The sequence below is a fragment of the Moschus berezovskii genome, chromosome 24 (genome assembly GCF_049115385.1).
Source record: "Moschus berezovskii isolate FMDL1 chromosome 24, NW_MosBer_1.0, whole genome shotgun sequence".
NCBI classification, from domain to species: domain Eukaryota; kingdom Metazoa; phylum Chordata; class Mammalia; order Artiodactyla; family Moschidae; genus Moschus; species Moschus berezovskii.
Window position 1 is genome coordinate 59,900,234 of NC_142483.1, and position 288,358 is coordinate 60,188,591.

The 288,358-nt window shown below is 41.0% G+C and overlaps 2 protein-coding genes across 25 annotated transcripts in view; both read left to right on the forward strand.

Moving 5' to 3' along the window:
- The first annotated feature begins 4,686 nt into the window (after positions 1-4,686).
- SLC4A7 (solute carrier family 4 member 7) lies at positions 4,687-129,844 on the forward strand. Of its 16 annotated transcripts, none has more exons than XM_055414782.2 (27): positions 43,195-43,213; positions 43,994-44,037; positions 49,091-49,172; positions 58,303-58,449; positions 65,310-65,448; positions 65,994-66,154; positions 69,323-69,511; positions 72,464-72,832; positions 76,948-77,063; positions 78,917-79,074; positions 80,973-81,060; positions 82,427-82,573; positions 87,652-87,758; positions 89,928-90,102; positions 93,726-93,859; positions 95,005-95,250; positions 97,022-97,127; positions 99,997-100,158; positions 100,813-100,926; positions 103,672-103,833; positions 103,980-104,231; positions 108,205-108,273; positions 109,603-109,776; positions 116,250-116,381; positions 120,487-120,584; positions 123,670-123,777; positions 125,635-129,844. In XM_055414782.2, exons 2-27 carry the CDS (start codon positions 44,005-44,007, stop codon positions 125,714-125,716), a joined length of 3,750 nt encoding a protein of 1,249 aa, XP_055270757.1. In that variant the 5' UTR covers positions 43,195-43,213; positions 43,994-44,004; the 3' UTR covers positions 125,717-129,844. The 16 variants fall into 16 exon arrangements, with proteins under 16 accessions (XP_088687715.1, XP_055270756.1, XP_055270766.1 ...); XM_055414776.2 differs by lacking the exon at positions 43,195-43,213 and adding an exon at positions 43,648-43,888; XM_055414777.2 differs by lacking the exon at positions 43,195-43,213 and adding an exon at positions 43,658-43,888 and having other exon boundaries at positions 69,323-69,472.
- Positions 129,845-144,309: 14,465 nt separating this feature from the next.
- Positions 144,310-288,358, forward strand: part of NEK10 (NIMA related kinase 10) — a 317,096-nt gene continuing 173,047 nt past the window's right edge. For 3 of the 9 annotated variants that reach the window (XR_008684291.2, XM_055414793.2, XM_055414797.2), the window contains exons 1-23: positions 144,310-144,473; positions 167,265-167,388; positions 167,656-167,716; positions 196,877-197,004; positions 198,609-198,707; positions 215,766-215,850; positions 223,462-223,503; positions 224,915-224,993; positions 225,746-225,813; positions 227,482-227,561; positions 228,884-228,970; positions 236,235-236,459; positions 239,368-239,507; positions 240,661-240,722; positions 242,692-242,769; positions 244,568-244,632; positions 254,336-254,438; positions 254,529-254,657; positions 255,151-255,288; positions 259,252-259,297; positions 261,441-261,562; positions 261,693-261,795; positions 281,663-281,738. Coding sequence is in view for 8 of the 9 variants with exons in the window: in XM_055414793.2 (XP_055270768.2) it covers positions 167,315-167,388; positions 167,656-167,716; positions 196,877-197,004; positions 198,609-198,707; positions 215,766-215,850; positions 223,462-223,503; positions 224,915-224,993; positions 225,746-225,813; positions 227,482-227,561; positions 228,884-228,970; positions 236,235-236,459; positions 239,368-239,507; positions 240,661-240,722; positions 242,692-242,769; positions 244,568-244,632; positions 254,336-254,438; positions 254,529-254,657; positions 255,151-255,288; positions 259,252-259,297; positions 261,441-261,562; positions 261,693-261,795; positions 281,663-281,738 (2,090 nt within the window). In the remaining variant the exon portion in view is untranslated. Of the gene's footprint in view, positions 144,474-158,708; positions 158,787-167,264; positions 167,389-167,655; positions 167,717-191,759; positions 191,931-196,876; positions 197,005-198,608; positions 198,708-215,765; positions 215,851-222,125; positions 222,474-223,461; positions 223,504-224,914; positions 224,994-225,745; positions 225,814-227,481; positions 227,562-228,883; positions 228,971-236,234; positions 236,460-239,367; positions 239,508-240,660; positions 240,723-242,691; positions 242,770-244,567; positions 244,633-254,335; positions 254,439-254,528; positions 254,658-255,150; positions 255,289-259,251; positions 259,298-261,440; positions 261,563-261,692; positions 261,796-281,662; positions 281,739-288,358 lie in introns of those variants that run through there. The other 6 variants (XM_055414796.2, XM_055414799.2, XM_055414794.2 and 3 more) reach the window with 5 other exon arrangements.

Below are 288,358 nucleotides of genomic sequence, written 5' to 3' on the forward strand. Positions count from 1 at the left end.
CCATGAAATCAAAGATAAAAAGAAGAAAAGCTATGAAAAACCTAGACAGCATATTAAGAAGCAGAGACATCACTTTGCCAACAAAGGGCCATATAGTCAAAGCTATGGTTTTTCCAGTGGTCATGTGTGGATGTGAGAGCTAGACCATAAAGAAGGCTGATCATCAAAGAATTGATGCTTTTGAACTGTGGTGCTGGAGAAGACTCTTGAGAGTCCCTTGGACTGCCGGGAGACCAAACCAGTCAATCCTAAAGGAAATCAACCCTGAATATTCATTGGAAGAACTGATGCTAAAGCTGAAGCTCCAATCCTTTGGCCACCTGATGTGAAGAGTTGAATCATTGGAAAAGACCCTGATGTTGGGAAAGATTGAAGGCAAAAGCAGAAGAGGGTGGCAGAGGATGAGATGGTTAGGTAGCATCACTGACTCAATAGACATGAATATGAGCAAGTGGAGGACAGAGGAACCTGGTGTGCTGTAGTCCATGGGGTCGAAAGGAGTTGGACACGACTTAGTGACTCAACAACAACAACGTTAAAATTAATCAATAATTTAAAAATTAATTGATAGTCAATCTAAGCCAGAAATGGACAATTGTATTTGAGCCAACCTGGAGGGTTATAGCACAGGAGATATAGTCTTTCAGAAAAACTCTGAAGACTGGTTTGACCATTAGAGGTCAAAGTACAGCTATACATCATTTTTAAGACAAAAAGTATACCTTAAAGTAATATATTGATTTATATATAGTAATATATATTACTATTTATTATAATATATAGTAATAAATAGTTTACATAGTGCAACAAGGTGAGTAGTGGGTCATTGTGGTCCCTTACAGGATTGAGAAAGGAATATTATCTCCTAAGGAATTAACCTTGCTGGTGCCAGGAGGAAATTGCTTTTTTTTTTTTTTTTGGGCTAGTAGACATTCCTGTGTCTTCTGCTGCTGCTGCTGCTAAGTCACTTCAGTCGTGTCCGACTCTGTGCGACCCCATAGACGGCAGCCTACCAGGCTCCCCTGTCCCTGGGATTCTCCAGGCAAGAACACTAGAGTGGGTTGCCATTTCCTTCTCCAATGTGTGAGAGTGAAAAGTGAAAGTGAAGTTGCTCAGTAATGTCTGACTCATAGCGATCCCATGGACTGCAGCCTACCAGGCTCCTCCATCCATGGGATTTTCTAGGCAAGAGTACTGGAGTGGGTTGCCATTGCCTTCTCCGCCTGTGTCTTCTAAGCGGGTCTAATTAACATGTAATGAAAATGCACAATACACACTAAAGCAGAGAGGGTGGTGACTCAGATGGTAGAAAACAATGTATGTTAAACTTTTCTTTTCTTGCCTATAAAATAATTTTGTTACATCAGTGTGTGTGTGTGTGTATGTATACAGACAATAAACATAACGAAGCATAAATATATAAAAAGTTATAAAAATAACTGCTGTATAGAAAAATAAAGCAGAGAAGGGTGATAGAAGGTGTTCTGTACACACTAATCATAGTTTTTTGGTAGGGAAGCTTCATTTCAAGAATTGGTGTTTTTCAGTTGCTAAGTCATGTCCAACTCTTTGCGACCCCATGGACAGAAGCATGTCAGGCTTCGCTGTCATTCACTGTCTCTGGGAGCTTGCTTAAACTCACATCTATTGAGTCAGTGATGCCAACCATCTCATCTTGTCATCCCCTTCTTCTCCCGCTTTCAATCTTTCCAAGCCTCAGGGTCTTTTCTAATGAGTTGGCTCTTCACATCAGGTGGACGAGCCCAGATTTAATTTCTTCAATATAAATCAGACTCACATTGTGATAGTATGGATAAAAGTGACTGATGCCTTAAACAACTTTAGGAGGCTCCTTTTTTTCTTTTTAAATTCCAGTTTCCCTCTTTCTTCATATTCTTTCCTTTTCATTCTTGTTTCATCTTTTCATTCTTTTTCTTTACCAGTGTTCAACTTTCTTTCATGAGGCATTCAGTTCAGTTCAGTTCAGTTGCTTAGTCATGCCTGACTCTTTGCGACCCCATGAACCACAGAATGCCATGCCTCCCTGTCCGTCACCAACTCCTGGAGTTCATCCACACCCATGTCCATTGAGTCGGTGATGACATCCAACCATCTCATCCTGTTGTCCCCTTCTCCTCCTGCCTTCAATCCTTCCCAGAATCAGGGTCTTCTCAAAGGAGTCAGCTCTTCACATTAGGCGGCCAAAGTATTGGAGTCCTTCCAATGAACACCGAGGACTGATCTCCTTTAGGATGGAGTGGTTGGATCTCGTTGCAGTCCAAGGGACTCTCAAGAGTCTTCTCTAAAACCACAGTTCAAAAGTATCAATTCTTCGGTGCTCAGCTTTCTTTGTAGTCCAACTCTCATCCATACATGACCACTGGAAAAGCCATAGTCTTGACTAGATGGACCTTTGTTGGCAAAGTAATGTCTCTGCTTTTTAATATGCTGTCTAGGTTGGTCATAAGTTTCCTTTCAAGGAGTAAATGTCTTTTAATTTCATGGCTGCAATCAGCATCCACAGTGATTTTTGGAGCCCCCCAAAATAAAGTCAGCCACTGTTTCCCCATCTATTTCCCATGAAGTAATGGGACCAGATGCCATGATCTTAGTTTTCTGAATGTTGAGCTTTAAGCCAACTTTTTCACTCTCCTCTTTCACTTTCATCAAGAGGCTTTTTAGTTCCTCTTCACTTTCTGCCATAAGGGTGGTGTCATCTGCATATCTGAGGTTATTGATATTTCTCCCGGCAATCTTGATTCCAGCTTGTTCTTCCTCCAGCCCAGCGTTTCTCATGATGTACTCTGTATATAAGTTAAATAAGTAGGGTGACAATATACAGACTTGACGTACTCCTTTCCCTATTTGGAACCAGTCTGTGGTTCATGTCCAGTTCTAATTGTTGCTTCCTGAACTGCATACAGGTTTCTCAAGAGGCAGGTCAGGTGGTCTGGTATTCCCATCTGTTTCAGAAATGCTGCAATAGAAAGAGAAGTTCCACTAACCAGGATTTAAAACTAGTTATCTTGCTGATCACCGAAGAATTGACGCTTTTGAACTGCGGTGTTGGAAAAGACTCTTGAGTCCTTTGGACAGCAAGGAGATCCAACCAGTCCATTCTAGAGGAAATCAGTCCTGAATGTTCATTGGAAGGACTGATGTTGAAGCTGAAACTCCAATCCTTTGGCCACGTGATGTGAAGAACTGACTCATTGGAAAAAACCCTGATGCTGGGAAAGATTGAAGGCAGGAGGAGAAGGGGAAGACAGAGGATGAGATGGTTGGATGGCATCACCGACTCAATGGACATGAGTTTGAGTAAGCTCTGGGAGTTGGTGATGGACAGGGAGGCCTGGCGTGCTGCGGTTCATGGGGTCACAAAGAGTCGGACTGGACTGAGCGACTGAATTGAACTGAACCGATCTTGCTAAGCCTTGGCCTCCTGTAAAACGGGCGATAACAGAACATATGTTGTGGTGTTGTGTGGATCAGACATGCAGCAAGTCTGCCTTAATTTACAGAGTCTAATTATTGACTTCTTTATTTTTTAAGTCTTTGTAGAATTTGTTACAATATTGCTTTTCTCGCTCTCTCTTTTTTAATGTTTTGGTTTTTCCGCACTGAGGCATGTGAGATCTTAGCTCCCGCATCAGGGCTCACACCCACAACCCTTGCATTGGAAGGCAAAATCTTAACCACTGGACCACCAGGGGAGTCCCATGTAGGCTTCTGTAAAGGGTAGCACATTTGGTCTATATTCAAAGTAAGATGCCCACTTAGAAGTAACACTCTGGGAAACCTGGGAAAAGGGGACTAAGACCCATACCAGGAAGGCATCATCGAGGATACTTAACTATTTCTGACAAAAAGCTGTACTAATACCCATTTTGAGATGGATCGTATAAGCGCTCCAGACCTGCTGTAATATACAATTTCCTTCCATAGCACTGATTTAGCTCTTTCTGTTCTCTTCTCTGAACACTTAAAGACAACCCAGTTGACAGCAATGCTTATGATTAGCATTGATACGTGCCAGGCACGTTTATGGAAGGACATTCCCCCAATCCTTAAATGACGTGCGTGGGAAGCACCTCACTATCTGCAGTCAGAGCTGGGCATGTGGAGTGGGAGCGCCCCAAAGGGCGGACTCGAGCGTGGGGCCGCCGCGGTGCCCGGCCGGGGGCCCCAGCACACGAGGACGCCTGGCCAGAGGTGTGCCGTCCTTCACCCTGCCGCCTCCGCGCCCCCGCCCCGTCCTAGCTGGGGTTTCTGGCCGGAGAACTGAGAGCAGGCCTGACCACCCGGCTCCTTTGGGGTTCCGGTGAGCGTCCTTGGAAAGGGGGCGACCTTCTTCCCTCCCGCCTCGAGGAACGTGATCAGGTGGTGGGCTCCGCGGTGACTCCCGCCGCACCTCGGATGAGGGACGATGAGCTACACGCTTAGCTTCGGTCACTAAAGGTCCGACAAAGCGGGGCAGGCCTCGCGCGGAGCCGGCACGGCGCGGAGACGAGCCCGAAGCCCCGAGGGCCTGAGACGGGCCGGGACGCGCGCCGCCCGCCTCCTCCCGCCCCCCCCGGCGCCCGGCCGCGGGGCCCGCAGGCGGCGGGCGGGCCTGTGCGGCGCGTCACGGCCGGGACCGCCCCCCGCAGCCGCGGCGCCGCCTCCCCGCCGGGCCTGCGGCCGGCGCAGTTCTCGCTGCACGTTACCCGCCGCGGCCTCGGGCCCCGCGAGACGCAGCCGCCTGCCGCCGCGCACGCGCCGCCGCCTCGCGCGCACGGCTCTCCCCACGCGCGCGCCTCGCGCACGAGCGCAAGTCCGTTTCCCTGGCGCGCCGGGCTATCCGCGGCGGGCGGCGCGCACGGGGCCAGAGCGGAGCGGCCGCGCAGCGGGCTGGACGGCGGACCATGGAGGCGGACGGGACCGGCGAGCAGATGAGACCGCTCCTCACCCGGGTAACTGGCGGGATGCTGGCGGCGGGCGGCTCGGCGGGGGCGCGGCGCGGCGGCCGCTGTCCCGGGTCCGGCCCCGCGGCCGGCGCGCTCGCCGCCCCTTTGTGTGGCTGCCTGGGGCGGGGGACGGGCGGGCGGCGCTGGCGAGGCCGCAGCGGGGCCGGCGGCGCGTCCCGGGGGCCCAGCAGCGCGGCGGGCACCGCCTCCGCGCCGCGGCGTTCGCCTCTCCTTCCCGGCCTTCTCTCCTCCCGGGGCTCGCTTCCGATGATCTCGGCGCCGGTCAGACCCTCGGAAACCCACCCTCTCCCCCGGAGGCGCGCGGCCCCACCTGGCGACGCCGCAGGCCGCGATGAGGAGCTGCTGAAGCTTCTCGTCTGCCCGCCGCCCGCAGCCGTGCGCTTTGTTTCGGGACTTCTCCGGTCGCGTGGACGAGCCGCCTGCGTTTGGCGGCCACGGTTCCTCTCGCCGCCGATCTGCCCGCTGCGCCGCCTCCTCTTCTGGCGAGAACCCGAGTGCCTTCTTGCCACCGGCCAAGCGTGGAGAGGAAGGTGTTCTGCGCTACTCCTTCCCAGCAAGAGCGCGTTTACGCTGGAGCTCGGAGTGGCCTCGGGTGAGGGGCAGTCGGGGGTGGGCTTGCAGAAGTTCTGCCTTCAAGTTTGGGATACCCGACGGGCCCAGACTAGAGAAACCGACTTCCTGCTTTCGTGGGGGATGCACAGGTCCCCACGGCTGTGACTCAAAGGGCAGACAAGTGTTAGAAATTTTCCTACTTCCAGCAAAGGAGGAAAGGTTGCAGTGAAAAATTTTCCAGTCTTTCACAACTAACAGGAAAATTGCTTTTCATGTATTCTTATTCAAGAATTTCACTTATTCCACCCCCTACACCTCCCCGTCCTTTTAGAGATTGTGAGGCCTTGAGAGTAGCCACTCGTCCTGTCAGAGTGTTCACCTATGACTTCTCAAAACACGGAGAAAACGTATCCAGACAGTGAAGTTATTTAGCAGTGGTTTTTGGAAGATCACTGGTACTGATGGTAATAGAATCCTGGAAACTCGTCCGTCCTAAGGTAGCTATTGTAATTCTTTGTGTGGCCTTTGAATAAGCTTGTTTTAGATGTATTGCTTAGCACCTTCTCTAATAGCATGTATCAGATGCACTTGGCTGTTCTTGAATTTATCATTTCCAGACTTTTAGTTCAGAGCGGTAAAGAGCCTCAGCGATTTCTTAAAGCTGGAGAGAAACTATGCTGTGTTCTCAGATATTATCTTCTTAGCTAGCAAAGGAAGCCTGTGATAATGCATTGCCTTACCAGATCCTTCATTGTGATAACACTGGGAACCCATTCTGTAGTATTCAACGGAGACAGAAACAGCTCTGCTCAAGTGAGGGAGACAGAGGACAGGGGGATTATCGAACGCTGTTATTAATGACTTGGCAGGGAGCACTTTGGAAGTGTATGCCTCCTAAGTCTTGGGAATAGAAGACTTGGCTGCAGTAGCCATATACACATTGATAATGTAAATCAAACATGATAACCTATCACAATCTAAAAATAGAATGAGAGGACAGGAAAATTGTTGGTTTAAGTTAGTAGAGAACACTGTTACTTGAAAACTGGGATGAGAGAAACTGTTTGCATTGACAGAGTTAATGCTTTCCTCATTGTTTTTCCCCTGGTAAATGAAAGTTGAAAAAGTGGAAGATTATATTTGTCAGTTTTAACTTCTCTAACCCCTAACCAACTGCTTAGCATAGTAAAAAAAAAAAAAAAGGTAGAATAAAATGATTATTCCTAAAATGCCATCTTAGGTATGTAATTATGTAAAAACTTTTGAATGAATTGATGGCAGTTTCTGTTACTCTGAAACTGGAGCCCATCTGTTTCATAACTTAGGCTCCAAGCTTTCTTCTCTTAAAATTCTATAATTTTCATTGAGTATGGTTTTGGGATACAGAGAAAAGTCATTTATCTTAATAGGAAAAAAGAATGCAGTTTTTGTTTTGCTTGTGTGCTCAGTCACGTCTGACTGTTTCTTCAACTTTTGTTTGCTTTATTACAAAAACTCATCATCCTGTTAAATCTTGTTACAACAAATAGCACTGTTAGAAGGTTCTCAGGTTTTAGCAGATGTTCTACTTGTAAACCGTACATGATTTAACAGAATTCTGTTACTTGTTAGCTAAGTTCATCCATTTTACGGCATTTCGATTAAGTATCTCCTAGGTACAGGCACTGGGGATGCAGTCAGACAAGGTGGGCAGAGCTCTAGTCTCAGTGAGTTTATTTTGGCAAGTGTAGAAGGCAATGGCAAGCCACTCCAGTACTCTTGCCTAGAAAATCCCATGGACAGAGGAGCCTGGTGGGCTACAGTCCATGGGGTCGCTACTAGTCGGACACGACTGAGCGAATTCACTTTCACTTTTCACTTTCACACATTGGAGAAGGCAATGGCAACCCACTCCAGTGTTCTTGCCTGGAGAATCCCAGGGACGGCAGAGCCTGGTGGGCTGCCGTCTATGGGGTCGCACAGAGTCGGACACGACTGAAGCGACTTAGCAGCAGCAGCAGCAGCAGTGAATACGATGATAGTATTTGCATTCGTGCTAATTCCATTGGTGAGTGCCAGTTAAAATACATTCATGAGCCTGTGAGAAATACTTGTAGGAAAGTAGTTGTTAGTAGAAATGAGAGATATTAATAACCCGGTATGAGCGACTGAACTGAACTGAACTGATGACTTCAGAGATGATTGGTAGTGAAGGTGATTGATAGGTCTGTAAGTGTGCAGTCTCTTTGGGGAGCTCTCTGGATAGCTCTAGGGATATCACACACCCCAGGCACATGATAAGGATTTTCAGTTCCCCTTTGGCCTTGTAGTTGGTGTCTCTGGGCCACCATCCATGGAGGTGTGATAAAGGGAGAAATAGCAAATCTGTCTTCAGTTCACCTGAAACCGTAGGACACTTGAGTTGGATTGAATTGCTTTATTTGTTAACTGAGCCTGGTAAGTATAGTGGTTTTCTTCTAAGAGAACTTAAGACATGAAAACTGTTTTGTTCCACTTGACTGCAGTTACTTGCGTAGGTTAAGTTTGAAAGCCAGAGCAGTGTGGTGTTGAAGGAACCTGGTGTGTTGTTTTAGTGGTATGTGGTGTGCGAAAACCTTGGTACTGATGCTTGTCAACATCCTGTAATGGGTTGTTTTTCTTCCGCTTTCCTTTCCTTTCTTTCTTACTGGATTTTGTACAGTTGTGATCTTCGATTAGATAGTATCTGCAGCTCACAAAATGGGTCTTTTATATCAGGGAGCATACAGGTGATTCATAGGGTTAAAATGATAGATTATTCAGTGCGGCTTGTGATTTCCATGATAGCTTCCTCTTACTGATTACTCCTTCTTCTGTAGTTACCACTTTTATGCATACACTGTTTTCAGTTTTACAATGAACATCAGTTTTTATATGTGTAAAGATCAGTCGGCTACCTCCCCCGCTTTTTTAAGCCCTCTTGTGAACATGAAAATTTTTGATTCCTGTACAAACTGGGTAGCTATACCAACATTATAACTTACACTGAAGTTTGCCTCTGTTTTTATTAGCAGTCAACTTCATGTATTTTGTTGAGTAATGCTCATTGAATTTTACAATTTAGGAAGACTTTCAGGACTATTTGTAACTGCACCTGACCCTTGAATAGCACAGAGGTTAGGGGTGCCGACCCTCCATGCAGTCAAAAATCCTCTTTATCTGCAGTTCCACGTCCACAGATTCAACTGCCTCTGGATTGTGCAGAACTGTGATATGGATTTCTTGGACAGAAATCCACATGGATTGTTCAAGGGTCAGCTGTATAATGATAATAAACCATCAAGGGATCTGTGGTTGGCGTAGTGTCCTGACAGTATTTGACAGTGCTGCTGCTGGCAGTCTGCTGAAGGCATAGGGCCAGCAGACTGGACTGGTGATGGATTCCTAAGTTCCTGACTCTTTGCTTCCATGGCTGAATGCTTTTCATTGACTATTTTTTTTAAAAAACTTAATTAAATTAGTTAAAGATTTTATTTTTTCAAATTTATTTATTTTAATTGGAGGCTAATTACTTTACAATATTGTATTGGTTTTGCCATACATTGACATGAATCTGCCATGGGTGTACATGTGTTCCCCATCCTGAACCCCCCTCCCACCTCCGTCCCCATCCCATCCCTCTGGGTCATCCCTGTGCATCCTTATCATGCATCAAACCTGGACTGGCGATTCGTTTCACATATGATAATATACATGTTTCAATGCCATTCTCCCAAATCATCCCACCCTCGCCCTCTCCCACAGAGTCCAAAAGACTGTTCTATACATCTGTGTCTCTTTTGCTGTCTCGTATACAGGGTTATCGTTACCATCTTTAAATTCCATGTATATGCATTAGTGTACTGTATTGGTGTTTTTCTTTCTGGCTTACATTACTCTGTATAATAGGCTCCAGTTTCATCCACCTCAGTGGAACTGATTCAAAAACCTCCAATAGCCAAAGCAATCTTGAGAAAGAAGAATGGAACTGGAGGAATCAACCTGCCTGACTTCAGGCTATACTACATAGTGACAGTCATCAAGACAGTTTGGTACTGGCACAAAGACAGAAACATAGATCAATGGAACAAAATAGAAAGCCCAGAGATAAATCCATGCACCTATGGACACCTTCTCTTTGACAAAGGAGGCAAGAATATACAATGGAAAAAAGACAATCTCTTTAACAAGTGGTGCTGGGAATACTGGTCAACCACTTGTAAAAGAATGAAACTAGAACATGTTCTAACACCATACACAAAAATAAACTCAAAGTGGATTAAAGATCTAAACGTAAGACCAGAAACTGTAAAACTCCTAGAGGAGCTGCTGCTGCTGCTAAGTCACTTCAGTCGTGTCCGACTCTGTGCGACCCCATAGACGGAAGCCCACCAGGCTCCCCCGGCCCCGGGATTCTCCAGGCAAGAAGGCAGAATACTCTCTGACATAAATCACAGCTGGATCCTCTATGACCCACCTCCCAGAATATTGGAAATAAAAGCAAAAATAAATGGGACCTAATTAAAATTAAAAGCTTCTGCACAACAAAGGAAATTATAAGCAAGGTGAAAAGACAGCCTTTAGAATGGGAGAAAATAATAGCAAATGAAGCAACTGAAAAAGAATTAATCTCAAAAATACACAAGCAACTCCTGCAGCTCAATTCCAGAAAAATAAACGACCCAATCAAAAAATGGGCCAAAGAATTAAACAAACATTTCTCCAAAGAAGACATACAGATGGCTAACAAACACATGAAAAACATGCTCAACATCACTCATTATCAGAGAAAGGCAAATCAAAACCACAATGAGGTTCCATTTCACGCCAGTCAGAATGGCTGCTATCCAAAAGTCTACAAGCAATAAATGCTGGAGGGGGTGTGGAGAAAAGGAATCCTCTTACACTGTTGGTGGGAATGCAAACTAGTACAGCCGCTATGGAGAACAGTGTGGAGATTCCTTAAAAAACTGGAAATAGAACTGCCATACGACCCAGCAATCCCACTGCTGGGCATACACACTGAGGAAACCAGACTTGAAAGAGACACGTGTACTCCAGAGTTCATCGCGACACTGTTTATAATAGCCAGGACATGGAAGCAACCTAGATGTCCATCTGCAGATGAATGGATGAGAAAGCTTTGGGACATATACACAATGGAGTATTACTCAGCCATTAAAAAGAATGCATTTGAATCATTGACTGTTTAAAACCGGAGTGGCCAAACATGTTTTCAGTGCTTGCTTTATTTAGGAAGATAATGAGATTATGATATAGATTTGCATTTTTATCTGGAGCTGATATGCTAGTACAGAAAAGTTATAGTTTGGCTATTTCAAGCATATTTTTAAGTGTTTTAAGTTTTCTTTAGCCATAGTTTGAATTTTAATAAGTTTATTTAGAGCAGTAAATGATACAGTGAAGGATGAAACACATTCTTTCATAACAAAGTAGAAGAAGATGCACTAATATTTTAAATGTCCGTCCTTTTTCTTTGTAGAGTGTTGTGCCGACTGGTGTCATTTGGATGTCATCCTTCTCACGTGTCAGGCAGTGCAGCATTCTCCTTCCTGGATTCTAGGACTGCATTGCTTCTTTTTGTCACATTGCTCGATTTGGAGAGCTGTTGACTTGTATCATCATCTCTCATTAGGAACTTGGGAGGTGGATATATCTTTGAAAATGGATTCACAATTTGCAAGATGCCTATACTCATGCAGAGCTTGAGAAGGGAAAAGATGACACTCAAAATCATTTTTTCTCATCATTTCCCATAACATATAGTTAACACTTGGTGCTTTTGTGTTTGGTACATGTTCTTTTATATACAGAATATTTTCAGCCTAATACTACTCTTTATTTTGTTAAAATACTGACAATACTTACACAGAATTCCTCTCACTTTAGAAATTAATGTATTCAGCAATAACCAAAAAAAAAAAAAAAAAGGAATAAAGCAAATGTATGCATAGTGGACTGTCTTCCCTTTGAGTTTCATGGTAGTAGTGGGGCTGTTTCTGTTCAAATAAATCATTTAGAAACAAATTTTTGATAAGAATTTAAATTAGAAGTTCCCATTTTACTATGCTTTTGCCACTGTGTTATTGATCTAGAAAACATATTTTGTTTTTCAAAATTTTAGCACTTTTTAATATTTGCCTTGAGTGGGTGGGGTTCTGGGGGGAGGAAGTGTCAGGCAAGGGAGGGCAGAGGGTATTACAGAGCTGCGTTTGTCTGAATTACAACCTTAGCATCAGGCTTGATGAGAGGAGCTTGGGCTGGGCTTCGGCCTCTGCTGGTTTCTCCTGTCGGTGCCCTTCTGCTTTGCCCTCAAACCGACTGTGGTGGCCCTGCGTGTATCACCTTTCAGTGTATTATTAATACCTCTTCTCTCCTAATCATTTTCTGCTGCTCGACTGTGGTCATGCCTGGGAATTCTTTGATCTGCATTTAAAAAGCACAGAATTTTCTTTGTTTCTCCTGGGCATTTACAAAGTCATGTTCAGATTTGCTGCAGAATTTTATTTCTAGTAGATACAACAGTCTAATGTAAAATGTATTGTGTTTTTTAAAATTGTGGAAAAGATTACATATTGTATAAGATGAATTAAAGGCCAAATTTCTTAATTCTGTTAATTTATTTTTCTACAATAAGAGACGTGTAAAAATCAGGCCACACTGCTTGTAATATCAGTAGTTCCCACAGTTATTTAATAGAATTTAGTTTTCGTGATATCATTAATTGTTAAATATGATCCCTTTGTGTATGCTTTATTCACTTGCACCGAGGAGCGCATCATAGTGAATTTTCTAATATGTTTTCATTAGCGTTGTGTGAAAAGTGCCCTGAATTCTGTCCTAGCATTGGGTATTAACGGTGCCACAGAAATACAGCGGTCTATTTAAAATTGCTTCTAAAATAGATGTGCCCATGGGGACTGTGGAAGTGCCTCTGGGGTCCTTGAATCCACAGAAACTGAAAATTAAGCTTGTGTGTGTTACTTTCTAGAAGAGGGTCAAATAGCTTATATTTAGATTTCAAAGGACTTTATAATTCGAAAAACAGCCAAAGCCTACTCTAAAAATTAGCTCAGCTTGGTTTTGTGCCTTTCTTGAAAGTTCATAGGTTTATGTGTTGCTTAACTAGATGACTGATTATTAAATTCACCCCAATATTTGCTAAAGTTTATTTTCCAGAATACCGTGTACCTGTAGAAGATTTTGCAAAAGAACCATTTTGTAGCCAAATCAAGTTTGGGTGATGTCACAGGCTGTACTTCTGGGAGATTCACAGTGATTAATTAAAGGCTCTGAAAAGTCCTGTAGTAAAGACATTCAGCTCTAATGGGGAGAGAATGCAGCCATGTAAGGTAGGAATTCCTGACGGTTCTTACAGAATGTGCTCAGGAGGTCACCGGGGCTTCCCTGCCCCAGTGTTAGGGCTCAGTGCTTCCCACCGCCCGGGCGCAGGTCCCGCCTCTGGTGGGGAAACCACACTGCACAGTGCGGGGTGGCGGGGGGCCCTCAGAGAGCAGGTCACTAATATGCTGTGTTGTTATAGGTCTAAGGAAGCAAACCCTGTGGTGTTTATAATTCGCTTTGTTACAGTAACAGGAGAGATTTTAAAAGTGTATTGCCTAGGGAGGTACTTTGGAAGCAACATGAAAGGGCACTAGTTGAATAAATTATGCTCCATCCACACAGTAGGTTACCACAGCTATGAAAAATGAATGAGGAGGAGCTTTTTGTACTGATGTGGAGGGATCTCGCAAATAAATTGATTTTAAAAAATCAGGGTGTGAGTCAGAAGATAATATTTCATGCCTTTTCTCTAAGGAGTGTAATAAAGAATGTATATTGTACTTATAGGCTTCCCTGGTGGCTCAGCTGGTAAAGAATCCGCCTGCAATGCCTGAGACCTGGGTTCGATCCCTGGGTTGGGAAGATCCCCTGGAGAAGGGAAAGGCTACTCACTCCAGTATTTTGGCCTGGAGAATTCCATGGACTGTATATATTCCAGGGAGTTGCAAAGAGTGACACGACTGAGCAACTTTCACTTCATTTGTACCTACTAGTATTTGTATAAATACACTGGAAAGATTATCAAAAAACTAGTAAAAATACCATTGAGGGTATGAAGGAACAGGATTTGAGACCAGAGTGGGAACAAAACGTCATTGTGTCCCTTTCAATGTAGTTTTGATTTTTGAACCATGCAAACATATTCAGGAAAATAGGATGATTTCTTATATTGTTTTATGTCATGGGTTGACATACCTATCTAGTTATGTCATGATAAAGAGTTGTATATCTGTCGATACAGTCTAATACATTATGAACTACTTAATTTTTCATGTTATAAAGGTACCACTTAGCAATAAGTGTCTGTCAGTAAAATGACACACGACATGCCTAATTATGATATTGAATGCTCGAGTCCCTTGGAGATTTTGAGTTTGTTTGTTACTGATGTCCTGATCCTTCTCTCCCTTTCAGCTTCTTTCTATCCAGGAATTTAACTTAGTGAGGAGTCAGTGGAAAGTGGGAAGTGGGGAGAGACTGAGTGTTGCTGTAAATGAATGTGCCTTATGTGCAAGCAAGTAGCTGTATGGTTTTGTGTGTGTGTGTATAATATATACACACACATATGTCTTTAAACTTAGACTTTTCCTTTGTGGTTTTTATACTTCCCTTCGATTGAAGATCATATATGTTAAAAAAATTATTTAGTTCTCTCCTTCTTGAATTGGAGCTTAGGAGGGTCTAAGCTAGCTAGAGGCTGTACCATGGAAGCCAGGTGACTTAGTCCCCTGTGACTCCAGAGGGAAGAGAAAAAATGGGAAGAGAAGTGGGTGAGAATAAAGAAGAAAACAATTCCCAGATGACGTCTGTTGAGCTTACTGTGGCCCAGTTGGAGGGGGACTGCTCACACCTAAGTGTGTTGTGAGCGCTGGGCGACCGGCCTCTGCTGGGCTGGACCACGTAGCGGTGCCCTGGGAGCACGCCTCTGTGCCTGCGATTCCTCCTCTTGTCCTGTGTGTTCTGTGTGAAATTTCTAGCCCTCCATTTAAAACCTTAGTTAAACATAGGACCCAAGGAATGATTTCCACTTAGCTGGCTTTCAGAAGCCAGTGATTTGGAAAGGAGAGGACCACCCCTGAAGGTATTCTTATATCTCCGTCTGGGTGTACACCTCGGTGATGCCCTGAGACTGCAGCGCCTCAGAGGAAGCAGGGAGCCCTGCTCAGGCTCTGCTCTCTCCCTCCAGTTGTGGCACTGGTCGGGGAGTGATGTCATTTTTCTCACATTGATGTAAATCACTCATCTAGGACTTCTGGTCTTGTTTTTGCTGTGGCTAAGTTGGTGAAGAACTGGTCATGGACGTTTTAGAGAAGGCCTACTTAGAGCCATGCATTTTTTTGGGCATCTTTAAATCACTTACTGTTCCTGTTAAGTGGGCCTTAGAAAGCACTGGTACGAACAAAGCTAGTGGAGGTGATGGAATTCCAGTTGAGCTATTTCAAATCCTAAAAGATGATGCTGTGAAAGTACTTCACTTAATATGCCAGCATATTTGGAAAACTCAGCAGTGGCCAAAGGACTGGAAAAGGTCAGTTTTCATGCCAATCCCAAAGAAAGGCAATGCTGAAGAATGCACAAACTACTACACAGTTGCACACATCTCACACACTAGTAAAGTAATGCTCAAAATTCTTGAAGTGAGGCTTCAACAGCATGTGAACCAAGAATTTCCAGATGTTCAAGCTGGATTTAGAAAAGGCAGAGGAACCAGAGATCAATTTGCCAGCATCCATTGGATCATCGAAAAAGCAAGAGAGTTCCAGAAAAACATCTATTTCTGCTTTATTGACTATGCCAAAGCCTTTGACTGTGTGGATCAGAACAAACTGTGGAAAGTTCTTCAAGAGATGGGAATACTAGGCCACCTTACCTGCCCCCTGAGAAATCTGTATACAGGTCAGAAAGCAGAAGTTAGAACTGGACATGAAACAACGGACTGATTCCAAGTCAGGAAAGCAGTATGTCAAGGCTGTATATTGTCATCCTGCTTATTTAACTCATATGCAGAGTACATCATGTGAAATGCCAGGCTGGACGAAGCACAAGCTGAAATCAAGATTGCCAGGAGAAATATCAATAACCTCAGATATGCACATGACACCACCCTTATGGCAGAAAGTGAAGAGGAACTAAAGAACCTTTTGATGAAAGTGAAAGAGGAGAGTGAAAAAATTGGCTTGAAGCTCAACATTCAGAAAACAAAGATCATGGCATCTGGTCCCATCACTTCATGGCAAATAGATGGGGAAACAGTGACAGACCATTTTCTTGGGCTCCAAAATCACTGCAGGTGGTGACTGCAGCAATGAAATTAAAACGCTTACTCCTTGGAAGAAAAGCTATGACCAACCTAGACAGTATATTAAAAAGCAGAGACATTACTTTGTTGACAAAGGTCCGTCTAGTCAAGGCTATGGTTTTTCCAGTAGTCATGTATGGGTCTGAGAGTTGGACCATAAAGAAAGCTGAGTGCCGAAGAATTGATGCTTTTGAACTGTGGTGTTAGAGAAGACTCTTGAGAGTCCCTTGGAAGGCAAGGAGATTCAAACCAGTCAATCCTAAAGGAGATCAGTCCTGAATATTCATTGGAAGGACTGATGCTGACATTGAAGCTCCAGTACTTTGGCCACCTGATGTGAAGAACTGACTCTTTGGAAAAGATCCTGATGCTGGAAAAGATTGAAGGCAGGAGGAGAAGGGGACGGCAGAGGATGAAATGGTTGTATGGCATCACTGTCTTGATGGACATGAGTTTGAGCAAGCTCCAGGAGTTGGTGATGGACAGGGAATCCTGGCATGCTGCAGTCCGTGGGGTCACAAAGAGTCAGACACAACTGAGCGACTGAACTGAACTGACTCCTGTTATACAAGTAAACTCATCAGCAGAGAGGGTTTCTGTAGAAGGCCATCAATGAATATTTGTTCAATGAATGAATGTTAGGATAATACCATGAACTCATAGATTTGAAGCTGAATATATTTGTAGTTAATTGTTTAATCAGTAAATTAATAAATTCTGTTTACTTATGGTGTTACCATTAAGAAAAAGACTCCTACTTTGCTTTTTGCAACTACCAGTAGAAGAGAATAGAATGTTCCTTTCCTTGGTTCTGTTGAGTGGGAATATTGAATAAATAGTTTGAATTGATCTCAGAGTAAGAGTGCCTACCATTTTTTCTAACCTGAGCTAGGATTTTTGGCAAGTACGCATTAAGCATCACTAACATGAAAGTTTTATGACTCTTAGGATATTTTTAGAAGTTTGAAATACATTTATATTGATTATTGGAAAACAGTGAGTCTCTTACTTGTATATTATTACTTTCAATATTTGGTTTATGAAAACAGTGACTTTCAAAGTGTATGTTTATAGCCAATAGCAAGAAAAGGGATCTCACCCCAGATACAATATTAGCTGCTTCATGTACTCATATGTGCCCAGTCGTGTCCAACTCTGCGACCCTGTGGACTGTAGCCCGCCAGGCTCCTCTGTCCATGGGATTCTCCAGGCAAGAATGCTGGAGTGGATTGCCATTCTCCAGAGGATCTTTCTGACCCAGGGATCGAACCCAGATCTCCTGCATTGCAGGCAGATTCTTTACCATCAGCACTACAGGGAAGATCCCAACTACTGTGTATATTGGTATAAAATTGGCTATTTCTGTGAATTCTTTAAATTACTACTTACATTAATATAATTTTTTCTTCATGTGCTTTTATTTTGGTAATTTTGAGGTTCGTGGACCCTCAGTGGACCTTCTGGGCTCTGTCTCCTAACTCTGCAGTCCATGGATCACTGTTTATACAGGTGCTATAACTAACCAGTGCGTTGACTCAGAGTCCTTTATATTCTGTATTTATTTTTGTTTTCCTTTAATTGTTCCCAGATGACCTCATAATATGTTCAGGAGGAACTTCCTTTTCCATTTCTGCACGTGCCATTAGCAGTATCCTCAGGATAAGGTTCTGTTATGAGCCTATTTATATTTGGCCAACTTTGAATAAGGGATTCATTCAGACTAAAGTTGGCCTTCATTTGGTCTTTCGTTTTATTTTATTGAGCTATTTTTATTCAGTAATAGGAAAGTCACTAAATAACCACAAGGCCAAAACCTCTTTTTCAGAACGAGGTAAAATTTGGAAGTGGCTTTAGTACCAGATGCTGCTTGGGATTCAAACACACGTGGATTACCTGTCCCTGACCTGCCACCAGATGGCCTTGGGGCAGCTGCCATCTTTGAATCTCATTTTTCTCATCTGTAAAATTGATATTATAATACTTAGAGGCGTTTTTCATGATTAAAGATAAGAATATACTATATAAAATGCTCAGTGTTACCTTGGAAACTTGTTATGAAGAATTATCCTCTGTTTTTTTTTAAATATCTCATGTAACAGAATTGTAAAACAGTTAGTGCACAGGTTGATTGAAGACACAGAAAATAGAATGTCTTAGCTCAGTTAGTGCACAGGTTGATTGAAGACACAGAAAATAGAATGTCTTAGCTCTCCTTAAACCCTGATGTTGAGAGATTCCGTTTAGCTCTTTGAGGAGGGATTATGTGTTAGGAAAAACTTGGCTTTCCTCCCACATTTCTCGTCTATGTTCACTTTGACCACCCTCGCAGCAGGTCTGACCTCAGATGCGTGCGGGTTGTTCCCACACCATGCAGTTCTGTGACAACAACTCAGTGTCCTGTAATCCCGCTCAGTTCTGTGCCCTGGAGATGATGTCAGATCCCATAATGGAATTCAAGGCTCTTCCCCTACCCCAGGGCCCCCTGGCCTTCTGTCACCTGTAAATCAGAAGTTCCTTCTTTGGAGCTGATTAATTTGCTAGAGTGGCTCACAGAATTCAGGAAATCTCTTTACTTACTGTTTGCCAATTTATTATGAAAGGATGTGATAAACCAATGGTCCCTGACATTTTTGCACCAGGGACTGGTTTCATGGAAGACAGTTTTTCCATGGACAGGGAAGGTAGGGGGTAGGGTGGGTGGGATGGCTTTGGGATGATTCAAGGACATTAGATTTATTATGCTGCCACTGATCTGATAGGAGGCGGAGCTCAGGCAAGTGATGGGGAGTGGCTATAAATACCGATGAGAGAGAAGGATGAAGAACCTTCCACTCCACCTCCTGCTGTGCAGCCGGCTTCTCACCCAGGAATTCCAAGGGACTTAGGAGACCTGTGTCAGAAACCAGGGTCAAAGACCAAATATTAGAACAAAAGATGTTCCTAGTGCTCTTATCAGTTAGGAAATTACAAGTGTTTTAGGAGTTCTTTGTCAGGAACCCGGGACAGAAACATATACATATACACACACACATTTTTTTTTCCCTCTTAACTCACAAGTTGCCTTAAGTCACAAATTTAAAGAATATAATTATATCTTGGCAAAATGTTGAGAAGTTTAAAGCTTAATGTAGTTGTTTTTCTTTAAATAATTTTAACCATTTGACAAGACATTTAAAAGGTGATATATGGCTGTCCTTTTAAAAATAGACTACTGGGACTTCCCTGGTGGTTCAGTGCTTAAGAATCCACCTGCCGGTGCAGGGGACGCAGGTTCAATCCCTGGTCTAGGAAGATTCCACATGCCGTGGGGCAGCTAAGCCCGTGCTCCACAACTTCTGAGGCACAAGTGCCCTGGAGCTCGTGCTGTACAAGAGAGGTCCCTGCAGTGAGAATCCTGTGCACCACAGCTGGAGAGTAGCCCCTGATCAACATGACTAGAGAAAGCCTTCCATCAGCAATGAAAACCCAGTGCAGCCAAGAAAAAAATAGACTACTGATCATTGACTAGCTTTAGGCTTGTGTGTATTTTTAATCTTATCTTTTTAAATTATTTTCTTTTGTCCTTGAATTTCTTATCTACTGTAGATTTGTTATAGATAACAAGTGAAATCTCGTAATTATTAAATGGGATAGGGAAGGTCTTTCTGTTATGTCATTCTGGCGCGGAGTTTACCACCTAAGATGGATGGTCTTCTGATTCTTGGCTTGTTATAGATTGCAGGGGTTGCTAGGGAGCTTAATTCTGCCTTGAAGAGATTTTACTGTATTTTCTTGTTACTTAGGATTTCAGAATTTAGTCTGCAGGGGATTACAGTGCAAAAGAAAATTGCATCTGCTTGACGGAGTAACTATAAGATGACTCCTAGTTTGTCTACTGAGGCATAATAATAAGAAATTATACTTTATTAAGAGTTCATAGTTTCTTCTTAAATTGAATTGTCATTTGTTTCTTTAAACTGAAATAACAGGAATGTATTTTAACTAATGTGAATGTTCTGAATTTTGTTATGCATATGCATACGCACATATATGGTCTTCCCTGGTGTCTCAGATGGTAAAGAATCTGTCTTCGATGTGGGAGACCTGGGCTGGGAATCAATCCGTGGGCTGGGAAGATCCCCTGGAGGAGGGCATGGCAGCCCCCCCAATATTCTTGCCTGGAGAATCCCCATGGACAGAGAAGCCTGGTGGCTACAGTCTATGGGGTTGCAAAAGTCAGACACGACTGAGTGACTTAAACGCAGCACAGCTTGCACATTTATACATACAAGTGAATGCACACATTCATTTTTTTATATGTTTGTGTATTTATTTAAATCATTGGATAATTAAACAATTTAGAGATACTTAGGAATTTTCAGACTTGCTATGTAGCGTTGAATTTTATTGAATTTAAACAGCCAGGTTTCCATTATGTTTTACAAATGTGTGAATTCTCACGGGAGTTTTAAAGTATAACACAGTTTGTTTTAAGGATGTCACTGTGGACTTTTAATTGTTCTTTGCTGAGATTGATGTTTCCTTACCTATATTTTCCAAGCTATTTCGGATCTTTTTTAGACAGTTTTGATAGAGATAAGATATAAATCCATACAAGTAACTTTATTGACTAGAAATCAAAGGTGTGATGAGGAGGATGGACAATAAGGTAAGGGAAGGATTTTTTGGTTAAATTGCATTATTTCAAATCACAGTTAAAAATTACCAGTTGTGTGTTTTATGTAACTGCATCTACTCAGTTTTTATATGGTAATTTACTTTGCTATTATTGCTGGTCAAATTGATTTAGCAATAAATGGGTTTAAAAGGCTAAGTGCTGAAATATTGAGTGGATTAGCCATGAGGAATTGTTTTATCTGTGCAGGGCCCGTGCTGCTGCAGTTATGGCTGTGAACCTCAAATAGTTAGGGGCCGTTTGAAGTGACAGTCAGGTGGTAGTGAATTTCAGCAGGTCACTGGGGGTAGCGTCATTACCCTATATCCAGACTAGGCCGAGAGAGGTATCTGATGGAGGAGTTCATCATGATCATTGAAAAGATTTTTGTAGAAAGCCAAAGGGAGAACATTTTCCATGCAGCCTCCAGAGAATTTTCTGTTACACTGTAATGGATGAACACTGGTGGACTAGCTTTGTTTGGGCCTGTGGGTGGGGGCCGGTTACTGCTTAAGGGCCTTGAACCCCTGTGGTATCACAGCTCTTAGCTTAGATTGTTGTCTGAAGTAAATAAACGACCTGTGATTGACAGAGTGCAGGGCTGGAGTCTTCAGTGAGAATGTTTTACTCACTTTGTGGGTCGTGAAGCACAGCTTTAACTTGCTTTAACTCCTCTGCTTCTTGTCATCCACTTTTCAAAGTAGCTATGGAGTTAAAACTCTGATGAGTCTGTGCTTGTCCAAAAGAACAGATCTTCCTCAACTTACGATGGGTCAGTGTTTCAGTGAACCCATCATAAGTTCAAAATATCCTAGGTCGGAAACACGTTTAATGCAGAGCTTGGCCCTGCCCACCCGAGGTGTGCCCAGGACCCTTCACAGTTAGTCTGCAGTTGGGCACAGTCATCTGTCTCAAACCTAATTTGAAAACTGTCTCATGTAATTTACTGATTACCGTGTTGAACGTGGAAAGTGGAATGGTTGTCTGGGTGCAGAATGGTTTTAAGTGTGTTGAGCAGGATCGTGTGGCTGATGGGGAGCTGTGGCCACCCAGCCTCAGCAGGCAGGCTTATCTCTTGCTTGGGAAAAGATTGAAACTCAAAAGTGCAAGTATGGTTTCTATCTATCAGATGTGTCTTGTTTCAGTTCAGTTCAGTTCAGTCGCTCAGTCGTGTCCGACTCTTAGCGACCCCATGAACCACAGCACGCCAGGCCTCCCTGTCCATCACCAACTCCCGGAGTTCACTCAAACTCATGTCCATCGAGTCGGTGATGCCATCCAGCCACCTCATTCTCTGTCGTCCCCTTCTCCTCCTACCCCCAATCGCTCCCAGCATCAGAGTCTTTTCCAGTGAGTCAACTTGTCGCATGAGGTGGCCAAAGTATTGGAGTTTCAGCTTTAGCATCAGTCCTTCCAATGAACACCCAGGATTGATCTCCTGTCTTGTTTAGTACCATGGTAAAATGGAACTGTTACATTGAACTGTTAAATTGAACCATTCTAAGTTGGGGAGCATCTGAAATTTGGTGCAGGTGGTCTGTGTAATTCATTGCCTCTGAATGGTCTCACTGTTTTCCAAACTGTAGGTTGTGACTTCTTAGTGGTTTGCAGAAACAACTAGTGGATTAGCACAGCATTAAAAAAGAAAAGAGGTGCAATAGTAAGGGCAAATGTTGTTTTGTGGAACTTTTGTTTCACGTATACAGTATATAGACATGTAAACAGATACATGTGTATACTGGCGATGTAAAATGTATTTCTTCCCAGGGGTTGTTATTAAACGTTTTTAAAAGAAAATCCATTTCTGGGACTTAGCTGGTGGTGTAGTGGGTGGGAATCCGCCTGCTGGTGCAGTGGACGCAGGCTCAGTCCCTGGTCTGGAGGATCCCACAGCCGTGGAGCACCGAGGCCCAGGTGCCACTGCTGAGCCCACGTGCAGCGCCTGCTGAGCCCAGGGGCCCGGAGTGCAGCTCCGTGACGAGAGAAGCCACCGCAGTGAGAAACCCGCGCAGCACGGGCACCGCAGCTAGAGGGGGCTGGTGCAGAGCAGTAAAGACCCAGTGCACCAAAAATCAGTAAATAAATTTTAAAAGATCCATTTCCTAAAATTAGCACTAGGTTGCATTCCTTTAGGAATAGCATTTACTCTTTTCTCATTTAAAATTTTAACATATGGAAGTAAGTATTTAGATTAAACATTGTTATTTGACTTCTTTAAGTTAATGCTACATCAGCAGTTTTTACATTGGCGCATTTAGCCTCATATTTCATTTGTAATAGCCTACTGGTTCTATATATAATAAATGAAGTGTAATGAGAAGTAAGAACTGCTGGCAGAGTTTCCTCTATTCATCCTCAGGCTGTCATCAACTAATCCTTTAGGCTCCTGAGCAAAAATAAATTTATACTGTTGTAATTAGGAAGACTTGGTTTAGTTGGTTTGATTCAGAAGTGCCTGAAATAGGGCAGTAGCTTCAATGAGAAGATCGCTTGGGAAGGACCGATGTGGAAGATGCTGTAGAGGGCTTGCCTGTGCTGCTGACTCAGGACCTGTTAGATCAGCAGGTTAACTGCCTGCGGTTTCATAAGAGGCGGCATGAGAAGCGTGGATGCTCGATGACATTGAATTAATAGTGGCTTGGAAGAAAACTGGATTTGTTTATTGTATTGGATAATCCTTAGAGAAGACTATAATGTAAAACTGAGTATATTTGCAGATTAAGTATCTGACAGTGAAAAGCATAGAATGTGTTCCTGTGTGGTTTAATTTTTTGTGTTTATTTGATGGAATAAAAATTCAATATTCAGTATCATTAATTCTAATATTGTTAATATTCAATGTTGAAGTAGAGTAAATATTGAGTATATCTTGGAGGTGGAATTTGAAGGTAGACAGATTCTTATATTTTTCAAAATTTTTACATAAAGTGTACATTATTTTTGTAATAAAATATTTTTAAATATCTGAAGTTACTCTCTTATAACTCTTTCCCACACAAATCAGTCGAATTATTATCTCTAAAAAAAGTTAAATTATTTTTGGGAGATTGCATAAGTACTCATCTTTTTCAGAGACTTCCAGTTGGGTTATCATTTTTGGCACCATAGCAATGACTTTTAATTGTTGATCACATTAATTGTTTTTAATGTGAAGGTGGTTGCAGTGAAAGCCATTTTCACATAATTGTAATTTAGGCTTTTGAAGAGTTTAAGTGTGTTTAGGCATGTCTGTCATCTTATCGGAAGTCCTCTAAAATTATGTAGGCCATTCTAGAAATGAGTCCCCTTAGAGGTTTCCAAGGCTGATCAATGTTTGAGTTTTTGGTGACTGTTAGAGAAGTTGTCAGTGAAGCTATAATAGGAATTTACGCCCGTTTCTAATTTACAGGGTCATTCATGTGATTTGGTAACCGGTATACTCATGTCATTCTTAGTCTTTGAACTTTGAGGCTTTTTAGTTGCTTATCATCCCCACCGCCCTTTCCCCCTCTTCCTGCTGTTGCACTTTCTTTCCTATCCAGTTAGAATCTGTGGCCCATGTATATTTCATTTAAACACCTCAGCTGTTATCTGCCTTTTTTCTTCAAAAACTTTTTTTGAAAGGTATTCATTTACATACTTGCCAGGACTTTTAAAAATAAAACCATGAAGATGATGGTTGTTCTTACCTTTTCTCTCTGTGCCCTTAACTGCGGTGTGTGCAGCCCCTGTCCCAGACTTGCCCACTGTGAACAGTGTCTCCATCTCTTACTCTGTAGATGGGTGCCTTCGCCGCTGCCCCGTGCTGCCTGAGAAGCTTAAGGCAGATTCTCCACAAAGATTGACTTTATGAAAGGTCGTTGACTTCACAAGATATGTGTTTGTAAAGTATAAAAATTGAAAAGTAGCGTTTGTGTAGAGATATCTAAAAGTGTTAGTCACTTTATAAATTGATTTTGTTTACTTTTCAGTTTTTATTATAAATTAGGGTGATGTTCATATTTCTGATATTGTGAATAGCTTATTTTTTATGATGTTTAAACTTCTTATTTATTGCTGATAGTTCAGCTGAATATGTGTGCGTGTGTTGTGAGCAGTGTTAGAACATTACCCTGTCACCACATGTGGTAGGGCAGTGGTATTCCTGTTGTACAAATGAGAGGAGGAGGAGGCCGCTCTGCACGTTCCTGCCGCTGATGAGTGGCGGAATTGGAGTTCAGACCAGGATGTCAGGCTCTCAAGCTGGTACAGTACGTGCCCTTAATATCTATCTTGCTGCTGCTGCTGCTAAGTCACTTCAGTCGTGTCTGACTCTGTGTGACCCCATAGACAGAAGCCCACTAGGCTCCCCCATCCCTGGGATTCTCAAGGCAAGAACACTGGAGTGGGTTGCCATTTCCTTCTCCAATGTGTGAAAGTGAAGTCGTTCAGTTGTGTCCGACCCTTAGCGACCCCACGGACTGCAGCCTACCAGGCTCCTCCATCCATGGGATTCTCTAGGCAATAGTACTGGAGTGGCTTGCCATTGCCTTCTCCGAATATCTATCTTAGTGCTGTGGAAAATGCTCACAGAACATAGGATGCCTTTTATTTTGTGTTCACCAATGTCATTTTGTTAACGGTAATATTTGTAGTGGATTTGTATAGTGGATATAGCCTCCATCTTTCTAATTAAAGCTGATGGTTTTCCTTGTTGATAACGTAGCCAGCTTTTCCTCTCTTCCTGCTGAGTCATGTGTGGTGGTGTACTTGGTCAGTGGTGTCCTACTCTTGCTATCCCCGAGGACTGTAGCCTGCCAGGTTCCTCTGTCCATGGATTTCCCAGGCAAGAATACTGGGGTGGGTTGCCATGCCCTTCTCCAGGGGATCTTCCTGACCTGGGGATCGAACCAGGGACTCCTGCATTGCAGGTGGATCCTTTATCGAATGAGCCAGCAGGGTCAGAGGACTGATGAAGAGAAGAGGGTATTCTCACCACCTTGGCGGGTCTGCTCTTCGGAGGCTTACGGTGTGGCCTCCCTGCTGTCTGCTGGTCTTCTCTCAGCTGCTGTAGGCGCCGGCCCCTGACTCAGTCTTCGGTGGGCTCCTCAGGCAAAGGCCTGGTGTGGTCTCAGGTTACTTGAGCGTGCAGGCGGGGTGAGCAATGTCAGTTTGTTCCTTTTCCTCATCTCACCTGTCAAGAAGACCCTTGCTTCCATTCTGTAATGCTCATGACCTAGGGCCTTAACTTCTGGAGTTTGTTTAAGTGAACTCTTAAATTTAGATACTGAAGTCTGACCACAAGCTCCTTTTTTTTTTAAAAAAAAAGCTTTCTTGTCTTACTCCATTAATCCCGTAGTTCTTATTCTTTGAACTTGGAGGCTCTTGAGTCACTTACTACCCACCCCCTGAGTTTTTTAAAGGTCCATTACCTCCACGCTCCCCATTTGCATGGCCTGTAGCCAGCCTCTGTCTTATTTGAGAGAGAATACTATCATGTCTGTTAGTAGTAACAATTTTCATAAACCCCTAATTCTCAATCAGTTTAACTGTGTTGCTGCTGCTGCTGCTGCTAAGATGCTTCAGTCGTGTCCGATTCTGTGTGACCCCAGGAACTGCAGCCCACCAGGCTCCTCCATCCATGGGATTTTCCAGGCAAAAGTACTGGAGTGGGTTGCCATTGCCTTCTCCAGTTAACTGTGTTAGGTTGCTCAAAGCACGTTGATAGCCTTCTCTGGTTCCTTGAAGACAGACATTGCGTCCTGTCTTGCTAATTGTCTCCTGTTCTCTGCATTGGGTACACTGAACATTCCCTACACTTCAGACTGTGTCCTCTCTACCCTCAATCCTAGGAAATCTTACTACTTTCTCTACGGAGTGCGTCGAAGGTGCCAGAAGGGAGCCCTATCCACTGCTGTCTCCACGTGGATAACTCAGCTGAGACTTCACATGGTTTCGAACTTAACAGCGTTCCTGCTCTCTGCGTTTCTTGTCTCAGTGGATGGTACCACTCTGGTTACACAGAGCTGAAAGTGTGAGCATTGTCTGGGACTTTTCAGGCCCTCTGCATACACCAAAGCCAGCGCCCTAACCACCTCTAAGCCTGTCTCTGTTCACAGTTCTCCTCGTCACCGCACTCCTGTTGTCTGGAGTAACGCAGAACCTTGTTAGCTGGCCTCCAGATGGCGCCACTCGGTGACACTTGTTAAAGAATGGTGAAGCAGACTTCTTCTTAATGGAGGCCGTCGTGGGGTGTCGGGGCTGCTGAAATTTGGCCAAAGGAGAGTCTCTGTTACCAGTTCCTTTTGGTGAGACAGAAGTAAAGAGGATCCTGTGGTAGGATGGTACTAGTAATATTTAGCTGAGGACTTGGTTTGTGCCAGGAACTTTCCTATGCACATTGCATTCATCTTCTTTAATTTCTATAACCTATTAGTTGAAAGTACTGTCATTAGCCACATGCTCCAAATGAGGGTATTGAGTGACAGTGAGGTTATAACTTGCCCATCTAGTGAGTAGAAGAACTAGGATTTGAATTTAGGCGATCTGGATCTAGAACCTCTACCCATTAATGTTTTATCTTCAGCTAAAATAAACTAGTTGACAAATTGTATTATATTTGTATAGGTATAGTTTTCAATAAACTTCATGCTAATACAATTTGTAGAGATAGTTTCCTGGTTTAGGTCATTAATTAGAAACTGTTTCTCAATTTAGTATGTAATATTTAGTTACAATTTAATATGTAAATTAATCTACTTAATGACATTTGATGCCGTGTTTATTAAGCATGGTTTTGCTTTCTGTGTCCTACCTTATTTCTTCCATCACTATATTTAGGTTACTGTCTATTTTCCAGATGAAACAACCGTTCCTACATCCACTTCCCAATCTTCCAAAAATTTGATGAAATCTCTCATTTGGTACCGTTTCTTCTATTGTCTTTATCCTTTTAAAAATCAGATTGCTACGCATGTTAGTTATATGGGAAGAAGAGATAATCCAAACCCCAATCTTTGATTTCTCGTGTTGTCTTGATGGCCTCCAAGCTGTTTTCCGTTACTCCTTTGCCTTCTCTGAGCATAGAAAGAATTACTACTGTAAGGAAGCTTCGTTTTTACTCATAAAATGTTTCTCTTACTAGAGAACAAATGTGGACAATATTGGGGGAATATGAAATAAAACGCCTGACCATGGGTTTGTTTGACGGAGTTACTAAAAATTATTAAAGTTGGATTATATTATATTGAGCATGAGTATGACTGGTGAATTAATTTTCATTCAGATTTGGGTAATTTGAAAGGTAAACATTATCTTGACTCTTTAAAAAGAACTAATATCAAGGAATACCCACCAGGTCTCTCCATGAAATTCTCCAGGCAAGAATACTGGAGTGGGTTGCCATTCCCTTCTCCAGCGTGCATCTTCCCAACCCAGGGATTGAACTTGGGTCTCTTGCACTGCATGCAGATGCTTTACCATCTGAGCCACCACGGAAGTCCCTGATACGAAGGAGTAAAGGGCAAGAGCCATTTGTTGTAATTGGTAAAGACCTGTCAGTTTACCTGCCTAACAAACATCTGGCGGTATTTCAATTTTAAAATCTTAAATTACTGCTGTTTTGTAAATGACGGCTTTTATCGTAGTAAGTAAAAACAAGCAGGAGGAATTGTGTGTGTTCCAGGCAGGGTTCTTTTGGTTGCCTGGTGTCAGAGATATATCTAAACTTGTGGTCTTCAACTACAAGTTTAAATAAGTCTTAGATACTTATTCTGAATTTGTAGAGTTTTTGCTGGGATCCAGGAAAAAGCTGAAGAAGAGCTTCAGAGGGAGGACAGAAAACAACTACCTCTAATCTTCATTTTTCATTCTCTGACATATGGCTTCTTTGTCAAGTACCACTTGAAACCACTTACTATTTCTGCTTCTACTTCAACCGCCACCCTTTTATTTTTCTGTCAAACTGACTCTCTAGTTCACATCCTTCCAAGCAGGGTAGGACTCTGAATTTTAATTTAGCAGATTAACCAGAAAACTGTGTTGTGGTGAAATACAAACAGGACAAGTTACAGTGATTTTTCCAGTGTATTTAGTCAGTATGGATGAGTCAGGGTGGAGGTGCTCTGCATTTAAAAAACCTGAAGATTCATTCTGTAAGGTTTCAAAATTATGTGTATAAAAACATGTCTATCCTCAGCAAAAGAGACACAGATGTATACAACAGTCTTTGGGACTCTGTGGGAGAGGTGAGGGTGGGATGATTTGGGAGAATGGCATTGAAACATGTATATTATCATATGTGAAACAAATCACCAGTTCAGGGTCGATGCATGTTACAGGATGCTCGGGGCTGGTGTGCAGGGATGACCCAGGGGGAGGATAAAGGGAGGAGGGAGGTGGGAGGGGGGTTCAGGAGGGGGAACTCATGTACACCCGGGGCGAATTCATGTCAATGTATGGCAAAACCAACCAATATAATATTGTAAAATAATTTGCCTCCAATAAAAAATAAATTAAAAAAAACATGTCTATCCTGCATTTAGCTTAAAATGTTATATTGAAATTAAAGTAGGAGTATATTTTAGAATAAAATTGTCCACATGACATCGTTGGTTTGTCTGTAAACTGAGAACAGGTAGCTTTCAGTAAAACTCTAAATTCAAGTTTGAGATGCATTTCTTCCCTTAGAGTTCATTGCTAAATGCAGTTTTTATAAACTTTGGATGAGCCTTTGGATTATGTCTGAGTTCATGGTGATTTATGAGGAAGAATCTGTAATTTTTTTTTTCTTCACAACATCTTGAAGTGCTGGAAAGAAGTGAAGTCGCTTAATCATGTCTGACTCTTTGCGACCCCATGGACTGTAGTCTACCAGGCTCCTCGGTCCATGGGATTTTCCAGGCAAGAGTACTCGAGTGGGTTGCCATGTCCTTGTCCAAGGGATCTTTCCGACCCAGGGATCGAACTCGGGTTTCCCGCATTGTAGGCAGACGCTTTACCATCTGAGCTACCAGGAAGTGAGTAGCAATTCCCAGTTATTTCTAAAGCAGCGGTTCTCAATGGGGGTGTGTGTTGGGTGTATTTTCACTTTTTAAGGGGCTTTTGGCAATTCCTGGGTATATTATGTTTGTCGCAGCTGTGGGGCGTAGGGGTTATGTGTGCTGCTGGCATGGAGAAGGTAGAGGTCAGATATGCTGCTGACTGTCCTGCAACTCACAAGACTGCCCACAGCAGAGAAGTGTCCAGCCCCAAGCCCTGCAGCCCTGTCCACAGAATCAAGGAGCAGAGAGCAAAAGGTCCCAAGGTTCGAAAGAGAAGACAGATTTTGGAGTGAGAGAAATTACCCTTCACTGGTTTTGAGTGCCTTAGACGCAGTGAGAGAGTTCACTTCTGCTGAAAGCATGAGTTTAAATATATCTGAATTTATTATTTTAAGCCATATTTTGACATTGGTAATTGTATGTTTAAACCAATTTTAGTTTTATTTAAATTCTTACCAGTCAGATTATTTTTTAAATTTCTTAGATTAATACTCCTAGCTAATGGTTGCCCAAGATTAGACCTACAAGAATGAATAATAATTAATATTTAGGAACATTCTAAGCTTGTATTTTTTCCATGTAAATATATATTGAATTGTGTATTTTTTGTTCCTAGCATTTAAATGTGGAGTATTATTAACAGAAATAGAGATATACTTTGTCAGGTACACTTGCCATTTTCTGTCATGATGTATTTGTTTCTGAAAAGTTTTTGATAAAACAAATTTTTATCCGATGTTAAGTTTTTTCTGTGAATTAGATTCTTCAACTATTTAATTATCGTGAAATTACAGGTATACTTCAAAATATGTTTAAAAATAAAATTCACAAATGCTGTGTGTATTTGCAGGAATGTTAAAAACATGACTAATTCTACTTCATGTACTCATCGACTATTCAGTGGTGGGTATAAATGCCCGCATGAAAAGTACAACTCTACTGAATCCTAATATAGAAACAGATTATTTATTCAGTGTTTTTTTTTTTTTTTTTGCCTTCTCAGTATTTACATTTTTGGGGGGAATGAAGTTAAATGTCCAAGTTTTTTAAAAAAAATAGCTGTGTGGGAAGTTTTTCAGACTCTGCTCTTTGCTTTTCGTCATGAACACGTGGTGAAATACTCCACGTGTCTAATGATGGCCACCAGGGGGCGAGCGTGCATCGCACTGATGGAGGCTTGGTGGGTGGCAAGAACCCTACTGGTGTGAGCTGTGTGAGCTCTCCCGTGATTGCTGCAGCGGTGGAGAGTGTGAACTGGCGGTGCTCCTCTTTGAAACACATTTTAAAATTAGACCGCTTTCCGTTTGTCTTAAAGGTACTTTTCTTCTTTTCTTGGCTATTTTTTTCAAATTTATCTATGGAAACCAAATTAAAATGGTATCTGCATATATTTATTATAATACTGATACTGATTTCATTGTGTTAAGGTTCTTGCTTTTTATGGTAGTTATTAGCGATTACTCAATTTCTAATACATTTAAAATAGTCAAAACTAATTCAGTGAATGTGTCTGTGATTGAATGCTGTTATCTTTTACTTAAAATTCCCTAAAGCATATGAGCAAATAAAATTACATGTAAAATTACATGTGGGGTAACTTAGGGGAAAGTATGTGGCCTGGTGGAAAGAGCCCAGGTTGTGAAGTCAGACAGCCCTGGGGTGGAAAATGATCAGCTTGCTTACCTTACAGAGTTTCTTACGATGAGAATTAAAAATAATGTTTGTGAGTGGCCTTCTGAAAAGTGCATGTCCCTGTAGGGGAGGCATCATAGTTTTAAATTCTAGCTTATCCACATACCAGCTGTAGGACCTTCAGAGAACTACTTTCTTTTAGAGTCTAAGTTTCTTTTATGTATTTAGGATAGTAACAGCTTATCCTGGAACTGTTTTATCTTTTGTAAAACGTAAAAATGTGATTGTAGTAAGCTTGTAACTCCATAACTTGCTTGTTTCTTAAAAATATTCCTGATGTCTCTTGAGTGGGACTGTGTGGTTCCATCTCATTCTTCATATCTTTGTCATGTTACAAGGTAAATTCCCGTTTATTTACTTTCAGGTCGTTTCCTGTTTTTTGGCAGTTCGAACAGTAAACATACTTGGCCTTATCTTTATTTTTTGGTATTTTCATTTCTGTGGAGTAGATAGCCAAACATGATACTGCCCCATAAAGGGAGTCCTCAGAATTGTAAGTTAATTCTTGTTGGCTTCTTCTTCAGAAAGTTCTGAGCAATTTACACTTTCCCACTAGAAGCAAGAGCATGTCTCTGTGTCTTGCTACCTCTGCCAGCTTTAGATGTTCATTAGACTGTTTTTCCCCACTAATCCAATGGTTGAACCACTAGTAAGAGTATTTGTTTTAATATGTGGTTATTTATTGGCCATTTGTATTTTCTCCAAAGGGAATTACTTGATTCACATTCTTTGTCCATTTTTATATCCCTTTATTTTCCTTAAGAAGTTTCTTGTATTAGAAATACTCAATGCCATGTCTGTTATACTCCGTGTATCTCCTCATTTTCTATCTTGTCTCTTTATTGTCTGCTTTAGACAAGTGTTGGATTTTTTTTAATAGAGTAAAAAATACCTATATCAGTTTTTTTCTCATTGTTTCTAGTTTTTTCAGCTAGAAAATATGTCCCCACTCCAGTAATATAAAACACTGTTCTTAATTTTAAATACCTATTCTTCAAATTATCTTTTCTGTTCTGTTCTGTTCCGTCGCTCAGTCGTGTCCAACTCTATGCGACCCCGTGGACTGTAGCCTACCAGGCTTCTCGGTCCATGGGATTCTCCAGGCAAGAATACTGAAGTGGGTTACCGTTTCCTTCTCCAGGGGATCTTCCTCCATTGTAATTTATTTTTACCTGCCGTTTGACATAGACATCTTCATCAAATTAGAGAATCAAACAGTCCTTCCTGCATTATATATTTAATCTGTTACTTCATTCTGTTTTGTCTGGCAAATATTTACTGTATGGAATTGTTTCTGTACTGTACTGTTTAGCTTACCATAGTTTCATGGTATACTGGAATATTTATTAGACAAAGTGCCCCCCCTTTGTTCCCCTTGATTTTATTGGAAATTCTAGTTTTTCAGAATCATTTAGTTCAGTTAAAAAGATAAACATAACTCTTTGGGATTCTGATTCGCTTTATAATTTCTATATTCATATAGAAAGCTTTATTATTATGTTTCTTGGTATATTTATTTAAAGCCTACCCACCGAGGAGAATACAGTGTCAGATTCTATGTCAATATCTTTCAGTAAAATTTTATAGTTTTTTAGATTAAATTTATTCCTATGTAGTTTATCATTTTGTCCTTATATAGGGTCTTTTTCTACCTCTGTCTCTAGTTAATTATTGGTAGTTTAGAGAAAAGCTGTTGGTGTTTATTTATCTTGTAACTGGCTGCTGTCAAATGAATCTTTTAATTTGTGCTAATTGGTGGAATCTATTGTATTTTAGGTACACAGTGATACAATCTGCAAATAAATATTTATTTTGGGTTTTAAAAATTCTATTTCTTTGTTGCATTAGCTACAGCATACAAATTAATGGATTATCCTAGAGGTAGTAGAGACTTAAGACTCACGTAAAGAGTGAACTCTTTAGTATTTTGAACTTTAATATGTTTGCTTTTGGTGTTGGTCAATAATTTCATCATTTTTAGTCAGGTTCTTCTTATTCCTCTTTTTAATTTTTTAAATGGTGAAATTATCATAATGTATTTACAGGAGATTTAGAAAACAACAAAATTATGTATTTCCATTATATATTACAATTATTTTTTTAAGTACATAAATGACCATTTTTGGTTAGAGTTTCAGTATCAAACTCTCAAAAATTAATAGAGTGAATAGACAGAAGAGTAGAAGGATGTAGTAGACCAGAAAAGCACTGTGAAGCAATTTACCACAATGAAGATTTATACAATTTTCACACAACAGCAGGCTACAGATTCTGTTTAAGTTCCCATAGACTATAAACCAGGAGACGCTGGACCACATCCAGGAATGTAAAACAAAGTGCAAAAGGCAAAAGTTTTATGGTCTAAAGGTATTGAAATCTAGAGAATCTGTTCTCTTATTGTGTTAAAAATCAATATCAAAAGATATTTGAAAATAACCCACATATTTTCAAGTGCCATGTGACGTTTACCAGAGATCTTTGACTTAGCCATTGAAAGCCTTTCAGTAAAAAGACTGAAAAGGCACACAGTGTGATTACACAGAAGAAAGCATTTAAATTAATCAGAAATTAGTATCAAAGATACTTTAAAACCCACTTGTAGGCAGAGTCTTCTTATTCTCATTATACCTAAGTTATGAAGAGGTGGACTTGACTTAAATGTTTGAAAGAGTGTTTGGAGTAATGGATCCTTTTCTGATGGTTCAGCCATTAATCTTGATTCTGAATGAGACAGTATTTAAGTAATCCTAATACTTCCAATTATTGTGATTATTGTTATTTTCAGTTAGGACTTCAATGTAATGAATTTTGAGGGGATACAATTCAGTCCATTATTAAAAGACAAGGAATGCAGAACAAACGGAAACAGAAATAAGAGTCTGAGCGAGAAAATGTGTTCATATCTCCCACTTGATAGTCTGTGTCTCCCTCCTGCGTGGCTAAAACCGAAAAGGTCTTGTGCCAGTGTCTGTCCTCTCTTCCTCCACTTCCTTCCATAGCATTCGTTTTTAAACCCACAGTTCCCTGAGATTCATCAGTTATTAATCTAAGATTCTTGTCACTCAGGGCCCGTTCATTTTGTTTTTTGTGTTTTATTTCTTAGGGACCATTCATTTTAAAGGCTCATATCTCTTTTTCATTCTAGCAAATTCTCATAGTTTAATTTTCTATTATAATTTCCTTTAATCCATTTTATCTTTACCCTTTTTGGAACTCATACTATTTGAAAGTTGAACCTTCTGAACTGATTGTTTATCTCTCATCTTTAATGTTTTCCAGCTCTTCTTTTTGTTATACCATTTGAGATATTTCATCTTCTAAGCCTTTTATACGTTCAAAGTCTTTAATTTTCCAGAGTTCTTTCTTTCTTGTATTGTTTCTTGGTACTAGTGTGGTTATTTATATTAGTTTTCTTTTAATTGAAGTAAAACATAAACATGTACAAATGGTAAATGTGACCAGTTATCAGGAAGTAAAGGAATGCATGCACCTCTCACATCAGGAAAGAAACAGGACATTGCTAGCCCTCCAAGCACTCTCTCCCCCTCCTGCTTTAAGACAGCTCTATCCTGACTGTAAGCACAAAGGACAGTTTTGCACGTTTGGCTTTTTTCTCTCAGACTCTGTTTGTGAGACTCATCCGTGTTCTTGCCTGTCGCGGTGCTCTGTTTTGTTTCACTGCCTCATGGAATCACGTTACATGAATATGCCACGGTCTGTGTGTATGCTTGTTTCTGGATATGTGGCTTGTTCCCAGTTCCATATTAACTATGCATAATGCTGCTATGAACATTCCTTTGCGTGTCTTTGGTGCATGTATGTGTACACTTTTGTTTTATGTGTTGGTGTGGATTTTCACAAAAGCAGAGTCTGAGACAAAGTGTGGTGGTGGCAGTTTAGTTGCTAAGTTGTGTCCAACCCCACGGACTGTAGCATGTCAGACTCTTCCTTCCATGGGATTTCTCAGGCAAGAATACTGGAGTGGGTTGCTGTTTCCTTCTCCAGGGGATCTTCCCGACCCGGGGATCAAACCGATGTCTCCTGCATTGCAGGCAGATTCTTTTTTTTTTTTTTATAATTTATTTTATTGGAGGCAAATTACCTTACATTAATATATTGGTTGGTTTTGCCATACATTGACATGAATCCGCCCCGGGTGTACATGTGTTCCCTTTCTTGAACCCCGCTCCCACCTCCCTCTTCCCCATATCCTCCCTCCATGTCATCCCCGTGCACCAGCCCCAAGCATCCTGTATCATGCGTCGAACCTGGACTGGTCACTTACGATAATATACATGCTACAATGCCGTTCTCCCCAATCATCCCACCTCCACCCTCTCCCACAGAGTCCCAAAGACTGTTCTATACACCTATGTCTGTTTTGCAGTCTCGTATACAGGGTTCAGGTTACCATCTTTCTAAATTCCATATATATGCGTTAGTATACTGTATTGATGTTTTTCTTTCTGGCTTACTTCACTCTGTATAATTGGCTCCAATTTCATCCACCTCATTAAAACTGATTCAAATGCATTCTTTTTGATGGCTGAGAAATACTCCATTGTGTATATGTACCAAAGCTTTCTTATCCATTCGTCTGCAGATGGACATCTAGGTTGCTTCCATGTCCTGGCTATTATAAACAGTGCTGCAATGAACATTGGAGTACATGTGTCTCTTTCAAGTCTGGTTTCCTCAGTGTGTATGCCCAGGAGTGCGATTGCTGGATCATATGGCAGTTCTATTTCCAGTTTCTTGAGGAATCTCCACACTGTTCTCCATAGTGGCTGTACTAGTTTGCATTCCCACCAACAGTATAAGAGGGTTCCTTTTCTCCGCACCCTCTCCAGCATTTATTGCATGTAGACTTTTGGATAGCAGCCATTCTGACTGGTGTGAAATGGTATCTCATTGTGGTTTTGATTTGCATTTCTCTGATTATGAGGGATGTTGAGCATTTTTTCAGGTGTTTGTTAGCCATCTTTATGTTTTCTTTGGAGAAATGTCTGTTTAGTTCTTTGGCCCATTTTTTGATTGGGTCACTTAGTTTTCTGGAATTGAGCTGCAGGAGCTGCTTGTATATTTTGGAGATTAATCCTTTATCAGTTGCTTCATTTGCTATTATTTTCTCCCATTCTGAAGGCTGTCTTTTCACCTTGCTTAGAGTTTCCTTTGCTGTGCAGAAGCTTTTGATTTTAATTAGGTCCCATTTGTTTATTTTTGCTTTTATTTCCAATATTCTGGGAGGTGGGTCTTGGAGGATCCTGCAGGCAGATTCTTTACTGCTGAGCCACCAGGGAAACCCTGCAGGTAATTTACTTGTAAACTGAGCGCATGAAGCAAGAGTGATGGACGGGGAATGAAAGAGGTGCAAGGGAGCTTCTGTGAGCATCAGTTAGAGATGGGCTATTACAGTGAGGGGCTGGTGTTCAGCCCTGCAGGCCCTCTGAGGAGCCTTGTGGACTGCCTGCCTGTCAGAGCTGCCTGCCCAGGGGATGGGGAGGGATGCAGAGCATTTACCACTTCCCAGGTCTCACTGGTTAGGGGTGGCCACCAGGGCATTACCTCCATTACTTTTGGGTAGTGCATGCATGCATGCCTTTGAATGCTTTTTAATACAGGCTTTAAAATTTTAGAATTAACTAGAGAACACATCATTGGAGAAGGAAATGGCAACGCACTCCAGTGTTCTTGCCTGGAGAATCCCAGGGATGGGGGAGCCTGGTGGGCTTCCATCTATGGGTCACACAGAGTCGGACACGACTGAAGTGACTTAGCAGCAGCAGCAGCAGCAGAGGGCACATCAAGTGTAAGTATTATCAGTCTTGATATAAAAAAAAAAAATTTAATCGAAACCAGGATGTGGAAGGGAGAATGTAAGTGAAAGAGCTCTATGTGGGTGAAAAAAAGCCTTAATTATTTTTTTTGTAGAATAAACAGATACTGTCTCAAATGGTACGTTAATTAAAATCATGATGGCAACTCCAGCTGCTCGGAGCAGTTACAAGGCAGAAACAGAAAATAGTTAATATCTGGTGAGTGTAAGTGGGTTTCGAGGAATGCTTGTTCGGGAATAAGTTAGTAAGACTTGAGTTTTCTACCATATACAGGTTAATTTAATAAATTATATTAAAATTTTAGTTTCCATATACTGATACAGAAGAATCTTTAGGATTTGTAAGTGGGAAAAAAAAAACAACAAGTTATACAACAGTGAGTTGTATGTAGCTCCAGTTTTGTTGAGTATTGCACATACACACACACGCGCTGCTAAGTTGCTTCAGTTGTGTCTGACTCTTTGTGAACCTATGAACTGTCACCTGCCAGCCTCCTCTGTCTGTGGAATTCTCCAGGCAAGAATATAGGAGTGTGTTGCCATTTCTTCTTCCAGGGATCTTCCTGACCCAAGGATTGAACCCATGTTTCCTGTGGCTCCTGCATTGCAGATGGATTCTTTACCACTGTGCCACTGGGGAAGTCTGCATATGTGTACACACACACAAACACACACACGCATGTATACTTATATTTGTGTGATAAAAATGGAGAAAAGGTTGAAAATGGGGCAGAGAAGCCAAGGGAATAAGTGAGACTGTTTTGATTCATGCAGATGTATTAAGTGAAATAAGCCAGACACAGAATGACAGAGCCTGTATGGTTTCACTTACACATGAAAATATAAGACTGTCAAAACCATAGAAGCAGAGTAGAATGGTGGCTGCCAGGCCCCAGGAGAAAGCGATGATCGGGGATGCAGAGTGTATATGTGCAGCGTAGTGCTTACAGCTATCAGCACCGCATTGTACACTTAACGTTTTTTAAGGGTATATCTTACAGGTTAAGTGTTCTTACCACATGCACACACAGCGGCACTTGCAAATAATGACAGTGCGGGGGTGAGAGGAGAGTTTGAGAGGTGACGGATATGGCTGTGGCCTTGATGGTGGTGATGGTTTCATGAGTGTGTGCAGTGCTGGGCTAAGTTACTTTAGTCGTGTCTGACTCTTTGCGATCCTATGGACTGTAGCCCAGCAGACTCCGCTGTTGAAGGGATTCTCCTGGCAAGAATCCTGGGGTGGGTTGCCATTCCCTCCTCCAGGGGCTCTTCCCTACCCAGGGATCCTGCATCTTTAAAGGTCTCCTGCATTGGCAGGCAGGCTCTTTGCCACTTGCGCCATGTGGGAAGCCCTTCATGAGTGTATGCTGCTGCTGCTGCTAAGTCACTTCAGTTGTGTCCGACTCTGTGTGACCCCATAGATGGAAGCCCACCAGGCTCCCCCGTCCCTGGGTTTCTCCAAGCAAGAACACTGGAGTGGGTTGCCATTTCCTTCTCCAATGTGTGAAAGTGAAAAGTGAAAGTGAAGTCGCTCAGTTGTGTCCGACCCTTAGCGACCCCACGGACTGCAGCCTACCAGGCTGCTCCATCCATGGGATTTTCTAGGCAAGAGTACTGGAGTGGCTTGCCATTGCCTTCTCCGTCATGAGTGTATACTTATTCCCAAACCCATTAACTTGTATTTATTTAATATGTTAAGCTTTTCATGTGTCAATCATACCTCAATAGATTGGTTTAAAAGGAATATAAGTATTCCTATAAGATAAAACTGAAAAATCTTTAATGGACTAGCCTGATTAAAATTTCTAAGTTTATATGTTGAATCTGTATCTTTATTTTGTCAAGAAAGTAGTAGACTAAAACTTACTTTACTTTTCTCTTTAACCTGTAAAACCTGATTTAAAACTTTTAATTTGAGTATTGGTTTAGTAGTGCCCAGGATAGCATCATAACAGGTAACATATTGCAGAAATGGATCTTCTGTATTTTGAGGAAGAATAGCATTTTGTTCTGCAATTCGGGAAGTTAAAAATATGCACCTAATTCCTCCTTTTCTCCTGAGGCCTCCTAAGCGGCTTATTTCTGCCCCGCCCCTTCTTCCGCCCATGGCCCTGAGCTGAGGGGTTGTCGGCCGGCGCAGTGAGACGCACGCCACACCGGAAGATGGAGCACTCGCAGCCTAGAGGGAGCAGTGTTCGTGGGTGGGAAGAGAGCTTGAGTCTGAAGGTCCGAGGGGTGCTGCTTTTAGCTGCTATCCTTAGGAGTACTTAATTTGGGGGTAAAATGATAGGTAAAGGCACAGTAGGATTTATTACCCCTGTTATTAATATATGACTACAGTAACTTGGTATAAACAGTAATGGTGAAGAGGCAAAACTCTCTTCAGGTGAAAACATATTTGGATCTTTCCTGAAAATTAGATGAAATTAAGAGTTAGATTTAACTGACTGTGTTGTTGAAAATTAATTCTCTAAAACACACATGAACACACATACACCCATTCTATGAGGCGTTAGCGTATGCTCTGTTTTCAACTAATGTAGAAAAGTTGAAGTTGAAAGCTGATTGCTGCATTCCTCTCTCTGGATTTTCATTTACAGCTGCATGTGTTTATTACCTGGCAGATCTCTTATGCTCTGACCGTGTATGAGTTGCCGTTATTAGCAGGAAGATTAGGTGACTTAGAGGACGGCGATTGGCTGCAGCATGAAAGCAACTTAGAGGGTTGATTTGTGCAAAGCACAGTGACCTAAATCAGGTATGTCCTCACTGCCCCTGGGCTCTGCGAGGGACTTGCTGTAGTACACTATCAGAAACGAAGTGTTTACATACCACTATGGAAAGATTTCGCCTGAAGAAGTTACTTGTACGTACCTACTTATGATCTTGTGTTTTACTTATAAACCAGTTAGAATCTTTCAAAGTGTAGTAGTGAAGCTAGAAGAGAAGTCAGGCTTATCCGCACTGGCTGAGAATGGTGATCATCCCTCTGTGTCTTTGGCTGTGCAAGTCATCTGCTGAAGAGTAAATCCTTGCGTGATGTTAGCAGTGTTGTAGCATTTTTATTAATTATTTTGTAAAATATATTTTTTTGATTAGTGGGTGTGCCTTGAATGAGGCCTTAAGCGGTTTTATATGGCTAAGGTATTAGGAAAGAAATTACTTTGTCTTAGTGGTTAGAAATGTTCTGAAGCTCAGCTGCAGTGTTTGATAACTCTGAAATTGCTCTCCATGGTTAATAATCATCCTTTATGGGGGTGTTCCCTTTTGGGCTCTAGCCATCTGTCTTACAGTGAAGAAATCACTGTGACGGGGATTGTGCAGTGCTGCTGTAAGAGTGGATTTTGTAACCCTCGGGTGTCAAAGGAGGAAATAGGCCAAGTCTGCAACCGTATTGTTAAATAACCTTTTAGCGTTCCCTTTCCTTAATTTTATGCCTTTGACATTTTGTTAAAATCTCATTTTTGATCATTTGACCAAGACAGTACAAACTGTGGATTTTGCCTAAGTAACTATGAGAGGTAATAGTAAGATCTGTTTGATACAATGCTTAGTTTTCTTTGATGTTGCTGGGCATTCCCACTTGTAAATTGACGTTTGATTTTATAATGGGTTCATGCTGGGCTTTTTTCTTTGTAAACTGATTGATTAAATTCCACACTATTAAGTGCCTTTCTATGTTTGACCGTTAATTGTGCTCACAAGGAGGCCCTCAGTGTATCCCATGTAAATTTTCAGCCCAGTGTCTTGTCCTTTGGAACACACACAGCAGTCAATGCATTTAACCAACGGCAGGCTCTGCTTGGTGCTGAGCAGACAGCGGTGAGTGGAACAGACTTGATTCCCTTCTGCTTGGAGCTGATTGTTCAGACTGGAAAAGTTAAGCAACTAGTTACATAAACATGTAATTGCATTTTTAAATTAATACTATAAAGGAGCACTGTGTGTTCTCAGCCTGTATAATAGTGACCTTGCGCTGTTGTCTCCTGGCTAAAGAACCACAAGTCCCTTAAGCTTTGTGTGTGTGTAAAATGAGAAGATTGAACTGGAAAAGAAAGGCCCATCCATACCCCTTGATGTCTTATCATGGGGAGCCCCCCTTAAGCAGTAAATTAATTGATAAGCTGGCAATTTGATTATATTACAGTTTTTGATTCATTGATATAGCCCCATTATCTGGAATGATGCTTGGGCACAGAGTGTCCACTCAGTAGGTATTTTTTGAATAAATGGATCGAAAATCCATAATAATAATAATAATAATATAATCAAATATTATTTGATTATCAATAATCCAAAAATCAATAATCCAGACTCCTAGTCTTTATTTAAGGAAATGAGACTTCTCTGTTATGTTTTCCATCAGATCCATGGGGTCAGAGTTAACCAGGGAAAAGGTAGGCAAATAGACCATATTTGTGAGGGGTTTCCTGGCTCTTTCCTGTTGGTTTTTCAGTGAAAAAAATCCAGTGAAATTCTAAAAATGCCTAGCTAGCAATAACCCCTGGCTGACCGAAACTGGGCAATCTTGACCTGTTACCCCTGCTGCTTTCCAACTTCTGCTGGTTCTTCGCATGTGTATTTTCCTTCCTCCTTGTTTTCTGTACATCTTAATTATTGATGGAGTTGACATAGTTTTTTTAAAAGCCCATTTCAGAATTAGATTTTTTAATTCACATTTCTGTTAATTTATATATACTCAGTGGGCTCCCCAGGTGGTGCTAATGGTAAAGAACCCATCTGCCAAAATGCAGGAGACATAAGAGATTTGGGTTCGATCCCTGGGTTGGGAAGATCCCCTGGAGGAGGGCATGGCAACCCACTCCAGTCCTCTTGCTTGGAGAATTCCATGGACGGGGGAACCTGGTGGGCTACAGTCCATAGGGTCGCAAAGAGTCAGACAGGACTGAAGCTTCTTAGCACGCATATATACCTGATAGCCTAAGTAAGCGGTTTCTGTGTGTTTTTGGGGTGTGTGCTAAATTACTGGAATGAGGATCTCCTCATAGCAACAGTGCCATAAGTATTTGTGGTTTATAATTTCAGGTAGACCCTGAGGAGGCGTTCCATCTGTCTGTGACTCTTGTGCTTTGTATTGAAGTTTCTGACAACAAAGTATCTACCAACAATCTCCTTTATTATTGGAGGCTGTCACTTGCCAACTTTCATGCCTCACACCTCTGAGTTCTCTTGCTCTTACATTCTTGACCTCTTCCCTTTTTTCCTTTGTAACTTTTCTTAAAGCTCAGATTGTTTTTAGTGTTAATCATGGTATGTGTTTAAAATAAAAATTTCTGAAGCTTTGTTCCAGTATCTGAATCTACTCACTTCCTCTTCTGTCTGTTGACAAAGCATTTTCTTCAGGGTTCATACTTTTTTCTCTGGGAATCATATGATTGGCTGAGTTTAAAATTTGCCGTTTTATATTGCTTTAACTTTCCATATACCTTCTACTCCTCTTCCACTTATTTTAGAGTAATGAATTAATCAAAAATGCCAAGTGGATTCTTGAGAAACGATGAATATCATTCTTTGGCTTTTTATTTTGTAAAATAGTAATCATTGATGGTTTCCCCCTTTAGATTAAGAAAGATTATTTGCTTACTCTTAAGGTTTTTGCCCATAAATTTAAAGTTTTTTAAATATTAAGTTCAACTCTTAGTGATGGATGAGTGAGTTGGGAATATTTGGAAGACACTTGAGTTTTGTAGGACAACATTACTATTTATATATACTTTGATAGATTGCCCTAGGAATTCTGGGAAAATATTCTGACATACAAATCAGCCTTTAGAGCACTGCTTGACAAATTCAGAGTTGCTTGAACTACAGGGAGCGTAGATAGTAACTTCACTGTTTTCTTATGAATTGAAATGTGTATTTCCTTTTCTGAAGGGTGAAAGCAATGTGAATGAAGTGAGAATGGTCCCTGTAAGGTCTCCTAAAGCGGTTGAGGGCAGGAAGCAGCCTCTGTTGCAGAACGATTGAAATGCGTGAGGCTGAGGTCTGTAAGTGACCAGGGACGTGGTGGGCAGACTGGAAAACGTGGATGGATGCTTGGGCTCCACCTAAACCCCTGGGTCAGCATCTCCAGCACGGGCGCAGGAAGCTGAATTTCAACAAGCCTTCTCGGTATGTGTGAATTAATAAGACAGCATAAATTCTGAAAATTTCCTAGCTAGTACAGTTCTAGATCCTCGTGAGAGTTAGTTGCCTTCTCTTGGCATTTCATCCTAGGTACTTAGGAACGTACTTTCTATGAATAATTCTCCTAGACGGCCATAATACTGTTTCAGGATACATGCTGAGTTGTCACATCAGTTTTAGTGAGGAAATGAATAGATCCTTGTTTCTGTAATTGTTAAGGTTTTCTAATTAATCTAGTTTTAAAGCTGTGGGGCCAGTGAGAAGGCGTTTTTGGTTTCCTTACTTTTATTCGGTGAAGTGGGGGCTCTTCTGCAGCTGTGCTCTTGTGCCTGGCACGTCCACATGGCTCCTCACCTCACAGCTCCTTCCGGGATGGGTGACACTTGCAGATGAGTGCAAGGGACGTGCGTGACCTGGCTTTCAGAAGATTGCGTATTTCAGTCTGCCTCTGTATTCACATGGCTGAAATAAATCAAAGCAATAAAAAAAACAAAAGCCCAGTGAGTTCGGAGGTCTGCTCTTACTGCCAGAGGCAGCCCGTTTCACTGCTTGCTTGCCTGTCCTTTCAGTGGCCATTGTGTGTATTCAGGTGGTCCTCTTCTGGGGACTTCCTGTACAGAAAGTGCGATAGTATGCTGTCCATGCAGATCTCTGCCTTGTGTGTGTTTCACTTTATAATAGGTCTTAAGTGTTTGTCAGTATATAGCGTCTTCATTTTTTAGTAGCTCAGTATTCCAATGAGTGCTCTGCCATTCCTCTTTTAAGGGACCCTGGAGATGGTTTCCAGTGTTTTCCAGTTACAAGCTGCAGTAAGTAACCTTGTACATATGTCATTTCATATACAGAGAATTTACACTTTCTGTGTGATCTTACGTGGATAATTCTTAAAGCTGTTTTCTTCTATGTTATAGAGCAGATACATTCTGAATTTTATAAATAAATTTTTATTTATAATTATTTTATAAATTTTTTATATATATTTTATAAATAAAAACTTGAAACCAAGGCAAAATAATTTTCTTAGGATTAGAGTCAGACAAGCTTGCATTGATACACTTATTAAGGGTGCCTTTTTTATTCTTCATTTGTTTGAGCTTTCCCAGTGCCTTGGATTTGTTTCATTCTGGGCAGGCTTTATAAGGACTGGCTTGTGTGGCTTACTCGTCTGAGGTTAAGAATGAAAACATTTTGATGTCGAGGTGGCTCTTGGCTTTTGCTATTTTTAGTTTTCCACTATGTTCTTGAAGTTAAAAAATGAAGAAGAGTTCTTTTTCTAGATGCAGATTTAAAATTAACTGACATGTTAAATTGAAACTTGAATTTATTCTTTTTAAAAATTACCAAAATTACATGTTTTTTCTAATGGAAAAGTAAACACTATAGGATTGTCTGTTTTTGCTTCTCCAGCCATCCATGTGACACAGTGTCAGTGGTTTGACATTTAACCTTTCAAATATTTAATATTTACATGCATTTTTTGTATATATTTTTAAAAGGAGCAAAACAAAATTGTACTTCATATGGTATAATAACTTAATCTGTGTTTAGAAATATGGCTTAAAGCATTATCCTAAGATGGTAGAATTTAAAATGCAGTATATTTGTTTCAGAAATGCATTTCTACCGTGAAATATCAGTGACTTCATTCTGAGGGATTTTTAACATACGGCCATGTGCACCCTGCATTTTTTAAGCAGTTTTATTGATGTGTTTATTTGGCTGCACCGGGTCTTGGTTGTGGCATGTGGGATCTTTGATCCTCACTGCAGCATGCGATATTTTCTTTGTGGCATGTGAGCTGTAGTTCCCCAACCAGGGGTAGAACCGGGGCGCCCTGCACTGGGTTAGCCACTGGACCACCAGGAAAGTCCCTGGACCCTGCATATTTTGTTGAATTACTTGTACTGTGTTGAGATAGGCAGTGTGTGTGCCTACTTAATATTTGCCTTTATAACAAACTGTCTTTCTGAGTTATGTTTCACAGCTGTTGGAAAGTAGATAATGTTTTTAAGGAAGGGAGAAATACAGATACCCGCTCCCTGCTTTTTTTTTTTTTTAACAGTGTTAAGTGTTGTAATTTTTCCAGTCCTCAAAAATTTTAACTTTAGTTTATTTTACAAGTTACCTGTGAAAGCATTCTCACTGAAAACCCAAACATTAACAATAAAATAATATTCTCACTTGACTTTCAGTTGCTTACTCAAGGCTTCACAGAGTCTAAGGAAAGCAAAGTGGGTGAGCCATGAGAAGATGAGTTTTCAGACATCGTCTGTGTTACATGCCCCTTTTTTCACATGTGGCAGTATTTTTCCATGATAGATGTTTAGAGGTCAAAGAATATGCATATTTTAAATAAATAAATACTGTAAGCTTGCCCAACCTCAGCTGTTTCTGTATTAGCTAATTATTAGTAGTACATCTAAACATGTAAATGCATCTTTGATAGAAATAAGAGGTTATTATTGTTAGGGATGAGAGAAAAAGTGTATTGTTTTGCTTCCTTGGCAGTTGTTCTTGTGACATGGAAGTTTGGAATGGGAGCAGTTAATCCCTTTTAGAATACACGGAGTGTTTGCTACCCCTTGGATCATACAACTCGTGCCTTTTGTTTTGGACTAGCGGGGGCTTCTTTTTTTGTACCCCCCTGCGTGCTCAGTGAGTAGATTGCGTGACCTCATTGGAGGGGACATAAGGGTTTCGTGAGTGTGACGTGCTCAGTGGGTGGGTGATGCATTAGTCCTTTACTCTTGTGTGCGTTTCCTGCTTTAGCCCCTGCTCGTTTCTAGAGGAGTGTGGCTACTGTCAGTTAGTTTGATCACACATACAGTCTTCTTTCTTAGTTCATTACGTGAAAATGTATTATGGTCTACACGGCCTGCCACCCAATTCTTTACATATAAATCCTTAGCAAGTCATTTAACTTACGAGTTTCATGTATTGAATTGAATCCCAGCCCTTCAGAGTCATATTACCTCTTGATATCCAGGTTTGTTTGATTCTGAAGTTTGGATATCTAGCCTCCCTCCAGAAATTAAGTTTGGATATTGAGATCTGTGTTTTCCTAATATACTGTGTCTGTTTCTGAGCAAATAGTGAGGGTTTGGATAGCAGCGAATTTATTTGAAAATTTAATCAAATTGATTCAGTTCCTGAGTTTTAAGATATGAGAATTAGGACACTGAGAGTTTAGAGAGCCAGGAAATAGTTGTATATGAATTTACTTTTTATGCACTGAAAAAAAAGCTATACCCCAAAGTAAGATATTTTAAGGTCAAGAGTTGGAAGAGACCTTGAAAGATCATTTTATCCAAGCAAACTCCAGTTTTTGTCTTTTCTGAAACACACTGATCCTTCAGGTGATGCTTGGAGACAGAAAGTGATGAGAAGCTGACTGTGTGATGTGTCCATCTGGTCTATTGTTCTAAGTGGAGAGGAGGTGCAGGGCAGTTGGAACAGCCACAAGGGCCATGGGGACGGTTGGGAGCTTGTCTTCCTGAGAAACTCGAAATATATAATCTGATGGGTAAAATAACTTTCTTCTGGGAAACTGATAGTAAGTGGAATAGTAACAGGGTTGTAATTAATATTATTTTATTCTTATTCAGTTCTCTTATATTCATTTGTCTCTCTTGCCTACAAAGTTATCATTTAAAGCTTAAGAACCTTCAGAGAGAACAGATTGCTTATTTTCTTCTTGAAAGCTTTTTTACCAACCCTCCTGCTTTGGGAGGCATGCGCTGTGCTGTGCTTAGTCACTCAGTCTGGTCAGACTCTGTGACCCCGTGGGCTGTAGCCTGCCAGGCTTTTCTTGTCCATGGGGCTGCTCCAGGCAAGAATACTGGGGTGGGTTGCCATGCCCTTCTCCAGGGGATCTCCCTGACCCTGAGATTGAACCCAGGTCTGCCACATTGCAGGCAGATTCTTTACCATCTGAGCCACAGGAAAGCCCAAGAATACTAGAGTGGGTAGCCTATCCTCTCTCCAGCTGATCTTCCCCTCTCAGGAACTGAACTGGGGTCTCCTGCGTTGCAGGCGGATTCTTTACCAGCCGAGTACCAGGAAGCCCGGGAGGAGTGTAATGCTCTAATTTTGTCTGAACAGAAACATCGTCCATTTCCTGGTGCCCATCTTCCTCCTGCTCTGAATGACCAGTTAGCTCATCTCCCTCTTCATCGCACCCGGCTCTTTTCTGCTCCTTTCTGGCCTTTTCTGGCCCTCCTTTTCTTGCATTCGTCTCTTGCTTTGAACCTCTGACAGAGGCGCAGTGGGATGGGGTCTCTCCAGTGTGGGTCTGTGCCGAATGAGGTTCCGTGTTCTGGATTCCTGTGTACTACACACGTGCATACTCGGTGAAGGGATCCAGGTCATGCTCAAAGTTCAGATAGGCCTTTATGACATCAGTCAGCTCTTCCTCCGAATCTTTCTCTGCCTTTGCAGAACCGTAAGTGTCGTCCTCTGTCGTGTGTCCCAGACCCAGGTTTGCTGAGCACAGGAGGGCCCTTGTCCCCTGTCCCCTGCTCCTTGTGCTCTGCTCTCTTGTCTCTGTTACCTAAGGTTGAGCAGATTTCCCTGAGGTGCTGGAGGTGACGGGTGGTGTCCCCCTTATCGGCCTTGCCCACAAGTGGGGGTGCACCGTGGCGCTCAGGAGCCCTGCCGGGAGGTCTGGGGGCCTGTGGAGTGGGGGTGCACTGTGCCCTCAGGAGCCCTGCCAGGAGGTCTGGGAGGCTGTGGAGTGGGGGTGCACTGTGCCCTCAGGAGCCCTGCCGGGAGGTCTGGGGGGCTGTGGAGTGGGGGTGCACTGTGCCCTCAGGAGCCCTGCCGGGAGGTCTGGGGGGGCTGTGGAGTGGGGGTGCACTGTGCCCTCAGGAGCCCTGCCGGGAGGTCTGGGGGGCTGTGGAGTGGGGGTGCACTGTGCCCTCAGGAGCCCTGCCGGGAGGTCTGGGGGGCTGTGGAGTGGGGGTGCACTGTGCCCTCAGGAGCCCTGCTGGGAGGTCTGGGGGGCTGCAGAGCTCACATAATACGTGTGGGGGGAAGGGGCTTCTGCCATCTGTCTCAGCCAGTGGCACAGAATCTTGTTCATACTGAGTTCATGATAACTAGTTTATGAGTATTCTATCATGTTCCTTTGAAAGTTAAGTTAGAAGTCGAGAAATGACGTTAAAGCTAAAATTTTCTTTTAAAAATAAGTCTGGGTAATGTATTACAGTAAATGCGGTTAGTCTTTTTGTTGAGCATAAGAGTGGAACAAAACTGTTCACAACTCAAAGGTGGACTGTCCTTAGAGGTTAAATTTTGAGGTGGCTTTTCCTTTGTAAACAAATAAAAAGTTCTTATAACTTTGATTCTTGGTAATTTACGATTGAAAGTGAAACATGTTAAGTCTATGGACTTATTTTTGACCCTTGTATATTTAGCCATAATCCAGTATCCAATATCTTCTATAGATGAGTTAAGTGGAATTCTTTCTGTTTAGAATACCTAAAAGCAAAAAATAAAAAGTGTTCCATACTGATATCTAAGGGTTCCCCTCAATCCCGATTCTCTATAATTTCTGATTAACTTCTAATTTCTGAGAGTCATTCCACTGAAGTGAATTTGTGTACCAGTTACTTAGTAATTTCCATGGAAGTCCAAAAAATCTTTGTCATTTCAGTTCTTTCCACAAGACTTCAAATGTTCTTCTGTGGATTAAAAAAAAAAAAGCCTATACACAAACTTTTAAAAGTATAGTTGGCCGTAATGTGGATTCAGCTCTGTGACGGACCGGCCCTCTGCTGCTTATTTCTGACTGTCTCCATAGCGCACCTACTGGTAGGCCCAGTGGACACTGCTTTCATATGAATGGGAATAATTTCTTTTTAGGGTCCTGATGAAGAAGCTGTTGTGGATCTTGGCAAAACCAGCTCAACTGTGAACACCAAGTTTGAAAAAGAAGAACTGGAGAGTAAGTTTGTTTAAAGCAACTTGTGTTTAGCAGAGTAAATTACTAAGGAATATTTGTTAGTGTCCTTTAAGTTTTGCTTATTATTTGTTGAACTGTGTTGTTATTGTAGAGCATTCATTTACAAGAGTGTTCAACACTTTTTTAAACATAGTTTAATTTTTCTAAACATAATTTAAACAATGTATTGCAAAAACCTGTGCAACCACTACCCGTATCTACAAATAGAACATTTCTTGAAACATAAATATCAGAATGGTTTTCAAATTTTACTAATGGTCACCATTACTTACCTTGGAAATTGAATGCTGCAATTATAAAATCAGTTAATTCTTTAATTTTTTTTTGCTAACAACCTGGGTAAGTTGAATTAAGAGCAAAATATAATGTGCCGGTATAAGCCACAGTTGTCACTGGTGTCATCTAAATGTTCATTTTATAGGTCTGACAATCAGCCTTTTAAAATACTTATAAAAACCTCAGCATAGAATTATGTAGCAAATCAGTTATTTGCCAGTCTGTTTTCCGTGAGCAGGAAGAAGTCCTGACAAATGGTTTTCTTTTTTCTTTCTTTCTTTTTTCCTGAAATAATTCAAAAAGTTACAGAAGATTTGCAAGGGTGGTACATGGCATCCCCTGTATGTACAGCTTTTTCTAGTGTTAACGTTTTATTTAGGCATGAGTTTATGAAAATGAAGAAATTTCCCTGTTTTTCATAACCTTGACACTTTGGAAGAGTAACACTTACTCGTAGCACATCCCAGAATGTGGGTTTGTGTATATTGTGATGTTATACTCTCATGGCGCAGATCATGGGTGTGTGGGCAGCATGCCACATGTGATGGCCACTCTCACCTGTGGATAGGTGATACCAATACCTTCCTGTTGGTGATGTTAACCCTGAACACTTGCTGTGGTGGTGATCATAGGTTTTTATGTAGATTATAAGTTTTAATAGATTTATTTTGGGGTCTTTTTGAGACCTACATTAAAAAAAATTTATAACGTTATCATTTCGTTCAGATGTCGAGCCCTACATTTTTAGGTTAAAGTCTTCAGCTGAATGGGGCCATTGCTTTACAAAAAGAGTTGGAAAGAGACCCAAATAAGTGTTCTGCACGTTTACTTCCTGAGATGGACAAAACGCGTCTTTCAAAATTGACTTTAAAAGTTTAGGCTTACAAGGGCTTCTGCAGAGAATTTAGTTTACCTAGCAGCTTGATTCTGTGAGTTGTAGGCACTGGAGAGGTTGAACCTCTCAGCAGGAATTTTGTTGGTTCAGATGCACCGTGACCCACGTGGCCGTCACTTTGCCGTCATCCCTCATGCAGGTGTGATCTAGAGCGTGAGAGAGCCCCTTGGCTGTGGTCCTGGCTTCCTCTGCTTCCCCAGGCCTTTCGCTCTTCATCCTTTGTGCATCTCTAACTTTCACTGTAAAGTGTGAGGGGGAGAGTGAGTTTCTCTCAGAGCTTCACTGAACAGGGCTTTGATGAAATGAAGTTGTGATGAAGAACACGAAAGGAAACAACGAACGCAGGAACAATAGTGAGGCTCCATCGCCCAGCTACTGCATTCTAGCATATCGTTACTTATTCTGTCTGGTCTTTCTAAGTTTTAAGCGCAGAGCTCATTCTTATCTTGGTGTGTAGGGCTTTGTGCCAAAAGCCATTAGAACTAAGTGGAGTAGCAACTTTGTAACTCACTCTGCACACTGATTCTGTAATTTCCACTTTTGGACGGTGTTCAGAAGAAAATAGTTTCACTAAAGTAAAACTGTAAGATCACTGTGTTTTATGCTTTTTTTTTTTTTTCATTTTTCCTAATTGCAGTATAATTCAATATAATGTAAAATTCACCATTTAAAAGTGTTTTTTCTTTTAGAATATTCACTATATTGTGAAACCATCAAACCGTTATATCTAGAATATTTTCATTATCCCCCAAAGAAACCCTCTATAATTTTTAAATTAATCTTCTATTGACGTTTAACTGACCCACAGCACTGTTAGTGCCTGGTGCACAGCGTAGTGATTCAGTGTGTCGCCAGATTCAGACTGAAATGGAGAAAGTGGGGAAAACCACCAGACCATTCAGGGATAACCTAAGTCAGATCCCTTACGATTATACAGTGGGAGTGAGAAATAGATTCAAGGGACAGAGTGCCTGAAGAACTATGGATGGTTTGTGACATTGTATGGGAGGCACTGATCAAGACCATCCCCAAGAAAAAGAAATGCAAAAAGGCAAAACAATTGTCTGAGGAGGCCTTACAAATAGCTGTGAAAAGATGAGAAGCTAAAGGCAAAAGAGAAAAGGAAAGATACACCCATTTGAATGCAGAGTTCCAAAGAATAGGAGGGAAAGAAAACAAAGCCTTCCTCAGTGATCAGTGCAAAGAAATAGAGGAAAACAATTGAATGAGAAAGACTAGAGATCTCTTCAAGAAAATTAGAGATACCAAGGGAACATTTCATGCAAAGATGGGCACAATTAAGGACAGAAATGGTATGGAGCTAACAGAAGGAGAAGATATTAAGAAGAGTTGGCAAGAGTACATAGAAGAACTATACAAGAAAGATCTTAATGACCCAGATAACCATGATGGAGTGATCACTCACCTAGAGCCAGACATCCTGGAATGCAAAGTCAAGTGGGCCTTAGGAAGCATCACCACGAAGAAAGCTACTGGAGGTGATAGAATTCCAGTTGAGCTATTTCAAATCCTGAAAGATGATGCTGTGAGAGTGCTGTATTCAATATGCCAGCAAATTTGGAAAACTCAGAAGTGGCCACAGGACTGGAAAAGGTCAGTTTTCATTCCAATCCCTAAGAAAGGCAATGCCAAAGAATGCTCAGACTATCACACAATTTCACTCATCTCACACACTAGCAAAGTAATGCTCAAAATTCTCCAAGCCAGGCTTCAACAGTACATGAACCATGAACCTCCAGATGTTCAAGCTGGGTTTAGAAAAGGTAGAACAACCAGAGATCAAATTGCCAACATCCGTTGGATCATTGAAAAAGCACGAGAGTTCCAGAGAAACATCTACTTCTGTCCTGTTGACTATGCCAAAGCCTTTGACCCTGTGGATCACAACAAACTGTGGAAAATTCTGAAAGAGATGGGAATACCAGACCACCCACCTGCCTCCTGAGAAATCTGTATGCAGGTCAAGAAGTAACAGATAGAACTGGACATGGAACAACAGAGTGGTTCCAGATTGGGAAAGGAGTACGTCAAGGATGTATATTGTCACCCTGCTTATTTAACTTCTATGCAGAGTACATCATGCTAAATGCCAGGCTGGATGAAGCACAGGCTGTAATCAAGATTGCCGGGAGAAATATCAATAACCTCAGATATGCAGATGACACCACCTTTATGGCAGAAGTGAAGAGGAACTAAAAAAGTCTCTTGATGAAAGTGAAAGAGGAGAGTGAAAAGGTTGGCTTGAAGCTCAACATTCAGAAAACAAAGATCATGGCATCTAGTGCCATCACTTCATGGCAAGTAGATTGGGAAATAATGGAAACATTGAGTGACTTTATTTTTTGGTCTCCAAAATCACTGCAGATGGTGACTGCAGCCATGAAATTAAAAGATGCTTACTCCTTGGAAGAAAAGCTATTACCACCTAGACTGCATAATAAAAAACAGAGACATTACCTTGCCAACAAAAGTCCATCTAATCAAAGCTATGGTTTTTCCAGTAGTCATGTATGAAGTGAAAGTTGGACTATAAAGAAAGCTGAGTGCCGAAGAATTGATGTTTTTGAACTGTGGTGTTGGAGAAGACTCTTGAGAGTCCCTTGGACTGCAAGGAGATCCTACCAGTCAAACCTAAAGGAAATCAGTCCTGAATATTCATTGGAAGGACTGATGTTGAAGCTGAAACTCTAATACTTTGGCCACCTGATGCAAAGAACTGACTCATTGGAAAAGACCCTGATTCTAGGAAAGATTGAAGGCAGGAGGAGAAGGGGATGACAGAGGATGAGATGGTTAGATGGCATCACCGACTTTACGGATATGAGTTTGAGTAAGCTCTTGGAGTTGGTGATGGACAGGGAAGCCTGGCATGCTGCAGTCCATGGGGTTACAAAGAGTCAGACACGACTGAGTGACTGAACTGATTGATTGCAAATTGATCACCATGATAAGTTTAGTTACCATCTGTCATCATGCAATCATTATACTTGTATGCTTTCATTTGGGATTTTTCTGATAAAATTTTTTATAATAATTGAATGTGTGTGTCAGGCAACTCAAATTCTTTTTACTCTGCATATTTGTAAACGACCGAGAAATCACCGTGAGTCTTGATTTTGGGATTACAAATAAATTTTAGTGGGTAGGCATATTTACAAATTCAGAGTCCATGAATAATGAGAGTTGATTACTTTGAAATCTCATCTAAAAATAAGGATCCTGAGTTTCTTGTGTTTTTTTTCTGACTGTTTTACAGAATTTATTAGAAGACGAATGCCCTGAGTAGTTTATATGTCAACATTAACTATTTTATGTTGTACATAGAGAAAGCAGCTCTCTGCCAGATAGGTTTTGCACAGCTGCAGATCAGTTAAACTTGTGGTCTCCATCCCCTTTCCCCTATCACAACTTTACACAGGAACCTCATTTAAACAATTTAAGAAATTCAGTTTCTCCTCAGTGTTGGATATAGTGCTGTCAGCTGCCACTTGGCCTGATTCAGTTTCATGTAGTGGGCAAAGAGTAGGGACTGCCTTTCATCACTTTTTTTAATTTAATTTTTTAATTGAAGTATATAGTTGATTTCCAGTGTTGTGCCAATCTCCGCTGTGCAGCAGAGTGACTCAGTTATACACATAGATGTATTCTTCTTTAACGTATATTCTATTCCATTATGGTTTGTGGCAGGATATTGTGGTCCTTGTGATATATAGGACCTTGTTGTTCGTAAGTGATTTTTTGGTCCGAAAACAAAAATAGCATAATGCAACATCAGAAGCAGCTTTTTCTATTCTAAAAGTATATTATAACCTTATTTTATTGCTTTTTAATCCAGTCTGACAATTTCCACCCTTTAATTAGAGTATTTGGAACTCCCAGATGTTCAAGCAGATTTTAGAAAAGGCAGAGGCACCAGAGATCAAATTGCCAACATCCGCTGGATCATGGAGAAAGCAAGAGAGTTTCAGAAAAACATCTATTTCTGCTTCATTGACTATGGCAAAGCCTTTGACTGTGTCGATCACAATAAACTGTGGAACATTCTGAAAGAGATGGGAATCCCAGACCACCTGACCTGCCTCTTGAGAAACCTGTATGCAGGTCAGGAAGCAACAGTTAGAACTGGACATGGAACAACAGACTGGTTCCAAATAGGAAAAGGTGTACGTCAAGGTTGTATATTGTCACCTTGCTTATTTAACTTCTATGCAGAGTACATCATGAGGAACGCTGGGCTGGAAGAAGCACAAGCTGGAATCAAGATTGCCGGGAGAAATATCAATAACCTCAGATATGCAGATGACACCACCCTTATGGCAGAAAGTGAAGAGGAACTCAAAAGCCTCTTGATGAAAGTGAAAGAGGAGAGTGAAAAGGTTGGCTTGAAGCTCAACATTCAGAAAACAAAGATCATGGCATCTGGTCCCATCACTTCATGGGAAATAGATGGGGAGACAGTGGAAGCAGTGTCAGACTTTATTTTGGGGGTCTCCAAAATCACTGCAGATGCTGATTGCAGCCATGAAATTAAAAGACGCTTACTCCTTTGAAGGAAAGTTATGACCAACCTGCTGCTGCTGCTAAGTCACTTCAGTCGTGTCCAACTCTGTGTGACCCCATAGACGGCAGCCCACCAGGCTCCCCCGTCCCTGGGATTCTCCAGGCAAGAACACTAGAGTGGGTTGCCATTTCCTTCTCCAATGTGTGAAAGTGAAAAGTGAAAGTGAAGTCGCTCAGTCGTGTCTGACTCGTAGCGACCCCATGGACTGCAGCCTACCAGGCTCCTCCATCCATGGGATTTTCTAGGCAAGAGTACTGGAGTGGCTTGCTATTGCCTTCTCCGATGACCAACCTAGATAGCATATTAAAAAGCAGAGACATTACTTTGCCAACAAAGGTCTGTCTAGTCAAGGCTATGGTTTTTCCAGTGGTCATATATGGATGTGAGAGTTGGACTGTGAAGAAAGCTGATCGCCGAAGAATCGATGCTTTTGAACTGTGGTGTTGGAGAAGACTCTTGAGAGTCCCTTATACTGCAAGGAGATCCAACCAGTCCATTCTAAAGGAGATCAATCCTGGATGTTCATTGGAGGGACTGATGCTAAAGCTGAAACTGCAATACTTTGGCCACCTTATGCGATGAGTTGACTCACTGGAAAAGACTCTGATGCTGGGAAAGGTTGGGGGCGGGAGGAGAAGAGGACGACGGAGGATGAGATGGCTGGATGGCATCACCGACTCTGTGGACATGAGTTTGAGTGAACTCCGGGAGTTGGTGATGGACAGGGAGGCCTGGCGTGCTGTAATTCATGGGGTCGTGGAGAGTCGGACACGACTGAGCGACTGAACTGAACTGAACTGAACACTTAATGTATCTCTCATTAATTTGTACCTTATGAATTTTAGATTTTCAAAACTTAGTAAATATTTACAGCTATCCATTTGTGAATAATCATTATTAAAGCATATATGTTAAGGGCCTCTACTAAGTAGGACTGACTGTAAATGTAGATGGAAAACATTGATGTCTACATAGTATGATTTCAGGTGGGCCAAGTTCTTCTTTCTCAAAATTTCTTTTCAAACTTGCCTATGAATGCTTACAGAGTATCTAGTGTACTTGTGTGTATATCTAGTGTACTTAGCTGTCGATGGCATTAGCCTTCGATGTAATATTCTGTGTAGTGCTCTGTAAAATAATAGAAGCAATGGGAGACTAGCACTGTTAATTGCATGAACTTATATGTCATGATTTTCCGTCAAAGTGGAATTTGGTGTTCTTTGGTTTATATCTCTTTTTCCCCTTTTGGACACCTGACACTGGCAGTACTTGGAGGCACTGCAGGTTTGGCTCCAGACCGCCGCAGCAGAGCGAGTCACAGGGATTTCTGGGCCTCCGGGCGCGTGTAAAGGTTATTCTCATGCCGTATCACGTCTGTTAAATGCGCGGTAACGTTGTGTCAAAAATCAAAGCATCTGCCTGAACGTAAAAATACTGTATTGGTAAAACATGCTGCCCATCATTTAAACTGTCAATGTGTCATAATCTTTTTGTTGGCAAAAGGTTTGGGCTTGATATCGGTGGCCGCTGGCTGATCAGGGTGGTGGTTGCTAAAGGTTGGGATAAATTTCTTAAAATAAGACAACAATAAAGTCTGCCGCCTTGATTATTCACAGATGATTTCCCTGTACTCTCTGATAGCATCTGACCCACAGTAGCATGTCTTTCAAAATGAGAGTCAGTCCTCTCAAACCTTTTCACTTTTATCAAATAAGTTGATGTAATCTTCTAATTCCTCTGTTGTCATTTCAACAAGCTTCACAGCAGCTTCACTGGAGTAGATTTCATCCAAAGAAACCACTTATTTTGCTCATCGGTAGGAAGCAGCTCCTCATCCACTCAGATTTTATCAGGAGATTCAGTGATTCAGTCCCATCTTTAGGCTCCACTTCAAATCTAGCTCTTTTGCTGTTTCCACCACATCTGCAGTAGCTTTTTCCACTGAAGGCTTGAGCCCTTCAAAGTCATCCAGGACGGTTGGAATCAACTTCTTTCAAAAACTCCTCTGTTAATGTTGATACTTTGACCTCTTCCCATGAATCTTGAATGTTCCTCATGGAAGCTAGAATGGGTGAATCCTTTCCAGAAGGTTTTCAATTGATTTTGCCCAGATCCTTTGGAGAAATCACTACCCATGGCAGCTGTAGCCTTACAAAATATATTCCTTAAATAATAAGACTCGAAAGTTGAATGACTGCTTGATTCATGAGCTGCAGAATGGATGTTGTGTTACCAGGCATGAAAACACCATTAACCTCTTTGTCCATCTCCACTAGAGCTCTTGGGTGTCCAGGTGTCTTGTGAATGAACAGTCATATTTTGAAAGTAAATTTTTTCTGAGCAGTAGGTCTCAACAGTGGGCTTAGAATGTTCAGTAAACTGTGTTGTCAACTGATGTGCTGTCACCCAGGCTTTGTAAAACCTATAATGGAAAAGAATCCAAAGCTCTACAGCTGAAACTAACGTACTATTGTAAATCAGCAAGAGTTAAATAAAGAAAAGAAAAAGCGTAATTCTTAAGGTCCCTAGGCTTTCAGATGGTAAAAGAGCATTGGTTTCAGCTTCATGTCACCAGCTGCATTAGAGAGTCAGCTAGTCCTCTGAAGCTTTGAAACCAAGTACTGACTCCTCTCTAGCTGTGAAAGTCCCAGATGGCATCTTCTTCAATAGAAAGCTGTTTCATCTACATTCTATCCAGACCACTAAAACTTTCTCCATATCAACAGTAAGGTCATTTCAGTTTCTTATCATTTGTGTGTTCGCTAGAGTAGCACTTTTAATTTTCTTTAAGAACTTTCTTTTGTATCCACTTCTTGGCTGTTTGGCACAAGAGGCCTGGCTTTAGGCCTTTCTTGGTTTTTGACATGCCTTCCTTACTAAGCTTAATTATTTCTAACTTCTGATTTAAAGTAAGAGACATGTGAGTCTTCCTTTCACTTGACTACTTGGAGGCTGTTGTAAGGCTATTAATTGGCCTGTTTTCAGCATCGCTGTGTCTCAGGTAACAGGGAGGCCCGAGGAGAAGGAGCGAGGTGAGGTAATGGCCAGTCTGTGGAGCCGTCAGAACACACACATTTATCAAGTAAGGTTGCCATCTCATATGGGCATGACTTGTGGTGCCCTCAAACAGAGATCACTGATCATAGATCACCATAATGAATATAATACTAATGGAGGAGTTTGAACCATTACCAGAGTTACTGCCAAAGCATGACACAGAGAGGGAGTGAGCAAATGCTGTTGGGGAGGTGTTGCCGATAGATTGGCTCAGTGCACGGGTGCCACAAACCTTCACTTTGTAGAAAGCACGGTGACTGTCAAATGAGGCTTGCTGGTAACGCTTCTGAATGTCTTACCAGGCCATCGAGCCGTGTACATCGGTGTTCACGTCCCGTTCAGTAGAGAGAGTCGCCGGCGTCACAGGCATCGCGGACACAGACATCACCACCGGAGGAGGAGAGACAAGGACTCGGACAGAGAGGACGGACGGGAGTCGCCTCCTTATGGTAAGAGACGGGGGCGCCCTCCACGCTCGCGCTGCACCGCTTTCCTGGCGCGCCCTGCACTCACACCGTAAGGCTCCTTCCTGCAAATTTTATTTTTAAATAAACATTTCCTTTTAAAAATCATAATAATTGAGACATTATATGCATTGAGGAATAGTAATTGAAGTAAGAATGTTTGTTTCTTTAAGAAAAATGCTTAGTTTATAGCTTAGATACTTGAGTTGGGTGAAAAAAGTAAGGGAATTTGGTTTATTGTATTCTGGCCTTGGAACTGTAAATGTTGAGTCTTGGCACTTGACATTCAGTTTAGAAGGGTTTCTATTTCCTTTTCTCTATTATATGTTTCATTATTTACATATGCAGTGAACAAATATCTGGAATCCTTAGGCTCCTGGAAGAGATTGAAATTTTTAAGAGTTTTCATTTTTAAGTACATTTTTTTTAACCAGAAGATTTTATCCCTTAGGCTGGATTACTTGGTTTTTCTGTGAAAAAAAAAAAAAACAACAAAAAAGAGTGCTTTGATTAGATAGAATGTGTTTAGAAAGACAGACTTTTTGTTTGAGAGCAGAGCAATAAAGAAGTGCCAGCAGACACAGTAAATGTTGGGAATCTTAGGAAAAAAGGCATATAGTAGAGGAAAGAAAATTAATAATATCTGATAATAATGATTGCTAGTTGTTTAAGCGGCCCTGAGAGCTGGAAAGGCGAGAACCGGAAAGAATCACTGTGCAGCTTGAGCAGGACCTTAGACATGTGCTCAGTTGGCATCCAGGGCATCATTGGTTTTGAGGACATCATGGCCCTTGTGGCTGTCTACACCATTGGTCCTGCATGTGTGCTCTCAGGAGCAGGTGAGCTACACCCCATGGTCACTTGTGTGCTGTGCTAAGAAAAGGTTTTGTTGAAGAGTGAAAGAATTACTGTGTGTTATACAGCTTATGTCTTGGCTGAAGGAAGGGAAATACTGATGGCCTAGTAAAATACTAACTGCCGTTTCTATGAAAGTGAAGTCGCTCAGTTGTGTCCGACTCTTTGTGACCCCCATGGACTGTAGCCCACCAGGCTCCTCCGTCCATGGGCTTCTCCAGGCAAGAATACTGGAATGGGTTGCCATTTCCTTCTCCAGGGGATCTTCCCGACCCAGGGATCAAACCCAGGTCTCCCGCATTGCAGGCAGACACTTTAACCTCTGAGCCACCAGGGAAGCAAATATTTCACTAAGCCCTTGACATATGCCCTTTGATTTAATCTTCTCAGCATTTAAAAAAACTAAAGATTGGTATTATTGTTTTCATTGTATAGATGGAGAAGCCTCAACTTAGAGAGGCTACATGATGGGAATCTCTTCGCCAGTCCTAAGAGATACTGACAGCCTGATAAACTCTATCAATATTAAGTGGTTGAATAGCCAAAAAAGATAACATCACTAGCAAAGGGAAAGTCGATGCTCATTTTAGAAAGGATCACTAGTGGACTCTGATGCTATTGGTAGTTGAGAAGTATCTTGCTGGGCTTCCCAGGTGGCTCAATGGTAGAGCATCTGCCTGCCAAGCAGGAGACATGGATTCAATCCCTGGGTCGGAACATCCCCCTGGAGAAGGAAATGGCAACCCACTCCAATATTCTCATCTGGAGGATCCAGTGGACAGAGGAGTGTGGCAGGCTCCATACAGTCCTTGGGGTGGCAGAGAGTTAGATGTGACTGAGCAACAAATACTTTGCTATTCCATGTGATGATCCACCCAGTTTAGAATATTTTACTTTGTGAGTAGATGAATATGCTTTTTATTTCATTCTGACTAAAAAGGTACACACTATTTTTTAATAGAAAAAATGTTTACTAAATTGTGTTTATATGTTCACCTGGCTAGGTGATTAAATAAATGTTCAAGCTGAGAGGTCTGACATTTGAAGTCTAAATATAGTGGTTTGAAAAATAGATTTGGTGGAGAAAATATTTGTGACTTTTTCATGGAGTTATTATGCCTAGAAAAGTTTTATGCCATAGAAGTGGGTTTATTTTGGTTTCAACTGCCAGTCTGTATCCTAGAAATTGCTATGAATGAAGTGGCTTCTTTCCTCCCCAGACTCTCTGAAAAGGGATTATGCTGGTTTGCTGCTTCTTCTGGACATGATGGAATAACAGGAATTGAATTTACATTCCAATTTTAAATAGCTAGAAAACTGCACAGAATGTTTGAGATAGTAATTTTCAGACATTGGACAACAGGCAGCATAGAAGGCTGAGCTCTGTGAGAGGGGAAGCTGTGAGATGCGCCCTGTTGTTCCTGAGCTCATGAAGAGAGGTGATTCCCAGGCTACAACATGAGGAGCTGGGACAGAGCCTCGCAGCTCTCAGGGCTGAGGAGATAGGCTGGGACTGGGGAGGCCTAAGGTGTTAGCATGTAAGATGTAGAGTGCCAGAGAATGGAGAGCTGCACATAGAGGGTTCCAAAGGTCTGAAGAAGGGCACTTTTCAGTCTTTGGCTGAGGACGCACGTGGGTGTGTGTGACAGAAAACTATCTGAGGCTCGCAGATCACTACCAGAAAGCAGTTACAGTAAAGAGTTCCTGGATTTCACACAAAGACCAGTTACAGGATGTGTTCACACCATTCTGAGGGTAGAGGTCTCAGAAGGGTATTGACTGAATAGCAGGTCTAAATCAATTTTACACTCAAGACTGCAGTGAATCTACTATAAAAAAAAAAAATTAAAAGCAGGTCTTGAAAGAATTCAATTGACCTCAAGTTTCTGCATGTCAGAACAAAGTCTAGTACTACTAAAAGAAATATAGGAAAACCTAGCATTTAACCGTGTGAAGTGCACAATATCTGACATTCACAACGTATTTGAAATATAGTGAAGTAGGAAAGTAGGCATAACCAAAAGAAACATAAATCAGTAGGAACAGATCCAGAAATGACAGACTTAATGGAATTCTAAAGCAAGCATGTTAAAGCAGTATAATAAATACTCTTTATATGATCAAAGGGAGAGAGAAAAATAGACTGATGAGAAGGGAGGCTGAAAATATATGAAAGTCCCACATGGAACTTCTACATGTGAAAAATATAGTATCTGAAATGAATAGTACACCAGATAAGATTAACAGATGATTTGACATTACAGAATAAGAAAGATTAGTGATTTTTGAAGAAATTGTGATAGAAAATAATGAAAATGAAACAGAAAAAAAGCTGAAAAACCAATGAACAGTGTCAGTAATTTGTTAGACAATAATCAGTTCAGGTAGTAGTTGGGTGCCAGAAAAATTTCCAAAAGTAATTAAAACTCTGAACTCACAGGTCCAAGGAGTTCAGCAAAGCCCAAGGAGAAGAAACATGAAGAAAACCACCCAAAGTCACAAATATCAAACTGCTGAAAGCAAGATGTGACAGTCCTACATAGCTTCAAAATCCATGAAGCAAAAGCTGATAAAACTGGAAAGAGAGAAATCAACAAATGTAGTTGGAAATAACAACTCTCCTTCCTCAGTGATGGATAGAGCAAGTGAACCAAAAATCAGTAAGGACGTTGAAAACCTAAGTAAAACTGTCAGGCTGATAGTCACATGCATAGAACTCAACCACAGCAAAATATACATTCTTTACAAGTGCATATTGAAGATTTACCGAGATCATATTCTAGGCCATAAAACAAGTCAGTGCATTTGAAAAGACTGAAAGTATATTCTCTGACCACAATAGAATTAAACTAGAAACATACTGAGGTAAAAACCCAGATATTTGGAAATTAAATGCAAAGCTTCTCAGTAACTCATGGGTTAAATGCAATCACAGTAGAAGTTAGAAAGTATCTTGAGTTCATGAAAATGAAACCACGTATAGGCAGTAACTGAGAGGACATTCTTCAGAGTGAGGACGTAGTTCTGACATGCACAGGTCTCACTTAGCGTGGCTGTCTGCAAAGGGAGGATGTCTGTATTTTGAAATTTGTCAGGTGTAGCTGAAGCAGTACTTAGAGAAAAATGTATAGCATTTTATCTTTATATTAGAAAAAAGGAAAGGCATAATCAGTGATTTAAGCTTGTAACTTAAGAAATTGAAGGAACAAATAGAGCAAATTAAACCAAAATAAGGAAAAGAAGTAATCGAAATGAAAGCAAAAATGAATTAAATAAAAATTAGACCAATATTAGCAAAAATCAATCAGACTGAAATCTGGTTCTTTGAAAAGATCAATAAAATTGATAAGTCTAAATAGCCAGACTGATCATGTGAGGGGGGAAAAAAGATACAAATGACCAGAATCGGAAATTTTCAGTATAGATTCTACAGATATTAAAGACTAAGGAGGGAGTATTATGAAAGATTCTATGCCATCAAAATTGGTACTTCAGATTAAATGAGGAAGTTTCTTAGGATTACATGCTATTAAGCAGAAATGGGTAACTTGAATTATCCTACATGTAGAAAAAGAAATTGAATTTGTAGACTCAGACATTCCCATGATGAAAATTTACTCCCCCATACATAGCAACATATAAAAGTAAGAAATAACACAAACTCTGCCAGATTATTGAAGATGACAAAACTAGGAATAGCAAACTAGGAATATTAGAAAACTTCCTCACTTCCCAGTTATCTTGTGAAGCCAGCATTACCCTGGTACCAAAACTTGATAAAGATGTTACAAGAGAATAAAACTGCACGCTAATTATTTCTCACAAATATCGATTCAAAAGTGCTTAAGAAAATAAACACATCTTTTTTCCACCAATATTTAAGAGAGGTAATCCATCATGACAGTAGTGTGCTGAGCAGTGGCCCCCACCTTTGTCTGTGTCCCTAATGCCCGGAATCTGTGAGTGTTAACCTTATTGAGCAAAGGTGAATTTACAGATGTGACTAAATTAAAGGACTTTGAGTAGTGGAGATCATCCTGGATTAATGGAGATGGGCCAGATTTAATCACAAAGAGTCAGAAAATCAGAGGAGACAGTGGTGGTATTGATACAGTGGGGAGGGTCCAGACCCCGGGCATGTTGGTAGCCTCCAGAAGCTGGCGCCTCCAGGGAGAACCATCACCATGGTTTTAGCCCTGCACAAAACCCGTTTTGGACTTATGGTCTCCACAACTATAAGAGAATAAATTTATGTGATTTAAGCCACTGACTTTGTGGCAATTGACTATAGCAGCAATAGGAAATCGATAAACAGGTGGAAATTCAGGGTCGTTTCACAATTTAAACATCTGTATCAATGTAAACTTATTAACAGTATAAAGCAGAAAAGCCTCATGTAATCATAGCAATAAGACAGAAAAATTCCACCCCCCATTCATGATAAAATTCGCCTAACATACTGGGAATATTAGGAAGCTTCCTCAGTGTGATAGGAGCATCTAAAATGCGGGTAGGAGACTCAAGGTTTCCCCCCCCCTGTGAATTGGGAAAGGGCAGGCTGTCCTCTCTCACCACTTCTGCTCAGCATGGAACTGGCACACCTCTCCAGCGGAATAAGGCAAGAAAGAAATGAAATACATCCATAAGATAAACGAAGCTGTAAAATTGTCTTTATTCACAATTACAGAATCACATATATAGCAAATCCTAAGCAATCTACAAAGCTACAGAAATTCGTAAGTTTACCAAGGTTGCAGCGTACAAAATCAGGGTACAGAATCAACTGTATTTCTGTATAAGAGCAATGAACAATCAGAAAATGAACTAAATACTGACACAGTAGCACCAGAGAAATTATTTGGGGATAACTTTCACAAAAGATATGTAAGACCTAAGTGTTGAAAGAGTCAGGTGTTCGGCAGTCCAGTCACACCGGGGTTTTGTCGTGTGCTGGTCCTGGATGTTCCTTCACTGTGACGACCCATGTCCTGTGCGTGCTGTCCGAGTTTGCATTGCGCCCTCCTCCTCTTCCCCTGTCCTTTATATTGTCCTCTTTCTGGCCTTTTTTCTATTTGACCAGCTTATTCTGTTTCCTGTATCTCTTAACCCTGTGTGTTTTTGTCTTGTCATTAAGGCATTTTGTATAACCTCCTTCTTACATCTGTCTTTTCCTTTAACAGTTAATACTTCTAATCTGCTTTGTAACCTGTTTTAATTTCTCTGTTGGGGTTTAAGTTCCTGGAGGTTTGTTTACTTTAGATGTGAAATTTGAATTTGACATCCTCTCTCATATTTGGAAGAATTTGATTTTGTTTTTAATTGATGCTTGTTGTTGTATGCATATGTGTTTATTCTGGGGCCCCTGTGGCTTTCGGCTGTTCTGGGGTGGAATGTATGTTAATTTCTCGGTTGGGAATCCTGTGCCACACAGATAAACTCAGAGCTCGTGAGTGGCAGTGACCTGTCCCACGTCTCTAACCTCAGAAACAGACTTGCTTTTCCATAAGAGAAAGAAAGGGACTTTTGCGTTTTCTCATCTTTTTTGGTTTTTTGAACTCAGAGTTTTTTTTTTAACTTTTGAACTTTAATTATTTTAAATGTTGTATGTTGTCTAACATTTCCATCTATTTTTGGTGAGGGAAAAGTCCTGTTTTATGCACAGTGTTTTTTTGGTTTTGGATGTTGCTTACATTGTTTTTACAGAAGTTTGTTGAAGATTAGTGTGAGTTATCTTTAACATATGGTTTTTCTTTTCCATCTGTAGAGACGATCTTTCTGTGAAATTCTTTTGTTCCAGATTGTTGGCCCTTATTTCCTTTCAGAATTGTATTATTTTAATAATAATCAGAAGAAATTTGTTTTAATGGAATATGTTTGTAACAAAACAGTAGAGGATTTCCTCACTTCTGGAAATTCTGTATTTAATTTACCTTTGTATTAATTGAGGAAGGTTTTTGAGTGTGTGTCTTTAAATTTTGATTTTTGTCAAGACACGCCATCCCAGAGAGTCCAGTTCATCCTCGGCACCGAGGACGATGATGAAGAGCACATCCCCCACGACCTCTTCACGGAGATGGACGAGCTCTGCTACAGAGACGGAGAGGAGTATGAGTGGAAGGAGACTGCCAGGTGGTGACGTGCTCGACGCGCTCAACTGCTGCTGCCTGGTTCTTTTAGTAACGAAAACATAAACCTGAAATTATGAGACACACAATGCTTTAAAACAATGAGTAGAGACTTTCCTTGTGTCTAGAAATTCAGTATTTAATTTTTCTCTTTATTCTCATAATTTGTTTCATTAAATAATTCTTAATACCAAAATAGAACATAAAAGGAATTATGTTAACTGTAGATTTTCATGTCTTTAATTAGAGAAAAAATCTGAGAAGACATTTTGCACATTTAAAGTTTAAAATAAGATTGGAAGTTGACACGATGGAATTCGAGTTTGTTTCTATAGACTTACTGTTGTGACATTGGAGCAGAAAGAGGAACTGCCAAAATCTAGTGACTCTCCACATTGCAGACCGTTAGCCTAACTTGTGGAAGCGTGTAGAAAAGTCTTATTTTGATGGTGGTGGTCTTTTTTTTCTTTATAAGATTATGCTTGCATTTATCACATTAAACAGAATTGTCACTATTTGTGACATATTTGTTTACATTATACGTTTCAGATGGCTGAAATTTGAAGAGGATGTTGAAGATGGTGGTGACCGGTGGAGTAAACCTTATGTGGCAACTCTTTCTTTACATAGTCTTTTTGAGCTGAGAAGTTGCATCTTAAATGGAACAGTCATGCTGGATATGAGAGCAAGCACTCTCGATGAAATAGCAGGTGACAGCAAAGTGACTTCTTTATGTTTAAGTTGCAGTGAAGTTGAGATAAATAGGAAAATAAAGTGGAATTCTAGACCATTGATTGGATGGTTACATGTTGAGCTTCCATTCTGTGCAGGGCAGTCTGAAGAGTTAGACGTAAATAACCCTTTTTATCCTTGGTAAGCGTGGAGTCTGAAAGATGAACTGAGGCAGATGTAGCTACAGTGTCGAGAAGACTGTGAGTCGTGCCATACGCAGGATCCGGGGGCTGTTCTTCGGCAGTGCAGAGGAAGGAGCTTTTCGTTTCCTTGTTTCTGGACCGTGGTATCTGGGGAGACCTAGAAGGTGCATTAGCTGTACAACGTATCCATAGAGTGTGAACACATGGCAGTGAGGGGGAAGGTGGTGTGAGAGGAAAGAAAGTATTCTGAGGAGGAAGAGAAGGAAGAGGAGGCTGGAAAGTACCAACAGGTATGATCTCAGGAAGGTCAGTTCTCTGTGAGTATACAGATTTCTTGAGATTTTCAGGTAAATAAATTAGAGGTGAGTTACGACTATCCTTGAATTACTGGGTTAAGAATTGGGTTTGATTTGATAGGCATTGTGGTTCTCCGTGATCTTTAAGTATGAGAATATTACCAGATGTGGAACAACTGACTGGTTCAGTACTGGGAATAGGATACAACAAGGCAGAGTACACCATGTGAAATGCTGGGCTGGATGAATCACAAGTTGAATTTAAGATTGCCAAGAGAAATATCAGTAACCTCAGATATGCAGACAGAGAAGGCAATGGCACCCTCTCCAGTACTCTCGCCTGGAGAATCCCATGGATGGAGGAGCCTGGTGGGCTGCAGTCCATGGGGTCGCGAAGAGTCGGACACGACTGAGCGACTTCACTTTCACTTTTCACTTTCATGCATTGGAGAAGGAAATGGCAACCCACTCCAGTGATCTTGACTGGAGAATCCCAGGGACGGCAGAGCCTGGTGGGCTGCCGTCTATGGGGTCGCACAGAGTCAGACATGACTGAGGCGATTTGGCAACAGCAGCAGCAGATATGCAGATGATACCACTCTAATGGCAGAAAGTGAAGAAGAACTAAAGAGCCTCTTGATGAGGATGAAAGAGGAGAGTGAAAAAAGCTGGCTTAAGGCTCAACATTCAGAAAACTAAAATCATGGCATCTGGTCCTACCACTTCATGGCAAGTAGAAGGGGAAAAAGTCGTAACACTGACAGATTTGATTTTCTTAGGCTCCAAAATCACTGCAAACAGTGACTGCAGCCATGACACTAAAAAGTGTTTACTTGGAAGGAAAGCTTTGCCGACAAAGGTCCGTCTAGTCAAAGCTATGGTTTTTCCATTAGTCATGTATGGTTGTGAGAGTTGGACCGTAATGAAAGCTGAGTGCCAAAAAATTGATAATTTTGAATTGTGGTGCTGGAGTAGACTCTTGAGAGTCCCTTGGACTGCACAGAGATCACACTAGTCAAGGCTAAAGGAAATCAATCCTGAATATTCACTGGAAGGACTGATGTAGAAGCTCCGATACTTGAAGCGAAAAGCCGACTCATTAGAAAAGATCCTGATGTAGAGAAAGATTGAAGGCAAAGGGAGAAAAGGGCAACAGAGGATAAGATGGTTGAATAGCATCACCAACTCAGTGGGCATGAATTTGAGCAAACTCTGGGAGATTGTGAGGGACAGGGGAGCGTGGTGGGCTGCAGCCGATGAGGTTGCAGAGTCGGACACGACTGAGTGACTGAACAACAGTGATCTCGATGTGAGTCAGCAGGATTGTTCTGGGGGGAGGAGGTAGGGTGTCTTTGGATTAGAAGAAGTTAGAAGCCAGGAGGTTGTTTATTCTCTTGGAATGTCTCAGCAAGAAACGCCAGCGACCTGAAGTGTGGCAGGTGGCACTAGTGGAAATGGGGAGAGAAAGAACAAAAAGATGGCTGTGATGAAGCTACTTGGTCATCAGCTGAAGGTGCTCAAAACCAAAGTCAAGTTCAGTAGTAATAAATTTTATAGTGTGACTACCATTATAGTCACCTTGATATAAAAAAGACAAAGCTATCATATTTGAGTTTCAAGAGAACCATAAATTTATTAGAATTTCTCAGGCTGGAAATACTTTGATGTTACCAGATTGCTAATTTGACCTTGTGCTGTAAATCTTTACGTTATCAAAGTCCTTAACTTTCTTCTCTTCTATAAATGACTAAGAAAGTGATTTTGGAATTAGAAATATTAACTTTAGATAAATGTAGTATGCCTTGCTTTGGCTTTCCAGTGATCACATAATGCAGTATATCTTAGTAAATGTATAGTCCAGTTTTCACATATATGGTAGCCTGTAGTTGTGGTTTTTTACTGTTAGAGTTTACCTGCTAATTTGATTCCTTATAGTTTTTCTCTGAGGAATCTTACAGATTTGAAAGTTTGACTCTTATTTCAAGTTAGTGGCGCTTTTAAAAAATATTTATATCTGTGTGTACTTTGTAAGTTAAAAATAGTCCAGACAGCACAGTAACAGATAAAATGTCATTGCTGCCAACCCCCGCCGTTTCCCACACCCCCCTCACAGCCTGATGCGTACATCTTCCACAAAGCTACTAGTTTATTTTATCTGTTTAGTTCCTCATTGGTTTTCTACCTCTGGATGAGTGAGAGCAGAAACTCAGTCTGCTTGGTTAATTGCTATATTCCTAACACATAATAGGTGCTCAGTAAATAGTTAATTATTGAATGAATGAGTACAGATATTCATCTACAGTTTTGGAGAACAATATGAGGTGAAGCCATAAAATACCTTCATTTCTTAGGAAACCAGTATTATTTAAATATCCAGTTTAACGTAATTTATTATATACGTATCAGTAAAGCACCTTCAGCTATATAGGAAGGCTCTTGGTGTGTAACAATAGCTTTTTAATAAATAATAGTTTTTATTAAAATCAGAGTCTCTATTAATATGTTCAGTTTTGTCAGATAGTGTTCATACTTATCATTATGCATCCATTATTAAATGGTACAAGAGAATAATGCTTTCTAGAGCTATGTAAGAGTCTTATTTTCCTGGTAAGATTTCATTTACCGTTTATTATGTGTTATATATATTAACCCAGGTGTTAATTTTATTTAGTAACGATGATGGTTATCTCTATTTTTCTTTGCCTAGATATGGTTCTGGACAATATGATCGCCTCTGGCCAGTTGGACGAGTCCATCAGAGAGAATGTCAGAGAAGCCCTTCTGAAGAGGCACCACCATCAGAATGAGAAGAGGTTCACCAGCCGGATCCCCCTAGTTCGATCTTTTGCAGACATAGGCAAGAAACATTCTGACCCTCACTTGCTTGAAAGGAACGGTGAGATAAGTTGTGGTGTCCAATTTTTCTAACACTTTACTAACAGCATTCCAGCTTGTTACAGTTAGCATTTGGGAAAAGAAACTCATTTTTTCTAGATAATTACATAGGTCTTTTATCTTTTTAATTCTTTTTTCAAAAAATAATAGTATTTGTGCATTTAAATATTTCATCTCTGAAATGTCTTTATAATGTGGCAGAATTATCTGTAGAAATTACTTACATGAGAAAATTAAGCATTTATTCTGTTAAAGTGGGACATTGTATTGGTAATATTTAAACACTACTGTAGGCTTCCCTCATAGCTCAGTTGGTAAAGAATCGGCAGTGCAGGAGACTCTGGTTCGATTCCTGGGTCAGGAAGATCCCCTGGAAGGGATAGGCTGCCCACTCCAGTATTCTTGGGCTTCCCTTGTGGCTCAGCAGGTAAAGAATCTGCCTGCAATGTGGGAGACCTGGGTTGGGAGGATCCCCTGGAGAAGGGAAAGGCTACCTGTACCAGTATCTTGGCCTAGAGAATTCCATGGACTGTAGAGTCAATGGGGTCACAAAGAATCAGACACGACTGAGCGAATTTCACTTTCACTTTCTTTCAGACACTACACTGTACGTAACCCTGATTACTCTCCTTGCTTTTTTGTTTCTGTTCAAGAATTCTTGTATGGTTGATATAAGAGCTGTAAATTGCTATCTATAAATTTAATCTTTTGAAAATTCTAAGTCTTGTGTTTAGACCTTTAATATTAGATTTTTCCTAAGATTTTTTTTTTTTTCTCCTGAGTAGACTATACTTGCTGGGCATAAACAGTATTTTGGAGCTGGTTTGCTTTTAATTTTCCCAGCTTTTTATTGACATAATCTGTAAAAGGTTTTTGTACTTGTTCCTGTTTTATGATGTCTTCAAGTCACGGAGAGTGGCGCAGACCCACACCCACTGCCTCACGGTTCAGCAGTGGGTCGTGGGGACCTGGGGAGGCTGTTCAGGTAGCTGCTCCCCTCTGTCCCTGTCTCACAGCTGGCATGCTGTCACTGCGGCTCTGTTGGGTCTCAAAGATGGCTCTGATGAGTGACTCTGGAAAACCCAGGTGCAGAGAACTGGGGTTGATCTGAAGGTCGCTGCTGCGTCGAGCTGCTGCTGTTACCCCGGCACATGAGAGTTACCGTGAAGAGGAGTTGGGGTGGGCCACAGACCTTTCCGCTCATCTTTCTGTCTCTGAGATAAGAGTGTGGCTCTCAGGTGCTACAAGCAACTCACAAGTGGAGGTTTAACACGTGTAAAGTCAGCAGTACTCAGTCTCCTTCTGTGGCTCAGTCTAAGATAGTTAAGTCCTTTTACTTCAGAGTATTTGATCATTAAAACTCTTTTTAGTCTATTTAAAACTGCCTTTCTATTTTCAAGGGACCTTAAGAATAAAAGAAATCCCTTATGGGCCTAAGTTGAGTTTGAAAGCAAGCCATCCATGACTCCGCTGTTTTTCATCTTTCCATGTATTGCCTATTTTCTAGTTTAGTAAAGTGAACTCGTTTGCCTAGAGAGACCACATTAAATCTTTCTCCTCCATGCATAGTGGTTCCTGATTATCCTCCAGCTGTCAGTTTTTTCCTTTTAATCATAAGACTTTGGCTATTTTCTTGTAGATGCCATTTTGGCATGGACATTCTTTTATTTTGGTGTATTACTGTAGTTGTAATTTTAACAATTTTTCTGCATCTAGCTTATTTTTATGGAATAGTAGTTAATGTGTGTGATATTTTGGGAGTCTCTTGAGCATGTAGTTTTTATTACTGATATCAGCAGTCCCCCACCTTTTTGGCACCAGGGAACTGGTTTCATGGAAGACAGTTTTTCCATGGACCAGGGTTGGGGAGGTGGTTGAGGATGCTTCTGAGATGATTCAGGCATGTTACATTTATTGTGAACCTTATTTCTATTATTACTATATCAGCTTCACACCTCAGATCATCAGGCATTAGATTCCAGAGGTTCAGGACCCCTGACTTAGATTGGTTGGGATTGTTATATTTCTCATGCTTTTCCTAAAAAAAAATATTGTTCCACTAAGCTACTCTTCGTTAGAATAACCTGGTGTTTGAACTATAAGTATACATGACCTTTTGAAATACTCTGGACTTCCTTATCATTATTGTTGATAAGAAATGCTTTATTCTTTGCTAGTTAAATTAAACATCATATGTATTTGTTTTAATTTATCTGCTGCATTAGATATGGAACCATATCTTAGGACATTTATTAATATCAGTTAGACAGTGAGCTCAAGAATATGTATCTTTTAAAATTGAAATGTTTCTATTTTGAAAAAGAATTCCTATGACTTGCCTTATGTTTTTAAATTTTACTTTGAGAGTTCTGTCAGTAGATGGTGCCCTGTTGGCTTAATGTTATAAAGATTTGATACTAACTTTAAGTTAGGAATCACTAGATACTGTTAATGTGGGCTCTTCTTGAGAGAGAATATGTAGCAGTTTGGTCCAATGTAGATAAAATACACTAAATATAAGCTATCAGTGCTGGTAAGTTTTGTTTTGGGTTCTATTTCTTAGATTATTTTTGTGTTATATTTTCATTTGCTGTTTATCATTTTTTAAAGCAACAGCTTTGCGTTGTTATTATTCTTTGTTTTTAAAGCCACACATTGGACATTCTCATTCCTAACAGAATATTGTCCCTCTGCATCTGTCATTAATGTTGTTTTTCATTTTTTGTTTTGAGTTTTGGATGCACCTTCAGAGAACTAATTATAGTTTAAGCCGTTTTTCAGTGACTTTCTAATATTTAAAAATCAGATTGTCATACTAACCCTGACAGCATGAATTTGAAATTTTGGACCCTTTTTTAAAGCTTGCGGTTTACAGTGTAAATTGATTTTTGTGTGTCTCGTTTGCCTTCTTCGATAAAACTTCATCACTTTTCATTTATTTGTTTTATCTCAGGGGAAGGCCTCTCAGCCTCCCGCCACTCTTTGCGAACAGGTCTGTCTGCCTCAAACCTTTCCTTGAGAGGAGAATCACCTTTATCTCTTCTTGTCAGTCATCTTCTTCCTTCTTCGAGAGCTGGGACCCCTGCGGGCTCGAGGTGCACAAGCCCTGCGCCCACCCCTCAGAGCAGCCCTCCTTCCAGCCCTAGCCTCAGCCGCCTCCACGCCAGACCTTCCCGGCAGAGGCAGCCGCAGGCCCCAGAGCTCCTGGTATCGCCTGCCAGTGCTGGTGTTCCCACAGTAGTAATCCATCCGCCCGAGGAAGACTTAGAAGCGCTGCAAGGCCAGGAGCAGAAGAATGAGGAGAATGTTGACGTAACTGCAGGCAACTATCCAAAGTCCTCATGTGTGGTGCTTTCTGCCTCTGGACCACTTGCACTTGGAATGCCTCTCAGCACATAGCTTTATCAGCATTATGTAGATGATGCTTACAATTTATTTTGACTTCTGCATGTTTGTTTTTTTCTTTATAGTGTATTATAGAGAAGGATAGAATTATTTTTAAAATTTTAGGTTTTACAAAGATTTCAAAGGAGCCTACATATCATTTAAGCCCTTTCAAAAGTTTTTACTGAGGTTTTACAGGTCAATGCATTTGAATGGCTCAGACAAATGTAGACATTTTTACAAGTCATCTTTTAATTTGCCATGATTTAAAAAAATGGTGGCTCTTCTTGTGCATTTCATTCCATCAAGTGAATAAACACACGCTTTACATGAAGTATAATGAGAAGCCTTTTATCTGCTGTTTGGTGCTTTTGTATAAGGAATGCAGTATGTTTTCACCTTCCTGACAAAGGTAGAATGAATGTTCCTTTTCTCATCTTGTCTCTGAGAAGATTGAGGGTCACTGTTGACTGCCTGGAGTCATCATTATTCCCAGACTAGTTTTATAATTTGGAGTAGACTTCAGTTGTCTTTTATTTAATGCTGTATCTATCTTTAATCCGAATTCACCTTGAAATTTTAGGAGTAGAGTTCCTATAGTTGCAGATAGGATTTATTTCTACATGAATTAGAAAAATTATGTCTTAATGGATAAAAAGTCTGTAACTCACTTAAGGGTTATTGTATTTCTATTTGATGAGTTTATCTTATCACTGTTTGTACAATGAAAAAAATTAAGACTTAGAGATGTTAAAGTTAGACCATAAATGACCAGACAAAGAAATTGAACCCAGAACTACCTACAACAGAATCTATAGCATAGAATTTCATTGTAAATTTTAATACTTTGTGGAAAATATGTATTATATGAGGTAACTAAACAAAAATGGAAGAAAGGTACCTAGAAATAATTGCTCAGAAATAATGAACATTTTTACTTCATTAAAAAGGACTAACAAAATTGACTATTTTTCTTGAACAAAAATAACTTTGAAGTTACTTCCCCTTGCATTTGTTTTTACCTATAATAATACTGACTATAGTAATACCATTTCTTGTTTACCAACTTCAATCTAATTAATGATAAGAGACTATAAACTTTGTATGGGAAGAAAGGGACATCCGGGTTCCCAGTGACTTATTAGGTCATGTTAAGAGGATAAAAAGAGCAATTAACTGAAAATTGAGGGACACAATTAAACTTTTCCTCCCTCTGTGTGTCATGGGATGTACTCGCCTTTTGGAAGAAAAGAAACTAGAGTGTAGGGAAGAGAGAGGATTTCTGAGGACGAGGGAGAGCTCATAATTGCTGTCTAAGATGACATTGTAGAAGGAATGCAGTCACAGTAACAGGGACAGCTCCTCATTAGTCCCCTCTGCCTAGAGCACCTGGAAACCCTGCTGTCTTTTCCCGAAGTCTGGTGAAGAAGGTGGCCTCAGCATCATTTCTGAGAGACCAATGCCAGAGATTTTTTGTGTCATGAGGTCACGATTTGTGAATTACCTGTAGGAAAGGAAAACAAAAAAGAAAGCAGTGGTTCCCACTAGTTATTTTTTAGAGAACACGTACATAAAAGACGTAACTCACTTTGGGTGTTTGTAACTGTCTCTGACTCAGTGTTTCTTACCCTTGGCACTACTGGCGTTTTGGGTGACACTTCTGTTTGGTGGGGTGTCTTGTGCATTGGCAGCTATGAGCAGCACCCTTGGCCTGCACCCACCAGCTGCCAGCACATTCATAAACGTCCATGGATGGGAACTACTGCTCCAAACACTGCCACTTTCAAATGTTTAATGACAGGAAATTCAATATCTTTGCTTAATTTCTCTCCAGGTAGATATGCTATTTTGAGGGGAAAAAATGGAAGGCAAAATAATAGAATTACCAGAGTATGACTTAAATCCCAGGACTGATTTTATACATACTCATATTTGCTTTCTCTTTTGCTTAAAGCAAGTAAATAAAGTCCCTCCAAATTATCTGTGCTCATTATAGTTTTAATTTGGGGGAATTTACTCATTTAATTCTGAGCACTAGGAATTTACTGTAGGAGCAAGGGCATTTCCTTTACCTTTTCAGGATATAGCTTTAACTTAGCTGACATTAGGAAAGACTGCATGGAGGAGGCGGTGGTGGGAAACTTTAAGTGTGCCTGGCCTGCCCGCCTTAACACATTCAAGGTGAGCAGGTAAGCCCCTGGCTTCCTCGCGGCCTCTCTTCTGACTCTGTCGGTATTGAGTTGCAGGTCGTTTCTTCTTCCCATTCCTATTGAGCCTTCTCCGCATCTCGTTCTTCTCCCCCAGATGTGGTGGCTAGGACTGTTCTGAGAAGCTGTGTCTATGTTTTATTTGGTTGCACGTCTGCAGGTTGGATGCAGTTTGTACTTAGCAGCGTTTGTGTGTTGATGGTCACTTGTAGTTGCTGCCAAGGCATTGATGATACTCTTCATTTTCTTGTGTGGGAGTTGGTGGAAACCACTGAAAAATACTGCTGAACTTTTTCTTCTTCCCACTTGATCATATATTTTGATAGAAGAATGGATTCTATTATGTAAGTTTAGGGACAGAGGTCAAAGAACAGGCTAAAATGGTGAAAAATGAGTTCAGTTTAGGGAATAGTTTTTATTTCAGGATTGTTTGCAGTTTCTAGGGAATGGTTATATGGCTAAGTGGACTGCATATACTTTCTTTACTGAAATTTTGGGTCACAGTGGCATCCTGGTGTAGGTGTTTAACAGAAAAGTGGGTGTCATGAAGGTCTTCTTTCACTGAATTTAAGCTGTAAACTCAGATGACTTAGTTTCAGGTTACTAGTGTATGTTGTATTCTATAAAAACAAAAATGCATAGACTATATCTGATATGCTTAAAATTTTTTAATTTAATTGCCACTGTTTAAAGTTTATAGGCTCTAAGCACAAACAATGTAGTGGTGAATTTCTGTGGGTCACCAGGTTGTTGTGAGTGGCAGAGTTAAAACTAGAAGTAAAGCCTGTTGCAATTGTCTGATGCATTTTCTCCTGTGATATTCAGTGTTTTGGGTAATATTAACCTATATTCTTTAACTAGAAAGTTTGAGTGTTTTACATTTAATGGTAGAAATCTGTGTTATGTACTCAAAATTTTTGTAACATTTGAACTTTTTGCAAAATACATAGTAGTAATGATTATGCTACTGGGTGTTTTTAGATTATTTTTGTGTGTGGCTTGTTGCTGCTGAGTTTTACTTGAACTGAGTATACCATGCATGAACATACATCTATCACTTGTAATCCAGACAAGCTAATTTAATAGAATATATATCATTTCTAATCCAAACAAATGAATTTTATAGGTTGACTGTCTGTGTCTTAGAGGTTGAGTGAGTTGATTAAGGTCATACACATAGCTACAAAGTAGCAAAGAGTACTTATTTTAACATAGATCTGTTACCTTATAAGATCTGTGTTCTTTGTATTTATATCATAAAAACATTGCTGTTGCATTTTAACATAGTCCTTAGGAATGATGACAGTAGACAGCATGTGAATTTTACCCAGGAGAGGTGAAAATCATGAGGAAACTCTTCTAATTATGAAGGATTATGGCAAAATGAGTGTATGTTTCATTGACGTAGCTCTTGCATTTTCATTTAGGGTTTATCAGAAGTTTTACACTGTTACTGATGTGAGTGTGCTCAGTGTCCTTAGGCATCTTTAGGCTCTGCAGTTCACACGTCTAAGGATACAGTGAGAGCGGATGTGCTAAGTGTTTATAGTGGTGCTCGGACCCAGGTCTTCTACCTTCTACTCACTTTGTTTCTTTTTGCAAAAGGCCACCATTTTTGTAAATGCCAATTATATTATTTTAAGTGTTAACATGTATAGCTTCATTATTGCTTAAACTGTTACTCCACACTTGCTGGTTTGGTACTAACACTGGGCACTTTTTTGTTGTTTTTTTACCTAGCACATTTGCTTTTAGTAAACGCATCACTTTCAGGATATGAGCAAATTCAGGCTGCAAAATGAATTTTCTTCTTACTACTTTGAAACTTGTTTGTTCTTAAATACAGGTATTTTGGCCTCTCCACAGTCTGCACCTGGAAACTTGGACAATAGTAAAAGTGGAGAAATTAAAGGTAATGGAAGTGGAGGAAGCAGAGAAAATAGTACTGTTGACTTCAGCAAGGTAATTTCTGTTATTAACTATACATTTTCCTAATCATGCTTACTGAGACAGTTGGTGGCAATGTGACTGTATTAACAGTGATTATAATAATAATTTTTAATAACTGGTGCTTGTAAACCTGATGTGATTTTAAGATCAGAAATTGTGAAAAAGGTAACAGTCTCATAGCACTTGAATAATGTTATATCTTACTAGTGTTAGAAATTCTGACAAAAGAATATGGGAATAATATGGTGTTTTCATCTATACCTACGCATAGATATCATGAACTGCAGGCATTTGTTGTGGAGCTGCCACTACTGGAAAGATAATTCTGGGGGTGATGTTACAGCAGTAACAATTCAGCCTTTTCTCGGCTGTAATGTGACCCCAGAATTACTGTCTAGTGGTGTCAGTGCTTTCTGGAATGTAACTTCAGTTACATCAGTGCTTCCCCATAGATAGGTAAAGACATGGATTGAAAAATAACGCACCTGTCTCAACTGTGATTTTTAGTTTTCGTAAGTGAGTGTTTAAATGAAATGTAAAAAAGAGCTTATTTCAAAGCAAAGAACTACAAGTTCCAATTGCAGTTGAATTTAAAGCATACTTTATGAGTACTGCCTCTGAATAATTGATTCTTGATATCCATTGCAATTTTTTTGATGGTGTTTGATTATTTGCTATAGGATACAATGTCAGACTTCTAATTAAATGCCATTATTTTGAGTAAGATTCCATTTTTAAGCCTTTATGATGCGAAGTCTATAGATCACGTTTTGTAGAAAAGGCACTTAAATGGTGATTTTTGTTATAGCTTTGCTGAGCTTCATGCTCTAAAGTTAAAAGCCTTGCATTTGGGACATCGTACTGTTGTTCTGTTGTAACTTGATCATATCTTTACTGGTGCTCCAGTTACTTCAGATGAGTGTCAAGTTTTCAGCAGCGGAGTCTGTGAACAGATTGCTGTGATTCATGTGGTAGATCTCCTCTAGTCGTGGCAGGCGCCCTTTGTTCTGTTCCCCTGTCACAGTTGTGCTTTCTTTCACTTGGTCCGTCCTTGTGCACACCTGCTTGCCCCCTGTCTGGCAGGACTCTGCCTCCTGGCACTGTAGTTGCGGCGCGCTGGGTGTGGGACTCAAGAGGCCCGCTGTAAGTGCTGGTTTTATATTCCTAGAAGCCCTGGTAGTGTTGCTCAGTGACTTGTGTGAAGCTGCATACAAACGAAGAAGTTGCCATACTCTGATATTATGTCCATAACCTTTTCTTTGTAATTATACACAGAAAACCTAATTTGATTATATAGCACTACCATATGTGTATACCAATTATGACTACTTTAGTTGTAAACGAAAATAAAAACGATTTTTCCCACTTACTGAAACTACTGGGGAATGCCCATAGTTCACTAAAATAAAAAGGTTTATAAATTGCATAAAATACAAAGGAACTCATTCATGTCTAAGCTTAAACAATAGATAATGACTAAGTGAATATTTTTAGAACTGTGTATAATTTCATGGACCATTGTTGGTTTGTAGACTATATTTTTGTCTTCAGAAGTTTTTTAATGAATAGTGCTCTATAGTCACTGAAACTTTTCTCTAGTTTGTTTGGTAATTCAGATCTCTGCAGTAGTGAAGATCACGACAGTAAACCAGTTGGGGGTACTGTTTGCTAGTTGTGTTTTGCTTGCCCTTTTGTATTTGTCAACTTCATTCTTTGTACTTGTGAGAATTTTGGCACTTACATACCCTTTAGATCACCAGTTTTGATTAGCCAATAGTAGTCTTAAAGCATCTTTTTTCTGTTTCTTTCTAGACTGATTAGTACCATGCACACTTTATTTTTAATTGTTATTTATTTGTCAACAGGTTGATATGAATTTCATGAGAAAAATTCCTTCAGGAGCTGAGGCATCCAATGTTCTGGTGGGAGAGGTGGATTTTTTAGAAAGACCTATAATTGCGTTTGTGAGACTGGCTCCCGCTGTTCTTCTCTCAGGGCTAACCGAGGTCCCCGTCCCTACAAGGTAAGGGAGGGCTAACCACAGTTAACGTTCTTCCAGAATGTCCAAAATCTAGAGGAACATGTTGCTTTATGTAATGAAAGCTCCTTGTTAATGGTGTCATTGCCCCAGTGCCTTGACTATTAGAGCATTAAAGATTTATCTTTCTTTCTGGAACTAAAAATAAAGCATCCTTTAAAAAATACATTGCATTTATGTTTTTTATAAGAAAGTTCTGTTCATAGTATATTCTGTGCAGGCAGTGAAGTCAGAGAGGATGGAATTGAATCCTTGCTCTGCAGATTTTCGTGAAACGGTCAAGCCGGGCTTCTGCTTTCTAAGCTTTACTTGTAAAATGAGGGTAACAGTACCTCTGCTGCTGCTGCTGCCAAGTTGCTTCAGTTGTGCCCGACTCTGTGCGACCCCATAGACGGCAGCCCACCAGGCTCCCCTGTCCCTGGGATTCTCCAGGCAAGAACACTGGAGTGGTTTGCCATTTCCTTCTCCAGTGCATGAAAGTGAAAAGTGAAAGTGAAGTCGTTCAGTCGTGTCTGACTCTTCGAGACCCCATGGACTGCAGCCTACCAGGCTCCTCCGTCCATGGGATTTTCCAGGCAAGAGTACTGGAGTGGGGCGCCACTCAGGGTTGATTAAATGTAATAATGCCCCTGAATTAGTCAGAATGCTTTGTTCTGACCTGATCCAATTTTCTGTTCAATATACATTAAGAATAATTAGCAAGTAGTGTTATTAATGCGTGATCGGTTATCTACTGATTATATTAACTTAATTACAAATGAGAATAATTAAGAATATAATTTTATACTAATAAATATGGAGACTTAATTTCAGCCTGATTGAAATGTACATGCTAGTTTTTAATAAGGTTTCCTGAGTTACATTAATGGTACAGTACTAAGATAAATGAGAAAAATAATTCATAGATTGACATTTAAATTCCTACAAAGCAGGAAGATGAATACTTCCAGTTTGGATAAGTGTGAATATTAATATTTTACTGTATGTTAATAAGAAAAAGTAGGAAGTTAAATAATTTTTATTTGTGTTTCCCTAGTACTCAGTTGGTAAAAAAAAAAAAGCTGCCTGCAATGCAGGAGACCCCAGTTTGATTCCTGGGTCAGAAAGATCCTCTGGAGATGGGATAGGCAATAAGAGGTTATTTCACGATAGTGAAGTCGCTCAGTCGTGTCCGACTCTTTGCAACCCTGTGGACTGTAGCCTACCAGGCTTCTCCATCCATGGGATTCTCCAGGCAACAATACTGGAGTGGATTACCATTTCCTTCTCCAGGGGATCTTCCCGACCCAGGGATCGAACCTGGGTCTCCTGCATTGGAGGCAGACGCTTTAACCTCTGAGCCACAAGGGAAGCTCCAAAGAGGCTGTTAAATAATAAGAGTTGTAAATAAAATGCTTTTATTTCCAAAAGGGTTAGTCCCTATTTTCCCCAATAGTGTCTTTATCCAGATTGTAGTTTGAGGGTCCATGAATTGCTTGTGAATACTCAACTATTTTCTTAATCCAAAGTAAGTACTTAAATGGGATTGGTATTCACTTTATTTACTTATTTACTTCTTTTCATCAGTACAGACCAGAAAAAGTTGTTTACTCAAAATTCAAAAGGATATAGAAGATGGGAATCACCGTCTTTAATGTAAAACACTGATTCCTTAAGTACTTTTTTACTCTAAGAAAGATGGAAAGAACTTAATTATGAATGCCGCTTTTAGTTTTGCGATTCATCTGAATAAAGTTGCCAACCTTTTTGCAGCCATTAGAATGTGAGGATGAAAAGGAGGTCTAAGTAATGTTTCTGTGTTTACATTTTAGTGATTTCTTTATGATTCCTAGACTGATGTCTGTTGTTCATGTTTAAATCTCTCTGTTTTAATGCTCCCTTAGGTTTTTGTTTCTGTTATTGGGGCCTGCAGGCAAGGCGCCGCAGTATCATGAAATTGGAAGATCAATAGCCACCCTCATGACAGATGAGGTAACGAACATGCCCCTTGACGTGGACACTGATTGTGAAACATACAATGCATATTAAATTACAGACTCTCTTAGCTTCTTTGGTGATTTTAAAGTGTGTTCTATGGGTCTTTCTCTTATAGTATTTTCCTCTGTGCTATCAGTAATATGCAGATTTGAATGAATCATCTCCTTGATTTAGATGTATCAGTGACATCCCTGTTGTATATTTGTTTAAGCTCTTCACTGTTTCCTTAATAGAGTCTGCCTAGTCTCATCTTTGTGCTTTTTGAAAGTTATATGCTGTGACTGACTCCTTTTCTCTACTATCTCCTCCGTCCACCTCAGCTTCCTTTCTGTACCTTGGATATATGATGCTCATTGCTGCCTCTGGACACTGAGCACCGTGCTTCCCTTTGCCTGAGCACTATCTCCACCCTTCACCCCACCCTCTACATGCTTTGTCCTTCATCTCAGTCAAGATTCCTCCTCTAAGACACCTTCCTCAGCCACCCTGTTCTCCCCCGTCAGTTTCCTCTCCTTTACCCTGCTTCATTTTTATAGGAGTCTTTGTTATCACCTGCAGCAGTGTATTCATGTAATTGCCCCTGAGTTCTTGAGTGCAGGGACTTTGACTTACCTGTGTTGTGCCTGCCAGAACTTCCCTGGTGGCTCAGTGGTAAAGAATCCGCCTGCCAATGCAGGAGACATGGGTTCGTTCAGTCCCTGTTCCGGGAAGATCCCACGTCCTGTGGGGCAACTAAGCTACGACTCCTGCCTGAGCATTGCTCTGGAGCCGGGAGCTGTACCTGCTGAGCCCATGTGCCCGAGCCATGGAAGCCTGCACACTCTTGAGCCTGTGCTCTGCAGCAAGAGAAGTCTCCGCAGTGAGAACCCGCACACCGCAAATGGGGAATAGCCCCTGCTTAGCACAACTAGAGAAAAACCTTGTAGCGGTGAAGACCCAGTCCAGCCAAAAATAAAAAAAGGAAAAAGAAAAGAATTGTACTTACCATACAGCAGGCACCCAGTCAATAGGAACGATCAAATTAATTAATTATTTTAAGTAAAATTGTTAGCATACTCATGATTATTCCTTTAGGATAAATGACATTAAAATGTTATTTCCCAAGTAAAATTTCCTCTTTCTAAAAATTGTTGTGTATTAACATGTCACTAGTTTCTTTTGTTGTTTGATTTTTACTGTTAATTTATCTGGTGATACTAATAGTGAATTATTTTTTAAAGTTGTTATCGAAGGTGGGGTCAAGAGTTTCGGTAATTATCTTTATGTATACTTAGTTATGATATTGAAAGTGGATTACTATGTATGGAATTTTCTTTCAACTTTAAAATTGTTTTACTCAATGTGTTTTATTTTTCTTTAGATTTTTCATGATGTAGCTTATAAAGCAAAAGACAGAAATGACCTCTTATCTGGAATTGATGAATTTTTAGATCAAGTGACCGTCCTACCTCCAGGAGAGTGGGACCCTTCCATACGCATAGAGCCGCCAAAGAGTGTTCCCTCTCAGGTGAAGATCTGCACAATGCTTCTTTGAGTTCTTTTTTTTTTTCATTAAACTTTCTCAAGTAGTTTATACATTTTCAAACTTCAAAACTGTGTGAAGAACTACACCCGGAGAAGTTCCCCACCATGTCCTCTGTGCCATCCCACCCCATCTCCAGCTCTTGCAGGTCATCATTTGCTATTAGTTTTTTGTTGTTCTTCCACTTTGTATTCAGTACAGGGAAATAGGAACGTGTAGTCTTGTCTTCTCCTCTTTCTTAGCAGACATGAGCACCCTCTCTGTGGTGCTTCTGCGCCTTGCCTTTTTCATGGAGCAGTGCTTTCTGGAGGCGTGATGCTGAGAAGCCGCAGACACACTCCTCCCCGTCCTCCTCACGGTCTGTCGTACTCCAGTGTGGGTGCGCTGTGGTCTGTCCTGTCCTGGGGCGGGTGGTCTTCAGTGTTTGCTATTACAGACCACATCATAGTGTTCGCCTGCCTTCTTAGCCTTGGGCAGAGGTGTCTGTCGGATAGATTCCCAGGAATAAGATTACTGCCTTACATGGGAATTTACTTACAGTTTTAGCAAATGTTGCCAGAATCTCCTCTTCTTGGGTTGAACTGTTTTGGACTCATTTTGGTGGTGAATGAGAATGCCTTTTTCCATACAGCCTCACCAGCATGGTGTGTTGTCAAACTTTTGGATATTTGTCAGTCTGATACGTTTCATTATCGTACTGTATCAGGTATTTTATGTGATTTTTAATTTGTATTTCTGTAATTAGTGGAGTATTCCTGAATATTTTTTGTTCATCACCCTCCACGAACTTTTTTTTAACATTCGAATTATTCATTGATCCTTTTGTGTTTATCATGATGTACTATGTAGAGAATGCTACAGTTTATCTTTTTTCTAAATTGTAGTCTGTTATTAAAAAACATTTTTCTGTTTGCTTGGTGATGTTGTCTTTATCATTTACTAAATTTCCGTATTCATTCAGGTCTGTTTCTGGGATTTCTTTTCCATTGATCAGTCTAGGCATGGACCACTTACACACTTTAATTTCTGAGAGTTTTTGGTATATTTTAATATCTGGTAGATCTGCATTCATTCTTGACCTCTCTCTTACTCTTGTTTTTCTGAATTTTCTTGGTCATCTTTGCATATTTATTTTCATACTAGCTTTAAAATCAACTTTCTGTTTACAGAAATAAAATATGATTTTTAAAAAATTGTGATGGAAATTAAATTTCTAAATGAACAGAGGGAAAGTTGGAATCTTTTCAAGACCATGGTATATCTTTCCCCAGTTGTTTTCTTGACTGTTTTCAAGTCAGTTTTTGTGTCCTTAAGGAATATGATAAACTTCTCCTTATCTGCACCTCACACTCCTCGTGGTGAGTGTATTCATAAGTATTTTATCTTTGTTTCTATTATAAATGTGGTCTTTGTTCCATTATATTGTCTGTGCTTTTATATATATGTATATATATGAAGGCTATTGGTTACTGTATATTTCTTTTGTATCCTGCTGCCTTCCTTAATTCTTTTATTGTGTATAGTCATGTGGTCTCCAGTAAAAGATAATGTTATTCAGTTTCTAACTCTTACACCTTTGACATGTTTTCTCTTGTCTAATGGTATTGACTAACATCTCTAATAGCTTTACATAGTAGTTGACTTTAAAGGGCATTTCTTAATTTTTTCATAATTGTAGTCAAAGTCATTAGTGTTTCTCTCATTAAGTTACTGTCATTGGAGCCAAAATACATATTTTAGCATATAAAGAAAATACCCTGATTTCTGTTTTATTGAATTTTTTAATATAAGGGTTGAATTTTGTAAAAGGGCTTTTTAGCATCTCTGGAGATGATCATATGAATTTTACTTACTGGTTATTATGGTAAATCATATTAATAGGTTCTTTAATTTGAAGACACCCTTGCATTGTTGGAATAACCCAGCTTAGGCTTTAAAGTGTCTGTAGTCTTTGTCTAACGTTTTATTTAAGTTGCTTCCATCTCCATTTATAAGTAGATTGGTCTATAGATTTTTGTGCAGTCTTTACATTTTGGTATCATCATTAAACTTGTTTCATAAAAACAGATTTGTAAGTTTTCTGTACTCTTTAAACTTTAAGTGGCTTAGAATACTTTGATTCTAGAAGTCTGGAATATTTTTTAGTAGAGTTTTCTGAGCTTGACTCTTGTATGGTAGCCTTCAACAGCTTGTTATTTCTTCTGTGGAAATTGGTTTGTGTAAGCGTTCTCTTTTTTCTGGGGTCAATTTTGGTAAGTAAGATTTTCCTAGAAAATTACCTATTTTCCTGATTTTAGGTTTCAATTTTGGGAAATTTTTTTTTTTTCGAGTATCAGTTCAGTTCACTTCAGTCGCTCAGACTTGTCTAACTCTTTGCGACCCCATGAATCACAGCACGCCAGGCCTCCCTGTCCATCACCAACTCCCGGAGTTCACTCAAACTCATGTCCATCGAGTCGGTGATGCCATCCAGCCATCTCATTCTCTGTCATCCCCTTCTCCTCCCGCCCCCAATTCCTCCCAGCATCAGACTCTTTTCCAGTGAGTCAACTCGTCACATGAGGTGGCCAAAGTATTGGAGTTTCAGTTTTAGCATCAGTCCTTCCAATGAACACCCAGGATTGATCTCCTTTAGAGTGGACTGGTTGGATCTCCTTGCAGTCCAAGGGACTCCCAAGAGTCTTCTCCAACACCACAGTTCAAAAGCATCAATTCTTCGGCGCTGAGCTTTCTTCACAGTCCAACTCTCACATCCATACATGACCACGGGAAAAACCATAGCCTTGACTAGATGGACCTTGGTTGGCAAAGTAATGTCTTTTTAATATGCTATCTAGGTTGGTCATAACTTTCCTTCCAAGGAGTAAGTGTCTTTTAATTTCATGGCTGCAATCAGCATCTGCAGTGATTTTGGAGCCCCCAAAAATAAAGTCTGACACTGTTTCCATTGTTTCCCCATCTATTTCCCATGAAGTGATGGGACCAGATCCCATGATCTTCGTTTTCTGAATGTTGAGCTTCAAGCCAACCGTTTCACTCTCCTCTTTCACTTTCATCAAGAGGCTTTTGAGTTCCTCTTCACTTTCTGCCATAAGGGTGGTGTCATCTGCATATCTGAGGTTATTGATATTTCTCCCGGCAATCTTGATTCCAGCTTGTGCTTCTTCCAGCCTAGCGTTCCTCATGATGTACTTTGCATATAAGTTACATAAGCAAGGTGACAATATACAGCCTTGATGTACTCCTTTTCCTGTTTGGAACCAGTCTGTTATTCCATGTACAGTTCTGACTGTTACTTCCTGATCTACATACAGGTTTCTCAAGAGGCAGGTCAGGTGGTCTGGTATTCCCATCTGCTTCAGAATTTTCCACAGTTTCTTGTGATCCACACAGTCAAAGGCTTTGGCATAGTCAATGAAGCAGAAATAGATGGTCTTCTGGAACTCTCTTGCTTTCTCCATGATCCAACGGATGTTGGCAATTTATTCTCTGGTGCCCCTGCCTTTTCTAAAACCTGCTTGAACATCTGGGAGTTCACGGTTCACATATTGCTGAAGCCTGGCTTGGAGAATTTTGAGCATGACTTTACTCGCGTGTGAGATGAGTGCAATTGTGCGGTAGTTTGAGCATTCTTTGGCATTGCCTTTCTTTGGGATTGGAATGAAGACTGACCTTTTCCAGTCCTGTGGCCACTGCTGCGTTTTCCAAATTTGCTGAGTACCCATTTTATCAAGATGTTTCATTTAGTTGCATAGGGTTGTGCTGGGTAGTCTTTCTCCCTCTCACTGTATATTTATATATTGTATATAAATTTGTGACTTTGCCTCCTTGTCATATGTTTGGTTGTATATTAGCTGATGATTTAATAATATTGTTCTAATAGAGCAACTTTTAATATTTATTTCCGTTCTCCTTTTTAAAAAAATATATTGTGTTTTGTAACTCAGCTTCTGCATTTAGCTGTTTTCTTTTATTCCTTTCACTTCCCTTCAGAAAAGACTTTTTTTCACATTTGGTGAATTAAATGCTTAATACATTTCTTTTTGTCCTTTCATTTTTCTTAATAGAAGAGCTGTTTTGTTTTCTTGAATGATGCTTTTGCTATGTCCCATCAATTGTGATGTATAGTATTTTCATTAGATTTGTTTTGTGGGAGTTCAGTAACTTTGTTTTCTCTTTCCCCTTTGAACTGTGATACAAGTTAGTTTCAATCTTGACATTTTCAAATGGTGATCTGGGATTATAGGTAAGTCACGCTGCTTTGTAAATACTGAACATGTGACCCAGGGAGTTCACTGCTGTGGTTGATCTGGGGTCCCCCAGGGATGAACATGCCCCCAGCCCACGTAGTTTCTTTCTCCCCATCCCTCTTCTTTCCTCTCTCTGTCTCCCTTCTCTCTGCCCCTCTATTGCTCCAGTCCCACTTCACCTCTCTCTCAACCTACTTATTTTTTGGTTCAGTAACCTCTGATCTTTGGAGGTAACAAAACTTGCTCCCTGAGGAGGAGAGTATCTTTTATCATGAGAATAGTACTCTTGCATTTGTAATAAAACATAACAGGGAATTGATTTTTATGAAAGTTTATTTGATGACTCATGCTACTTACATCTTAAGGGAAGTATTTAATAAGAAAAAATGGCATTTACTTTTTTTCTTAATGTAAAGTATAAAGTATATTTTTTCAGTAGTGAACATGAATAAGGATTTAAAATTCTAGTTGAAGAGATGTTTTATTGGATTTTTATGTCCCTGTTGCTGAGTAGTAATTTGAAATGATGTGTGTGAGCGTTCTACAGTATATTTGATGTTAGATTATAAAATGGAAAATGCCAGTATAAATTTGAAATATTAACAGAGACAAATTTTAGATTCTATTTCAAAGTGCAGTGTCTTTGTGGAAGTTGATACTAGGAAGCATTTTTTTTTCGATGAGTACTGGTTAGACATACAATCAGTGGGAGAGCTCATGTTCCCTTTAATGAAGATGCTCTTTTGGCTTCCTTAAAACAGAATTCTGAAAGATGCGTGTGTTGTTGTTTCTCTTTTTTTTTGCGAAATGCAGGAAAAGAGAAAGATTCCTGTATTCCCCAATGGATCTGCCCCCAGCTCGGGTGATGCCCCGAAGGAGGCAGTGCACCACACGGGGCCTGAGCTCCAGAGGACTGGACGGTGGGTACACATACTGCTTCCGTGCGGGCGGCTCTCGGGGGCTAGAGACTGATGTGATGGACAAGGCAGAGACATGCTTTTTCTTTGCAAGTGTTTGGAAACCAAGTTTGTCTAGTATTTTTCCATATTTTAAACAATGTGCATTATTTTCATAGGTATATAATGTTAAGGATAATTACTGTGCATTTAAAAATAGTTTACTAGAATATATTGAGTTCTGTATACTAGGATTTAATTTAAAACAAATAGATTATGCAGCATATGTTAAGAATACTGTAGTTCTGTAGCAGGTTAATTTAATTGGCTGTACAGAAGATTTCTTGAGGAAAGCATGGCGTCCTGTTGCCATTCCCATAGAAAGTCAGAACGATGGGAGCAGAGTGAAATTTCAGCCACTGTATTGTGTGTGTGCAGAGATGTAAAACTCTTCTGTGAGCAGCGTACCATGAGATAATGTAAAATCAGGCAGACGAGCATATAATCTATGGAAACCTAGTTCGAAAAATTGTTGCAGAAGTTAATTCTTAGAATAAAAAAATAGAAATATTGCCAGGCACAAAGATTGTCTTAGAATTTTTTGTAGAGATAGAATAATAGCATGATCTTGCCGTAGTACAGAAGAAAGCATGTGGATAGTGACACTGTTTGCCCATTGGTGCTCCCTATGAGCTGAAGATCTTGGATCTTACACAGTACTAGTCTCTGAATATACTAGAGTAAGCCTCTGCCCCCATGCGAAAGGTGCTCATCTGAGTTATTAGTATTGTTACTTCTTCAAACTGAGGTAGGGTTAGTCACTAAGAAGTACAGTCAGGCCCCTACTGATCATGTTACCAGAGAGTCTCATAAATTTTTGACTTAATGATATAGTTTCATTAACTAGATTGTCATGGGCACCATTTTTATTGCAAGGTGGCACCCTTTCCTTTACAGAGTTTTTAGTCCCATTGCTGTCATATTATTTATAGGATAACTTCTTCCAGCTGTCAGTGTATGTTTAGGTTTATTTCAGTATTAACTTTGGAAACAACTAGAATGGTAAAGTTTGAAACATCTAGAACGAGAGTCCCCAGCCTCGTCCATGGCCTGTGAGGGGCCAGGCCTCAGAGCAGGAGGGGCGGCGGGTTTACAGCTGCTCCCTGCCCCTCATGCCCTCCCAGTCTGTGGAAAAAGTGTCTTCCATGAAACTGGGCCCTGGTGCCAGTAGGGTCGAGGAATGGTGATCTAAAGCACTTGAAAGCATAATAAATTTTTGGTATATTTTTCTGCAGGAGGGATTTAAAGGATTATATATTTTATAAGTCACACAATCTGTTTGAATTACTGGTTTGTCGCCAGTATGTATTGAGTATCTGCTGCCTCCCAGGCAGTGTTCTAAACCCTGGAGAGAATAGCAGTGAATAAGACAAGGTCCTGCTCCTCACAGAGCTTGTTTTGTAGTGGAGTGCTTTCAGGTCAGGTGTATCCAAAAGTCTGATTAAAGAAACTTTGAAATGGGAAGGATTTGATGCACTAATAGATTTAAATTTACTAATTAAAACATCTTTGTTTTATTAATATACACACTTGTTTGATTACATATACAGTAAATTACACACACTGAAATAGTTTTTAGACTTTTTTCTAGACCAGAAATATTTATGTATTTGGAGTATTAATTGTAAAATTATTTAATTCACTACTGAGTGAACCTAAGCACAGGTACTTATTACTAAAGAACATTTTGGGACTTATGATTTATAATTGCATTCCTTGTATTTCTCACACTTGCCTTGAAGATTTATAATGTAGATAATGATTAATAGCGTTGCTTACACACATTTTCATAAATGGGCTGTTAGGTTTTATTTATTTTTATTGTACGTTTCCTTGCACATTTGTGTTTGATATTGCATTTACTTATATAAGTCTTTTGCCTGTAGTCTTTTCAGTATATAGTCCGTAAGATAGATGTTTGTGTCTCTTTTAATTTAGTGAGATCTACCTTTCCGCTGTCAGTGGATTAGATTAAATGAGTGTGTCTTCTAAAATTTGTACCATTATTTAAATAGGATATTAATTTTTGTTGACAAATGCTAGGCACCAGCAGTTTATGTAGCCCATAGTTTTAGTGTGAACAGCCAGAATCCTCTAGTGTACAGTTTGACGAGTTTCATCTCACCTATTTAGGCTTTTTGGTGGTTTGATACTTGACATCAAAAGGAAAGCACCTTTTTTCTTGAGTGACTTCAAGGATGCATTAAGTCTGCAGTGCCTGGCCTCGATTCTTTTCCTATACTGTGCCTGTATGTCTCCTGTAATCACTTTTGGAGGGCTGCTTGGAGAAGCTACAGAAGGCAGAATAGTGAGTACAAAGATTGGTAGTGGCCAGGCTCTTAGCTCCTCAGAGGCAAGTGTCTGTGTGCATTTGTCTCACTATTCCTACTTTTATTTGAAGAGTCTACCCACAGCATGATTAACCTGTCCCAAAGCAGACTTCCCCCAAAGGTAATTGCTGTGGAAAACGTGGGGAAGCCATTTGAACAGGAGAAGATGCACAGTTGAGGTAAAAAAAAAAAAAGAAAAGTTTTTCATGGCTTGCTGGATGAATGGTTTTATCAATTGAGTAAAAGGCTTGTATTGTCTTTGTGGGGGGAGTGGGTGGTGGGGTTCAGATGAACTGAACTCGTCCCGGTGGGTCGTGGGTGGGAGAATTTATCGGGGGTGGGGGGTGGGCGCTCTGTGTCCTTCAGGGCATCATAGGACTAGTTAGAGCCACGTGATTACCAGTAAGTCATCTGCCCTGGCAGGTCCACCAGGCAGACCATTGGGAAGAAGGGAGCATCATTGTGGACAATGATGGATTTTGAAGTGGTGTTTAATTTTGCTGTTACTAAACTTGTGTGAAAGTTGTCAAAGTATTAACTGGGAAGTATAACTGAAAACTACGTCTGTATATTGACATGACTAGAATGAAAGCTTTTATCTTCTGTTCTGGGTAATACCATACTGGGACTGTGATTACAGAGCCGTATCTGGTGCTGCGTGAAATTGAGAAAGTGTTTTTTGTTGCTGTTTATATACATTTTAATGGCATTTAAGTGAGACAGTTTTTGATTCCTAAGTGTATTTTGTTTAATGATATTTACTCTTTGGAGAAAGTTTATTTTTTATAGATCTTAAGCTTTTTAAAAACCAACCAAAGCTAAAGTGGTAATAATTGCTTAATTCAAGTATTTTATAAGCTGAACATGAGGTAAACCTGACAACCGAAATTTCCTTTCAACCCAGTTTATTTTCGGTTATTTAGGTTCATTTACATCATTCTTTTATATTGTTATATCAGAGATCTATACTTTTAGTAAACTGCTTAAAGCAGCCGTCACAAGTTGTATGTGTATCTCTGCTGGTCCCCAGGGAGGTGTGTCTTGTCTGTTACCGTCGTGGAAATTCTCCTTCTTCCTCTCAGACTGTCACTCCCTGCCTCCCCGTCTCGTCCTTCTCTTTAGCACCCCGTGTGTGTGATAGCGCTTTAGACCTTGGAGGAGGACGGACACGGTAAGACACGGGCGTGTGTCTTCTGTCCTCGGGGTCCTAACCGAGAAGAGGATGAGACAGTGTGTATGCAGTTCCGATGTCGTGGTGTGCTGGGCAGCACACGAGTGAGATGGAGGAGCTGTCAGAGCGATGCTTATAGAAGCAGAGTCAGAAGGACTGTGGAGGGACATGTGTTTATTTTCAGGTGCTTTATTGGAACTTCAGGTAAAAGTGGAGACGTTAGGAAGTGTAGATCCAGAGTTTCTAGAGTGGTAGGAAAGAAATACAGAGTGTAAGCTGAGATAGATGAGGTTAGCACTTTAAAGGCAGAGGAGAAGTGGGAAGTTGTCCCCACTTGTGGACTGGAGGAAGGAGGGGAGTGAGGGGGAAGTGGCCCAGCAGGTAAGACATGGGCACAGCCAGAGCTTTGAGCGAGAAGTCAGGACGGTGTAACTTTGCAGAAACCGAATCAGAGGAGGTCGAGAAGGAGGTGACGTGAGCAGGGGCTGTCCCGCGCCCTGCGGTGGAGGGGGTGAGGGGGTGACGGGGGAGGCCTCTGCTGAGTGACATGGAGACTGAATGTGGGTTGGGGGAGGCAGCAGAGTGGGGCTGTGATTTCTTTAGGGAAAGATGGCTTTCAGTTTGGCAGTGAACATGGAAATGGTTTAAAACTTGGGAAAAAGTAGATCTGGGTAGAGAAACTAGTAAATGTGGCAGTGAGGGGAACGGTAAGGAAGGTCTCCACTGGGCAGAGTCTGCCTTTTCCACACAGCACTGGGGTGCGGGTGGTGGGGAGGAGTTCATTCTGTGCCCGCTGGCCTCTCCACACCCCCCTACCCCTCACCCCCCCCATTAGCATTTCTTTATTTGCCATCTCCTTGTTTTTATTTCTCTGCTTTCTATTTCTGGCTGACATTTAGACATTTTTTCCCTTTGATCTGAGCTCTAAATTCATTCCTAAATATGCATACTGTAATTGAACTAGCGATTTTATAACAGCTTAGCAGTGTCTTCCAGGACAATCTTTTTTTGTCTGAGGGCAAGAAAACACATTTATCTCATACAACTCATAAATATATTGTTAACATGAACTCTTCCTCATTTTGCCAAAAGTGAAGTCTGTATGTGGGTTTGATCCTGTTTTTATACATATATGTTTTTATTTATATATGTTGAATGTCTCATTTGCGACATGACTGTTTCTGCTCTGAGTTTGATTTTGACACATTGTTAGTACTGATGTTGAGAGCTGCTACCATTTGTTGAGTGCATTCCATATGCCAGACAGTGTTCCTGCTGGTGTTTTCAGAAACACTGCTTCATTAAGCTCTCCTGGCTTTCATCCCCCACATTCAAAGGTGAGGAAAGTTGGGTTGGGTGAGTTTGAGACGTGACCGTGGTTGAGCAGCTCACAACTCGCAGGAGGTGGTCTGTTTCCTCAGATCTGATCCCCTGGAGCCCTGATCTCTGCCCGTTGCTTGCTGCCTCCAGGTCCAGGAGGGCTGTCTCTCACAAGCGCCTTCTCTTTGCTTTCCTGATGCTAGGCTTTCCCTTTCCTGGTCATGTATTCCGGTTGACCTTGATGTTTATGAATGGAAACTGTTTTCTTTCAGCCCCCACCTCCCTGTCTAGCGGCAGTCTATACACTTTCCCAACTGATCACCTAATCAGTTAGGGTGTGACATTGGTGGTGAAATAAAACTGGCCTACTAGCTTTTAAGATTTTTCTGAGTCTTTTATCATTTTAACCCAACTTTAACGGGTTTTCCTTTTCTATGGTTTCCAGGAGATTTTTCATTTATTTGTGTTAAGCATTTCATTTTTTATATTTATTGGTTAAGCCAGTCATATTAGAATAATTTCTTTAAAATGTTTGGGAAATTGTCTTTGGAAATCAATTTGAGAACAACAGGACCACGTGATAATGTCTTGTTCATCTATTTGAAGGAGTAGATTTTTTTTGGAACACACTGTATCAAACACTTCAAATACTTTTTATTTTCTTAAATGAACAATTTTAGACATGCCAAAATATTGAAAATAATATGTGCATCTTTGTCCTTACCACGGGCTTCAGAAGTAAAGCATGTTATGTGGAGGGGGTTGAAGCCTCTTGTGTCCATCTTCCATGTACCCCTCTCTCCCTGCGTCCCCTAGTGTTGAGCTTTAAATTAAGGTTGGTTGCAAAAGCTCACCTCCAGTATGCTAAAACAAAACAATTTTCTAGTGTATTTAAAATATGTTTGTAATTTTCCTTATTTAAATTTTAAGTTTGATGTTTAAAGTTGCATTTGCTGTATTTTAAGTTTGATGTTTAAAGTTGCATTTGCTGTATTTTTTTAAACCACTTGATTAATATTTTTATTTTTCAGGTGTCTTACATGTATTGCAGCAGGTTAGAGATGTGTTCACGATGTATTACTTTTATTCATTTCTTCTTTCCTTAAACAGAGTGCAATAGAGTCTCTTTTTGGAGCGTCATTAACTGGGATTGCCTACTCGTTGTTTGCTGGGCAACCTCTCACAATATTGGGGAGCACAGGTCCAGTTTTAGTGTTTGAAAAAATTTTATTTAAATTCTGCAGGTATGTAATAGCTATCCACTTTTCACATGTGTTTACGTAAGTGTATAGTTATATATTATTGTATTAACTTTAATTAAAAGTTCTTTGTGTATTTATTAATAGCTGGAAAAGAGGATCTAATCAGTATATATATATTTTTTCAATGTTTTGGGGCTACTGTGTGGCAAACCTTCCTCTGGTTTCTGCTGTCACCCCAGTCACCTTGAGTATAAAGTCTGTGGATTTGAGTTCTGATAAGCATGTCACTTGAGGGACAATAACAGTCCTTTGTGTTAGCAGATTTCAGTCTAGTAAGAAAGTGTTAAATCTGAATTAGGTATTGTACAGTATGCCGGTCTTATTAGGAAGCTTAGAAAGAGGTGCGTCTAGAAGGCTGGTGCTGGCTCTGCCGGGCAGCGGGCGGGGGTGGTTCACGCGCGGCGTCAGTGCAGGCCGCTGGGTCATGGCCTCAGAATTTGACCCAGCAGTACGGTCCCTTTTTTGAGAGCACTGCAGCTGGATGTTTTAGCCTGACACAGCTTGGTGCTGTTACATGTTTGATTCATCTAATTCCTGTTGTTCTGATTCTTTCTTCCCTGAACAAGCTGATTCTGATCTGGCATGATACACACATAAATAGAGAGTGTAGTGGCCTGACCTGTTTTAGACTCACTTATTTGAAACTGAGTTGGAAAATGAGTCACTGTGGGGTGACGCTGGTGGTGGCGGAGCCAGTGGTGGGGAAGGTGTGACGGTGGGGCAGGGCTGTGGCCACCGCGTTCACACTGGAGCCCTGGGTCTGCAGAGAGAGCAGCGCACATCCAGGTGTTCTGGAGGCCAGTGTCTGTCGCTTATGCCTCATAACTGATTTCTAAAGTGAGGTCTTTGTTTTTAAGTACATATTGCCTGGTAGGTTTTCTCTGTAAAACTTTTGTATAAGTAAAATATAACCGTTAAGTCTAATAACAAGCTAGTCTTCAGTTGAAGGAAAATAAAGAAAAACACATAGAGCTTTCTCTAGTCTTTGCTTTGTTATTCTGTAACATGCTCTCTTTTAGAAATGTCATGTGTTTGTACTGTTCTTACTGCTTATTGTGGAAATTTTAAGTGTTAGTACTGTTTGGCATGTATATGTTGATCGTGCCCACGTTCATTTTTCTTCCCAGAGATTACCGCCTCTCCTATCTGTCTCTGAGAACCAGTATTGGTCTGTGGACTTCCTTCTTGTGCATCGTTTTGGTTGCAGCAGATGCAAGCAGCCTGGTGTGTTACATCACGCGCTTCACCGAGGAGGCTTTTGCCGCTCTCATCTGCATCATATTCATCTACGAGGCTTTGGAGAAGCTCTTCCATTTAGGAGAAACATACGCATTTAATATGCACAACAATTTAGAGGAACTGACCAGCTACTCGTAAGTGTTTCTATTTCCCCTTATATTAAAATGTATTTTTGCAGATGTTTCAGAGCAAAAGAAAACAGATTTTTTTTTTTTTTGGCAACGTGGTGCTCACTGTGTTTCAAGCTATGACTGCCCGCTGGCAGTGCGGAGGTTGACTTGCTTGTTACAGGTGAGGTCGCACCAAAGCCCTCAGTGGGTGCACGTGTGACAGATTCGGTCACTGTCATTCCATGAAGCAATTTGTCCAGGTGCGTATATTTTTGGTTTCATGTTTAAATTGGATTGGCCAATTTCAGTTCAGTTGTTTGGCAACTGCCCACCATATATTTAAATATTGTTCACATTGTGCATTTTCATTAATTTTTGTGGGTGTTATTTTAAAATATAATTTTAATTTTAATTTAGTGGATTATTTTTTTGTGATAAAGCATGAAATGAAAATATTTTAAGACTCAAAAATAAAATAAGATTTGAGAAGTAATTATAATAGTTGCAAAGGGTTGGCAGACATTTAAACATCACGAAGGTTATTAAAATGACACATTCTGAGGTGGATGCCTGTTTTTGCTGTCCTGCACACAGTTGATGTGAGCTTGAGCCTGCATTTGGTGAACTTTCACGGAGGAACGTGGTGACCAAAACCCTCCCTTCTCCTGCCCCCCGCCCCGTGCCCCCGCGTCACACTGCCACTCCCCCACTGTCCTCCCCTCTCTCGGCTTTGATGGACAGGGCACGGAGGAGTCTGCAACTTACTGTAAGATATTGACCCGCTTGAAAATATTAGCGACACTTTGATATCAGGTCTATTTTGTGTCATCTTTGTTCTCAAACTAGTTTTTTTTGTAATGTGTTTTTGTCTTCTCTCTTTCCCTGTTTCTCTGATCTTTAAGAAGTGTGAGCATGATTTTCATAGCTCATGAGAGTGGTTAGAGCATTGTTTCTGTGTGTGCAAGTCCTTTGTTCAGCTGACATTTTGTGGCAGACACTGTGTTGAGTGTTGCTTAATATTCATGTCAGTGTGAGTCATTCATGTCATAGCCCTTTTTGTGTATGAAGAAACTGAGGCTTTTTAAGGTTAAAATTTGACTTGGCTCAAATAGCTAGCAAATGACAGAGCCTCGCTGAATCCGAAGTCCAGTCTCCCACCTTTTCTCAAGTAGCTCCTGGTCCAGTTGAGGACATTTTTGTTTGTTCTTTTCATTTTTTAAATCCATGTTCAGAGATTTGTTTTCTCATGTGTGTGTTTCTAGCTTTTTCAGGCAGGTCAGATAGTTCTGGTTACGAACTGAATTCTGATTAGTTTGACTCTCCTAGTGCTGTCCTGAAAAGTGATGTTTTACCCATTACTTTAAGGGTGACTCTGAAGATGAATAAAGGAATTGCTAGAATTCCCGGAATTAACAAGAGCAGACGTCCTACCGGTTCCCAGTGCCTGCTGTGTGTGTGGGCAGCGGGGCGGCAGCGGCTCCATGGGGTTAAGTGATGAGATTCAGTGGAGGCTGACTGTGTGAAATGTGGTGTCTTCCCAGATTTTTAAAGAAAATAGTTCTTCCCCAAGGGATGTGTCCAACTAGTTCCATTAAGTAAGCATTTTCTTTGTTTTATTTATGTAAGCCAAACTTCATTCCATTCCAGATTGTTTCTGAAATATTTTCACTTTTTTCCCCGTGCATTATAACATGGAATAAAGAAGTTAAAAACTACTCCACTGTGTGACTGATTTAATACAGTATAATCATAAAATTCAGAATCCTTAAAACTGTATCCAATTCTGATTTCTCAGATGTGCATGTGTTGAGCCTTCTAACCCTGGCAATGAAACGCTGAAGATATGGGAGGAACAGAATGTGACAGCCCACGACATTCCCTGGGGGAACCTCACTGTGTCTGTGAGTATAAATGAAGTGGAAGCTGGTGCAAACAATTAACCTCGTTCTTGAGCTTTTTCTGAGTAAAATGAAGTGAAAGTCGCTCAGTTGTGTCCGACTCTTTGCAACCCTATGTGCTATACAGGCCAGAATACTGGTAGCCTTTCCCTTCTCCAGGGGATCTTCCCAATCCAGGGATTGAACCCAGGTCTCCCGCATTGCAGGCGGATTCTTTTCACCAGCTGAGCCACCAGGGAAGCCCAAGAATACTGGAGTGGGTAGCCTATCCGTTCTCCAGTGGGTTTTCCCAGCCCAGGAATTGAACCGAGGTCTCTTGCATTGCAGGTGGATTCTTTACCAGTTGAACTACATGGGAAGCCCCTTTCTGAGTAAACCTATGTTTCCTTCTTGATTGATGGATATTGGTTTCAGAATATAGTGTTGTGTTGACCAAATAGGAATTACCACATTAAAAAAAATCATGTCCTGAAGTGTAAAAGCTGAAAAAAGCTGAAACTGAGATCAAGGGAAGAGAGATCAAGATGGACTATATTTGGCTTCCAGGATACTGAGAAAAAGAAGTGAGAGTGTAGTTGCTCAGTTGTATTGACTACTGTAGCCCTCCACGCCCCTCTGTCCATGGACTTCTCCAGGCAAGACACTGGAGTGGGTAGCCATTCCTTTCTCCAGGGGACCTTCCTGACCCAGGGATTGAACCTGGGTCTCCTCTGTTGCAGGCAGATTATTTAACATCTGAAGCACCAGGGAAGCCCTCCAAGCTATTAATTATTGGAAAGATGTGAATATGCTTTCGGGTTTCTAGTTCCTCTTGGACTTATAGGCTCCTTGGCCTATGGTTGCAGGTCCTGAAGTTAACACTTCAGCAGCTCGTACCCACTTGTCCTGCCTTCTGTTGTTCAGACTGTCTCTCTGGGACCCGCCTATTCAGGAGATCAGGGATGCTCAGACTGAACCTGTTTACCTTGTAGAGACTAGTCTGACTTGAGCACTGAGAGAAAGAAAAGCAAGAAAAGGGCAGAAATGTATAGTGAGCACCTCCTGGGTGCTGAGGACTGTTGCACATGTATTTTTGCATTTTGTTGGGAATATTCTCCTGGCTTTAGGGTAGCTGTTTTGGTCGCTTCCCAGGTTGGGGTTAGGAATGTAGGTGTCAGTGACGCTGGCAGCGTCAGTGAAAGCCCACCACTCCTGAGCCGCTCCGACACTTTCTATATCATGTGAGCAATTGCTGGTCACTACTTTCTCCCTCGGGGTGATCGTTAGCTCCTGAATATGTAGTTGGAGAGATTTCATCTGCAGTGTTACCCACTGATGATTTATATCTGCGCCATGCAGTGCAGTAGTCACTGGCCACATGTGTCTGTATTTAACTGCACATTAAATAAAATTAAGAGTTGAGTTTCTTGGCTGCACTAGGTGTGCTCCAAGTGTTCAGTCCTGTCATGTGACTGACTGCTGGCCAACTGCATGGGCAGTATGGATTTATGACATCTTATCAACACGGATGGTTCTGGGGACAGTGTAGACACAAAGCACTGTGTCAGTAAGTCATCAGCTTAGAATATGCTGTACTATTGTATATTGAAAAATAATTTTTGTTCTGAAAGAAGTAGAGTTAATAGAGGTGTTCAAATGAATGTGATTTGTTAAAAAAATAAAAACAAAAAAACTCACTTCATGTTGAATAGGATGTCCTAATATTTCAGATTACTTATATGGTCTGTTCACTGTGTTTTTTTGATACCCAATAGGGCCATGTTAAGTTTCTTTGTATAGCTGTAGCTTTTATTTCTATGATCCATGTTGTAAACTGTAGAATTACTAATATTAGTACATAGAAATTGAGAATAATGGATTCTCCATTGGCCATTTTTCTTTCAGTGAACCTGATGTGTTATGTTATGTTTTGAAAATGAATCTCATTAGAATATAAATAAGGAGAAAAGGACTTCAGTTGTTTTCGTTAATCTTTAGTTGTCTTTCAGTTATTCTTTTCCCTCAAAAGGAAAATCAAGTCAATATATTTCCATCCGTTCCGTTCCGTTCCGTCGCTCAGTCGTGTCCGACTCTTTGCGACCCCGTGGACTGTAGCCTACCAGGCTTCTCCGTCCATGGGATTCTCCAGGCAAGAATACTGGAGTGGGTTACCGTTTCCTTCTCCAGGGGATCTTCCCGACCCAGGGATCGAACCCGGGTCTCCCTCATTGGAGGCAGACGCTTTAACCTCTGAGCCACCAGGGAAGCCCATAATTGTGCCATATTATTGATTATATCATTGATTTTATTAATGGAAATATTTCGGAGGTTCACTTTACTGCTTTAATCTCACCTTTAGAAAAGTCAGAAAAAAGTCAAGAAAGCCAAACACAGTTTTTACTGTTGAGTTGAATTTAGTATTTTAGACATCTCTTATTCAGCATTGTAAAGGCAGAATAGTAATTTTCTGACTTTTGATTTTATTTTAAGCAACTTGTTCAAAAGTAATGGAAAGATAGTAAAACTGCTGACCAAGGATGCAAACAAAATATGTGGCAATTAATACTCAATATATAAACCTTTCACTAAAGGAAGTAAAGAGTTGAAAGAAGGGGAGTGTGTGACGTAGTAACTTGATAAAATACATTATTTCATTTCAGTGATTTCTAAGACGCACAGATTTGTCAAATCATTACCTCTCTGAACTCAAGATGTGTTTTAAAATTGATTGTGTCTTAACATTGAATTGATGGTGTGTTTTTCTGAGTGAAACAAAACGGCGTGTCTTTTGATAAGTAGCATCTTAGAGTCAAAGAAGTTCCTCGTTAATTTATTGGATATCTGAGAATCCCCTTCATCCCTTCCTTTTCTGTTTTTCACCCCCTTTTTTCAGGAATGTAAAATCTACCATGGTACATTTGTGGGGTCAGCTTGTGGTCTCCATGGACCTTATATTCCAGATGTGCTCTTTTGGTCTGTCATCTTATTTTTCACAACATTTTTTCTGTCTTCATTCCTCAAGCAATTTAAGACCAAGCGCTATTTTCCTACCAAGGTAATTGGGGTTTAATTTTGGAGTTCTTGTAATTCTCATGTTTTCATTTCCTTGATTTATTTCAGAACAATGAGATATTGTTTGAGGTTAGTAATTTTATGTCAGGTAGCTGTAAGGAAATTATTCCCAGTGAAAAGTGTAGGGAACGGGCGTGTGGATGTAGGTGGAAGAGGAAGCTCGGACGCGCAGAGAGCAGCACTGACATGAACACCACCTCGTGTGAAACAGACAGCTAGTGAGCAGCGGCATTGCACCATGTGGAGCTCAGCTCAGCGCCTGCGGTGACCTGCAGGGGCTGGGAGGGAGGGAGGCGGAATATGCGTGTACAAGTAGTTAAGTCACTTCATTGTACAACAGAAGCTAACATGACATGGTAAAGCCATAATAATCGAATAAAATTTTAAAGGTGTGTATTCCCTATCTGAGCTAACAATAGAAAGAAGTGGCATCACGGGACATGATAGGTTAGTATTTGAAATGCATTTCTTATCTTTTGTAAAAAATGTTAGTCATAAATGTGTTTCACTGATGCATCATCACTAATTAAAAAACTCATTCACACTTTCTAGTGGCATATTTAATCTGTAAAAGATATAAATTATTTAGAAAGGACAGTATTTCTGTGTCCATACTAACATAACCCCTTTAACATAGGTGCGATCGACAATCAGTGATTTTGCTGTATTTCTCACCATAGTAATAATGGTTGTAATTGACTACCTTGTAGGAGTTCCATCTCCTAAACTTCATGTTCCTGAAAAATTCGAGGTAAGGATTAAAACACTTGGCTATTTGTTACTGGGAAATACCAAACTACTTTAAGATACTACCTCCTAGGTAGTTATTTTTAAAATATGTGCATTCTCTGTGAAGAGCTGATGCTTTCAAAGGAAAGATATCTATATGTTGCACAGATATAAACAGTGACAAGATGAACAGAGATAAGTGAACATATTTAGGAAATAAGCAAGAAGGTATCAAATCTAGTCCATCACGGAGAGTGAGTGGAAATATTCACAGTGAGGAGATCAGAGTCATTCAAAATTTTTGACCCTGCTCTCATAGCTGGAGTTCATGATACACTCTCCAGGTGAAAGAAACATTCTTTATTCCTTTGTGAAGAAGTAACTCAAACTTGAATTTATAAGAGTAGCAAGTGGATCCTAATTAAAATTTCTCAAAGAGTGATTGATATATCTGACAGTAATTGGAAAGTGTCTTGTAACATTTTTCAGCAGAATCAAGAAAGAATTTTTTTTTCCACAAGAAAAATGATGCTTAGCCTGAGGAGCCATGAGCTCTTTGGTTTCAGTAGAACTACAGACCTTTTGTATTGTTGTTGCTGTTGTTCAGTCACTCAGTTATATCTGACCCTTTGCCGACCCCATGGCCCGCATAACGCAACATCTGATAATTATTTTCCCTTCTAAGTTGGGAATGGTAGGTTTTGAATAGTTTCTGGAAATTTTTAATAGTCAAGTATTTGTGTCATTGCCTGTATTTACATTTAACAAGTTATATGACTTCTTTGAGAAGCAGAAAATTTTTTTTTTTTTTAGGTAATTAATTTATTTTTTATTGGAGGCAAATTATTTTAAAATATTATATTGGTTGGTTTTGCCATACATTGATATGAATTTGCCCCGGGTTTACATAAGTTCCCCCTCCTGAACCACCCTCCCACCTCCCTCCTCCCTTTATCCTCCCTCTGGGTCATCCCCGCATGCCAGCCCCGAGCATCCTATAACATGCATTGATCCTGAACTAGTGATTCGTTTCACATATGACAACATACGTGTTTCAATGCCATGAGAAGCAGAAAATTTAAAGGGGATTAGAAATAAGGAATATAATGAAGATAAATTTAGTCTGTTTGCTCTTTCACTGGGGTTAAAAAATAGAATCATTTTTAAAACCTGTGTCCTTCAAAGTAGAGTACATCGTGGAAAATGATCCTCAAATTATATATACTCATAATTTATTGAAAAATAAGAAACATTAAGCTTTATAATATTTATGATACGAATTTCACTATAAAGATAATTGTTAGTAATGCACTGCATAAATGAATATAGAATCATTAGGGTAAATAAATGTCTTTTTGCTGCTAAGAGTGTATAAATTACAAAGTTTGGAGACCTTTGTTTAAAAGCCTAGATATTGAGCCACTAAAACTTTTAGGCCATTAGATATGACTATATCTAAGTCATTCTATGTTTACCAAGTCTTACAAATTGACAAAACTGTAAATTATATTAATGTAATTTCCTGTAATCCTGGTCCCATTTCCTTATTCCAGTTCCAAATATATCTTTGTTAGTCATTTATCTAGCTTTGAAGTATTTCAAACTGATTTCAAGGGTTATTAAATACACTTGGGGAATAAAAAAGTTAGGAATATATGCATTATATAGATAAAGCATTTTTATCCACGTGCAGTATTGAATGTGAAGCATTATCATGTGTATCAGTGTGGGGAAATCATAATATTTTAATTTGAAAGTGGTTAATTTCCCTTTTATACTGACAGATGTTTTCTTGTAGAAAAAAAGAGGCTTAATATAAAGGCTAAGTAATAGAAACATGCTTAAATTTCAGTATATCCAATACCTTCCAAGAATGCTAGATTCTTAGGAGCTTTAAAAATGTTTCATTATAAAGCAGAGTTTATGTTACAGCATTGAAGTATATTAGTGTCTGATAAAGTGTCGGGTTTTTGTCAGTCCTCGCTTTGGGAGAATAGTGGCCTGAGGCCCAGTGCAGACCGAGTGCTGCCATTGTCACGGTGACTAGTCTACAGGATCTTCAAGGCAGTTTATTAATAGTTTTAAGAGTTGGCCTAGTAGGTAGTCTGACTTCACTTTATATGGAGTGGATAGGCGTGTGTTGAAATGAAACTCTGCTTCACTTACCTGTTACTGCATAACAAATCTCCTAAAACACCATATCCTTAAACAACAGTTCTTTTTGTTCATAAATCTGTGGCCTTGGCCCTAGGTTGAGGTGGGGGTGGTCTGGTCTCCTGGTGTGGGGACTTTGGGTGCCTGTGTCTTTACTGCCTTGGTGGGGGCATGTCTGGGAGTTCAGCGCAGAGGCTGATTGAAGGGACTGGTAGCTGCCTCCCACCCCTGTCTCATCAGCCTGTGTCTCATCCTCAAGAAAGCTTATCCAGGCTTACTCAGAGCTTAACCCTGGGGCTCCAGGAGGCTAGAAAAGCAGCAGCAAGGTCCTTCCAGGTCAAGAAGCAGGATCACAGGGTCACCATGGCCTTGTTCCCAGGTCCAAGGGGAGGATGTAGATTGTACCTCCGGATGGAGAAAGTGGCTCAGTCACGTGCACACGGACCTGCCTCGGGGACAAGAAAATCCCCACGAGCGCCTCTGCAGATAATTCACGACAGATTCCAGTGTCCAGTTCTTTCCAACCCCTTGGCATTTCTTGAGGGTAGACACAGTCTGTGCTGTTAGAAGGAAACTTTTCTTTGTTCCTTTGAATTTTTCCATGTTTTAACAGCCTACTGATAAAAATAGGGGCTGGATCATAAGCCCACTGGGAGAGAACCCTTGGTGGACCTTATTAATAGCTGCCATTCCAGCTTTGCTTTGCACCATTCTCATCTTCATGGATCAGCAAATTACAGCGGTAATCATCAACAGAAAGGAGCACAAGTTGAAGGTAATTTTCAGAGTGTGTCCCAAGAGTTGTTTCTTTGAGTTGGAGGTGGTGAACATTAGTTTCTTCTCTCTTTATGAGTAGTGCAGAATTTGAACCTGAAAGAACAGTATATGCTGACAAATATTCGTGTTGGTTTCCCTTTTCAGAAAGGAGCTGGCTACCACCTTGACCTGCTCGTGGTTGGTGTCATGCTGGGAGTGTGCTCTGTCATGGGACTTCCATGGTTTGTGGCTGCAACAGTGTTGTCAATAAGTCATGTCAACAGCCTAAAAGTGGAATCTGAATGTTCTGCTCCTGGGGAGCAACCCAAGTTTTTGGGCATTCGTGAACAGCGGGTGACAGGGCTAATGATTTTTATTCTAATGGGCCTGTCTGTGTTCATGACTTCAGTACTAAAGGTAAAAATCTCTTTGTTACCATGTTTTAAAAATCTTTTTTTGTCATAAAATTTATACTTGGTGGTATGAAAATGAAACATTAAAATATCTAAAATAGTTTCATTTCCTAGAGTTTACTTGGAAAATAATATTTTGGAATGGTGGTTGCTATGGTAGGCATCAGGGTTAGATTGTATCCTTTTGAAAAATAACGTGAAAGGGTACTATTAAAGACTAGAGTTTTGGAAGAAGTTCATCTGTGGCTTAGTTAAGATCTAAAAGAAGAATACATCTAGAGAATTTTATAAGCATATTAGAGGAAGTAATATTGAAAGGTGGATGAAACAGTAATTTAACTGAAATGTAAAAAATAATGCTGCTGTTAATTGACTGCGTTCTCCCTGATGAACTAAATGAGATGTGAGTAGTAGCACTCGTATCTTTTAGTCACATCCAAGGTTTACGATGCGTCTTCTACTGAATCTGGTAAGTTAACAGAAAAAGCAGCCATAGCAAACCCAGCTAAGTATCTAACCTGGTATTTTCTGTTCATCATGGAAGAGCTCAACTTCATTGTTGTTTTTGTTTGTAAACTATTTGTAAATTACAGTACAAATATGGAGCATTGTATGCATGTGTGTGAGGTATTAACTAAAAAAACTGTTGTTAGTACTAGAATTCTCTGGCCTTCTTTTGTAGAGCCAGCTAATTGGCCAGATATTTGTTGAGTACTTTCTGTACTGTTAGTTACTGAGGAAACAGTAACAAATAGGACAGTGCCTACTTTGAAGAATTTGGCAGGCTGGTTGGTGAAACAGACAGATGGGCAGTTGCTTCGTGGTGGTGAGTGTCTTGTTAGAACAGCAGGAGACTGGAGGAGAAACGTGCGGTGCCCCCTACTGCAAGGTTGCCCTTTACATGTTATTTATTTTTTTTAAGTAGATTCAAACATTTTAAAGTATTAATTTGCATATAAGCAGAAAAATTCAAGTAGAATATCAAGAAAGCTCTAAAATAAAAAGCTTGTTTTCTCTCACTTTCCAAAAGCAACTCTCTAGACGTTAACTTTTTACTCCTTTGTTTTTTAAGATATTTTGTTACTCGATGCCATTATGGTTCTACATACTTTTATAATGTTATTTCTAACTTTATTATCTTTAGTGAAATAGTGAAAATAGTGATTCTCACTGCCTAAGACAGTGATTCTTAAAGGCTCGCGCAAGGACCTCTGTCTGGGGTTGCAGGAGCCCCACTTGCCCCGGTGTGCGCCTGTGTGAGGCGGGGCTGTCCTCATGGCCTTTGGCCAGAACCACGTAAGCAGCAGTACTCCGAGCTAGATGCAGGTGTGAGAGTGGGGTCCTGTTAGCCACCCACTGAAGAGATTTACAGGGGCATGGAGTAGTGCTGCTCTTCTCCTCACTTAATCTTACGTTCTTTGGAAATTGCAGCTTTCCAGTAAAAGTATATTCTTTATATTACCTTGTCAGGCATTTATTATTTTGAAATGAACTAAGAATAACTATTTAAAATTTTTCTTTTAATTTCTAGTGCGGTGAGTGTCTATTTCCGATACAACTACCTGCTTATCTATTTATGTATCTCTCTAGGTATAGAATCCACATAGGCAAAAATATTTGGGAGGAGGGTCCTCTGTACTTATTAGGAGCGGAAAGCTTAAAGCCTCTGACCTGAGGGTATCTCTTTGATGAGGATTTACCCCGCATCCCCTTCTCCCTTTCATGGCTACATTTTATTATTATAAAGGTTGCCCACATTGACACTCTCTTTGCTTTTTTTCTAAGTTAAATTATAGAAATGTAAACCCTCTGGGGACATGTAATCAGTGTTATGATGATATAAAAATACTCACTGAGGACTAAGCAGTGAGATCAACCTGTGTGGAGGCAGAAATACACCTCATTTCCCAAGTTCTTACTGTTTTAGAGTAATAGCCCGATAAGTTTTCTAAATATCTGTTAACTTCTCTTTTTAAAAAAGTACATATATATGTTCCACTTTTTCTTGTATTGCTAAATGAATTTTTTTATAATGCTAAAGGAACTCCTTGAGTAATTTTTTATGTATGATACCATAATTAGTGAACTTTCAGAGTTTTTGCATGTTTCAAATTACTCTCACATTTGTGTAATAGATGGGTATTCATTTCAAGGTTCAAATGTATCTTTCTTTGAGTCTTAAAGTTGTTGTTGCTTGAAGATCAGTGGTTCTGATAAGAGATCTGATATCTATTTGGTGTTTGTATCTTCAGAAGCATTTTTTACCATTCTCAGTTCAGTTCAGTCGCTCAGTCGTGTCTGACTCTTTGCGACCCCATGAACCGCAGCATGCCAGGCCTCCCTGTCCATCACCAACTCCCAGAGTTTATCCAAACTCATGTCCGTTGAGTCGGTGATGCCATCCAACCATCTCATCCTCTGTTGTCCCCTTCTCCTCCTGCCTTCAATCTTTCCGAACGTCAGGGTCTTTTCAAATGAGTCAGCTCTTCACATCAGGTGGCCAAAATATTGGAGTTTCAGCTTCAACATTAGTCCTTTCAATGAATACCCAGGGCTCATAGTGTTTTGCAATTTCACCATGGTACTTAGGTAGATAGATAGGTACTTTTTAGTTTACCCGACTTGTCTCTCTGTGCATCCTTTTACTCTGGAAACTTGTGCCTTGACTATGGGAATATTCTTCAGCTGTTTATTTCCTCTTCTGTTTTCTCTTAGATGTTTCTTCCTTTTCAAGTAGAAAGATGTTAGACCTCCTGGATACATTGTTACATTCCTCTTCTCTACTCTCACTGTTAAAATTTCCCCTGTTTTCCTTATAATTTTAATGATCTCTTTAGTCTTGTCAAAATCATTATTCTAAAATTCTTTTAAATTATTTTGATAATTATATCTTTAATTTTTTTCATTCTGATTATTCATTTTTTCCTAGCATTCTAAAGTTGCTTTATGGATTAAATATTTTCTTGGGATTCCCAGAGGGTACTGATGAAACTTTTGACATGTTTTCTTGTCTTCCGCTGTGCGCGTTAGGCACATACTAGGTTGTTTAGAAGGGAGTGAGCATGATTCTCCACTGGCTGGCGGTTAGGTCTCATTTCCTCAGAGGTCTCTCCCTGGGTGAGTGTTGATGTGGTGTTTGAGTCAGTGTTGCTAGCCCTCCTGTAGAAGACCTGGGCATGGGCTCCTAGGCAGTTTGGGATCCCACTTCCTGCTGAAGTAATGAGAACATTCTTTTGGGGAGTGGTGTTTATTTATTACACATATTCAGTAAATGGTGCTGCTTAACAGTCACTGTCGGGGTAGTGACAGTGATAATCATGGCTAATGCTTTTTGAGTGGTTTAATAATGTACCTTGTGCTTTTCTGAGTATTTTATGAATTTGAAGTTTTTTAACCTTCAAGACAATCTGATGCAGAAGCTGAAACAAAGAGGTTAAGTCTCAGTAAGAGGTTAAAAGGGCTTTTAAGCCAAACAGCCTGATTGTGGTGCCTGTACTCTTAACCATGGAACACAGTCCCTTCTTAGAAGAGAACGTTAGAAGACGATTCTTCAAGGTTACTGTGTAGTAGCGCTTTTCTTGTTTATAGAAGAGTTCAGTGTCATGACTGAAGTGTGTGTGATCACATTGTCACAGTGTCATCACTGACTGTGAAGCTCAGTCCTGTCCGACTCTGTGTGACCCCATGGACTGTAGTCCTGCAGGCTCCTCTGCCTATGGGATTCTCCAGGCAAGAAGACGGGAGTGGGTTGCCATTTCCTCCTCCAGGGGATCTTCCTGCCCCAGGGATTGAACATGCATCTCCTGTGTCTCCTGCAATGCAGGCAGATTCTTTACCCACTGAGCCATCAGGGAACCCCCTGTCATCACTGAAAGATCTTTTAAATCTATCTATAGGAACAATGATTGATTTTATGTATCTTTTATGTGAAATTGCTTTAGTTGCATGTGTTCTAATTGTGGTCATTTTACTTCCAGTTCATTCCAATGCCTGTTCTATATGGTGTTTTCCTTTATATGGGAGTTTCCTCATTAAAAGGAATCCAGGCAAGTCGTAAGCATTTAATGATTTTGTAGAAAAACATTTTACGTTTGCAAAGATTGTTTTTGTGATGGTAGTGATATATTCTCAGCTCCGATATTTTGGGGGCAGATTAACTATTGACTTCAAATCCACATTTTCTAAATAATTACTGTTGTACATTTTTTCCCCTGAAAAAGACATCATGACCTATGTCCTTACATATTTTAATTGAAGCTAATGAAAAGTAATTATCAGTGAAGGCTAAGATAGTAAGAGGGAGGATTCAAAAGATTGGAATGGGGGAAAAAGGGCTATCTCTGGCGTGTTGGAACAGCAGTTTCAGTTGCTGAAAAAGAAATGTAGGTATTAGTTTTCTATAACCATGGCAACACCTGCCGTTTGTGTGGGGCAGTGCAGTTCATACAGCCTAGTACTTGGCAATTTTCTGTTATCCTCAAGACAACCTTGGGAAGCAGGAAAGGGAGAAATGCTAATTTTGTGAATTGTGACACAGACTCACTGAGGATTCTTAGCTGAGCAGTGGCGTCTCGCCGCTCTGTTTTCTCGTTTGCAGCGTTTCTTGGGCAGCAGCAGCAGCAGCGTTTCTTGGGCAGGCTGGCAGCGCGCGTTAGGATTTGGGCGGATTCAGTCCTCATGCAGGACGTGCCGCTGCTCAGGCGGCGCTGGCACCGCTCCTGGCCGCAGATGGCGTGTGGTCCGGGCTCTGGGCACCCGGCGTCTCAGACGCAGCAGTCTTACTTTCCCACACAGTCCAGGGTCTGCCTTCCTGTGGTCGAGAGACGGTCTCATTAACTCACTTAATTGTTTTGCAACAATTTTGTGAGGTGTATAGGGCTGCTCTTATTCCCAGTTTATAAACGAGGAAATTAAAGCTCAAAGAGACCCAGGAAACGGCTCAAGGTTTCAGTTTCATTTGGTGAAAAATTGGTGATTGTTACCTCAGGTTATTTTCATAGAAATTGGTCATGTTAGATCTAGAAAGAACTTTAGGAGATTGTTACTCTCTTATCTTACATATTAGAAAAAGAAGTCAAAGAGATGAAATGAGTTGTGTGTTTTTTCATAGATAAATTTGTGGAGCTAGTTTAATTCCCCAATTTAAAACATGTTGACTTGAGTTTCTGATTCATGAATCACATTTGTTCAAATGGTTGCCTTGCTTTTTTTCTCCTGGATGAAGATGTTGTCAACTGAAACACTCTCCTGTGTTATCAGGACATCTTAGCACCAGGGAAGTTACCCTAAAGTAGATACAGTCTCTTTTCCTAAGTAGCAGAAATGCCATTTTTGTCAAAAACTTTCTCCTGTTTTGTTTTCCACTTGATACCCAGTTCTTTGACCGTATTAAGCTGTTTGGCATGCCGGCCAAGCACCAGCCCGACCTGATTTACCTGCGTTACGTGCCACTCTGGAAGGTGCACGTCTTCACCGTCGTCCAGCTAACCTGCCTGGTCCTCCTGTGGGTGATAAAAGCCTCCGCTGCTGCAGTTGTTTTCCCCATGATGGTGAGTTTTTTTCAGACTTTATTGCTATTAATAATAACGTCTTTGTGTGTTGATAGCAGTTGTCTTATTAATATTTACAGTTAACTTTGAGAAAAGGATTTTAAGAACCTCAGATGTTTTGAAATGTGAATTAGCCCTTTCTGGCTAAGAAACCCATCATTTTCAAAATTAAATTTTGCTTGTCATTTTCTAATTTTGTCTTTATTTTTAGTCCTAGGGTATAGAATACTGTTTTGTATTTTTAAACAACTTCAGAGTTTAGGATGTTTATGAAACAAATATTAGCCTGACCTAATATTTAGCCTGACCTAAAAGCTAGAGTTTTCCAAATTTGCTGGCATATTGAGTGCAGCACTTTCACAGCATCATCTTTCAGGATTTGAAATAGCTCACCTGGAGTTCCATCACCTCCACTAGCTTTGTTTGTAGTGATGCTTTCTAAGGCCCACTTGACTTCACATTCCAAGATGTCTGGCTCTAGGTCAGTGATCACGCCATCGTGATTATCTTGGTCGTGAAGATCTTTTTTGTACAGTTCTTCTGTATATTCTTGCCACCTCTTCTTAATATCTTCTGCCTCTGTTACGTCCATACCATTTCTGTCCTTTATCGAGCCCATCTTTGCATGAAATGTTCCCTTGGAACCAGTTCATTCTAAAGGAGATCAATCCTGGGTGTTCATTGGAGGGACTGATGCTAAAGCTGAAACTCCAATACTTTGGCCACCTCATATGAAGAGTTGACTCACTGGAAAAGACTCTGATGCTGGGAAAGATTGGGGGTGGGAGGAGAAGGGGACGACAGAGAATGAGATGGCTGGATGGCATTACTGACTCTGTGGACATGAGTTTGAGTGAACTCCGAGAGTTGGTGATGGACAGGGAGGCCTGGCGTGCTGTAAAAGAGTCGGACATGACTGAGCGACTGAACTGAACTGAACTGAAAAGCTAGAGACTGTTCATCCTTTTGCAAATATTATGTAAAAGTTTATTTATATACATGGCCACAAAGAAAATCTTTGAAAAGTATACAGGTAATATTCCCTGATTGCAAATAAATTACAAATGAATATTGAAAAGCCACTAAAAAATATTCAGTATTTAGACACTAAACTCTAAAATAAGCTCGGGGTGGAAAACTGAGTTAAAAAAAAAAAAAACCCCATTGAGGAGATATTGAATAATTTTTATCTATGAGACAGAGCTAAGGTTATACATGTAGGAAAATGTACACCTTTCATTGCCCTTGTTTTTCAAGAAGACTTAAATGCAACTAAGGTTTTATTTGTAAAGATCAATAATGGATAACTCCTTTATAATAAGTAAAATATACAAGATTAAGAAAGAGAAAAAGTACATAACCACAGCTGTGGTTTGAGGGGTTTTAAGACAATAGTACATGAGTCTGTACCAATATATGAGCATCTAGAGTAGAAGTCAATAAACTTTTTTATGTAAAGGGTCAGCTTTGAAGGCCTCTAGACTATTATATAGACACTTACATAACAGGAGAGAAATTTCCACAGTTTTTACTGATAAAATACAAAACGTCATTGTACAGCTTTTTTTAAATGAAAGACTGCCAATGAGAAGAAGGGAATTTTTCATTTGGAACAATATCTCACTTAATTGGAGCTAGTTAAAAGTTACTGTTCCTCTCAGCAGATTAGATCTAAATGCTCATCTGTAAAAGCTATTCTTAGCTCATAAGCCATACAAAACAGGCAGTGGAATGGATTTATCTCAGGGTCTTGTGGTTTGCCTACCCCTGACATAGCAGGAGAAGCCCACTGTTTACTAGTGGTAATGGTATGAACTGAAACTTCTGACTGTGATATAAGATAAGAGTAATATAATAATTGGTATAATGACACAATAGCATTATTTGTGCACGTATTAGCCCAAATGACAAAAAAGACTAAAATCTCTTGAAAGAATTAGTAAGAATTTTGTTAAGGTAGCTGGATACAAGAAAACTTGATAACCAGTAAACAGACTCTATCTTAGTAATAATGCTAAAAATTGAAATGAAAAGAATTTTACTCATAACAGTGACCAAAAACTATAAAATAGTTAATAAATTGAAAAGGAGATACTTATTTAAAGAGAAAAAACGTATAGTAATATTTGTATTAGTTTCTTAGAACTGGTAAAGTATCACAGACTCATTGGCTTAAAGCAGCAGAAATTTGTGTCACAGTTCTGGAGGCCAAAAGTCAGAAACCAAGGTATGGCCAGGGCCCTGCTGTCCTGATGCCTGCAGGGCACTCCTCTGCCTCTCCCTGGCCTCGGCGGACAGCCTTTGGTGCCCCTTGGCCTGCAGTTGGTCTGTCTCTGTGGTGGCTTGTGCTGTGTGGTCACTGTGTTGGCATATGATAATTTTAGCACAGCGCTGCTGCTGCTAAGTCACTTCAGTCGTGTCCGACTCTGTGTGACCCCACAGACGGAAGCCCGCCAGGCTCCCCCGTCCCTGGGATTCTCCAGGCAAGAACACTGGAGTGGGTTGCCATTTCCTTCTCCAATGTGTGAAAGTGAAGTCGCTCAGTTGTGTCCGACCCTTAGCGACCCCAGGGACTGCAGCCTACAGCGCTAGAGTGCTGCAAATGGAGAAGGAAATGGCAGCCCACTCCAGTGTTCTTGCCTGGAGAATCCCAGGGATGGGGGAGCCTGGTGGGCTGCCATCTCTGGGGTCGCACAGAGTCAGACACGACTGAAGCGACTTAGCAGCAGCAGCAGCAGCAGCAGAGTGCTGCACAAGGAGCCCTTTCTCTCCAGCGTGACCTCTTCTTAATTAATTACAGCTGCAGCAACCCTGTTTCTAAATAAAGTCTCATTATGAGGTACTAGGGGCTGGTACTTAAATGTTTTCCGGAGGGACACAAGTCTACCCTTAACAATATTTCAGGACATAAAATTAAGACTTAAACAGATAGAAGCATACACCATATTCTTTGTTTTGGGTACTTATTAGTATTAGTAAAATATCACTTCCAAGTATGAAGTTTACTAATTTTATTTGCGTGTATATTTGTGTGTTTGGGGCAGAAGGGTGGTATCAGTGAGAACTGGGTAATTTTAAAGTTCATAGAGAAAAATAGATGCCAGAGCCACAACATGGATGGTGGAAATACTCTGTGTCCTGTTGGGGCGTGGGTTACCAGAGTATATGTTTTCAGAAGCATCAAACTATATATATGATATTTTTAGATATGTAAATTATATATTAAAGAAAAATATAATTGTAATAAATATCAGAGAATAACAAAACAAAGATCATTATAATTCAGAATTCCTCATTGGGTCGGGGGTTGAAGGACTTGACTCTGTGCTAATGCCATAGTGTTTTGATAACTAAATATTTACAAGTTGCTGTCAAGTCAGCATGATTAACACAATATGAAATCTCATAAGAATTGACAAATAGATCTGAAAACAGGACTAATGACTTCAGAAATTTATCAGAATATATGAGAATTTACCACCTGAATAATATAAGTGGATTATTTCATTAAAGGCAGTAAATTCACTTAAATGAAAAAATAAATAAAAGATTAGACTACATACTAGGAGCTAAATAAAGTTGCTGAGTGAGTGAAAGTTGTTCAGTAGTGTCCAACTCTGCGACCCCATGGACTATACAGTCCATGGAATTCTCCAGGCCAGAATACTAGAGTGGGTAGCCTTTCCCTCCTCCAGGGGATCTTCCCAACTCAGGGATTAAACCCAGGTCCTCCACATTGCAGGTGGATTCTTTATCAGCTGAGCCACAAGGGAAGCCCAAATAAAGTGGCTATGTAATATCATATTCCGAAAGAAATAGTAAATCAATTCACGATTTAAATGTTAAAACAAGTTATAGTAAAAATTTAGAAAATTATTCATATAATTGAGTGGTTGAAGATAATTTTTCAAAGAAGGTAGGGAAATCTAACAGTGAAAGAAAGATGATATTTTTGACCACATGATATTTGTTTTGTATGTCCTTAGTAAAATCAGATTGTGAACTGGGAGAAAATATTTGTTACATATAAAACAGAGAGTTTCTATCCAAACTGCACAGAACTTGTTAGGAATTCATGAACAGAAGTCAGTTGAAAATCAACTGGAAAAAAAGGCAAAAGGTAAGAAACAGTAAGAACAGAAGATGGAAAACTCGGCAGAATGCTCTTTGACATAAATTACATCAATGTCTATTTAGATCCACTTCCTAGAGTGATGAAAATAAAAACAAACAAATGAGACCTAATCAAACTTAGAAACTTTTAACAGTGAAGGAAACCATAAACAGAGCAAAAAGACAACCCACAGAATGGGAGAAAAGATCAGCAAATGATGTGACTGTCAAGGGGTTAACCTCCAGAGGACACAAACAGTTCATGCAACTCAGTATCAAAGAAGCAAACAACCCAGATCTAAATAGTCATTTCTCCAAAGAAGACATGTCACAGATGGCCAAAAAGCACATGAGAAGATGCTTAACATCGCTAATTATTGCATTGGTGCTCAGTTGTGTCCGACTCTTTGTGACCCTGTGGACTGTAGCCTGAAGGGTCCTCTGTCCATTGAATTTTTCCAGCAAGAATACTGGCGTGGGTTGCCATTTCCTGTTCCAGGAGATCTTCCCGACCCAGGGATTGAATGTGGTGTCTTTTGCATTGGCAGATGGATTCCTTACCACTGTGCCACCTGGGAAGCTAATTATTAGAGAAATGCAAATCAGAACTACAGTAAGGTATCGCCTCACACTGGTTAGAATGGCCTTCATCAAGAAATCTACAAATGATAAATGCTGGAGAACTTCCCTGATGGTCTAGTGGTTAAAAAAAAAAAAAAAATTCACCTGCCAGTGCAGAGCACGTGGGTTCAATCCCTGGTCTGGGAAGATGCCACATGTTGCAGAGCAGCTGAAATTAATGTGCCACAATTTCTGAAGTCCTCGCACCCTAGAGCTCATGCTTTTCAACAAGAGAAGTCACTGCAGTGAGAAGCCCAAGCACCATAACTAGAGAAAACCCATGCACAGCAACAGAGACCCCGCACAGCCAAAAATAAATACATTTTTAAAAAGTGCTGGAGAGGGTGTAGTGAGATGGGCACCTCCCTACAGCGTTGATGGGAATGTAAACTGATGCACCCACTATGGAGAACACTATGGAGATCCCTTAAAAAAACAGAGCTACTATAGGATCCAGTAGCCCCACTCCTGGGCATATATCCATACAAAAGCTAGAATTCAAAAAGATACATGCCACCCCTGTGTTCATAACAGCACTATTCACAGTAGCCAAGACATGGAAACAACCTAAATGGCCATTGACAAAGAAGTGGAAAAGAAGATGTGGTGTGTATATACAATGGAATAGTATTCAGCCATAAAAGAACAAAATAGTGCCATTTGCAGCAACATGGGTGGACCTATACATTACCATACTAAGAGAAGAAAGGCAGAGAGAGTCAAATATCATAGGATAGCACTTATTTGTGGAATCTAAAAAAAAAAGAAAGAAACTTCCTTACAAACCAGAAACAGATTCACAAGCATAGAAGACAAATTTACTGTTGCCAAAGGGGAAAGGTGGTGGGGAGGGATAATTAGGAGTTTGGGATTAACATTTATACACTGCTATATATAAAATAAAATAGAGAAACAGCAAGGTCCTACTGTATAGTACAGGGAATAACTCAGTATTCTATATGGGAGAAGAATCTGAAAAAGAATAGATTCATGTATATGTATAATTGAATCACTTTGCTATACACCTGAAAATAATACAACATTTTTAATCAACTCTACTCAAATATAAAATAAAAATTGTTAAAAAGTTTAAAAAAAAAAGGAGAGAGAAAATAAAATTCCCAGTGAACATTTGAAAACATCTTCAACCTTTAGCCCACCAGGCTCCTCTGCCATGGGATTTTCCATGCAAGAATACCGGAGTGAGTTGTTATTTCCTTCTTTGGGGGATCTTCCCAACCTGGGTATCGAACCTGCATCTCCTGTGGCTTCTGTATTGGCAACAGGGTCTTTACCAGCGGAGCCACTGGGGAAGCTCTTAGCAGCAAAGAAAAGCGAATTAAAGAATATTGTGTCTTTTTCACAAACATAATTTGTAGAGTAAAATCTAATGCTGGAAAGTGGGTTCTTTAATGCCTTGTTGAAGAGATTTTAAATATTATGTCTACTTATATAATGTAAAGTCATCATAAAAAGTAATAATCTTGTTTGTGAAGATAATCATTATGCTTAATCTGCTTTATAATTTTATACAGAATTCAAGGGACTTATATAGGAAAAGGCTAAAAAGACCATTTTCTTTATAGATATCAGAAAATATTTTCTGCTCAAAGGAGCAGAAAGTTGAAGTTAAAGGAAGTGCTTTTTTATTTATGATTTGATAAACATTTCTTCTGAAGGTGATGTAATTTATATATTTTTTGATATTACTGAATATTCTTTCCCTTACTTTTTTAAAGGTTCTTGCATTAGTCTTTGTTCGCAAACTCATGGATCTGTGTTTCACAAAGAGAGAGCTTAGCTGGCTTGATGATCTCATGCCAGAAAGTAAGAAAAAGAAAGAAGACGACAAAAAGAAAAAAGAGAAAGAGGTAAAAAAAAAAAAAAGAATTTCAAATGTACACTATTCACTTACTGTTTAATATTTTGTACCGAGTAGTAAACATTATGATAGTCACTTCAGTGGGAACCAACTCCTTCAGTCCTCCTAAGAACCTTATTATTAAAAAGTGTTCAGTTCAGTCACTTGGTCGTGTCCGTCTCTTTGCTACCCCGTGGACTACAGCACTCCAGGCCTCCCAGTCCATCACCAACTCCTAGAGTTTACTCAAACTCATGTCCCTTGTGGAGAAGGCAATAGCAACCCTCTCCAGCACTCTTGCCTGGAAAATCCCTTTGGACAGAGGAGCCTGGTAGGCTTCTGTCTGTGGGGTCCCACAGAGTTGGACATGACTGAGTGACTTCACTTTCACTTTTCACTTTCATGCATTGGAGAAGGAAATAGCAACCCACTCCAGCGTTCTTGCCTGGAGAATCCCAGGGACGGGCAAGCCTGGTGGGTTGCCATCTATGGGGTCGCACAGTCAGATACGACTGAGCGACTTAGCAGCAGCAGCAGCAACGTGTCCATTGAGTCAGTAATGCCATCTAACCATCTCATCCTCTGTCGTCCCCTTCTCCTCCTGCCTTCAGTCTTTCCCAGCATCAGGGTCTTTTCAAATGAATCAGCTCTTTGCATCAGGTGGCCAGAGTATTGGAGTTTCAGCTTTAGCATCAGTCCTTCCAATGAACACCCAGGATTGATCTCCTTTAGAATGGGCTGGTTGGATCTTCTTGCAGTACAAGGGACTCTCAAGAATTTTCTCCAGCACCACAGTTCAAAAGCATCTATTCTTTGGTGCTCAGCTTTCTTTATAGTCCAACTCTCACATCCATACATGACTACTGGAAAAATTATAGCCTTGACTAGACGGACCTTTGTTGGCAAAGTAACGTCTCTGCTTTTTAACATGCTATCTAGGTTGGTCATAGCTTTTCTTCCAAGGAGCAAACGTCTTTTAATTTCATGGCTGTAGTCACCATCTGCAGTGATTTTGGAACCCCCAAAAATATAAAGTCTGTCACTGTTTCCATTGTTTTCCCATCTATTTGCCATGAAGTGATGGGACCAGATGCCATGATTTTCGTTTTCTGAATGTTGAGTTTTAAGCCAACTTTTTCACTGTCCTCTTTCACTTTCATCAAGAAGCTCTTTAGTTCTTCTTCGCTTTCTGCCGTAAGGGTGGTGTCATCTGCATATCTAAGGTTATTGATATTTCTCCCAGCAATTTGGATTCCAGCTTGTGCTTCCTCCAGCCCAGTGTTTCTCATGATGTACTCTGCATATGAGTTAAATAAGCAGAGTGACAGTATACAGCCTTGACATACTCCTTTCCCAATTTGGAACCAGTCTGTTGTTCCATGTCCAATTCTAACTGTTGCTTCCTGACCTGCATACAGATTTCTCAAGAGGTAGGTCAGGTGGTCTGGTATTCTCATCTCTTTGAGAATTTTCCACAGTTTATTGTGAGCCACACAGTCAAAGGTTTTGGCCTAGTCAATAAAGCAGAAATAGATGTTTTTCTGGACCTCCTTTGCTTTTTCAGTGATCCAGCAGATGTTGGCAATTTGATCTCTGATTCCTCTGCCTTTTCTAAATCCAGCTGGAACATCTGGAAGTTCACATTTCATGTATCATTGAAGCCTGACTTGGAGAATTTTGAGCATTACTTTAAAAAGTGTGCATACTTTTATTATTTCCAGTTTACAAATAAGGAAACAGAGAGAGAGAGATTAGTAAGTAGATTGTCCTAAACACGGGCTCTTACGCATTTTACCAACTTGCCCTCAGCCCTTATACAGAGATACTTTAGAAAAATTGCATATAATATGTATATAAATTAATAGTCGGAAGAATTTACCAGTATTAAAACATAGATAACACAGAATAATTCTACATCACAGTCTTCCATCTAATATAACCTTAAATGTACATGAGTGCATTTTAGCATTCATTTTAACAGCATGTTAATAATCTGGCATATATAAGGACAAAAGTGACATTAAGTAGATATCTTTTTATAGAAAATATAGTAAAATTTTAGTTTTTATATTCAATATTATGTACCCTTAGTTGATTTGTATACTGAGATTTACATGAATACTCTATACTGAATTTGAGTTTTTTAACAACCAGCTCAGTACTGCAACCAGTTATGAGGGCACATTCACACTTAGGTCACGTAGCAGAGATGCCTCTGTTGATTTCAGTGCTGCACTTCAATTTCCCGTCAGAATGTTGTTTGAAAATCAAAGATAAGATAATACATTTTTAAAAGTTGTGGTCCTATTTAAATAGATGTCAAAATTGCTGGGTTTTTTTTTTTTTTTGTCTAATTTTTTCGAGAAATCAGCACAATTTATAACATGTTGCATAGTATTTATGAAAAAGCATTTATTAAAGTTGCAGACAAATGCTTTTAGAAACTTGGCATTTTTTCATGGTTTGATTATTCAGTGCTGATTTTTGGCAAAATTACTGGTTTTATGTTTACTTTTAAATAAAAATTGTGATTTTTTTAATGAGGATAGTAATTATGAAACAGTTGAATTGAGTCTCCAAAATTTTTAAGAATTTTGTTTCCTTTAAGGCTATATATATATATATATATATATGTAAACATATGCTTTTGATGACTTTTCAAATAGGATATAATTTACTTATAAAATACTTAGATAAAATTGCTTGCTTATTACTTCCTATATCACTTAGAATAAGGTCATTTGCATATCACAGAACAAAAGTTGAGCTGCCTTAAACACAAGAGTTTTTTTGTCCTGTAAAAGGAATCTTGAAAGTTAAGTGACCTTGTGTGGTGGTTCCACAGTTGTCAGGAACTCTGTTAGTCTCTCCCAGCCCGGCGTAGACTTTCCATCCTCAGCATCCCGTGACCGGTCCGAGAGGCTGTTGAGCGTGAGCTGCATTAGCAGCAGAGTCAGACAGTGGGAGGCAGCAGTGATGGCTGCACCGTGCTGCCCAGAAATGGCATCCGGGAGGCTCCACTGGCACCACACTGAGCCGCAGGGAGTGCTGAGAAATTTAGGTTTTGTTGTTTTTTAATCTTACATTATTTCTGTTAAAACCAGGTGCACTGTCACCCCCAAGTTGTGGGATTTGTTTTAGTAAGACAGGCGATCTCTCCATGTCTCCTGTGCGGCCCCCTCTCCATCCTCATTATGATTGTGCCATGATTTGGGTTCATGTTTCTTAGCTTAGGTGTTCCCGACTTGAGGGGATGGTCAGAAAAGGGGCTGCTACTGGCAACGTATGGCCTGTTGCACATCCTCAATAGACAGGACTGGCTCCCGGAACAAGCAGTTGTTTGGCTCTAAGTGTCAGTATTGCTGAGACTGAGAAACCCCCATCTTATCCAAGTGAGGTTTTGCTTATATTGTACTGTAATGAGAGCCATGAGATTTCACAAAATTTTGTTGCTTGTCATACATGGCGTGTGCGTGCTCAGTCATGTCTGACTCTTTGTAACCCCATGGACTGTACCCGGCCAGGCTTCCCTGTCCATGGAATTTTCTAGGCAAGAATACTGGAGTGGGTTACCAATTCCTTCTCCAGGGGATCTTTCCAACCCAGGGATTGAACCCGCATCTCTTGTGTCTCCTGCATTGGCAGGTAGACTCTTTACCACTTGTGCCACCTAGGAAGTCACCCTCTTATTGTATACCTGTGTAATAGTTGATAATAAAATTTATGGAGACTTGCCTGGCAGTCCAATGGTTAGGACTCTGCGCTTCCAGTAGTCAAAGAACTAGGATCCCATGTGCCATGTGGAGTCGCCAAAAGTAATGCTAGTAGTAATATATTTTAAAAATAAAATTTATGTAGCTAAATTGATATTTAAATAGTACTAATGATTAACACCCAGAGATGGATGTTATAACCCTTAAAAATTAATCTTTACAAATGATTGTTTTCACCTTGTGTTACAAGTATGTGTTCATAATAATAAAGTGAAATTTTCAGTCATGGCAAGTTAAATAAATATTGTCAGTTTGGTTTTCTAATTCTTTAAGATGTTAATATATTAATTGGTCCTGGAAATATTCTGGGAAAAGTCACCTCTTCACGTCTGTTCTTTCAAGGAAGCTGAGCGAATGCTCCAAGCTGGTGAAGATACTGTGCACCTTCCATTTGAAGGGGGAAGCCTCCTGCAGATTCCAGTGAAGGCGCTAAAATACAGGTGAGATGCAGCTTTGCATTTTAAAATGTGCTTCATTTACACGTCAGGTGCATGAATGAGCCATGCGTCTCTAAAGTCATGTTGCCTATTTTTTAAGCGATGACAAACACTGCACCTGACGTTTGGGCTGAAGGAGGGCTTCTTGCAGGTGAAAGAGGAAGTTGCTCACTCCTTCCCCTCCCGCTGACAGCAGCAGGATGGAGCAGGCAGGCAGAGAACTTGGCCTCCATGTCCAGCAGAGATTGTCCTGTCGTTCTCACTCCTTCTGTTTCAGTGAAGTTTCAACCCAGTCTTAGAATACTCCCATGTTCTCGGTAGTACAACTGTATTTTTTTCCCTTGCCCTCATTATGACAGACGTTGGTGTGTGCTGGAAAATAGTGCTTGTAATCCATCTTTGGGTGACCTTCCCACAGGTGACTGTGTTTAGAGGCCCTGGAACTCGACTGCAGTTTTCAAAGGTATCATCTGCCCATTGCCAGTGAGGGCTCATACTAGGGAAAAACTAATGTTTATCATGTATAGTTTATCATACATGATTTTGGTGATTTATATTAAAATCTATGAACTAAATATAGAGGTTGGGAAATGTAAGCTTTTTTTTTTTTAGCTTTAAAAACTTCTAAAAACTTCTATGATTTATTTACACATCTGATTCATCTATATATTTATTCTGTTTACAAATAGCCATATATAGTATAAAAATTAGTTTTAGAAGGTATATAGGTTCCTTCCTTGACCAGTTAATGGAAAATGTTGTTAATATCTAATTATCTTGCTTCAACCTTTTTTCATTTTTAACTTTATAGTTTTTATAGAGATCACATTGGGACTCTATGTGTTTGACAATGAATTTGCAAGTAATTTTTCTCTAATACTTTTTACTGTTAATTTTTATCATGGGTATCCTCTGTCACCTTTCATGATTTCCCCTCAAATTTATATATATCTTAAATTAAATACCAAGTATAGACATTTTGATATATCCATGTATAGTGCTCTGCTTCTCTAGATTCTGTAAATGTTTGTTAAATGAATCAGTGTATTGACTTTGTGCTAAAAAGAGTGTGCAAGTGAAAGTGTTAGTTGCTTAGTCATGTTTGACTCTTTGCAACTTCATGGACTGTAGCCTACCAGGCTCCTCTGTCTATGAGATTCTCCAGGTAAGAATACTTGAGTGGGTTGCCATTCCCTTCTCCAGGGGATCTTCCTGACCTGGGGATAAAATTTAGCTCTTCTGCATTGGAGGCAGATTCTTCAGCGTCTGAGCCTCCAGGGAAGTCCAAAAAGGGTATAGGAGCTGCCATGGTAGTTACTGGTGACTCAGCAGTTTGCTGAGATGTTGGCCACTTAATTTCTGTAGGTCCTACATTAGCTTTTCCTTACCATGATTACACGTGGACCTTGACAAATATAAGTGGAGTCCATACTTATACTTTCTAATATTTAACAAAAAGAATGGGTGGGTATAAATACATATATTTACTTGTGTCTAGTGATAACATGAGCCATGATTAATGCCATTTTGCATAAAACTTGACCTTCCAGAATGCCAGGAATCGGCTGACCTGTTTGTCTGCCAGAACTTTAAGTCTACCTGCTTTGGATTTGTTTGTTTGTGTGTATGTTAGTCACTTAGTTATATCCGACTCTGCGACCTCATGGTCTGTAGCCCACTGGGCTACAGTGGAATTTTCCCGGCACAAATACTTTGAGGGGGTAGCCATTCCCTTCTCCAAGCTTTGGATTACATGCCATAAAAATAAAGTAAGATAACTTAGCAACATAGGAAAGCATTTGGAAACCATAAATAATTTATTGACTGTAGACACAATTTTTTCCATCTAGTTTTTATTTTGGAGGAAAACAAAATGTCTACTTTCTTCAGAAGGGGAGTCTCAGTTTCGACTAATGAGGAAGCAGAGAAGAAACATTTAGAAGCTAGAAAGTGTTTCAGGAATTTCTGTCTTCAATTATTGGAAGTTGGCAACTGAGCAAAGAAACATTTTCTTGGGGTAGACCATGGTGAATCTCGGTATCCAAATGTGTGTGCTTGTAAACACTTAGTAAAGCAGCCTTGGTAAAGCAGAATCCAGTGATTCTGTCACCATTTCTGCAGTCTTACATCATCAATGATGTGCAGACTTAACGTGTGAACAAAGGACTGCTCTATAGCTCTTTATAACCTGGCTGCCACCACAGTATTAATTTAACATCTATTTTGACATTTGTATTCATCGTTTGTTTGCATGAAATATTTTTCTTTGGGTGAAGAAAAAGGACTTGCAAGTGTATTTCTATTAACTTCATAGTACTTTCATGTTACTTGCGACTGACAACCTTAAGCCCTAAATTATTTATGGATGTCTTCATTACTGGACTTGGGACCTTGAAGTAATTTTTGCAGTATTTCGTAGAGACACAGTATAATTACCTTTGTTTCTTACAATGAAAGGAAGTATTTTGTTCTTTGGATTTTGATAAATTTTATGTATTAATAGTAACACTTTGAGGTTACCATATTACTGATGTAATAATTAGCTAAAAGTGGTACTGACAAATCTTTTTGGTATTTTATCTGTTAAAGTATTTTAATTTCTAATTTTAAAGCGTCCCGTTTCCCAGAATTCTTTTTAATAATTTATAAAAACTATGAAAAAAATGTTTTAAATTCTAGTTGTTACTTTTCTTTATGTACTTTGCATAGTTGTTTGCTGCAGCTGAAATAAAGTTTTCTAATTGACTTGATGCTGTATCACTTTTTATATTTAAAAGCACATTAAAATATTCTTTCCTGTTATTTTAATAGTATACTTATAGCTAAGATAATCACCTTTGGGCATCATTGCCAAGTTAATTAGTCTCATTCCTAGTTTTGATTATAAGGAAAGATGCAGTTCCCCATGAGACCTTTATAATAGAATTCCCAAGTACTGATATCTTGCTGGACCTTGGTTTAAGTGCATGGCGAAGAGTTTTCTCAGTGTTAAGTTGATGAAAGCAAATATTATGTAGATAATAAGAATGACAGTATTAATGCTTTTGCAAGTACTGAATACTAACCAGAAAGTGTATTTGTTCTTCAGTGTTGATCCCTCAGTTGTTAACATATCAGATGAAATGGCCAAAACTGCACAGTGGAAGGCACTGTCCATGAACACTGAGAATGCCAAAGTAACCAGACCTAACACGAGGTAGCTGTAACAATTTATGCATTTTCTAACTGTAGCGACTTCTAGTTTACTTATGGATTTAGAAAGCCATTCCATTTAACTCAATTTGCATAATTTGTATTCTCCTTACTTAACAAAACCAGCATCTTTTCCTCCCTCTTTTCCTTCTTCCTTTCATCTGTCCAAATTTTACTGTGTACTGGAGCAGATACGGGTACTGATTTTTTTTGTTATTTTTTTAAATTTATAGTTGCCTACTTCAAAAAAAAAGAATTGGCGTTATATTGTAATAAAAATAAATATATACATATGGAATAAATATATAAAAGATCAGAAACCATATAAAGAAAAAAAATTACTAGGGGTTGAATACTAAAGTAGAATGCTGCCTCAATTATGCTCTGATGGTGCCCCCAGAAATATACCTTGTTTTTTTGTTTCAGCCTACTATATCTTCTGATGAGGTAAACATTTTCCTAGGAGATACTTGTAAGAAATTTAATCCATGATTGTAAAGGCCTTTTAGTTTTATAATGAACCATGTATTATACAACTGTTTCATAACCCCTTAACGTTTCTTGTTATGTAATAACTCTTTCTTTCTTTCTCCCTCACTTTAAGACCTAAACTTCAGGAATTCTGACTTGATAATCATTAGTACTTTAAACCCCTCATGTCTCTGGAGAAATTAGGTATGATCCTATAGAATACTCAGTCATTCAGAGGGAACAGAAACTTATTTTGTTTTTACTTTGTTCCAGACACTGTATTAGACTGTATATGCTGCTTGGGTGTCAGATTAAAACTTCCAGGCAAGCAGTCACAGGTTTTTCTCCATCTTTCCCTGCCTCCATTAGAACTTTGCTTCTGCTTAATCTTTGTTACCAGATTTTTTTTTTGCTTTTCTCCCATCATTTCTTGAGTTTTAATTCTCTAAGCTAGACTATTTCCTTCACTTACATGTATGATCTCAAAAGTTTTAAAGTTAAACTTTTTGTCATTTTGGATTATTTCATGCAGCCCGAATTTCACTAGATACTCTTTTAACTTTTAGTAATTTTCAACTCCTGTCAGCACCCCTGGCCCACAATGTTAGTATAAAGACCTTAGACTAATATTATTTTGTCTTTTTAAGTACTTCTGCCTTTCATTCAGGTTGCCCCTCTATTCAAAATAGCTTAGGAGGAAAGAGAACGTTTTGTTACGTTGTTCAACAGAAAAATGTTTGAGGTGTCTTCCTTCAATTTTGTCTGGAGAAGGCAGCAAACCATAGCATGTTTCTATATTTTGAAAAATTTTCAAAGCCCAGCTACTCTTGTAATAATTAATCAGTTAAATCCATATACACAGAATCACTGTTTTTGATATTAACTTGAAAATGTAGAATCTTGTATTTGTGAACTTTGGGGAGATAAGGTTTGGAAATCTGTTGCATTTTGCAGGAAATTATTTGATGTTTATTTATATTGACAAAGATTAAATAATTTTTAAAATATTAAATATTTAAATAATTGTTTAAATTATTTAAATTTAATCAAATAATTTGTTAGTAAAAGTCAAATGTTACAACTGTTCACATACAAAGTAAAACTATTAAGTCAAGCATAGTCATCATACCCTGACCAATTTTAAGTTGTAAGAAAATGTGAATTTCAGTGGTAAAAATATCTATTAAAAAGCTAAGACTTTTTAATATTTGCCTTTGGGCATCAAAGTTTACTGATATGAAAAGAAAGCAGTAAGATAGTAATGACAGCTGGTATGTTTATAATATTAATAGCCGTCTCAAAGGTATTATGGATGTTTACTGTTGGCCATGTGTGAATGCAATATTTAACCATTTCAAAATTACTTATTCTCATTCTTTGTTTTAAATAGCCCTGAAAAACCTGTAAGTGTGAAAATAAATTTTGAAGATGAACCAAGAAAGAAATACCTGGATGCTGAAACTTCATTATAGATTTGAACCAAGAGGAATTATATATACAGATAGATTAGATACATATACATATATGTGTGTATGTATATATAATGTGTGTGTTTCGTGTCGCTATATATAACAATACTGTATGTCATGCCCCTTATGCGTGACTACTGGGTTTGTTTTTTTTTTTGAAGTAGTGTCTGAAGTTTGTAAGGAGCACCATGGAGACTGTTTATAATGAAATGGTCTCTTGGAAGTGAGGTACATGGTTCTTACTAATCAAATATTTATTTTTCTGTTGGAAGTTTTTTTTCTGTTCTGCAGTAGAAAAATGTGGGAAAATGCGTTCAGTCTACTTTTCTTTAAATCTGTTCTTTTTAAAAAATAATCTTTAAATCTATTTAAATCAGTGGCAATTCATACCAACCTTAAGTGATATGTGTTTTGTCCATATTTTTAAATTTTTTCCTTGAGTTGCTAGAAATGTACCCATATGACTTACCTCTTGCTAGTGCGCTGAGGGGCGAGCAGGGCGCTCTGCCCGTGCGGGGGCGCAGTGCGCTGCGTCCCTCCTCCTGTCGCGTGCATCACGTTTCACAGCTGATGGGAACCTTCTGGCTGCACAGGTACAACAGTGGAAACTTTCTAGATAAGACCTACAGTTTTGACCTTTATATTTTTGAAATGTATTTTAAACCTTAAAACCTCCACGTCTAGGTTTCCATTCTGATAAACAAGTAAAATTGCAAGTGATTTTATAATTTAACCCTCGTACCAGTCATTAGTTAATGAATTTTAAAAGCTATAAAATACTAGTTTAAATTAGTTAAACTTTGTTACCTTTATAGAAATTTTTTTCTGAATCCTAGTATCCTTTTAGAGCCCCATATGCCCACTCTGTTCTCTCCCTTTGCTGTCTTTTATGTAAAATCTGGTTTAGTTGTATCAGGTTCAAGTTCTTGATTATTTTTCTGTGAGTATGATTAAATAATCAGGAGTCAGAATTCTCTTAAGTGGGTTCATGATCAGTATTACTTTATTAAGACTTACCTTTCATTTTCTCTTTATGTTGTTCTTTCTGTTGTATAGGTAATGTTTAATAGATTGTTATCTGTGATTTCATTATATTTAATTTATTTTAATTGATATGATGCTTAAATGTTATATAAACATTTGAAAAGATGACACATATAGAGTAAATTTAATGTAGATAGTTGGTGCTCACTTGCGTTTATGGTTTATTATCTGAAAGCAGTTGATAGATTTTACATCTTTGATATAAAGCACTGCCATATTTGTATTTTAAAAGAAATTTAGACTTACTGTGTATATAGCTCAGATTGATGACATTCTTCCTAGTTTGTGTTTGTGTGTTTTATTTAGATTTTGATTTTCTGAGCTGTCTTTTTAACTTCTAGCACATCTTTTTAGTCATCTTTTATATACTTTTTAGCTCCATATGAAATAAATAAATATTGTTCTTGTTAAGCCTGTAGGACTGGATGAATGGGGTTGTGAAACTGATTTGGCAAAAGGATGATTTCTAAAAACCAAACGAGTTTTGAGAAGCCACTGAAATACTGAAAATAATAACATGAATGTTAGCATGAAAATTTCAATGAAGTTCCAGTGCTCTCTTTAATCAGTTCTAATCAAAGTACAAAAGTATGAAGAATTGATCTTATGGAAGATCATGAGCAATGCCCAAAGCTGATGTTTTAGCAATTCTAGCAATCCATTCCAAACTACTTGACATGAAGTTTCCACATCTAAGACCATGTTACCCAATTCTAGCTAAAATAACAGATTCACCTTCTGCCTCATGGGAGGCTGAAAATGTAACTAATTTTCTTTAGAAAGTGTAGTTGGCATCTTCTGGCACTGCCTGAAGAAGAGAGATGCTGTGGTACCATGGTGCTTGTTACTGTTAGGAGCTTCCAGTGAAGTGAGTCCTTTTTGTTCATAGCAGCATAATCCTTTCCAAAGACCCCAGTATTTGCTGCTATAATTTTGTAAACTGCCCTGATTAACCTGAACAAGACGATTTCCTCACATCATTTCCTTGGGTCTGGATGTCATAGGGTTAACAAAATGTGCTTATTTTACAGGAAGTAATTTTAAAATTTAAACTGAAAACTCCTTGGGATCATAGTGTTTAGGTGATTTTATTTAATTATGAAAACTGGTTATCCAATGCCAGAAAAACCATGACTTGCAGAATGCTTTGCACTCCATGTTTTTACTGTTTTAATTGTAAAATAGTTTCTGCTTTCTTTTGATTACTTGACTTACAAAATGATCTGATATGACTACTCCATTGAAAAGCAAAGCTAATTCATGTTTAAGTAATAGCTTCTTTTATGTGGCTATGATATTTTCCCACTGTTTCTGGAAAATAACCATCATGGATAGCATTCTTGAAAGACAGTGAAAACTATAATTTAATACTTATATTGATTTTTAAATGTTGCCTTAAATGCGTGTAGATGAGCAGTAGTGATTGCTATATACTGATTTACCTCAAGGCACAAAAGTATTAATAAACCTGTGCATATTCCACTTATAAAATAAAGTCATAGAAACAGCCCTGCACTTCCTCAGATGTCTTGGTCTCCATCCAGGACAGAGCTCAGAGCTGCTGAGTACCCGGGCTGTGGGGCCGCTCAGGACACTCTTTCTTCCACCGGTCTTATTTATTATAGACATCTGTTTACAGAGACTAATACCATCCTCGTGTTGACCGTCTGAAGTTTAGTTTCTTTTGAATGCTATTTCACGCTAAAATTGCAGCTTTGGGGAAGACAGTGAACTCTAGTTACTTCCTTGTGATAAAAGGATGATGCTCTATATTCTCTAATATTAGATACACAAAGTGAGGTGCATGATCTGTCTAATGGGTGTTGTGTGTGTGAGTGTGCCTGTGTGAATGATGAGGTCAATCATAAATCTCTCAAGTTGTTTAAAAAGCTGTGGCATATCATTGTTCATATTTGCCAAGTCTAGAAAATGTGTAGGACAATTTTTTTATGTGCTAATGCATGTATTTATAAAGCAGATTTCTTTACCACTCAAAATTACCAACTTTTGTTTTATCCATCTAAAAAAGCATTTCTGTTTCTTCCACATACCCAAAGTTTATGTATATATGTAATAGCTTTATAACCTTTTCCTTTTGCAAAAAGTAGGTTCAAAATTCTGTAAAAAGAAAAATGGTTTCTGAAACAGAGGTATGACACCAGAGCTTGCCGTTTTTAAAGGACTGTATCATATACAACAGTTATGTAAATGTGCTCAACAGTGTAACATGTGAATCCTGCTTTAAAGTGCTCAGATTTCGGATGTATAAGCCATTGATATAACATTGTAATTGAAAAATGTTTAAATTAAATAATTTAATGTTTTAAATTTATTTATATAGATCACATCATTGTTATCATATGCAGTAGAACTATGTGAACTGTTTTTTGGTTTAGTCCAACTACTATTTATTTTTTTAGAAAGTTAAAGACTTTAAGGACATTCAAAATTTTAAATAGTGTTCATAATTGAGAACTTGGCAATTTTAATGTAAAGTTGGTTCTCTTCTAACTTCAAAAAGTAATATAAGTGTCAATAGTTGGAAGTGGAATCATCTAAAGATCCTTTTTTAAATTTAATTTAATTAGCATATATTGCCTTCTGCAGTTGACTTAGAGTAATTGTTAACAGTTGTTTTTTTAATCATATTTTTGTGCATTGATTGATTTTTGTGTTCTGGTTTTCCTTTGTTACTTTCATATTAAAAGGTATTTTTTTGTTTTGTTTTGTGTGGGGGGGTTATCTTCCAGTGTTTACTCCGTTTAAATAAATAGAAATTGAATTTTATTGTTCATTTATACAGTATTTGATAGCTTGGTATAATAAGAACAGTACAGTTCTAATTTTTATGACTTTTATAATTATCAATACAATGATATTTTCTATTATAATAAAATCCAAAGTAAATTAAACATTTAAAATGTAGAACTGATATTTTTAATCTATATGAAGTACAAGTATCTACCAGTCTACAATGTGAATAATCCTGCTTTTCAAATCTGTTTCATAATACTAGAAGAAAACTATTTTTTGGAGATGTTATTGAAGTTGAAAGAGCAATAAAAGTCTACTGAATCAGTCGTTGAATACTGTCTTTACTTTGGTATTAGAAGAGCCCCCCCTACATGAGAGTGGATGGAGAAAAAGCAAGTGATTTCTATTTCCTGCCTCCTAATTTTCCTGTGCTTTAGTAAGCAGGAGACAGAAAAGAGGAAACAGTGAGAGAAAAAAATGAAACAAAATAGTGTGTGTTTCACAATGATTTTTTGATAATTAAAAAAGAATGAAATTAAAGCCCTTTAAGATAGGCTGGTCCATTATATTCCCTATTTTAAGATACATCTGTTTAGAGTGAGAATTTTACAATGTGAAATGTAATAAACACACATTACATTATATGATGTGTAATGAGCATGTTGATACTTAACACACACTCAGGCGTGCTTTTCTTTTTTGTTTTTAGTGATTAATTTTATTATGAATTTTTTTTTTTAGTAATAGCCAACGACAGGATTTGGTCTGTCTTCCATTAGGCACATATGGAACACTTATTCCTGTGTTTTCTGGACCTACTATAAGGTTTCTGATTTCCCACAGTGAATCTGATAACGTTTGGGAGTGAGATGGAAAAAAGTGCTTACAGTTTTGGAAGCTTCATTTGAAAGTTCTGTTTACATTTACTTGAGGGAAGAAGTATTTTTTTGTCAATTTATTATCCCCAGCTACAGAGCTTTGAGATTTTGTGGACATTGAGGGTGGGGAGAAGAAAGAAGACAGTTCCCCACTCAATTTTGTTTGCCTTGCTCCTTGAGGCAGATCTGATCTCTCCAGCGTCCATTCTGTGGCCTTCACATCACTCAGTCTGCTTTCCCTGAGCACACTGCTGTTGCTCGGGAACCTTCCTTCCTCCTCCTCTGCTGCTCTTCAAAGCTCAGTGTCGGCTGCGCCTTTTCTCCCCGTTGTGCTCTCCCGTGCGCTGTCTGCTCTGAGAGCATTTTCCTGCCTCCACGTAAGACTGTGTGTCTGTGTTTGAAATACCCTCTTACTGTTTTTGTTCTTTTCCTAGACCAGTGGTCTAGGGGTATTTTAGAAATTTGGGGAATTGGTTTTTTGTGTGTTCTTGTTGATTCTGAATATTTACTTCAATATCTATTTAAGGTACTTTTGTTTGTTCCTTATGTTAGTTATAACATTGTACTATTTTACTTTTGAACATGTGATTTACATGATCTGTGGATTCACATTAGGATAGTGAAAGGGGTGTTCAAAAACACCAGTAGGGGATTTGAAGTCTTACAGACTTGGACCCTACGCCAGCAGTCATGAGCTTGATACAGCCTTGAGTGTTTTGGGGGCCTTGTGTATTTCTCACCTCAGGAGCATAGGATGGACGGGCCCCTCCCAGGTGGATGTGCTGCTCCTCTCCTCCACAGCCCCTTGTGTCCCATGCCTCTTAATCATCTATGTGACTGTCCGTTATATTCAGGGGAGGCCAAAACATTAAGATTTTAAGAAAGTGGAGAAAGATGGGAAGTGCATTGAGTATTCTGATAAAAATTCAGAAGAGTACTTTTGTTTCCTGCTTAATATTTAAAATGTCTCTAGAGAGGACAGGAAGATGGCGGAGGAATAGGACAGGGCGACCACTTTCTCCCCCACAAATTCAGCAAAAGAACATTTGAACGCTGACTAAATCCCACAAAACAACTTCTGAATGCCAGCAGAGGACATCAGGCACCCAGAAAAGTAGCCCATTGTCTTTGAAAAGAGCACCACTGAACAGGTGAGCCTATAAAAGTGTCCACCACCGCCCCCTTGTGTCAGAACGGGAATTAGACACTGAAGAGACCAGCAAACAGAAGAGCTTAAACAGAAGGAACTGCCTTAGAAGGGACAGATGGAGAAGTCTTGAGCCTATTGCAAGAATAAGACTGAAAACCAGAGGCAGAGGCTTAAGTCCAAATCCTGAGAACACCAGAGATCTCCTGTTCCAGGGAACATTAATTGATAGGAGCTCATCAAGTGCCTCCATACATACACTGAAACCAGGAACCACCCAAGGGTCAACAAGTTTCAGAGAAAGACATACCACGCAAATTCGCCAGCTACACAGGAGAATAGCCCTGAACTTCAATACACAGGCTGCCCAAAGCCACTCCAAACCCACTGACATCTCAAACTCATTACTGGACACTTCATTGCACTCCAGAGAGAAGAAATCCAGCTCCACCCACCAGAGCACAGACACAAGCTTCCCTAACCAGGGAACCTTGACAAGCCACCCGTCCAACCCCACACAGTGAGGAAACTACATAATAAAGAGAACTCCACAATCTGCCAGGAGATGGAAAGGCCACCCCAAGCACAGCAATATAAGCAAGATGAAGAGGCAGAGAAATACTCAGCAAGTAAAGGAACAGGATAAATGCCCAGCAACACAAACAAAAGAGGAAGATATAGGGAATCTACCTGATAAAGAATTTTGATAGTGAAAACGATTCAAAATCTTGAAAGCAAAAGGGAGTTACAGATAAATAACCTGGAGAAAAGGATTGAGAAGATGCAAGAAAGGTTTAATAAGGATTTAGAGGAAATAAAAAAGAGTCAATATACAATGAATAATGCAATAGATGAGATCAGAAACACTCTGGAGGGAATAAACAGAATAACGGAGGCAGAAGACAGGATAAGCGAGCTAGAAGATAGAATTGTAGAAATAAATGAAACAGGAAAAAAGAAAAAAGAAATGACAATATTAGAGACCTCTGGGACAATGTTAAACGCCCCAACATTTGAATCATACGAGTCCCAGAAGAAGAAGACAAAAAGAAAGACCATGAGAGAATACTTGAGGAGATAATAGTTGAAAACTTCCCTAAAATGGGGAAGGAAATATTCACCCAAGTCCAAGAGACCCAGAGAGTCCCTAACAGGGTAAACCCAAGGTGAAATACTCCAAGACACATATTAATCAAATTAACAAAATCAAACACAAAGAACACATATTAAAAGCAGCAAGGGAAAAGCAGCAAGTAACACACAAGGGGATTCCCATAAGGATAACAGCTGATCTTTCAATAGAAACTCTGCAGGCCAGGAGGGAATGGCAAGACATACTTAAAGTGATGAAAGAAAATAACCTACAGCCCAGACTACTGTACCCAGCAAGGATCTCATTCAAATATGAAGGAGAGATCAAAAGCTTTACAGACAAGCAAAAGCTGAGAGAATTCAGCATCACCAGACCAGCTCTCCAACAAATGCTAAAGCATCTTCTCTAGACAGGAAACACAGAAAGGGTGTATAAACTCGAACCCAAAACAATAAAGAAAATGGCAACGGGATCATACTTATCAATAATTACCTTAAACGTAAATGGGTTGAATGCCCCAACCAAAAGACAAAGGCTGGCTGAATGGATACAAAAACAAGACCCCCATATATGTTGTCTACAAGAGACCCACCTCAAAACGGGGACACATACAGACTGAAAATGAAGGGCTGGAAAAAGATATTCCACGAAAATAGAGACCAAAAGAAAGCAGGAGTAGCAATACTCATATCAGATAAATTAGACTTTAAAACAAAGGCTGTGAAAAGAGACAAAGAAGGAAACTACATAATGATCAAAGGATCAATCCAAGAAGAAGATATAACAATTATAAATATTTATGCACTCAACATAGGAGCACTGCAATATATAAGACAATTACTAACAAGTATGAAAGGTGAAATTAACAACAACGCAATAATAGTGGGAGACTTTAATACCCCACTCACACCTATGGATAGATCAACTAAACAGAAAATTAACAAGGAAACACAAACGTTAAGTGACCCAATAGACCAGTTAGACCTAATAGATCTCTATAGGACATTTCACCCCCAAACAATGAATTTCACCTTCTCAAGCACACACGGAATGTTCTCCAGGATAGATCACATCCTGGACCATAAATCTAGCCTTGGTAAATTCAAAAAAATTGAAATCATTCCAAGCATCTTTTCTGACCACAATGCAGTAAGATTAGATCCCAATTACAGGAGAAAAACTATTAAAAATACCAACATATGGAAGCTGAACAGCACACTGCTGAATAACGAACAAATCATAGAAGAAATCAAAAGAGAAATCAAAATATGCATAGAAATGAGTGAAAATGAAAACACAACAACCCAAAACCTTTAGGACACTATAAAAGCAGTCATCACAATAAACTGTGGAACATTCTGAAAGAGATGGGAATACCAGACCACCTGACCTGCCTCTTGAGAAACCTGTATGCAGGTCAGGAAGCAACAGTCAGAACTGTACATGGAACAACAGACTGGTTCCAAACAGGAAAAGGAGTACGTCAAGGCTGTATATTGTCACCTTGCTTATTTAACTTATATGCAGAGTACATCATGAGGAACGCTGGGCTGGAAGAAGCACCAGCTGGAATCAAGATTGCCAGGAGAAATATCAATAACCTCAGATATGCAGATGACACTACCCTTATGGCAGAAAGTGAAGAGGAACTCAAAAGGCTCTTGATGAAAGTGAAAGAGGAGAGTGAAAAGTTTGGCTTGAAGCTCAACATTCAGAAAACAAAGATCATGGCATTTGGTCCCATCACTTCATGGGAAATAGATGGAAAAACAGTGGAAACAGTGTCAGACTTTATTTTTTTGGGCTCCAAAATCACTGCAGATGCTGATTGCAGCCATGAAATTAAAAGACGCTTGCTCCTTGGAAGGAAAGTTATGACCAACCTTGATAGTATATTAAAAAGCAGAGACATTACTTTGCCAACAAAGGTCCATCTAGTCAAGGCTATGGTTTTTCCCGTGGTCATGTATGGATGATAGAGTTGGACTGTGAAGAAGGCTGATCGCCGAAGAATCGATGCTTTTGAACTGTGGTGTTGGAGAAGACTCTTGAGAGTCCCTTGTACCGCAAGGAGATCCAACAAGTCCATTCTAAAGGAGATCAATCCTGGGTGTTCATTGGAAGGACTGATGCTAAAGCTGAAACTGCAATACTTTGGCCACCTCATGCGACGAGTTGACTCACTGGAAAAGACTCTGATGCTAGGAAAGGTTGGGGGCGGGAGGAGAAGGGGACGACCGAGAATAAGATGGCTGGATGGCATCACCGACTCTGTGGACATGAGTTTGAGTGAACTCCAGGAGTTGGTGATGGACAGGGAGGCCTGGCGTGCTGTGATTCATGGGGTCGCGGAGAGTCGGACACGACTGAGTGACTGAACTGAACTGAAGGGGAAGGTTCATAGCAATACAGGCACACCTCAAGAAACAAGAAAGAAGTCAACTAAATAACCTAACTCTACACCTAAAGAAACTAGAAAAGGAAGAAATGAAGAACCCCAGGGTTAGTAGAAGGAAAGAAATCTTAAAAACTAGGGCAGAGATAAATGTAAAAGAAACAAAAGAGACCATAGCAAGAATCAACAAAGCCAAAAGCTGGTTCTTTGAGAGGGTAAATAAAATTGACAAACCACCTGCCAGACTCATCAAGAAACAAAGGGAGAAGAACCAAATCAATAAAATTAGAAAGGAAAATGGAGAGATCACAGTCGACAACACAGAAATACAAAGGATCATTAGAGAATACTATCAGCAATTATATGGCAATAAAATGGACAACTTGGAAGAAGTGGACAAATTCTTAGAAAAGTACAACTTTCCAAAACTGAAATAGGAAGAAATAGAAAATCTTAATAGACTCATCACAAGCATGGAAATAGAAGCTGTAGTCAGAAATCTTCCAGCAAACAAAAGCCCAGGTCCAGACGGCTTCACAGCTGAACTCTACCAAAAATTTAGTGAAGAGCTAACACCTATTCTACTCAAACTCTTCCAGAAAATTGCTGAGGAAGGGAAACTTCCAAACTCATTCTATGAGGCCACCATCACACTAATCCCAAAACCTGGTAAAGATCCCATAAAAAAAAGAAAACTACAGGCCAATATCACTGATGAACATAGATGAAAAAATCCTTAACAAAATCCTAGCAATCAGAATCAGACAACACATTAAGATCATACATCATGACCAAGTGGGCTTTATTCCATGAATGCAAGGATTCTTCAATATCTGCAAATCAATCAATGTAATACACCACGTTAAGAAACTGAAAAATAAAAATCATATGATTATGTCAATAAATGCAGAGAAAGCCTTTGACAAAATTCAACATCCATTTATGATAAAAACCCTCCAGAAGGTGGGAACAGAAGGAACGTACCTCAACATTATAAAAGCTATATATGACAAACCCACAGCAAACATTATCCTCAATGGTGAAAAACTGAAAGCATTTCCCCTAAAGTCAGGAACAAGACAAGGGTGCCCACTCTCACCACTACTATTCCACATAGTTCTGGAAGTTTTGGCCACAGCAATCAGAGCAGAAAAAGACATAAAAGGAATCCAAATTGGGAAAGAAGAAGTAAAACTTTCACTGTTCGCTGATGACATGATCCTCTACAGAGAAAACCCTAAAGACTCTAAGAGAAAACTACTAGAGCTAATCAATGAATACAGTAAAGTTGCAGGATATAAAATCAACACATAGAAATCCCTTGCATTCCTATACACTAATAATGAGAAAATAGAGAAGGAAACTATTCTATTCACTGTTGCAATGAAAAGAATAAAATAGTTAGGAATATATATACCTAAGGAAACAAAAGACTTGTACATAGAAAACTATAAAACACTAGTGAAAGTAATCAAGGAGGACACTAATAGATGGAGAAATACACCGTGTTCGTGGATTGGAAGAATAAATATTGTGAAAATGAGTATACTACCCAAAGTAATTTATACATTCAATGCAATCCCTATCAAGCTACTAACGATATTTTTCAGAGAGCTAGAACAAATAATCTCACAATTTGTATGGAAATAGAAAAAACCTCGAATAGCCAAAGCAATCTTGAGGAAGAAGAATGGAACTGGGGAAATCAACCTGCTGGACTTCAGGCTCTACTACAAAGCCACAGTCATCAAGACAGTATGGTACTGGCATAAAGACAGAAATATAGATCAATGGAACAAAATAGAAAGCCCAGAGATAAATCCAGGCACCTATGGACACGTTATATTTGACAAAGAAGGCAAGAATATAAAATGGAGAAAAGACAGTCTCTTTAACAAGTGGTGCTGGGGAAACTGGTCAACCACTTGTAAAAGAATGAAACTACAACACTCCCTAACACCATACACCAAAATAAACTCAAAATGGATTAAAGATCTAAATGTAAGACCAGAAACTATAGAACTCCTAGAGGAGAACATAGGCAAAACACTCTGACAGGAATCACAGCAGGATCCTCCATGACCCACCTCCCAGAATATTGGAAATAAAAGCAAAAATAAACAAATGGGACCTAATTAAAAGCTTCTGCACAGCAAAGGAAACTATAAGCAAGGTGAAAAAACAGCCTTCAGTTGGGAGAAAATAATAGCAAATGAAACAACTGACAAAGAATTAATCTCCAAAATATACAAGCAGCTCCTTCAGCTCAACTCCAGAAAAATAAACGACCCAATCAAAAAATGGGCCAAAGAACCAAACAGACATTTCTCCAAAGAAGACATAAAGATGGCTAACATGAAAAAATGTTCATCATCCCTCATAATCAGAGAAATGCAAATCAAAACCACAATGAGATACCATTTCACACCAGTCAGAATGGCTGCTATCCAAAAGTCCACATGCAATAAATGCTGGAGAGGATGTGAAGAGAAAGGAACCCTCTTACACTGTTGGTGGGAATGCAAACTAGTACAGCCACTATGGAGAACAGTGTGGAGATTCCTCAAAAAACTGGAAATAGAACTGCCATATGATCCAGCAATCGCACTTCTGGGCTTACACACCGAGGAAACCAGAATTGAAAGAGACACATGTACTCCAACGTTCATCGCAGCACTGTTTATAATAGCCAGGACATGGAAGCAACCTAGATGTCCATCAGCAGATGAATGGATAAGAAAGCTTTGGTACATATACACAATGGAGTATTACTCAGCCATTAAAAAGAATGCATTTGAATCAGTTCTAATGAGGTGGATGAAACTGGAGCCTATTATACAGAGTGAAGTAAGACAGAAAGAAACGCACCAATACAGTATATTAACACATATATATGGAATTTAGAAAGATGGAAATATAACCCTGTATACGAGACAGCAAAAGAGACACAGTTGTATCGAACAATCTTTGGGACTTTGTGGGAGAGGGTGAGGGTGGGATGATTTGAGACAATGACATTGAAACATGTATGTTGTCATATGTGAAACGAATCAGCAGTTCAGGGTCAATGCATGTTACAGGATACTCGGGGCTGGTGTGCAGGGATGACCCAGAGGGAGGATAAAGGGAGGAGGGAGGTGAGAGGGGGGTTCAGGAGGGGGAATTCCTGTACACCTGGGGCGAATTCATGTCAATGTATGGCAAAACCAACCAATATAATATTGTAAAATAAAAAAAAGATAAATAAAAATAAAAAAAATAAAAAAACTGGAAATAGAACTGCCATATGATCCAGCAATCGCACTCCTGGGCATACACACTGAGGAAACCAGAACTGAAAGAGACACATGTACTCCAATGTTCATTGCAGGACTGTTTATAATAGCCAGGACATGGAAGCAACCTAGATGTCCAACTGCAGACGAATGGATAAGAAAGCTGTGGTACATATACACAATGGAGTATTATTCAGCCATTAAAAAGAATACATTTGAATCAGTTCTAATGAGGTGGATGAAACTGGAGCCTATTATACAGAGTGAAGTAAGCCAGAAAGAAAAACACCAATACAGTATACTAACGCATATATATGGAATTTAGAAAGATGGTAACCTTAACCCTGTATCAGTTCAGTTCAGTTCAGTTCAGTCGCACAGTCGTGTCCGACTCTCCGCGACCCCATGAATCACAGCACGCCAGGCCTCCCTGTCCATCACCAACTCACGGAGTTCACTCAAACTCATGTCCACAGAGTCGATGATGCCATCCAGCCATCTCATTCTCTGGCGTCCCCTTCTCCTCCCGCCACCAACCTTTCCTAGCATCAGAGACTTTTCCAGTGAGTCAACTCGTCGCATGAGGTGGCCAAAGTATTGCAGTTTCAGCTTTAGCATCAGTCCTTCAATGAATACCCAGGATTGATCTCCTTTAGAATGGACTGGTTGGATCTCCTTGCGGTACAAGGGACTCTCAAGAGTCTTCTCCAACACCACAGTTCAAAAGCATCAATTCTTCGGCGATATGAGACAGCAAAAGAGACACAGGTGTATAGAACAGTCTTTGGGACTCTGTGGGAGAGGGTGAGGGTGGGATGATTTGGGAGAATGGCATTGAAACATGTAAATTATCATATATGAAACGAATCACCAGACCAGGTTCAACACATGATACAGGATGCTCGGGGCTGGTGCACGGTGATGACCCAGAGGGAGGATAAGGGGAGTAGCGAGCTGGGAGCGGGGTTCAAGAAGGGGAACACATGTACACCCGGGGCGGATTCATGTCAATGCATGGGAAAACCAACCAATATAAAATTGTAAAGTAATTAGCCTTCAATAAAAAAAAATAATAAAATTTAAAAAATAATATATAGATCCTTTTTCAGATTCTTTTCCATTGTAGGTTGTTACATAATATTAAACATAGCTCTCTGTGCTCTGCAAAAAATAAAAAATAAAATGTCTGCTCAGCATCAGTCTGCCTTCTCTGTCACCCTTTTGTTTTGATTGGTAACATTATTTCTGCTGATGGTATATTCTGTTCAGTTTAATTAGTTCTGCTACATTCCCTTGAGTTTGCTTTTCATCTCACCTCTCTGTATTTTCCAAAATGGCACCTTACCATTTTAGTTAGTAAAAAATATCTTCAAGTACTCAGATAAAAATTTCATTACTCTAGACCCTTTCATTATTATTTAGAGCAGAAAAAAACATCAGGCTAAGCTTTCACTGTATTCATTTTACATCAAATTTTGGGAGATTTAATCTCCGCACTAATTGATGTGCCCTTGGGGGCTTGGGACTATATTAAGATGGGATTGAATTGTTCAGGGAGCAGCATGGTGGTTAAGGCTGGGCTCTAGATTGGAACTCTTAAGATCTCCCCTGCCTCCATCAATTACCAGCTCTGCTATGGGCCTCCTGGCTCTAAAGTAGGATGAGAAATAACCAGACACTGTCAAGAGTAAGCCAAACAATGAGGAAGGAGTTTGGAACCGTCCCTGGCACAAAATAAACGCTCAATAGTTTTCATTTTGTAGAGCTTCATAATGTGTGCACACTCATCTCACACGCTAGTAAAGTAATACTCAAAATTCTCCATGCCAGGCGTCAAGAGTACATGACAGTGAACTTCTGGTAGTACCAGCTGTATTTAGAAAAGGCAGAGGAACCAGAGATCAAATTGCCAACATCCTTTGGATTATCAAAAAAGCAAAAGACTTCCAGAAAAACATCTATTTCTGCTTTATTGACTATGCCAAAGCCTTTGACTGTGTGGATCACAAAATCTGTGGGAAATTCTTAAAGAGATGGGAGTACCAGAACACCTGACCTGACTCTTGAGAAATCTGTATGCAGGTCAGGAAGCAACAGTTAGAACTGGACATGGAACAACAGACTGGTTCCAAATAGGGAAAGGAGTACGTCAAGGCTATATATTGTTACCCTGCTTATTTAACTTTTATTCAGAGTACACCATTAGAAATGCTAGGCTGGATGAAGCACAAGCTCGAATCCAAATTGCCATGAGAAATATGAATAACCTCAGCTATGCAGATGACACCACCCTTATGGCAGAAAGTGAAGAAGAACTAAAGAACTTCTTGATGAAAGTGAAAGAGAGTGAAAAGTTTGGCCTAAAGCTCAACATTCAGAAAACTAAGATCATGGCATCCGGTCCTATGGCAAATAGTTGGGGAAACAGTGGAAAGAGTCGCAGACTTTTTTTCTTGGGCTCCAAAATCACTGCAGATGGTGACTGCAGCCATGAAATTAAAAGATGCTTATTCCTTGGAAGGAAAGTTATGACCAACCTAGATAGCATATTAAAGAGCAGAGACATTACTTTGCCTACAAAGGTCCGTTCCGTCAAGGCTATGGTTTTTCCAGTGGTCATGTATGGATGTGAGAGTTGGGCTATAAAGAAAGCTGATCGCCAAAGAATTGATGCTTTTGAACTGTGGTGTTGGAGAAGACTCTTGAGAGTCCCTTGGACAGCAAGGAGATCTAACCAGTCCATCCTAAAGGAAATCAGTCCTGAATATTCACTGGAAGGACTGACGTTGAAGCTGAATCTCCAATACTTTGGCTACCTGATGCAAAGAACTGACTCATTGGAAAAGACTCTGATGCTGGGAAAGATTGAAGGCAGGAAGAGACGAGGAGGACAGAGGATGAGATGGTTGGATGGCATCACTGACTCAATGGACATGAGTTTGAGTAAACTCCAGTAGTTGGTGATGGACAGGGAGGCCTGGCGTGTCGTCAATGGGGTCACAAAGAGTCGGACAGGACTGAGCTACTGGACTGACTGACTGACTATATTTCTCACAAACATGAATTCAAATATGTTTGTCTTCTTTTTCTAACCTTTTTCATGGGCAAATCCATTTAAGTTTCTCCTTCTGTATAAAATGAGACTTGATCCCACTCTGATTTTGTTTCAGTAGGCTGAATACAGCTACCTTATTACTAATTTTTCGTTACTCATGTTCCTTATCCATTTATGCATGGATGTGAACCTTAGGAAGGATTGTTATACAAATCCTATCATTTATAATAAATTGTACATGTTCTTTTTCCATAATGATTTACCCTATGAGTTTTTCTGATGTGAGTTTGTTTGTAAGAAGATAGTGATGGAAATTCTTTTCAGGGATAAGTAATTCAGAAACCAACGTCATAAATTACCTTATTTTACACAATATTGAAATCAGTAATGTGATTTATAAGTCCCCCTTAATAAGTGCAGATACAATGCTGGAGTCACTCTTCTATAAGCATTGAGTACAAATAATTTTGGGTTTATTTTTACCTGAAACCTCCTCTATGGTCATAAGATAAAGAATAAATAAATAATTAAGAAAATTGCAAAGAAAAATAGAACACAGAATTAAAGAGTTTGAACAGACAGTTATGAAGGAACTAGCTGAGTGGAGGAGAGAAGTTTGCCTAGGCAAACCTGTGGATAAGAATAGACTTACCTGGTGTCCCATGGGAAAACCTATGCTTCAGGAAGTCAGCATACCCATGACTGAAGCCGTTCATGTCCGACTCTTTTGTGACCCCGTGGACTGTGGACTGTAGCCTACCAGGCTCCTCCGTCCGTGGGATTCTCCAGGCAAGAGTACTGGAGTAGGCTGTCATTTCCTTCTCCAGGAATCTTCCCAACTCAGGAATCGAACCTGGGTCTCCCACATTGGAGGCAGATGCTTTAACCTCTGAGCCACCAGGGAAGCCTATATATATATGGCTGTGCAAAATATCAAGAAATGCTTCCCATATTCCTAGGAAAGCTGCATTTGGAAATATATAAATTATGTAAATCATGTTACATAAAGAAGTTCAATAGGAAGAAACTGCCAAGTAATGTGTAAGTATTAAATAGTTTATTATGTATGTGGAATCCAGAAAAAAATAGTCATATATAAGTAATATTTGCATGGTCTTTCAGAAATAAGTATAACGGTAAATATACTCACCAGTGTGAGTAAGGGGAAAGGTAGTGAAAACACTATCCCAACAACTGCAGTTGCCTCTCTTAATGTGTGAAAAGAGGTGAGAGATGAGGATCTTCTGGGGGCAAACATTCCAGGAGGTCTCATGGACTTAAAGCCTCCAGCTACTCAGGAAGGTTCCTCATACAATGCCCAGGCCAGCAGCAATAGAGGGTGCATTTGTTTCCAGGGGAATTTCCAACACCCATGTTTGTTTGACCAAGTGACGGGACTGGTGAATCAGAGCTCATGTTCATCCTGATGTTCTGTAAATTTGCTGTCCACCTTCTTCCTCAGCACAATAGACTGCTTCTCAAATTCTTTCCTGATTAGGTTTAGGAAATCATACCACCATTTTTTCTTTGCTTGTTTTCTTTTTTCTTTTTTTCTCTTTTTCCCTGATTTTGCATGTTTATATAGTTTTAGAAAGACACCATTGGTAGTATACAAGAATAGTTTTAATGTAAATCAAGATCTCTGAATCTCTCTTTCCATACATATGTCCTGCCTATAATACTGCATTGTGTGGGACACCATACTCTTAAATGCCTTTTTTCACGATGTCTACCTCTCAACACCTTTTTAAGGGGATGTCTATTTCTCTTCTGTGTATCTTTCATTTGTTTTCTGAAGCTTGGTTCCACTAGTAAAATTTTATTTACTGTTTTTTTTTATCTTGCAGTTTTCGTTCCTCACAAAAGTTAATTCTAATGCGTTTGCCTAGTTTTCCTGACCCTTTTCATGGGCAAGTCCATTCAAAGTTTTTCTGATATGGAGCTATATTCCACCCTGGTTTTAGTTCAGTAGTTTGAACACAGCTCCTTTATTACTATTTCTTCATTATTCATGTTCATCATCTATTTATGCATGGGTCCGTGGGGTCGCTAAGGGTCAGACATGACTGAGCGACTTCACTTTCACTTTTCACTTTCATACATTGGAGAAGGAAATGGCAACCCACTCCAGTGTTCTTGCCTGGAGAATCCCAGGGATGGGGGAGCCTGGTGGGCTTCCGTCTATGGGGTCACACAGAGTCGGACACGACTGAATTGACTTAGCAGTAGCATGCATCCTAAGGAAGGAAGTTCAGTCGCTCAGTCGTGTCCGACTCTGTGCGATCCCATGGACTGCAGCACGCCAGGCTTCCCTGTCACCAGCTCCCGGAGTTAACTCAAACTCACGTCCATCGAGTCCATGGGATGTTAAGAGGTTTTTGTTTTGTTTTTAAGCTATCATAAAATTAAAACATTTTTCAATAAAAAGATTCAGGCTCTCACGAAAGATGAAGAAACTTGCTCAACCCCACAAAACAAGCTGGTGACAGGTGTCCACGCGGCTCACACCAAGTCCGCATCTCCTGCTGCGGGCCGGAACCGTTCCAAGTGTCACACGGACGCTCCTCAGCAGGTTGCACTGATCCTCTTCACAGTAAATCTGCTTTGAAAGGTAGTTGATTTTTAATCTATACGAATTCTTGAAATCAAGCACCCCAAAGTGAAGGTGCTCTCTCCCACCCATTTTATCTCAAACGCCGAAGGTTGGTACCGAGTCCACAGGAGCCCCGAGGGCAGCTAGAGGTGGGCGGTGCCGCGCCCCTCAAGCCCCACCTCCCCGCCCGCTCGGCTGCGCGTGGCCCTGCGCGTTCTCCGTTGCTACGGCAACCTGGGGCCGGAGTCCCCGTCGCCACGGCCGCAGCACGGCCGCAAGTGACTGGCTGAGACGCCCGACGGGCGGAACAAGAGGCGTCGCCATTGGCTGAGGCCGCGACGGTTGGTGGCCGGAAGGAGGATTTGACCCGAGCACCAACGGTGCTTTTGGCAGCGGTACCCCTGAGACTGAGGGGACGGGGCGCGAGGTGGGGGCGAGGAGGACAGGCCCCCGAGCCAGAGCATCGTGACCGCAGCAGAAACGATGAGATGCGCATCGGCCTGAAGGAGGGGCCCTCCCTCGGGCGGTGAGTGAGTCGTAGACAAGCCTCCCTCCGCCGGCTCGCGGTTTCAGCAGGGTCTCCAGAGAGATGCCCGCGGGTGCTTGCGGAGCAGCCTGCGGCCTCGCAGTGAGGGCTCCTCGGCGGGAGGCAGGGCAGAGGGTGCGGGCTGTCGGGCTTGCGGGAGTCACTGTGAGCCTGTCTCTTAGCAGACGGGTGGTATTGGGCGGAAGGATGCTCGGTAAGTGTCATCGACGATGCGTGATGGTCCTTTCAGGTCCCTAAAGTACTTACTCTGTTTACAGGAAGCCTGAGTCTGTCTCTCCCAGTTTGCTCCTACACCTCTGGAGACTCCTTCATAAAACCCTTTATGGGCGTCGCTTCTCTGCCTTCCCCTTATATGGTTATGTCCTGACATTCCCTCTGCTTCTCTGCTCCACGTGGGTAAGCCTGTCCCGTTCCATGCCTTCAGGCAATACATGTTTGCTGATTCCTTGAAAACCTCCACCTTCAGCCTAGGCTGTTCCAATCGCGCGAGACCCCAAAACCCAACTGCAAGTTAGCTCCACACATGTGCAGGCTTAAACATCATCTTCCCGGTTCCCACGGAGTGTCTCGCCCTTGGATTCCTTATCTTGGGCACCAAGACACCAAAACCACATCTGGACAATTGACATTTACTGCCTCTGCTTCATTTCCACCAGTTATCAAGGCGGTGCCTTCTTAATAGCTGTCAAATCGATTCCCACCTCACTGTCTCCCTTCTTGCATTCTCATTTCCACCAGTATTTTGGTTAAATTGAACAAGGGTCCACCTTTCCCGACTGTCCCTATCTCATCCATTTTTCCATCTATTGTTAGATTGATGTTTCTTTAAAAACATATAAGGGCATTTCCCTTCCTGCCAAGACTGCCTATCATCCCATCCACGCTTCCTGGTTAGGCCTTCCCTCAGCGGTTCTGCCTTCCTTCCTAGAACAGCCGCCTTCTTTCCAGTGTGTGCTGATTCACCTGCTGCCCACACCGCCTGCAGTGGACTCCACTTCTGTACCTTCCCCAACCCTGTTCTCACTGCCCAGTCACTCTCTGTGAGTCACGTGTCTGATTCCTCCTCTAGACACACACTCTGAGGGCAGAGGCAAGGTCTGTCCTACTCACCATTTGTCATATCTGTCAGAGTACCCTGCGTGTAGCAGGGGCTCGATAAATACTGGTTAAATGAATGAGTCTCTAAAACGAGAAGTTACTGTTTTTCATAGCATCCAGTAAAGCTTTTACCTATGAAAGATGAATGCTGAATTTACAGGTTTTACTTTGATTTCAAGATCCTTGGTATTGAAAACTACTTCAATTCTCAATCCATATTTCATGCTATAATCATATTAATGGTAGCTGCTGTTATATGGCATAAGTTTAACATGGAAAACAGAGAGTACAGCGTAGTTTGCAAGAGATGGGCCTTGAATCAGATATATTCAAACCCAGGTATATGGCTTTGAATCCTGGCTCCAGCCATTTTGCTTTGTGGCCCCTTATCTGCAGCTTCTTTATCTGTGCAATGAGATAATAATAACACTCACCTCATAGGGTTATTTTAAAGACTAAATGACTTGATATAATATCAAGTGCACAGTGCCTTATCTTAATAATTTTTCACATGGGTAAAAAATAGAAGCACTCACTGCTATATAACAGAGGGAGCTCAACCTCCTACTCTGTGACAACCTAGAGGGGCGGGATGGGATGGGGAGTGTGAGTGAGGGAGGTTCAAGAAGGAGGGGACACATGTATACTTATGGCTGATTCACATTGTTGTATGGCAGAAATCAACACAACTGTAAAGCAATTATTCTCCAATTAAAATGTTAAAAAATTAGAAACATTTACAGGGATGTTTGTAGCTGCTTTAGTCACAATTACCAAATATCTGCAAACAACCAAGATGTCCTTCAGAGAGGGAATGGATAAATTTACTGTGGTGCATCCAGACAATGGAATACTATTCATATCTGAAAAGAAATTCAGGGACTTCCATGGTCTGGTGGTTAAGAGTGTGCTTACCAATGCAGGGGACGTGGGTTCAATCCTTGGTGGGAGACGATCCCACATGCCTCGGAGCAACTAAGCCCACACACCATAACTACTGAAGCCTGGGAGCCTAGAGCCCATGCTCAGGAACAAGAGAAGTCACCAAAACTGGAAGCCTGCACCCCACAACTAGAGAGTAGCCCCCACTTGCCACAACTAGAGAAAGCTCTCGCATAGCTACAAAGACCCAGTACAGGTAAAAATTAAAATAGGTAAATAAAATAAAGAAGAAATAACTATGAAGCCATGAAAAGACATGGAGGAACCTTAAATGCGTGTTACTAAGAAGAGTAAGAAGCCAATCTGAAAAGGCTATATACTGTATGATTCCAACTATATGACATTCTAGAAAAGGCAAAACTATGGGGACAGTGAAAAGATCATTGGTTATCAGGGGTTAGCAGTGGGTGGAGGAGGCATAAACAGAGCACAGAAGAGTTTTAGGGGAGATTTTTACATACTCTGTATGACATCATAATGGTGGATTCGTGCATTATGTCCAAACACATAGAATGTAAAACACCTGGAATGAACTCTAAAGTAACCTATGGACTCTGGATGATAATGATGTGTTAATGTAGGTTCATCCTTGGGAATAACTGTGCCATCTGCAAGTAGTATTGATCATGAGGGAGGCCATGCTAGTGTGTAGGGGGTACATGGGAAATCTCTATACCTCCCTCTCAAATTTGTGCTAAGCCTAAAACTGCCCTAAAGAATAAAGTCTTTTAAAAGTAGAACAAGAAACCCTGAAGTTTGGAATTGTGAAATTTCCATGGTCATTTCACAAAAGGTAAAAATCAGTTAGTTCAGTCAAGTGCAATTTCTAGGACATCATCCTATAACCCAGTCACACTATGGATGTGTGCATGCGTGCTAAATCATTTCAGTAGTGTCTGACACTTTGCTACCCAGTGAACTGTACCTGCCAGGCTCCTTCCTCTTCCGTGGGATTCTCCAAGCAAGTATAGTGGAGTGGATAGCCGTGCCCTCCTCCCGGGGGTCTTCCCGACCCAGGGATCGAATGTACATCTCTCATGTCTCCTGCATTGGCAGGCGGATTCTTTACCACTGTGCCACCTGAGAAGCACACACACTATACTGTGCTACTTGATCACAAACTTCCGTGTACAACAACAGCTCTGATACAGGTAAAGGACTCAAGTGAGAGCTTTGTGTGCATTTGATGAATCCAGGGTGCTCTGCCGGATAAGGATGGGGCAAAAGAAAGTGTAACCAGCAGAGTCTCCAGTAGGTGAAAGACGGGCCTGGAATGCCACCCTGCCTGTCTGAGCCAAACAGACTTTGAGGACAGTCAGAGTAGACTTCATGGAGCTCTTGAAGAGGTGGAGAGGAGATAAAAGTTTTCTAGGTGTCCAGCAGGGAGTGAAACCAAGACCCTATGCTCTCAGAGCCCAGTTTCCCAAGGGTGGTAGCCCAGAATCCATAGAACTCAGAGTCTCATGCCAGATGTCTGGGTTCAAGTTCTGGCTCCACCACTGCTGTACACAGGGCCTCTGCTTCATTGCTTAATCTTGACACCTCAGTTTCCCTGCATGTAAAATGGAGTTGTTGTGAGCCTTTCATGAATGAGTAGAGACAGATTTCTTAGAACTGTGGTGGGTATGTAGGAAGTTCCATGTACATGGAACTCAGCAGTCCCCAACATTTTTGGCACCAGGGACTAGTTTCATGAGAGACAATTTTTCCACAGACTGGGCAGCAGTGGGGGAGGAACAGGAGATGGTTTCAGGATTTATGATGTCACTGCTGATCTGAGCTCAGGTAGTAGGGGAGTGATGTGTAGCGGCTGTAATACAGGTGATGCTTGGCTAGCTCTCCTGTTGCTCACCTCCTGCTGTGCAACCTGGTTCCTAACAGGCACCAATAGGTACTGGCCCATGGCCTGGGGGTTGGGGGCCCTGTGTTAGCTGTTTCTATTATGCTTTGCTTGGGAGAGAGAAATAAGAGATGAAAATAAAGCAGGATGTGGGGGATAGAAAGTGTCACCATGGGAACAGGTTATATGGCTTGGATTTGGAAATGACTTACGTTTTTGAGACCTGGTCTTCCACAGGAAAGTGAACTCTACATATATTCATATATCCACCTGACATGTGTGATTAAAAAATAATCATGAAAATGAGCACTGAATAAAATAGATTGTTCCTCATTTGGTAAAATGATGCTCATCCATATCTAGAGGTCAGAGTTTCCTTCATCTCAGCTGAAATCTGCGACAGTCATCATAAAGGTCATGCTCTCACATCCATGCTGCTGCTGCTGCTAAGTCACTTCAGTCGTGTCTGACTCTGTGTGACCCCATAGACGGAAGCCCACCAGGCTCCTCTGTCCCTGGGATTCTCCAGGCAAGAACACTGGAGTGGGTTGCCATTTCCTTCTCCAATGTGTGAAAGTGAAAAGTGAAAGTGAAGTTGCTCAGTTGTGTCCGACCCTTAGCGACCCCACGGACTGCAGCCTACCAGGCTCCTCCGTCCATGGGATTTTCTAGGCAAGAGTACTGGAGTGACACTGTTAGCTTTCATCAAATGCAATTATGTCAAAAATGAAATTAATACAGCTCAAAGAAAAAAAATTATGAAACTGGTCTACTTCATTCTAAAACACAGAGAACATACAATTTAAGGAAGAAGAAAACATGGACCGGCATTCTAACACCTATATGAAAAGCCTGAAGTAAGATTTGTTTTGGGAGTTCCCTGGCAGTCCTAGAGATTAGGACACAGTGCTTTCACTGCCCTGGCCCCAGGTTCAATCCCTGCACAGGGAAAGATCTTACAATCTGTAGTACAACCGCCCCCCCCAAAAAAAAAGAAAAAAAGAAAAAGATTTACTGTGCAAAATGACATCATCAATTTCAAAGTTAGCTAACTTTAAAAATTATACCTATTTAACAGTTTTAAACTTGTCACAGCACTTTTGACATTTCATTTTTCACAAGAGCTTACATGTGATACTGTTAAGTAACTTCTCATGCAGCTGGTGAGTAGCAGACCTGGGATTAGAAAATGAGTCTCCTCATCCTCAGCCTTTTGAGTTTTCCATTACAGTTTCCTTTTAGTCCCCAAGCTGGAACACAATCAAGGGGCAGCTCAAACCAGATTCTCAGTGTAGGTCAGTCTTCATGCCCAACCTGCTTCTCCTGTTCGAACTGTGGCTTCACCATCCTTCATCACCCAAATTGGCCTACAGCGGTCAAGGGTGCCAGATGGATTCTCTCTCTGAGAGAAGCCAGCGAGTGGCTGGCTACCCACTATTTACAGAAAGAATTCCAAATTTTGTAATCCAATATCTAAGACCTTTCACCATTTGCTCCAAACCTGTATTTTAAATCTTTACTTCCCAATACTGTATTTCATATACTATGGTTCCACCCTAGGTCAACACTGCTGCTATTCTTACTTATTCCTTTCACTCCTCTGTATCTTTTTTGCATTATTCCTTTCATCTTTGAAGACCTACTTCAAAAAAGTACCTCCACAATGAAGCCCTGCTTGAATTCCATAAACCAATTTTTTTCTGAATGTGCTAACCTTTATTCTGAATCTCTCTTTGGACACTTTTCCAGCCTCTGTTATGATTATTAACGTACATGACTTATACCCCCTTCACTGTGGCTCCCTATGGACAATGGTATGCTTATCTCATTTACTCAGTCAACAAATAACTGATTTACAGTAAATGAATACATACCATGTTCAAAAACAGGGCTACACAGTGAATACAGCAGACCAAAACCCGGCCCTTATGGAGTGTACCTTCTGTTGGTAAATAAGAACATTAATTTGGAAGGTGGTGAATGATACAGTGAAAAGTAAAGCACGTGAAAGATATTGAATAATCTTAAAGATATTGCGTAACATAAAGTAATTGGGTTCAGGGGCTTCTCTTTTAACTAAGTTGGCTAGGGGACCTATTGGAGAATGTAACACTGAGTCGAGGCTTGAAAGAAACAGTAGAAGAACAAAGCACAGGGAGAAGCAAGTGCAAAGGCACTAAGGCATGAGCAAGCATGTCGTTTCTTAGGAAAACAAAGGCTACTATAACTTACACTAACTGAATCAGAGGGCTTCCCAGGTGGCTCAGTGGTAACGCATTGGCCTGTCCAGCAGGAGGTGTGCGTTCAGCCCCTGGCTCAGAAAGATCCCCCGGAGAAGGGGATGGCAACCCACTCTAGTATCCTCGCCTGGGAAATACCATGGACAGGGGAGCCTGGCGGGCTACCGTTCATGCAGTAGCAAGAGTCCAAAGACGTTTAGGGACTAAACAACAAAAACTGAAGGAGGGTAGGATACTACAGCAAGGTGTTTTCATACACTAGAAATATCCTTAAAAGAATGTAATTGTTTCTTATTATGTCGTCTCCCTAATAGTAATAACTACCACTTACTGAACACCTCTGAGGCACTGGTGTGATTGATACACATTATCAATCCTGGTGACTGATACACACTAATTCTGCTGCTGCTGCTGCTGCTAAGTCACTTCAGTCGTGTCCGACTCTGTGTGACCCCATAGACGGAAGCCCATCAGGCTCCCCCGTCCCTGGGATTCTCCAGGCAAGAACACTGGAGTGGGTTGCCATAATTCTAATCCACACAATAATGAGAAAAAGCTATCATTACCCTCCACCTTTTAGGTAAAGAAACCAAACCTCCCAGAGGTTAAATCTCAAGTAGAGGATCACATAAAAGGTGCACAGCCTGAAATGGAAGCTAACTGCCCACTGGACTCAACTTCCATACAGACTGTCCCCATCTAAGAGTTCTCATTATTTACTTTTGTTTGGTTTCCATTGCTTTAATTTTTTCCAGCCTCTCCTTGGGCTAATTATTTTTAAACATAGTAACTATAAATACTATGGAACCTAACTTTCCAATCCTATTTAGCAACAATAATTATAAATTAAAATTTTAACTTACATGTAAGTTTAATATGGTCTCTCTTATGAATAAAAGGCTGGAAGAGGTTAGAGATGACTTATTCATTCTCATTTCCTCGTAAATAAAACCCTTTATTCTCATTTAAAGTTTTAAGCCCTGGCAGAGTAGCTCCAGCCTGAAAAGAAGAAAATACAGAAGTAGCAAAAGGAATCAATAGTTACAGAACACTTTTTAAAATTTAGCTACTAGCCTCCATACTCATTCACTTACCAACTAACATAAAACCTACTCAACTGAGCATAACATACTGCTTCAACAGACAGTTTACTGGTATGAAACAAAGATCTCTGTTCTCTTATATTTATTGTTAGTACTTTAACAAAAAATGTACTAACTGGGTTCATGTTACTTAGGGAATTTCTAGAAGCAAAACTAAAACATAGCGTGTAGTAAATGAATTGAAAATCTAGAAAAGAGATTCAAGAGACAAACACAAAATCAAAGGTATAATGAATTTTGTTCAGTTGTATGGCGAGGGAGAGAAGGTTCGCTGACTTTATAAAAGTTAGGAAATTAAACAGGTCATGCTCAAAACGTTACAGCGACATCTAAGGCTTGTTCAACTGTCAATTGATATCTCCGTGGTAACTGAAACAATCTTTTAGAACTCGTATGAAAATGAAACTATCTTAATGAACTTAATGAACAGGCGCCCCGAAAATGCCAGGCCAGGTTTCCGTGGGATTTATTGGCAATCCAAATCATGGTGGAATTACTCGATTCAGGTTACGGGGGAAATTACTTCCACCTCAGGACACGTGTGGCTGAGTGTCTCCAGAGAAAAGAGGCGCCCCTGAGGAGTCCTTCCCGACCCAAGAGGGGCAGGCCTGCCCACAGTCAGACCCTTCGCGCTTGCCTGAAATGAAGAAAACTAGCGACCTCACCGAAGTTGGCAGGCCCGCCGCGCGGTCAGCTCAATTCAGAGCTTATTCAGTCTTGTATTAGGAGTAGTTATAGTTGACAAGAAATCTAACTTCATAACCCTCAAGAGAGTCAAAACAACAAAATGGCTGTCAAAGGGCACATATCTAGAAGAGAGACTAAAAAACCCTTCTACAAAAGTGGAAATAAAAACAAGAGGCAGACTGGATAATGCACAGCAGCCTTGACATTGATCCTGGGTCATCAGGGAAAAGTCACACAATATTTAGTGTATTTTGCATAAATGACAGGGAATTGTTAATTGATTTGAGAAAAGTGTGTTTGAAGTAATATTTATTATTAAGGTGATAAACGTTTACCTAGAAAATTCACTTAGGCAAATAGCAGGATAAAGGCGACCAAAAGGAAGAGTTAGTATAGCCTCAGTTAACAAGGAGGGCCCTGCCTGGCCTTAAATTCCTGCTCGTCCACCAGGGACTTACAGCTCTGTGACTCCAAGAAATTACTTAACCTCTGTGGGCCTCAGTTCTGTCATCTGTGAAATGGGGACAGTACAGGTAGGTGCCTTACAGCTTTGTTAGAATTATATTAATATTGGTTAATGTATGGAAGCAGAATGGTCCTGGCACAGGGCAAGCCCCCATAAACATTTGCTTTTATTGTTGTTACTGTTACCAGATATGAGATCTTGGCCCAGTTACTGAAACTCAGTCAGTTCCATCATCCGTGAGCTGGAGATACAACACAGCTTCATCCCAGGGTTGTGTAAGGTTGTGTAAGAATACAGCGAAGTACCTGTAAATCCAAACTAACATCAGAGATAACAAAATGAAGACTATTTGTGACATTAAAAACAGTAGGGAGTTTTTTTCATTTTATGTCAGTGTTTGTCATTTGTGAACCAAAGTCAGTGAATACAGGTAAATGACTTCAAATAAGCATGGCAAGCTCTTCAAGCTTATGTAGTAGTAATGTTACCAATAATAGTATTTAGAAAAACTGTCATAATAACAACTGAGCTAGCTACCGACAGCTTGTTTTGTTTTGTTTTGGGCCCTACCATGCAGCACGCGGGAATCTTAGTTCCCAAACCAGATATTGAACTTGGACCAACAGCAGTGCAAGTGCAGAGGCCTAATCTCTGGACCAACAGGGAAATCCCCTGGACAATTTTGAAAGAGTTTGTTTTTATTTAATCCTGACTACCATTACCACCCTTATGGCAGAAAGTGAAGAGGAACTAAAAAGCCTCTTGATGAAAGTGAAAGAGGAGAGTGAAAAAGTTGGCTTGAAGCTCAACATTCAGAAAAATAAGATCATGACATCTGGTCCCATCACTTCATGGGAAATAGATGGGGAAACAGTGGAAACAGTGTCAGACTTTATTTTTTTGGGCTCCAAAATCACTGCAGATGCTGATTGCAGCCAGGAAATTAAAAGACACTTACTCCTTGGAAGGAAAGTTATGACCGACCTAGATAGCATATTAAAAAGCAGAGACATTACTTTGCCAACCAAGGTCCGTCTAGTCAAGGCTATGGTTTTTCCCGTGGTCGTGTATGGATGTGAGAGTTGGACTGTGAAGAAAGCTGATTGCCGAAGAATTGATGCTTTTGAACTGTGGTGCTGGAGACGACTCTTGAGAGTCCCTTGGACTGCAAGGAGATCCAGCCAGTCCATTCTAGAGGAGATCAATCCTGGGTGTTCATTGGAAGGACTGATGCTAAAGCTGAAACTCCAATACTTTGGCCACCTCATGCGATGAGTTGACTCACTGGAAAAAACTCTGATGCTGGGAGGGATTGGCGGCAGGAGGAGAAGGGGACGACAGAGAATGAGATGGCTGGATGGCATCACCGACTCGATGGACATGAGCTTGAGTGAACTCCGGGAGTTGGTGACGGACAGGGAGGCCTGGCGTGCTGTGATTCATGAGGTCGCAAAGAGTCGGACACGACTGAGCGACTGAACTGAACTGAAATGAACCATCTTATAATGAGGATATTATTGTTTCTATTTTCTTGTAAAAGACGAAACTAATCATCAGAGAGGCCCAGGGACTTTCTGAGGTCACTCAGTGGGCAAGTAGACACCAGGTCTCCTCCACCACTGCTGCATCTCAGTCATGAACAGGAAGACTTCACGTCCCCAAGCCTGTTAGCACTCACCAGTGGAGATCACGGCTTTCACACGACGTGCGTATGTGTGTGCATGGGCTCCACTTGACATCAACGTCAATACTCATCTTTCCTGTACGAAGTGTTATCGTCCCATTCACGTATATTTAGGCAACCCATATTTAACATGGATATCTTACTTATTTTGTGGCTTCTGTATGTTTTTAAAGAGACTTTGGTCAAACCAACATTCTCTAACTAGATGCTGGTCAGCTGGGGCAGACGTATCCTTTGTGAGATTTTTCTCTTGATCTTCATTCTTCATCTATAGACAGTGATCCTCCAGTTATACCTGGAGCTTCCCGGTCCCTTTCACTTGGGACTTGCTTATGCACTCATTCATTCAGCAATCATTTGTTGAGCAGTTCCATTTTGTAATAAACCAGCAGTGCTGTGCTGGATCCTGCGGATGAGCAAACTCTCTGTCACTCGCATCCCTGACTAGTGTAAACTCTTTAGCCAGATATGCATCTTTATTCAATTATTGCTGCAATCTGCCCCTTTATTAAGAGCTTCAAGGCATGGAGATCAGAGAAAATTCTCTTGAGATGGGTGAGCCTTCCAGGCTTTTCAGCACTGATCTGGCCCTTTAGTCCAGGAAAAACAGGTCTGGGCCCAGGTCTGAGTGGAGATGTTGGGAGCTGAGGCTCCATCTCACAGGACACTCATGGACCTCCTTATGTTTTGTTTTTATGCTGAGAGAAATGGGAAGCCCATGAAGGCTCAATTGGTCAGTTTTGTACCAAAAAAAAAAAAGTGCTTTTGATGCTATGCAGTGAACAGCCTTGTTGTTGGGAAGAGAGAGAAACTGGAGGTTGGGAGTCCATTTAGGAAGGGGTTCCTGCAGGGGTTGGTGTTGCGGATGAGGGTATGAGTGATGAGGATGCAGAGACGTAGGCAGACAGGAACCATACTGAGTAGAAAGGTAGAGCTCTAATGAGTGAGGGCCTGAGGAAGAGGAAGTGTCATTTTCCCAAGCTTCATGCCCAAGCGCTGCTCTTGATTTGAGACTATTTGAGAGTCTTCTGTTTCAAGTGTTGGCTATCACCCAGGAGGTCAGCGTCAGCTCTCCAGCCCAACTCATCTGCTCCCTGTTTCCCCCAACCTCACCCTACCCTGCCACCCCATGGTCCCGGACCTGCTTTCCAGATCCATCACACACACCTATCCAGACCTCTTTCATCAGCCCCCACTGGGCTTTCTTTCCCTTAAACTCATTCAATTTATAACTTCCTTGAGAAACTAATTTTCTCTGCTTTTTGACATTTCTAGTGTTTCTATTTAATTCCATGCATTAGGCTGAGCTATAAGAAATTGTTCTTTTTTTTTTTTTAAGGCCCAAATATCAGCAGTTTCTTGTTGTTTAACCTCCACATTTCTGACTGCCTGCACATGCTGAGTTATGGACAGATGCTTTTGAAGCCTCCAGCAGTGTCTTGTGCATAGAGCACAATAAATTAAATATGCACTTAATAAAGAAATATGATTAGACGAAGCAATTTTATTTTGTGGCTCAGAAAGTAATTCAGTGCTGCCGTTTGTTAGGAACATCGATGTACTCATCTGGTATTCTCTTTATTCTTTGAGGGTCTGGTTGGTTGGGCTGAATGCACACTCACTTATTATCATGATTTATTTCCATGAAGGCTGACTTTGTGGGGGAAGGCTTTTTTTTTTTTTTTTACCATGTCTTATTCAGTACAGTAGCCTCAGTGTCTGCCACATAAGAAGAGATTAAAATTGTTTCCTGAAGGAATGAATGAATATCATTGTCACTTTTCTCTGTCACACAGTATCAGAGAATTGAATTTAATCTTACTATGTTTGGAGGTCAGTGAGTAAAGAGAAATTTGATGTGCTACTTTAGTTGTTTTTATCAACTAGTTAATATAAATTCTTTCTTCAAACCATCTGGACCTTTTTCCCTTTACAGTGTCACTACTTAGTGCATGGGTCCCAGGTTCAGTCTCTCTAACAGAGGCATCTCCTGCACGGCGTCACAAGTAGGCCTGTGTGAGCAGCCACACAGGCCTGAGCACAGGCACAAATGCCACGCAGGGGCAGTTGAGGGAACCCACAGGCACTCTATCCTATCTGTGGGCGTTGTCCTTTGTCACAAAAGGCTTACTAATAAAATGGGGATAAAGCTTGAAAATGGGAAAATGATCATGATGTCTGTTGTCATGTATTCCTGCTAACCTTTTTTAATTGGGATATAATTGCTTTACAATGTTGTGTTAGTGTCTGCTGTACAATGAAGTGAATCAGCTATATGTATACATATATGCCCTCCCTCCTGGACCTCCCATTCCCCCCATCACACCCCTCTAGGTCATCACAGAGCAGCCAGGTGAGCGCCCTGTGCTGTACAGTAGTTTCTCACCAGCCAGCTAATTTACTCATCGCAGTGCGTATGTGACACAGCACTCTCAGTCTACCTTGGGTTAGATTCACCAGAAGAAGATGAAAGCAGACACTTACAGGCGTGTCTAACCTATGATGGTGATTAGTCGCTCTGCTGCTGCTGCTGCTGCTAAGTCGCTTCAATCGTGTCTGACTCTGTGCGACCCCATAGACGGCAGCCCACCAGGCTCCCCCGTCCCTGGGATTCTCCAGGCAAGAACACTGGAGTGGGTTGCCATTTCCTTCTCCAATGCATGAAAGTGAAAAGTGAAAGTGAAGTCGCTCAGTCATGTCCGACTCTTAGCGACCCCATGGACTGCAGCCTACCAGGCTCCTCCATCCATGGGATTTTCCAGGCAAGAGGACCAGAGTAGGGTGCCACTGCCTTCTCCATTTAGTCGCTCAGTCATGTCCAATTCTTTTGCGACCCCATGGACTGTAGCCCACCAGGCTTCTCTGTGCATGGGATTCTCCAGACAAGAGTACTGGGGTGGGTTGCTGTGCCCTCCTCCAGGGGATCTTCCCGACCCAGGGATGGAACCTGCATCTCCTGAACTGGCAGGTTCTTTACCATCTGAGCCATCTGACCTCTAGCAGTTGCTCAGTAAACATTCGGAGGGATGAGCGGGAGGCAGTCAGGATGCTCTTCTTATTTTCGATTCTTTTATCCCCCAGGTGCTTGTTTAAACAGAAAGCAGAAGGTTGTTTAAAGAACAAACTGTACTAGGGAAGGTATCAAGTCTGCTGACCTGGGAGCAAGGCCCTGATGATACTTGCCCTTCACTGATGCCACTTCTGCCAATGGCATTTCTGTTACATCTGCACCTTTGGCACCATGTGATGGTTAAAACTCACCACCTACCTAGTTCTCATGAGTGAGCCTGGATGAATGGGTGCATATTTGTACGTATACCAAAGTCCAGGAGGGGAAGTTATGCAAGCATCGCTTGTTATATGTCAACCTTTGCTCTCATCTACGGGCCAATGTCAACAAATTCTCCTTCCCCGTCTCCCTGAGTTGCCTTTAATGTTTAGACCCTGAAGGTGAGCTGGACTCTGTTCTGCTTCTCTTCCTAAAAGTGTGTTGTGGCCTCAGACATTCTCCCTCCCTGAGCCTCTGTTTCTTCCTGTGTTCAATGAAAGGCACTGAATCCTGATGGGCACCAGAGGACCTATAGGTCTGTTGTTTGTCCTACACCGGTGTCTTGTTTTGCTTCATTTAAACATTGTATTTATTTTATTTACTTGGCTGCTCTCTGGGTCTTAGTTGCAGCATGCAAATCCTTAGTTACGGTATGAGGAAGCTAGTCCCTGACCAGGGATCGAATCTGGGCCCCCTGCATTGGGAACATGGAGTCTTAGCCACTGGACAAGCCCCTGTTCTGCTTCATTGTTAATGCACTTTTGAAACCCTTTAAGGAGGTTGTGCCTTCTCAGGCCTCGCTGAAGCTCTGCTGCTTGGCCATCTACTCTGTGGGTGTCATTCATTTAAAGGTGTTCCTGAGTCTCGAAGGTGACAGACCCCTGATACTAGATGTTCCAGGAGGGCCTTTCTTGTGATAATTGTCTGTTCTGCTAACCCCACCCATATTTCCCACCGAGGAACCATAACAATATGATGCAAGAAGCAAGCCCACAGTTTAGAGACTCCCTTTGTGAACTACAGTAGGTATGAACAAGTCCTATTTCTTACAGTTATTTCACTTTTTGATCACTGTTAAAATCTCTGTGTGTGTTTTATTTTCCAGTGGTTTGTCCGACATAACCGGAATGCTTTCTGTGCAGGATTTATAATTTTCTAAAGACCAAGCTCCTATATCTGTGAGGTTAAGTATAATTATTCTTTATAAAAAGAAATGCTTTGTCTATTCTCAGATCACTTTACTAAAATAAACTGCTCAAGTGGCCTATACATTGGTTTTGTTTTGACTGTGCCATGTGGCTTATGGTTGGGATCTTAGTTCCCCGACCAGGGACACAGTGGAAGCACAGAGTGCTAACCACTGGACCACCAGGGAAGTCTCCCAATGCACTTTTAATGTTTATTTTGAAATAACTTGAGAACTGCATAAAAACTGCAAAAATCGTACAGTGAGTTCCCATGTACCCTCCACTCAGCTTCCCCTAACGTTAGCAGCCTGTGGCACCATTATACAGTTGTCAAGATTGAGAAAGTATCATTTAACCAGTACATTTGAACACATTTTTCTTATTTCTGGTTGTTCTATGTGAATTATATCTTTTTTTGAGTCCTATCTTATTTTATGGAGAAGGGAATGGTAACCCACTCCAGTATTCCTGCCTGGAGAATCCCATGGACAGAGGAGCCTGGTGGACTTCAGTGCATGGGTTCACAGAGAGTTGGACACGAGCGAACGACTAACACACGTACACATCTTATTTTAACCGCTTTTTTTTTCTCAAAATTTTAAAGGGACTTTAAGAAAATATGTGTATAAGTAAAGGAACTGGAGCAATGATTTTTCACTTTGCATTTCCAGCTGTTTGTGGGACTGAAAGTTCTCTGTTTTTAATACCTCCCTGAGCACAGACAGACTGTATCTTGACATCTAACATGGAGGTTAGCTGTCATTCAGTCAAGGAAAGAAAGAAAGACTTCCCGTTGTTGGCACAAGTAGTTCTAACTTCCTTTTGTTATAGGGGTTCACTGTGGAGAAGGCGATGGCAACCCACTCCAGTACTCTTGCCTGGAAAATCCCATGGGTGGAGGAGCCTGGTGGGCTGCCATCTATGGGGTTGCACAGAGTTGGACACGACTGAGTGACTTAGCAGCAGCAGCAGCAGCATACTTCTCATAATAAACTCTTCGTTTATTATTAGTTATGCCAAACTCTTACTGCTGTTATGTTCCAAGTACTATTTTTTTGTTTGTTTGTTTTTTAAAACTCTTTCCTGATAGCTCAGTTGGTTAAAGATCTGCCTCCAATGCAGGAGACCCTGGTTTGATTCCTGGGTCGGGGAGATCTGCTGGAGAAGGGATAGGCTACCCACTCCAGTATTCTGGCCTAGAGAATTCCATAGACTGTATAGTCCATGGGGTTGCAAAGAGTCAGAAATGACTGAACGACTTTCACTTTCTTTTAAAAGGCAGTAAGGGCTTCCCAGGTAGCTCAGCTGGTAAGGAAACTGCCTACAATGCAGGAGATCCTGGTTCAGTTCTTGGGTTGGGAAGTTCCCCTGGAGAAGGGATAGGCTACCCACTCCAGTATTCTTGGGTTTCCTTGGTGGCTCGGATGGTAAAGAATCTGCCTGCAAGTGGGAGACCTGGGTTCGATCCCTGGGTTGGGAGGATCCCCTGGAAGAGGACATGGCAATCCACTCCAGTATTCTTACCTGGAGAATCCCCATGGACAGAGGAGTCTGGCAGGCTACAGTTCATGGGGTCACAAAAGAGGCGGACATGACCAAGTGACTAAACACAAGCATAAAAGGCAGTAAGTAAAATGGAATAGTTTACAAAGATGCAACCTGAGTGATTAGAAGGAAAAACTTCTATTTGTGGGATTTGAAGATATTTCCCAAAATGAATCTAATGAGGCCATGTAAGGATCTCTCGAGCAGTTAAAGCAACTGGGGAATAACACAGAATTTCTGGGCAGAGATCCTGAAAATCATGTCACAGATACTCACCATGTTGTTCAATTAGTGGGCTTATATTTGCACAATTTGCATGAATTACAATCAATTTTACTGTGGCATGCGTTTCTCTTTGTCATATGTGTTTGCCCTGCAATTACTAAGTGAGGTGTGTGTCTCTGACATCTTTCTTTTAGTAGTAACCCAAATTTCAGATCATAACAGGAGATAGGAATTGCTTTTGAGAGTTTCTTTTTAAAAATGGGTTTAAAATTAAAAAATGAGTCAGAACTGTGATTATGCCCATAATTGACTAGGGCTGAAAACACCAGACCATTTGACTATCCTATAAAGTATGGAATGCTTTGTTTCTCTGATCTGAGATAATAGTTGAGTTCCATGGCTGATAGGTACAGAGGAAAGATATGAATGTTTCTGTTCTTAAAGTAATATGCACTTGTACTAAGTCACTCAGTTGTGTCTGACCCTTTGCAACCCAATGGACTGTAGCCCGTCAGGTTCCTCTGTCCATGGGATTCTCCAGGCAAGAATACTGGAGTGCCATTTCCTTCTCCAGGGGATCTTGCTAATCCTGGGATAGAACCCACATCTCTTATGTCTCCTGCATTGGCAGGTGGATTCTTTACCACCAGTGCCACCTGGGAAGCCCAGTATACATTTGTGTTTTATATATAATCTTTCACTTCTATAACCCGTTCCCTCTTTTAAGAAAAAAATACTAAATTTCATCTTTTCCATTTAGAATAAAAGGAAAGTGCCCATATGAATACATGTATTTGTGTAGCAAGTATTATAATCTCTAGCCTCATGTATAAAATAAATGTCAGAAAATGAGTGGTTTTCTATTTTTATTTTTAGCACAGGAAACTTAAAAAAAAGAAACTGTACAGCGAACCCCGAGAAACAGGATTTGGGGTCTCAGTAAAGAGCCTGCACCCAGCCACTTTCACCCTCCCCTGGTTGTCCTGGAATTGACAGTGACTGAGTTAGTCCTTTCAGGTACCATATGGAGGGCAGTGGTTTTCAGAGTCACCTAGCATCACTGTGAAAACAGTATTGTTATTTGAAAGGAGAGACCTCAGTTATCTAGAACAGTGCTATTCAGGTGGTCTTCCAGACTAGTATGTCCATGAGAGAGAAGTGCAAATTTGGGAGCAAGCATTGAGGAATATTTATGGCAATTTGACATCGCCATGCTGTCCAAGCACATGATCGTGATGGACTTATTTTGCTGAATAAGATAACGTCGCTCAGTCAGAAGTGTTGGTCCATAATAGACTGGAAATTTTAAAAAAAACTTTATAGATAATTTGAGAAACACTCTCATGAATATTATATTATTTTGTTGTTGTTGTTTTTCAGTCCCTAAATTGTGTTCAACTCTTTGCAACCCCATGGACTGCAGCACGCCAGGCTTCCTTGTCTTTCACTATTTCCCAGAGTTTGCTCAAACTCATGTCCACTGAGTTGGTGATGATATCTAACCATCTTATCATCTGCGGCCCTCTTCTCCTTTTGCCTTCAATCTTTCCCAGCATCAGAGTCTTTTCCAATCAGTCAGCTCTTGCATCAGGTAGCCAAAGTATTGGAGCTTCAGCTTCAACATCAGTTCTTCCAATGAATGTTCAGGGTTGATTTCCTTTGGGATTGACTGGTTTGATCTCCTTGTTGTCCAAGGGACTCTCAAGAGTCTTCTCTAGCACCATGATCTGAGGAATCTAATTTTCTTCCTAAAGGTTGAATAAGTTAGATCAGGGGTACCAGTCCATGGCCTGTTACGAACTGGGCTGCACAGCAGGAGGTGAGCTGCGGACAAGCAAGTGGAAGCTTCATCTGTATTTACAACCACTCCCCATTGCTCACTGGAGAAAGAAATGGCAACCCACTCCTGTATTCTTGCCTGGAGAATCCCAGGGACAGAGGAGCCTGGTGGGCTGCCATCTGTGGGGTCGCACAGAGTCGGACACGACTGATGTGACTTAGCAGCAGCAACCCACTGCTCACGTTGCTGAGCTCTGTCTCCTGTCAGATCCACAGCTGCATTAGATTCTCATGGGAGCTTGAACCCTACTGTGAACTGTGCATGTGAGGGATCTGGGTTGTGTGCTCCTTATGATAATCTAATGCCGGATAATCTGATTTTGTATTATATTAAGTTGTTTAATTATTTAATTATATATCATAATCTAATAATAATGGAAATAAAGTTCATAATAAATGTAATATGCTTAAATCATCCTGAAACCATCCTCCCACCCCAGTCCATGGCAAAATTGTCTTCCAGAAAATTGGTCCCTGGTGCCAAAAAGGTTGGGGACTACTGAGTTAGGTCATTCCTGAGTGTGTTCAATAGTATCATAACATTACAATTACTTATCAATACATTTGGTTTAAAAGGAAGTTTTATGAAAGATTTTTGAACTAAAGGGATAATTACATTTAAAAAAGTAATTGTCTATTTTATTCATCCATTCATTAATTTTTTTGTTTAATAAACATTTACTGTTCGCCTGCCATGTGTCTGATGAACACGGGAGGCCCAATACTGAGTCATGGAGTTGTCAGGCAATCATCATGCTTTTTGCCCAGGTCTGCAATGTGGGGAGTATTTGTGCTGGGCTCTGAGGAGGAGCACCAGACTTGCAGCTTGGGAGTCACAGGGGGCTCTAGATCCAAAATTAATAATTGTTAAAAAGCAAATGCTTCCCAGGTGGCTTGGTGGTAAAGAACCCGCCTGCAATGCAGGAGATTCGGGTTCAGTCCCTGGGTTGAGAAGACCCCCTGGAGGAGGAAATGGCAATCCACTCCAGTATTCTTGTCTGGAAACCCTCATGGACAGAAGAGCCTGGCAGGCTACTGTCTGTGGGGTTGCAAAGAGTCGGACATGACTGAGCAAATGAGCATACCACGCACAAGAAGCAAATAATTCTTGAACTTTGGTAAAAATGCCTGAGCCACTTGTTACAGATTGTGGCACAAATACTTTTTGATTTCACACACTGTGCTTACCCTGTGACATTTGTCTGGTGTGTGGGGATGAAGCAGACACGGTCCCTGCCCACATGGGACACAGAAACCAGTGACTGACTAGGAGTTCTGTTGTCGATGAGCCCCATGAGGGGCTGAAACAGGGTGGAGTGGTGAGAGTGTGGGGCGAATGGGTTGCTGGGGAGTCCTCGGCAAGGAGGTGACATATGAGTTGAGGCTGAATGACTCTAAGAAGCCTGTGGGTAGAGGAGAAGGGAGACCTGGAAGGACTCAGAGAAGTCAGTCTGAGCAGGAGAGAAGTTAGTTTGGCAGTTGGCAGCCACTGCCCCCGCCTCTGCTCCATGTGCCTCTGCAGTCTGGCCCTTGAATCCCCATCAACCACACTTATCCGTGGGGGATGTGGATGTCCTCAGAACCCCCATCTCCAAGGATGGTTTGTGCCCAAGTATTGGCTTCAGAGTTTTGCTTCTAGCAGCCAGCTTTGGGTCTCTTTTTGGGAGAATTTTGTTTAAGCTACTGGAGTCTCTTTGCCCCAGTCAGCAGTGCCTGTGTCACAGAACCAAACTCAGGTCCACTAGCCCACGCACGGTAAAGCCAATCTACTGACACCTAGCTGCAGTGAGTGAAAAAACTGGCTTAAAACTCAACATTCAAAAAACTAAGATCATGGCATCCTGTGCCATCACTTTCTGGCAAATAGATGGGGAAACAATGGAAACAGTGAGAGACTTTATTTTCTTGGGCTCCAAAATCACTGAAGATGATGACTTCAGCCATAAAATTAAAAGATGCTTACTCCTTCAAAGAAAGGCTATGACAAACCTAGACAGTGTATTAGAAAGCAGAGACGTCACTTGGATAACACATGTCCATGTAGTCAAAGCTATGGTTTTTCCAGTAATGTATGGAAAATGCTACCTAATTAGCATTTGGTATGGTGTAATCATTTTTGTTAATTAAATATGGGATTAAATTAAATATTTTATAGTATTTCCAACTTCTTGAAGTTTTTTTTTTCCAGAATAGTTTCCATTTTAACAGCCACCAAGTGGAAAGGATTTTCTTTTTTGTCCTAAAGGCAATTGCCTGTTTCTTCTGATTCTGGTGAATTTGTTTACTGTTTAATTAAGAGAAACATTTCCAGAGAGTTATCTATTTTCACTCTTCCAGTTCACAGAGTAGAAGCTAATCTTAAACTGATAAAACTATTAGAGGATTATTTCCTGTTCACCCACCAGTCAATAAAATCACAGAGATTAAACCACAGAATAAGACAAGGCATTTAGCAGTAAGATTGTGGCAGATGTGGTTCTCTACCATCAGAAGCCCATGAGCTTTTCCACACATTTTCACATGCTAATCACTGTGACTTTTATATCCTGTTTCTAAAAGAGGCTGGAGCTATGGTTTGAGCAGAATTTGAAGCCAACAGGCCAGTGTATCTGTATGGAACTTTCCCTCTGTTCTTGAGGGAAAGGTGAAGTTCGATTATATTTATTTTGACTGGATTTCCCTTTATTTTAGAACTTTTGGGGCATTTTAATGTTTATATATGAAAAGCACGTGGATCTTTTGCTGTTGACAAATTATGTACAGATCACTTATTCCTCCTTTTCCCCTCCCTACCCCACCCTTTGTTGCTCCCTCTCTCCTTTCTTTCTTTTAAACAGATTCTAAACCAAATCTTTATCTGAATATCTCACAAAACATAGTTTAAAGTTCCTACATGGGTTTTGCTTTGTAGTAGAAGCCTATATATGAGATAGCCTCTTTTATATTTAGTAGTTTTCAGTCTGAGATTGAACATAGTACACATTCAATAAATATTTGTTGAAAGAATAAATCCGTGGTGTTAGGTTCTGGGCACAATCCTAAAATACTGTTATTGTACTTTGCTTGATGTGCATCTGTGATGAGAACCTTGGTCTTCAGCTCGATTCCAGCTGAACTATTTGTCACAAATATGCAACTATACTGGGAAAATAATTTTAAATCCTTAGATTTACTGTCTTTGTTCATTTTACAAAATTAAATTTTGCTCAATTCTGTTGCAGTAAAACACACATTGGCACATTCCTTTTGCCTCTAAGTACTTCTGAAACACTTGGATTTTGACCATCAATTCTATAATACATTAAGGCATGCAATTATAGGACAACAATGCATACTTTTTCATGCCTGAAAAACACTCTGAAGTCAAGCACTAGCATTGAAGCACAACTGGAAAATTTTACATTCAATCAATAACTAAACCAATAGTTTAATTCTGTATGTTCCATGTAATTGAAAGTATGGGTATCTTCAACTTTTTTTTCGTTTCTATTCTGGAAACGAAAGCAATCAGAAATTGATTAAAGAAGGGTTTTATTAACAAATAAATTATTCTCCATTGTTGAACTCATACTAACCTTTTGAGTAGTGGTAGAAAGTAGTATTAAAACTTATCCTAGGAAGGGTGACCATAATGATGACAAAGGTTAATTTAGAAGAGTGAGGTGCCTACTGTCTTGTATTCCCAGGCTGGATGCCCCACTGTCTGAATTGTTAAAAACAGAACTCAATTGAGTACATTTTAAAGATCTTATTGGCTTAATCAGCAATTAATGAACTGGGCAGCATTCTATCTAGCAGATAGAAAGGAGCTCTAAGGAACTGTACAAAATGAAAGACTCTTATAGGCAGAAGAAGATAGGAACGAAGAAGTTATACTAGTCAAAAAGCAGATTGGTTATTGCAGCGTTACTTTTCCCAAAGAGGATGGAGGATTTTATCAGGCTGCTTACCTAACTAGTGCTAATCAGGAGATTCCTGATTGGCTAGTTTAAGTTTCCATCTTGGGGAGAGCTGAAATTGTAATTTTAGTTTGGTTGACCCCAGGGTTAGCATGAATGACTCCATTTTGATTGTGAGCCCATTGTCTTGTTTTAAACAGGATGCTTAAGTGAGTTCAGGGACTGTGCAAGGCTGACCCAGTTCTGGCATAAGAGGTTATGGCTGGATTTGTCCCATGTGGGGATGCAGCCTGAAAGTTTTAGGCATTCTGGAAACCCAAGGATATTTTGTGTATTGCCCTTGGCACTGTAATGCATTTGCAAGTCCAATGCATTTGGTGGAGTGTTCTCTGGAATTTTTAGGGACATGACCAATGATGAGAGAGGAGCTCCCTAAACTAGCAGCATGCTGTTAAGGAAACTTACCGAGAAAGACAAGTAAGTTGGCATAAAAGTGTCACTGGGACTTCAGGTATTTGCTTATAAATATTTTGGAAACCCCAAATATGGACACTTTTCCTGACAAGCAGAAAAGTACTTGTTGGGGTAATGAGTCAGAATATTTGAAATCAAGAATGACTCAGAAAATATAGGCTTAGGTACTGCTGCTGCTGCTAAGTTGCTTCAGTCGTGTCCGAGTCTGTGCTACCCCATAGATGGCAGCCTACCAGGCTCCTCTGTCCCTGGGATTCTCCAGGCAAGAACACTGGAGTGGGTTGCCATTTCCTTCTCCAATGCATGACTATGCCCTAAATGTATCCAGAAGTCTTTGAATGATAAATAGTAAATGTTATTCATATTAGCATTTTTATTATTGTATTAGAAGTAAATGTTAGTTTGTGCATATTTAAATAAATGTTTTAAGTGGATTTACATTAACTGAGAATATTTTGGAGCACACAAGCCAACTAAAGTTTTTCCTTCCAGTTTACTTTGAAAGGAATGCGATGTTAATTCTGGGGCATTGATGGTTTACAATGCCTGATCAAGACAAAAAAGTGAAGGCCACTGAAAAGTCAACTGATAAAAAACAGCAAGGAGTCACCACCAGGTAACACCATACTGAGTTTCTGCTTATTATTAACTCAAACAGTGACCAGCAACCACAGTGTAGATCCTTGACAACTGCTACTCTGGGGTAGAGTCTTCACTGAAGTGTTTGCCCTTTTCCAGAGTTCTAAGGAGATGTTTAATGTGTATATGTCTCAGTCTATAGAAGCAGGCCTCCAAGTGGCAGGGGTCCATGTTACTAGTGGGTAACACAACTAGTTCACCTAGAGTCTTCTGTCGGTTGACACTGTGTTATTCTTTCTCCTAGGGACTATTCAGATCTTAAAAGACTTCTGTGCCTTTTGAACGTTCAATCAAGCAAGCAACAGGTAGTGTTTTCAAAGAATGAGTGTCCATTAATGACAGAGACATCATGTCTCCAAGGGGCCATTTAACCTCTATTTTCTTTGTTCTTTCACGCGCTTCATCTTTCTTCCAGTTGTTTCTCTCATACCTGGCTCAGGGTCAGGAAGCAGGACTATGCATCCTCAGCCTTTTCATTCCTCTGCTCTCATGCCTGCTGCTAACCTGCGAAACGCATCAATATAGAAAGGATATGTTCTTCTATTGAATGCTCAGTGGCTGACCCTGCAGAGCTTTAGGGGAGCTGATTTCTCCAAAACACTGTGCATCCCCTTTTCCTTCTCCCCTTCCCTGCTTTTCAGGCTGCCCAAGCACCCCTCTTGATGCTGGCTGCAAAGTATGTCTGACCAAAAACAGGGGAAATGAAGGAGTGAGTTTTGACTATTTTTACAGTAGCATTTTTATTTTTTTAATGGAAAGAATGGTACTGCCACTTGCATTTAGACGTTTTTTGGTTTAGCTTCTGTAAGACTTTGGAGAGGCATGAGATTAGAGGCTATCCGTGAAGGCTTGGGGAATAACACAGAAGTGCTAATAGCAATAAAAACAGCAGATACTTATTTAGCATGGTCAATTAGCAAATGATAGAGCTGGGATTTGAAACCTGGGAGCCAGATTCCAAAATATACTATGGTAAACTTGTTTAAGCAAATTTCTTTATGAGCTCGAGTGGTAATACAGCCCTCCTGGCTTTTGTTATATCTACTAAACTTACCAGAGAACTATAGCATTAAAAAATTTTTTATTGAAGTATAGTTGATTAGCAATATTATATTAAATTCAGTTATCTAGCATAATGATTTACTCTTTTAAGATTATATTCCATAAATCTTTTAGGATTTATATACAGATATTGGCTATATTTCCTGTGCTGTATAATATATCCTATTAGCTTATTTGTTTTATACATAGTAGCTTGTACCTCTTAATCCTCGACGCCTATATCAGCCCTCCCCATTTCCCTCTCCCCTCTGGTAACCACTAGTTTATACTCTCTATCTGTGAGTCTGTTTCTGTTTTGTTATGCAGTAAGTCCCCCTTCAATGAATGAGTTATGTTCCCACAGTGCATTCAGAAGTCCAATTCGTTCGTAAGTCCAGCGAAATTAGCCTAGGTACCCAACTAACACAATTGGCTATATAGTACAGCACTGCAATGGGTTTATAATACTTTTCACACAATTAATACATTAAAAAACCAAACACACACAAAAGGAAAACATTTTAAATCACCCAGTACAGTACCTTGAAAAGTACAGTTGTGCCAGCTACATCATTGCTGCTTTTACACTCGCTTCTAGACTTCCTGGGCTTGAAATAAAGATTCTGTATTCCTGTTCTGTATACAGTACAGTACGGACTTCTCTGGTAGCTCAGACGGTAAAAGTGTCTGCCTACAATGTGGGAGACCCGGGTTCGATCCCTGGGTCGGAAAGGTCCCCTGGAGAAGGAAATAGCAACCCACCTCCAGTATTCTTGCCTGGAAAATCCCATGGATAGAGGAGCCTGGTTGGCTACTGTCCTTGGGGTTGCAAAGAGTCGGACACGACTGAGCGACTTCACTTCACTTCACTTCATACAGTACTGTACAAAAGCACAACCACTTGTAGAGGATGCACACCTGTGATAATGTGTGCCAGACATGTGAAATAGCTTTACGTGATTGGACATGCAAACACACATTCACATTTTGAAAGTTTGCAGCTTGAAGGTTTGTATATAGAGGAGTTACTATATTCATTTGTTTATTTTTTTAGAGTCCACATTAAAGTGGTAACATAGAATTTGTCTTTCTCTGATTTATTTCACTAAGGATAATAATTTCTAGGACCATCCATGTTGTTGCAAATGACAATATTTATTCTTCTTTACAACTGAGTGAATTTCATTGTGTGTGTATACATTCATCTGTTGATGAACACTTAGGGTGCTTCCGTACTATGGCTATTGTAAATAATACTGCAATAAACATTAAGGTGTATGTAGCTTTTCAAAGTAATGTTTTCATTTTCCTTGAATATGTACCCAGGAGTGGAATTTCTATATCATATGGTAGTTCTGTCTTTAGCTTTTTGAAGAATCTCCATACTGTTTTCCATAGTGGTTGTACCAATTTGTATTCATGCCAATATGATTCCCTTTTTCCCACATCCTTGCAAACATTTGTTATTTTTTGTCTTTGTCATGAGAGCCATTCTGATGAATGTGAGATGATATCTCATTGTGGTTTTGATTTGCATTTCCCTGATGCAAGGTTGAGCGTCTTTTCATGTGCCTGTTGGCTATCTGTATGCCTTCCTTTGAAGTATGTCTATTTAGGTCTTCTGCCCAATTTTTTAATCAGGTTTTTTAATATTGATGTCATATGAACTGTTTATATGTTTTGGATATTAACCCTTTACTGGTCATCATCATTTGCAAATATTTTCTCTCATTCAGTAGGCTGTCTTTAAATTATGTTGATGATTTTCTTTGCTGTGGAAAAGCTTTTAATTATGTCCCATTTGTTTATTTGTTCATTTCCTTTAGGATACAGAGCCAAAACATATTGCTACAATTTATGTCAGAGTGTTTTCAGGAGTTTTATGGTTTCCAGTCTTACATTTAGATCATTGATCTATTTTGAGTTCATTATTGTATATAACATAAGAATATATTCTAATTTCATTCTTCTACATGTACCTGTTCAGTTTTCCCAGCACCAGTTACTGAAAGACTGTCTTTTCCCCACTGTATATTCTTGTTTCCTTTGTCATAAATTAATTGATCATTTAAGTGTATGGATTTCTTTCTGGGTTCTTGATCTATGTGTCTCTTTTGGTGCCAACAGCATACTATTTTTATTAATTTTATTTATTTTTTAATTGGTAGAAGATTGCTTTACAATTTTGTGTTTGTTTCTGCCTTAAAACAGTGCAAATAAGTCATAATTGTATGCATGTCCCTTTTTTCCTCCCATCCCACCCTGTAGGCCATCACAGAGCGCCAAGCTGGGCTCCCTGTATTTTTAGCAACTTGTCACTAGCAGTCTGTTTTACACATGCAGTGTATATATGTCAATGCTACTTTCTCAATTTGTCCCACACTCACCTTCCCCTGCTGTGTTCACGAGTCCATTCTCTACTAAGTTCATCAATACATTTTTCTAGATTCCATATATATGAGTTAATATGTGATGTTTGTTTTTCTCATTTTTACTTACTTCACTCAGTAGGCTCTAGTTTCATCCAAACCACTACAACTGACTCAAATGCATTCCTTTTTATGGCTGAGTAATATTCCATTGTATAAATGTACTACAACTTCTTTATCCATTCATTTGACAATAGACATCTATGTTGCTTATATGTCCTGGCTGTTGTAAATATTGCTTCAGTGAACATTGGGGTATATGTGTCTTTTAGAATTGTGGTTTTCTCAGGGTGTATGCCCAATAATGGGATTGCTGGGTCATGTGGTAGATTTATTTCTAGTTTTAAAAGGAATATCTATACTGTTTTCTATAGTGGCTGTATCAGTGCAGGAGGATTACCTTTTCTCCACATCCTCTCCAGCATTTATTCTTTGTAGATGTTTCAATGATGGACATTCTGACTCATGGGAGGTGATACCTCACTGTAGTAGTTTTGATTTACGTTTCTCTAATAATGATGCTTTTGAACTGTGGTGTTGGAGAAGACTCTTGAGAGTCCCTTGGACTGCAAGGAGATCCAACCAGTCCATTCTAAAGGAGATCAGTCCTGGGTGTTCATTGGAAGGACTGATGCTAAAGCTGAACTCCAATACTTTGGCCACCTCATGCAAAGAGTCGAGTCACTGGAAAAGACTCTGATGCTGGGAGGGATTGGGGGCAGGAGGAGAAGGGGACCCCAGAGAATGAGATGGCTGGATGGCATCACCGACTCGATGGACATGAGTCTGAGTGAACTCCAGGAGTTGGTGATGGACAGGGAGGCTTGGCATGCTGTGATTTATGGGGTCGCAGAGTCGGACACGACTGAGCGACTGAACTGAACTGAACCGAACAATGAGTGGTGTTGAGCAGCTTTTCATGTGTTCATTGGCCATCTGTATGTCTTCTTTGGAGAAATGTCTGTTTATCAAAAAATGCCCATTTTTTGATTGGGTTGTTTTTCTAATATTGAGCCATATGAGCTGCTTTTATATTTTGGAGATTAACCCTTTGTCAGTTGCTTTGTTTGCAATTATTTTCTCCCATTCTGAGGGTTGTCTTTTCATCTTCTTTATACTTTCTTTGCTATGTGAAAGTGTCTAAGTTTTATTAGGCCCCATTTGTTTATTTTCCTTTTTATTTTCATTAGTCTAGGAAGTGGGTCAGAATCTTGCTGTGATTTATAACAAAGAGTGTACTGCCTATGTTTTCCTCTAAGAGCTTTTATGTCTCTGGCCTCACATGTAAGTCTTTAATCCATTTTGAGTTTACTTTTATGTATGGTGTTAGGAAGTATTCTAACATGTAGCTCTCCAGTTTTCCCACCACCACTTATTGAAGAATCTATCTTTTCTCCATTGTATTTCTTTGCTTCCTTTGTCAAAGATAAGGTACTCACAAGTACATGGGCTTATCTTTGGGTTATCTATCTTGTTCCATTGGTTTATATGTCTGTTTTATGCCAATATCATACTGTCTTGATGACTGTAGCTTTGTAGTATAATTTGTAGTCAGGGAGGTTGATTTCTCCAACTCTGTTTTTCTTTCTCAAGATTGATTTGGCTATGCAGGGTCATTTGTGTTTCCATACAAATTGTGAAATTTTTTGTTCTAATTCTGTGAAAAATGACCTTAGTAATTTGATAGGGATTGCATTGAATCTGTAGATTGCTTTGGGAGGTATAGTCATTTTGGCAATATTCATTCTTCCAGTTCAAGAATATGGTATATATCTGTCTATCTATTTGTATCATCTTTGATTTCTTTCATCAGTGTCTTATAGTTTTCTGCATACAGGTTTTTTGTCTCTTTCAGTCAGTTCAGTTCAGTCTCTCAGTCGTGTCCGACTCTTTGCGACCCCATGAATCACAGCATGCCAGGCCTCCCTGTCCATCACCAACTCCCTGAGTTTACCCAAACTCATGTCCATCGAGTTGGTGATGCCATCCAGTCAACTCATCCTCTGTCGTCCCCTTCTCCTCCTGCCTCCAATCCCTCCCATAATCAGGGTCTTTTCCAATGAGTCAACTCTTTGCATGAGATGGCCAAAGTATTAGTTTTAGCTTCATAATCAGTCCTTCCAATGAACATCCAGGACTGATCTCCTTTAGGATGGACTGGTTGGATCTTCTTGCAGTCCAAGGGATTCTCAAGAGTCTTCTCCAACACCACAGTTCAAAAGGATCAATTATTTGGCACTCAGCTTTCTTCACAGTCCAACTCACATCCATACATGACCACTGGAAAAACCATAGCCTTGAACTAGATGGACCTTTGTTGGCAAAGTAATGTCTCTGCTTTTTACTATGCTATCTAGGGTGGTCGTAACTTTCCTTCCAAGGAGTAAGCATCTTTTAATTTCATGGCTGCAATCACCATCTGCAGTGATTTTCAGTTCAGTTCAGTTCAGTCGCTCAGTCGTGTCCAACTCTCCGCGACCCCATGAATCACAGCACGCCAGGCCTCCCTGTCCATCACCAACTCCCGGAGTTCACTCAAACTCATGTCCACAGAGTTGGTATTGCCATCCAGCCATCTCATTCTCTGTCGTCCCCTTCACCTCCCGCCCCAAACCTTTCCTAGCATCAGAGTCTTTTCCAGTGAGTCAACTCGTCGCATGAGGTGGCCAAAGTATTGCAGTTTCAGCTTTAGCATCAGTCCTTCCAATGAATACCCAGGATTGATCTCTTTTAGAATGGACTGGTTGGATCTCCTTGCAGTCCAAGGTACTCTCAAGAGTCTTCTCCAACACCACAGTTCAAAAGCATCAATTCTTCGGTGCTCAGCTTTCTTCACAGTCCAACTCTCACATCCATACATGACCACAAGAAAAACCATAGCCTTGACTAGACGGACCTTTGTTGGCAAAGTAATGTCTCTGCTTTTTAATATACTATCTAGGTTGGTCATAACTTTCCTTCAAAGGAGTAAGCGTCTTTTAATTTCCTGGCTGCAATCAGCATCTGCAGCGATTTTGGAGCCCCCCCCAAAAAAAAATTCTGACATTGTTTCCACTGTTTTTTCATCTATTTCCCATGAAGTGATGGAACCAGATGCCATGATCTTTGTTTTCTGAATGTTGAGCTTCAAGCCAACCTTTTCACTCTCCTCTTTCACTTTCATCAAGAGGCTTTTGAGTTCCTCTTCACTTTCTGCCATAAGGGTGGTGTCATCTGCATATCTGAGGTTATTGATATTTCTCCCAGCAATCTTGATTCCATCTTGTGCTTCTTCCAGCCCAGCGTTCCTCATGATGTACTCTGCATATAAGTTAAATAAGCAAGGTGACAATATACAGCCTTGACGTACTCCTTTTCCTATTTGGAGTCAGTCTGTTGTTCCATGTCCGGTTCTGACTGTTGCTTCCTGACCTGCATACGGGTTTCTTAAGAGGCAGGTCAGGTGGTCTGACTCTGTCTTTCAGAATGTTCCACAGTTGATTGTGATCCACACAGTCAAAGGCTTTGGCATAGTCAATGAAGAAGAAATAGATGTTTTTCTGGAACTCTCTTGCTTTCTCCATGATCCAGCAGATGTTGGAAATTTGATCTCTGGTGCCTCTGCCTTTCTAAAACCTGCTTGAACATCTGGGAGTTCACGGTTCACATATTGCTGAAGCCTGGCTTGGAGAATTTTGAGCATGACTTTACTAGCGTGTGAGATGAGTGCAATTGTGCGGTAGTTTGAGCATTCTTTGGCATTGCCTTTCTTTGGGATTGGAGTGAAGACTGACCTTTTCCAGTCCTGTGGCCACTGCTGAGTTCTCCAAATTTGCTGGCATATTGAGTGCAGCACTTTCACAGCATCATCTTTCAAGATTTGAAATAGCTCAACTGGAATTCATCACCTCCACTAGCTTTGTACATAGTGATGCTTTCTAAGGCCCACTTGACTTCACATTCCAAGATGTCTGGCTCTAGGTCAGTGATCACGTTTTCTTGACTATCTTGGTCGTGAAGATCTTTTTTGTCCAGTTCTTCTGTGTATTCTTGCCACCTCTTCTTAATATCAGAGTCAGCCACTGTTTCCACTGTTTCCCCATCTATTTCCCATGAAGTGATGGGACCAGATGCCATGATTTAATTTTCTGAAAGTTGAGCTTTAAGCCAACTTTTCTACTCTCCTCTTTCACTTTCATCAAGAGGCTTTTGAGTTCCTCTTCACTTTCTGCCATAAGGGTGGTGTCATCTGCATATCTGAGGTTATTGATATTTCTCCCAGCAATCTTGATTCCAGCTTGTGCTTCCTCCAGCCCAGCGTTTCTCATGATGTACTCTGCATAAAAGTTAAATAAGCAGGGTGACAATATACAACCTTGGTGTACTCCTTTTCCTATTTGGAACCAGTCTGTTGTTCCATGTCCAGTTCTAACTGTTGCTTCCTGACCTGCATACAGGTTTCTCAAGAGGCAGGTCAGGTGGTCTGGTATTCCCATCTCTTTCAGAATTTTGCACAGTTGATTGTGATCCACACAGTCAAAGGCTTTGGCATAGTCAACAAAGCAGAAATAGATGTTTTTCTCGAACCCTCTTGCTTTTTGAATGATCTAGTGGATGTTGGCAATTTGATCTCTGGTTCCTCTGCCTCTTCTAAAACCAGCTTGAAGATCTGGAAGTTCATGGTTCACGTATTGCTGAAGCCTGGCTTGGAGAATTTTGAGCATGACTTTACTAGCGTGTGAGATGAGTGCAATTGTGCGGTAGTTTGAGTATTCTTTGGCATTGCCTTTCTTTGGGATTGGAATGAAAACTGACCTTTTCCAGTCCTATGGCCACTCCCGAGTTTTCCAACTCGGAATTATTGCTGGCATATTGAGTGCAGCATTTTCACAGCATCATTATCCAGGATTTGAAATAGCTCAACTGGAATTTCATTAGCTTTGTTCGTAGTGATGCTTTCTAAGGCCCACTTGACTTCACATTCCAAGATGTCTGGCTCTAGGTGAGTGATCACACCATCGTGATTATCTTGGTTGTGAAGATCTTTTTTTTTCAGGTAGATTTCTTATTTCTTCTTCATCTGTTTTGTCTGGTGGGTTTTTACCATGCTCCTTCATCTGCTGCGTGTTTCTCTGTCTTTTCATTTTGTTTAATATATTGCATTTGGGGTCTCCTTTCCACAGGCTGTAAAGTTGTAATTATTCTTGTGGAGTCCACCCCCAGTGTGTGGACTTGGACTTTGTGAAGTTTTCTTGGTTGGAGGAGGAGGACTACTTCCTGTGTTCTGGTGGGTGAAGCTGGATCTTGTCTCTGTAAAGGCAGTGTTGGGCCCAGTGGTGTGTTACGGGGTGTTCTGAGCTTGGTATGACGTGGGGCAGCCTGTCTACTAATGGGTACAGTTGTGTTCCTGTTTTGCTAGATGTTTGATGTGGAGCATGCAGCACTGGATCTTGCTGACCTTTGGGTGGGGCCAAGTCTTAGTGTTGAGATGGAGGCCTTTGGGAGAGTTCTTGCCAGTTAGTATTCCATAGGGTTGGGAGTCCTGTGGTGATCCAACATCCTGGACTCGGGTCTCCCACCTTGGAGGTTCAGACCTGACCCCTTGCTGGAGCACCAAGACTCTACAAGTCACAGAGCACAGAAGGGAAAAAGAAAGAAATAGGGGAAAATCAAACCAAACTACTAACAGAAAAAAGGACAGATAAAACCCCAAGAGAAAACCCTACATTTGCAAGTGTGCCCATCTCTGAGGTCACAGACCACAGCCAACTCATCCCACTTGTGAAGGCTGGGTCCTGCAGGCTGGGAGCGTGTAGAGTTAGAGGGTCCCCAGGAGTTTGAGGGTCTCTTTGACAATGATCTCTTGCCTTTTTGGCAGATCCAGGCTTTCCCTTGGACTCCCTCACTTGCATTGCACTAGTACCCTCAGAGGGAGGTAGAGTCAACCCCAGTCCTTCATAGGAGTCAACCCCAGTCCTCTCCCTGGGGTCGGGCTCCCAAAGCCTGAGCCTCAGCACCTTGCCCTGACTCTCTGTGGTGGGTATCAAAATAACTTCTCTGCTGGGAGATGCCAGTTGGCATTGATCTTTGTGCCAAATTCTCTATGCTTTGTCTTCTATGTACTTGTTGCTTCCCTTGTCCCCTTGTCCCCGTCTGTGAGGAGGTTTCTGAGTGTGTGAAAACTTTTCCTCCTACACAGCTACCTCCCCATGGTACAGGACCCATCCTTTTTTTTTTGTATCTTTATTTTCATGCCTTTTTCCTACCACTTTATGTGAAGCTTAGCTTGCCTTTCTGGAAGTCTGAGTTCTTCTGCTAGTGTTCAGCAGGTGTTCTGTAGGAGCTGTTCCACAGGAAAATGTATTTATGATGTATTTGTGAGGAGGAAGATGATCCACATCTTACTCTTCCACCATCTTCATCCCCCATCCATACTACTTTGATTACTTGTATCTTTGTAGTATCATCTTAAGTCAGGGGCTATGATCCCTTCAGCTTTGTTCTTTTTCTTTTTTTCTCAACATTGCTTTGGCTATCCAGGGTCTTTTATAGTTCCATATAAATTTTAGGATTATATGTTCTCAGTTCAGTTCAGTTCAGTTGCTCAGTCGTGTCCGACTCTTTGCGACCCCATGAATCACAGCATGCCAGGCCTCCCTGTCCATCACCAACTCCCGGAGTTCAAGATCTGTGAAAAATATCATAGGTACTTTGACAAGTATTCCATTAAATCATGTCCGACTCTTTGTGACCCTCATGGACCATAAAGTTCATGGAATTCCCACAGGGGGTTTCCCTGATGGCTCATCTGGTAAAGAATATGCCTGCAATGTGGGAGACCTGGGTTCAGTTCCTGGGTTGGGAAGATTCTGTGGAGATGGGAACAGCTAGTCACTCCAGTATTCTGGCCTGGAGAATTCCATGGAATATATGGTCCATGAAATAGGCATCTGGTCCCATCACTTCATGGGAAATAGATGGAGAGACAGTGGAAACAGTGTCAGACTTTGTTTTTGGGGCTCCAAAATCACTGCGGATGCTGATTGCAGCCATGAAATTAAAAGACGCTTACTGCTTGGAAGGAAAGTTATGACCAACCTAGACACCATATTAAAGAGCAGAGACATTACTTTGCCAACAAAGGTCCATCTAGTCAAGGCTATGGTTTTTCCAGTGGTCATGTATGGATGTGAGAGTTGGACTGTGAAGAAAGCTGAGCACCAAAGAATTGATGCTTTTGAACTGTGGTGTTGGAGAAGACTCTTGAGAGTCCCTTGGACTGCAAGGAGATCCAACCAGTCCATTCTAAAGGAGATCAGTCCTGGATGTTCATTGGAAGGACTGATGTTGAAGCTGAAACTCCAATCCTCTGGCCACCTGATGCAAAGATTTGACTCACTGGAAAAGACTCTGATGCTGGGAGGGATTGGGGGCGGGAGGAGAAGGGGATGACAGAGATTGAGATGGCTGGATGGCATCACCGACTCTGTGGACATGAGTTTGAGTGAACTCAGAGAATTGGTGATGGACAGGGAGGCCTGGCATGCTGTGATTCATGGGGTCGCAAAGAGTCAGACACTACTGAGCGACTGAACGGAACTGAACTGAACTGAGCGACTTTCCCTTTCACTTTCCGCTAAATCATAGATTGCTTGGGTAATAAGTGGATTTTAACAGTATTAATTCTTACAATCCACAAACATAGCATATCTTTTCATTTATTTGCCTTTAATATCCTTCATCAGTATCTTGTATTTTCAGAGTAAAGTTTTTTTTTACCTCCTTAGTTAAATTTATTTCTAGGTATTTTATTCTTTTTGATGCAATTATAAATGGGATTGTTTTCTTGCTTTCTCTTTCTAATAGTTCATTATTAGTGTATATGAATGTATATTATCATATGTGAAACGAATCGCAAGTCTAAGTTAGATGCATGATACAGGATGCTGGTGCACTGGAATGACCCAGAGGGATGATATGGGGAGGGAGGTGGGAGGGGGATTCAAGGTGAAGAACACATGTACACCTGGGGGAGATTCATGTCAATGTATGGGAAAACCAATACAATATTGTAAAGTAATTAGCCTCCAATTAAAATAAATAAATTTTAAAAAATAAAAGGAAAGCAACAGTTTTGTATATTAATTTTATATTTTAAAACTTTACTGAATTCATTTATTAGTTCTAATAGTGTTTGGTTGGAAACCATAAGGTCTTTTATATATATATATATATAGTATGTTATCTGCAAATGCTGAAAATTTTATTCTTCCCTTCCAACTGGGATGCCTTTTTCTTTTTCTTGTCTGATTACTGTGGCTAGAACTTCTAATACTATGTTAAATGCAGGTGAAGAGAGTGGGCACCCTTGTCTTTTTCATGATGTTAGAGGAAAAATATTCAGGTTTCATCATTGAATATGACGTTAGATGTGAGTTTGTTATATATGTTCTTTATTATGTTGAGATATGTACCCTATACCAACTTTGATGAGAGTTTTTAATCATGAATATATGTTAAATTTTTTCAAATGCTTTTTTCTGAGTCTACTGAGTCTACTGAGGTGATCATACAATTTTTATACTTCCTTTTGTTAATGAGATGTGCCACATAAGTTGATTTGTGTATTTCCTTGTGACCTTGGAATGAATCCAAGTTGATCATGGTGTATGACCCTTTTATGTATTATTGAACTTAGTTGCTAATATTTCATTGAAAATTTTTGCATCTGTATTTATCAGAGATATTGGCCTGTAGTTTTTTTTTTTTCTTTGTGGTGTCGATTTTTGGTATCAGAATAATGATGGCCTTGTAGAATGAATTTGGGAGTGTCCCCTCCTCTTCAATCTTTGTCAATAGATTGAAAAGGATAGGCATTAGATCTTCTTTATAAGTTTGATGTTAATAGAATTCTCCTGTGAGCCTGCTTGGTCCTAGACTTTCGTTGGCTGGGAGTTTTTTAAACTGTTAATTAAATTTCACTACCAGTGATTTGTATATTTAGATTGTCTGTTTCCTGATTTGGTCTTAAAAGATCATATATTTCTAGAAATATATCCATTTCTTCTAGGTTTTCCAATTTTTGGCACATAGCTGTCTGAAATATTCTCTTGGGATTTTTCTGTCTCTTTAATATAGGTTGTTGTTACTCTTGTTTTATATATTATTTTGTTTATTAGAATCCTCTCTCTTTTCTCTTGGTGACTCTAGCTGCAGGCTTATCAATTTTATCTTTCCAAAAAATTGCACTTAGATTCATTGATGTTTTCTTTCTTTCTTTCTTTTTTTGGTTGCTATTTATCTCCTCTCTGATCTTTATTATTTCCTTGGGTTTTGTTCTTCCTTTTCTAATTCCTATGGATGACTAATTAGGTTGTTTATCTGAGTTTTTCTTGTTTCTTGAGGTAAGCCTATATCACTATAAACTTTCCTCTTTGATCTGCTTTTGCTGCATCCTATATAGATTTTGGAAATTTGTGGTTTTTTTTTTTTTTCATTTGTCTCAAAGTATTTTATGATTTTTTTCTGTTTTTTTCTTTTTTTTTCAGTGAACCATTAGTTTTTTACTAGCATATTTTTTTGGTCTCCAGTGCTTGTTTTTCCATTTTTCTTTCTGCAGTTGTATTTCTAGCTTCATGCCATTATGGTTAGAAAAGAAATGCTTGATGTAATTTCTGTCCTCTTAAATTTATCAGATTTGTTTTGTGGCCTACTATATGATCTATCCCAGAGAATGTTCCATGTGTAGTTGGAAATCATATATCTTCCAGTTTGTGGATGAAGTGTACTCAGTTCACTCAGTTGTGTCTGACTCTTGGCAACCCCATGGACTGCAGCATGCCAGGCTTCCCTGTTCATCACCAACTCCCAGACCTTGCTCAAACTCATGTCAAGATTGAGTCAGTGACGCCATCCAACCATCTCATCCTCTGTTGTCCCATTCTCCTCCCGCCTTTAATCTTTCCCAGCATCAGGGTCTTTTCCAATGAATCAGTTCTTCAATTCAGGTGGCCAAACTATTGGAGTTTCAGCTTGAGCATGAGTCGTTCCAATGAATATTCAGGACTGATTTCCTTTAGAATTGACTGGTTTGATCTCCTCACAGTACAAGGGACTCTCGAGTCTTCTCCAACACCACAGTTCAAAAGCATCAGTTCTTCAGCAATCAGCTTTCTTTATAGTCCAACACTCACATCCATACATGACTACTGGAAAAACCATACCTCTGACTGCTGCTGCTGCTAAGTTGCTTCAGTCGTATCCAACTCTGTGCGACCTCATAGATGGCAGCCCACCAGGCTCCGCCATCCCTGGGATTCTCCAGTCAAGAACACTGGAGTGGGTTGCCATTTCCTTCTCCAATGCATGAAGGTAAAAAGTGAAAGTGAAGTCGCTCAGTCATGTCTGACTCTTAGCGACCTCATAGACTGCAGCCTACCAGGCTCCTCCGTCCATGGGATTTTCCAGGCAAGAGTACTGGAGTGGGGTGCCATTGAGACAGACCTTTGTCAGCCAGGTAATGTCTGCTGTTTAATATGCTATCTAGGTTGGTCATAGCTTTTCTTCCAAGGAGCAAGCATCTTTTCATTTCATGACTGCAGTCACCATCAGCAGTGATTTTGGAGTCCAAGAAAATAAAGTCTGTCACTGTTTCCATTGTTCCACATCTATTTGCCATGAAGTGATGGGACTGGATGCCATAATCTTAGTTTTTTGACTGTTGAGTTTTAGGCCAGCTTTTTAACTCCTCTTTCACGTTCATCAAGAGGCTCTTTAGTTCCTCTTCACTTTCTGCCATAAGGGTGGAATCATCTGTGTATCTGAGGTTATTGATATTTCTCCCACCAATTTGGATTCCAGCTTGTGCTTCATCTAACCCAGCATTTTGTATGATGTACTCTGCATATAAGTTAAATAATCAGGGTGACAATATACAGTCTTGACATACTCCTTTCCCAATTTGGAACCAGTCAGTTGTTCCATGTCCAGTTCTAACTGTTGCTTCTTGAGCTGCATACAGATTTCTCAGGAGGCAGGTGGGTGGTCTGGTATTCCCATCTCTTGAAGAGTTGTCCACAGTTGTTGTGATCCACACGTCAAAAGCTTTGGAATAATCAATAAAGCAGAAGTAGATGTTTTTCTGGAACTTTCTTGCTTTTTCAATGATCCAATGGATGCTGGCAATTTGATCTCTGGTTCCTCTGCCTTTTCTAAATCCAGCTTGAACATCTGGAAGTTTACGGTTCATGCACTGTTGAAGCCTGGCTTGCAGAATTTTGAGCATTACTTTGCTAGCATGTGAGATGAGTGCAATTGTGTGGCAGTTTGAATATTCTTTGGCATTTCCTTTCTTTGGGATTGGAATGAAAGCTGACCTTTTCCAGTTTTGTTGAGTTTTCCAAATTTGCTGGCATATTGAATGCAGCACTTTCACAGCATCATCTTTTAGGATTTGAAATAGCTCAACTGGAGTTCATCACCTCCACTAGCTTTGTTTGTAGTGATGCTTCCTAAGGCCCACTTGACTTCACATTCCAGGAAGTCATGTCTGGCTCTAGGTGAGTGATCACACCATTGTGGTTATCTGGGTCATGAAGATCTTTTTTGTATGGTTCTTCCGGTATTTTTGCCACCTCTTCTTAGTATCTTCTGCTTCTGTTAGGTCCATACCATTTCTGTCCTTAAATTGTGCCCATCTTGTCATGAAATATTCCCTTGGTTTCTCTAATTTTCTTGAAGAAATCTCTAGTCTCTCCCCAATCTGTTGTTTTCCTCTATTTCTTTGCATTGATCACTGAGGAAGCCTTTGTTATCCCCCCTTGCTATTCTTTGGAACTCTGCATTGAGCCGTATAGGGCCACCCAATATGGATGGGTCATGATAGAGAGTTCTGACAAAACGTGGTCCACTGAAGAAGGGAATGGCCAACCACTTCAGTATTCTTGCCTTGAGAAGCCCATGAACAGTGTGAAAAGGCAAAAAGATAGGACACTGAAAGGTGAACTCCCCAGGTTGGAAGGTGCCCAATATGCTACTGGAGAAGAGTGGAGAAATCATTCCAGAAAGGATGAAGAGACGGAGGCAAAGCAAAAACAAAACCCAGCTGTGGATGTGACTGGTGATGGAAGTAAAGTCCAATGCTGTAAAGAGCAATACTGCATAGGAACCTGAAATGTTAGGTCCATGAATCAAGGTAAATTGGAAGTGGTCAAACAGGAGATGCCAAGAGTGAACATTGACATTTTAGGAATTGGTGAACTAAAATGGACTGGAAAGGGTGAATATAATTCAGATGACCATGATATCTACTACTGTGGGCAAGAATCCCTTAGAAGAAATGAAGTAGCCCTCATAGTCAACGGAAGAGTCCAAAATGCAGTACTTGGGTGCAATGTCAAAAAAGACAGAATGATCTGTGTTCATTTCCAAGGCAAACCATTCAAAATCACAGTAATCCAAGTCTATGCCGCAACCACTAATGCTGATGAAACTGAATTTGAACGGTTCTATGAACACCTCCAAGACCTTCTAGAACTAACACCCATAAAGGATGTCCTTTTCATCATAGGAGACTGGAATGCAAATGTAAGAAGTCAAGAGATATTTGGAGTAACAGGCAAATTTGGCCTTGGAGTACAAAATGAAGCAGGGCAAAGGCTAACAGTTTTGCCAAGAGAACGAACTGGTCATAGCAAACACCCTCTTCCAACAACACAAGAAAAGACTCTACACATGGACATAACCGGATGGTCAATACTGAAATCAGATTGATTATATTCTTTGTAGCCAAAGACGCAGAAGCTCTATACAGTCAGCAAAAACAAGACTGGGAGCTGACTGCTCAGGTCATGAACTCCTTATTGCCAAATTCAGACTTTAAATTGAGGAAAGCAGCACTAGATCATTCAGGTATGACCTAAATCAAATCCCTTACAATTATACAGTGGAAGTGAGAAATAGATTCAAGGGATTAGATCTGATCGAGTGCCTGAAGAACTATGGACAGAGGTTTGTGACATTGTACGGGAAGCCATGATCAAGACCATCCCCAAGAAAAATAAATGGAAAAAGGCAAAACAGTTGTCTGAGGAGGCCTGAGAGAAGAAGATAAGCAAAAGGCAAAAGAGAAAAGGAAAGCTATACCCATTTCAATGCAGAGTTCCAAAGAACAGCAAGGAGAAGTGTCCTATATATATCTATTAAGTCCAGTTGATCTAATATGTCATTAAGATCACTGTTTCCTTACTGATTTTCTGTCTGGTTGAACTGTCCATTGTTGTAAGTGGGGTGTTAAAGTTCCCTACTGTTACTGTATTATTTTTAACTTCTCCTTTTATGTCTGTTAGTATATTTTATATATTTGTATGCATTATAATAGGTGAATATATGTTAATGAGTTTTCATCAATTTCTTATATTTGTCATTGCATAATGCTCTTTTTTGTCTTTTGTTATAGTTTGTTTTGAACTCTACTGTCTAGTATGAATGTTGCTACCCCAGCTTTCTTGTCATTTTCATCTGCATGAAATATTTTTCCATCCCTTCACTTTCAGTCTATTGGTTTCTGTAGCTCTGAAGCACATCTCTTGTAAGCAGCATATAAATGGGTCTTGTTTATTTTTATCTTGTCAACCACCATGTCTTTTGGTTGGGACACTTTGACTGACTTTTCAAGTGATTATTGATAGGTGTGTACTTTTGGTAGTTTGGTAGTTCTGTGTTTTCTTTTTGTCTCTTTCCCTGTGGTTTTACAATTTTCTTTAGTATTATATTTGTGTAACTTTCTTGTTTTTGTGCACTTATTGTAGGTTTTTTATCTGTGGTTACCATGGGGTTTATATATATATATATGACTTATAACTATACCTTTTGATATATTTGATGCTTTTGATCTAATTGATGCTTTTGAACTGTGGTGTCAGAGAAGACTCTTGAGAGTCCCTTGGACTGCAAGGAGATCCAACCAGTCCATCCTAAAGGAAATCAGTCCTGAATATTCACTGGAAGAACTGATGCTGAAGCTGAAACTCCGATAGTTTGGCCACCTGAATCGAAGAACTGACTCATTGGAAAAGACCCTGATGCTGGGAAAGATTGAAGGCAGGAGGAGCATGGGACAGCAGAGGATGAGATGGTTGGATGGCATCACCAACTCTATGGACATGAGTTTGAGTAAGCTCCAGGAGTTGGTGATGAACAGGGAAGCCTGGTGTGCTGCAGTCCATGGGGTCTCAAAGAGTCAGACACAACTGAGTGACTGAACTGAATAACTATACCTACTTGTTTCAAAGTATAGTTATTTAGGTTCGAACATATTCTAAAGGAAAAAAAAAATGTATGTTATTTTCTCCCCTCCCCTATGTTATGTTTTTTTAATGTTATCTTTATTTTTATCCCTTAACAGTTATAACAGTAGTTATAATCAATTATACATTTTTTTTCAAATCTTCATCCTAGCTTAATTAAGTGGTTGATCCACAGCCTGTACTATACTTCTGCCTTTACTAGTGGCATGTTTTTTTCCTTTCCTCTAAATTCTTTCCACTTAAAGAAGACTCTTTAACATGTCTGGTATGGTCTTTTTAGTACTGATGAACTCTGATAGTTTTTACTTGTCTGAGAAGCTCTTTATCTTTTCTTCAATTGTGAATGATAACCTTGCTGGGTAGAGTGTCCTAGGTTTTAGATGCTTACTTTTTCAGCTGTTTAAATATATCTACCACCTCCTCCTGGCCTGTAAAATTTCTACAGAAAATTAGCTGATAGTTTTATGGTAGCTCCCTTGTTCTCTTGCTGCCTTTTGAATTTTCTCATTCTCTTAAATTTTTTTGCCATTTTTAATTATGGTAGGTCTTGGTGGCAGTCTCTTTGGATTCATCTTGTTTGGGACCCTCTGTGCTTCCCAACCTGAACATCTGTCCCTTCTAAAGATCTGGGAAGTTTTCAGCCATAATTTTATAAAATACATTTTTACCTCTTCCTCTCACTCTTCTGCATCTAGGAGCTCTATAATGTGGATGTTACTATGCTTGATGTTGTCCTGGAGGTCCTTTATTCATTTGTCACTTTTAAATTTGTTTTTGTTTTCCTGTTCTGACAGGGTGATTTCCATTATTCTTTCTTCCAGATCATTTATATGTTCTTGTGTTGCTTAGTCTGCTATTTATACTTGTACTGTCTTTTTCACTTCAGGTATTGTATTCTTTAGCTCTGACTGGCTCTGTTTTCTGTTTTCTAGTTCTTTATTAAGATACTCACTGTGCTCATCTAGTCTTTCCCCAAATTCAGTTAGCATTCTCATTAATAATGCGTTGAACTCTTGTTCGCTCACTAAGTCATGTCCAACTCTTTGCAACCCCATGGACTGCAGCATGCCAGACTTTCCTGACCTTCATTATCTCCTGGAATTTGCTCAAACTTATGTCCATTGAGTTGGTGATGCCATCCAACCATCTCATCCTCTGTCTCCCCTTCTCCTCCTGCCCTTAATCTTTCCCAGCATCAGTGTCTTTTCCAGTGAGTCAGCTATTTGCATCAGGTGGCCAAAGTACTGGAGCTTCATCTTCAGCATCAGTCCTTCCAATGAATAGTCAGGATTGATTTCCTTTAGGATTGACAGGTTTGATCTACTGGCAGTCCATGTGACTCTCAAGAGTCTTCTCTAGTACCACAATTTGAAAGCATCAATTCTTCAGTGCTCAATCATCTTTATGGTCCAATTCTCACATCTGTAGATAATGACTGGAAAAACCATAGCTTTAACTAGATGAACCTTCGTCAGCAAGGTGTTGTCTCTGTTTTTTAATATGCTGTCTAGGTTTGTAATAGCATTTCTTTCTAGGAGCAATCATCTTTTAAGTTCATGGCTGCAGTCACTGTCTGCAATGATTTTGGAGACCCCAAAATCTTTCCCTGTTTCCACTTTTGCCCCATCAATTTGCCATGGAGTGATGGGACTGGATGCCATGATCTTAATTTTTTGAATGTTGAGTTTTAAACCAGCTTTTTCACCCTCTCCTTTCACCGTCATCAAGAGGCTCTTTAGTTCCTCTTCACTTTTCTTTCACGTTTTTAAATTGGTATCATCTGCATATTTGAGGTTGTTGATATTTCTCCCTGCAATCTTGATTCCAGCTTGTGATTCATCCATCCTGGCATTTCACATGATTTACTTAGCATGTAATTTAAATAGAATGACAGCCTTAACTTACTCCTTTCCCAATTAGGAACCAGTCAGTTGTTCCATGTCTGGTTCTAACTGTTGCTTCTTGACCTGTGTATGGATTTCTCAGGAGACAGGTAAGATGATCTAGTATTCCCATCTCTTTAGGCATTTTCCACAGTTTGTTGTGATCCACACAGTCAAAAGCTCTAGTGTAGTCAGTGAAGCATAAATAGATGTTTATTTGGTTGGGTATATCTTTCCCTTGCTCCTTTGCCTTTCACTTCTTTTCTTAACTATTTGTTTGCATTTCTTTTTCTTGGGAATGGTTTTGGTCAACGCCTCATGTACAATGTTACAAACTTCCATCCATAGTTCCTTCAGCACTCTCTATCAGATCTAATCCCTTCAATGTATTTATCACGTCCACTGTATAATCATAAGGAATTTGATTTAGATAATACTTGAATGGTCTAATGTTTTCCCCTACTGTCTTCAATTTAAGCCTGAATTTTGAAATAAGGAGCTCCTGATCAGAGCCCCAGTCAGTGTCAGGTCTTGTTTTTTGCTGACTGTATAGAGCATCTCCATCCTTGGTTGCAAAGAATATAATCAGTCTGATTTTGGTATTGACCATCTGGTAATGTCTATGTGTAGAATCATCTCTTATGTTGTTGGAAGAGGGTGTTTGCCATGACCAGTGTGTTCTCTTGAGAAAACTGTTAGCCTTTGCTCTGCTTCATTTTGTATTCCAAGGCCAAATTTGCCTGTTACTCCAGATATCTCTTGACATCATACTTTTGCATTCCAATCCCCTATGAGGAAAAGAACATCTTTTTTTGATGTTAGTTCTAGAATGTCTTATTGTCCTTCATAGGATAAGTCAACTTCAGCCTCTTCAGCATTAGTACTTGAGGCATAGACTTGGATTACTGTGATATTGAATGGTTTGCTTTGGAAATGAAACTAGATCATTCTGTCATTTTTGAGATTGCACCCAAGACGTATCCACTAGATGCATCCACAACTGGGTATCGTTTCTACTTTGGCCCAGCCTATTCATGCTTTCTGGAGCCATTTCTCTGCTCTTCCCTAGTAGCATATTGGACACTTACCAACCTGGGGGGCTTATCTTCCAGTATCATATCTTTTCTTCTTTTTATACTGTTCATGGGGTTCTTGAGGCAAGAATACTGACGTGGTCTGCCATTCTCTTCTCCAGTATACCATGTTTTGTCATAACTTTGGAATCTACTTGGTAAGTTATTTACCTCTTTCATTAGTTGTTTTTTTCTGGTTGTTTTTCTTATTCTTTCATTTGGAACAAATTTGTACTTTCTCTGTCTCTATGAATTTCTGTGAGTCTTTTACCTAATTCAGTCTTGCAGGTCTGTTCTTGTGTGGGAGTGTGCCTGTGCAGTCTGCATGTGCCCAGTGGCTTTGGTGGGAAGGCTGGATCTGACATGAGCATGATGTCGTGTTTTCCCCCAGGTGTTGGCAGCTCTCACCATAGTGGGAGGTGGGACCAGAGAGACAGGGCTCAGAGTCAGAGCCAGGTGTGACCTGCACTCCTCCTGTGCTTAGTGGCTGCCACCACTCTATCAGGGCAGTGTGGGGCCCAAGTTGCTGGAGCAGACACCTCAGATCCAAGGGTTGGATCTGAGTTCAATCCAGTAAGGTCACTCTCAGAGGTTGGATGCTGTGATAGGTCCAAGCTGGCTCTGCCCCACTCCAAGTGTGCACCCCAGTCAAGTATAGCAGCCCTCAGTCTAGTGGGGGACCGTTCTGGGTCTGGATCGGCTAGAGCAGGCACTCAGTGTGGGATGGGCTGTGACTGGTGTGTTTGTAGGAAAGCAGTCAGAGCCCCAGGCAGTTTCAGTCTGCTTCCTTTGCCTTGTTCCCACAAGAAAGCAACACATGAACGCTCTTCATGGGCAGAGCTTTGGTTTCTTACAGCCCTGCTGTAAGTCCTACTGGTTTTCAAATCAGCTAAGGGAACTCATCTTGCTAGTGTTGGTCCCTGAGCCGGGGTGCCCAATATGTGGTTCAAACCCCTCACTCCTCAGGAAGGATCTCTGAACCTGTGATATTATCCTTCTCTTCTGTGTCTCCTCTCAGGGCCACAGGTCATCCCTATCACTTCTCCTCCAGTTGAGGCACAGAGAAGTTCAATGGCTTTCTCAAGGTCATGCAGCCAGCTAATGGTAGATACAGGTCTAACCAAATACTTAGTCTTTGCAGTGTGTACCTCTCAGATATCTTTAGATGATATGGAAAGTTAAATTTTTTAAAAAAGGCTGGATGAGCATTGATTTGAAGAAATATGGCTTTAAAATATGTTTTTTCCCCTCCTCTTCGTTCTCTACTTTTAAGCCTATAACCCCACCTCCACCCCAGGAACACTTTTATCCTCACCATTCTGTTTTGGCATCACTGACTCTTTTCCGTGTCTGCATGGCTGAGAAAGTCTTCCTGGTCCACTGCTCACTGATCATTGTGAGTTGGTGCTGCTCGTCAAGCCCACTCTGTCTTAGTAAGGGAAGCAGTGACTGAGCACACAGAGCTGATTGTGGTTTTCATTCTTTCCCACTGTACATCCTAAGATGTAGCCAGAATGTCAAATATTTCTGCTTCTTGCTTTTCCTCACATTTGTTATTCTCCTAAATTTATTTCTTTGTAAAATCTTACCTATTTCTAAGATCAGGATCTAATGATAGTGCCTCCATTAGAAAGCTCTCCTTTATCTTCCATTCCAGAAAGATCCTTCTCTTTCCGGACTACCTTCTTTCAACACTGTAGCATTATTTTCTTCTGTGCTTTGGAAACACTGAGAGATTATATGTTTGCAACTTAGACTTTTGCTTCCAGTTCACCATATCCTCTATTTGGTGAGTTCTTGATCAGGTTTTGCTGAATTGAATAGAAACTTAAAAATTAGATGACCTCATGGGTACGTGGAGAAGGCAATGGCAAGCCACTCCAGTACTCTTGCCTAGAAAATCCCGTGGATGCAGGAGCCTGGTAGGCTGCAGTCCGTGGGGTCGCTAAGGGTCGGACATGACTGAGCGACTTCACTTTCACTTTTCACTTTCACACATTGGAGAAGGAAATGGCAACCCACTCCAGTGTTCTTGCCTGGAGAATCCCAGGGACGGGGGAGCCTGGTGGGCTTCCGTCTATGGGGTCACACAGAGTCGGACACGACTGAAGTGGCTTAGCAGCAGCAGCATGGGTACATATAACTGCCTGGACAGTGTAAAACGGACACCAGTGCTGGGTTTGGGCTCTGCTTGTCCAGCTTTGAAGAGCATGCTCTGTGTATCTCTGTGCCCCTTCTCACTCCCTTGTTAACACCTGGCAGCTTAATTAAAGTGAACTTAAGAGTTTTCCCCCTTTAACCAATTTTAGAATTTGCAATCTGTTGTCTGACAAGTTCACACAGCATATCTTTTTGTAAAATATTTCACACATTCAAAAATGTATGTCTGTAATGGAAATAGATGGAAAAACAGTGGAAACAGTGTCAGATTTTATTTTTTTGGGCTCCAAAATCACTGCAGATGCTGATTGCAGCCATGAAATTAAAAGACGCTTACTCCTTGGAAGGAAAGTTATGACCAACCTTGATAGTATACTAAAAAGCAGAGATATTACTTTGCCAACAAAGGTCCGTGTAGTCAAGGCTATGGTTTTTCCCATGGTCATGTATGGATGTGAGAGTTGGACTGTGAAGAAAGCTGATTGCCGAAGAATTGATGCTTTTGAACTGTGGTGTTGGAGAAGACTCTTGAGAGTCCCTTGGACTGCAAGGAGATCCAACCAGTCTATGCTAAAGGAGATCAATCCTGGATGTTCATTGGAAGGACTGATGCTAAAGCTGAAACTGCAATACTTTGGCCACCTCATGCAATGAGTTGACTCACTGGAAAAGACTCTGATGCTGGGAGGGATTGGGGACAGGAGGAGAAGGGGACGACAGAGAATGAGATGGCTGGATGGCATCACCGACTCTGTGGACATGAGTTTGAGTGATCTCCGGGAGTTGGTGATCGACAGGGAGGCCTGGCGTGCTGTGATTCATGGGGTTGTGGAGAGTCGGACACGACTGAGTGACTGAACTGAACTGAACTGAATGCTTTAATTATTCAGAAAGTGGATAGTTCTAAGAAAAAATGAAAATAACTGCTCAGTTATATAAATGTCTTGAGAGTCACAAAATTCATTCTTAATTCTGCTTATAAAAATTTCATGCGTTTTTAATTTTGAAATAGTACACCTGAACACACTATTCTCCTTTCTGTATAATAATGAGAAGCCATTTATAACAGCAGAAAGATATTGGAGAGGGTAGGTAAATCAAGAATTTGTTTATGCCTTGATTGCTCCAGAAAGAATGTAAGGTGGCTTATGAAGATATGTAAAGTACTCAGGTTATCATAAAAGATAAGCAAGCTTTGGGGGCAAGGTGCGGTCAGAATCCAGATGAAGTGTTTGTGAAAATACACAAGTTGGCCACACATTAGGTACTGAGATTTTTAGCTGTCAGTTTGAAAGAGGAAGTTTGGGGATTAATGCCCACTCACCTGAATTTCTGTTCTAACAAGTCCTGGCCTGTCTTTGCAAATGAGTCACGATGGCCCATTAAGTGGTTGCAGAGGGAAGTGTACTTTGTGGTTTGGGCCGAGAACTGCAGGAACTGGATGTCCTTCATTCAGATCTCTAATAAGCCAAACCCTCACTCACTGTTGCGTCTGTTCCCGTGTTCCACTTGCCGCTTTCGTTCTGTTTCCTCTGTGTGTCTCTGCGTTTCTGGTTTCGTTGCCTTACTCTTCTGAGGACAGTTCTGTCCTGACACAAGTGGAGAAAGAGACACACTGAGGCGGAGAAGCCCCTTGGCTGTAAGCAGGGTAAGAATAATCATAATCCAGTAAAACCAAATACTTCAAAAAGAGAATTGCCCCATGTTTGTTGAAGCAAAGTAAAATCACAAAGTTGGCTGGAAGTTTCACCAGAGATGTGCATAAATCTCAAAGTAATTTGACTTGAGCTGGAATTCAGTATTTTTTTTTTTTTTACATTTAAAGCTATAGGGAGCTGAGAAATTGGCTTCAAATGGGGGAAAAAGATGAAAGAAAAATGAATCATTTTAGGCCATTTGTTGTTGTTGTTTTAGTCACTAAGTCATGTCCGACTCTTTGCCACCCCATGGACTGTAGTCCACCAGGCTCCTCTGTCCTTGGAATTTCCCAGGCAAGAATACCTGAGTGGGTTGCCGTTTCCTACTCCAGGGGATCTTCCCAACCCAGGGATCAAACCCATGTTTCCAATTGCCTTGAAATAAAAGAAGTCTTGATAGATGCTGTGGAAAGAGAAAATCTAAGGCACTTTTGCTATGCTCTGAGACAACAGGCCTAGGAAAGCAGTCATGGCCTTGGCTGGTTGAGACACTCATCCTGGAGGAGTGGTGCGCATGGTAGCTGAGGGGCTCCTGGGGAGGAAGAGGATCAAAGGGAAGGGGGGATGGTTCTTGGGAAATGGGCTGGCTGTTCTGTGGTAGGATTGAAAGGAAAGGCAGTCTGGGTGAAGTGAATTAAATAATCAGCTATCCAAGGGGAAGAAAATAACATGCACTTAAGCAAAATGGTGACTAGACGTTTCTATTGGAAGTAGAAATAAAGAAAGCTGTAAGAAGCTGTGCAGTACCTGAAGGCCCATCTACACATTTTGTGTCTATGACAACAACAGAGAAGGTTGAAATTTCCAAGCGGAAATGACATAAGCAAATTTGTAGAAAGGTCCTTTGCTTTACTCCTGGGTCTCTTCTACTCATGCTGGTCAAGCTGCACAGGCTCCTGCCACTTTCTGGATCACTGTGGTTTTTCTCTGGCCTCCAGCCTGTGTAATAATCTGCCTGGAATCCTGTTCCGTGACCCACCCTATCTCTCCTTTTCTTTCTACCACAACAAACCTCTGTTCACTCATTTTGCTGCACGTTTTAGTGCCCCTGCCCCCCACTGGACTATAAACTTTTTGAGGAGGGAGAGGCCAGGACCATCCTGCTCACTGTGCACCTGCTGTGTCTGCAAGTGATGTATCTGCAACACAAGTGCTAAGTGAATGGACTTGTCTGGAGATGAATAAATTGAGCAAAGAGACTGGATGAAGTGAGTGTTCACTCCACAGCTTCCCATGAAAACATCTACTGTGTGTCATGACCTGCAGGAGGTACTGAGAACACAAAGACAGATGGAGATGATGCTGTCCTCAGGGTGGCCAAACTCAGGGGCAAAGGTTAATGTTCTGTCTAGACATCATATGAGGCTGTGATGAGTGCTGTAAGAGAGGCTGGCCAGTAGTGCCCCAAGGGAGGCAGAGACCGGCTCCACCAGGGAGGCTGGGGCAGGTGCTCTCCGGGAGGCTGTGTGTGCTGAGCCTGAACAGTGGTCAGCAATGCAGCTCCTGCGTGTGCCCAAGTGGGAGTGGTCGCCTACTGCTCTGCTTTCTGGGATGAGTGATCTGTTTAATGCACCTACAACTTGGGGAGTTGTTTTTGTTCACCCTATATTTTTGGTTTGTTTATTTTATGTGGTGTGTGTGTGTGCTCAGTCACTCAATCGTGTCTGACTCTTTGCAACCCCATGGACTGTAGCCTGCCAGACTCCTCTGTCCGTGGAATTTTCCAGGCAAGAATACTGGAGTGGGTTACCATTTCCCACTCTAGGGGATCTTCCCAACCCAGGGATCAAACCTTCATCTCTTGTGTCTCCTGCATTGCAGGCAGATTCTTTATCACTGTGCCACCTAGGTAGGTAGGTTTAGTCTCAGTCATGTCTGACTCTTGTGACCTCATGGACTATAGCCTATGAAGTTCCTCTGTGCATGGGTTTTCCTAGGCAAGAATGCTGGAGTGGGTTGTCATTTCCTTCTCTAGGGGACTGTGCCACCTGGGAAGCCCTATTTTATGTGGACTTATTGTCAAATCAAATCAAATATTGTAAAAGGAGTTGATGCTGGGCTGAAAGACAGGGAAAGAACACAGAGGGCAGATTTCCATCTCAAGATGAAGGAAATCTTGGGCAAGAGTAGGACTCTGAAAAGCAAACGAGCTGGCTCAAAACAGTGTTTCTCATCATTGACAATACATCAGTAGAAGTTGGAGGACTGAGAGTGCTGGAGAGGAGGGGAGATTGACTGGATCTGAATCCCAGCTCTGCCGCTTGTGAGCTCTGGGCCCTAAGTCAGTCAGCTCTCTGTGACCCAATCTTCTCATCATGAAATGGGATTTACCTCACAGGGTCATTATGAGGATTAAATGGATCTAAACCTGCAAAACACTTAGAATAGTGCCTGGCATGTGGTAATTACCACATAAATGTTATCTGTGGTGCGGGAAATGATGATCACATGGATGATAAGGATGGTGACGATGGTGATTGTGGTGGTGGTCGTGTGGATGAGGATGGAGATGATGCTCATGGTGGTGGTGATCGTGATGATGAAGGTGGTGGGGATGGTGACGATGATGATAAGTGGCTGAATCTTATGCCTTTTGAGGGAGTTTTAAAATCTGAGAGCCCAGAGTCCTTCATTGCAGGAAGGGACACACTTTGAAATTATCTCTATGAATTTGTGTTATGCTAAATTTATGATGCTGAAAATTCAGATTTGGGGTTGCCCAGAATACCTGTCAGATGTAGTGCATCTAGCAGAACTAATGGCTTAGCATGACAGAAGTCTGTAAGGGGCTGTTTACCTGGCCCTGCCACTCTGGATACCCTGACTGTGGCTGTTCCAGGTTGTGGACCTACTTATGTGGTAGATAGAGGATTCACAGAGAGCCTAAGGAATTGGGAACCCAAGAGAAAAGTCTCTAAGCTTTGAACTGGGTTTCAGACTTACACTTTTATTTGAATAAGGCTGTTTGCTTCAAGATTCTCTTAAGTTCCTGGTCTTTGCAGCTATAGATGTCAAGTCCATCTCATTCACTCTGTGTCCATGAGTGGATTCCTGGCACCAGCTACCTGCTCTGCTGCCAAAGGGAATGGCTACAAGCTGCCTCTGCTTCCCACCCACCCTCTCTCTGAAGTACATTCTGCTGGCTCTTGCAGTGGTGTTCTGGTGGTTGGGCTGATGGCAAGGGGTTTTGAGAGCTCTTGGACCTGGAAAGCTTACTTCTTATCTGCTGCATCATTCCATGTTCTGAGTAACACAGGGCAATCTGCTCATTGTTGTGACCTCATGCCTAGCATCATTTAGCTTATCACATCTCATCATCTAATTTGGAAGGACAAATGTCATTTATTTAGCAAATGCATCTGTGCAGTGGGAACAATTTTGAGGATTAAAAGAGTATAAAGCACAGAGAACTATGCCTGGCATATAGCAAATGCTTTATAAATCCCAAGTCATTTAGTTTCCACAGTAACTCTGAGCTGCATGTAATTATTATCTCCATTTTGATGATGTGGAAACCAATGAGACTCAGTAACTTTCAAGATCATGCAGCTATCTAAGAGTAGTTTTCAAGCAGGGGGATTGAGTTCATTCAATTGGTCTAGAGTTCATTCTCTTAATCACTAAGCGTTGTGCCTCAAGGGGCTGTGGCCTGTTGTTTTGTGGTGGTTGTGTTGGCTAACTGAACTGAGCTAGACATGTGGTTTTACAGGATATAAGAATTATTATTAATCTTTTGAGAATTCAGCTATGGCTGGCATATGATGAAGAAGGGTTTGGGGGATTTGCTAGCCATTAAACAATATCCCTATTAGAATGTATTTCTGTTAGCTGACAGTGGGCAGTCTAGCATGTTCTCGTTAGATGAAGAATTGGCATCTTTATGCAGGCTTCTATCAAATGTGTTGATGAAATAAGGTAATAAGCACAGCATATTGTGGCATTATTTGATGATTGTATGGAACAGAATGATTATGGAAAGTAAATGTTTGTTTTGTTATATTATGCTTTTCTTACCTCATCTGTAGTAACTTAGCTAATTACAGAACATTCCTTATTTGTACTTTGGAAAAAATAGAGTATTTGTTTGCATCTTGTTCAATTTTATTGTGGTACAAGAAGCAGTCCTCAGGGTTATCCCAAGTACAGGTAAGAGCGACAGCTTGAATACTGATAATATCACAATTTACTGTATAAATAATTACTGTTAAAATTATAATTAGGGACATACTCAAATTGTTTTAGTTAATGTAAGCAAATTTCTCCTTTCCTTATGGTTAATCCTGTAATATAGTTTCATGACTTTTATAAACATGCTTGAGGAATCAGGATATTCAGACTGATAAAAAGGGATAGAATCTCTTTGCCTTCATGGCTCTAAGAGTTAGCATTCAGTGTGCATGATTGGTAAATATGAAGGATGAGTGAAGATGACTCATTCTCAGTCATCGAGACCAGAGTTTCTAGCTGTATCTGCCAACTCTCTGCTCTGACTGCACACTGGAATCACCCAAGAAGCTGCAAAAGCCCCCAGTACCCAGGCCTCCCCAGGTCTGGATCCCCAGCACAATGGGAGTTGCTGGGGATACAACACTGAACAGCAGAGGCAAACTCCTGCTGTGTTGAGCTGCCAGTGTAATCAAGGGAGACTGAAAACATGTAAAAACTGTAAGATGTGATAGGTGGTGTCACAAGCTAGCATAAGGTGGAGACAGTAGATAGCAGAGAGAAGTCGAGGGTGTCTAAATCTTGGGAAATCCAGACATTTGACACAGTTCTTATGTTAATTGTTGGCTTGGAGCACACCCGTTTCCTTCACCCACCCCTCTGTTTTTGTATGACTGTCTTTATCCTGTGCTGAATTGTCGTCCTCAAGTCCTCTGTGCTTCTGTTTCTATAGCTTCCAGCCATTAACTTCGATAGCGCCCAGAACAGCATGATGAAGTCTGAGCCTGCCGTCAGGGCAGGTGGGCACAGAGCTCATCGGTGGCATGAGTCCACAGAAGCTGTTGAACTTGAAAATTTTAGGTAAGAAATCCAGCATGTTCCTTGCTTTCAGCAGCCTGAAGATTTAATTAGCCCAAATATTTATTTACGTTTGTCACAGGAGCTAAAATGGAAAGTCCATTTTAAAATTTACCACAAGGAGTCTGAATTTATTAATTGTAGTTAGCACTTAGCCCACTCCCGGAAGTGCTGTGTGAGCAACAGACTGGCTGGCTGCAGGTGGAAGTGACCTGGGAGCTTCGGGACATACATCTGGTGTTTGCTCCATCAGGTTGACCTGGCGAGGCTGATAGTGAGCTTTGTCTTTAGCTTTTGGTGGGTGCATATCTCGCCTGCTGTGAGGAGGCTTGAAAGCCCCCGCTGTGAGCAATCATGATGGCTGAGGACGTGGTTGGCAAAGTGCTCAGTCTTTCAGTTGAAACATTGCCCTCACCTTTCATGTTGAGAGTGCCAGCCCCTGGTTCGCTGTCCTGTTGCCATGGAGACCTCTGAGCAGCCGCGTGCCGTCATGGGCCACCCCTCTTTGGGGAGCTGGTTTTTTCCAGCTCTCCCTGTGGTAAGATCATTTGACACTAAGTACCATGTAAACAATGAATGACATGGAATATCAATATAAATATTATAGAATGATCATTTATTTTTAAGTCTTGTTTCCCTGTTATTTTCTGACAGTGAATTTAATTGTCCACAAACATCCCATGATGTTACATGAGTTAATATTTTTAAAATACATGTTTAGTGAGGAATGCAGAAGTCTTTAAAAAATTGTTACATGTTCAGTCTGCCCATATCTGTGTACTAAGAACGATGACAGCCCCCCTCTACTATGAACTAGATTAGGGGGCACAGTCAGTCCCATGACTTCTGACATCGCATGAGGGTGGAGCAGTACAAATGGCAATAATAAGGCTACAAAACCTGCCTCTGAGGCGGTGTATTTATGGAACTCCAGTGTATTTAGCCTAGTTCTAAAAACTGGTCTATTTGAATGTGCACAAAATATCATATTATATATTCCATAGCAATGTGATCCTTTTAAAGGGTATGGCTTTGGGATATTGTTAACCTCTCTTTTGGCTGTACTATCAGGAGAGAAAAAACTGAAGTTAGAATATCTCACCGCTTTGTTGTATACACCCCCCCACACACACACACAATCCACAACCACAAGAGCTCTCACAGTTGAAGGGCTGTTGACCACAAGGAAATGTGCATGGTGTCCAGTGGTGGTAACAGCTATAGTGGCCACAGCCATGGCAGGTAGTGAGGTGGGGGGTGGGCCTTGTCTGCCTGTGGCACGGCGGTCTGGATCACGTACTCTAGCACTCTTTCTCTCCACGTGGCCTTTTCTTCCCTCTCAGAAATTTTAACTATTAATTGTTTATAGGGAATAATACAATGTAATAAAATGAAATATATATGTTTGACTCTAATCTTTATTGTTAACTCTGTAATTTAATTTCTACCTCCTATTTCAACAGTTGATACTTGCTTTGGCAATACACTGGATTTCAAGAATCCTTCAACATTTGCATGCATATAGGTGATCTTCCTCTGCACTGGTAATTTTGAGGCAGTCTAAATAATTTTTATTACAAAATGCTTTTCTGTTTGTTTCATCTTAGTATAAACTACAAGAATGAGAGAAATTTCAGCAAACATCCCCAGAATAAACTATTTCAGGAGATATTTACAGCCTTGGTGAAAAATAGACTCATATGCAGGTAAGACTGTCCCAGAAAGAAAAAGACATTTACCCAAGAATGGCATGTATTATGTATATTGTTTCTAGCATCCAGTTTGAAGCGGTTTATGAACGTAACATGCTCAAAGTATAAAACAGAGCAAAGACCATTTTGAAGGAGGTGAATGAATCATCACTGCAGATGATCTCATTAAAATTACTCTGGTTAGGCCTGAATTTAGCTGAGTTTTATGATAGACAAGGCAGAATGGGAACACACCCAAGTCATGCTGTTTTCCTTGTCTTGAGTCTGCATATTCAGGAGGTGTTTATCACAGAGACATCGGGTAACACCATGGCCAGCATCCTCAAAGTCTGGATTTGCAGTCAATCCAAGCACTGATTAACTGGGCTGCTGCAGCCTGGGCCTCAGGGAAAGGATGGGGGTGAGATAACCAGTTACAGCCTGGGGATGATATTTCATTTCAGGACCAAGTCAAATGTTCTTTTCTTTCTCTCCTTTGTCTTAACATGGGTGTACTGTGGGCTGCAGGGAAGGGTTAGCTGGCCGGCCCTCCAGATTCCCTCCTGAAAATACCAAGGGTTTTCAGTAAGCCATTGCCTGGTGCTGGATTGCAGTCAGCAGTGACCTTTCTGTTGGTCCTGGGCCACTTGCAGTGGGAGCTGCGCTGTCGTCAGACTGGAAGGAGGCTCCCAGCATCCTTCGTGATTGGACCGGCCTTCTACTCTTCCTGCGAGGCCCAGACTTTCTCCCTACAAGCACTAGCGGAAAAACCCAGGAAGAACCTTGAATCTTCCCCATCACTCTGGAACTTGATTGGGATATCTGAATTCTGTCCCAGTGAGATGGGAAAGATTGCTCTTATTCTGGAAAATAGGAAGATTACTGAAAATTTAATGACCGACTGAAATAAGACTCTGACTTGGTCCAGTGCAGTAGAACAGCATCCCTAAACAGAGTGTAAGTGGTAGTCTGAGGATTTGATCATTTGGAGGGGTTATTTGGTATTGCAAACTTAAGTATTGACAGTGACTGCCAAATACATTGGTTTAATTTGAAACAATCTAGGGTTGGGATTGCATGTATCATGGCTTTGTATGTGGTTTAAGCAGCATATCAGTAGACTGGCTCAGATGACACAAGACGCCTAGAATCTTTACCAAAGTTATGTAATTGGGTTACAGTCAGTTGTTGTCAATATCCTCAAAAGATTGTTGAAAGATTAATGACCACTGCAGAGGACCTGAGGTTGTCCTGGACTGTTTGTTCTTGTACTTGAACAGAGTAAGAGCAGTGTTAGTAGCACAGTAATTATACCTGAAATGGTATTGGAAAATTGAAGTTCTTTAATTTGTTTTGAAGATGGTAATCATATACTCCTCAGGAGATGTCCATTTGTTGGGTTGGTACTTTGGGGAAGGCAGAAGTTTTCCTGTATTGTGTGTAGAGATCTTACTATCTCTCTGCCCTGCAGACACCAGGTACAGGAATCATCAGGGAAGAAAGGCAGGTGAGGGCTGGCCTCCAGCAGCTGAAAGAGATCTTAACAGTTCTGAGGTCAAGAGATCTCTTGTGAGGACATTTTCAAATTCTTAGTGATTATTGAGGCATCTTACATTGGATGGAGTTATTGACTTGCAACACAATCAGTTCTTGGAAATCTTTAAACCAGGAAGAGATGATTATAGATATTTTTGCTCTCATGGGAGGAGAAGGAATTTAGGAATGTTGAACATCAAGAGCATCCTTTCATGGCATCCTCTCACTGCTGACAGATTGCTACATCCAGTTCTATTCTAAAAGCAGGGTTGGGTAAAAGATGGATTAAGTATAAAGGTCTTCCATTGTTTCTTCCCCATATAACCTTGTTTGTTTGGCCAGAACTACCTGTTTTTTCTTTTCCCTCTAACTTTAGTCAAGTAGAAATACATCTAAGGGCCTCTACTGGTATGGTTTCCTATCCCTTTTCTTTGCAAACATCAGATTTGATGTTGACTGAAAGGCTTGGATTCAGTTCAAGAAACAAATTGAGCCTCATCATGTACATGGCAGACAGGGTGAGAGTACACAGATGACTAGGGCACACGGTCCCTTTCCTCCTAGGGACTCACTCTGGTCAGCTAGTTACCCACATCTCAATACAAAGAAAATGTGACAAAAAGTAAAGTATATTAAGACTAACATAGGATGGGTGAAATTGGAGGGGTGTGGACTTTGTCTTTTGTCCAACTCTGGTTATATGTAAGATTGGGCATGTTTCAGATGCTATGCTGCTCAAGTTTACCCTGAGAATATGGCTGACTGGGAATTTAGTCTCACCTACTTATACCCAGCTGACATTCTTCTTGTTTGTTCCTCTTCTATTTCACTTTCCCCAACAACATTCACCCCTAAACACACTTCTGGATAACCTGTTTCCTGGGTTGTTTTCCTAAGGTTGACTTGTAATTGCCCCTTTGTTCTCAGAAATAACATTGCCAAGCAGCATCTGAAATAAGGCAAGAGTTGTCACTCCAGAGTCAGATGAGGCAAACATCTCACAGTAGACCTCAAAGGGCAAGCGAAAATGTCTCTGAACCTGAGGTCACTCTGGGTTATACATGGCAATAAATCTTGATGTGTGGCAGGGGATGTAAATGAATTTTCATCTTCCCACTTTTCCTTCTGCCCTGAGGTCATTTGTCCTCAGTAGAGTCTGCTGTTTGAAAATGCACCCACCTCTTTTTCATCTTATTTGCCTGTGCAAGAAAGCACAGAGTTGTGAGATTGTGTAGGAAAGTAGAAACTGTTACAACACTGGCACATTTAAACCAGGAAGAGATGATTATAGATATGTTTGCTGTCACGGGAGGAGAAGGACTTTAGGAATGTTGAACAGCAAGAGCATCCTTTCATGGCGTCTTCTCACTGTTGACAGATTGTTACATCCAGTTCTATTCTAAGTAGGGTTGGGCAAAAGATGGATTAACTGCTAATCCGTGGATGGATTAAGAGTTAACTGACCGCTTATAAAGTTAGCCTCTACTCCAGGATCTTTTCTGTGTAACTTCTCCTCTGAGGCACCTCTGTTGGTCCATTCCCTGCTGATTGCCAGATGATGTGACGATTCTATAACATAATACAAATAAGACATAACCTAACTTGTGAATCTGGCTGCAGATGTAGAATTTCATGCAGTTATTGCAAGTGATGGTGCTGAACTGGTAGGACCTGATCAATGAGGCCCTGGCAGAATCAGACCACTTGATGATTGTAGAAGAGAATATTAACAAGGAAGGTGACAGGGTGAAATTCAGGAAAGCATGCTTTGAATAGAAAAGATTAGGAGAAGCCGTTAGGAAACATGGATGGATCTTTCTAATATATTTGGAAAAATGAACCTGTTTTTTGCTGGAGAAATAAAAAGTAAATTCAAGGAAATTGGATCATGTTATATGACTTTGTCAGAAAATATATGCCAAGAAGTGTCAGCCAAACCCTTTCTTGCTTTGTTCTAGTTATCAGTTCAGAGTTGCATTATACGTTCAGTTCAGATCAGTTGCTCAGTCATGTCCGACTCTTGGCGACCCCGTGAATCACAGCACGCTGGGCCTTCCTGTCCATCACCAACTCCCGGAGTTCACTCAAACTCATGTCCATCGAGTCGGTGATGCCATCCAGCCATCTCATTCTCTGTCGTCCCCATCTCCTCCCGTCCCCAGTCCCTCCCAGCATCAGACTCTTTTCCAGTGAGTCAACTCATTGGATGAGGTGGCCAAAGTATTGGAGTTTCAGCTTTAGCATCAGTCCTTCCAATGAACACCCAGGATTGATCTCCTTTAGAATGGACTGGTTGGATCTCCTTGCAGTCCAAGGGACTCTCAAGAGTCTTCTCCAGCACCACAGTTCAAAAGCGTTAATTCTTTGGCGATCAGCTTTCTTCACAGTCCAACTCTCACATCCATACATGACCACGGGAAAAACCATAGCCTTGACTAGATGGACCTTTGTTGGCAAAGTAATGTCTCTGTTTTTTTAATATGCTATCTAGGTTGGTCATAACTTTCCTTCCAAGGAGTAAGCGTCTTCTAATTTCATGGCTGCAATCAGCATCCGCAGTGATTTTGGAGCCCAAAAAAATAAAGTCTGACACTGTTTCCACTGTTTTTCCATCTATTTCCCATGAAGTGATGGGACCAGATGCCATGATCTTTGTTTTCTGAATGTTGAGCTTCAAGCCAACCTTTTCACTCTCCTCTTTCACTTTCATCAAGAGGCTTTTGAGTTCCTCTTCACTTTCTGCCATAAGGGTGGTGTCATCTGCATATCTGAGGTTATTGATATCTCTCCCAGCAATCTTGATTCCAGTTTGTGCTTCTTCCAGCCCAGCGTTCCTCATGATGTACTCTGCATAGAAGTTAAATAAGCGGGGTGACAATATACAACCTTGACGCACTCCTTTTCCTATTTGGAACCAGTCTGTTGTTCCATGTCCAGTTCTAACTGTTGCTTCCTGACCTGCATACAGGTTTCTCAAGAGGAAGGTCAGCTGGTCTGGTATTCCCATCTCTTTCAGAATTTTCCCCAGTTTATTGTGATCCACACAGTCAAGGGCTTTGGTATAGTCAATGAAGCTGAAATAGATGTTTTTCTGGAACTCTCTTGCTTTCTCCATGATCCAGCGGATGTTGGCAATTTGATCTCTGGTGCCTCTGCCTTTTCTAAAACCTGCTTGAACATCTGGGAGTTCACGGTTCACATATTGTTGAAGCCTGGCTTGGAGAATTTTGAGCATGACTTTACTAGCGTGTGAGATGAGTGCAACTGTGTGGTAGTTTGAGCATTCTTTGGCATTGCCTTTCTTTGGGATTGGAATGAAGACTGACCTTTTCCAGTCCTGTGGCCACTGTTGAGTTTTACAAATTTGCTGGCATATTGAATGTAGCACTTTCACAGCATCATCTTTCAGGATTTGAAATAGCTCAATTGGAATTCCATCACCTCCACTAGCTTTGTTCGTCGTGATGCTCTCTAAGGCCCACTTGACTTCACATTCCAAGATGTCTGGCTCTAGGTCAGTGATCACGTTATCGTGACTATCTTGGTCATGAAGATCTTTTTTGTACAGTTCTTCTGTGTATTCTTGCCACCTCTTCTTAATATCTTCTGCTTCTGTTAGGTCCATACCATTTCTGTCCTTTATCGAGCCCATCTTTGGATGAAATGTTCCCTTGATATCTCTAATTTTCTTGAAGAGATCTCTTGTTTTTCCTATTCTGTTGTTTTCCTCTGTTTCTTTGCATTGGTCGCTGAGGAAGTCTTTCTTATCTCTCCTTGCTATTCTTTGGAACTCTTCATTCAGATGCTTATATCTTTCCTTTTCTCCTTTGCTTTTCGCTTCTCTTCTTTTCACAGCTATTTGTAAGGCCTCCTCAGACAGCCATTTTGCTTTTTTGCATTTCTTTTCCATGGGGATGGTCTTGATCCCTGTCTCCTGTACAGTGTCATGAACCTTCGTCCAGAGTTCATCAGGCACTGTGTCTATCAGATCTAGTCCCTTAAATCTATTTCTCACTTCCACTGTATAATTATAAGAGATTTGATTTAGGTCATATCTGAATGGTCTAGTGGTTTTCCCTACTTTCTTCAATTATACATTAAATTTTGTTAAATGTAAAATAAAATATATCTAAGTTTCATGATTTATTTGTTAAACTATTGGGTAGGTCAAAAAGTTCTTTCAAGTTTTTCATAACATCTTACAGAGAAACCTGAATGAACTTTTTAGTCAACTCAATAATATTTTAATTACACTGTGTCCCCTTCTCTGTAATATGAAAATTGGGGTTATTTTAAAATAGGTTCTCGGGAATTCCCTTGTTGCCTAGTGGTTAGGATCCTGGGCTTTCACTGCAGTGGCCCAGGTTCAAGCCATGGTCAGGGCACTGAACTGAGATCTCACAATCCACATGTCACAGTCAAAAAAAAAAAGAATAGAAAAAAAGAAGAAATAAATAAAGTGGGTTCTCTTTTAGGTATGACTGTCCTTGTAATTGCCAGGGTATCTCGTCTTCTCCCACCTGTAACTGTTTTTCCACCTGTAACTTTTATAGAAGTAAGTGTGTTCCAGGTTCTTTCAGTTCAGTTAAAAGAGAACCACCTGATCTAACTAAGCATGACTTTTTTTTTTTTTGTCCATAAGTGCAGTCACTTTTCTGATAAGAACAAGTTGGCATCCTTATTTTACATCAATTTCCTGAAATACATGCTACAGATTTGAAGTATTTTGGAAATGCATCTAGGAAGTCTGGATTGGGAAGCTATTTGCACTCTCTGCAAGAACTGCTCAAGAGCTCAAGACTGCTTGAATTAGGGAAAAATATCTGATCCAAACCATTACAGTCCTATTAAGAATGCTGTAAAGTGTTGTGTGGCCTTCCCAGGGACCTTAGCCCAGGAGACCCACACAGTTATTTGCCTGCTGCTCACACCTCTATTGTCCACCACATCCACACTAGAATCAAGGCCACAAGGCATGTGCGTCTTCTACGGAGCTTTGCCTAATCTTCAGCCTCAGCTCTCTAGAGGTGTCACGGGGACCAGAGGGTCGGAAGAAACAGCAATCTCATCAGAGTCTTGATTAAGTTCTTAGAATAGACCAAGGTGATAGAGAGATGCTTTTTCTTTTTAAAAAGAATTTTTTTGGCTTTATGGCATGTGGGATCTTATTTCCCTGACTGGGGGTCAAACCCGCACCCCCTGCACCACAAGTTCAAGTCAACCACTGGGCGCCCAGGGAAGTTCCGAGAATGGCTTTTTCTGTGATTTTATCTCATCAGGTAGTAGAGAGGCCAGTGAGAGCCTCTGAAGACTTCTTTCTCCCCCAGGAAAAGAGAACCCTGGTCACTTTGGTAAAGTGTGCAGAGAGCTCAGACCTCTCTAGAGAGGTCTTCATGTCAGTCCCAGAAATTGGACAGAGAGAAAGACTCATTAAGGTGCCCAACATGTTAGGTTTGGGTCTTTAGATACCTAAAAAAAAAAAAATCTCCTGATAGTCCAGGTAAAACTTCAGTTCCTTTCTGGTTCACAGTTTCCTCTGAGCTCTTCTTCCTCCTTTGCCTTGTCTCTCGCTCCTGCCCAGCACATCCTTTGGGCTCACCAAGGCCAGACTGAACCCTTTGTTGTTTCTTTGAAAGTTATTCTCTCTCTCTCACCTCTGAGCCTCAGTCCCTGCTCATTCTTGTCTGAAGCCTGCCATCCCCACCTCTTTGCCTTTCTGGCTGTTCTGGTTCCTCAGAGGGCCCTGGGCCCATGTTCCTCCTGCTATGTGCCGAGTTGAGCTCTTCAGGAACAGAGCTTGGATCTTTTATTGCCAACTCAAGCCATTGACGCTGATTTTATTGGAGAGTGTGGAGACTGAGAGTCTTCATAAAGTGGAATTTCTTTGCATTAAATTTTTTTGATTACTATAAAAATTTGAAAAATTCAGAAAACTATAAAAAAATGGAAATTTACCCTTTATACCACCCTAGAAATAGCCACATTAACTCTTTTCTTACAATATGTGTTTATTTTTGTGGCTGTTTCAGGTCTTGGTTGCAACATTTAGGATCCTTGACCTCGCTGCAGCTTATGGGAGCTTTAGCTGAGGCATGTGGGATAGCTCCCTGACCAGCTCCCTGCACTGGGAGCCCAGAGTCTTAGTCACTGGACAACCAGGGAAGTCCCAGAAAAAGCTATGTTAACTCATATTATATTTCCTTGTAATCTTTTAAAAAACACTATATGCTTGTTTATTTCATTTGTGTGACAGATTATTGTTGTTCAGTCACTAAGTCGTGTCCGACTGTGACCCCCATGGACTGCAGCATACTAGGTTTCCCTGTCCTTCACCATCCCCTGTAGTTTGCTCAAACTCATGTCCATTGAGTCAGTGATGCCATCCAACATCTCATCCTCTGTCACACCCATCTCCTCCTGCCCTCAATCTTTCTCAGCGTCCGGGTCTTTTCTAGTGACTTAGTTCTTCACATCAGGTGGCCAAAGTATTGGAGCTTTAGCTTCAGCATGATGATTAAAGATTCCTAACCTGGAGCAAATATCTAGTTCTTACAAGTTATTGTTGTTCAGTCACTAAGTTGTGTCCAATTCTTTGTGACCCCATGGACTGCAGCATACCAGTCTTCCCTGTCCTTCACTATTTCCTAGAGTTTGCTCAAATTCATGTCCGTTGAGTCAGTGATACTATCTAACCATTTCATCCTCTGCCACCTTTTTCTCCTTTTGTCTTCAATCTTCCCAGCATCAGGATCTTTTTCAACTAGTCAGATCTTCGCATCAGGTAGCCAAAGTATTGGAGCTTTAGCAGCAGTTATTCCAATGAATATTCAGGGTTGATTTCCTTTAGGATTGACTGGTTGGATCTCCTTAAAGTCCAAGGGACTCTCAAGAATCTTCTGCAGCACCACAATTCAAAAACATCATTTCTTCAGCACTCAGCTTTATTTATGGTCTAACTCTCACATCCATACATGACTACTGGAAAAAGCCATCGCTTTGACTATATGGACCTTTGTCACCAAAGTGAGGTCTCTGCTTTTTAATACACTGTCTAGGTTTGTCATGGCTTTTCTTCCAAGGAGCAAGCATCTTTTAATTTCATGGTTTCAGTCACCATCTGCAATGCTTTTGGAGCCCAAGAAAATAAAATCTGTCACTGCTTCCACTTTCCTCACAAATAGAATTTGCCATGAAGTGATGGGACCAGATGCCATGATCTTAGTCTTTTTGAACATTGAGTTTGAAACCAGTTTTTTCGCTGTCTTTTCACCTTCATCAAGAAGCTCTTCAGTTTCTCTTTGCTTTCTGCCACTAGAATATCATGTTAATTTCTCCTAAAATGTTATTTAGAGTTTACCCCAAGCTTAAGCCGTGTTTATACGCACACTATATGCATATACACACGCACACACACACCCTCACAAAGTCATCCAGTTCTCTATTTTTTTTTTTTTTACTGTTTACTACTGCTTCTCAGGAAACTCATTCACTCAGATGGCTAACAGGCAGAGAATTAAAATCATCCAACTTTTCAGGAGAGGACCACTTCTTGTTTGTCCACACATAAACACCAGAACCAGTTTTAAACCTGACCAAATCAGTAATTGTCAGCTTCCCATCAGTGCATGAACTTCTGAGAACCAGGGAGTCAGCTAAAGTGCATTCTGGATCCCCCTTTACATGGCCAAAATCAATCAGTCCCGAGGACACCCCCCCACTTAGGAAAGTCACCCGTTCCTGAGGTTCTCTGTCAGCTTGTCTCTGAAAGATGGAAACCTCTCTCCTGCTATAGTCTTTTCCTTCACATGTTGATTGGTGGACTTCTTTGGGCATCTCTGCATCACCATGCCTAAAATAGGACTCCTGATTTCTCTTATTCACCTTGCCTTCCTGTCAACTCTAGTCTCTCCCATGTGTTGACCTGTCCTAGCTGCACAGTCTCTTGCGCTGACCATGCTCCTGGCTCTGACTGGGCTCCTGGCTCTGACCATGACTCCCTGTAGTGTCCCTAACAGCACATCCCGAAGGATCTATTCAGAATCTCTGTCACATGATGTGAGTCCTGTGCTTAAAGCCTGCCTGTGACTTTCTGGGGTAAAAAGTCCAAAATCCCTGTTCCTGTTCTACAAAGATCTGAAGAACTGGCTCTTGCCATCTCTGTAACATCAGCTCCCATGACTCTTTACCCTTCTTGCTCCAGCCCTCAAGGGTTTCCCTGCACAAACCAGTGCATACACACTTCAGTCTTTGGCTGTTCAGACCTCGACTCATTCCTGAATTCACTCAGATGCTACTTGTATCAGAAAACGTTTCTCTGACTCTCCTAAAAGAGCATTCCCAGGACTCCCTAAACCTTTAGCTTTGTTGTTTTCCCCTGGTCACCACCTGATGTGCAGTTTTGTTTGTGTGTAGTTTATTGGTCTTCTTTCTCTTGATGGTAACCTCTGTGAAAACCAGGGCATAGTTGTGTCAGGCTGCAGTCCTGGGCATGTGACCAAATCTGGATCCTGGTAGGTGATGAGAGTAAATATTTGAAAGCATTCAATCTCTGAGACTTTCACCAGTCATGCAGAAGAAACAGCTAGGACAGTCATTTCTATTCAAAATCTGGCTTTCAGAACCAACATGACCTATTGGATGGACCTCTGACTGGGTTTTTCTTCTGGGCCAGATTTAGTGGATGACACAACCCATTAAGAACAGTGGGACAAGTCAGTAAAAATTCCCCGAGTACTCACTTATAATTCATGTCTTCGCATGTTTTCTTATTTCTTTTAAGTTTTTACATGTCTATTTTGATGTGAATTTTACTTTTACAACTATCCAAAAGAAAAAAAAGAAGAATCTGCCGTAGAGATTTGAGGTAATATTTATTTTGAAACAGGTTTCAGTGTCTTCACTGTAAAATTTTGAGTCAAATGTGGCAGTTTTTGGTGGTGCTTGTTTTGTGTATAGATGACAAGGGCGATCTCATAGTGCCCCCTCTGAAGGTGCCGCTGCTGCTGGGTGAGAGGCCGCTGAGGTTTAACCTCTGGCGTTTGTGTAAGCCCTGGGTGGAGTTGCCCTGGCCACAGACCCTCTGTGCTCCGTGCCCACAGCATCGTGGCTGGCGTTTACCTGCAGTTCTCACATCACACCTGGGTTTCTTCAGCTGAGCAGGAGTGTGAGACCCTGACCACCCTTTCTCTTTTCAAATGCTTTGTCTCTGGTGGCCCCGTTTCTCCTCCTCTGTTTGCATTGATAGCAGAAAGTGGCATCTGATCCCGAAATTGAAGTGGCAGGTGGTCATGACAGAGGTGTGGGGGCTGGTCCTGCTGCTGTGTGTGAATAGTCCTGCAAATGCAGTGCAGAAGCTCAGTCACAGGAGGGGACAAATATTTGCCTGGTCATGCATGAATCTGCTGCCCTGAGGCGGCTATAATGGGACATGTCCTCCAGGGAAACACTGTATTTGCTGACAGACAAGGTTCTCAGAGCTACCTCAGGAGACCCCTCGCCACTATACACGCCTGCCCCCACAGGAGAAGCGTTGAAGAGCCCCTTTCTGTCATCCATGTCATGCAGGAGGCCCTGGGTGGAGGGGGATGTGGGAGCCCCGGCCTGGGGGTCGGGGCCCCAACTCTGCTACCTGTACACTCGATGGCCCAGCACCCGGCCCCTCCTCAGTCAAACAAAGACTTTGGAGTCTGTCATTACCATTCTCTGTAATTCTCTGCTTGCGTTAGACTCGGTGTGTCCCCTAGTACCCCAACTCCTGGCAAACAGAGCTCTATATCATGTTACGGAACATGCCATTCCCCAGGGGCAGCAGAGCTCCAGCCAACGGGCCCCGTCCTTGAGGGGGGTGAGAGGCTGGGAGCCATGGAGGGAACAACTGCTCCTCAGAGGTCAGTGCTCAGGGAGGATGGCCCGCAGGGCCCAGACACCAGGAATTCTATTTACACTGACAACAGCTGAGGACAGAATCACATGGAAATATTAACAGCTTCAGGCCACAGTCCCTAAATTGCAGAACAAAAAAATGCCATTTGCTTGGAACAGAACTTCCAATCCTGAGGTTTTCTAGAATTCTTCATTTATTTACATTCCTTTAATAGGAAAACAAGACAAAAAGCTATTCTGGAATTCTTTTTTTTTTTTTTAAGAGGTGAGAAGGGACAGAAAAAACCCTTTTCATATGGATTTTAATGAAAAAGCGTTGGAAAGCTCATGGACTACCCCCATGAAGGTTGTACATTCTTAACAGGAAAAATTCCAAGCACACACAGATTTGTCATGTGAGTCATCTCCCAGTGTGTCCCGTGGCTTCTGCTCTTAAATAGTGAAGAGCAGCCAGCATTAAACCTCAGGAGGCTGCCCGCAGCTGTTGCCACTGGACTATTATCCCTCTTAGATCTTTGGGGTGTAGTGTTGGCTGCATGCTATCTTTAGCTGACCCCAGCACCTGGAAGGGAAACCAGTCACTTGCCATCTCCCTACTTATGAGATGAAAGGTTTTCTGTCTCTAATAGGAGTCTCAGAATAACCACATCCTGACAAGGGTCCCCAGCAGTGATTGTTTGAAATTCAAAATGTAGTTTAAATTTGCATTATTTTCCCCAATGCAGGAAGTTAGGATGAACTATAGTGCAGCTTCCCACTGTGGCCTTGGATAATTCTGTCTGGCTACAGCCCTCGGAGGGGTTGCATGTGCGTGTGCTAAGTTGCTTCAGTCGTGTCTGACTCTGCGACACCATGGATTGTAGCCCAGCAGACTCCTCTGTCCGTGGGATTCTCCAGGCAAGAATACTGGAGTGGGTTGCCATCTCCTCCTCCAGGGGATCTTCTCAACCCAGGGATCGAACCTGCATCTCTTGCAGCTCCTGCATTGCAGGTGGATTCTTTACCACCAGCGCCACCTGGGAAGCCCTAGAAGGGTTGAGTCCTGTCTTTATTTTCAGAAGAGACTGAACTTTGCCTCCAGTAGCAGAGGTGTCACAGTCATGGTGCCCAGACTGAAGGAGGGCTGTGAGGTGCTGGCACCTGTGGCGGGCAGCTCTTGCCAGGGGCCTTGATGGTGGCAGGAAGAGTGATTCTCAGCCAGCAATCTTCTTGAGACACTGTGTTCAACCTCCATCTACAGAGCCAGGCCTCTTGTGAGGACTCTCATTTATAAGACGCAGGTACACATCCTTGGAAATATAAGGCTGTGGGAAAAGCATCTTTCCAGTTTCCTTCCTGTGAGCTGAGTCAGTGGATGGAAGGAGCAAGTGGCTTGTGGTGGAGAGTAGTGGCTGGGCTGGGGTGACACCTCTGGTGGAGGAACCAAAGATACTCGATCTGTCTTCTAGGAGGTATGTTTCTTGCACTCAGGTGTGAGGTGTGCAGGTTTGGGACAGAGCTGAATTTCTCAGGATTGAGAAACAGTCAAAGCTGAATCCCCCCGCCCCCCACCCCCAACAAAGGTCAGGGATCGATGTCAGACAAGCTGGGCAAGGGTTGTATTGGGCCTGCAGTTCAAGCAAATGCTCCTCTTGAGCTAGGGGGCAGATGTTTAAAGTACCCTAAGTTTTCTGGATGTACTCACTCAGCTGTGAAGGTAGGTGGGAGAGGGTGGGGGGAATTATGCCGATTCTGGTCCGAAACAGCTTCGTCTTCCTCTGTTCTTCTTGGCTAGGCAAGAAATAGCAGACACATTTTATTTTAGGTTTTTGCTAATGCTCACGTCACATTGGACTAATCTGGGGGGCAGTGTCACCTGGCGGGGAGCACCCTCCGGTGATGAGGCAGGTCCGACGCTCGGCAGCACTCAGTGTGCCTTCCTCGCTTCAGGAGACTAGGCTGTGCTGTGCTGACGGCCTGTGCACTGCGACATGCACTTTAGTTAGAACAGCTGCACGTGACTGGCCTCATATCATGTCAGAGAATATCTGTTTAATTGTGTGGGAGGTTACAGTGTAAAACGTTACCAAAGCTGCTTCATCAGTTCAGTTCAGTTCAGTTCAGTCGCTCAGTCGTGTCCGACTCTCCGCGACCCCATGAATCACAGCACGCCAGGCCTCCCTGTCCATCACCAACTCCCGGAGTTCACTCAAACTCATGTCCACAGAGTCGGTGATGCCATCCAGCCATCTCGTTCTCCGTCGTCCCCTTCTCCTCCCGCCCCCAACCTTTCCCAGCATCAGAGTCTTTTCCAGTGAGTCAACTCGTCGCATGAGGTGGCCAAAGTATTGCAGTTTCAGCTTTAGCATCAGTCCCTCCAATGAACATCCAGGATTGATCTCCTCTAGAATGGACTGGTTGGATCTCCTTGCAGTATAAGGGACTCTCAAGCTGCTTCATAGAAAGGAGCAAAGGCAAGGCTCCCAGCCCAGCCCTGTTGCGAGAGGGTCAGTGAAGAAGGCGCGGGGAGGCCAGTGTGACTGGGAGGGTGTGCGTGGGGGCAGGGTGGGGGCGGTGAGGCCCCAGAGGCAGTGGGGAGGCCAGGTGTTCCAAGGAGCCTGTGGGCCACGGGGCCTGAGTGAGAGGAGAGACGCTGGGGGCCGGGGCAGGGAGGGTGTCTGTGGAGGGTCTCCTTGGCTGGTGTGTGAAGACTGAAGTTGAAACAAAGATGGAAGTGAGGAAGGCAGATGGGAAGCTTTTGAGATGAGTGCAATTGTGCGGTAGTCTGAGCATTCTTTGGCATTGCCTTTCTTTGGGATTGGAATGAAAACTGACCTTTTCCAGTCCTGTGGCCACTGCTGAGTTTTCCATATTTGCTGACATATTGAGTGCAGCACTTTCACAGCATTGTCTTTCAGGATTTGAAATAGCTCAACTGGAATTCCATCACCTCCACTAGCTTTGTTCATAGTGAAGCTTCCTAGAACCTGCTTGACTTCACATTCCAGGATGTCTGGCTCTAGGTGAGTTAGGGTACGAAGTTTATTTTTAGAGACATATGGTTTTTCCCGTGGTCATGTATGGATGTGAGAGTTGGACTGTGAAGAAAGCTGATCACCGAAGAACTGATGTTTTTGAACTGTGGTGCTGGAGAAGACTCTTGAGAGTCCCTTGTACCGCAAGGAGATCCAACCAGTCCATTCTAAGGGAGATCGATCCTGGGTGTTCATTGGAAGGACTGATGCTAAAGCTGAAACTGCAATACTTTGGCCACCTCATGCGACGAGTTGACTCACTGGAAAAGACTCTGATGCTGGGAAAGGTTGGGGGCGGGAGGAGAAGGGGACGACCGAGAATGAGATGGCTGGATGGCATCACCGACTCTGTGGACATGAGTTTGAGTGAACTCTGGGAGTTGGTGATGGAGTTGATGAACTCAGGGAGGCCTGGCGTGCTGTGATTCATGGGGTCGCGGAGAGTCGGACACGACTGAGCGACTGAACTGAACTGAACTGAACCACTACATGAGGGAGAGCAGGGAAAGAAACTGTGTATTTAGACAGAAACAAAGCAGGAACACCCACCCAGACAGAAAGGGTGCCCTGTGATGAGGAGGGAGGTAAACCATTTATATGGGGCGGTTCTTCTGGGTCTTTGTTCTCCTCTGGCCAATTATCTTCTTCCCTTTCCCACACCTGCCCTGCCCTTGGGCCTTCTTCATATGCGTCTTTTTGCCAAGATGGAGTCTAGCGCAAAGGCTAATGGGAGTATGACGCTTATTATGGAGTGATGCCCACCTCTTCTGACCCCCAAGGAGCCTTCCTGCTCGTGTGGAGTTGGGGAGGTTTCCTTTACCTCAGGAGTGATAGATATGGTCTCTTTCTCCCTTTGCTCCCTCTCAGAGCTCACTTCCCACCTCTAACTGTGTCCTTGGGTTGTCAGGGAAAACAAAGCTCCAACCTACTCTGCTAGACAAACTCCAACTGCTCAGTCCAGAGGCCCATCTATCTCCTGCCTCAAACTTGTGTGAATGGAGAGAGATTTTAAAGATGGAGCAGACAGGATGTGCTGAGGGATTAGATGAAAGGTGTGAGTGAAGTAGAGGAACACCCGGGGCTGGAAGCCTGGAGGGATGAGGCCTGTGTGGTGGAGGGGGGAGGGGGGAGGAGCATGCACTGAGTTTCAGATGTGCTGTCAGCTGAGACTTGGGAAGCTCCGGGTCCTGAGCCTCAGCCTGGGCTATGTTCCTGAACGTTCTCAGCAGATGGATCCTCCCTGAGTGACATGAGAAAAGTCTTTGGCAGTATTCACACTCGGCAGCCTGGGTGGACCCGTGGGAGCGGACGGAAAAGTTTTTCTGGGTAGAATTCACTGATTTCCTAAGTTTAACTGGTGCAGCAGTGGGGAAGGGTGCTGGGTGTGCAGACGACACCCCCTCCCCAGAGTGGTCGGAGAGCTGCCCAGAACCTGCAGGCAGGGTGCCACTCCCACCACTCTGCCCCCTCAAGCCGGAACCCCCTGAGGCATCCAAGCTGCCACTGTCCCCAGCCACGTTGGTGATGTGGCTTGTGGCCGGGACTGGCCAGTGGCACCTGTGTGAGAGTTTGGGCCCCGGTGCTGCCCTCTGGCTCTTTGTGTCCACATTGCCCACAGGCCCAGAGAGCACCAGTGCCTCCTCCCCACCCGTCCCCTCTGTGACAGCCATCCTGGGAGCAGGGAAGCCCAGGGTGCTTGCCTTCATGGGGGCCGAGGGGTCAGTGGAGGTTCGACTGGCACAGCAGATACCTGCCTGCTGGGTCTCCCCACTCCTCCTCCCCTCTCCCCCTTCCTGACTCCTCCCGCCACCCCTACCCCTACTCCAGGAGGCCTCCTGGAGTCCTCAATCAATCATGTGCTAAGCGATCTTCACGGAGGAGCCTGCTTCCGGGGACAGTGACCTGAGATCTAAGAAAATACTTCATCCCCACGTTTCCCACAAGGAGCACCGAAGCGCACCGGGGGCTGATTGGAACCCCCAGGGGTGCCATGGGATATTTTAAAATCTCAGGGAAAACAGTGATGACACACACCATCTGTCAGACACAGTGTAGACTGCTCTGGGTGATTACAGTTTCCACATTAGGTGTACTGCCTTCCCTTAGATGCTGCCTATTCTTCTGTAGCTGAGTCTTCAGTGGTCACTGTGGTCAAAAGCAAGTGCCCTGGGGAGTCAGGTGGAGGAGGAAATGGAGGTGGTGTTGGATCCCATTACAAGACTGGAGAAGTTGTTTAGTGTCCGCACTCCATTAGTAAGTAAATGTGATTAAGAATAAAATACAAATAATTTCCTTCTAGTGTATACATATTATCTTTTTTTAAATTGGATGCTAAGTTGTCAGTGTATCAAGCCTTTTGAAGTTGAAACTGTTAGCTATTTCTTGTGCTCAGGGGCTGCCCTTTCCTGCAACAGTCAGGGCCCATGAACCAAATAATTTGGGGGCCTCAACTTTGTAATGACAGTGTTTTCCATTAAAATTGATTAAGTGTCAAATAATAGTCCCCACTGCAGACTGAGACCAATGAATGCTCTGCCTGTAGCTGTTTTCCATTCTCCTTCCTAGCGCTGCACTATTCATGAACTGTCACGTTCATTGGTTTTAAACATGAACAAACATGTTCTCTCTTGTTTTCTTTCAGAGAGTGGGTTGATCGCGCTCCATCTCTTCATTTTCTGAGAGTGTTAATTTGTCTGAGACTCCTAATGAGGGATCCATGTTATCAGGTTGGTTGCAAAAATAAAAATATTTTTTCACTAGTTTGAAGTTGAGATAAAAGCTGATGGGCTCTTCTCTGAATCACAGCATGGTGACTTTTTTCCTCTCTCGCTCCTCAGTAGCTTCCACTCTTGGGAAGTATCTTACCTGCTACTGAAATCAATAGGAGAGAAGTGATTTAATGGGGACAGAAGTATCTCTGTATTTCTACTCTTACCTATGGGATGCAGTGGACTGACTTCTGGTCTGTGTTTGCGTCATCTCTTGGCATTTTAAACCATAGGCAGCTTGGAGAAGGGTACACTGGGCCATACTTTGGAACATGTTGATGCCAAGGGGCCAAAGTGAGCAGCGACAAGTGGGGACTTCCTTAGGGGGCTCCAGGACCGACAGGGGAGAGGCCGGGCCTGCACTCTGGTAGCTGCCCCAGAGCCATGCACCCCCGGAGTCCAGCCTCAGAGCCTGAGTTAGAGGTGAGCACAGGGCTTCCGCTTGCCTCAGAGGAGGCGCCTGCCGGCGGGAGTCTCCCCTCCTCTCACTGGTCAGTGAAGCATTCTGGCTCTGGGTCAGTACCTTTCAGACTTTTAAGCGCAGGGGAATCACCTGGGGCTCTTGTAAGTGCAGATGTGGATTCCACAGGTGTACACTGAGGCCCGAGTTTCCGCTGAGGCCACCGGTCCGTGGCCAACACTCTGAGCACTTACCTGACACCACCTGGTCCATGAAAGTTGTTCCTTCCTGACCCAGCTGCTAAAATTCCTGCTTCTGTAAAGCAAAGTTTGTAAACTTTCTATCAGAAACACTCGGAAGACTTAATGATTGCTGGCACCTGAAAGTGAAAGTGTTAGTCGCTCAGTCGTATCCAACTCTTTGCGATCCCTGGACTGTAGCCCACCAGGTTCGTCTGGCCATGGGATTTCCCAGGCAATAATATGAGCGTGGGCTGCCGTTTCCTTCTCCAGGGGATCTTCCCGACCATGGGTTGAACCCAGGTCTTCTGCAGTGCAGGCGGATTCTTTACTGTCTGAGCTGCCAGGGAAGATTCTGATTGAGTAAGTTTGGGGAGGGCCTGGAAGTCTGCCTTTCTAACAAGTTCCCAGGTGTCGCTGATGCCACTGGTTGGGGGAACCACTGCCCAACCAGTTTGGAGAAGTCTCCAAATTGCTAATGAGCCATTATTGTTTCTGCTTGCCAGCATTAAATATCTAAAGGGCAGTTTTGTCAGTCCTACATGCTTCAACCATTTTCACAGATTGCTTTCTTTCCCTAAGATGCATCTCCTTTAATGCCCCATCCTGATAAGCTACTGGGATGCTCAGACCACTCTGAAGCACATTTATTTTGGATTCAGCTTTACTGATGAGTTATTATTTGAATCAGGACATATTTCCTTTCATTACCCTGATAACCATCTTTTCCAAACTCGGCACTCAAAACAATGTATGCTGCTGCTAACCAGCGATGAGCCTGCTCTGGTTTGAGTCTCCTGGGACTCATGGTAGCTTCGCTCTTTTCTTTAGAAGAGTTGCTCCCTTCCTCATTCCGTACTCTAAGCTGACTTTGTGTTGTTCCAGTTCAGTCAACCAGTTATTTGAATATGTGACATTCCTCAAAAAACTTTCTGTCTTGGTTGCTTACAGGTTTATGGGAATTTTCCTTTTCTCCTGTGACCACCCAGACAGAGCTGTGTGGGCCATGCTGGTGAGGGTGGTGTGTGCTCCACTCTGCCTGGGTCACTGCCCCCCCTTCCCCTGGCCCTGGGCTCGTTGTCCCAGTGTCATATTAACACTGTCCCCCACACCCCCTGCCATATGCCCCATAGGTCTCAGCTCGGGTAAGAACTGCTTGTATATGTTATTAATATAAGTATTCATGGAAGAAGGTGGATTTTTAGCAGGAGGTCTAGTTTTGGAACTTACAGAAGTTAGCAAAATATTTGCCTTAGACATGCCGTTTGCTCAGAGAATTGATGGCTCTCGTGTCATACTCTGCTGATCTTCATCTGAAGTATTCCCTTTCTTAACCCAGTTCTTGATGGGCTGGAACAAGGTTGACTGGATTGTTCTCTACAGGGAAGAATTGTGTGACCTCTTTGCTTTGGGGCTTTTATGACAAAAACATTCATTAAACCAGATCTCCCACTGATTTCCAGCCTTTCCATAGAAGGAGGTGTTCCCTGAATTTCTCCTCCTGGCACGCTGTCCACAAACGAGAGCAGTTGTTTAACGTGTTGAGTTGCCAAGAATTTCTGGCTGAAGTCATAGCCACGCTGGGGTTTACTGTGACCTGTGCCCACAAATGTCCAGGCCAGGCCTTCCTTTCCTCTCCTGGTAAATCCGTGATCCACAGTGGCCGCTCCAGACCGTGTCCACTTCTCACACCCCTCCTACCCCGGTCTTCTTATTAGGTTACAGCATTACCTGTTTTACAGGCAAAACTGAGGCCATCCTAGTAGGAATGCTCATCTTTTCTTTGTTGCTTGACATGTTTGGAATATTATGCATCATTGTGGATGCATGCTAAGGCGCTTCAGTCATGTCCGATTCTTTGTGACCCCATGGACTGTAGCCCACCAGGCTCCTCTGTCCATGGGATTCTCCAGGCAAGAATACTGGAATGGGTTGCCATGCCCTCCTCCAGGGGAATCTTCCTGACCCGGGGATTGAACCCATATTGCCTGTGTCTCCTGAATGCAGACTCTTTACCTCGGGGCCATGGGGAAGCCCCGAAATGTTAACCTTCCCCAAAGCGATTTTCTTTGTTACAGTCTCCCCTAGCTTCTGAGCTCTTGGCTTCACCAGTCATCTTGTTGCTGCTGTTCTTTGCTCACAAGCACATGTTTCCAGCCTGAAACTTTCCCTCTCTTTTAAGTCCCACATTTCCAGGTATTTGTTGGGATGATATGGTAGCATAATGGTTCTCAAGAGTGTGGTCTGGGGACTCTCGCAGGTCTCTGAGGCCCTTCCAGGGGTCCCGCAGGGTCAAATGGTCTTAAAGGTGATGCTTCACTGTGATTCATTCTCACTCTCTTATGAGCGTGCAGTGGAGCCTTCCAGAGGCTGCAGGGCGTGTGATGATGGTGAACCCTCATGCCTGATGGAACACATGCTTGTGTGCTCTTGTGTTGTAAAAATTCCTCACTTTTTATCTCTTATATGGTAAATACAAAGAGCTTCCCAGGTAATCCGCCTGCCAACATAGGAGATGTGGATGCGGGCTTGATCCTTGGGTTGGGAAGATCCCCTGGAGGAGGAAATGGCAACCCACTCCAGTATTCTTGCCTGGAAAGTTTCTTGGATAGAGGAGCCTGATGGGCTACAGTTCATGGGGTTGCAAAGGGTTGGACACAAGTGAGTGACTGAACACACACCTATACGGTAAATATGAATAGATTAGCTCACATAAACAGAAGGTCTCTAGGACTCTCAGTAATTTGTAAGTGTATAAAGGAACCCAGGGGCCAAAGTGCTGGAGAGCCCACTGTGCGCAGGGCACGCAGCGACTTCACTCGGTCTCTCCATCCTGTCGCTCCTGCAACCTGCTGAATTCTGCAGACTCTGTCAGTGCAACCACCTCTCCTCCAGACTCCAAGGCAGGAAACTCTTCCTTTCCCCTTACAAGCCTTTAGAAGAGTGGTTCCTAACACTGCTGAAAAGATACGTACTGGTCAGGCCCAGGGGAACCTTCCGCTGTGATAGAGGGATGAGCAGTGTGGACCCCTGACTGCAGAGTGGGTGGCACGTCAGGATGTGGCACTCAGAGCTCAGTGCTCTGCTGACCGCCCGACCAGGGACAGCGTGTCCGGGGTCCTGACGCTTTGCCACAGCGACACACTGCTGGACTGATGGCAGCCGGAATGGTGTCGAAGGGCGCGCTGTTGTTCTATAGTTTTTATCAGTGTTATATTATTGTGTCAAGTTTTTAAAAAGAGAGAAACTCTGCGAATAGGTAGAGCAAGGGCATTTGTCCAGATTGATGGAAACTGTCTCCAGGTCACTAGGCTCGGAAGTCTAGAGCCGGGTCCTGTGAGCCCAGGCCGTGCCGGGGAGGAGCGCAGTCATGTCTGCTCTTCAGCTTGGTAGCCGCGACTGCTGAGCCCAGAGATGAGGGTGCCTTGTGGTCTTGTTCTCCGGTTGTCCTGTTGCTTGTTTAGTAAATGGTGGGTCACTGCTTGAGGGCATAGCGACGACGTTTTCTAGTGGTGGTACAGCCTCACTCCTTTTTCTGTGATTTGTAAGACTGCTTCTGAAACGGCGCTCACAGGACTTCTGTGAAAGGTGGTGTGTCTCACCCACCATATGCGGGGAAGATGGGCGGCTCCTCCTACTGGAGACGGTGGTGCACGGCAGCACATTAAAGCTCAGAGAGTTTAAATCTATAATAAAATAATTTGTTACACTCTGTTCGACCTACTATTTGATCATAAAAATATTTTTGAACACCTAGTACCACTCATTGCACAGAATAAAATCATTATTCCCAGGACAGGGTTTGGGAAACATGGAATCAGTTCCATACTGTTAACACCGATGATTGTGTAGATGAATATTTTTGCCAAGGTAAACATTTAAGAATGACCATGACCAGTCATTTAAACACGAGTCTCTCCCTGGTGGCGTCTCCCTCCCAAGCTTCACATTTAAATTTCCTTAATGTCAACAATGCTGGATCTCAGTCTTCTGCCCTCGGCGCACTTTCCCGGGCCTGTTGTTCTTCTATCACCTGACTACACCGCCAGCAGCTCAGCATGTCAGACTCTACCTCCTTGTCTAACCCAGCCTGTGTCCCCCTCTTCCCTGGACTTATCCTGTCCTGGCCTCCCATCACCTCGCTGTGCAGACGGTGAAGCCTCTTTTCTGCACCCTTCCTCCCCACTGGCCTTCACGTCCATCTGGTCAGACCAAGTCAAGACTGCCCACCTGTCCACTCCCTTCTCTCTGCGCCTGCCAACCCGCGGGGCTTCCCTCCATGCCTGTCCCTCTCCTGTTTCCTCCAGTACTGGAGGGAAGTCCCCAGAGCTGAGTCTGATCAGCCCTTGTTCACACGTGTCCATCAGGCTCGAATGCAAAGTTCAGTTCAGGCTCATGTTCAAGTCTCCCACAGTTCATCTCACTCTATTTTTCTAACATTATCCTGAATGATTCCCTTCATAAATTTAGGGAGTTGCTTTTCATAGTGATACAACATCTTGATGTTCTTTCTATGCAACCTCTGTGCACCTTTGATCCTCCTGTCCTCTTTGCTTGGAGGAATCCCCTTCATCCTTCTCTTCCTCCACATCTCCTCAGCACAACTATCCATCCTTCTAGGCCCATCAGAGGCCACCGCCCTTACAGAGTTTTCCGAAGTCCTCTCAGCAGGCTATTATATGTCCCTCCTCTGGGGTGTCACAGCACCTCCTGAAAACTTTCTTAAACAGTGAAAAAGTGTTAGTCGTTCAGTCATGTCCGACTCTCGGTGACCTCATGGACTGTAGCCCACCAGGCTCCTCTGTCCATGGAATTCTTCAGGTAAGAATACTGGAGTGGGTTGCATTCCCTTCTCCAGGGGATCTTACTGACCCAGGGATCAAACCCTGGTCTCCTGCAGTGCAGGCAGATTACCGTCTGAGCCACCAGGGAAGCCTCATAACTTTCTTAAAACACCTACATAGATCTGTCTTAAATTCCAGTTATTCTTGTGTCTACCTTATGCTTGCCTGCAGCTCAGTGAAGTCAGCCTCTGTCATCTATATATTTGTGTCTCCTTCAGAGCCTAACCTGGGGAATCTTACTAACAGGATTGGAAAAGAAAATGCTGAAAAAATATAAGTGGTTTTAAAATGTTATTTTTATGTGTATAAAATGTCCATCATAATTAGTGGCAATGCATACAGTATTCTTCTTTTCTTTAACTGCAGCTCTTCTAAAGTGAATAGCAATCATGGGAATTCAAATTAGTAGGTGGTCATAGAACTATTTTAATTGAGTTATAAATATACCTCATTCTTAATTTGAACAAGGGTGTGTGGTTTCCAGATTCCCTTCACACAGATTAAGGAAACCTTGACCCTTGACCCAGGAGGCCTCGAGCCCCTGAGCCTTTTCCTCAGCTGCTCACGCAGCTCCAGGGCAGAACGTGATCATCCCCTCATACAGACTCATGTACTCATTGCCGTACTCATTGCCAGGCACGTCCCAGAGCTGGAACGATGGCTAATATTTGCATTTCAAATAACTTCCTTGTGTGCCCAGTAGGTAAGGAGAGAGGAGTCAATGTAGCATTAAACAGGTAGAGCCACCTGAAACCCCTTCATCCCAAGATAAACGTTAGTGCGAGTAACCTGAGAGCATTGGCTGTTAGTGGAGCTCCAAACCAGTTCCTTTCACAACTCCAGCCTCCCAGCACCCTCTCTCTTAGCACTTTTCAGAAGTTTTATGCAGTGCCTTCTTATTGGAAATTGGTGCGTGAGTGCTAAGTCGCTTCAGTCGTGTTTGACTCTTTGCGATCCTGTGGACTGTAGCCTGCCAGGCTCCTCTGTCCATGGGATTCTCCAGGCAAGAATACTGGAGTGGGTTGCTGTGCCCTCCTCCAGGGGGTCCTCCTGATCCAGAGATAGAAGCCAAGTCTCTTATGTCTCCTGTATTGACAGGTGGGTTCTTTACCACTGAGTCACATGGGAAGCCCTGAAAGATCTGTATCATATCTATATTTTGCAATAATTATCCTTAGATTTGTTCAGGGTATGAGTTTAATAAGATCATTAGCCACATCATCTGAAGGAGAAGCCCTGTTTTCTACTCTGCGAGAGCAATGCTGCTCAGATTTTATCAGGCATGTGAGTTACCTGGGGAACTTGTTGACACTAAGAGTGTCATTCAGTACGTCCAGGGTGAATAGGACATTGTGTATTTCTAATCAGCTCCAGACGCTGCTGTTGCTGCTGGTTCATGGACCACACCAGGCAGGGGACTAGAGGAAAGTCCTGGGATTCAAGTGATGCTGGATTTTTATCCAGACTCTGTCGTTCAGGCAAAATGGTTTACCTTTCTGGGTTTTAGTGTTCCTATGCTGTAATGTGAGGAGGTACAGGGAGAGATATCTAACAGCTCTTTGCAGCTCTGACATTTTATGATGACATGGGAGGAAGGAAATAGAGTGCGGACGCAGGCTGCAGTTACTTACTTCCTGTTCAACTCAACCCAGTTTTCATATCTATTAATGTGTGCCCATGTGCTAAGTCACTTCAGTCGTGTCTGACTCTCTGTGACCCCATGGACTGTGCCCGCCAGGCTTCTCTGTCCATGGAATTCTGCAGGCAAGAATACTGGAGTGGGTCGCTATGCCCTCCTTCAGAGGATCTTCCTGGTTCGGGGATCAAACCCATGTCTCCTGCGGCTCCTGCAGGCAGAATTGCAGGCAGATTCTTTGCTGCTGAGCCACCAGGGAAGCCCATATCTATTAATAGTTTATCTTAAATATAGTATGAATGACAAACATTAAAGTTTTCCATATTTACATTAGAATGTGGGCCTTCAAAAATAGTTACAAACTCATGACTTAGTAAATCAATTGCATGTGAAATACATCCCCCCACCCCTCCATTCTCATCTTTCATGTCTGTTCTGTTGTTTTATTAGGAAATACTTCATAGCTTCGGTGGAATTGAAAACCTAGCTCAGGTAAGATCTCTTTTGTGGTGGCTGGTCTTGCCTTTCCATTTTGTGCTGTGCGTCTGGGCAGAGATCCACAGTGTGTGACAGAGAGGTCTCTTTCAACATAGCTGCCTGCCAAGGGGAAGAGCCTAGGGTCGTGAGTGTACAGAATACACACAGAGCAGGGAGGGACTTAAGCTGTTTTCTCCTGGCTGATTGGGCTCACTTTACCCCGCCTGTGAAATGAGAGAGCTTTATGAAGGGTCACCTGTCTTTAGTGAGTGAAGGAAATAGGTGTTGGCTGGCAGGCCCTGGGCCTCAGCAGTACACACACCAAGCTGGCAGGAGAAAATATTGGCTATGAGGATGTTCATAACTTTTTCACACAATAAAGAATTACTGTGCTCACTAAAACATTGGAAATAAATGACAATGTGAGGAATGATCTTCATGTATTTTTCTGCTTTGCTAACTACTGAGGGAAGGTAAGGAGCTGAATAAATATGCTGAGTCAGCCCAATGTTTGGGCCTATTAATACAATCAAACAAAATTTCTAGGTATAGAAATAGTTGAAACAGCCCATCCTCCTGAAATCTATAGCATGTATGCAAAGAATAATTTTCATAATAAACCCATGGCCCTGCAAATTCATTCTAAATTATTAATGGATGATTAATTTTAATGGCAATTTAATAGTAAACCTATTTTATTATTTTTATTCTTGGGAAATAGATAATATCCTTATTTTGAAGACTTTTTTAAAATTGGCTAGAGGTTTAGCTCATTTAATGAAATAATCCTTTTTAAGATTATATTGTAAAGGATCTTTCTATCCATTTTACTTCCATTAAAATGTCAGAAATGTGTGTATTTCTCTGAACCTATTTCTTATTACTCTCAGTTTTCATAATTTTACAATTGCAAACAGGGATTTTCAGACTATCCCATACATTTCATTCTAATTATTGCTATCTACTTGTATGCTTGTTAGATGTAATTTAGGATATTATAAAGCATAAGGTCAATAAAATATATCCAGTGTGTTATAAAATTCTAATGAAAAGATACATTGAAGAATTAAAATTCTATGTACTGTATATTATGTATCATGTATCTTATTTGTATCTTTTATTTGGAGGCTAAAATGCAACACAGATTTATTGAGTTATAAGTCATCTTGGGACTTCTGAGAGTTTAAGCAGTCTTTCCAGGTCCCTCCCTCCACTTCTGGCACCCCAGCGAAGCTGAGAACCGAGAAGCCCGTCCTCTTCTGCATTTGCGTGAAGCCGGCGCAGGGGCACCGAGCGTTGTTTAGTGACCCTGTTGCGCCATCTACAGCTCATTTTTCAGAAGTACACAACCTTACTACTCCTGTTGTGTGCTCTCGGAGTCCTCTCCTCTGCTCACCTGTTGTCTGGTCCCCCCCCCGCCCCGCAGTACATGGAGATCGTGGCGCACGGGTACCTCGGCTACGGGGAGGCGCAGCACAGCGTGGACAAGCTGGTCAACATGACGTGTGAGCGCGGCCCCGGGAGGCAGCGGCAGGGAAGAGGGGACGCTTTGAATACTCAGGAGGGTCCCCACACAGCTATGGGCTTGAGAGTCCATGCCAACTGATATGCTCAGTGGCAAATGTACCCAGAGGGGAGATTTTGGATCATGATTCTTATCTTGAAAAGCCCAATTTCATGTTTAAAAAGACTTTCATTGAGCACAAGCTTAGGTTTATTTAGCGCAAGAGAGACTTCTATAGAACCAAGTGAAGTGAAAGTCACTCAGTTGTGTCCAACTCTTTGCGACCCCATGGACTGTAAAGTCCATGGAATTCTCCAGGCCAAATTACGGGAGTGGGTAGCCTTTCCCTTCTCCAGGGGATCTTCCCAACCCAGGGATCGAACTTGGGTCTCCAGCATTGCAGGCAGACCAGCTGAGCCACAAGGGAAGCCTATAAAAGCAACTTTTGGTAAAAATATTTTTTGCGTGCATGCTAAGTCGCTTCAGTTGTGCCCGACTCTTTGTGACCCTGTGGACTGTAGCCTGCCAGGCCCCTCTGCCCATGGGATTCTCCAGGCAAGAATACTGGAGTGGGTTGTGGTGCCCTTTTCCAGGGGATCTTCCCAACACAGGGATCAAACCCCTGTTTCTTAGGTCTCCTGCATTGGCAGGTGGTTTTTGTTTCTGTTTTTTTTTTTTTTGTAATGACTAGTACCACTTGGGAAGCCTGAGCACTCCCCCGCTCTAAACTTCAAATCCCTCATTTCTTTATAGATATTTTTCAAAAACTTGCTGCTGTCAGAGACCAAAGAGAATGGGTCACCACAAGCGGAGCTCACAAGGTGAGTGGCCCCAGGAGGCCCTGCTTCAGGGCACGTGGTGGTGGTTCACGTGCAGGGCCCAGAGCACTTGTAGTCACACCACCCCACCTGAAATTATAATTCGAAGACTTGATGACCTAGCCTAAAACTGCCAATCTCTGCTAACTCACCTAAAGAGTAAATTTAGAAACAGCAAATAGAGGTTTTCTGAAGCTTCTTTCTTTTTTTATGCTGTTTAATTCTTTATTGCTTACTCAACTAATCTGATTGCCTAATTTAAATGTGGTACATAAACTGACCACAGGTGTGTGCTTACAAATAAATAAATATTAGTTTGAGACAGAAGTTATGTTAGTTTGAACCATGGGAAATTACTGTGGTCTGTAGGTAAGTTTCATGTGGTTTAAGCTCATAATAAGATGGTTTAGTATTATAAACCTGTGAGTCAAATACATATTTCAAGATGAATGAATGCAGGCTTAATCAAAACAGACTACATTTATATTTATAGCAAAGCCATTTAGATGATTGCTGCCTAGAGCCAGGTTTCAATAGTTTGTGAGTTTCTGTGTCCCAGGAAGCCACTATTCAGCAAGTATTAGAGCAAAGTTGTCTAAAATGTGTTAGCACGTGCTACTCATTTTATGAAGGTTGATTCTTAGTGATATACAGGTTAGCGGTTTTTATTTCAAAAGCTATGTATTTCACTAATATCAGTTAGAATTTAAAGAACATTTCTGAGTAACATTAAGTTAGTGTTAAGGGTGCATGTAACAAAAATTGTGAAATGATATGTCAGTGACTGGAGCCTGGGAAACATTATGTTGGAAGACAGAAAGGAGGGACTTCTCTGGTGGTCCCGTGGTTAGGACTCTGCACTTTCATGGCAGGGGCTGCAGGTTCAATCTCTATTCAGTGAACTAAGATCCCCTATGCCATGCACCTTGGGGGAAAAATAGAAAAAAAAAAAAAGACAGAAAAGAAAAAGTGAGAGGGGAAAAAGAGGAAGGGTCTGAGAAACAAAGATAATGCTAGCTCCATGTAAAGTGCATGAGGTCATAAAAGGGAAAGTTCACGTAGTGGAAACGCAAAATCATCTTAGCAGTTGTGCAGGCTGCGGTTCTGGCCTGAAGTTTATCTGGGTGTACACTCTGGGGGACTCTGAAAATGTCGTAGGAATAGGAATAATAGTAATAGGAATCCTGAGAAGGTGACTGTTGAGATACAGTGATGTTACTTAGCATCAGTAAGAAATCTGAGAGGCAAATGGAGTGTCTGATCGTGTTAACATATTTTCCTTAGTTTGGGGGAAAAAAGACAGTCTTCAACATTTTGTTGAAAAAATACTTCCATAATTTGGAAAGTGCCTGCACAATGGCCGTGCCGAAGTCAGGATGAGTTCTCATGCTGAGTGACTGGTGGCAGCAGAAGACAGAGCAGAGAGCGTGGGGACCTGGAAGTATAGGACCACGTACTTGGGTCCCCCTGCTTCTTCCCCTTGGTGGGGAAGACTTACAAGGAGCTCGTCCAAAGAGGGGTGGACGCCTGCCGCAGAAAGAACTGAGAATCGTGAATGTTTAACAAACCTTCTTTTTTGAGGTTAAGTATCTATGATCTTTAAAAGGAAACATACTGTTCAAGAAGCTTGTACTTTTGCATAATTAAACTTTATTTTACTCCATTTTCCAGACATTAGTAAATTTACTCAGTGCCCGAGACACGAATGTTCTGTTGGGTGCCCTTCTGGCTCTGGCTAGTTTAGCTGAAAGGTGAGTGCATTTTTAAAAGTTCTGCTGCTATAGCAACCCAGATGGAAGAAATGCAAAATTTATTTTGTTACCTACTTAGTTAAGATTTGTGAATAAAAACATGAAATACCGTCAATACATTGAAGAGGATTGGGGTGGAAATACATCATTTTAGAATTTAAGTTGGAACAGCAAAGCAGTTGAAAATTTTCTTCTGACCAGAAATATTTACGTAGTCTCTTCATTCCGCCCTCAGTTGTTCTGCTTTCAAACTGCACGTTTCTTTGGCAGTTGAGTCTCCCTCACTGTCTTTCTTCATGCTGTCCTCTGTGTTTAAGACTGTTAAATATTTTTGCCCTTTAAAAAATTCTAGGTAACCCTTTCAGAGGTTATGACTATTTTAAATAAAAAACTTTAAATATGTTTTTATGCCAATCAGTTGATCACTGTTTTGTTTTTTCCAGCTTTATTGAGGAATAATTATAAATGTAAATTTACATATTTTAAGTGTATAATGTAAAGATTTGATACACATATACACTGTGGGGTGATTACCAAGATCAAGATAATTAACACCTCTTCACCTCTCTTTTTGGTTCAATGATAAGAATGTGTGAAATCTTCTCTCAGCAACTTTCACGTGCATGACCCTGTGTTACTAACTGTGGTTTCTGATTAGCTGGATCTTTAGTGCACACTCTTCTCATACCTGAAAGTGTGTGCACTTTAACCCACATCTCCCTGTCCCCGCTGCTTCCGACCCCTAGTAAGCACCTGCTATTCTGTTCTCTGTTTCTATATAGGCAGTTTTGCTTGTTTATTTTCGATTTCACATGTAAGTGATGCCATATGGTAGTTGCCCTTCTCTGTTTGGCTTATTTCATTTAACAGAATGTCCTCTACGTTCATCCACATTATCAAAAATGACAGCATGTTTTTATGGCTGAATAATATTCAGTTATGCACACATGATTATATTCAGTTATAACTATGTATAAATATTCATTTATCACATTTCTCTATTTCATCTATTGAAGGACCTGTAGCTTGTTTGTGTTTCTTAGATACTGTGAGTAATGCTCCTCACTGCTTTTTAGTGAACACCCTATGAATCCCCCTCTCCAGTGGGAACTGTGTAAATCATCATACTGTTATTGAACAAATTTAAAGTTATGACATATAATACTTACTGAATGTTGGCATTTAATGTAGCTTCGTTTTATAGAGCTATATTGCATTTTGCTTCTCCTCCTGGGATAATATGAGGACTAAGATATTAAATATGTGAATGTGGTATCAATAAAAGATATTTCTCATAGTTACTAATACTTTTCAATTTGTAGTCCAGAGTGTAGGGAGAAGATAAGTGAGCTCAACATTGTAGAAAATCTGCTGATGATTTTACATGAATATGACTTGCTTTCCAAAAGGTAGGATTGCTAACAGGGGAAAATGGCAGTGTCTTATATTTGATGACAATGATGGTTATTATTCTAATTATGTCATGTTACATTGTTAGCTGAATATCAGCTTGGCAGCCCATTTATTTTCTATTTAAGTTTATATAAAGTAACAAATAGTAAAGAAGTGTATCAGTTTATCTCTGGTCCTGTCTCACTTCTAGAACTGGTCATATATTTGAAATATATAAATATATGATTGCATCTTTAATACTTTTGTTTATTACATTTATTTACATCCTGTCTCCTTAAGGAAAGAAACTCTAACGTGGCTCTACTTTAAGTAATTTCAGATTGTGTGTTGAATAAATGATTAGATTCCTAAAATCTATTTTGCTTTCAGTTTAGTTCAGTTCAGTTGCTCAGTCGTGTCCGACTCTTTGCGACCGCATGAACTGGCAGCAAGCCAGGCCTCCTGGTCCATCACCAACTGCCGGAGTCCACCCAAACCCATGTCCATCGAGTTGATGATGCCATCCAACCACCTCATCCTCTGTCGTCCCCTTCTCTTCCTGCCCTCAATCTTTCCCAGCATCAGAGTCTTTTCCAAAGAGTCAGATCTTGCATGAGGTGGCCAAGGTATTGGAGTTTCAGCCTCAACATCAGTCCTTCCAATGAACACCCAGGACTGATCTCCTGTAGAATGGACTGGTTGGATCTCCTTGTAGTCCAAGGGACTCTTCAAGAGTCTTCTCCAACACCACAGTTCAAAAGCATCAATTCTTTGGTGCTCAGCTTTCTTTATAGTCCAACTCTCGCATCCATACATGACCACAGGAAAAACCATAGCCTTGACTAGACGGACCTTGGTTGGCAAAGTAATGCCTCTGCTTTTTAATATGCTATCTAGGTTGGTCATAACTTTCCTTCCAAGGAGTAAGCGTCTTTTAATTTTATGGCTGCAATCACCATCTGCAGTGATTTTGGAGCCCAAAAAATAAAGTCTGAGACTGTTTCCATTGTTTCCCCATCTCTTTGCCATGAAGTGATGGGACCAGATGCCATGATCTTAGTTTTCTGAATGTTGAGCTTTAAGCCAACTTTTTCACTTTTCTCTTTCACTTTCATCAAGAAGCTTTTGAGTTCCTCTTCACTTTCTGCCATAAGGGTGGTGTCATCTGCATATCTGAGGTTATTGATATTTCTCCCAGCAATCTTGATTCCAGCTTGTGCTTCTTCCAGCCCAGTGTATCTCATGATGTACTCTGCATACAAGTTAAATAAGCAGAGTGACAATATACAGCCGTGACGCACTCCTTTTCCTATTTGGAACCAGTCTGTTGTTCCATGTCCAGTTCTAATTGTTGCTTCCTGACCTGCATGCAGGTTTCTCAAGAGGCAGGTCGGGTGGTCTAGTGTTCCCATCTCTTTCAGAATTTGCACAGTTTATTGTGATCCACACAGTCAAGGGCTTTGGCATAGTCAATAAAACAGAAATAGATGTTTTTCTGGAACTCCTTTGCTTTTTCCATGTTCCAGTGGATGTTGGCAATTTGATCTCTGGTTCCTCTGCCTTTTGTAAAACCAGCTTGAACATCTGGAAGTTCACGGTTCACATTTTGCTGAAAATGACTTTACTTGCGTGTGAGATGAGTTCAATTGTGCAGTAGTTTGAGCATTCTTTGGCATTGCCTTTCTTTAGGATTGGAATGAAGACTGACCTTTTCTAGTCCTGTGGCCACTACTGAGTTTTCCATATTCACTGGCATATTGAGTGCAGCACTTTCACAGCATCATCTTTTAGGATTTGAAATAGCTCAGCTGGAATTCCATCACCTCCACTAGCTTTGTTCGTAGTGATGTGTTCTTTTTTTTTTTTAATGTTCTAAATTTTTATTTCATATTGGTTTTTTTAAATTTATTTATTTTAATTGGAGGCTAATTACTTTACATTATTGTATTGGTTTTGCCATACATCGACATGAATCTGCCCCTGGTGTACATGTGTTCCCCATCTTGAACTCCCCTCCCACATCCCTCCCTATCCCATCCCTCTGTTCTAAGGCCCACTTGACTTCACATTCCAGTATATCTGGCTCTAGGTAAGTGATCACATGATCATGATTATCTGGGTCGTGAAGATCTTTTTTGTACAGTTCTTCTGTGTATTCTTGCCACCTCTTCTTAATATCTTCTGCTTCTGTTAGGTCCCTACCATTTCTGTCCTTTATCGAGCCCATCTTTGCATGAAATGTTCCCTTGGTATCTCTAATTTTCTTGAAGAGATCTCTAGTCTTTTCCTTTCTATTGTTTTCCTCTATTTCTTTGCAGTGATCACTGAGGAAGGCTTTCTTATCTCTCCTTGCTATTCTTTGGATCTCTGCATTCAAATGGGTATATCTTTACTTTTCTCCTTTGCTTTTCGCTTCCCGTGTTTTCACAGCTATTTGTAAGGCCTCCCCAGACAGACATTTTGCTTAAGGCAAGTAAAATACACTAATATAGCTACTGACTTATTTCATGGCCAAAACAGAATCTAAAGTAAAATGAATCATTTTCACTTGAACTACATTTTGCCCTAAAAACTTACTCTATCCAGATATCTATGAGGTTATCAAGTTGCAACCTGTGTCATTTGATACTTAGTCGAGTATCATTTGATACTGAGTTGAATAAATCATAATATTCTAAGGAGGCAAAATAGTTAATAGAAATCCCAGGCAGTAAAGCACTGACATTTAACTCATAGTAAATCCCTTGAATTCTTCTTATAAGCCAATTTAAGCCTCTTTTACCAACTGTACTGGTTGGTATAGATTTGGTTATCTGAATTCATTTACCTAGTAGACCCTGCACAGGTATTGAAAACCCAAACATGGATGAGACAGGGTTGTACAGTGTAGGGGAGGGTCAGACACACAAGTCATCAGTTTCACTCCAGTGTTGTAGTTGGTGTGGTCAGTGAGGCACAGGACAGATACCCTGGGGGCAGGGCACCTCCAATTGGAGCAAGAGGTCATTCCAAGTTTCCTGAAAGAGAAGGAGCAATTGTCCAGGCAGTGAAAGAGACAAGTAAACAGAATATGCTCCCAATGGAGGTGTGCAGTGATGTGCAAGAGATAGAGCGTGTGTGGGTGGGTGCATCTGCAGCAGAGTGCTGGAGGGGGTACCAGAAAACTAGTTCAATAGATGGTGATAAGTTAGAAATAGAGTTCACTTTGGCCAGCTCGCTACAGGCCAGGCCCTGCTCTAAGCGATTCTCTGTGTTGACTTGTCTAATTTGAACAGTAACTCTCTTCTCATATTTTACAGATGAGACACCTTTAACCAGGTCATTGATGGGCTGTTTGTGCTAAGTAGTGTGGTTTTTACCATGAACATCATGGAGACTCACAGATTTTAATAAGCATGACTGGATGGATTTTGTGGGAACAGTTCTTCTGATTTTAGTGTATGGGGTGTGGAATTCAGCCACACAACGAGATTCACTTAGAATGAGGAGGGAAGGTGTGGTGTAGTAAGTTTGAGAAGGTGAAGAATGCAGTCTATCAAAGCACGTGTGTTCTGAATGTCAGAGCATGCAAGTTTGGGAGGGAGATGAGCTGTGGAAATTAGCTCAGGTAAAGGAATTGTGGGGGCTGCCCAGGTGGCGCTAGTGGTAAAGAACCCATCTGCCAGTGCAGGAGACATGAGACGCAGGTTCGATCCCTGGCTTAGGAAGATCCCCTGGAGAAAGGCATGGCAACCCACTCCAGTATTCTTGCCTCCAGTATTCATGGAGAATCCCATGGACAGAGAAGCCTGGTGGGCTACAATCCTTAGGCTGCAAAGCGTTGGACACAATTGAAGGGACTTAGCACACACACACAAAGGAATTGTGAGTCCAGATAAGAATGGGAATGTTGGAGAGCTGGGTGGCTGAGGTGCTTGTATTGTGAGCAGAGTTGAGCATCACTAGGATGGAGTGGAGATAGCTACTGTGGGACTTACAGAAGAATTAGCCCCAGTGCTTGCCTTGGAAACAGGGGCACTGAAGGTTCCCCACTGCAGGGGCCGGTTGAAGAGGAAGTGTCTTGGAGGACTCCCAGTCTTTGGCTTGGAAATTGAAAAGGCTGTGGTGTCCTGGGTCCAGATCAGGAACATGAGAGGAAGGGCTGATCTGTGGAGGAGGATAAGGACCTTGAGTCTAGAGACAGTTGGGTGAGTGCCTGTGGAGCACTTAAGTGGCTCACTGGAAACTCCAGAGGTTGGGAGTGATGCTTGCATGAACTCTCCATGTAGGGCAGAGAGAGGGTCTGAGGCCTTAAGAATAAATGACACCATCCTGGGAGAATGTTCTGAGTGTGAGCCTGAAGGATAGGATGGGTCTCTGAAATGTCTGTCATCATCATGTTTCAGAGCTTAGTTGAACCTTATGTCTTATCCGTCATTATCTTTTATTCTCCAGATGTTCACTGAGCGCTTTGCATTTAATTTCCCTGGATCATAGTGGTTTTTTGCCATCATGTATTAATGTCTCATTTAAAAAAAATATTTATTTATTAGGCTGCATTAGGTCTTAGTTGTGGCATGCAGGCTTAGGTGCCCCAAGCATGTGGGACCTTAGTTTCCTGACTAGGGATTGAGCCCATGCCCTCTGCATTGGAGAGTGGATTCTTAACCACTGGACCATGAGGGAAGTCCCTAGTGTCTCATTTTTACAATTACATAATACGTTTCTGAAGAATAAGATAGAGCTTTTATATTTCTTTGGTCTTGAGCACAGTGCAGGTCCCTTCGTATATAGTTCAATTCAGTTCAGTTCAGTCACTCAGTCGTGTCCGACTCTCTGCAACCCCATGAATCACAACATGCCAGGCCTCCCTATCCATCACCAACTCCCTGAGTTCACTCAAACTTATGTCCACAGAGTCGGTGATACCATCCAGCCATCTCATTCTTGGTCGTCCCCTTCTCCACCCGCCCCCAACCTTTCCCAGCATCAGAGTCTTTTCCAGTGAGTCAACTCGTCGCATGAGGTGGCCAAAGTATTGCAGTTTCAGCTTTAGCATCAGTCCTTCCAATGAACACCCAGGATTGATCTCCCTTAGAATGGACTGGTTGGATCTCCTTGCGGTACAAGGGACTCTCAAGAGTCTTCTCCAACACCACAGTTCAAAAGCATCAATTCTTCGGCGATCAGCTTTCTTCACAGTCCAACTCTCACATCCATACATGACCACGGGAAAAACCATAGCCTTGACTAGACGGACCTTTGTTGGCAAAGTAATGTCTCTGCTTTTTAATATACTATCTAGGTTGGTCATAACTTTCCTTCCAAGGAGTAAGCGTCTTTTAATTTCATGGCTGCAATCAGCATCTGCAGTGATTTTGGAGCCCCAAAAAATAAAGTCTGACACTGTTTCCACTGTTTTTCCATCTATTTCCCATGAAGTGATGGGACCAGATGCCATTTGGAAAACTCAGCAGTGGCCACAGGACTGGAAAAGGTCAGTCTTCATTCCAATCCCAAAGAAAGGCAATGCCAAAGAATGCTCAAACTATCGCACAATTGCACTCATCTCACACGCTAGTAAAGTCATGCTCAAAATTCTCCTAAGCCAGGCTTCAGCAATATGTGAACCGTGAACTTCCAGATGTTCAAGCAGGTTTTAGAAAAGGCAGAGACACCAGAGATCAAATTGCCAACATCCGCTGGCTCATGGAGAAAGCAAGAGAGTTCCAGAAAAACTTCTATTTCTGCTTCATTGACTATGCCAAAGCCTTTGACTGTGTGGATCACAATAAACTGTGCAAAATTCTGAAAGACATGGGAATACCAGACCACCTGACCTGCCTCTTGAGAAACCTGTATGCAGGTCAGGAAGCAACAGTCAGAACTGTACATGGAACAACAGACTGGTTCCAAATAGGAAAAGGAGTGCGTCAAGGCTGTGTATTGTCACCTTGCTTATTTAACTTCTATGCAGAGTACATCATGAGGAACGCTGGGCTAGAAGAAGCACAAGCTGGAATCAAGATTGCTGGGAGAAATATCAATAACCTCAGATATGCAGATGACACTACCCTTATGGCAGAAAGTGAAGAGGAACTCAAAAGCCTCTTGATGAAAGTGAAAGAGAAGAGTGAAACGGTTGGCTTGAAGCTCAACATTCAGAAAACAAAGATCATGGCATCTGGTCCCTTTGTATATACTTGATGCCTATTTTCTGGTTAGTAGGTTTTTAGCCAGACCAATGGGTATACCGTGAAGATGTGACTTAGAAAGTGGTTGCTGCTGCTGCTGCTGCTAAGTCACTTCAGGCGTGTCCGACTCTGTGCGACCCCATAGACGGAAGCCCACCAGGCTCCCCCGTCCCTGGGATTCTCCAGGCAAGAACACTGGAGTGGGTTGCCATTTCCTTCTCTAAGAAAGTGGTTACAAACGGGTAAATTTCTGCAGGTGAAATTTGGCCCCCTGCCTGTTTTTGTAAATAAAGGTTTATTGGCACACAACTGTGCCTGTTGGTTTTTGTGTGTTGCCTGTGGCTGCCTTTGCACGTGTCAGTGTGACTGGGTAGTCGTGACAGAGACTGTAAGGCCTACAGAGCTACACACACTTAGCTGTTGTCCAGCCTTTACAGAAGGAAAGTTATGACCAACTCAGACAGCATATTAAAAAGCAAAGACATTTCTTTGCTAACAAAGGTCCGTCAACTCAAGGCTATGGTTTTTCCCATGGTCATGTATGGATGTGAGAGTTGGACTGTGAAGAAAGCTGATCGCCGAAGAATTGATGCTTTTGCACTGTGGTGCTGGAGAAGACTCTTGAGAGTCCCTTGGACTGCAAGGAATCCAACCAGTCCATCCTAAAGGAGATCAGTCCTGGGTGTTCATTGGAAGGACTGATGCTGAAGCTGAAGCTCCAATACTATGGCCACCTCATGCGACGAGTTGACTCACTGGAAAAGACTCTGATGCTGGGAGGGATTAGGGGCGGGAGGAGAAGGGGACGACAGAGAATGAGATGGCTGGATGGCATCACCGACTCGATGGACATGAGTTTGAGTGAACTCTGGGAGTTGGTGATGGACAGGGAGGCCTGGCGTGCTGTGATTCATGGGGTCGCACACAGTCGGACACGACTGAGCGACTGACCTGATTGACTGACTGACTGAGCCTTCACAGAAACGTGTGCAGACTGGGATGCGGAGTGTGTTAGTGCCACGGTCTGTGCGAGTGAGCAGCTCAGTGTGAACCAGGCCAGTCCGGTCCCACTGAGCTGAGTGCACCCCCACCCCCCACCCCATCGCAGGCTGACAGCTGAGCTGCTGCGCCTGCTCTGTGCCGAGCGCCAGGTGAGAGAGCAGGTGAAGCTCTACGAGGGGGTCCCTGTCCTGCTCAGCCTGCTGCACTCAGACCACCTGAAGCTGCTATGGAGTGTCGTCTGGATTCTGGTGCAGATTTGCGAGGACCCAGAGATCAGTGTGGAAATCCGCATTTGGGGTGGCATCAAGCAACTTCTTCATATTTTGCGAGGGTGAGTCAGGGTGGCCTTTTACCTGTTTCACCCTGGTTGATGAAGGCTGGGGTCTCAGCCGCTTGAAGGCAGGGTGGGCACATGCTCGGCTAGCTCCCCTCTGCTCTTTTGTCATTCCTTTTCTGCAGAGTCATTTTTACTTGTTGTAAACAGGCTCTTTGTCAGTGTCGGGAGCATTTGTCTGTTCAGCTTCTTGGTGAGGGGAGCCCTGACATGTTTATCTTTGCATCTCCAGCCTCCAGGCTAGTGCCAGGGATAAAGAAAGCCTTTACTCTGCAAATGTGGGCTGAATAGAAACCCAAAGAAAACATTTGTCGGCTACCCTTCTTGAGTCAGTATGTGCATACTGTAATCCCAACAAGTACACTAGTTACTACCGTTTTACTAAGATGTCTGTGTGTGCATATGTGTCACTCATCTGTAAAGAAAAGGCAAAGCCTGCATGACAGGAGCAGGTGTATAGTCCTCAACTGAAACAGGAGAAAATACTGTCCGTCAAATGGTTCCATGTTGCTGACCCTGGTCCAGTTGCTCCTCTTGTCTCTCTAATCTCCATGGCAGTGCTCTGAGCTGTGTGAACACCTTGTTGTCTCTCTTTTAAAAACAGAATCCAGTGACGTTCAGAGCCATGAATCTGGGGAAGGAATAGTTTGTTAAAAGAGTTGAAAACTGAAATTCTCTTGAAGTATGTTGCAAAAATTATATCAGTAACAACAGATAGTAGATATTGTGTGTGTTACATACACTGAAGTATTGAATAACAGCATCTATTGGTAGCATCAGTGGGAGAGTTCTATTACCTAAAATTATTATAAAGCATAACAGATGCTAAATTAAAGGTGAAAAGGGTTATATCTGCCTAGAGAAAGATCACACTTACCTGCAGTATGTAAATAAAACTCACTCTAATAAAAGAGTAGCATCAATTTCAATATAACCTGCTATCACATCAACGTCACTCAGACTTTGTGCTTACTGTGCCTGGTAACTCGAGACTGTGGAGCTGTGTGTCATCACTTCCATTCTCTGAGGGAACTTTCCAAAGTGTAAGAACAGACTAGAGATCTGAGCAGTAGCTTTCTTAGCAATTTCTGTCCTTACCAAAACCGAGGAAAAGATGTATAGACTGCTGACAACCTTCTTGTTTTCATGAATATCACACAAAAATCTCAAATACTTTAAAGTTTATTTATTTATTTATTTACACAAAATTCACATTTTATTTAGGTTGAAATAAACTATACAAAATTGATTTTCTTCACCAAAAATAACAGCAATATTTTCTGTATTATAATCATAAATCTTTCATTAGTATTGTGGCATAATGGGTTAGCCTAATAGTCAAAGTAACTCTGGTTGCAGATGTTTTTTCCCACTTGAGTTTGTAGGATGATGATGTTGATGGTGGTGGTGGTGATAATTTTTGTTCCATGATAGTTATTACAGCGGCTGTGGGGAGCTCTCTTGGAGAGCAGCTATTTTCTTGATGATAAAATTAAATTATATAATAGTTAAGCAATATTTCAAGGACAATGCCTACACAGAACTGAATTTAATATAAGGCACTAGTTTTCCTATTTTGTTCAAGCCATAACTATTCTTGATAGAAAACAGTTCTTTTACATCTAAAAAAAGTAATTTTCCCAGTCCACTTCTGTGGTACAATGTTAGAAATCTGTTCCCTGGAAAGATGATATATGTCAACACTTATTCTGTGTTAAGCATTACTCAGTGCTCTGGGAGAATTACGACCCCAGCTGGGTAAACAGCAACCTTTCAGAGCTTGGCTGCCTGGAGCTGGTACGAGGCTGCCAGGTTGTCTACTGGCTGGAGTATGAACAGGCTGTGTTGTCAGGGTGGCGTCCAGGAGATCTAGTCATGCCCATTCACCTGCAGTCCCAAACTCAGAGGTAGTAACTAAAAGGCTCCATGCTCTTGATCAGGCAGAGTGACCCCTGACATTCAAGTTTTATTGTAATTGAAGATCACTGATGGTGACTATCCCTAGACCTGGCTCCATTGTCTTTCCTGTGCTCCCCAAAGGAAGGACAGAGGGCCTGGGTGACTCAGGAGGGAGGCCGGGGAGACTCCATCCATGTTACATTTGGGCATATAGAAATCTAGGTAGAGCTGCTGTCATGACAAAAAAAAAAACACAAACCCAAACAAACAAAAAACAACTCTGGGCAATCATGTAAAACAAAAGGCAACAAAGCAAATAAAGACATAAATAATCTGTTGTGGAAGATGTTACACCAAGTATGCAGAAAATCAAATGCTTTGTTTTGTTGTCAATGACTGAATAGACTGCGAAGTTTATGAAATGAAGTTGAAGGTGAGATGATAGAGTACAAAGGAGAGCAGGGTGAGTGTGGAGCTGGGAAAGATGAGAGCTGAGCAACAGGCACAAAGCCAGGACCAGGGAGAGGAAGGGCACGCCCGATGACAGAACTCACGGCACCAGGGAGGGGCCGAGGGACCGAGAACCCTGGAAAATGAAGCATATGGCCGCAATAATCGTCAGCCCTAAGGTAAAGAATAAAACCAAGGGAAACTTTGCAAAGCCTCATTGATCTAATAGAAGAGAACTTCCCTAAGATAAAAGAAGACTAAAATTTAATGGAAAAAGACAAAACCCAGAATGATCAAGACCGAGATGTATTCAAGTAAATGGCCGAGGAAAAGAGTTCAAAACAGAGGTGGCTGAATGAAACAGAGAGAGATGACTCCTACATCACACTGTACACAAAAATCATGTCTGGGTAATTTGGAAGGTCAAACTATAAAGATAACATAGGAGAAAACTTTATGATCTGGGAGAGGCAAGATTTCTCAAACGGAAACCAGAAAGCACTGACCATGAACTGCCATTGGTAAATCGGCCTGTGCATTGACTTTTCTTTTTCAGAGACAGAAATTTTGTTTCTGATCGTTCCTCCATTGGAAGTCTGTCTAGTGCCAATGCGGCTGGCCGAATCCAGCAGCTTCGTTTGTCAGAAGATTTAAGCCCTCGGGAAATACAAGAAAATACTTTCTCTCTTCAAGCAGGTATTTATATCACATTATTATGTTTTATTATTTCATACAGTTTAATTTTATATTATTCTAAGATTATAAGGATAATATTAATTAGGCACAATTTATAACTATAAATGGAGAAGGCAATGGCAAGCCACTCCAGTACTCTTGCCTAGAAAATCCCATGGATGGAGGAGCCTGGTAGGCTGCAGTCCATGGGGTCGCTAAGGGTCGGACATGACTGAGCGACTTCACTTTCACTTTCATGCATTGGAGAAGGAAATGGCAACCCACTCCAGTGTTCTTGCTTGGAGAATCCCAGGGATGGGGGAGCCTGGTGGGCTTCTGTCTATGGGGTCACACAGAGTCGGACACGACTGAAGTGACTTAGCAGCAGCGTAACTATAAAAACTATGAAGTTAAATTCATGTGGATGCTTGAAACGTCTTGGTACCAGTGTTGGAACTGCAGGTTAATGACACCCCAAACTTTGCTTACCGTGTTCTGGATGGGTGCACAACTAGGGGTTGGACTCCTGGCCCTTCTACTTCCAGGTTCTGTGTCCGAGTCTATCAGCCCTCCGAAACAGTTCACACTCAGCTTGTAAAGGTTACTTTGTATGGCGTATTTAAAGTGCGCACTATTTGTCCACCCATCGTGGATGTGCACTGCGTACCTGCATCATGAGGGCCCATGCTGGGCTCGGGACGGACGGTGCCTGCCGCCTCCCCCGGCGCACAGGCGGCGTGGGGTGTGCGCGCACTTGGGTTACATGGAGAAGGCAGGCACCGGCCAGCATAGCTCAGCTGCCTTTCCCCAGAGGTGTGCCAGAGGGAAAATCAGTGTTTTAAAGCCAACTCTTTAAAAGAATTATTTCTTTATTTGGGTGCACGAGGCCTTTGGTGCAGCACACGGGATCTTTGATCTTCGTTGCGGTATGCGGGGTTTTTAGTCGCATCATGTAGGATGTAGCTCCCTGGCCAGAGCTTAAACCCGGGCCCTCTGCAATGGGAATGTAGAGTCTTGGTCACTGGTCCACCAGGGAAGGCCTAGAAAATTAGTGTTTTTTGAGGAATGACTCTGGCAGTGAAGTTCTCTGAGGCAGGGAGTGGGAGTGCTGGTGTAACCATGCAAGTGCAGACGTGGGCACGAAAGACTTGGTGTCTGGTGGTTTTCATTGCAGCCTGCTGCGCGGCCCTCACGGAGCTGGTGCTGGACGACAGCAACGCCCACCAGGTGGTGCAGGTGAGAGGGCGGGGCGCCGGGGCCACGCCACAGTGCAGGGAGCCCCCTGCGGGCGGCCCTGGTGTCCCGGATCGGGGCCTCTGTGCTCCCAACAACGTGGTCTTAAAGTATTGCAATCTCTTATCTAACATATCGGATTCCTTTTTATACTCTTGTCCTTCTCCTGTTAAGTCACTTAGCTTTAAGAGAACTGCCATGTAGGACTGATGGTGTTTATTTCTTATATTATATGCAGTTTATTTCATTCTCTTTATCCTTTTTAAAAAAGCTATTCTGAACCGCTTTAATTTGGGGCACACAGGATGTCATGAGCCAAGGATAACAGTAACTTTAAGAGGACATCAAGTTATTTAGGGTATATGCCCAGTAGTGGGATGGCGGGGTCATATGGATGAAACACAGTAAACAAAGTATTTATTGCTGAGAGACTAATTTCACAAAGCACCCAAAGCGTAATTCAGTAACCAACTAACTACATATAGAGTCATATGTATGTGTGTGGGTGTATAAATACACACATTTCTATACAACCCTTTAATGTGTTTCTGTTATAAAAGTTACTTCCTGTTTGTTGGACTTTTACAGAGGAAACTTTTTTTGGGGGGGTCAGTACATCAACTTAGAAATATATAAATTCATAATGTTAGTAAGGGTCAGGTCAGCAATGATGAGAGTCCCTGAGGAGTTCAGCAGCTCAGGGTGGCTGGTGAGGCAGGGCAAGCTCAGTCCCGTTACTGTTAACTTGCTGTCTTGGCCTCTGGAAAAGTATTCCACCTAAGCTTTGGCTTTGTCACGTATAAAACAAGGAAACTGTAAGACTAATTCGCATAATAGCTACTAAGTCAGAAAGAGGAAACCAAATATTGTATATTAACACCTACATGTGGAATCTAGAAAGATGGTACTGATAAACCTATTTGCAGGGCAGCGATAGAGCCGCAGACACAGAGAACAGACTTGTGAACCCAGTGGGGGAGGCGAGGGTGGGACAAACTGAAAGAGTAGCGTGGAAACGTGCATTGCCCCATGTAAAACACGCAGCCAGTGGGAATTTGCTGTATCATGCAGGGAGCACAAACAGCCTCTGTGACAAGCTAGAGGGGTGGGATGGGGTGGGAGCAGGGAGGGGGATTCAAGAGAGAGGGGACATGTGTATACCTATGGCTGATTCATGCTGATGTATGGCAGAAACCAGCAATGCAATAGTTAACAACACTATTGTAAAGCAGTTATCCTCCAGTTAAAAATAAATTATTTTATGAAAGACTGAATGCAGTAAGGCAGGTAAAACTCTGCACAGTTATAAATGTCCACATAGAGAATTTAGTAAATTAAGTATTTAATAGACACTAAAAAAGTACCAGTAAGGCAATACATTTTGTTCATTTCTCCATGTGTATATTTGTATTAGAATAAGTCTAGAAAGATGTTAATTGTTTATACAAATAGCATTCATTTTTTAAAATCTATTTTCTCTTAATTTTCTCCTTCCTTTTCTATACTAATTTATCTCCATGTATTGTTTAATTAACAAAACAATAAAGGGAGAAATATTTTATATATTATAATTTTTATAAATTATAATTTTATATATTATATTTGCATATATATTATATACATATATATGTATATATACATATACATATTATATTTGCATTTTATACTTAAAATGTAAAATATAGAGATATTTGGATCCCTTAACTCTGCTCCCATTTTGGCTCCTACTCTTTGTTTTTAAAGTATTTAAATCATTTTTAATTGATGTACTTTGTTATCATCTTTAATGACAGTTGAAATTTTAAGATGTGGTTATACCCTTTGATGTTTAGACACATTGCATTAACATCTTTAGTATTGTCCTGTAATATTTACTCATGGTTCCAAAATTATACTAACAGTTCTTCTTTGATGTTTTAAAGTTGTTCTTTTCTTCTTGCTCACTGATAACATGGCATCTTTATTCTTCCAGGAAAATGGTATATATACGATAGCAAAATTAATTTTACCAAACAAACAAAAGAATGCAGCAAAAACTAATCTATTACAGGTAATAAACATATCTATTATTCTTTAATATCAAGTTACTGGAATCTGGGGAAATTTTGATAATATAAGGTGTGATTTTTAGAACTTGTAGGTTAGCACTGGTCCCCTGTACTGACCGTGAGGGGAAAGTACCTGGTGAGAGAGGCTGGCATGGGAAGAAATGCTGTTAAAACAGTGTAAAAGATTTAACAGGTTTCTCCATAGGGAGATAGGTGATTTTATTTAGATATTTCTTTGCTTATCCATAAGTTCTATGTTTTAAAGCTATTGCTTGTATATCAGCAAAAAAGGGGGGAATTATGTGCTGTATTTAAGCATGGAGCACAGTCACTAGCCTTTCTCCTTTACAAAGGCAGACTTGTAAAATGGATCTCAGTAGATGAGAAGGTGCTGGTTGGGTGAGTGAAGGGGTGGAGTGGACGCCCCTGACTCCTGCTCCAGAGTGGATGAGCGTACCCGGAGCAGAGCATGGACAGGGCACGAAGGCCTGGCAGCTTAGCGTGTGCTCAGCGCAGGTGTGCGGGGATGGAGGAGGAGGGCGAGTGCCTTGGGCGAAGTGGCCTGGGGGGGAGAAGGGGTCTCATTCTGCAGGGTCTTATCTGGACACCAGGCGGCAAGTGTTCCCCGAGACACTGGAATAATAAAATCAGATTCAGAGGAAGCCTTTGCAGCTATTGGAGCTCATCCCTGTTTTCAAGTCATTAGAAAAGGAAGTAAAAAGTGACGTTTGCCTTCAAGCTGACTTCAGGGCTCTCACCCAGAATGATCGTCAGACCCTCAGTGAATTTGTGGTTGTGTCTGTGGGCTGGCAGACATAGCTACCACTGAGAATATACAGGCGTGGGGCTGAGTTTCTCTCAGGCAGCACAGAGGCCTGATCTTGCACCAGAACAGGACAAGTCCACCCTTTACTGGACGTGCAAGCTGTTAGGTCAACAGAAGGTTTGAAAGAATTTGTACGGAAATTCTCCCAGGACACAACACAGGTTCCGCACTTCTCACAGCCGCTTGCTTTCTCACCAGGCTTCTTTGTGTCATCTCATTATCTGCCTGACTTTTCCAGGCCGTTTCGTTTGCAACACTTCTATACTTAGATCACTGATTTTATGAAATGATTCCAGACTTGAATTCAGCAGACGCTAGTCACCCTTGTGGTGGCCATGGGTACAGGTATAGCTGCAGGCCCGGGGCTCTCTTGCTCTCTTTTCTCAGCGCTGCAGAATTTCCAGCGTTTATTTTTCTCTGGTGAACCCTCTCAGGCCTCTCCCGAGTGTTGTCGGGAGTGACTGTAGATGGTTCTATCTGGGGACTGCCTTAAACTTTACTCAAGGAACCAATTTGTCAAGTTGGAGTCCACTGTGCCTGTGGATATTTTTATATGTCATCATTGCTAGGGTTTATTTTCTCATGAAAACTATATAAATATTGAGGCATATGTAGCAGGCTAGAAATGAAATAAACCTTGAGCTCCTGGAAATCTTGTGACATTTGGTTTTCTCGGCACAGGAGTTTTATTTCTCGTCTCTGTGCTCCTTTTGTACATTCTAGAAAGGAACTAGTGACGGGCGCTGAATCAAACAAGGCCCAGACCGCTAGCCTTCCGCAATGCAAATACTTTTAAAACACAAGAACTCTGGTGTTGCTGTCACCTGTTTTCAGTTACGAGCTGTGTCTCCCACAGGCACCAGCCATGCTCACTGTAGAGCCATGTTAATGTTCGCTTCATGGTCATTCTATCCTGAAAATGCTTTACTTTCTTGAGCTACCATTTGAGAACCACATATCCTTCTATTTTCCAGTGTTATGCATTCAGAGCCTTGAGGTTTCTCTTCAGTATGGAAAGAAACAGACCACTCTTTAAAAGGTATGAGCTTAGAGAAATTTGGGTGACCCGTGATCTTTAGATTCAACTGTTTTCACAGTCCTGCTTTATATGCAAACAATAAGAGAAGAAAGAGTCAAAATGCAAAGCATGTATCCTCAGATTTCTTAAAATCCACAGATAAAGCAAAGCAGCCCTAAGTGATATCTTAACACCGAAAATTCGCAGAGTGACGAGGAAGCATATGAATCAAATCAGCACAGCTCTTTTCATTACCTGTGACTGCTGCAGTGTTTAGTTTTTCTCTCTTTTTTAAGACATTAACTTTTAAAATGATGAAATAAAAACATGTGCTTGTCTTTGCCCCTTCAGAAATGTCTGAAGTTGATCTAGTCATTTCCTTTTTTTAAAAAATAATTTTGGCTGTGCTGGGTCTTTGTTGCTGTGCACAGGTTTCCTCTGGTTGAGGGGAGCAGGGGCTGCTCTCTTGTTGCAGAGTACAGGCTCTAGAGCACGGGTTCAGTAGTGGGGGCCCATGGGCTTCGTTGCTCCATAGTATGTTGTATCCTTCCTGACCAGGGATCGAGGCTGAGTGCTCCACATTGGTAGGTGGACTCCCAAGCAGTGGGCCACCAGGGAAGTCCTAATCACTGCCTTTTAATCAATAGAGAACAAAATACTTATATCTGGATGCTCTTCATAGGATAGGAATTCATTTGTAGGGTAGGAAGCTGGATGTTCCTGGATCAGAAGGCTGTGTAGCAAGCATGACAGAAAAGCCACCACCTCAGGAAGCAGACAGTGGTTACCCACAGGTGTGGTCTGTGCGCCATAGAGGTGGTAGCTTAGCCAAATCAAAGGCCCAGGTTCTTATTAGAATTTTTTTGATAAACCAGAATGGAAATAAAACCCTGAGTTAATTGAACATCTTTTGTTCAGAATGGGACATTTTGTGTTTTTACTTTATTTCTATATGACACTTACATTTTGGGGAAAAAAGGAAATATTAGTTATTCATTGTTGTTAGTCAGTAAGTCATGTCTGACTCTAGGTGACCCCATGAACTGCAGCATGCCAGGCTTCCCAGTCCTCCACTATCTCCTGGAATTTGCACAAACCCACGTCCATTGTGTCAATTTCAGTTTAGTTGCTCAGTTGTATCCAACTCTTTGTGACCCCATGGACTGCAGCACGCCAGGCCTCCCTGTCCATCACCAACTCCCAGAGCTTGCTCAGACTCATGTCCATCGAGACAGTGATGCCATCCAAGCATCTCATCCTCTGTTGTCCCCTTCTCCTTCTGCCTTCAATATTTCCCAGCATCAGGGTCTTTTCCAATGAGTCAGCTCTTTGAATCAGGTGGCCACAGTATTGGAGTTTCAGCTTTAACATCAGTCCTTCCAATGAATATTCAGGACTAATTTCCTTTAGGATGGACTGGTTTGATCTCCTTGCAGTCCAAGGGACTCTCAAGAGTCTTCTTCAACACCACACAGGTCAAGAGCATCAATTCTTTGGTGCTCAGCTTTCCTTATACTCCAATGCTCACATCCATTCATGACTACTGGAAAAACCATAGCTTTGACTAGATGGACCTTGTTGGCAAACTAATGTCCCTGCATTTTAATATACTGTCTAGGTTGGTCATAGCTTTTATTCCAAGGAGCAAGTGTTTTTTGATTTCATGGCTGCAGTCATCATCTGCAGTGATTTTAGAGCCCCCAAAATAAAGTCTGACACTGTTTCCATTGTTTCCCCATCTATTGCCATGAAGTGATAGGACTGGATGCCATAATCTTAGTTTTCTGAATGTTGTTTTAAGCCAACTTTTTCATTCTCCTCTTTCACTTTCATCAAGAGGCTCTTTAGTTCTTCTTCACTTTCTGCCATAAGGGTGGTGTCATTTGCATATCTGCTGCCGCTGCTGCTGCTAAGTCACTTCAGTCGTGTCCTATTCTGTGCGACTCCATAGACGGCAGCCCACCAGGCTCCCCCATCCCTGGGATTCTCCAGGCAAGAACACTGGAGTGGGTTGCCATTTCCTTCTCCATGTGTAAGTGAAAAGTGAAAGTGAAGTCGCTCAGTCATGTCTGACTTGTAGCGACCCCATGGACTGCAGCCTACCAGGCTCCTCCGTCCATGGGATTTTCTAGGCAAGAGTACTGGAGTGGCTTGCCATTGCCTTCTCTTGCATATCTGAGGTTATTGATATTTCTCCTGGCAGTCTTGATTCCAGCTTGTGTTCCAGCTGGCATTTTGCATGATGGACTCTGTATAAAAGTTAAATAAGCAGGGTGACAATATACAGCCTTGACATACCCCTTTCCCAATTTGGACCCAGTCTGTTGTTCCATGTCCAGTTCTAACTGTCGCTTCTTGACCTGCAGAGAGATTTCTCAGGAAGCGGATAAGATGGTCTGGTATTCCTGTCTCTTTAAGAATTTTCCACAGCTTGTTGTCGTCCACACAGTCAAAACCTTTAGCATAGTCAATAAAGCAGAAGTAGATGTTTTTCTGGAAACTCTCTTGGTTTTTTGATGATCCAGCGGATGTTGGCAGTTTGATCTCTGGTTCCTCTGCCTTTTCTAAATCCAGCTTGAATATCTGGAATTTCATGGTTCACGTACTGTTGAAGCCTGACTTGGAGAATTTTGAGCATTACTTTGCTAGCAGGTGAGATGAGTGCAGTTGTGCGGAAGTTTGAACATTCTTTGGCATTGCCTTTCTTTGGGATTGGGATGAAAGCTGACCTTTTCCAGTCCTGTGGCCACTGCTGAGTTTTCCAGATTTGCTGACATATTGAGTGCAGCACTTTCACAGTATCATCTTTTAAGATTTGAAATAGCTCAGCTGGAATTCCATCACATCCACTAGCTTTGTTTGTAGTGATCCTTCCTAAGGCCCACTTGACTTCACATTCCAGGATGTGTGACTCTGGGTGAGTGATCACACCATCATGGTTACCTGGGTTTTCTTTTGAATATCATGATATTCAAAAATATCATGAAGATATTTTTTGTATAGTTCTTCTGTGTATCTTTGCCACCTCTTCTTAATATCTTCTGCTTCTGTTGGGTCTATACCATTTCTGTCCTTTATTGTGCCCATCTTTTCATGAAATGTTCCCTTGGTATCTCTGATTTTTTGAAGAGATCTCTAGTCTTCCTCATTCTATTGTCTTCCTCTATTTCTTTGCATTGATCACTGAGGAAGGCTTTCTTATCTCTCCTTGCTATTCTTTGGAACTCTGCATTCAGATGCTTATATCTTTCCTTTTCTCCTTTGCCTTTAGCTTATCCTCTTTTCTCAGCTATTTGTAAGGCCTCCTTAGAGGCCTTTTTGCATTTCTTTTTCTTGGGGATTGTCTTGATCACTACCTCCTGTACAATGTCACAAACTGCTGTCCATAGTTCTTCAGGCACTCTGTCAGATCAAATCCCTTGAATCTATTTTTCAATTCTACTGTATAACTGTAAGGGATTCTATTTAGGTCATACCTGAATGGTCTAGTGGTTTCCCCTACTTTCTTCAATTTAAGTCTGAATTTGGCAATAACGAGTTCATGATCTGAGCCACAGTTAGCTCCTGGTCTTGTTTTTGCTGACTGTATAGAGCTTCTCCATGTTTGGCTACAAAGAATATAATCAATCTGATTTCAGTATTGACCATCTGGTGATGTCAATGTGTAGAGTCTTCTCTTGTGTTGTTGGAAGAGGGTGTTTGCTATGACCAGTGCAGTCTCTTGGCAAAACTCTGTTAGCCTTTGCCCTGCTTCATTTTTTAATCCAGGGCCAAACTTGCCTGTTACTCCAGGTATCTCTTGACTTCCTGCATTTGCATTCCAGTCCCCTATGATGAAAAGGACATCCTTTATGGGTGTTAGTTCTAGAAGGTCTTGTAGGTCTTCATAGAACCATTCAACTTCAACTTCTTCAGCATTAGTGGCTGGGGCATAGACTTGGATTACTGTGATTTTGATTGGTTTGCCTTGGAAATGAACAGAAATCATTCTGTCTTTTTTGACATTGCACCCAAGTATTGCATTTCGGACTCTTTTGTTGACTATGAGGGCTACTCCATTTCTTCTAAGAGATTCTTGCCCACAGTAGTAGATATAATGGTCATCTGAGTTAAATTTGCCTGTTCCAGTCCATTTTAGTTCACTGATTCCTAAAATGTCAGTGTTCACTCTTGGCATCTCCTGTTTGACCACTTCCAATTTACCTTGATTCATGGACTTAACATTCCAGGTTCCTATGCAATATTGTTCTTTACAGCGTCAGACTTTGCTTCCATCACCAGTCACATCCACAACTGGGTGTTGTTCTTGCTTTGGCTCCATCTCTTCATTCTTTCTGGAGTTATTTCTCCACTTTTCTCCAGTAGCTTATTGGGTACCTACCTACCTGGGGAGTTCCTCTTTCAGTTCCCTATCTTTTTGCCTTTTCATACTGTTCATGGGGTTCTCAAGGGAAGAATACTGAAGTGGTTTGCCATTCCCTTCTCCAGTGGACCACATTTTGTCAGAACTCTATACCATGACTCGTCCATCTTGGGTGACCCTACATAGCATGGCTCATACTTTCATTGAGTTAGACAAGGCCGTGGTCCGTGTGATCAATTTGGTTGGTTTTCTGTGATTGTGGTTTTCATTCTGTCTGCCCTCTGAAGGATAAGAAGAGGCTTATGGAAGCTTCCTGATGGGAGAGACTGACTGTGGGTGAAACTGGGTCTTGTTCTGACGGGTGGGGCCATGCTCAGTAGATCTTTAATCCAAAAATCTGTTGATAGTGGGGCTGTGTTCCCTCCCTCCCATTGTTGTGTTGATGATGCCACCCAAACTTCTCATCCTCTGTTGCCCCCTTCTCTTCCTCCCCTCAGTCTTTCCCAGTATCAGGGTCTTTTGCAGTGAGTTGGATTTTTACATCAAGTGATCAAAGTATTGGAGCTTCAGCTTTAGCACCAATCTTCTAATAAATATTCAACTTTGATTTCCTTTAAGATTGACTGGTTTGATCTCCTTGGTGTCCAAGGGAATCTCAAGAGTTTTCTCCAGTGCCACAATTCAAAAGCATCAATTCTTCAGTGCTCAGCATTCTTTATGGTCCAACTCTCACATCCCTACATAACTACTGGAAAAATCATAGCTTTGATTATATGGACCTTTGTTGGCAAAGTGATATCTCTGCTTTTTATTATGTTGTCTAGGTTTGCCAGAGCTTTCCTTCCAAGGAACAAGCATCTTTTAATTTCATGGCTGTGGTCACATTATTCATTATTATTATTCTATTATATATATTTATTCATTATAACCTTTTATTTCAAGGCTGTAAATCATCAGATGGTCAGTACCAAAACAGATTATGTTCTCTGCAGTCCAAGATAAAGAAGCTCTATACAGTTGGTAAAAACAAGACCTGGAACTGACTGTGGCTCAGATCATGAATCCATATTGTAAAATTCAGCCTTAAATTGAAGAAAGTAGGGAAAACTACAAGGTCGTTCAATTCAGTTCAGTTGCTCAGTCATGTCCGACTCTCCGCGACCCCATGAATCACAGCACGCCAGGCCTCCCTGTCCATCACCAACTCCCGGAGTTCACTCAAACTCATGTCCATCAAGTCGGTGATGCCATCTAGCCATCTCATTCTCAGTCGTCCCCTTCTGCTCCTGCCCCCAATCCCTCCCAGCATCAGAGTCTTTTCCAGTGAATCAATTCTTCTCATGAGGTGGCCAAAGTATTAGAGTTTCAGTTTTAGCATCAGTCCTTCCAATGAACACCCAGGACGGATCTCCTTTAGAATGGACTGGTTGGATCTACTTGCAGATCACCTGACATTCCTCTTGAGAAACCTATATGCAGGTCAGGGAGCAACATTTAGAATTGGACATGGAACAACAGACTGGTTCCAAATAGGAAAAGGAGTACGTCAAGGCTGTATATTGTCACCCTGCTTATTTAACTTATATGCAGAGTACATCATGAGGAATGCTGGGCTGGAAGAAGCACAAGCTGGAATCAAGATTGTCAGGAGAAATATCAATAACCTCAGATATGTAGATGACACCACCCTTATGGCAGAAAGTGAAGAGGAACTCAAAAGCCTCTTGATGAAAGTGAAGGAGGAGAGTGAAAAAGTTGGCTTAAAGCTCAACATTCAGAAAACTAAGATCATGGCATCTTGTCCCATCACTTCATGGGAAATAGATGGGGAAACAGTGGAAACAGTGTCAGACTTTATTTTTTGGGCTCCAAAATCACTGCAGATGGTGATTGCAGCCATGAAATTAAAAGACGCTTACTCCTTGGAAGGAAAGTTATGACCAACCTAGATAGCATATTAAAAAGCAGAGATATTACTTTGTCAACAAAGGTCCGTCTAGGCCATTCAGGTATGACCTAAATTGAATCCCTTATTATCATACAGTGAAGGTGATGAATAGATTCAAGGGACTAGATCTGGTAAACAGAGTACCTGAAAAACTATGGATGGAGGTTTGTAAAATTGTACAGGAGGCAGTGACCAAAAGCATCCTAAAGAAAAAGAAGTGCAAGAAGGCAAAGTGACTGTCTGAGGAGGCTTTACAAATAGCCAAGGAAAGAAGAGATGTGAAAGGTAAGGGAGAAAGGGAAAGACATACCCAGCAGAATGCAGAGTTCCAGAGAACAGCAAGGAGAGATAAGAAGGGCTTCTTAAAGAACAATTCAAAGAAATAGAGGAAAACAATAGAATGGGTAAGACCAGAGATCTCTTCAAGAAAATGAGAGATATCAAGGGAAAATTTCGTGTACAGATGGGCATAGTAAAGGACAGGAACAGTAAGGACCTAACAATCAGAGGAGAATAAGAAGAGGTGGCAAGAATACACAGACGAATTATAGAAGAAAGGTCTTAACCATGATAGCATGGTCACTCACCTAGAGCCAAACATCCTGGGATGTAAAGTCAAGTGGGCCTTAGGAAGCATCACTATGAACAAAGCTAGTGTAGGTGATAGCATTCCAGCTGAGCTATTTCAAAGCCTAACAGATGATGCTGTTAAAGTGCTGCACTCTATGTATCAGTAAATTTGGAAAACTCAACAGTGGCCACAGCAGTGGAAAAGGTCGGTGTTCATTCTAATCCCAAAGAAGGGCAATGCCAAAAATGTTCAAATTATCAGACAGTTATACTCATTGCATTTGCTAGGAAGGTTATTCTCAAAATCCTTCAATCTAGGCTTTCGCAATATGTGAACTGAGAACTTCCACATATACAAACTGGGTTTTGAAGAGGCAGAGGAACTAGAGATCAATTTTCCAGCATTCATTGGATCATAGAAAAAGCAAGGGAGTTTCAATAAAATGTCTGCTTCTGCCTCATTGACTACCTTAAAAGCTTTGACTCTGAATCACAGAAAACTGTGGCAAGTTGTTAAAGAGATGGGAATACCAGACCACCTTACCTGTCACCTGAGAAACCTGAGTGCAGGTCAAGAAGCAACAGTTAGAACTGAATATGGAACAACGGACCTTGCTTATTTAACTTATACACAGAGTACATCATGTGAATACCAGGCTGGATGAAACACACGCTGGAATCAAGATTGCTGAAAAAAATATCAGCAAGCTCAGATATGCAGAAGATATCACTCTAATGGCAGAAAATGAATAACTAAAGAGCTTCTTGATGAAAGAGGAGTATGAAAAAGCTGGCTTAAAACTCAACATTTAAAAATCTAAGATCATGGTGTCTAGTCATATCACTTCATGGCAAATCAATGGGGAATAAGTGGAAGCAGTGGCAGATTTTATTATCTTGGACTCCGAAATCACTGCAGATGGTGACTGCAGGCACAAAATTCAAAGATGCTTTCTTCTTCGAAGGAAAGTTTTGACAAACCTAGAGAGCATATTAAAAATCTGAGACATCACTTTGCTGGCAAAGGTCCATATAGTCAAAGCTGTGATTTTTCCAGTAGTTGTGGATGTGAGAGTTGGATCACAAAGGAGGCTGAGCGCCAAAGAATTGATGATTTCACATTGTGATGCTGGAGTGGACTCTTGAGAGTCCCTTGGACTGCAAGGAGATCAAACCAGCCAGTCTTAAAGGAAATCAACCCTGAATATTCATAGGAAGATTGATGCTGAAGCTGAAGCTCCAGTACTGCACCACTGCAAAGAGGTGACTCATTGGAAAGACTGTGGTGCTGGGAGGGATGGAAAGAAAAAGGAGAAGGCGGCGGCAGAGGATGAGGTGTTTAGTCAACATCACCGACTCAACAGACATGAAGGTAAGCAGACTCTGGAAGATAGTGGAAGACAGAAGAGCCAGATCTGCTGCAGTCCATGGGGTTGCAAAGAATCAGACAGGACTTAGTGGCTGAACAGTAACAACAACAACAAATCATCCATATCGGTGGACTTAAAAGATTTTAATAAACCTAAAAGCCTCTTGTTGAAAGTGAAAGAGGAGAGTGAAAACGTTGGCTTGAAGCTCAACATTCAGAAAACAAAGATCATGGCATCTGGTCCCATCACTTCATGGGAAATAGATGGAAAAACAGTGGAAACAGTGTCAGACTTTATTTTTTTGGGCTCCAAAATCACTGCAGATGCTGATTGCAGCCATGAAATTAAAAGACGCTTACTCCTTGGAAGGAAAGTTATGACCAACCTTGATAATATATTGAAAAGCAGAGACATTACTTTGCCAACAAAGGTCCGTCTAGTCAAGGCCATGGTTTTTTCCGTGGTCATGTATGGATGTGAGAGTTGGACTGTGAAGAAAGCTGATCGCCGAAGAATTGATGCTTTTGAACTGTGGTGTTGGAGAAGACTCTTGAGAGTCCCTTGTACTGCCAGGAGATCCAACCAGTCCTTTCTAAGGGAGATCAATCCTGGGTGTTCATTGGAAGGACTGATGCTAAAGCTGAAACTGCAATACTTTGGCCACCTCATGCGACGAGTTGACTTACTGGAAAAGACTCTGATGCTGGGAAAGGTTGGGGGCAGGAGGAGAAGGGGACGACCGAGAGTGAGATGGCTGGATGGCATCACCGGCTCAGTAGACATGAGTTTGAGTGAACTCTGGGATTTGGTGATGGACAGGGAGGCCTGGCGTGCTGTGATTCATGGGGTCGCGGAGAGTTGGACACGACTGAGTGACTGAACTGAACTGAAACCCTTGAAACCAGTAGCTTGGAAATGATGCATAAATATCTTCATTTTTATTCTTCTGTATTTTAGCTTTGTTTTCATAAAACATTTGAGAGTTAGGTTAAATTTACCTCCTCGGGTTAATATGAGGACTGACTCAAATGGCATTTGTGAAAGTGCTCTGTGCTCAGTAAACATCCAGTAAACATCCATTCCTACTATGTTTGATACCATACCCCCAAATGTCTCACAAATAAAATTTCTGTAAAGTCTGTATCATATCTATTTGTTTTATTGTGGCAAAAAGCACATAACATGAGACGTACCCTCTTACCTTGTAACCTGTGCAGTCCAGTGTTCCTAACTATAAGCGCAGGGTTGTACAGCAGATCTCTGGGACTTTCCTTTCCAGTTACTTTTCCTTACCCCCGAGACATGTGTCTCTAGTTTATTTTTGTGGGATAAGTTGGTAAGCATTATTTCCCCCATTTGTTGGCCAGTATATTTAATGTAATTGAGCTACAACTGCACCAGATCCAAAAGGGAAGGAACAGGCCAGACTTTCCAACTCCTACATGAAGTATGTGTATGCATTTTTCTCTGTAGACTTTTCCCCACCGACCTGTTTGAGACCTTCATTGATATAGGACACTATGTTCGTGATATCAGTGCTTATGAAGAATTAGTATCAAAGTTGAATTTATTAGTGGTAAGTCTTGACTTTTAACTAATTTGGCAGGCTGCCATGCGGTTAGGATGTGTTTATCATAGTGACCTGTTTCGTTTTCATTTTGGTTAGGAGGATGAACTGAAGCAAATTGCTGAAAATGTTGAAAGCATTAATCAGAATAAAGCTCCTTCAAAATATATAGGCAACTATGCGATTTTGGATCATCTTGGCAGTGGAGCTTTTGGCTGTGTTTACAAGGTGACCTTGGCTTCAAACAGTATTTCCGATGTTCCCAAACAAGTTGCATGTCCCTCTGCACACTCACACACACGTGAATTGGAGTGCTTGTTGGTGAGCAGATAGAAATAAAAAGTAGAATGTGTCCAACAGATGGCCGCACTGATATATCTCACTGTCAGCTCTAGAAACTGGTCACTGACCTTTGAAGACAAAAAGAATCATTGATCTCTTGCAAATAGTCAAAATGGCTTGTCCTAATGCATGACACATTCTCCAAATTCACACTGGTGTTTCTGTACTTATCCAGTAAAATCCTGCGAAATACGATAACCTGATCCAGGAGATATTGATAACAATTTTTTTGAGCTGAGCTTAGTGTAAATTCAAACTGAATTTTTTTAAAGTTATGTAACTAATTTAGATGACTTGGCTTAATCATGAGACCTTACTGATCTGTAGTAACCACTCTCTTCCTCTCTACCATTGTCTCTGTTTGTCTCATTTATCTTAGGTTAGAAAGCGCAGTGGTCAAAATCTGTTAGCAATGAAAGAGGTCAATTTACATAACCCAGCATTTGGAAAAGATAAAAAAGACCGAGACAGCAGCGTAAGGAATATTGTTTCTGAATTAACCATAATTAAAGAGCAGGTAAATGGTTTTGCTTACAAAGATGTTTTCCTTAAATAAATGTCATCCAAAAAGTAGAGTTCATGTGCTATTCCTGTCCATGCTGTGTAGGAACTAGTTCTGTTTAAAATAATTGGCCCTGAGGTGATATCAATCACCAGGTTTTCTCCTAAGGCTTGACATTGAACCACAGACAGTATATGGGGTTATAACTACATCAGGGCCAGGAATGCAGAACAATTGAGTTCACAGCCCAGAATGCATAATGTATGAGAAAGCAAATCCGCTTCCTTATTATGTTGAAGTATATTTGGCTACTTCATTATGTGCATAAGAGTATGAGTAAGACTTCCCAGATTTTTGTCAAATGAAACCAAGTTGTTGACATTCCTCAAATATGGGTTATTTAATCTAAACTGTGGATTTTCAAGTTGGGTTATTATTTATTGGCATGAGCAGAATATTCTAACATAGTGTTAACAACTCAATTAAGTATCATGAAGGTCTGTTCAGGAGAAATAATAAAATTGTCAGAGAGAAATGGGATTTCCTTTTGTCATCAATGAACACATTGGCTTCTTTTTCAGCTTTCTTTGTTTATATGTTCATTGTCAATGCTGTTTGTCTGTAACTCCTGGGGAGTCCAGTCAGTTCATGGCTGTTTGTTGTTGTTCAGTCCCTGTCCTTCACTATCTCTCCTGCAGTTTGCTCAAATTCGTGTCCATTGAGGTAGTGATGCTATCTAAACATCTCATCCTCTGTTGTCCCCTTCTCCTCCTGCCCTCAGTCTTTCCCAGAATCAGGGTCTTTTCTAATTAGTCAGCTCTTTGCATCTGGTGGCCAAAGAATTGGAGCTTCAGCTTCAGTATCAGTCCCTCCAATGAATACTCAGAGTTGATTTCCTTTAGTATTGACTGGTTTGATCTCCTTGAATCCAAATCTGAACACAGTCTAGCCAGTGAGCTAGTCAAGAGCATGGCTCTTTTGCTTCCCTAGTCACATGTTACTTGAATTTGAAATCTGCTGGCCACTTGGTAGTTAATGAGGTAAACTAGTGGTTTTAGTATATCTTCTAAGAAAAGAAGTCGTAAGGGTGGGGCCATAGGAGGCCCCTTCTGATCTTTGAGAGAGCTCAAGCCTGTAGGACTGTCCTGTCACCATGGGCTTAAACTAAGGAGAGGACAGCAAATTGAGGTCGAAAAGGAGGCGGTGATGGCAGACAGGAATGGGAGAAGTGCGACTAGAATTGGAGAGTGTATTTGTTAATGTTAATACTGAGTTGTGGTAACAAAGACGCCCCAAAGTATTGATACATGGGCTTGAAGGTGAGGCCTCTCCATGTAGGGGCTTCATCTTCCTGCCAGTCCGGGTGCATTGCTCTGCTCCACGTGGTCAGTCAGGACTTGCTCCTCCTCTCCCATTGCAGCCACCAAGGTGGTGTGCCCTGCATTTCGGGTTCAGACAGTGGGCTCCCCTAACTCTCCACTGGGGAGAGCTGAGTGATAAGCTCCCTCAGGGCTGCAGGAGAGGTGGAGAGACGTGACCTGTGATGGGAAGTGCATCCTGCAACCACCTGATGGGATGGAGCAGTGTGAGGGCAGGTTTTGGTGAACAGCCAGAGGACTCTCCCGTGAAATGGCAGGAAGAAAGGCTAGAGAGAGATACAGACATCTATGATGTGCCAGTGACTGTTCTGAGATGAAACAAACTCCAGTTTACTTAGAAACTCAAATTGTAAATAAACAACCACAAAAACAGTATTCTTTTGGAAAATTATCCCTTATTAAAAAAGTAGAATTTCCATGTTACATTCTAAGTCTGCAATGTAGGAGACATGGGTTCAGTTCCTGTGTTGGGAAGATCCCCTGGAGAAGGAAATGGCAACCCACTCTAGTATTCTTGCCTGGAAAATTCCATGGACAGAGGAGCCTTGTGGGCTACAGTCAATGGGGTCACAAGAATCAGACTTGACTTGGTGACTAAACCACCACCCATTCTAAGGTAAACTATGCCAAAGAGAAATTTTACTGGATGCCTTTTGGAGTGCATGTGTGCTCAGTCATGTCTGACTGTTTGTGACCCCATGGACTGTAGCCCGCCAGGCTCCTCTGTCCATGGGGTTCTCCAGGCAAGAACACTGGAGTGGGCTGCCATGCCCTCCTCCAGGGACCCCTTTTGTTGAGGTATAAATGACATATGACAGCAGATCGGTTTCAGGTGAGCAACATGGTGGTTCAACATTTGTATATATTATGATGTGATCTCCACACCAAGGCCAGTTAACATCCACCACATGTAGCTACATGTTTCCCTTATGATAAGAACTTCTTTTCCCAAATGTATTTATTTTTAATTGGAGGAAAATTGCTTCACAATATTGTGTTGGCCCCTGCCATATGTCAACTTGAGTCAGCCATAGGTATACATGTGTCTCCTCCCTCTTTAACCTCCCTCCCACTTCCTACCCTTCCACCTGTCTAGGTTGTTGAAGTGAGGTGTTAGTCGCTCAGTCGTGCCTGACTCTTTGCAACCCCATGGACTGCAGCCCACCAGGCCCCTCTGTCCATGGGATTTTCCAGGCAAGAATACTAGAGTGGGTAGCCATTTCCTTCTCCAGGGGATCTTCCTGATCCAGGGATCGAACCCGGGTCTCCTGCACTGCAGACAGATTCTTTATCTACTGAGCTATGAGGGCAGAGCCCCAGTTTGAGTTTCCTGAGTCATACAGCAAATTCCCACTGGTTTCTAACTTGAATCTAGAAAGATGGTACTGATGAACCTATTGACAGGGTAGGACACATCGACACAAGGAACAGACTTATGGACACAGGCAGTGGGGAGGACAAGGCGGTGGTGGGACCAGTGGAGAGAGTAATGCAATAAGAACTTTTAAACTGCAAGGAAAACTTTATTCAGGACCACTGCAATAGAAGTCAAACTATTGCAAGAGAGGAGATTGAATCCAGCTCTCAACAGGAGAGGCATGACTGGGGACTTACAACTAAAAGTCAGGGCTGGGGGTGTCAAAGAATGGAGAATTGGTTAGTTATCAGGTTGGGGGAAGTAAAACTTGATTAGATCACAAAGATGAGGGGTGAGGAACTTGACTGGATATCAAAAGTGCGAGATTCCCGCTAAACTAACTGAGCAGGATTCTCGCTAAAACCAGGCAAGCCAAGGAGAGGAGACCTAGTCCAGAGGATCACCCAGCAGAGCCTGCCCTAAGTTTGTTCAGGGAGGGAGACATGGGCAATTATTCTTATAATTTTAATGGGTTTAATAGCTCATGTTATTTTGATGTGAAAATATTAGTTGCTCAGTCATGTCAGCCCTTTGTAGCCCCGTGCACTGTAGCCCACCAGGATCCTCTGTCTACGGGATTCTCCAGACAAGAATACTGGAGTGGGTTGTCATTCCCTTCTCCAGGGAATCTTCCCAGCACAGGGATTGAACCTGGGTCTCTTGCATTGTGGGTGGATTCTTTACCATTAGTTTCACACTAATCATTTTGGAGAGCATAGAAAGACATTGGTCATGTAAATAGACATAGTGTATATAAACATTTAAGTGGCAGAGAGAGGTTAAGAGCATAGACATATGTGTTCAAAGTTAATTGTTTCATTTCGGTTTTCTCCTCTATGCAATCTGTTTGTGGTATTGGAGCAGGGTGTGTTAAATGAATTCTTAAGATAGCTTCCAGTTCTGTAATCCTCCATTTTAGTTAAATTAAGTGAGAAAGCACAACCAGTTTTTATTTCTATTTTATAAGGCTATATAGGAGATTGCTGTTTTGAGAATAGTTTTGTAAGCAGCAAAGAAAAAAGAATCATGAAAAATTAGATAATATTTTGAAATGCTTTGCTGTATAAGTAAATGTAAACAGGATAACTTCTTTGTTGTTTTCAAATATGAAGTCCAACTAAATTGTGAAAGCAAGTTTATATTTTGAAGTAGGTGTAATGTTTGTTATTTATTTTCTTATAGCTTTATCATCCAAATGTTGTACGCTATTATAAAACATTTCTGGAAAGTAAGTATGAGTTTTCATGATATTTCTAATAAAGTATCTATGTTACTTACATTTTTTAAAAGAATGTTACAAAAGAAGCTTAATCAACTCATTTCTCTAGCTTTTTTTGTTATATGTATGATAGTTGATATTTTTAATCACTTTCTTGATCAGTGAAACACTAATATTCAAAGATCAAAATATACTTATAAAATACTTAGATCTCTATATAGATTGCACGAACAAACCAAAACACTAATTATTGCTATTTTCATATACAAAAAGCCTTTAGCAGGATCAGGAGAAAATAAAACTAAAGGATGGTGGCTTCTTTAAGAAAAAATAAAAAGTTTTTTTTTTTTTTTTTTTAATTAGATGATTTTTTCCACCTCTTCCCCTCAAACAAATTGGGCTGGGTGTTTGTTTCTTTCTCTTGAATTTCAGGTAATTGCCACAAGGTGGCGATGGAACCCTGACTGCATCATCTTTAGGATGATGGAATACAGAATCAAAAAGTTGAGATAAAACCAAACTCAGTCACTTGTTTTTAAAAACACTAGAACATTTGACTGAAGCAATATACATTTTAGTAGACCTGATGTGCTTCACTTGTGAAATTTCAAAATAAGTCTCCACGTGACGGGGCTTCCTCGCTGCCTCTTTATCAGCGCTTGTGCTCAGCTCCTCAGTTGTGTCTGACCCTTTGCCACCCCGTGGACTGTAGCCGTCCAGGCTCCTCTGTTCATAGGACTCCCCCAGCAAGAAAACTGGAATGCCGTTTCTTCCTTCAAGGGGTCTTCCCTACCCAGGGATTGAACCCGTGTCTCTTGTGTCTCCTGCATTAGCCGGCAGACTTTTTGCCTCTAGCCCCACCTGGGCAGCCCCATAAGTGCCAGTGCTGTACAAACCTGGCAGTGTTGTGAGCTTTCCCATCCTCTGGTTGACTCAGAGGAGCTCAGCGGTGAAACCTTCAGCAGATCCAGCTCCCTCGACCGTTTGTTCTTGATATTAGAATAATTTCCTGTAGTTTAGTGCACATCCCATCATAAAGAGGTCTAGACTGGCTTCTGACTTATGCTCAAGTGATACCACTGACTTTAATTTGAAAACAAAATAACATGGCTTCTTCTGAAAAGAATTGAAAGTGATTTTAAAAATATGTAAACCATGTTGAAATAGATTAGGAAATCATGATAAAAGGAAATAGAAGGTGAGAAAATTAAAAGCAAAGCTAAAGTTAGTTGTTTTTGTTGTTTAGTCACTCAGTTGTGTCTGACTCTTTGTGACCTCATGGACAGGCTCCTCTGTCCATGGGATTTCCCAGGCAAGAATACTGAAGTGGGTTGCCATTTCCTACTCCTGGGGATCTCCCTGACCCAGGGGTTGAACCTGCATCTCTGCATTGGCAGACAAATTATTTACCACTGACCTACCTGGGAAGCCCATACATATTTTACATACATCCAAAACATTACAGAAGATACATAACACATACTGTTGTTAATAGTTTCATATTAGTTTTGGAGGAGAAAGTAGAATTCACTTCTGTTTCTTAACATCCAAAGAAAAGAGGCAAAACCAGTCAGTTATGAGATTCCTGGGGTCCATCAACTGCGATCTGGAAGGCCAGCTTTCTCAGTCCTTGTCAGGGGCTGAGATTTTCCATCATGGGTGGTGTATCCAATGCACTTATTTCTAAACCATGATGTGATTTCACTGTAAAACACTGTAAGGTAAATGTATGAGACTGAAGAACAATACATTTAAAACATTTTTCTGAATGTCTAGTTTGATTTAAGTGTAAATTTTAGACCACTGAGTGGAGAGATGGATTTACCTGTTCTTCAGGGAATTCTCCATGACGGGAGCGTTTGCTTCTCTTTGGTGGTCCTCAGCCCTTCCACATCCTGGTATACGTAGAAAATGATAACATTTGCCAGCGCAGACTTATGCTAGGGGGTTGCCTGTAGTTGAAAGAGATCCAGTGGCCCCCAAGGTCCCCTGGCCCCTGACCCTTCCAGCTGAGTGAAACCATGTCCCTAACTCTTCTGTGATGTGTGTGCCCTGAACACCCACTGGGAAGCTTGGATTCGAATTCATAAGTTCTTTCAAAATGCCTGTATTGAGTTTAATTTTCTATTACCTTTTCTTTTTTCATATATAGATGATAGGCTGTATATAGTTATGGAACTTATAGAAGGGGCCCCTCTTGGAGAGCATTTCAGTTCTTTGAAGGAAAAACGACATCATTTTGCTGAAGAGAGACTATGGAAAATATTTATACAGGTATCTTTCATCTTCATTAACTTTTCCTATGAAACAGTAAAGGTCCCAGAGGTGTGTGTAGTGGTTGTGAGTGGCCGTCTGTCCGTGTATAGCAAGGAAGTAACATTTGTTTGTTGTTTGCCATTTGCAGCTGTGCCTGGCTCTTCGGTACTTGCACAAGGAGAAGAGGATCATCCATAGAGACCTGACGCCAAACAACATCATGCTGGGGGACAAGGACAGAGTGACCGTCAGTAAGTATTATTCAATCGGAAAGTTTCAGCTTGAGAGTCTCTGAATATTATTCTAGGGCAGAGTTGTTAGACAGAACTTCTCAGTATGAGAGAATAAAATAGTCTTAGAATGCTGGAGCCTTTAATTCCTAAATCAATTGTTTCTTGGGTTTTTTTCTTTCTGTAGAATACTTCTTCATCAACAAAGGCTTTTATAACTACCACATAAACACATTATTGTACTGTTTTAACATAGTCTGTGACATGGGTGTCCAATGAATGAATCAAGGGCTGTAAAAAATCTAGCCATTTGTATACTTCAACATGTTTACTTTATATCACAGTATCTTCAAATGTAGCAGGTTATCCTAATGTTATATAAATTTTTACAAGTGAGAAACTTAGTTTTTTCCCCCATAGTTGTAATTTCTCAATCATAAAATGAGCTTTTTAGCTTAGAATGATATATTAGCTTTCCCCTGTCCTCTTCACTCATGAACACTAGCTACTCTAGTGGTTTGCCCATTACAAGTAGGGAGAAATGGGTAAATCAGTGTTCTGGAAATATTTGTGATTGTGACCTTCTATTAGTAAATTCTTTTGATAGCACACTGCCAAATATGTATTGTTGTTGTTATTGCTGTTCAGTAACTGCCATGTCTGACTTTTTGCGACCCCATGGACTATAGCACATCAGGTTCCTCTGTCCTCCAATATCTCCTAGAGTTTGCTCAAATTCATGTCCATTGAGTCGGTGATGGTATTAGTATATAACCATCACTAGTAATTGCCCTCCTCTCTTCCCCAGTAGTGTATTGGATACCTTCCAACCTGGGGTCTCATCTTCCACCATAATATCTTCTTGCCTTTTCATACTATCCAGCTGGAGTGGGTTCCATTTCCTTCTCCAGTGGACAGCATTTTGTTTGTCCAAACTCTTCAGTATGACCCATCCATCCTGGTGACTCCTAGCCTCCTAGCTTCATTCAGTTATGCCAGCACCTTTGCCATGACAAGGCTGTGATCCATGAAGGGGCAACATATGTATGCTTATTTATAAATGCTATACACATATCACTGTGTAATTATTCTATAGTACATGAAGTCAACTGAAATAACATGCATTAAAATTCAACATAGAGATTTTGATATTTCCCGCCCCACCCCTGCCCAGTGGATTGCCTTAGGCACCCAACTTAGGAGATCCTCTCCTAAATTTTGCTGATGTGAAAGACATTTGTGCGTGCCTGCATGCCTGCATACTAAGTTGCATCAGTTGTGTTCAACTCTTTGCAACCTTTGGATTGAGCCTGCCAAACTCCTCTGTCCATAGATTCTCTAGGCAAGAAAACAGGAATGGGTTGCCATGCCCTCTTTCAGGGGATTTTCCTGACCCAGGAATTGAACCTGTGTCTCCCTACATTGGTAGGAGGGTTCTTTACCACTAGCATAACCTGGGAAACCTGAAAGAGATTTGACAATGTTTTAAAGCTGAGTCTCTTAGTTTGGGAAGAATCTGATTCCTCGTGAAGGCAATTTCAAATGTAGGCTTTTACCATAACCACATCCTCAGTAACAATGATTAGATTTACTGTCCAGATTTTTTTTTTTTTGGTTAGAGCATACTACATTAGTTTAAAAAAATCCCCAAACAGAAGCTCTATCAAAATCTTCAGTGCAAACTTACTTGGTAATACTTCAAGACAGTGCTTTGTGATATCTGTGATGAGGTCAAATAATTGTGACTCGTCATCTTGGATACACATTTAATTTACTTAATCAATAGAAGTTAATTATAATTTTGATTATCATAAGCTTTTTATTTTTTTATTTTTATGAATTCTACTTGTGTTTCCTTAAGAATCTTTTTTTAGGACTTCCTTGGTGGCTCAGACAGTAAGGCATCTGCCTATGATGCGGGACACCCGGGTTCAATCCCTGGGTTGGAAAGATCTCCTGGAGAAGGAAATGGCAACCCACTCTAGTATTCTTGCCTGGAAGATCCCATGGATGGAGGAACCTGGTAGGCTACAGTCCATGGGGTCGCAAAGAGTTGGACATGACTGAGTGACTTCACTTCTTCTTTAAAAATTTTTACTATTTAATGTTTGTATGCGTGTAGATATTTTAATTTATAAATTAATAAGGATTATTATAAATTGTGTGTTTGAATTTCATACCAAACTATATATATATATATATATTTAAATGCTATTAAACAGATGTTTAATAGTTTAATGGATCTATTTAATCTTTCTAAAGGTGATTTTTCAGACCATATTTTCTGAGTCTAGTCAATGCTACGTCCCATTTTCTTACATTTAAATACATTGAGGTTAATCTTTTATTGTAATAGTCTGATTTATTTTCTGTCTAAACTTATTTCAAGTAATTCTTATATTTATTTTCTTTAACCAGGACCACACATCAAAATGGTTTACAAAATAAGATAGTGCTAAAAATCTTATAAAGAAAAACCTATCCCTTTGCAACCCTCAGTTCCATTTCCTTAAAACAACCACTTTTCATTCTTTTTTAGCTCTATTTTTTGGTATTTGGTTTTCCATTGGCTTCCCTGGTGGCTCAGTCAATAATCTGCCTGTAATCCAGGAGACATGGGTTGGATCCCTGGGTTGGGAAGATTCCCTGGAGGGAGGGCATGGCAACCCATTCCAGTATTCTTGGGCTTCCCTGGTGGCCCAGACAGTAAGAAATACACCTGTAATATGGGAGATGTGGATTTGATCCCTGCATTGGGAAGATCCCCTGGGGAAGAAAATGGCTACCCACTCTAGTATTCTTGCCTGGAAAATCTCATGGACAGAGGAACCTGGAGGGCTACAGTCCATGGGGTACAAAGAGTCAGACATGACTGAGTGACTATCACTGTGATAGTCGAGGATTCAATTTTCTTGTTTTCTCTCTTCCCCACCTGCCATCCTACAATATATTTATAGCACAGTGTTAAAGTGAAAGTCACTCAGTCGTGTCTGACTCTTTGTGACCCCATGGACTGTAGCCCACCAGGCTCCTCTGTCCGTGGAATTCTCCAAGCAAGAATACTGGAATGAGTTGCCATGCCTTTCTCCAATTTATGGCACAACTGGGGGTTAATTCAGTGTTCAATATTTACATTATTACTACTGTGTAACTATTGTTCAATGTGGATTACTTCTTCCTTATAGGCCTTTTCTTTTTCTTAGAGTTAATAATTGCATTCTTTTCTTTTAAAATTTTCTTAGTTTTCTGTATACTTTTATTTCTTATGCCCAGATCTTCTAAAAGGAATATAAAAGTCCTCGTTGTCTATTTTCCACATGGTCAGACAAGACAGTCACTCTCAGTATTTTTTCTCTTGGATACTCATTTTCTGTTGCTGTCTGTTGTAACATAGACCAAGTTTGACTTTAGGTCTGTTACACAGGTGTTGTCCTGGAACTTTCAAGCTCTTTTTTTTAAAAAATTTGGCTACACCGTGCAACTTGTGAGATCTGTTTCCTGACCAGGGATTGAACCTGGGCCACTACACCGAACACTAACCACTAGACCACCAGGGAACTCCCTGCTTCTTTTCTGGTTGGAGCCTCTATTTCCTACATCCTCTGGACTTCTCCTTCTTTTTTAACTCCCTTATTTTGCCAAAGTGTATCTTCTGATACTTTACTAAGAAAGAGTGCTTTGGAAATTATCATTTTTATTTTTTTAAAATTTCTAATTAAAAACTTTTGGAGATATAAGTGACATATACATTCTTTTCATTTCAGGTGAACAACATAATGATTTGGTATTTGTATACATTATAAAATGATCATCACAATAAGCCAACTTAACATCCATCATGTTACATAGTTAATTTTTTTCTCTTGTGTTGAGAACCTTTTTAAATCTACTCTCTTAGCAACTTTCAAGTATGCAATACAGTATTATTAACTATAGTCCCCATGCTGTACATGACATCCCCAGGACTTACTTATGTTAGAACTGGAAGTTTGTATTTTGACCTCCTTCACCCACTTCTCCCACTGCCTATCCTCTGCATTTGGCAACCACCAGTCTGTTCTCTGTATCTATGAGCTTGATTTGTTTTTTACAGTTCACATGGAAGTAAGATTATGCAGTATGTCTTTCTCTGTCTGACTTATTTCACTTAGTATAATGCCCTCAAGGTCCATCCATATTATTGAAAATGGCAAGATTTCAGAAGTCTTTTTTATGACTGAATTGTATATGTATGTATGCATGTATGTGCATGTATGTTTATATGAATTAAGTATATGTATATACTTATGAGGGCTTCCCAGGTGGCGCTAGTGGTAAAGAACCCATTTGCCGATGCAGGAAATGTAAGAGACTTGGGTTTGATCCTTGGGTCAGGAAGATCCCCTGGAGGAGGGCGTGTCAACCCTTCAGTATTCTTGCTTGGGGAATCCCACGGATAGAGGAGCCTAGTGGGTTACATTCCATAGGATCGTAAAGAGTCACACACAATTGAAGCGACTGAGCATGCACATGCATGTACTTATGAATAAATATATGTAGATCTAGATACACATATACACATATACACATATACACTAGGTTGGTCACCAACCTAGTGCCAGGAGAAATATCAGTAAGCTCAGATACACAGATGACACCACCCTTATGGCAGAAAGTGAAGAAGAACTAAAAAGCCTCTTGATGAAAGTGAAAAAGGAGAGTGAAAAAGTTGGCTTAAAGCTCAACATTCAGAAAACTAAGATCAAGGCATCCAGTCCCATCACTTCATGGCAAATAGATGGGGAAACAGGGGAAACAGTGGAAACAGTAACTGACTTTATTTTTTTGGGCTCCAAAATCACCGCAGATGGTGATTGCAGCCATGAAATTAAAAGATGCTTACTCCTTGGAAGGAAAGTTATGACCAACCTAGGGGGCTTCCCTGGTGGCTTAGAGGGTAAAGCATCTGCCTGCAATGCAGGAGACCCGGGTTTGATCCCTGGGTCGGGAAGATCCCCTGGAGAAGGAAATGGCAACCCAGCGACATTATTTTGTTGACAAAGGTCCGTCTAGTCAAGGTTATGGTTTTTCCAGTGGTCATGTATGGATGTGAGAGTTGGACTGTAAAGAAAGCTGAGCACTGAAAAACTGATGCTTTTGAACTGTGGTGTGGGAGAAGACTCTTGAGAGTCCCTTGGACTACAAGGAGATCCAACCAGTCCATTCTAAAGGAGATCAGTCCCGGGTATTCATTGGAAGGACTGATGTTGAAGCTGAAACTCCAATACTTTGGTCACCTGATGTGGAGAACTGACTCATTTGAAAAGCCCCTGATGCTGGGAGGGATTGAGGGCAAGAGGAGAAGGGGACGACAGAGGATGAGATGGTTGGATGGCATCACTGATTCAATGGACATGAGTTTGAGTGAACTCCGGGAGTTGGTGATGGACAGGGAGGCTTGGAGTGCTGTGGTTCATGGGGTCACAAATAGTCGGACACAACTGAGTGACTGAACTGAACTGAGTCATCTCAGGCCATAGAATGATTGACAAGAATTTTGAAGAAAGGCAGATTTCCATATAAATATATAGCCTTCATTAAGATAGATTAGGAGAACAATATATGAGTATAACATACGTATTTGTCAAGTCAGTTCTGAGCCTTTAGGTAGAAGTGACTTGAAGACAGTCTAGAGTAAATGCATAGTACATTAACATAGCTTAAGACAAAAATTTCCATAAGAAAAATGCATTGGTTAGCTCAAGGTTTGAGAAAAGTTCTGGTGGAACCAGGTTCGTGGCAACACAAAATTTTAAGAGAAACCTCTTCTTAAATTTGTTTAGAAAAGGGGAAAAAATATAGCATGTTTGTTTCCCCCTGCTGCTTAAGAGAGAGAGAAAAAAAATAAAATGTCTGACACTTGCAGCTTATTTCCTCCATTTGGAGACCCCTGTCCTTCCTGCCTGTTAGTCTTTCAAAGGCCTTTCTGAAAAACCATTATGTACCATCTTTTATGCCTGGTAGGAGTTTGGTCTTTATTTTTAGTATCTATCAGAATTTTAACCTCTTAGTAGTGATACTGGTTTAGGTTTTTCAAAGATTGTAGCACTGGTTTGGAGAATTATGTTTTGGAGGGTAGTAATGGACGTGGGGAGTCTGCTTAGAAAGTATAGTTCAGTAGAGTTCATGGTGGCCTGAACTAGGTGATAGTGATTGTATTAATGATCCATTGTTGTGTAACCAGTTACCACAAAACTTAGTGGCTTAAGACAGCACACATTTATTTTCTCACCATTTCAAGGGTCAGGAATCTAGCAGCAGCCTTGATGAATGGTTCTGGCTCAGGGTCTCTCATGAGGTTTCAGTCAGGCTGTGAGCCAAGGCTGCATCATTGGAAGTCTTGACTTGGCCTGGGAAAGAAAGTGAAAGTCACTCAGTCGTATCTGACTCTTTGCGACCCATGGACTGTAGGCTGCCAGGCTCCTCTGTCTAAGGAATTCTTCAGGCATTACTAGTGGAGTGGGTAGCTGCTCCCTTTACAGGGGATCTTCCCGACCCAGGAATCAAACTGGGGTCTCCCGCTTTGCATGCAGATTCTTTACCAGCTGAGCTACCAAGGAAGGTGCTTGGCCTGGGAGTCCACTTCAAAGAAGGCTCACTCACATGACTGGCAATTAGTTCTGAATTTTGGCTGGAACTTGGTCTCTCATTCACCAGGACCTCTCCTCTCTGTGGCCCTTCAGCAGAATAGCCTGGACTGTTTTACATAAGTTAGATAAATATTTCTTAACTGTAACATCAAAATCATTATAAATAAAAGAAAAAATTCTTTGAATTTCACTGAAGTTTAAAACTTACAGTCTATGAAAGATATTACTAATAGAATGAAAAGACAAGTTGAAGACTGGGAGAAAATATATGTAGGTCATCTATTTAACAGAGAATTTGTATCAATAATACAAGCAATAGGAAAGCTCAATAATAAGAAAACAAACAATCCAGTGGATAAAAAGGATCAAATTTTGAACAAGCACTTCACTAAAGAAGATACAGAAGATGGTGGAGGAATCGGACGGGGAGACCACCTTCTCCCTCACAAGTTCATTGAAAGAACATTTGAATGCTGAGTAAAGCCACAAAACAACTTCTGAACGCTGGCAGAGGACACCAGGCACCAAGAAAGGCAGTCTACTGTCTTTGAAAGGAGGTAGGACAAAATATAGATGATAAAAAGAGAGACAAAAGATTTAGGGACAGAGATCTGTCCCAGGGAGGTGGTCGTAAAAGAGAAGTTTCCAAACACCAGGAGACCCTCTCACCAGCGGATCTGTGGGGAGTTTTGGAATCTCAGAGGGCAACATAACTGGGAGGAAAAATAAATAAATAAATAAACCCCACAGATTACGTGCCTAATGGCAATTCCCAGTGGAGAAGTAGCCCAGATGCTTGCATCCGCCACCAGCAAGTGGGGGTTGAACAGAGAGGCGCAGCCACATTGCTTAGGGTAAGGACCAGGCCTGACTGCCCTGAGGGCAATCTGAGGGAATTAATGTGAGATAGCAACCCAAACTGTGGGCTAGTCAGAGAGAGAGAGAGAGAGAGAGGAAAAAAAAAAAAAATAGAGAGAGAGAGAGAACTTTCCTATGAAAAGCCCTAACCTAAGACACTGCCAACCCGCTCACAGAACAAAGGACTGAGCGAATACCAGACGAGAGCTAGCCAGCAGTGGACAGGCCCATCCCCCGCCAGAGGCAGGGGCAGGCAGGCAGCAGCCAGAGCTGGAAAGGGGCAAACTCGGTCCCAGAGACTGCATCGTCCACCAAACTGCAAGCAGGCTCCAGTTGCCAACCAAGCCTTCCTGGGATCCTGGATGGGTGATATCTGCTGGGAGGGTTGCAGCCAGAGATCAGCTTTCCAGAAGAGACACACAGCACATCTGAGACGGCACACCCTGGAAACCGAGCGGCTAGAACCAGGGAGGTGATGAGACGCATTGCACCTGGGGAGAGTGCACTTGCCAAGCACCTGGTCTCCTGAGCTGCTCGGACCTGGGAAGGGCACAAAATGCAGGCCCAACTGAGTCTGTGCCTTTGTGGAGTACCCAAGAACCTGAACATGAGTGGCTTAGACCTGGGAAGTGCATGCAACCCAGGGCCTGCTTTAGACAGTTTCCCTGCAGAGCAACCTAGAGCCTGAGAAGTGTAGACCATGAAAGCACACACGCCCTGAGCGGGGGCAAACCCAGTGTGGCCCAGACACTGCGAGCACTCCGCACATATGCCAGTGATGTTTGTTTGCAGTGTTCCTCCCTCCTGACAGCACAACTGAACAAGTGAGCCTAAATAAGTGACTACCTTCACCCTCTTGTGTCAAGGTAGAAATTAGACACTGAAGAGACCAGCAAACAGAAGAAGCTAAAACAAACAGAGGGAACCACTTTGGAAGTGACAGGTGCAACAGCTTAAAACCCTGTAGTTAGCACTGACTACGAAGGGGCCTATAGATCTTGAGAAGTATAAGCTTGAACAAGGAACTATCTAAAACTGAACTGACATCACACTGCCCGCAACAGCTCCAGAGAAATTCCTAGATATATTTTTACTATCATCATTTTAAAACTTTTTTTATTTTTAAGTCCTCTATTACTCCTTTAATTTTCATTTTTATAACCTACTATTACCTTGCAAAAAAAAGACCCTACTTTTAAAGCAAACTACATATATATATATTTATAATCTTTTTGATTTTGTTTTGCTTGTTTTTTTAATATTGCATTTTTGAGAGTCTAACTTCTACTCTAGATTTTTAATCTTTGCTTTTTGGTATTTGTTATCAATTTTGTACCTTTAAGAATCCAATCTTCAGTATCCAATTTTACTCAGGAGTGTGATTACTGGCTTGATTGCTCTCTCCCCCTTTGACTCTCCTTTTTCTCCCCTAGGTCACCTCTATCTCCTTCCTCCCCCTTCTCTTCTCTACCCATCTCTATGCATCTCTTTGGGTGTTCTGGGCTGTGGAGAACATTTAGGGAACTGATCATAGGCTAGATTGGTCTCTCTCCTTTTGACCCCGCCTCCTCTCCTCCTGGTCACCTCTATCTCCCTCCTCCCTCTTCTCTTCTCTGTGTAACTCCATGAACATCTCTGAGGGATCCAGGCTGTGGAGAGCACACAGAGAAGTGATTACTGTCTAGCTTGCTCTCTCCCCTTTTGATTCCCCCTCTTCTCCTCCTGGTCACCTCTGACTCCCTCCTCCCTCTTCTTTTCTCCATGTAACTCAGTGAACCTTTCTGGGTGTCTCTTATTGTGGAGAATCCTTTCTCCATTAACCTATATGTTTTATCATCAGTGCTGTATGGATGGAGAAGTCTTGAGGCTACTATAAGAATAAGACTGAAAACCAGAGGCAGGAGGTTTAAGTCCAAAACCTGAGAACACCAGAGAACTCCTGACTCCAGGGAACATTAACTGATAAGAGCTCATCCAAAAGCCTCCATACCTACACTGAAACCAAGCTCCACCCAAGAGTCAACAAGTTCCAGAGCAAGACATACCACAAAAATTCTCCAGCAATACATGAACATAGCCCTGAGCTTTAATATACAGGCTGCCCAAAGTCACACCAAACCCATAGACATCTCAAAACTTACTAATGGACACTTCATTGCACTCAAGAGAGAAAAAGTCCAGCTCCACCCACCAGAACACTGATGCAAGCTTCCCTAACCAGGAAACCTTGACAAGCCACTCGTCCAAACCCACCCACAGGGAGGAACCTCCAAAATAAAGAGGAACCACAAAACTGCAAGAATACAGAAAGGCCACCCCAAACACAGCAATCTAAACAAGATGAAAAGGCAGGTAAAGGAACATGATAAATGCCCACCAAACCAAACAAAAGAGGAGGAGATAGGGAGTCTACCTGAAAAAGAGTTCAGAATAAGGATAATAAAAATGATCCAAAATCTTGAAAACAAAATGGAGTTACAGATAAATAGCCTGGAGACAAGGATTGAGAAGATACAAGAAATGTTTAACAAGGGCCTAGAAGAAATGAAAAGTCAATAAATAATGAATAATGCAATAAATGAGATAAAAAACATTCTGGAGGGAACCAAGTAGAGTGAGGCAGAAGATAGGATAAGTGAGGTAGAAGATAGAATGGTGGAAATAAGTGAAGCAGAAAGGAAAAAAGAAAAAAGAATTAAAAGAAATGAGGATAATCTCAGAGACCTCTGGGACAATGTCAAACACCCCAATATTCAAATCACAGGAGTCCCTCAAGAAGAAGACAAAAAGAAAGGCCATGAGAAAATACTTGAGATAATAGTTGAAAACTTCCCTAAAATGGGGAAGGAAATAGTCACCCAAGTCCAAGAAAACCAGAGAGTCCCAAACAGGATAAACCCAAGGCAAAACACCCCAAGACACATAATAATCAAATTAACAAAGATCAAACACAAAGAACAAATATTAAAAGCAGCAAGGGAAAAACAACAAATGACACACAAGGGGATTCCCATAAGGGTAACAGCTGATCTTTTAATAGAAACTCTTCAGGCCAAAAGGGAATGGCAGGACATACTTAAAGTGATGAAAGAGAAAAACCTACAACCCAGATTACTGTACCCAGCAAGGATCTCATTCAAATATGGAGAAATCAAAAGCATTACAGACAAGCAAAAGCTGAGAGAATTCAGCACCATCAAATTCAGCACCAGCTCTTCAACAAATGCTAAAGGATCTTCTCTAGACAAGAAACACAGAAGAGGTGTATAAACTTGAACCCAAAAACAACAAAGTAAATTGCAATGGGATCATACTTATTAATAATTACCTTAAATGTGCATGGTTTGAATGCCCCAACCAAAAGACAAAGACTGGCTGAATGGATACAAAAACAAGACCCATATATATACTGTCCACAAGAGACCCACATCAAAACAAGGGACACATACAGACTGAAAGTAAAGGGCTGGAAAAAGATATTTCATACAAATAGAGACCAAAAGAAAGCAGGAGCAATACTCAAATAAAATACACTTTGAAATAAAAGCTGTGAAAAGAGACAAAGAAGGACACTACATAATAATCAAAGGATCACTCAAAGAAGAGAATATAGCAATTATAAATATGTATGCACCAAACATAAGAGCACCACAATATGTAAGGCAAGTAATAATAAGTATGAAAGGGGAAATTAACAATAACACAATAATAGTGGGATAGTTTAATACCCCACTCACACCTATGGATAAATCAACTAAACAGAAAATTAGCAAGGAAACATAAGCTTTAAATGATAAATGGACCAGTTAGACCTAACTGATATCTATAGGACATTTCACCACGAAACAATGAATTTCATCTTTTTCTCAAGTGCACATGGAACCTTCTCCAGGATGGATCACATTCTTGGCCATAAATCTAGCCTTGGTAAATTAAAAAAATTTGAAATCATTCCAAGCATCTTTTCTGACCACAATGAAGTAAGATTAGATGTCAATTATAGGAAAAAAACTATTAAAAATTCCAACACACTTCTGAATAACCAGTAAATCACAGAGGAAATAAAAAAATCAAAATATGCATAGAAACAAATGAAAATGAAAACACAACAACCCAAAACCTATGGGACACTATAAAAGCAGTGCTAAGGGGAAGGTTCATAGCAATACAGGCATACCTCAAGAAACAAGAAAAAAGTCAAGTAAATAACCTAACTCTACACCTAAAGCAACTAGAAAAGGAAATGAAGAACCCCAGGGCTAGTAGAAGGAAAGAAATTATAAAAATTAGAGCAGAAATAAATGCAAAAGAAACAAAAGAGACCATAGCAAAAATCAACAAAACTAAAAGCTGGTTCTTTGAAAAGATAAATAAAATTGACAAACCAGACTCATCAAGAATCAAAGGGAGAAGAATCAAATCAACAAAATTAGAAATGAAAGTGGGGAAATCACAACAGACAACACAGAAATACAAAGGATCGTAAGAGACTACTATCAGCAATTATATGCCAATAAAATGGACAACTTGGAAGAAATGGACAAATTCTTCAGTTCAGTCTCTCAGTCGTGTCCGACTCTTTGCGACCCCATGAATCACAGCACGCCAGGCCTCCCTGTTCATCACCAACTCCCGGAGTTCACTCAAACTCATGTCCACAGAGTCGGTGATGCCATCCAGCCATCTCATTCTCTGTCGTCCCCGTCTCCTCCCACCCCCAATCCTGCCCAGCATCAGAGTCTTTTCCAGTGAGTCAACTCGTCGCATGAAGTGGCCAAAGTATTGGAGTTTCAGTTTTAGCATCAGTCCTTCCAATGAACACCCAGGATTGATCTCCTCTAGAATGGACTGGTTGGATCTCCTTGCAGTCCAAGGGACTCTCAAGAGTCTTCCCCAGCACCACAGTTCAAAAGCATCAATTCTTCAGCGATCAGCTTTCTTCACAGTCCAACTCTCACATCCATACATGACCACGGGAAAAACCATAGCCTTGACTAGACGGACCTTTGTTGGCAAAGTAATGTCTCTGCTTTTTAATACACTATCAAGGTTGGTCATAACTTTCCTTCCAAGGAGAAGGCGTCTTTTAATTTCATGGCTGCAATCAGCATCTGCAGTGATTTTGGAGCCCAAAAAAATAAAGTCTGACACTGTTTCCACTGTTTTTCCATCTATTTCCCATGAAGTGATGGGACCAGATGCCATGATCTTTGTTTTCTGAATGTTGAGCTTGAAGCCAACCTTTTCACTCTCCTCTTTCACTTTCATCTAGAGGCTTTTTAGTTCCTCTTCACTTTCTGCTATAAGGGTAGTGTCATCTGCATATCTGAGGTTATTGATATTTCTCCCAGCAATCTTGATTCCAGCTTGTGCTTCTTCCAGCCTAAGTAAGGTGAAAAGACAGCCTTCAGAATGGGAGAAAATAATAGCAAATGAAGCAACTGACAAAGAATTAGTCTCAAAATTATACAAGCAACTCCTGCAGCTCAATTCCAGAAAAATAAACGACCCAATCCAAAAATGGGCCAAAGAGCGAAACAGACATTTCTCCAAAGAAGACATAGAGATGGCTAACAAACACATGAAAAGATGCTCAACATCATTTATAATCAGAGAAATGCAAATCAAAACCACAATGAGGTTCCATTTCACGCCAGAATGGCTGCTATCCAAAAGTCTACAAGCAATAAATGCTGGAGAGGGTGTGGAGAAAAGGGAACCCTCTTACACTGTTGGTGCGAATGCAAACTAGTGCAGCCACTATGCATAACAGTGTGGAGTTTCCTTAAGAAACTGGAAATAAAACTGCCATATAACCCAGCAATCGCACTCCTGGGCATACACACCAAGGAAACCAGCACTGAAAGAGACACGTGTACCCCAATGTTCATTGCAGCACTGTTTAAAATAGCCAGGACATGGAAGCAACCTAGATGTCCATTGGCAGACAAATGGATAAGAAAGCTGTGGTACATGTACACAATGGAGTATTACTCAGCCATAAAAAAGAATACATTTGACTCAGTTCTAATGAGGTGGATGAAACCGGAGCCTATTATACAGAGTGAAGTAAGCCAGAAAGAAAAATACCAATACAGTATACTAATGCATATATATGGAATTTCGAAAGATGGTAACAATGATCTTATAGGCGAGACAGCAAAAGAGACACAGATGTATTGAACAGTCTTTTGGACTCTGTGGGAGAAGGCGAAGGTGGGATGATCTGAGAGAATAGCATTGAAACATGTATATTATCATATGTGAAACAGATCGCCAGTCCTGGTTCGATGCATGAGACAGGGTGCTCAGGGCTGGTGCACTGGGATGACCATGAGGGATGGGATGGGGAGGGAAGTGGGAGCGTGGTTCAGGATGGGGAACATATGTACACCCATGGTTGATTCATGTCAATGTATGGCAAAACCCACTACAATACTGTAAAATAATTAGCCTTCATTTAAAATAAATAAATTTTTAAAAATAAGAAAAAAAGGAAGATACACTGATGGCACTTAAGTACCTAAAAATTGTTCAACACCATTAGTCATTACTAAAATGTAAATTAAAGCTACAGTGAGCTATCACTACATAGTAATTAAAATGGCTAATTAAAAAACCCTGACAACTCCAAATGCTAATTAAAAGTCAGAAACAACTAGAACTGTAATACATGTCTGGTGAGAACACACTGGAAAGTATTTTGGCTTGGTAAAATTTTAATGAAATTAAATATATACTTATCATAGTATTTAGTAATGCCACTCCAAATAATCAAAGGGAAATAAAAATTAATCGTTGCAGAAAAATTTGCGTGCAATTATTGTTCTTACTTGGGTTTGTCATATAATCGTTAATAGGAATGGTGAGAGTGGACATTTTGCCTTTTTGTTTGTAGTGTTAAGTTTATACAACCTTGTCTTAATTACTATAGCCTTGTAATAATTCTTAATACATTGTAGAAAGCTGCTTTCTTTTGTATCAAATACCATGGCTCCTCTTGGCTCTTTCTATTTCTATATTAATTTTATACTCAATTTGTGAAGTTCCTCCCAAAATATGAAGACTCATTTGATTGGAATTACATAAATTAACTTAGGAAGAATGAAATTTATATAATATTGAAAATTCCAATCCATTAATTTGGACTTTTTCTCCATTAATTCTAGTCTTTACTGGCTGTGTAGCAAAATTTTATAATTTTCCCTGCATAGGTTTTTCATATCTTTTGTCATGTTCTCCTAGGTATTTGTTTCTATGCTGCTGTAAAATTAGCATGCTTTCTTCTTCTTTTATTTTTTGAAAGGAAAGAGAAAATAATATTTTCTGATTTATTTTTAAAATTTAGTTTTCCGTTCAGTTCAGTCGCTCAGTCATGTCCGACTCTTTGCGACCCCATGAATCGCAGCACACCAGGCCTCCCTGTCCATCACCAACTCCTGGAGTTCACTCAGACTCATGTCCATTGAGTCGGTTATGCCATCCAGCAATCTCATCTTCTGTCATCCCCTTCTCCTCCTGCCTCCAATCTCTCCCAGCATCAGTGTCTTTTCAAATGAGTCAACTCTTCCCATGAGGTGGCCAAAGTATTGGAGTTTCAGCTTTAGCATCAGTCCTTCCAATGAACACCCAGACTGATCTCCTTTAGGATGGACTGGTTGATCTCCTTGCAGTCCAAGGGACTCTCAAGAGTCTTCTCCAACACCACAGTTCAAAAGCATCGATTCTTTGGCAATTAGCTTTCTTCACAGTCCAACTCTCACATCCATTCATGACCACTGGAAAAACCATAGTCTTGACTAGACGGACGTTTGCTGGCAAAGTAATGTCTCTGCTTTTTAACATGCTATCTAGGTTGATCACAACTTTCCTTCCAAGGAGCAAGCGTCTTTTAATTTCATGGCTGCAATCAGCATCTGCAGTGATTTTGGAGTCCCAAAAAATAAAGTCAGCCACTGTTTCCCCATCTATTTCCCATGAAGTGATGCGACGAGATGCCATGATCTTAGTCTTCTGAATGTTGAGCTTTAAGCCAACCTTTTCACTCTCCTCTTTCACTTTCATCAAGAGGCTTTTTAGTTCCTCTTCACTTTCTGCCATAAGGATGGTGTCATCTACATATCTGAGGTTATTGATATTTCTCCCGGCAATCTTGATTCCAGCTTGTGCTTCTTCCAGCCCAGCATTTCTCATGATGTACTCTGCATATAAGTTAAATAAGCAAGGTGACAATATACAGCCTTGACGTACTCCTTTTCCTATTTGGAACCAGTCTGTCCATGTCCCGTTCTAACTGTTGCTTCCTGACCTGCATTTAGGTTTCTCAAGAGGCAGGTCAGGTGGTCTGGTATTCACCTCTCTTTCAGAATTTTCCACAGTTTATTGTGATCCACACAGTCAAAGGCTTTAGCATAGTCAATAAACCACAAATAGATGTTTTTCTGGAACTCTCTTGCTTTTTCGGTGATCCAGTGGATGTTGGCAATTTGATCTCTGGTTCCTCTGCCTTTTCTAAATCCAGCTTGAACATCTGGAAGTTCAAGGCACAGCAAAAAATGTGCTTATATGACAATCTCTTCAAAATATCTATAAGGGTATTAAGAGGACAACTATATCTTTTCTTTTATGCTTTAATTGAGATATGATTGACATACCACATTATATTAGTTTCATGTGTATAACATAATGATTCAGTATTTGTTATATATTGTGAAATGATCATCATAAGTTGAGATAATATCCAACCTTGTGTTTCATCTTAAGGGAAGGACATTCAGTCTTTTAACATTAAGTACAGAGTTAGCTGTAAGTTCTTCACAGATGCCCTTTATTGGGTTAAGGATATCATATTTCCCATTTTGCTGAAAAGAATTGATGCTGAATTTTGTCAAATTCTTCTTACACAACAATTGAGATGATCATATGATTTCCTTCTCTAATGTCCTGATCTGGGAAATGATATTGATTCATTTTTAAATGTTGAACCAGTCTTGTATTTCTAGCATAAACTCCACTTGGTTATTTTGTGTTATCCTTTTAAATATACCTCTAGGTTGAATTTACTCATATTTTATTGATAATTTTAGCATCTATTCTCATGGGAAATGTTGTCCTGTGGTTTTCTTTTCTTATAATGTCTTTGTTTGGACCTGGTACCAGGTAATACTGATTTCATAAGCTGAGCTGGAAAGTGTTCTCTCCTCTTCTGTTTTCTGGTAGAGCTTGGGCATGACTCACATTTACTCTCTAAATGTTTGGTTGATTTTATAAATGAAATTACCTAGGCCTGGTTTTCCTTTGTTGGCAGTACTGTATTGTGTTTTGATGAGGATTTGGGGATTTAGAATTGAACAACCTCAAATTCATGTGTAACTATTCATTTCTCCCTATATTTTCTTTGAACCTCAGTTTCTTCATCAGTAAAATGGTTCATTGTGAGATTAAATAACAATATACATCAGTTGATTATCACTGTGCTATACTACATTTGTATATGTTAACATTCACATTTTAATATTATAGTACTTACTACATTTACAGATAAGAAAACTATTACAAACATAAATAACTTCCCTAGGATTACTCAGGTAGCACATAATGAGGCCAAGATTTGAATTGAACCTGTCCTTGCCTGTCCAGAGTCCTGGCCTTTAATCACTAAGAGGCACTAACGATAATAATTGTAACCCATTGTTGAATATTAAAGCAGACAATATATGTAAGCAGCTAAATCTGTGCTAGTTCAAGGTTGCTGTTTAGTAAACTGGTATGCCAAGAACTGACTCATTTGAAAAGATTGAAGGCAGGGAAAGATTGAAGGCGGGAGGAGAAGGGGATGACAGAGGATGAGATGGTTGGATGGCACCACTGACTCAATGGACATGAGTTTGAGTAAACTCCGGGAGTGGGTGGTGGACAGGGAAGCCTGGCATGCTAAAGTCCGTGGGTTCACAAAGAGTCATGACTGAGTGATTGAACTGAATTGATTGTTATTCATAACACAAATTAATATTGCTTTGAACAAAGTCAAGTACTTCAAAATATTTTCAACCTGTCAAAGACATTTTATTATAGACAATCAAGTGCATCGTATTGAAAAGTTATCACAGTGAAATTCCATACATATTTAGTGCACTTAAAAGAGCGATATTATGAACATCAAACTTTACTAGGAATAGCAACTTGAATTTTTCCCTGGTTCAACTCTGTCCTTTTGTATAATTCTAGTAATTAAACTTCTCAAGAAGTTTGCAAATCCTTACAATAATAAAAGGAAGAGTATCTGTTTCTACCACTTTGATCTTAGTTGTTGATGGCTTAAAAAGGTAAGTATTTGATTCATGTCGATGTATGGCAAAACCACTACAATATTATAAAGTAATTAGCTTCCAATTAAAATAAATTTATATTTAAAGAAAGAAAAAAAAATGAAGTATTTGAAGGTTCTTGGAAGAATTTAGCTTGGACTAATATTAAGTATAAATATTTAGTGTTATAGTTAAAAAATTAGAACCATTTATATTAAGTATATTATTATACAAGTATTTTGATTTGACTGTGAACATTGTATTAACTATGACTACATACAGATAGATGCTATTACTTTCAGGTTTTTGGATCTTCATGGTGATTATTTAGGTTTAGCATATTTACTTATTTTGTCCCATGAGATTTTGACTACCATATGCCAAAACATTCAGTTCAGTTCAGTCGCTCAGTCGTGTCCGACTCTTTGCAACCCCATGAATCACAGCACGCCAGGCCTCAATGTCCATTACCAACTCCCAGAGCCTATACAAACTCATGTCTATCGAGTTTTTGATGCCATCCAGCCATCTCATCCTCCATCGTACCCTTCTCCTGCCCCCAATCCCTCCCAGCATCAGTGTCTTTTCAAATGAATCAACTCTTCACATGAGGTGGCCAAAGTATTGGAGTTTCAGCTTCAACATCAGTCCTTCCAATGAACACCCAGGACTGATCTCCTTTAGGATGGACTGGTTGGATCTCCTTGCAGTCCAAGGGACTTTCAAGAGTCTTCTCCAACACCACAGTTCAAAAGCATCAATTCTTTGGTGTTCAGCCTTCATCACAGTCCAACTCTCACATCCATACATGACCACTGGAAAAATCATAGCCTTGACTAGATGGACCTTTGTTGGCAAAGTAATGTCTCTGATTTTTAATATGCTATCTAGGTTGGTCATAACTTTTCCTTCCAAGGAGTAAGTGTCTTTTTATTTCATGGCTGCAATCAGCATCCACAGTGATTTTGGAGTCCCAAAGAATAAAGTCAGCCACTGTTTCCCCATCTATTTCCCGTGAAGTGATGGAACCAGATGCCATGATCTTCATTTTCTGAATGTTGAGCTTTAAACCAACTTTGTCACTCTCCTCTTTCACTTTCATCAAGAGGCTTTTTAGTTCCTCTTTACTTCCTGCCATAAGGGTGGTGTCATCTACATATCTGAGGTTATTGATATTTCTCCTGACAATCTTGATTCCAGCTTGTGCTTCTTCCAGTCCAGCGTTTCTCATGATGTACTCTGCATATAAGTTAAATAAGCAAGGTGACAATATACAGCCTTGACGTACTCCTTTTCCTATTTGGAACCAGTCTGTTGTTCCATGTCCAGTTCTAACTGTTGTTTCCTGACCTGCATACAGGTTTCTCAAGAGGCAGGTCAGGTGGTCTGGTATTCCCGTCTCTCAGAATTTTCCACAGTTTATAGTGATCCACACAGTCAAAGGCTTTGGCATAGTCGATAAAGCAGAAATAGATGTTTATCTGGAACTCTCTTGCTTTTCGATGAGCTAGTGGATGTTGGCAATTTGATCTCTGGTTCCTCTGCCTTTTCTAAATCCAGCTTGAACATCTGGAAGTTCACGGTTCATGTATTGCTGAAGCCTGGCTTGGAGAATTTTCAACATGACTTTACTAGTGTGTGAGATGAGTGAAATTGTGTCGTAGTTTGAGCAGTCTTTGGCATTGCTTTTCTTTGGGATTTGAATGAAAACTGACCTTTTCCTGTCCTGTGGCCAAAACATTAGGTTCATTTTATTTATTTGAAAATTATAAAGTATAATCTAAAAAGTAGAATCACAAGTTCCATAAGTACTTTGTCCTATCTTTCAGTCAGAAAGACTTTTTAAAATATTTTAAATGATAAATTTCATTTGTCAATACAAAATGGCATAATGCATGTACACCATTAATGAAATCTGGGAATGGTTTAGAATATTGTACATGGGGCATTTTAACAGGGAAGGACAAGAAAAGCTTTCTCTTGTGAAACGTAATAGTTTTTTTTTTTGTTTGTTTTCTGCACAATGTTAAAAGCTAAGGAACAGTGCTAATTCTGGGAAAATATAATGAAATTTCTTTGTTTTTTTAATTGTAGCTGACTTTGGCCTGGCAAAGCAAAAACAAGAAAGCAGTAGACTTACGTCTGTTGTGGGAACAATTCTGTATTCCTGGTAAGGACAATTATTTTTTGGTTCTCAAACATCATTCTTAACTGGTTTGGGCTTTCATTTCTTTTATTGGTGTGCAAAGTAAGACATTTACCTCTAATAAATTTTCTTCAGTTAGCCAGGTAATACACATGTGTAGAATCGTGCTGTTACATATTTAAAATAACCAACTATCTTTCCTTTAAGGTAACTCTGCCCCTCAATTACTTGTAATTGAAATGATCCTCAGCACACAACAGGTGTACAAAACTTGATGAATGAATCTGTGAATGAATTAGTAGACTTGGTTTGCAGCATGACACTTGGAACATTTAATTGCATCTATTGTATATATGATTCTTTTATTCTCTTTCCATCTATAGATATTCAAGGTCAAGGAAAGGATTTTTCAAGTCGTAATGGTTGTCCTAGCATCTGGCAAATAATAGGTTCAGAATACATTTTATTATGTGAATGAATAAGTGGTGACATGTATACTTAGACATATATCTACAAAGTTGTTTGCTTCTTGGGTAAATGAGTGTTATTTTGGTGAACTGAGACTCTTTAGCATGCTTTTAGAGTTCCTTTGCAATTCATTAATTATCATGAAGTGAGAATCTTCTTTTGCTGATCACGTATCATTTGTCTGAATCTGTCAAACAGATATGGTAGTCTGTAGATGCAGCAGATTTCAGGGAAATATTCTGAAATCTCATTCATCAGGTCAAGCAATCAAGACACTTCCATCTTCCTTTTTTATGCCAAGTAGTATTTTTGAGGGATGAATTTTCATTTATTTGGCTAGTGTTATTGAAACTAGCTTCATGAGAAGATGCAGAGATTGGTGGACCAGTCTACGATTGTACCTTGAAAACTGAAGGTTTATCTGTGCACTTAATCTCTTAATAATAAGGATATGAGTCAACTATTACTTGTTGCTGGTAGAATAATTTTCTTTTGTTCTACTTTTTACTCTTTTTCAGGAATAATAAAAACTTAATCACTTAAGTGTTAAGTAATCATATATTCCTGAACAGATTTGTTGATCAAAGTTACAGAACAAGTAAAATGCAAACTAAAAGTAAGCAGATTTATTCCCAAGACTGTGAATTAATAAGTTTAGAATTGTTGATATGATAATTTTGTGTGTATGTTGAGGTGGGGGGGCGGAGCCAGGAGATCTGTACAGTATATGAGATGGATTCACATTTCCTTTTAACTTTTAAATTAACTATATTTTGGAGATTAATCCTTTATCAGTTGCTTCATTTGCTATTATTTTCTCCCATTCTGAAGGCTGTCTTTTCACCTTGCTTAGAGTTTCCTTTGCTGTGCAGAAGCTTTTGATTTTAATTAGGTCCCATTTGTTTATTTTTGCTTTTATTTCCAATATTCTGGGAGGTGGGTCTTGGAGAATCCTGCTGTGATTTCTGTCAGAGAGTGTTTTGCCTATGTTCTCCTCTAGGAGTTTTATAGTATCTGGTCTTACATTTAGCTCTCTAATCCATTTTGAGTTTATTTTGGTGTATGGTGTTAGGAAGTGTTCTAGTTTCATTCTTTTACAAGTGGCTGACCACTTTTTAAAGAGACTGTCTTTTGTCCATTTTATATTCTTGCCTCCTTTGTCGAAGATAAGGTGTCCATAGGTGCGTGGATTTATCTCTGGGCTTTCTATTTTGTTCCATTGGTCTATATTTCTATCTTTATGCCAGTACCATACTGTCTTGATGTCCGTCTGCAGATGAATGGGTAAGAAAACTTTGGTACATATACACAATGGAGTATTTTTCAGCCGTCAAAAAGAATGCATTTGAATCAGTTTTAATGAGGTGGATGAAATTGGAGCCAATTATACAGAGTGAAGTAAGCCAGAAAGAAAAACATCAATACAGTATACTAACGCATATATATGGAATTTAGAAAGATGGTAACCTGAACCCTGTATACGAGACTGCAAAAGAGACATAGGCATATAGAACAGTCTTTGGGACTCTGTGGAAGAGGGTGAAGGTGGGATGATTTGGGAGAACAGCATTGTAGCACGTATATTATCATAAGCGACCAGTCCAGGTTCGACGCATGATACAGGATGCTTGGGGCTGGTGCATGGGGATGACATGGAGGGAGGATATGGGGAAGAGGGAGGTGGGAGGTGGGTTCAAGAAAGGGAACACATGTACACCCGGGGCGGATTCATGTCAATGTATGGCAAAACCAACCAATATATTAATGTAAGGTAATTTGCCTCCAATAAAATAAAAAAAAATTAACTATAGAGTTAGGAAAGCTGAACCTCCTAGTATGGTTAAGCAATTGTTTCATTTAGGAATATCACAAATATGTGACCATAAAGCTTTTTTTCTTTTAAATTGCTTTAAAATTTTTACTTCTACTCCCTTATCCCACTTTGCGCTCTCCTGGTTGTTAGAAATGCCCCTTGTTTGCTAGGTTTTACAATTAACTTCGGCTCACAAGCCATTTTTCTTAGTTTTTGATGTCTTCAAACTGAGCACAGCGTCAAAAGAACTCAGTTCTAAATTACATTCCATTACTTTCTTTGGGTTTTTCCAAAAGACAAGGATCTAAGTGAAATAGTTTATTTAGCAGGTGGTCCCATGAAATACTATGGGGATGGGGAAGGAATGGGACAGAGAAGAGAAAGCAACCAGTAAGGAAGTATTAATAATCAGATATGTAGATTATGATCTGGGATATAGTACGTGAGATGTTTCAGTGTGGTCCTATATGCCAAACTAAGGTAGGAATTTTTTTTTTTCTTTTCCCAGCCACAAGTGGTTGAGGACTATTCCACTGACCTTTAGACACTCCTGGCCTCTTGGGGTGGGGGCAGGGAGGAAGCCCCCAGGTAGAGTGTCATGTGGGATGTTAAGGATATGCACTGGAAATGTCTGTATAAACTCTTAAATTTTTTTTTTTGATGTCTCAGTTTATTTATTTATTTGTTTTCTTTTTTTATTTTTTCAAAAACAATTTTAGGAATCTTTACTTAAAAACAACCTTATCTTAAAATGGAGTAACTTTGGTTTTACGAGCAGCAAGCAAAGTACAGAAGCAAAAATGCATTACAGGAGCATTAAGTTCTACATTAGGTCACAGCGTCTAATCTGAAATCACACCCATAATATCATTTTTCAGGATATCTGGGAAATAGTTATTTCCCAGGATATCTGAACCATAGCTATTCTATTTTGACTTTTAATTGTAAAAAAGAATTTTTTTTTTAATAGCCAAAGCAGATTTCACCATTAATGACATCAGTGTTTCTCTAGGTATGAGAAGATGCAAGAATTGGAACTCATAAAACCTTTTTCTGAAAAGATCTAACTATCTGAAGGCCTGCTCTGCCAGTTTTTTTTTTTTTTCCAGAGCACAGAGTGCCTCATTCCTGATTTTCACCCTGAACTTCTTTCAGGGGTGTTGAAGGTCAGCAGCTTGCAATGGTCATGATGTAATCTTTGTAGAGGCAGCTGGCAAGTACCAACTTCCAGTCAGCAGGGTCCCTTCATAGCCACATATCTGACCATGTGACACCATTTCATGGCCATTGTGTCCCGCGGTGCTGGGAAGGCTCATTACCAGGTCTAGGGAAGTGATGGGCCACTCAGTGTGCTAAAACTGGACCAGGCCTTGCAAGTAGCAAAAGTCTCTGGACCACTGTCTTACTAGCCTCCTGGTCCAGGAAAATATTTCATCTTGTTGCTTTTTCCCATAGCCAGAGTCACATTATTACAATTATTGATCTCATATGGAACTGTCAGTTCAGCATTATATCACAGGCTCAGTGAAACAAGTGACATAGAAAATAATATAGCCATAGCTAGCAGTTATTAGTAAAATAAGAATTATAAGTCAAGAACTTTCATTAGATAAAGTCTGGTATGCCCCAAGTCACCTGACTTCATTCGTTAAATGATTATAGTCTGGTGTTAATCTCCTGGTTGTATATTATGGAGCATTCTACCTTTATCTGAAGATTGGTTATTGAGATAAGCCTTAGAAACTAACCTAGAATATCATTTTTAATAACTTAATTAAATCTTTTAGCAGTAACAAGGAACTGTCTCAGCAGTGAGTCTTAGTAAACACTAGACCTTAATTAACAAAACTAGAAACTTAATTTAACAATTTACAAAACTTAACATTCCGTGATTTTTCATTATGGAGGCCCTGTAGCCAGGGAGGCTTTAACCCATCAAATAAAAAATTTATTGTTCCAAATTTAAGATGGTTCCTAATATATTTCACAAGTCCAGCTACTTTTGAATTTTCTTACATCCTTCTCTTCAGGTTTTCTCTGAGTTTGTGAATTGGACAAAAGTAAAACCAATATCTTTCACAGTCTCTGCTTTGATACTTGCACCTTCATGCCTATTCCCCTCCACATTCTGTAGTTATTGTTTTTGTTCAGTTGCCAGATCATATCTGATTCTTTGTGACCTCATGGACTGCAACACACCAGACTTCCCTGTCCCTCACCATATCCTGGAGTCTTCTCAAGTTCATGTCCATTGCATCACTGATGCCATCCAACCATCTCATCCTCTGTCACCCTCTTCTCCTTCTGCCCTCAATATTTCCCAGCATCAGGGTCTTTTCCAATGAGTCAGCTTTTTGCATCAGGTGGCCAAAGTATTGGAGCTTCAGCTTTAGCATCAGTCCTTCCAATGAATTCAGTTCAGTTCAGTATCTCAGTTGTGTCTGACTCTTTGTGACCCCATGGATTGCAGCACACCAGGCCTCCCTGTCCATCACCAACTCCCTGAGTTTACTCAAACTCATGCCCATTGAGTCGGTGATGCCATCCAACCATCTCATCCTCTGTTGTCGCCTTCTCCTCCTGCCCTCAATCTTTCCTAGCATTAGGGTCTTTCCCAATGAGTCAGCTCTTCACATCAGGTGGCCAAAATATTGGATTTTCAGCTTCAACATTAGTCCTTCCAATGAACATACGGGACTGATTTTCTTTAGGATGGACTGATTTGATCTCCTTGCAGTCCAAGGGACTCTCAAGAGTCTTCTCCAACACCACAGTTCAAAAGCATCAATTCTTCAGTGCTCAGCTTTCTTTATGACTACTGGAAAAACCATAGCCTTGATTAGATGGACTTTTGTTGGCAAAGAAATGTCTCTGCTTTTTAATATGCTGTCTATGTTGGTCATAATTTTTCTTCCAAGGAGTAAGTGCCTTTAAATTTCATGGCTTCAGTCACCATCTTCAGTGATTTTGAAGGTCCCCAAAATAAAGTCTGTCACTGTTTCCACTGTTTCTCCATCTATTTCCCATGAACTGATGTGACCAGATGCCATTATCTTAGTTTTCTGAGCTTTAAGCCAACTTTTTCACTCTCCTCCTTCACTTTCATCAAAAGGCTCTTCAGTTCTTCTTCGTTTTCTCCCATAAGGATGGCGTCATTTGCATATCTGGTTATTGATATTTCTCCCAGCAATCTTGATTCCAGCTTGTGCTTCTTCCAGCCCAGCGTTTCTCATGATGTACTCTGCATAGAAGTTAAATAAGCAGGGTGACAATATACGGCCTTGATGTACTCCTTTTCCTATTTGGAACCAGTCTGTTGTTCCATGTCCAGTTCTAACTGTCGCTTCCTGACCTGAGTACACATTTCTCAAGAGACAGGTCAGGTGTCTGGTATTCCCATCTCTTGAAGAATTTTCTACAGTTGGTGATGATCCAGTGAGTAGTCAAGGTTGAGTTCCTTTAAGACTGGTTTGATATCGTTGCTCTCCAAGGGACTCTCAGGAGTCTTCTCCAGCACCACAGTTCAAAAGCATCAATTCTTCATTGTTCTGGCTACTTTATGATCTGTCTCTCACAACTGTATGTGACTACTGGGAAGACCATAGCTTTGATTTACAGACCTTTGCCGGCAAGGTCTTTGCTTTTTTACACACTGTCTAGGTTTGTCTAGACTTTCTTGCCAAGAAACAGTCGTCTTCTAATTTCATGGCTGCAGTCACCATCCACAGTGATTTTCAAGCCCAAGAAGAGGAAATCTGTCACTGCTTACACCTTCTCTCTTTCTGTTTTCCATGAAGTGATGGGACTGGATGCCATGATCTTTGTTTTTTGAATATCTAGTTTTAAGCAGGCTTTTTCACTCTCCTCCTTCACTCTCATCAAGAGGTTCTTTAGTTCCTCTTCACTTTCTGCCATTAGAGTGGTGTCATTTGCATATCTGAAGTTGTTGATACTCTGTAATCTCTGTGTAATTTTTATGAACTCCTCTGAGCCAATTAATTTGACCTGGAATGACTCATTCAAGCTCCCCTGAGTTTAAGAGCTTCATCTTCCCAAATCAGTATGCTGTTTCTTTTTGCCTTTGTTTGCTCAGGTATTAAGTTATCTTTCTGTAATGGTGTTGTTTTTAAATGCCATGTACTCAGTGAGTGATATAAACACATTGTAAATTTCAGTTTTCTAATAAAAAATTTTGAAAATTAAAAAAATAAATAAATCAGTGGAAAAAAAAATAAAAGAAAAAAAAAGTTCTTTCTCAACGTTTACAGGAAGTGCCTCAGAGCATTCTTTATTCTGAATCTCAGCTGCTAGATAAGTGGTTGTGGGCACTGAGTTGATTGTGAGGCAGGTCTTTATAATCCTT

Coding starts and splice junctions, on each gene's coding strand:
- SLC4A7 (XM_055414776.2), top strand. CDS start 43,687: ATGGCTGAAATAAATCAAAGCAATAAAAAAAACAAAAGCCCAGTGAGT. Junction 69,512..72,463: donor TCACTTGCTTGAAAGGAACG/GTGAGATAAGTT, acceptor GTTTTATCTCAG/GGGAAGGCCTCTCAGCCTCC. Junction 77,064..78,916: donor GTACTGTTGACTTCAGCAAG/GTAATTTCTGTT, acceptor ATTTGTCAACAG/GTTGATATGAATTTCATGAG.